General features: G+C 48.1%; 5 protein-coding genes and 1 non-coding gene across 16 annotated transcripts in view; 5 read left to right on the plus strand and 1 right to left on the minus strand.

Moving 5' to 3' along the window:
* Positions 1-21,541: 21,541 nt before the first annotated feature.
* Positions 21,542-62,684, plus strand: Mfe2 (peroxisomal Multifunctional enzyme type 2). The gene is made up of 30 exons (XM_077700446.1): positions 21,542-21,721; positions 27,320-27,373; positions 28,588-28,695; positions 28,793-28,852; positions 31,193-31,261; positions 31,329-31,413; positions 32,952-33,016; positions 37,219-37,341; positions 37,873-37,989; positions 38,745-38,807; positions 39,070-39,132; positions 39,295-39,429; positions 41,764-41,927; positions 42,437-42,560; positions 43,571-43,813; positions 45,315-45,421; positions 45,503-45,589; positions 45,951-46,061; positions 47,511-47,649; positions 48,805-48,935; positions 49,816-49,932; positions 51,149-51,293; positions 52,096-52,226; positions 52,814-52,984; positions 54,033-54,171; positions 54,661-54,791; positions 56,356-56,493; positions 60,319-60,460; positions 61,676-61,803; positions 62,411-62,684. The coding sequence occupies exons 1-30, from the start codon at positions 21,670-21,672 to the stop codon at positions 62,495-62,497; spliced, it is 3,429 nt and encodes a 1,142-aa protein (XP_077556572.1). The 5' UTR covers positions 21,542-21,669; the 3' UTR covers positions 62,498-62,684.
* Positions 62,685-72,127: 9,443 nt separating this feature from the next.
* Su(var)2-10 (E3 SUMO-protein ligase Su(var)2-10) lies at positions 72,128-153,472 on the plus strand. 5 transcript variants are annotated; one of them, XM_077700454.1, is made up of 16 exons: positions 72,130-72,381; positions 82,984-83,141; positions 88,096-88,179; positions 99,447-99,826; positions 101,778-101,862; positions 102,834-102,960; positions 110,441-110,590; positions 113,101-113,206; positions 113,817-113,890; positions 113,985-114,145; positions 119,085-119,251; positions 119,328-119,564; positions 122,682-123,024; positions 145,716-145,882; positions 150,833-150,876; positions 152,052-153,472. In XM_077700454.1, exons 1-16 carry the CDS (start codon positions 72,358-72,360, stop codon positions 152,085-152,087), a joined length of 2,343 nt encoding a protein of 780 aa, XP_077556580.1. In that variant the 5' UTR covers positions 72,130-72,357; the 3' UTR covers positions 152,088-153,472. The 5 variants fall into 5 exon arrangements, with proteins under 5 accessions (XP_077556583.1, XP_077556580.1, XP_077556581.1 ...); XM_077700455.1 differs by lacking the exon at positions 88,096-88,179 and adding an exon at positions 85,398-85,424 and having other exon boundaries at positions 72,132-72,381; positions 152,033-153,472; XM_077700453.1 differs by having other exon boundaries at positions 72,132-72,381; positions 152,033-153,472.
* Positions 131,240-131,312, plus strand: Trnak-cuu (transfer RNA lysine (anticodon CUU)). Its single transcript has one exon. It is a non-coding gene; the product is annotated as a tRNA-Lys (tRNA).
* Positions 153,473-161,360: 7,888 nt separating the features above from the next.
* Positions 161,361-236,346, plus strand: Polybromo (protein polybromo). 5 transcript variants are annotated; one of them, XM_077700447.1, is made up of 41 exons: positions 161,361-161,587; positions 161,969-162,042; positions 165,889-165,986; positions 166,976-167,120; positions 171,311-171,430; positions 176,508-176,639; positions 181,042-181,209; positions 188,680-188,771; positions 189,993-190,271; positions 191,700-191,769; positions 192,623-192,721; positions 195,591-195,656; positions 196,344-196,511; positions 198,259-198,390; positions 199,654-199,835; positions 201,605-201,716; positions 201,821-201,991; positions 202,098-202,241; positions 204,929-205,029; positions 205,113-205,155; positions 205,634-205,747; positions 205,856-206,044; positions 206,169-206,263; positions 206,776-206,914; positions 211,417-211,518; positions 211,629-211,703; positions 213,083-213,259; positions 214,243-214,327; positions 214,683-214,758; positions 214,965-215,137; positions 216,435-216,532; positions 216,735-216,806; positions 217,944-217,991; positions 218,485-218,604; positions 218,707-218,826; positions 219,812-220,196; positions 221,920-221,977; positions 222,443-222,582; positions 228,570-228,782; positions 233,142-233,250; positions 235,110-236,346. In XM_077700447.1, the coding sequence occupies exons 2-41, from the start codon at positions 161,974-161,976 to the stop codon at positions 235,327-235,329; spliced, it is 5,199 nt and encodes a 1,732-aa protein (XP_077556573.1). In that variant the 5' UTR covers positions 161,361-161,587; positions 161,969-161,973; the 3' UTR covers positions 235,330-236,346. The 5 variants fall into 5 exon arrangements, with proteins under 5 accessions (XP_077556573.1, XP_077556574.1, XP_077556577.1 ...); XM_077700448.1 differs by having other exon boundaries at positions 219,812-220,187; XM_077700451.1 differs by lacking the exon at positions 228,570-228,782.
* Positions 236,347-242,070: 5,724 nt separating this feature from the next.
* LOC144170575 (fructose-1,6-bisphosphatase 1-like) lies at positions 242,071-265,486 on the plus strand. Its single transcript, XM_077700458.1, has 9 exons — positions 242,071-242,237; positions 253,175-253,489; positions 253,757-253,893; positions 256,762-256,954; positions 261,487-261,742; positions 261,818-261,958; positions 263,044-263,181; positions 264,246-264,362; positions 265,167-265,486. Exons 1-9 carry the CDS (start codon positions 242,110-242,112, stop codon positions 265,356-265,358), a joined length of 1,617 nt encoding a protein of 538 aa, XP_077556584.1. The 5' UTR covers positions 242,071-242,109; the 3' UTR covers positions 265,359-265,486.
* Positions 265,487-279,184: 13,698 nt separating this feature from the next.
* The window catches only part of LOC144170576 (chitinase-3-like protein 1), a 15,317-nt gene continuing 7,355 nt past the window's right edge, over positions 279,185-287,146 (minus strand). For 2 of the 3 annotated variants that reach the window (XM_077700460.1, XM_077700459.1), the window contains exons 4-10: positions 285,955-286,211; positions 284,778-284,881; positions 284,085-284,208; positions 282,967-283,152; positions 282,200-282,322; positions 280,823-281,063; positions 279,185-280,619 (exon numbers count right to left, since the gene is read on the minus strand). In XM_077700460.1, coding sequence (XP_077556586.1) covers positions 280,168-280,619; positions 280,823-281,063; positions 282,200-282,322; positions 282,967-283,152; positions 284,085-284,208; positions 284,778-284,881; positions 285,955-286,211 — 1,487 coding nt within the window. In that variant the 3' untranslated portion in view covers positions 279,185-280,167. The remainder of the gene's footprint in view (positions 280,620-280,822; positions 281,064-282,199; positions 282,323-282,966; positions 283,153-284,084; positions 284,209-284,777; positions 284,882-285,954; positions 286,212-287,146) is intronic. The other variant, XM_077700461.1, reaches the window with a different exon arrangement.

A 287,146-nucleotide genomic window follows, 5' to 3' on the forward strand; every position in this document is an offset into this window, starting at 1 on the left:
GCATCAACAGACTGACAACAAACTACACATTATAAAGCCACTATTGGGAGCATACACCACTGATACTCACAACAGACACAACGAAGTTACCCTGGCTCGATTACGGATAGGCCACACGCATGCAACACACTCCCACCTGCTCACGGGATCTCCAAGACCCCTGTGTAGCAGGTGCGGGGAGGGCCTATCCGTGGTCCACATACTAAGAACATGCAAGGCACTTCACACAACACGACACAAACACTTCAGAGAACTCTACAGACAACATATCCCACTACATCCATTGCTGTTTCTAGGTGACGATGCCAGTGTTTCTATGAAACGTGTGTTTCATTATTTGTCAGATGTTCAGTTTTTAAGCCTTATCTCATATCACGCATAATCAAATCTGGCCCTATACACCAGCCATCACCATTACCTTTAATTGATTTTACCATGTTCGATTTACATGTTTTTATACCTACCTTTTTGTGGTAATCACTTCGCTTCAATATATAACTTCTTTTTTGGCGCTCTTTGCCCTCGTTGGCCTTGCGCCATGAAACACCAACCATCATCATCATCCGTCCGACATGCGAACGATCAGTGATGACGCACTGGCAGGAGAGACCACATGCCCGGCGGACCAGGCTGGACCAGGCCGAAGTTCCTGGCGAAGACCGAAGCCCCAGACTCTGGCAAAGGCCTAGTACAGCAACCTCGGTCAGCCGCCAGCTTCTGCTTGAGCTGCTTCAGGCATAGAGTTAATAGCTGTGGACCGGAGGTCTGGGTGCAACATGTCCAACGGTGTCTTCACCGTCCGGCCCAACAGGAGCTCGAAGGGGGCACAGGGGTGTGGTCCGGTACTGGAAGAGGACCCGGGCACCCGCCGCGGTGACTCAGTGGCTAAGGCGTTGCGCTGCTGAGCACGAGATCGCGGGTTCGATTCCCGGCTGCGGCGGCCACTTTTCTGATGGAGGCGAAAAGCAAAAACGCCCGTGTGTACGAGATTTCGGCGCACGTTAAAGATCCCCAGGTGGTCAAAATTAATCCGGAGCCCTCTACTACGGCGCGCCTCATCGTCTGTGTTGCGTCGGCGCGTTAAACCCTACAATCAATCAAGAGGACCCGGGCGACCTGTGACCGGAAATCCCCAGCTTTGCTCTTCTTGAACTTGTCCTTCACGGTCTGCACCACCCGCTCAGAAGCACCATTCGACGCAGGGTGGTACAGCGGAACCATTATCTGGCGGATTCCGTTCTTCGTCAGCCAGGCCAGGTACTCCTCGCTTGCGAAAGCGGGTCCATTGTCGGACACGATGACGTCCGGCGACCCCTGGGCTGCGAAGACTTTCCGCAACGCCGCAGTGGTTGCTCCTGCCGAGGGAGTGGTGACCGGCAGTACATCCACCCACTTGGAGAAGGCGTCTACCACCACCAGGAAGTAGTGGCCCTTGAAGGGGCCCCCGAAATCCACGTTTATGCGGGACCAGGGTCTCTCTGGGAGCGGCCAGAGGGTGATCTCCCCATCGCGCGAGGTTCGCTGTTTCTCCTGGTAGACTTAGCAGCTCTGCATCATGCTAGCAATGTCCTGGTCCAGGCCAGGCTACCAAACGTGGGACTGGGCCACCATCTTGGTCTTCTCCACGCCTGGATGACCCGCATGCAGCAACTGCAGGACCCTAGACCGCAGGTGAAACCCCACAGCAGGCGGCCCTGCTGCAGGCTCAGCTCGGCGGCCTTGTGGCTCTACGTCCGCTCAGCCAACTCCTCCCCCCACCCTCGGGACACCGCCTTGACCACCTGTGACAGGACTGGGTCCCGGCTGGTCGCCTGCGACACCGCCGATCTGGACAGCACCTCCGGGTAAGCGTGCTCCAGCATGAATAATTCGGCAGGCTCAGGAACAGCAGCAGGCACCTCCGGCAGGGGCAGTCGGCTCAGGGCATCAGCAGGTGCCAGGTTCTTTCCGGGACGGCAGACCAGCTGATTTGTTGTAGGCCGTGAGCCTCAAGGCTCAGCGCACCACTCGAGGTGATGCCTGCACTGGAACCGCCTTGTCAGGCCCCAGCAGTCCCAGAAGTGGCTTGTGGTCGTGACCGCCTCGAACCTCTGTCCCTACAGGTACTGGAGGAAGCGCTCGACCCCGAACATGAGTGCCAGGCCTTCCTTGTCTAGCTGGCTGTACCGCTGTTCTGCAGCATGAAGCCGACGGGACGCAAATGATACAGGGCGTTCCTGGCCATTCTTTTCCCGGTGTACCAGGAGAGCTCCCGCACCGTACGGCGACGCATCTACAGTTAGGACGACAGGCTTGGCCGGATCGAGGTGCACCAGCACCGGAGCCTTGGTGATGAGCTCCTTGCTTCGCTGGAAAGCCGAGTCCTGTTCCCTTTTCCAGGCCCCTGCAGTCTATCTCCAACCAGAAGATGGAGCGGCTGTAGATACGAAGACACGTTCGGCACGAAGCTCCTGTAGAAGTTGATGAGGCCGAGGTAGCTCTGCAGCTCCCTCTTGCTCTGGGGCTTGGGCGCCTTGAGCACAGCCTCAACTTTGCGGGGTGCCGGTGCCAGGCCAGCCTGGGAAATGACGTGGCCCAGGTACTCAACGCTGGGTGCCAAGAAATTGCCCTTTTCCAGCTTGAGCTTCAGCCCGGCATCCTGCAATCATGGGACCACGCTGTGCAGGCTCTGCAGGTGGTCCTCGTCGTCTGTACCGGTCACCAGGATGTCGTCCAAGTACACCGCCGCGTGCCTTATGCCCCTGAACAGGTTGTCCATCTTCCTCTGGAAAATGGAAGGTGCTGAGGCCACGCCAAACGGTAGGCGCGTGTACTGGAAGAGCCCAATGTTGTCGATATGATGACATACTTCCTGGACGACTCCTGGAGCACCAGCTGCTCGTAAGCATATCTGAGGTTGAGTTTTGTGAACCTCTGTCCCCCGGACAACGCCGACCAGAGATCTTCAATACGGGGCGGCGGGTACTTCTCGACCGTAGCGACGGGGTTGATGGTGACCTTGAAGTCCCTGCATATCCTAGCACTGCCGTCTTGCTTGAGGACTGGCACGATTGGAGCGGCCCACTCCGAAGACTTGACGGGCACCAGGATGTCGTCTCGCTGCAACCGTTGCAGCTCCTGGGTGACCCCATCCTTCAAGGCGAACGGCAGCGGGCGCGGCTTGAAAAACCGGGGCCGGGCTCCCTCTGGTACATCAATGCTCACCGCCTTCTTGTGAATGTGCCACCCTGGGCTGGAACAGGGCCTTGAACTTGGTTAGGAGGCTCGGGACATCTTCCACCACCTGCACTGCTTCCTGGTACTCCGGCAGCCGCACGCCCAAAGCCTGGATCCAGCTCTGGCCTAGCAGCGTCAGTGACGACCCCTTGGTCAAATACAGGGGAAGGGTGGCCTCCCTGTCGCCAAGGCGAACAACGCTGACTTTTGCTTGACCCTCGACCTGGACGAGCTGTCCAGAGTAGGTGCGCAGTGCGACGCCCGAAGCCTCGACGGATATACCAGGGAAGGTGCGCCTGAAGACTTTCCCGGCCATGAATGACGCTGGCCCGTGTCCAGCTCCATGGAAATGGCACGCCCGCAGACTTCAACAGTGAGCATATACGGTGGCAGAGACGACTGAAGTATGTCCGCGTGCCACATGTCGAAAATCTTCGGGTCTTCGGCCATGACGTGAATCCTAGCCGTTGCACCCGAAGCTGCTGCCGCCCCCGGCTGCTGCTTCTGTCCGTTCGATGTCCCCCCTCGGCACGCCCGAGCAATGTGCCCAGTTCTCCCACACGCAGAGCACTCCGCTTAGCCGAACTGGCACAGTGAGGGGGGGGGGGGTCACCACCGCACCGACTGCCCTTGCCATGCCGTGTCGCCATCTTGTTCACCGCCGCTTCCGTCGACGGTGAGGCGGCCGCACGTGCTATCCGCCCGCGTCCTTGGCTGCAGCATCCATCGCCAGCGCTGCCCTCACGGCGTCGTCCAGGAAGGAGTCAGGAAGCTCCAGGAGTCGCGTCTGCATGGCGGGGTCGTTGATGCCGCAGACGAAACGGTCGCTGCGACGAACTGCCCGAGAGGCTTTCCTCGGCGGCTCCGGTTGTTGAAGCGGAAGCGCTCCATTAACGTGGACGGGGCCGGGATGAAGTGCGAGCGTCGCGTCGCGAGCTCACCCAGCAACTTGTCATGCGACGTGGCCGGCTTGAGGAGGTCGAGCAGGAGACTGACGACGCGGGTCCCGCAGCCGGCCAGAAAAATGTCGCGCTGTTTTGCCTCGGGTGTGTCGTTCGCCCGGAAAACACGCCGACTTGTTCCTCTTAGACCGGCCTGGCGGACCCTTCACCCTCGAACGGCTCGGGCCTCCCGTACAGCGGCATGGCGTAATGGTGGGCGGCGTTGGGGGGGGCGGTATCGGCGGCTTCGGTCGGTCCGCGGGCTTCTTCCCTCGTCGCCAGTGTCACGATTTAGCCCCGCATTCGTGAACGTGGGTGGGTCGGGGTACCCTCCCGCCGAGCGACGACCCGCAGCGTGCTGGTGGTGACGGTGACTGACCGCGAGCTGCTGTGCTCGGCGGTGTTAATTCGCCAGCCACACACAATGTTGCCCCCCGAACCTGGTGGGGCCACTGAAATTAGCGGCCAACGAAGATTAGGGTCGAGGGGGCGCCACACACTTGTCACAGCCAGTATACTCAGAGAGGAAGGAGTCTCAATCTAACCCCCCCCAACGGAGGAGACCTGTGGGAAGGACAGGGAGATCCATCACTTGCCCCAAGAAGACGTAGAGGTGAACCTAACAGGAGTGACGAGAACGAACGGCAGAGTGAGTCACTCACCCCAAGTAAACGACGGGAAGGCACAGCCGGCAGTAGTGACGGAGGCTGCTGTGAAAGATAACATCAGGGAGGGCTTTAGGGAGAGCGGTAAAAAAAGAAGAAAAAGAAGCTGACCTCGGCCGCACTCAGAACTAAGACGAACCATGCGGTGGTGGAGGCTACAGCCACAACCCAGGTAGAACTAGCTCAAGAGATGCGGCAACCACCGTTGACCAGCAGCCATGGTAAACAGGCAAATGAAGCATCAATGGCGGCAGGCAACCAATGGGCGCGGGACAACGAGGCACCAACTGGCTCTCCCTTGCCCCCCCCGAAAGGCAGAGGAGCCGGCATGGAGCTCAAAGACCAGTCAAGGGCAAATCAAGGGGCGTGAAAGCACAAGGCCAGGCAAGGGTCGACGAGCTTATGTATATGGGGACTCCAATGCCGACCGGGTCAAGCCAAATGCTCTACGAGTAACTAGGTGGCGCAGATCTGTGACTTTCCGCACAAAACAAGTGGCTACACTGTGGGAGCTGCGCAGGAACCTGGATTCTTGACAGGGCAAAACCCCGCTGCACCACTTCGTGGTATCAAGACTACCGGAGCTATCGACTGCCCTGCACCGCTCTACAACCGCTGCAAGGCTTGGAACCAAGCTTTGAGGGCTGCCTGCCAGGAAGGCGAACCTAAAATAGAGCTTTAGAGCACCAACTGGGCGCCGGTCGAAGAAGTGTCCGACTTAGGGTACCACAAAGCAATAGCCAACGAGATCGGACAGCGCTTTGGGCGTAGGGTTTGCGCTTTTTTAGGGCTTTGTGCTGCCGGACAATACCACCGATGGCATAGTGGAACAGCGAGCTCAAGAGCAATGGTCATGGAGGTGCTCGAGCAGGCAGTCAGGTGGCTGGCAACAGAACCAAACCTGAAGGGAGTCCCAAGCGATGAGCCTCGACCGACAACCAGTGAATGTCCCCCTCAATGAAAGGCAGGAAGGGGACAGGTGGGCTACCCTTTGGGTGGCCGACAGAGGAGAGACAATGGAAGGCCGGGCGGAAAACAAGAGCCACCGAACGCGTTGGTCACGCAGAGGAACCAAAATCAAGAGGAAACGAAGGCAGCCAGAAAGGGGAGAGTTACGCTGGGAATTTTCTACCGAAACATGCACGGTGGACGCAGAGAGCCTAAGTGGGAGGATTTATACAGTATTATGGATTCTGAAGACATAGATGTAGTCTGCCTAGCCGAGACACACCTGCGCGACTCTGAGACACCCCCCAAACAGGGCAGGTATATATGGGAAGGCCTCAATTGGCAGAGCAGGGAGTGACAGGGAGGTGGTTTGGGCTGTTTCGGACAAAGTAGTGCGCAGTGGGAGAGAGTCCAAGAAACCTGCACCGAGCACATGTGGCTAACTGGCAGTTCTGGTTCCGTTAAAGTGGCACTGGAAGTGGTTTACCTGTGGACTGGTAGCGCAGCGTACGTCAAAAACCTGGAAATACTGGCCTGTCTGGAAAAGGACGTGGAGCACTTCAACCTACCTGTCCCCATTGTAGGAGATTTTAACGCATACATGGAAGAATTTTACAGGATCACGGACAGGGTGGGCAAAGTTCTGCTGGACTTGGTTGCGAGGACGGATCTACTGATGGTGAACGGTAGGGACAAATGCACCGGTACAGCTACACGGGCATCACGGGACAAAACATCCTGCATAGACAACTGCTTTGTCACACCGGTGCTTCTTTCCCGACTCACTGAAATGACATTTGGCACCGACGGATTGTGCAGTGTGGGTAGCGACAAAAAGAGCATCCTACTAACGTTTGGGGGGCCCCCGCGCACCCTCGCAGCTTAGCTAGGCTGCCCACAAAAGGGACCCAGGTGCTGCCAGACCAGGCCATTAAAGAGACAGTGGATCGTTTGGAGGAAGGCGCGAAACGGGTGTTCATGCAGACATATGAGGACTTTGAGGAATGGCTCCAAGTGTCGCTGCAAGCAGTACACAAAGAGGGAAATGGTAAGATGAGAAATACCAAGAGGACACCCAAGGCATGGTGGGACATGGAGGTAGCAAGTGCACTGGCAACACGCAAACAGGCATGCCGTGCCCACCGATGCGCCTTCGGCAGTACCAAGGATGAGGCCGAGACCCTGGCGCTATGGGGACGCTACCAAGAAACAAAACAAGCCACGACAACGATGGTACAACGAAATATGAAGGCTGTCAGCTCAAGAACACTGGGCGAAATTAAGGAAGCGGGGAGGGATGCCGGCAGGAAATTCTGGTGGCACATCAAGGCCCAGCAGCCAATGGCACCTTCTTGCCCCATGCTCCTACACGACTTGGCCACTGGAGCAGAGTACAAGGACGAGGAGTGTTTCAGGTACCTGGAGGATTTTATGGCCACCAAACTCCGGTCTGTGGATACCCCTAGCGCTGACCCCTTGACCCAACCACCTATGGACGTCGCGGATGCTGGAGCTGGAATAGACACCAGCGACAGCATTACCTAGGGTGAAATGGAACGTGCCCTGAGGGAACTATCGGGCAGTTCGGCAGCTGGGCTTGATGGTGTACCACGAGGCTTCAGACATGAATAGTCATACTGGCAGCTTTGCACTCGGTGCTTTTGACGGGAAGGATGCCACGGAGCTGGGGGCGCTCTAGAATGAGGCTCATCTGGAAGGAAGAGACTGACAAGAGCCCTTTCGAGAGCTAGCGGCCCATCCTCGTCACGCCCGCTATGCACAGGCTGTTCTGCCACATCCTGTGGGTGCGGATCCAGGTATGGGTGGAGGGAGTCCTCCGGGAGCTGCAGAATGCATGTTCAAGCCAAGGCGCTGCCTGGAGAACAACCTGTTCATTGTCACCCAGGCAGTGGAGATAGCCGCAAAGGAGGAAAGGACACTGCTGCTGGCCTTTCCGGACGTAGCACAGGCCTACGACGCGGTGGAGACACGGAGGCTGTGGTCAATTTTGAAAGCTCTGGGCCTACAGGAAAACCTGCTCCGGCTCCTCGAGGCCCTTTACGAGAGTACGCAAGTTGTCATCCACTGGGGATGTAACACTAACGCCATTGAGGTCTCCAGGAGACTGCGACGGGGCTTTGTTCCCCCTTCTCTTAATGTTGTATGTGTCAAGCTTGGAGAGGAGGCTAGCTGAGAGCGACCGCGGTTTCGACGTCACCTACATTAAGTAGAGGGACAGCAAGACGCAAAAACTGCCTGCCCTATTCTATGCTGACGATATAGTGCTTTTGGCAGAAAACAGCGCAGACATGTAGCCCCTTCTGGACATATGTTTGGATAAGGGTACAGCTCTCGGGTTGACCTTCAGTGCTCAGTCTGCTACCATGAGGTATGCTCCTGGGGGGCCGGCACGGACGACACAAAGTTTTCCCTTCAGGGTAACGGGATTGAGAGGGTCGCCGCTTACAAATACCTCGGAGTGACCCTAACACCAGCTCCTTATTGTTACACCATGGGTTTTGAGGAGGAGCTCCGGACAAAGGCAGTCGCTCGCAGGGCCTTCCTGAGCTCGCGGGCACTCTGGGCTTTCGACCGTTTTGATTTCTCCAGGGAGCTCTGGAACTCGGTCGCGGTTCTGGCTCTGACTTTCGGCAACGCTGTTATATGTACAGCAGCGCCGACACAGCGGGCGGTGGAAGCGCGACAGGGCTGGACGTGCGGCCCCGGGCGTACACAAAAGAGTTCCAAACGAAGCCATCCAGGGCGACCTGGGATGGTCCACTTTCGAGGCGCGAGAGGCGGTGTCCAAGCTGGCATATGAACGACGCCTTAGGCAGCACAGGACTGGTCGGCCTAACTCAAGCCGATGTACTCTGGCGAGTGATTTTCTATGCGGTCTTTTTTCCGGCAGATGTGCTCGGCCCGTGTCCAAATGTGGGCCTTTTGGCCGTATACGGCCGTACTCCCATGGCTATCCAACGGCCAGTCTCCGTCGGCCAGTCAGACTTCAGCCGCAGGGTTCTGGCCATTCCACGGCACCCGTATGCGGCCGAAGCACGGCCACCGTAGGTCCGCCGAGATGGGGTCGTCGTACTCCAGCCGGACCACAGCTGCCGGAAGTTCGGCCATGCTACGGGCATTGGAGTTCCGTTAACTGCACTGAGGCCGATGGGCGACCACTGCATGCAGCGCAGCGAGAGGACTCAGTCGCACTGTACAGCAGCACAAACCCACCATTTTGGGTCGACTGCACCCACATCAAAGCGAGCCCGCACGACACCACCAGCCGTCCAGCCTTCAGCGCAGGCTTTCTTATTGATCAGACTCAGTTGACAGCAAATTTTTTTTATTAGACACTGCTCAGATCCTGTAGTTCCAATAATTACTGTGCCTCTTTTACTGTCGGATGCAGAAAATATTCATTTCTTTGTTAGAGATGGAATTGTTGTATTGTCCAGGTCCTGATATCTTCTGTGCGGCGGCCCAGCTGTAATAAATAGAAAAGGGGGGGGGGGCGCACTTACTTTAGTGGGTTGATATTCACAAAGATGAAAGTGTCGTGTTTTAACCAATTTCTTTTAGGACAATGTTTCTGAGCACGTCCATACTCTGTATAAGTCAACTATTTTTACAACAGTTGCTTGACCAGTTTAGTTGTACATAAAACCGACACGCATGTCTTTACGAAGCGTTATAGCACTCCACAAAACCCTCAGAAACATTCCATATGATTTCTTTCACACAAAAAGTATGTCCAGTTTCTTACCATTTTTCTTAGAAAGAAATTTTATACTCGATCAATTTTCTGGTGAGCTTTCACACGGCTGATTCTAGGAGAGGTCGAACAAGTACCTTAATTTTCAATCTATTTTTGATGCTGTTCTCGTGAGTTACGTGCACACCACTTTAGAGTCCAAAAGAAGTTAATTTTTCTCAAATGTCGTACTTCGTTAAAAAAATTGTAGACGTATTGCGAATGGCGCCGTTCTTCTGGTGGCTGCCGTTCAATCCAACTTTGTGTTCACGCAAGGAAAGGCGCAAGACTACAGTTTTATCATTTGTCTCAAACCAATAACATAGCAATGGTATAGCATGCATACAGCAAACCTTGCATACTGCAACGAATATAACATAATAATTGTTTGGTCGAGTTTGAATGCGTAAGGCACTCAACCCCTCGGAGGCGAACTTGCGGCTCGGCCCTATGTATACACACCTTCCTCCATGTTTAGTGTAACATGGCCTTTCTCGCACGCCCCTCGAAAACAGCACCAGCAGTGCTTTATACTCTAACCGTTCCAGTAGCCACATTTTTGCACCTTCAGCAGCATCAATGGCTGCGTGTTAGTCAATTTTGGTTACAGCAATTGACACTCAGGGAAAATAATGTTTGTACCCTGCTATTCCAATTTTCTAAAGGATTCCCACAAAGAGGCACTTTTCACCGGTTCTTTATTTATTTATTTATTTATTTATTTATTTATTTATTTATTTATTTATTTATTTATTTATTTGATACATGTTTCGCCTTTATAATGCATTATAGCAGGGGGATACATAAAAGTAAGCATCGCATTTGAGACAAAATAACAAAATAATTCTACAAAGCGCGGTGAAAATCGTCATTTGTAACAATGGATACAATCACAGGTGGAAGATAATTTCACTCTCGTATTGATCTAAGAAAAAGATGAATTAATGCGCAAACCGCCACCTTTAAAGGAAAGTTAATAATTCACTTTAAAGGGACACTGAAGTGATATGTAAACATTGCGGGATTACTAGCGCAAATTGTAGTCCGGAGTCCCCAGGCCATGTTTCGACCACTCTAGGCGCGTTTACGCGATTTTATTTAGTAGAAAAACTAATTCGAAAACGCTGTCCTCCTCTCTTTACGCTCGCCCATTTTCTGTGGCGTTTTCGTGTGACGTCAGGAGGGGATGAGCTGGCAATTGGCTGCGCCACGGCTGCGCTACTGCACGGCTCCCCGGCCGACAGAGTCAGTCGGCCCAGCGTTTCGTCCGCCGGTCGCCGGCGGGTCGTCGCAATCAAGGACGTTAAAAAAAATTGCTTGGTCGCAATTCGTTCGCTTAGTTGAAACGAAGCCAGGACACGTTTGTGAATGGAAGAATGTGCCTTTCTTTACTTGGTTTGTTTGTACACTGTATCTAGCTCCAAGTCAAGGTCGCTTCACACAAGCGCTGCACATATATGCGACGCTTCGCTGACTGGTACGCCAGTAGGAAAATATAAGGCCTCTTGAAGGCGGGAGAAGAGTCAGCGAAGTCAATATAGGTACTAAGCAAATAAAATCAACTGATATTTTTACCGTACAGCGTAAAACTAGGGCGCGGGAAGCACTTTTTTGCGCTGGGCGAACAAGCACAGCGGTCAGCAGCACGACTACGCATCTGCGAACGCTTTTCCGTCTACGAAATGCAATTGCTAGACGTGAGCTACTGTGGAAACTCGGGCGACGCTTACTGCACGATCGCAGTACAACAAATAGTCACCTAAGCGGCTTGAAATGCCAAAACTAAATAAAAGTGTAAACCGGTTGTACAATATATACCATATATTAGCAAAGCATTCGCGTTCCGCTCCGTGGCCTAGCAGTCTGGGGCGCTAGGAATTCACCCCGAATGTTTTGCGAGTCACGAGTTCGAATCCCCGCGGTTACGTGCTTTTTTTTTTTTGTAAGTTACCTTTTTTGTTTTCCGCCGATGTTTTCTATATTGAGTTCACCTTTTTTGGGGCCGCAACGTTCATGGCTACACGAACTAGTTGACAAAACGCGCGCAGGCTGGCACTGGCGCGCTAGCGAGTTCTCGTTGGCGTGCTGTTGCCATAAGCACCGACTGCTTGCAGGCAGTGGGCACAGGCCAGAATGAACAGACCCTTGGCCTGGTGCGAACACGCTTTTTACGATACAGGCATGAGGGAAGCAAGCTCCAAATATGGGGGAAAAGCGCATGACATTTGGGCGTCTGCGGGTACGCGGAGGGCGTTCATGCACTGCGTAGGTCTCAGCTAGTGAATGCTACGACTACAAGCCGTCCTGGGAGGCTTATCTTGTGCATTTTACAGCCGACAACATGGCAGAAGCGCGGTACGATGATTACTGAGATATTGAGAATGCCCATCCAACAAAGCCATTGGTTATGTTTTACAGAACCGAAACCGAAACCGAAACTTGTGTGATTGCTAACCTTGGGCATCGTCCAATCACGGCGCCCCTACTCTCAACGTCACAGCCTTAGTTGGTGCGGCCGCCGCAAACCGCGCATGGTAGTTTTTCTTCTTTCGCGCTTTGTAAAATAATTACCGATTTGTCAACCGAATAAACGATGAAAAGTGTGCTAATTTGAGCCAGTCTACGCATTGCAAGCAAAAACGGGAGCTTGACAAATTCACTTCAGTGTCCCTTTAAGATTGTGGTCCCACTTTTGGATACGTAGAATGGCGTTTGGATATACTTCTGCTCATCGATTCCAGTCTTCGAAAGATATTATGAAAAATTTCGACCTGAGGTTTAACCTGACCTTTCACCTGACCTTGCACGTCTTGCCATTTAAGTTTACTCTTGCTTTCCCTCACACTAAGTTGATGATACCAATTACCTAAAACGAATCGCACTGCCCTATTCTGTACGTTTCCGAGCGCATCGACCAGCTCTTTGGTGTACGGATCCCAGCAAACACATGCGTACTCCAACATTGAGCGCACGTGAGTGAATACGGTTGCTCTTTTAAGTTAGCTGGAGGTTCGCTGAATTTTTGTCTTAGAAAACCCAGACATGTGCAGCCTTAACGTTTATGTTCTAAACGTGCCCACTTCACCTCAAACCACTCGTTAAATAAACTCCTAGTTATTTATATTCTCTGGCCGTTCTTAAAGCAGCGTCATTTACGCTATAAGTATTCAGCTGGCATGAACGTTTCCTTGTAAAATAGACGTGAATACACTTTTTAACATTCAACGACATTTTTGAATCGTCACACCAGGATTCTATTACATTCAAATCATGCTGCAGGTATTCGCAATCGCATTCATTTTCTGTAGTCCTGTAAACTACACAGCCATTTTCGTACAGATGTTTTGAGCCCAATAGTACTATCATTTATATGTAACAGAAACAAAAGTGGGCCCACAACTGAGCCCTGAGGAATTCCTGAGGTCACGGGGACATATCCCGAAAAACAACCGTTGAGAATGACTGACTGCTGTCTTAGAGAGAGATACTAGGCTATCCATGAAATAACCGATTCATTCAGTTTATAGCCCCGCCATTTACTAACAAGAAGGCCACATGGAACAATGTCGAATGCTTTTTTGATGTCAAAGAAAATGCAGTCAACTACTTTACGCTTATCTAAATTGCTAGAGCCAAATCATGCGGGAACTCAACAAGCTCTGTTGATGAAATAAAAAAAAACATTGGCGAAATGCGTGTTGACTAGCTAGGATGCTGGAGATTATGTTTAACCAAATGTGTGATATTTTAAGTGTAGCTGAGCTTACCTTCAAACATCGCAACTAAATTAAAATCCAGGCTGCGTCATTGACAAGGATATATGTTGTTATCGCAAATTTAAAATAACACTTGCTTTTAAACAAGCCGTCATAAAATTCGATAAAGTAACACAGTGGAGGACACGAAGTTGAGCCTACAAATGCGCGAGCTTAGCCGCTTGAACGCTTACTGACGAATAAAATTATGCAACATTGTTTTGCGCAGTATTATTGTCAGAAGAATTGGCGGAAACTTACGCTTTTGCATGCCCTTGCCTTTCTTTGGTGAAGAGTCCATGACATGGCGCCGGTTGAGCTGCTGCGAGGTGGCCGCTTGCTCGACGCCCTCTTAGTCCAGTTATTTTCTGTGGACCACGGCCATCTCGGGTCGGGCATCTATGCCGGGTCGATGTCTCCAATGCTCTCCATTTCTCGAGGGGGCGAATAGCCTCGAGCGGGTGCGTCGACGAGGCCGGCGGGCGAGGCGTGGTAGCGCTACGACTGGCGAGGCTAAGCTCACCCGTCGGGGTGGCACAGTCTTGTGGCAATAAAGGGTATTCCTATGGCCCAAAAGGTTAACTGGTAATGTCCAGCGAGTCTTCGCACCTTGCCGGTTCACTCCACTCATTACTGCTTGACAAACGAAGTTCGTTCATTTAAAGCGTAGAAACACCAAGCGGATGAAAAACGCGTCTGCATCGCTAGTCTCCCAAACGGCTTTTTTCTCACCGAAACAAAAACCGGACCTACACCGGCCAGCCCTTTTCCAAACAGCAGTTGCCAGAACTGCATGGATTCTCTCCGCCCAGACGCGTGCCGTTGTTCGGCTGTACAGCGCTTACCGGATAACCTGAGACCTTACGTCGGCTGCTTCGCCTAAACACTGGTTGCCAAATATTCTGCGGCCGTTCGCGTGCCGTAATTTGGACGAAGACCGCTGACCAGATGAAAAACTTACATTCTGGGGCCGTTCATCGGCCGGTCTTATTTATAACACCGGTTGGCCAAACAAAAGTATTCTGCCTCCGGACGGGCGGCTCACCGTAGAAAGAGCGAATGCACGGCAGCCGCCCTCCAGCCGGTCTCCTTCCGAACACCAACTGCCACAATAATACAAATATTATGTGGCCGGTCGCTTGCCGTGCTTCGGCTGAACACCGCTTCCCAAAGGAAAAACGGATGCCCTATGGCCGTACGTCGGCTGTTCTTTTTCTGTACATCGGCCACCGAAAGTAAACGAAATATCTGGCAGCTGGGTACCTGCCGTTGTGTGTCTGAACACGGGAAGCCGGAGAAATACCGAAGTGCTGGTGGCCGAATGTTGGCTGTTCAACGTATGATCAGTGGCTGCCAGAACCTGGATGCTGGCCGGACATGCTAGAAAGCGGCCATAGACGGGCCGGTTTTGGGACACACTTTCTGTGCTACCTGGGATATATGCGCTTGAAATTTACGCCAGCAAATAAAATATATACCTTGAAAGCAATATTTTGATCCGAAAATACAAAAAGAGCTCGAGCCTGATTCAACATCTCATGGCAGCATTTCAAATCCAACAGTACTGAAATTTTCCAATAGATAACGCAGGGGCGGGGGAATGCAGGAAAATTGAATTGGCTTAAGCAAACCCCCAACTGGTTGGAGCCAAGCGGGAGGAGATGAGCTCCAGAGATGGTGGAGGAGAGGCGGCATTTACGTGGGAGGGCGGCAGAGGCGAGGTGTGCAGCCTGGGGCTCCGGACATGGACTCGACGAGAAATTGTCGAGTCGACTGGCGGGTTCAGCTACCTCGACTTCTTCCGCGTTTATGTAAACTCCGTCCAAAGAATCGAGGTGAGGGGAGCGACAGGGTTCCCGGAAAAAGAGCTACCGTATTTTCACGATTCTAACGCGCACCCTCTTTTGCTAAAAGGCAGTCTTAATATTTGTGGGCGCGTTACAATCGGGCTCAAAAACCGAAATAGGCTTTAAAGCGGCCAGCAGCATTGCCATGCGGAACGGACACGGAGTCCCCGCAAAATCCAACTCAATCCAATAAAATCAATCCGTCAACAGTGAATGAATTTCGCCGACTAATTCCTCAATGGCATGTCACATACCTTGATCAGCTGTTGCACATTTTTTTGTGCTGCTGCAATTAGCCCGTAATGCCTAGAATTATGAAGATCAAGGCACTTGATATCGCAAACAGCTTCAGTGTTTCCCGCTATGACTTTATTTCCAGCAGGAGCTGGATAAGCAATCTTATGAAGCACAATCATTTTTGGCTTCCACAGCTGCATACGCCAAATAAAATCTGTTTCTCCCAGGTACGTGGTGTCATGTCTTTTCCATCTGCGCAGTACTGTCAGTGCCAAATTATTTTTTTCTTTCGAATTTTCCTGCGCGAACGTACCCGTGCGCTACGATTGGGGGCGCGTTAGAACCATGCAAATACGGTATTCTGCTCCCCGCGGCCCGCCGATTCAGCCCGACAAAAGAGCCAACCCACCCCCTGCCTGCGAGTCCGCTTGGGGCCAACACATCCATCGTGCCATTACATCCAACGAGCAGAAACATCCAATTTCGTGCCGTTACATCCAACGTGCCAGCACATCCATCGTGCCATTACATCCAAAGAGCAGAAACATCCAATTTTGGCCACTGCATCCAACGTGCCATTACATCCAGCGCGCCATTACATCCAGCGTCCCATTACATCCAACGTGCCATTACTTCCATCGAGCAACTTCGTCCAAAGCTGTGTCATTACATCCAATTTCGGCCAGTACATCCAATGCGACACCACATCCAACGTTTCATTACTTCCAGTGCGTAATGCCCTGTTGCCTAACATAACTACATCTCTAGGCTTAATTCAACGCAGTCTGACTGAACTCCGTGAATTGAGTATTTTAGCGTCGCGGGCTGCGTGCGCTACGATACGCCTTCTCTTTCACGTGTAAGTGTTGTTTGGTACGCGGAATAATTAAATCAGTCCTAATTTGAGTGCCGCCATCAAAACGGCAGGTGGTTCAGATGGATTTTTGAGAGACTCTGGGTTTTGTGATAAACAAAACATTTAGTTTTGTAACTCTTTAATGCTACTGTTCCTACTGATAATTTTTTTTCTAACTGCAGTGTTAAACCATCTCATTCTCATTTATAACTAAGGTGTTTACTTTGTTTAACAGCCCGGAAGGCGCTTAGTGCATAAGAAATATTTTCCGCAGCAATCATGCACATCAAAGCAGCGGGCCCGAGTATGAGCGACGTTGGATCGCGGCTCATTGGTGTCTCTGAAGCTCACATTCGGTACTTTTGTGAAATAGAACTTCGCTACTCAGAAAAAAATTAAAAGAATGTATTTAAGGAATTCAGTAATCAATTCAAATAACATTTACGAGAAAAGCAAGCAAATGAAAGATGATCGAGGAACTATCCTCAACAAATATTTTCAGAAGAAATCGCTTGTAAAGTATGCTGATTCATATTTAGGCGTTAAATAATCCCAAGAGCTCAGATGGTGTCTTTTAAAAAATAGATCCTAGAGATCCTGTCCAAAAACAAATCAAAATAAAAAGACAAATTTATATGTTCATGCACCGAAAGCTCCTGAAAACCCGTAATTTTTTTGTTCTGGACCGAGATTTTGGACCGAAGGGGCTGCGGAAATGCGATGGACGTTCGCTGTGGGAGTCAGCCGCCTGTCTTCCTCGAATTCCTCTCGACGCACGGGAAGTGGGGAACGAGCGGCATGGCACCTGCTTGCGCGGGAGCTCGCCTAAAAAGCTCTCGCCCTGTATCGAGCCACCGATGCCCTTTGTGTGGCTAATTACGCGCTGCAGGTTCGGCTAGCCAAGGCAAGGGAGTGCCAAGGCACTGTATTTTTTTTTTTTTTTTTTCGCAGAACGCGCGGAAGCGAAAAAGTTCAATGGATGGGAAACGCCAGGGAGTGAAAAAAATCCCCAGAATGATCCTCAGAAATACTCAGGCGCCCAGAAACCACCACGGGAGCCAGCTCTGGACGAACTGGTAGAAAGGATGCGCGAGCGATCGTAAGCGAAGCCGTCTCTCCACCGCAGCGCACGTACAACCCCTCCGCTCCCCCCTGTCCGTCCCCGAAGGTCAGGAGGAGGATAGGAGAGCCTTCCCCGACGTTGTGTAAAAAGCTGCCAGCGAGGCCCATACAAAGGATTGCGACTCCCTGGCGTCGGCGGAGGCCACACCTTGCTCCCGCCGACGGAGGTGACACAACAAAGCCACGAGAAGGGAAGGGGGTCCTCGTCCCGACAGGGTCTATCGACGCTGCCGTCATTACACCTCCCGTATTCAGAAGGGTGAGCAACTACATCCAACGTGCCCTACATCCAACGCGCCACCACATCCAGCGTGCAACTACATCCAACGAGCAGCTACATCCAAAAGCATGTCAATACATCCATCGTGCCAGTACATCCAATGAGCCAACACATCCAAGGTTGGATGTAATGGCACGTTGGATGTACTGGCTCGTTGGATGTGTTGACTTGTAATCCTCCGAGTCGACTGGACTCGCCGTGACGAACCTGTTTATTTCGACTCAACGCGCCCTCGTCGGGTCAATGTAAACGGGGCATGGGTCGCGTAGAGACATCGGATACGGATTGACAGCGCAGGACGAAACAGCATGGGGATTTCGCAGCATGCTGCGGCTTTCCACATGCATGCGGGCAGCTGCGAAAGAGCATTGCGACGCGCACAAAAAAAAAAAGAAGACAGCTAGATATATTTCAATCACTGCCATATGAAGTTTTTACTCGATGTCGTTGAAACTCAGACGGCATCCACGTGCACCAAATTAGTATCTCGAGCAGGGCATTACTTTTCGTTTTAGCTACAGCACAAACACTTTCTTTGACAGTCTGATTAAAAGCATACAGGCTGAGTGCATAGTATAAGGTATAGGTTTCAGAGTATCGGTACTTTTTTCTCCTATTGTTCCATGCCACCGCCGTGATCATTGGTCAGTTCGCATCACGTGAAATTTATTTACAATAGGACGGTTCAGGGGCGCCGCCATTTTGTTGTTTACGCGTTTTAATCTGCCAACTGCAGATGATCTCAGCTTGCCTTCCCTGCTCTGCGGTTGCGCGCAACGGGCGTAGTTCCGAACGCGAATCAAAGATACCGCGCTTCGCAGCATTTCAGCTGCAGAAGCGTGCTCAAAAGTGCCGTTTTGTTGCGTCTTCGGGAGTGTTGTTTACAAATCACCTCGTCAAAGTTAGCGGTGAGGCAGTAGTAATAGTAGTAATAGTAGTAAACTTTATTCGCAACGAAGGGGGAGGGGGAGGTGGTAGAGTTGAGGGTGGAATCCTATTTCCAGGTTTCCAGTGGCGAAAGCCCCTTGGCTCCTTCTGGCAGAAGCGGAAATCTGGAAACACTGGTAAACATCAAAATGGCCTCCGTTGCTCACTTGAGTGCATGGAGGAAGAAAAAAATTCACAGCATATCCACGGGGTGAATGATGATGAGTGGGCGAAGCTCCTGAGGGGAAATCATCGGTAAAACCGTGACTCTTCAGTGAAAGTTCGCCCACTACATCTGTGTCCGAACGTAACGTCTAGAAAGTCTCGCTTAAACCGCGCGTCGGCACCTTGGGGCTGAGCTCGCCTGATGCGTTTTGCAGACGCTTCACGAGCTCTCACTGCATCGGGGTCTGCCTGCCGATACGCGCGCTTTCTCGCCCCTTCCCCTTCTCTGACGTTTTGGAGATCCTCTTCGCGCCGCAGCCGTGCCGCTTCGCGTACGGCAGGGTCCTCGCGCCGTTGCCGTGACGCTTGGGCCTCTCGTTCTCGAACGCTGGGATCTTGGCGGCGGCGTCGCGCAGCCAGACGACACGCTTCGGCCTCCCGCTCTCGTACGGCAGGATCTTGGCGGCGGCGTCGCGCAGCTTCACGGAGCGCTTCTGCCTCGCGGGCTCGCACATCTGCAGCCTTATCCATCGGGCGACTCCGAGCGCGCGCCAACAGCGAACGGATTTTATTACAACGCTCCCCGCCATCTAGTAAACAATCCAAGAACTAAACTAGAGGTAGCCACGCCATCTAGTAAACAATCCAAGCGCATCTTTTCATCATATACAAGTACCGCCATCTAGTAAACAATCCAAGAACTAAACTAGAGGTAGCCACGCCATCTAGTAAACAATCCAAGAACTAAACTAGAGGTGGCTACATACATACGTCGAGGATGGACAGACCCACGCCTTAAGAAGCTTCGCCCCTAAAAGTTAGGAGGCGGCATGACGTCACGCAGCTAGCCTTCGCAAGCCCAGCTCCGTTGAAGCCGCTCTCTCCGCCGTTTCTCTTTCTCAAGCCGCCGAAGTCGGCCCAGCACGTGACCTCCATGGTCGGGTGGGCCGGCGGCGGCAGCAGTCTCCGACTCCGGCGCATCTCTCGTGTTTGGTTGGCGGTAGCTTTTCCCCGTGCTTCCTGCATTTGTTTGCTCGGTGATCTCATGCCCGCGTGCGAGCAGGAGTGCCGCGTATGTGCGAAAGACAAAAGCCGCGGTAAAAAAAACAACATATAGCAGGCTTCGCGACAACGGGCAGCAGAGTAGTTTCGAGCAGACGAAATTGAAGAGCTCGCGGCGGCAGCGCGGTGGGGTCACGTGGTGCAGTGACGCTTGGGCCGACTTCGATTTTACTTTTTATGTATAGGCTTCACGTTTCTCCGGTAGCGCCGTCTCCTAACTTTTTCTTCCTCCATGCTTGAGTGCCTCCGTGACGTACTCTGTATCATAGAGATCTCTGTATCTTACTATACTCGGTTACAACTCAAGAACGGCACAACTCAAGAACATTTCATTCGTGATTATTTGGTCATTCTGTTTAGGTCCGTTGCGTTACAAGCCTTCGTTAGACCCCCGGAAAGTCTTCGTAATTACGTTTATTCCCGGCAACCAATTTCATCAGACATACTATTTTTATTCCGAAATCTATTAACCCGCAGTTACTTTACCCTTCTCAACATCACATTGATATAATATGTCCTTTAGTCAATGACAGGTTGCGTGTAAGGAAATATGCAATGAAAGTAAACACATTTTTGTAATGAAAATAAATGCCGATAAATGCACCGTCATGTTGGCGTAAGGTGATGTCCTCGAAGTTGGTGAGTTTTCTGAGGCTGATGGAACATTGAGGTTTGGGTTTATGTTGTATTTCTTCCGCATGCATTTGCAAAAATAACGTTTCGTTCTCATGAACATTAAGTTTAGCTTCTTAAATGTACAGAACGATCTGTATCTTGCTTTGTTAGATCCTCGCTACCCCCGGTACCTGCCCTGCCCTCCGTATTGCTTTGAGGCGTGCAGTGCTATGATATTAACTTGGCTTCAGTTATTGGACACACCCCATCGCGACGATTTCTTGGTGCGCGTGTGTCCTGTGGAATCGACAACGACCTTCACGGCAGTATTTCAATAAAGCTAATTGCAACCCTAGTAACTAACGGCCCATCAAATGCTTCGCCGCATGACCACGTGGCCAGGGGCCAGTGCTTTTTAGGTTTTACGCGTGCCACGCCTTTATACAGGAGGGAAAAAAAAGGATCACTTGATGCAAGACAATTAAACTTTTATCCTTTCGTGTGTCAGCCTAATTGGGGCAGCCGCCGCACGTCTGTCATTCTGCGGCCAAATTTTATTGCAATAAAAAATGCAGTAATCAGGATTTCTGCGTGTCTGTTTGACACTACGATTTCTCCGTATTCATCCTTAATTCTATTAGGTAGCTTTCGGAGTGCAATTCCTTCATTGCAGTTGTTCCCCTGATTCATTGAACAAGATAATGTCATCCGCAAATCTCAAGTGATTTAAGTGGTAAACAGACGCAATGTTAAACAGGCACACTAAAACACGATGTGACATGCGCTATCACATTTCGCATATCGTGTTCTCTTGGCCGTCAGCCGTCGCCGTACCTGAGTTACCACCACGGATTGATTTCATCCAGATTATTTTCCCCCACGACAAGATGACTCATACCGTACTTAAACCTACTATTTATCGTTGGAATTCAAAATTAATCATCTCTTGTTCTTGAAAATAGTAACAACATGGTGTTGAAACAAATACAGCTGCTCAGGATTGTCTCACAAAACTGTACGAACTGGTATGCGTGTAACTTAGTTTTTGAATATTGCGCCAAAGTATGGGCCCATTTCTGGCGCCATCTCTCTCAAGTATGTGACATTGGAGGAGGGCAGGGGAGAGGAGAATGAGGAGAACTGGGGAGGGCGTTTTTCTGTTTGTGCTGGCGGCAGCAGCCGAGGCCAACCAAGTTGCTCGAGTACTCAGGCGTACGGGACAGGTTCTGTCGGCAGCGCGGACCTGTCAACTTCCTCGTGCACTTTACTGCCCGTCGTCATGGCGTTGAGGTTTGACGGTAAAGTTGTGGTCGTCACAGGTGCCGGCGGAGGTAAGGCGCTACAAATGATACGCTTTGCTAATGCCGCAACAGCTGATCGTCATTTGATCTTAATCAAAACAACTCTTCTATGACGGGTAACATGGCCTTCGTATTTAGCTTCCTTGTTCTCAAGTTTCGGGTCTCAGCATCGTGCATGGCTGTCGGGTACTTTTTTAAGCGTGCAGTAGGAGCTGATTTAAGGCGGGTCACCCGTAAATAGTGCTATTTAGAAAATTAAATAAGTAAATTTTGCATCGGTTCTCGATGCAGTGAGCCCAAGTGACGATAACTATTTCCGGGTAGTTCCTGAGGTCCTTTGCGTTATTTTTCACCTGGTACGTTTGCTATGGCTGCTTGAATAGGACGAGACTGAGGGTTGCGTACTAGTGGAAAAGGAAGCTTACTGGTCAGAATGGACACTTACCAGCGCACCAGTTGTACTGCTAGTGTCCGAAGTTCATGGGAGCATGCCAAGGGGGCATTGTCCCTTTTATTGGTGACCCAGAGTACGCTCCAGTGGGCGGCGACCTTGTAATCGTGTCGTTTCATCGCGGCCTTCTGGTGGACTCCGAAATTCGCGCGTATCGCAACGCGTTTCAAATTCAAGGACACCTGTTGCGCAGTTGACTTGTCAGTTACTGTAGCATGGCTACTGCATATATCAACTCGTGTTCAAGCGAAGTGACTTTGACGCGTATTTTATTTGTTCGCCAAATCAGCTTTTGTGTGCAGTGCAACAACTTTTTGTTACGATAACCCCTTTTGAGCATATCTTGAAAAGCAGTTGTCTTTCTTTTTCACTCATTTTCTCTCCTCTGAGGTGGCGAATACTTTTTCCTTGTCTTTATAGCCGCGTACAAGCACAAGGTCAGGCTTTCGAAAGCTTTCCTTAAGTTTCGCTGACGTTTTCTTTTCGTACCAAACATGGCCATTGGTTTACCTTTGTTGGATTTGCTCTCTACTCTTGCTCTTAGCGACGGCATTCATCTAGTGAAAAGGAGGGGGGGGAGAAAAAACGAAGAAAAAGCACCTTGGGTTCTTCCCAGAGACCCTGCAGTGGTGCTAGTCCATCCCTTATAAACCTTTTCTAAGCTCCTCTTTCCTGCTTGCTGTTGCGTAACTGAAGAGTTAAATAAGCCAATCTATACTATGAGCACCAACCTTATGATTGCCTGTAATATGCTAATTGCTGCATTATAGTTTTAACGTAGTTTCAGGGTTCTCCGTCATGAAAACAGACTTACACTGATGCAGAAGGTTTCCTGGGGAGCTAGAACAGTTTAGTGGGATTGCATCTTCCTGTCATTCTTGCATACTTTGTGTGTGCACAGGAACGTGTGTTTCAGAGCAGTCCGTGGGAATCTTGCCTTATTATCTGTCATGAACTTTCGATGAGAAGTCATTTACTTTTACTTTGTGTTTTGACGTTACACCTACCTAGTCCAGCTATTATGCAGCAAAAGCACAAAAAGGGAATTCAGCCGTTTAGAGAAGTGCCCAGAGGCAAATGTTGCATTTTCAGGCGGTCTTGTCTGTTTATTTTCTTTACTGTCAACATAGAAAAACTGTGAATGCACGAGCTGATGTCCCCTCATATTACAAAATGTCTTTCACACACGGGCACACACACTAGAGCTGTGCACGGGTTGAAAATTTGGGCCCGAGCCCAGCCCGGGCCCGGTGCTTATCGCAGTAGGCCCGGCCCGACCCTACGAAGAAGGCCGACAGGCCGGCCCGGCCTGAGACCTTAACCTTATGGCCCGGCTCGGCTGCGTGTTTCCAACCCAAATACCGTAGGGGCCCACGCCTGATTGGAGCACGTTTGGAAGCGAAAACTACCTAAAGGCAGTGAAATGCATCGTAAGGGAAACGATAACAGGCAAAACCAACATTAAACGGGCAAAACAACCCCAATTAAACATAACAATCATGCACATATCCCTACCGCAGCTGTCCTTCGCTCAAATGCATACGAAAGAATTGAAACCGACATAAAGGTGACCAAACCGCCCAACATAAAAAAAAGATGAACCAAAAACCCCCCAACCACGGACAAATTGATGATAATATTGAAAAATATTCAAGAAAAGTAGCGGAAACCGAAATGGCCCAAACCACTGTAAAGTAAAAAAAAAAAAAGAGCTGGAGCTCACCGAATAGGAACAAATCCACCCGGCCTTTTGTGTAGAATTTCATAATGTGCCATGAATGAATTAAATCAAGCAATTAAAAATAGAATGGCACCTTGGGCATTTGAACCTGATTCTTGCAATTGCTATCCAGAAATGGAACCTGTATGCCAGGGGACCAGCCGGTTCGTGTTTGTTTAAACAGGGTGTGTACTTGCTTTGTTGATTCGTTCGTATACGTTTCCTTTCCTCAAGAGTATATAGGGCTGTCAGACTCGGTCCCTTCTTTTTATCGAGACGCAAAGTACACGCGTGCATTTATGCACATTTTATTGTTGCCGCTTCACTACGTTCTACCGATTCATATCGCTTATCTATAAAGTTTCAAATATTAAGTGTCACTGTTTAGTTGGCTGTTGGAGCATTTAAGCCACCCTACTCCCCTTTTGCGCTTTTCCTTTCGTCTTCGTCTTCCGTCCACGACGCCCGAGGGCACAGGCCACCTCCTACCACCAGCTACGCTCGGCACGATGTTTTCTCGCCGAAACAAAAAGCAAAACTAAAGTTGAATGGTCACCTCAGTCTTTGACAGCTTCACTTTTGTTGGCTCAGAGAAGGAAACGCAACTCTGAATAGGGCACTGCTACAGAAAACAGATGGAGACGCAGGTTTCTCTAGCAGTGTTTGCAGTTCAAAGTGTTCCATCTTCGCCCGAACTTAGAGGTGGAAACTAGTCACGCTGAATTGCCATTCCTTGTACTTCCCTAGGCGGTGTGTCGCTGAGCCGCATGTGTTGCCCAGTTCATCCCAAGACATGCAGTTGCAGATCTCTCACACTTACCGGCTTGCCGTGTGCCCACATGTGCCCCAGGCCCTAACGATAAGTCCCGTGGAATGTAAAAAGAAACCTAACCCGTGCTTTTACCGCGTCAGCAACATGTAGTTTCTGTGATATCATAGAAAACTTAAGTATTGCTTCACTGTGCCGAGCCAGCCCGGGCCGGCCCGTTTGATGCATTTACATTTCGGCCTGAGTCCGGCCCCGGGCCCAGGTGAAAAGTAAGTCGGGTGGCCCGAGCCCGGGCTTTTGGGTAAGCCCGAGCCCGTGCACACCTCTAGCACACACTCCCAGCCACGTACGTAGTGAGTATGCAGTGCTTGTACTCAAAATCTGCAGTGGATTTTTGTGACAGCACTGAGTCTGTGTCTAAAGAGAATCTGGAAGTTATTTCATAGTGCGTTGCACCATCGCCATCATTTCAATGTTTCTCTAGACTTGTTCGTGCATTCATTTCTGTTACTTATTTTTAAATTGCAACATACACATCAGTAGGCGAACAGACACACAAACATTTTACCCATCGGCTTTGCTGGGCTTGTGGCTTCATTGTCTTGTGCAAATAAATCATGAAATCACAATATTAATTGTGTAATTTCCACAGTTAAAAATGTTAAGTGGTATCTTACTAGTACAATGCGTCTTACAACAAAGCTATTTCAGAACATTTCAGCGCTTTTCTTCATAGGCTCATAAAACCAACACAATCAGCACATCCACAAAAACCAGGCCTTGCAGTCGCCATAGAATGACCTGGACAAAACAATCGTGCACCACGTGGCAGTGTGCGGCGAAAGTCTTTCTAGAGCTGGGATCATTTCCAGATCCCGCTGAGTTTCTGTGGAGGGAATGAAAGCTGGGGAGTTTGCAGGGCTGTAGGGCACACATGAATTGTAGAGGCCCTTGGCGGCAGTGCAGTTACCAATGGCAGATTTGAGACTCCAGGTTCTCGAATATGTGGGTCCAGTCCCAAGCACCCAGGTCACTGGGCAGCCAGTAGTTATCTACAATTCGGATGCAGCTTCTGTCTCAGTAAACTGTGGGTGTGCGTGTGGCGTTCTTCCTGTAGGGATGATTCTCAAGACCACATATGTCCCCAACCATTCTGTGGAAGGACATTGCACAATTCATGTACTTTGGCTTCCCCTGGAGGAAGTTCAAGCTTTCATTCATTTTTGGAGGTATTCAAATATTTGTTTCCAAGAGAAACAATTGGTTTCTATCATTCGTTTTTCCAATACTTTGAATTACAACAGACCCCAATGTAATAAGTGCAATAAGCAATGTGTTCAGACTCCACCCTTACGTCCAAAGCGAGAACAACTATCTCGCCCCATTCTTTTGTGATCAAAAAGTCGTTTTCAATATTTTTTGGTAAAAACATTGTAAAATAAACTCAATTGTATTCTATTGACTTGGACCCATCTCACGGCCTTGCTGGTCAATCACTGTTCACAAAGTGAAAATAGCTCTTGCATTCTTGTTGAACTTTTATTTTTAGTAGATCTAATGGTCGCTGCAATATTCAGACATTAGCATAACTGCAGAGTTCAAAAGGGGATGTCCAACTGCATTCAGAAGGGTTGTCTAACTACATTAGTATGATGACATTAGAACGTTGTACTTGTTTTACCGTCAACTTTCCAGTGGCTAATGACCACTGAAAAGTTGAGTGACCATCAACTCAATGAATTTGAGTTGCTCATGTGACAGCATCACATGGAAGCTGTCGAATGGGATTCCCTCTACCATTGGGTAGAAAGCAAATACCCTGCAAGTGCTTGTCATTTAAAATTTTGGCTGGGCTCCTGTTGGCTGCTCTTCACAGAAAGAGCATACTTGCAAATTGGAGACATAAAATCACTTGAATGGAGAAATAACATCGCTGTAGGAAGGGTTCAAGCTTTGCACCGCACACTGCATATAAGCTGTTGTGTCTTGCAGTTAGTGTAGACGATTGTACCTCCACAAGATAACCTTTGCGCAAAAGATGTATGCACCATATAAAACACTCTTCACTGTCCCAGAAGAGGTTTGTTAAGTCGGAGACCTGCCACAGTGGCTCAGTGGCTATGACGTTGTACTCCTAAGCCCAAAGATGCGGGTTTGATTCCCAGCTGCTGTGGCCGCTTTTATGATTGAGGCAAAAATGCCAGTGTTTCGAGATTTTGGCGCATATCAAAGATTCCCAGGTGATCAAAATTAATCCAGAGCCCTCCACTACGGTGGGCCTCATATCCCAGGTGTAGCTTCGGCTCGTTAAATCCCACAGTTAATCGAAGTCAGCTTTGTAAATTTTTTGGTATTTCTGAAGGGCTTTCAATAAAATCTTCTCTTATCAAAAAAGATAGTTCTTTTTGCACAATTCTTGTTTGTGTTATTGCCTTGTCCTGGCACCAGAAACAGCCTTTCTTTCGTGAATAAGGTTCCCACATATTTCTGGTGTGTCGAACGCCGCGATTTCAAGGTTATTGTCTAGGCCTGATCGTCCTGCTCATATGGGACAAAGATACATTCATGTTGCACACCTGGCTAAACAATGGGGCGAATTTCTGGACAAGCTTTGCAGCACGTGCTGATATGTGGGCCATTTTTTTGCCATAATTGAAGGCTTATGTGTGACTGTGTTTCTACTTGCAGGTCTTGGCCGGGAGTATGCACTGCTGTTTGCCAATAGGGGAGCAGCTGTTGTTGGTAATTCCTGCTTTCTTTTCTTTTTTTTTTTCTTTTTTAACTTCCTTGAAGACTCGCATGAGTGACCTTGGTGGCTTCGTAGGTGCAGTGACTTTTTCCTTGGTCTTTTGTTTCCCAAAGGGAACTCCTATGGCAGCTGTTGCAAGTGTAGGAGGAACTGCTCGAAACAAAAGAATTACCCGTTTTTTTTCTTTATCTGCTTATTGTCCCAAAAAGGAAGCGAATCCGCTCCATCTTTTGCTGTTGTCTGTTTCTCTGAATGGGAAGAATTGAACGTGCTGCTCTGTTAGTGAAGTTTACCCGACTGAAACATGATTGTCTAAAACGTACTTGCTCAATATTGTTTATGTAGTTTGCCAGACTGAAATATGATTGTCTAAAACATATTTGCGTAGTATTGTTAGTGTAGTTTACCCGACTGAAATATGATTGTCTAAAACGTACTTTCGTAGCATTGTTAGTGTTGTTTGCCAGACTGAAATACATATGATTGTCTAAAACATACCCGCGTAGTATTGTTAGTGTGGTTGGCCAGACTGAAATATGATTGTCTAAAACGTACTTGCATAGTATTGTTAGTGTGGTTTGCCAGACTGAAATATGATTGTCTAAAACGTACTTGCGTAGCATCGTTAGTGTAGTTTCACAGACTGAAATATGATTGTCTAAAACATACGTACATACTTGCATTGTATTGTTTGCGTAGTTTGCCAGACTAAAGTATGATTGTCTAAAACGTACTCGCGTAGCATTGTTAGTGTAGTTTGCCAGACTGAAATATGATTGTCGGAAACGCACTTGCGTAGCATTGTTAGTGTAGTTTGCCAGACTGAAACATGATTGGCTAAAACGTACTTGCGTAGCATTGTGAATACACTCCTTTGCAGGTGCCTGTGCTTTGAAATGGTTTTAGAGGGAAACGAATGGATTCTAGTGAAGTCGGCTGGGCACCATCTAGTTGAACAACCTGCCACAGCACCTCTGGAATGTATTTGCAGAAACTGTACAAGTGTTCTTTTTTTACTGAGGCAAAAGGAACTACAAAAAAAAGGACTGCTTGTTGGGATTTTATACTCAGTAGCAATTTGTGCAGGGTGGGAATAAAGTTTCATTCCATATTTTTTCCTCATTCAGTGTCTCTACTGTGTGCATACCTTTGCAATAAATTGGCCTTAACGGTTTGACAAGCTGTATCGTGCCCTGTGGTTTTACAGTCAATGATTTGGGAGGGTCTCGAAGCGGCGAGGGCAAGTCCAGCTCGGCTGCTGACAAGGTTGTCGACGAGATTAAAGCGCAAGGAGGACGAGCTGTGGCGGACTACAGTAAGCGCTTATTTTCATCTACATATAAAGTTGACCCCACACAGAATCGTGTGCGTGTATGAACTGCGCTCATTGTTTACTTTTTTGTTGCCTTCAGATTCCGTTGAAGAAGGTGACAAGATCATCAAGACTGCGATTGACAACTTCGGCCGCGTCGGTCAGTTGCACTGGTTTCTTCCATTCCTAACTTTTACAGCTGCCAGTGCACAATGTTTATGCTGTCAGTCATCTTAGCTGAGGCTTGGTTTTAAGAGAGCCCTGCAGTGGAAATGCTCATTTGTTGCGTAGGATTGGACGTGATGAAAGTCTTAATGCATTTAAAAGGACCAATGTGTTTAAAAGGACCAATGAAGACAGCAGAGTTTTGAGTCTGGAACATTATTTATGTTTTGTGGGCTTACACAGATTGCAAGTACAGAGTACGGCATTCTATAAACAGATTATTAGGGAGAGAGTGACCAAAAATGGTGGGGTCTTGCTAGTTTATTTTAGTGCTTGATGCACGGAGCAAGAATTATTGAGAAAGCGCAACAGGGCTTGCTCCAGCGGTGCGACGCGCCCTTTGTTGTGAGACGCCAAAGGGAAAACACGCGCGGCGTGCTTTCCGAAAGGGCTCGCCCGTTCAAAGTCAGTGAGTGCATAGGTGGCTGCCGTCATGGGCAGACGACACCGGCGAATCCCTCACACGACTGGACTTTCATTAGAGTAGGTTTGCGGAAGGAGAAATCTTCGTGTTTTAAACGTCGTTGTCGTTAGACGAAGGAGCTTTGGTTTTTTTTTTTTTTACGCGAAACCTACGATAAAAAAAAGTGTTTGAGAAGCTAGGTATGATTAGTTTCAGTGAATGATGGTTCTTATCCTCGAGGCCATTAGTTCATTTTTAGACTGTCCTAACTTCCCCGCCTTGCCTGTGCAATATGAAAAGCGTGCACAAATCTGAGAAGCCCGTGAGAGGGGGGAGCGGCGACAGTGAACAACTCGTGTCGAGAAGGCGGCATCGGCAGACGTCTTCTACTTCGCTCCGGGATTCCTTCTAGTGCTTCGTTTCAAGCGCGGTGCGGCTTGTAACTAGGGCAGTATTTATTAATAACTGCTGCTAAAATGTCCAGCACTGCTATTTATTTACTTTACTGAAAGGAATCTGGCAATTTTTGCAATACTATATCCGATGATATTATGATTTTTGTGCATCGCATCCGTAGAAGAACATGTACATTATGGCAACACGCTTGACGCATCATCACTTGTGCTGCTCTGTAAGCTGCATTTCCTCCTTGCCAGAGAGTGACATTAATGCGCCGCTCGCCCGCGCTGTCATAGCCCAGCGGATTCCCCTCCTCAAATACTTCTTTCTCGGTTGCTTGATGCCAATACCCACATAAGCATGTATGGCATGGGGGGTGCTGCCGCTCTTCTTTTCCTCATTTTAAAGCCACAACTCCGGGGTGCTGGTACAATATTTTATTGTTGTATTTCTTTTGTTTTCATCTGTATCTTGTACTTGGTACATGACATTGGGAACCTAAGTTAAGAAAAGCTGTTGTAATCAGCAGCTTGGCAGAGGCACAACACTAGCAAGCAGAAACTAACACTGGTTAGAGACCAACACTGGTCTTCAACACTGGCGAGCAGAAACACCAAAAAAGAAATGGTATCTTGAGAAGAAGAAAAATAAAAAAAAAATTGCATCCCAGTGTAGTCAGCCCATGCAGACCTCTAACTTGACTGCCCACGTTATGCATGATGATGATGGTGTTACTGATCTCTGCTAATTGCATCATGGATAATCCTGCTTTGAATCCATGTTTTTGATTATATAAAAGGTTATTATTTTCTGAATAGACCAAGATTGCTTTAAAAATGGCATGTTCAAGAGCTTTGAAATGGATGTTCATTTGAGAAATGAGCCTACCACTAGTTCGGATTTTGAGCCTGATTTGTGAATATGAATTGTTCTTGCCCAGTGACAGTTGTTGGAGGTCTCCACAGGCTGTAGAGATGGTGTAAAGATGTCTTACAAACATTGTAAAACACAAACAAAAAAATCAGTTCTGAAAAACACTACAAGGAGCATACTTAAAAGGTTTGGAATATAGACTTCACTAATGATCAGCCCTGGCTTAGGATGAATGGTACTGTATGTAATTATAGAACTTCAGAGCTTATACATAAAAGTACTGTTCTTTACGTATGGCCTTAGGTTTATTTATGTAATGTTTCTCGACAACTTGATTTGCAAGATTATTGGTTGTTGTTTTTATAAGTATGCCAAAACTTATTTAGCTCAAGATGCATAAAGGAGTGTAGCAGAAAAACATTGGGACCATGCAACATTGGTCTAATATTGCAAAGTAGTGATTAGTTCTCAAAGCCCAGTGGTGATGTGGTGTTGATGCAACGGTGCCTTTTAGATTTTTTGAACTACGCCTTTTTAGTGCTGTTATCTCTCATGTCACGTTCTTTGTGCCTCCAGATACTGTTTTTTTTTTTCTTCCAGACATCGTGATCAACAATGCAGGGATTTTGCGAGACAAAGCATTTGTCAACATGACACCTGAAGAATTTGGTGAGCTTCGAAAGGGGCCCGTTTCCTTATTCTTTTTGATGCCCACAACTCCCCATTCTCTCCTCAGACCTGATTCACCGGGTGCATTTGAGGGGCTCCTTCCTGGTCACCAAGGCAGCGTGGCCCTACTTCAGGAAGCAAGGCTATGGAAAGTAATGGCACATTCACTTTGCACGCACCTTTCATTTGCATTCAGATCCTGATCGCGGGTTTGCAAGCCTCTCCTCGCCTAATAATGTGTAGAGATGAATTTTTTTGTACACCTGCTGCTGCTTTGCCTCCTTTGAATAGTGGAGCCTCTGAAGCTTTTTTTCTGTCCGTGCCAATCGTTAACAGGAAATTTTGCTTGGTGAAATGGTGAGGGGAGAAAAATGTGAGGGAAAGTGGCGCGGAAGCAAAGAGCCCACGAGCAAGTGTTGAGTGCATGTCTCAAGAAAAAGTTGTTAGGGAGGCCCCTGGAATTGAACCCGGAACCTTTACGTGAAATCGGCAACCTAACCACTAGGCCACCCCAAAGGCGCAAGGGAACAGGTTAGTAGCGGTGGGGAACAGTAACACGTGCAGCCAATTAGAAAGAAAAAAAATGGCAGCATCTCCGTTCCGTGGATGATGGCGTGGGTGCGTAGTACAGGGACTCGAAATGGCATCCAAGTTGTGCCCCGAGTGACATCCAATTTGCACCCCGATCGTCATTCGATTTGAGCCGTGAGTTGCACCTTGATTACTCCCTAAATGAAACCAACTCACGGCTCAAATCGAATTTTGCTTGATGCTGGTGTGCGCATCGATGGATGCGGAGGGACATTGGGATGTCCTAAGGTACTCCACACAGCTACAGGTGAGCGAGTAAGCCGTTTCACTCTCGGGTACTAACTCACGGTCGTAGCCCAATGGGTAAGACGACTGACACTAACTGTGTCTGGTCTACCGGACGCAGGCTCGAATCCTGCCGGTGCCTGTGTGATTTTTTGCGATTGTATAAATGCCATGTGCACGGACGTGGACGAACATTGTGCAGTCCTAAGGTGCTCCGCACATAAAAAAAAACAAAACAAAACTTCCTGTGGTTGGATTCAAACCTGCGTCCCTCGCATTATGAAGCCAGTGTCTATCCGATTGCGCTATCATCATATCCATGGCGCACAGCATTTCATTCGTGTTCGTAGTGTGGGCATTGGTTTTGGACTTGGGCTGAGTTGAAGGAGACTTTGGCTTCAGGGCTTTGGCAGTTTGGATTTTGGACTTCAAGAGGGCGGATTGTGGACTTTGATTTAACTCAGTTTGCATGGACAAAGCTTCTTTTTAACCATTTTTCTCCTAAGAAAGGGGCCGAAATAAAAAAAAGCCAAGTTAAAGCTAGTGAAGACCACCAGCTCCATTGCTAAGGTGTCTGAATTTTTTTGTTTTGCATTTCTTAAAAATTTTGATTGTCCCACCTGATGCATCTGTCATGCCTACCCAGTACAAGACTGAATCGAACCATCCTTGCTGGATGGTAGTCATTAATTTCATTGAGAAGCACTGTTTAGGCGAGTGTGAAGCAGGGGACAAAGGGTGTCTGGAATGCGCTTGACTGCAGCTGCCTTGCTGCTCTCTCGTGTGCAATGCCATGCAGTCTGAAAAAGGCTGCATGAAATGTACATTCATTGTTGCTTGAGGATTAAATTTGTCGTTTGTGACGCCTTTCTAGGGTCATCATGACGGCTTCAGGAGCTGGCATATATGGAAACTTTGGCCAGGCAAACTATGCATCAGGTAAGCTTGAACACCTGTAACTTGAATGCGTCTAAGGCCTTGATTGTTACGAGGCTTCTCGGATGTGCAGTCACATTTCCTGAACAGTGGCTTTTTTGCCATGCACATGATTTGTCAATCAGTGTCCATGCTGTGGAATCATTATACAAAAACATTCTTTTTTGTGTCTGCTTTGCTCAAGCATGAGAATTCTTACTGCAATTCAAAGCAACCAGGCTCTGCAAACGAGGACACAGGGTACGCTTGTCCTAATTGTTGGGCTCCACACGATGAAGTTCAGTAACACATGTTGTTGGGCTAGTTGGTTCATCGTGCTGAGATATAAAACTGTGCACTCGGACAGGTCAGCGAAAAAGGAGAGACAGGACGACCACAGACTTGCAACTAGTTTTTGAAAAATCGTACATGTCTTTATACCCTCGCGAGCACCTGCGCACAAACATTACCATCTTTATCACATGAAAGACAACCTCCAGGAAGGTTTCATCACTCGGGTTGCCAGGTTGCTTGCGGCTGGGTTTCCCTTAGTGGTTTTGACAGCGGTGGCTGAGTCTTTGTTACTGGAGGTTGAGTTCAGCACAGCCCATAGGACAGACGGCCTTAGGCGTAAAAAAACAGTCCTTGTCCCCTATGTCCATCGAGTGGCACGCAAGCTGGAAAATGTGGCTAACAGGCACAAAGTGCCAGTTGCTTTTTCTGCCCTGCACAAATTAGATAGCCTGCACCCTAAGATCCTGAAAGGAATACCAAAACACCAGTTTGCTTGAAAAGGCATACAACACCGTACATGAGGGTTGTGTACATGGTTCCGCTCACATCTGGGAGGGTTTGCATCAGCCAAACAGGCCACTGTTTAAACAACCACCTAAGGGAACACCAGATGTCTATGAGGAACAAAACAGGCTCCCACCTAGTACTGCACCACTGCATAGCATGTGAAAGCAAGCCATGCGAGCCATTCTTTAATAAAACTAAGGTACTGAGCAAGAGCTTAGAACAGGGGGCAAAGGAACTAATTGAGGCCTTGTACTCTTAAAAGAATGGCGAACAATGTATCGGTGAACCATCCATATCTTTGTGTGAAAATTAATACGAATTTTTTAACTGGTCTTTCATGTGATAAAGATGGTCACACTTGTACGCATGTGCTAGTGAAGTTACACTATAAGCATGAATGATTTTTCAATAAAGTAGTAAGCGTGCGCTCGTCCTGTCTCTTCTTTTTAGCTATCCCATCCATGTCCATGAAGTCTTATCACCAGTTAGCCCAACAGCGAGTTCTGCGTTTTAAAATTGGGTGAAATCAACGAAAAATTTTTCCTATATACTAGGAAATGGTATTTGGGCTGCATTGAAAGCTGCAGTTTGGTTTAGTTTGCAGCAAGGCTTGCAATAATGCTAACATGAAATTGTAATAATGTGATAGAAATACTTTATATGTACTACCTTCTTTGTTATAATTGTGAAGTTAGAAATGTGATCTTAGTTTGTAACTTGGTTAAGCGCATGGGGTAGAAAAAAATTTTTAATTAGCTGATTTCTGGTTTTTATACTTTTTTGGAGTGCACAGGTTTTACTTAATATATGCAGTCCCCCAAGTGTTTTTCCACATGTTGGTTGAGCGAAAAGACGTTTTTGAAACCAAGTGACGAGCGGTCACGCCTTTAACCCTTTGAGGGTCGAATTTTTTTGAAAAAAACTTTCCCTGGTGGTCAAATTAGTTTATTGCGGATTTGGAATGTACAAAATGTCTAAAGTCTAGATTAAATGGTAAAAAATTATCAGGAACAGTATTTTGGGGTCAGCATCACTTAGAACTGAAAAATGTTCAATAGTATTTCAGAGTGTGGTATTCCTTGAAACACGGGTCTACACACAGTGCCTTAACGCAGTCTGCACGCATAAAGCGCGTGTCTGAAAATGAGCTGTCTTCTTCCGAAGAAAGACTGTCTTCCGATTTAGACTCGGTGAAAGGAGCAAACTCAGAGTCAGAAGAGTCATCGCGGTCGGTGTCATCAGAACGGGCAGTTCGTTGGGCCATATCGCCGCTTTGCCGTGCATCTGAAGAACTCGAAGGCAACTCAGTAAACGAGGAGAGTGAGAATAACTCCTGCACGCTGGTGATAAACAAGCTAATAGCAGCGCCAATATAGATAGAAATCAACTTCCGCAACGGAGTCTCCGAGTAGGTTACTTCAGTTCCAAGCAAGGAGGGCAAGAATACCTAGTGAGTGTGGGTAATAAACAAGATAAGAGCAGCGCCAATATAGATCAAAATCAACTTCCGCCGCCCCTGATAGCGAGCGCGGATCAAGTTTCGCACGCCTCCGATGCGATCACGTGGCGAAACTGAAACCACGAAACGCGTTGACACGTACAGACGCCGTAACGCGCCGAAGCCAGAGAGTTCTGTTTTTCACCGCAAGAAGGTAGCACAATCAAATTTCAAACACTTCTTGTAAGTCCCAGGAGGTGGCAGCACCTCCCAGGGAGCATGCATCGTTAATATGGCGCGAAATTTCAAACGGATGCTCGAAATCGTACCCGTTTGGCAAAGACCTTGCGTGACGGAAAACCACCACAGTACACGTACGGCAAAAACCCTCAAAGGGTTAAGACCTCTTACAACAGCGGCAATAGCTCACACTTTTTTCACACATAAGTTTTTCTTAAAAACTGATACAGACAATTTCTTTGGGCTTAGTAGGTTTTTAAAAATCAGTCTGTCAGCAAAAGGCATTTGGTGGGGTTTAGTGGACACAGGTGGCTTTTAGAGAGTGCACGTGTGCGAGACGTGCCTAGAGATGCCACTTTGGTTCTGCACGGTTCTTCTGATTTTTTATTTTTGTACTATTGCTTACGATGCTGCAGTGGCAAAACATGTTTTTGTAATGGCCAAACCAGAGAACCGTTTAGAAGGCACTGTCTTCATAAAAATCGACACAATGTGGCAATCACTGGCGAGAACGAAACTGAGAACACCCCTGCAGCGAGTGGTCTTTCTCCTTGTTCGAGTTCATGGCGAAGACAAAGACAAAGGCGCAACCACGACTGTCAATGGTTGCTCTGTGGTTTATGTGAACCGCTTGCGAAGTACCAATACAAGCAGCTGCACGCACAGCGATGGTAGAGGAGGCAGCGAACTTGTAGTAGGGAACATCGTGATGGTGTAGCATGGAGAAAAAAAAGTGGTGCTCCTTGGAATGGACATGCTCAAACCTGCTGCTTTGATGCTTTGCTTACATTCTACAAAGGGTGGGTTTCCCGTGTTAATGGCTGAACGCAGTTGGCATGTCACAAGGTCCTAACACAGTGATGTGTTTGGGTGAGGTGGACTGTTGTCAACTATAATTTGCCAAGAAAGTAGCAGAAGGCGACCCAAAAAAATCACGAAGACAAGAAGACAAGCAAAGAAATGAAAAGCTGACTCTGGCCGGGACTATTCGGCTGGTGGCTGTCAGATTAATGGCTCAGTGCAACTTGTATTGAAAATAATATCAAGTACCATGCCTTTTATAGTCTTTGATTGTTAATATCCTGAAATGAATTTTTATGGTATGCTTGCCCCATTATTATAAAAACTTGTTAAGACAAGAGGTTGATTTTAAGCCATCATAAAATAGACAGCAGTGCACAGTATTAAACTAGGATCGTACACATATACCCAATAGCTAATTTTTATTGAACTGCTGTTCTGAAAAAGCAACAAAAACTTGTGTTCATAAAAAAATTGTTAAAAAGTTATTTGTGAGAAAATATTCTCGGTTCTAGTTCGACTGCAAGAACACGTAATGGTGAATAAAATAAAACAAGCTGGAATGCGCATGTGCAGTAGTTGCTGAGAAAATGGGTTTTCAATAAGGCTCAAAATGCATGGCAGGCCTAGGGCCTACCCTGTATAGGTATAGGGCCTACACGAACAGCAAGTTTTAACTGACATAATGCAAGTGCAGTTGTACAAGTAAAGTTGTGCATAATGCAAGTAGAAGGCCCTACAAAAGATCTCATAGCTTTGGTTGTTCATGTTAGCAAAGGGAGACTGTGCATATTTTTATTGCAGCTTAGAATTCTCACCTGAGTGGGACTTGCAAATGTACTATCCAATTCTAGCAGGGCAAGGGTTCTTTGGCATGTTCATTGCTCATCAAAAATGTTGCCTCAATTTTCCCATCGCTTTCCCATTCCCCTGCTCTCTAATCCAGCCAAGCTGGCGCTCCTTGGCTTGAGCAACACCCTGGCCATCGAAGGGAAGAAGTACAACATTGCTTGCAACACCATTGTGCCACTCGCCGCATCTCGCCTCACTGAGGACATCTTCCCTCCAGGTTGGCGTTTGTGTGACACCCACCAGCTGTAGGCACTTTTTGTCCACTCGGGAATGTTAGAGCTGTTGTATTGCTGGCTCTTCTTAACCCCCCTTGCCTTCAGTATGCTGCAACATCTCAACAGAAATTGTCTTCCAAATGTATTTTTGGAACCTAGGAAGAACTCTAGTGTCTTACCACTGAAAATAAGTGAAATGTTTCACTGATTAGCAAATTAAGTGGATTTTCTTGCATGCACTTGTGTTAAATTTGCCAAATTTAATTGTACTTGCTCACATATATTTCCTTTTGTTCGAAGGCTATCCAATAATTTGCATTTTAGGTGATAACAATGTAGTTGTGCACAGTGGTCCTTGAGGTAAAATTTTCTTCCCAAAGCTGTGGAAAATCCAGTCTGTTCCCTGTGGTAAGAAAGAGTTCAACGAGGGAGTGAGGGCTAGAGAAGTCTGTCTACGTGAAGCGCTGCTGTTGCTTGAGGGGCATGGTGCCAAGCATGCATGACGCATCCTCTGCGTGTCCCTCCTCCTGCAGAGGTGTTTGACAAGCTGAGGCCGAGCTTTGTGAGCCCTGTTGTGGTGTGGCTGTGCCACGAGGACTGCCCTGACACCGGTGGCGTCTTCGAGGCAGCGGGGGGCTACGTTGGCAAGTGTGAGTTCACTTTTCTTTTTTTTTTATTCGTTCGGCTCTTTTCTGGGATTTTTGCCTTTTTTTGTTGGTGCATATGTACTTCTCGATGAGTGTTTGGGCCCGTAGCTTTGGTAGCAGTACTTGATGTTAGGCTTCCTGGCTAGGCAGATACCTTTCGTTAGCATTATGGATGCCAGGCACAAGAAGTTTGAAGAGCGGGAAAAGTGAGAGACAGCCAGTGTGTGACGTCGCTCGTGTTCTCACCAAATGCTGGGAGGGCAACAGAAAGGAAGTGAGGATACAGGCAGCGGGGAAAATACTTGGGTGTGGTGTCCTCTGGCCTTGGCTTGCCATCTATTGCTTGTTTAAGTGACCTGCCACAGAGTGCAAGTCATTTTTATGTTATTGAAATCACCGTGCAAGGCAATGCAGCATAATAGACAATATCTTGGTTCAAGTCCAGAAATGTTAGTGCATTTCAGCTTTGATATAGACGTTCCAGAGAAATGACCAAGTTGATCTGTTTGTATTCTAGCGCAATATCATCAGGGATTCAGGCTTGTTTGCTGTGACCAAAGTAATGGTAGGAAGGTTGAAATAGTGCTGCCGTGATTTCTCTGGCGAATCGAGATTTTGTGCCAGGCCGTGAGTTGTCAACAGCGGCATACATGCTGACCTTCTTTCAAAGAAACAAAAGCATTGTGGCATGCAGTATTCAGCAGGAAAAACAATTTCAGTGAGGGGCTGGAAATGCTAACAATATCTTCTCATTACAGACCAGTGGCATAGGTCAGTTGGAAAAGCCTTCCTTGGAGACAATGCCTTCACGCCTGAAAAAGGTAAGTCCACACACAATTATGCAGTTTGATGGAATCGATACTCTGCGCACAAAAAGTGTTAAAATGCTTGCATGTGGGGCATACTTATTAACAAATGGCGTTTTGAGGTGCCTTCCAAGCCAGCTTTCAACACCTAAAGCAAGCCTTTTTGTGTGAACTTTGAGTGCTTACGAGTACTTTTTAAGAGTACTTAGAAGTGCTTGTGTGGGCTTAATGACTGCTTATGTGTGCCTTATGAGTGCTTACATTCTCTTCCCTTTAGTTCGTGACAGCTGGTCCCAGATCACCGATATGACTGGCTCACAGCCGATGGCTTCCATTCATGGTGAGCGAATTGGCAGTAGTTCTGTGTGCACAGTTCAGTAGTGTAAATACAATTAAAATTAGAACTTCACTTTATCACAAAGGTATTGTGTGCTATACCTTTATGTGTGCGTGTGGGGCCTGTTCATGACAACTTTTTTTTCCCCACTTCTTTGCACTCTAGACCAGACCAAGTCCCTGATAGAAATCTTGTCTGGTCAGGCCCCGGCCCACCCTGTGGTGTCCACAGCAGGACCTGTCGATGACCCATCAGTGTTTGTCTACAACGCTGACACAGTCATCTTGTATGCACTGGCAGGCAAGCAACTTCTGCTTCTAAGAGCTTGCAGAATTTATGCACAATGCTGTCTGTCGTCTAACCTTCTGGAAATTTATGATAATCTTTTGCATGAGAGGTAGAAAGGCAACAAGGGCTAATGATCAAATCTTTTGTGTCTGAATTTGATTATGTCAGTGCCGTCTTAATTCCCTATTGGTATTTTTTTGTTTCATTTTGTTAAAGTTGATGCGATAGAGAGGTGCACATAGCTACACAATTCTCAATGCCCTCCGACTTGTTGTCACTTGTATTGAGAGTTAGTGTGGCACAAATGCTTTTATCTAAGTCCCTCTTCTAGCATATGACAGGATTCAATGACAGATTCAAGGGCTTTTCTTTTTTCTTTTTTTTTCTTTGTAAGGAAATTCAAGTTTTCTGAAAAAAAATTTTACAGAGAAAGGTTTTTTTTTCTGAAGCATCGAGGGTGCTTGCACAGTAAAAGTTTGCACAGTAAAAGCTGTCTTACACACTGTAGGATATCTGGTTAAGCAGCAGAGCAGTTGGCAGGCCTTAGAAGGTAATTCCACCATATATTGCTTGTTGTGTAGCTTTCTTGCTTCCATACTAGGTGTTGAGCTTCTGCTGTGTGTTGAAGAATCCTCAGAATGCATCCCTGTGGTGCTGTAACTGCATTAAAAACCAGTGAAGGTCTGTACTTAGTGTCCCGTATTTTCCATGTATATTTTGTACCCTTATGAAGGAAAGCTTTTGATCAGGCTGGACCCTCTCTGCCTGGAGGGCTCCAGAATCTGTCAATGCACCTTCTTTAGGGGGGAGGAGCTTTATGCAGTGCACATTCTAACATTTCCTCTTTTTAGATAGGTCTGCAAAGCTCACAACTGGTAATAAACTATCCGTCACAACTACTTTTCTGGATGCTCAGCTTATCCAAGCACACATCCTTCGTGCCTGCTTCCAAGAAAAGCGCTAGGTTTTGCAAACTTTGGGTTTTTCTAATCAAAGGCAGTTAAAATTTTGGCTTCTTTGTTTTTTCCTGATCCCGAAAAAGTTCCCAAGGTTAACCACAACTCATTACTAGGCACCAGATATGTTCCGGAAAGGAAACAGGCCTATGTCAGAGCAGCCTTACAAGCCACCCATTTCTAAACTGTTTCTTTGCTGGAGAGTTTTACGTGCCAAAGTGCTCCTGTTTTACTGTGGTGCAGTGCAGCAAAAAACCGGGGAACAGGAAAAAGTTATTTCTATAAACAAATACACAAACCACTGCTCAGTCCATGTGTCTAATGCTTGAATTTTTTTTTCGTCCCCAGTTTTCTGTTGCGCTGCACCATGTTGGATTGCAATGAACTCGTCCAATCTTTCTTCTTAGTGCTCATGTTTGCTAAGATTTGAAGGACTGCGCAATTGTTTGTGCAACTGGTGCAAAGGAAGTTTGTGCACCTGGTGGACTGTTTGGCTCAAGGTACCTAAGGATGTCGTGTGACTGAAGTCTGCAGCTCCTTCTTGCTTGGAACCCCAAAGCATAGCCTACTCGCCTTTCTTGAACATTCTTCAGTGTTGTGCATTCTTTTATGGCCTGCATCCAGCCATTTATATGCAAGGGCATAGGAATGGTCTATTTCAGTATGGCAATAAGATTGAAATACACTTATTGTACTTTCTCTGTTTCCCGCTTTATAGCAAGGAGTAACAACTTACTCAGGCTTTGTTTGTGAAGGCAGATCACCACCTCATCATGTGATGTGCTGTAATGTCCGGATTCAAAGTTGGAGTGGAATCAGCAGGGGTGCGCGACAGTCAGATTATTATATCCAGAAGAATAATCGCTGCAGTCACTCCCCCCATAGGCACACACATGCAGCATACACTCATGGGAAATAAAAAAAAAAGTAATTGATCGGTTCTGTCAGATTGAAAGCTTCACAGGTTTTCAAGGATGTCACTAATCGCTGACGATTTGTGCAGTGTGGCTAGTTTCATAACTGTAAAAGCAAAAAGCAAGGAAATGCCAACAAAGATTCTCAAAATAGGTTATTTTTAAAAGAAATAGGACAGTGCAAAAATAATGGAACACTAGGAAGACAGAACAGACAGAAACACAGCACTGCATCTGTCTGTTCTCTTTTCCTAGTGTTTTGTCATTTTTGTGCTGTTCTTTTTATTTTAAAAACGTACCAAGTTGCCCAGTCTTTCATTTTAGAGAGTTTAGTTCATAAAAACTCAGAGGAGGGGACCTATTCCCCTCATCACTCAAAAATGCTACATTTTTTGGTACAGCACAGACTTTAAGTCTGTGGTTGGTAGTAACTGTGAAAGGGTTGTAACAAGCTTTTCCACCATGTCGTCCTGCAGTGGGGCTGTCCACCCAGGATAAGGACCACCTCAAGTTCCTTTACGAGGGGGCTGAAGACTTCTGTGTGCTGCCATCCTTCGGGGTCATTCCGGCCATGCCGGCTGTCTTTGGCTGCGTGGCACAGCATGAGGAAACAAGGCGTCTCAACATCGACCCCGCAAAGGTGAGTGCGTTTCATTTGTTGTTGCTGTTCTGGTCACTAGTATCTGAACCCTGAGAGCACCTGCTTGTCTGTTGTCGCTGCTGTCCCTGAGCTCTGTCCCTGATCGTCCTGGAAAAGGTTCAGTGCAAGCATATTACCACCATATAGAGTAGAAATAGTTCTACTTTCTTCGAGGTTCCTCTCAGATGCACCGGGCCAATTTTTGAGCTGTTTGCCCTTTGGCATGCATGAAACATCATCGAATACATCTTGATTTGAGAGCATGGGTACTTGAGAGCTTGCATAAATCTTGTTCGTTATCCCTGTTACGCGGGCATTTGCAGTAACATCCCAAATCAAATGACGTTTGGAATTCCAGATGCTTTCAAAATTATTTTTGAGCATTTCAAACGTGTCGCTGTTTTGCGTCTGCCTTTACCTGTGTGCATGCTACTCTAGAGGGTGAGTGGTGCATTTTTTGGTAACCGCTGTGTGAAATGGCTGCATTGCTCCCTGGTGCCGTTGCCCAGATGCTCCATGGGGAACAGTACCTGGAGCTGCTTCGGCCCATCCCTGCTGCGGGGAGGTTGAGGACCGATGTCCAGGTCGTCGATGTACTCGACAAAGGGTCGGGTGCCGTGGTCATTGCAGATGGTGAGCACAGTTTGGCCTTTGCAGTGGGCATTGGTGAATACTCGGGCATGTGAACCTATTCTGCTCCATATCCCCCCCCCCCCCCCCCCCCCGTTATTCCAACCTTGTGTCTTGCCCTTCCTTGCGCTCAGACCCACTTTTATGTCTCTATCAGCAAACTTTGCAAGCGCTGCAACCAGTGTCAAGCTAGGAGTGTTGTTGCATGATAGTAAACATGTTAGACCCCGAGAGCATAGCACACTGGGATATTTTGTGTGCACTCTATTCAGCATCAGGATTGGAGTTGTCTTTCTTGTTATATTTAACGTTTTTTTTTTTTTTTTTGCCAAGCTGTGTAGTGTTCACGTTCACCATTGTGAGGTAAGGCAGTGTCACACTGAAGTGGAAGCTCAGAAGGCGATCAGGTAGCATCCCCTGGGAGAAGCAGTCGGAGTTTTTAATGTGCATCATCTGCTGTCCCCAACAAACCGCATGAGAAACATTCCACGAAATGCAACTTTTGGCTGCATTTTTTGTAATTATGCAAAGGTCTGAAAACATTAATTTTTAATGAGCAGCATTTGAAGCACAATTATCGAGCCACTGCATTCGGCTTCTCGTGTTACGCATTCAGTGTGCAGGTAAATGCAGTCGTTTCTCTCACTCAGCCCCCGTCATGGCGGCTGTTTTTCTGAAGGATTCGAGATTTTGACTCATGTCAAAGGTCCCTGCATTGTCAAAAAATTAGCCCATAGCCCAGTGCACATGCCCAGATGTAGTTTTGGTGCATCGGACCACAATTTTAACTTGGAACTGTCACAAATATTTGCTGGCTGCACATATTGAGCTAGTCTCTTCTTTGAAGAGCTTATCCTCGTACTGCCTTGTTGTTGCTGAGTGTATTGTGCCCTTCTGAATTGTTGAAATCGGGGAGCATTAGCATGGCAGAGGTGCCCCCCCCCCCGGAACGTGGTAAGAAACGGGAGCAACGACATGGCCTCGCTAACGTTCCCAATGCTGGCCCCACGCAGCGGACACCTTTGACGAACACGGGGAGCGCATCATCCACACCCAGTGGTCGACGTTCTTCGTGGGGAGCGGGAACTTTGGTGGCAAGCGGACCTCGGACAAGGCTCGGCCCCTGGCCAGCATTCCCGGCCGGCGGCCGGATGCAGTTGTGGAAGAGCGGACGTCCGTCAACCAGGCGGCGCTGTACCGCCTGTGCGGGGACAAGAACCCGCTCCACATCGACCCCATGTTCTCTGCCGCCGGGGGTGAGCAGCAGCGGCACCTGTCCGCGTTAGAGTGCTAGCCTACTACTCATCTCACCCGAGCCATATTCCGTTCCAAGATTCCCAGTGCAGTGGAAAACATTAAGCATGTTGATATGCTGCTCCCCACCTCCAACCTGACCTAAAGGATACCAAACCATGTTTATTTACTAGAAGAGTGCACTCTAAGAGAACCTTCTACAATAAAAAAATCACAGGTCTTGAAAAAAACATATTGGCAGTACTGAGGCTCGTACCTGGGGCGTTCATTCCGAAACCAGCAGTTGTAGCCCTAGGCTACAGAGGCAGAGCAGCAGAGGTCTTTTAACAGTTGCATAAAAGATTTGTAAAAGTGTTTCAAACGAAGCAGTAGGTGGCACAGGGTGTGTGCAGGAAATGCCAAGCTTGTACCGGACAAGGGAACTGAACCTTGCCTCACCAAATCTCTCAGGCATTGCTCACGAGGATTGCTTGTAAGTGGTTGGATTTTTTTCTTCCTGGTGTTCGTCGTTGGCTGCTGGCAGTCTAAAAACGCCTGATTTTTTTCTTCCGTTGAACATGATGTAAGAAAAATTTTGGGTTTGAGCTTTCTTAGATTGGTCAAGCATTCTTAGCTGCTTTATTTTTTATCCTTCCAGCTGTGATTGTTTGCATGTAAGGGTAGCAACAGGGGAAGCCACTTTCTTTTTTCTTTTTTGGGGGGATGTGCACAACTGGAGTCTTGTTGATTTTGCAATTTTTATGGGTCACGAGTAGAGTGAGATGCTGGCATGAGGACTTGTTGCATGCTTTGAAGTGCAAGACTGTGGGGCAGAAATATAAATCGGGAGAAATTATCACATTTATTAGTAAAAATTATACATATATTTAAATTGTCTATACATATGCCAAAATAATGTAAAAATTGTTCCCATTACAGTCATTCCACTGTGCCTCTATTGCCTCTGTTTCGATTGCTAGGCAGTTTCTGAATCTAAAAGCACCCTATAGTGTATCGCATGTGCTTAGACAAACAATGTCTCCACTTTAATGTGTGCAGTGGGGCGTGAACAAACATTACGAAGGAGCGAAGGCGTAGGTGTCATGCTCTGATCTATGCAAGTTCTCTTTTTGTACAGCAACACCTCTTGGAGCGTCGTCAGGGAATCTTGTCGTGTCAACAGAAAGCTTGCACACGATCTGTGATGTAATCACAGCTTCTGAGGTTACCTACTGTTGCTGAGCTCATTTTGAATAGCTGCTGTTATCTCGTGCTCGCCATCAACTTTGTACCATGTGCGTCAGTCAATATGATGGCATGATGTGCAACAGATGGTGGTCGTGTTTTACTGCAGTGTGCAACTAGCAGTAAATAGTTTCACAAGTTGAATGTGAATTGTTTCCTAAACAATTCGTGATATACGTACCTTGATGAGCAGTTTATATTGGTCCGCCAGGCTAAACGAAAACGAGACGTCTGTACTTATTGATTGTTTCCGATCCATTCTTGTTTACTTGTTCTCAGGTTTTCCCCAACCGATCATGCATGGGCTGTGCTCCTTTGGCTACGCAACACGTCATGTTCTGAAGCAGTACGCCAACAATGATGTGAGGAGGTTCAAGTCCATCAAGGTAACTAAGCGGCATGTCTGGCACTTGCCTAGCCCCTGGAACACCTACATCGTGTTCTTAAAAATGCGCCCCTCTCGACAGGCAAGGTTCACAGGACCAGTTGTGCCTGGCCAGTCCATCCGAACCGAGATGTGGAAGGAGGGCAGCCGCATTGTTTTCCAGTGCTCTGTGAGTGTGTCTCTCTCTTTGTGTGTGGGTGAATGCAATGTCAAAAGAATTGGTTGCACTTCAAAGGTGTGCACATTTTATTGGCAGCAGTGGTATTTCTAAAGAATTCGTTCCCATGGCCTTGTGTCTCTCTGGCTTCCCATCCATAACCTGACACCATGTAGAGAAGAGAATTTAGGAGGCTGAGAATAGTCATTTTTCTTCGTTTTTGTCTCCCCTCATCCCTTTTCTAGGAGGCTGAGAATAGTCATTTTTCTTCTTTTTGTCTCCTCTCATCCCTTTTCTGCGTGTTTTGTATGTGCATGCATAGCCAAGTTTTGCAGAGGAGGCTGCGTATAGCTTTTGTGCTGCTTCTTCTCAGGTGCCCGAGTCCAACAAGCAGATCATCTCTGGGGGCTGTGTTGAGCTTCACGAGGCTGTGTCACCGCCAATAGTCAACACTCCTCAGCCACCCCTTAGCAGCTCACTTGAGGTAAGCCGCAAAGTGCGCCCTTTGATTCTGGGCCATTTTTTTTTCTTTGAGGCGCGAAACGCTTTTAGCAGTACCCAGTCTATCTCCCGATTGTCGCCCATGCATGCACAACCACCTTAACACCTTCCTGCTCATGCCTGTTCAAATCGATAGTGTACTATCGACGCTGTCAAGTTCAAATTTTGACGTTTTCTTGTCCAAGTTTGGCGCTTTCCGTGTGCGCTCTGAGAGCTGGCGCCATCTACTAAGTAGTAAAGACACTTATGTCCTCCTGTTTTTTTTTTTTTTTCCCAGCGCGTCGCAATTTCGTACAGCCCCGCTGGTGTGATGTGACAGGCACTTGGACGATATGGAGACAGTGTTGACATCGCGCGCTACAGTGCCGCGGAAATGTCGCATTTTTAGTGATTTGGATGATTCTGCACGACATTAGCAGCACTGACTCGGAGGACTTTTTCTTGTAGTCGATTTCAGCACTGGAAGCGGCAGTGTGCCAAACCAGCCCAGAACCTGATACCCCTGTTCAATGCAAGCCCCAGAAAATGCAAAAGTATCGAAACTATGAATTGTGCTATGAACAAAAAGAGTGGAGCAGAAAACCAATGTTTTCTGCGATGCATGTGTGGCCAACTGATGTTTGAAGGAACTGCTTTGCACAGTGGCATGAAACCCACTAGTGCTAACATTTTTCTTTTAAGTCAAGAAATTTTACAGTTAGGTGTTCGATATGTCCAGGAGTTTTGCGCAGGTTGTATATGTATGAAATGTATATCTTATATTTTTTGTCTGTGGAGCAGCACCGACGTTTTTGCTTATTTTGTTCTGTTTGTCCCCCAAATTATCTGAACAGCTATTTTTCTTTTTTTTTTTCCAATGAAAATTGAAAATTTTTGTTTGAATCAGTCACCACTGCAAACGAAATTTACTCTTCTACAACTCAATACCATACACTTATATGTTGCGTATTTCTTGCGACTGGGAAAAATTGTTTGCTAGACTGCCCAAAATCACTGCTTTTCCTGTGGGCAGGAAAGTGTTGAGCACTGAGGCCCAATAGATCTCGCAGCTCGGCCACACAGCTGCCATTATAGGAATGCACCTGTTGCATGCAGGAACCTCGCTTCTGACAATGTTATTTGTTTTCAGTCATCGTTACATGAACAGTACTTTAAGCATCTGCTTCTAGTTTTAATTTGTAGTTTGTGCCGCTTTTGTTAGTGCATCGTGTTGCAGACCTATTTTGTCCCTTCAGTCATAAGCCATAATTCTTTAAACTGCCATACTATTTTTACGAAACATTTTACAAGGGATTTACTAACAACAGGTCAACACTTCAGGCAAACTTGAATTTCTTACATTTATGGGTGCTTTTATACAATCTGGCATTCCTTTCGTCTGGACTGTGCGGTGCTTCAGCCTTACCGTGACATTTCTCGCTTCTTGTTGCAGCTCGATGCAGAGCTCAAGACAGACCTCGTGTTTGCCGGAATGCAGTCCCGCGTGGAGGACATGCCTGAGCTGGCCTCGAAGGTCAAGGCCATCTACGAGTACAACATTCTCCTCAAGGGCAAGCCGGCAGCTGTCTGGAGTACGTGGATGTCCTCTGTCCTTCATTCAATGTGGAGCGTGCACTGTCAAATGCGGACAGCCTCTTTACTAGAGCAGACTGAGTGGAGTGATGTTTTTCTGCCAACTAACTATAGTTCCGAGTTTGGGCATTCTGATTCTCATAACTCGTTTGGCTGACCTGAGCTTTCTTTCAAGGTGCCCAATCCCAATCCTATGCTATTCTGTTCAATGCTTGTGAGTTCCACCAGTAGCACAGTGAAGCTACCTTTGCTCGGCAGGCTGATAGTGTTAAGGTGCTTCTGCATTCAAGTTCCAGAACCGCGGAGCAAACTCTGGAGGACACCTTAGTCAAAATAATAAGAAAGAAGGGGAGGTAACATGGAGAACTAGCAATTCGGGAACAGCCAAATTAATGGAGTGGCCATTGAGCGATGGCTTGAGAACTAGGAGAGAACTGCAGACTTCATAGGGTGATGAGATAGGGAAGTCTGGCGACAAAAAATTGATTTGGACAACGCAGGATAAAGACAGTGTGGAGTCATTGCGAGAGGTTATCATCCTGCAGTAAGCATAAATAGGCTGGTGTTGAACTGGGGGAATTTGTTTGGAATCATCAGAAGGCCAGCCATACTGACCCACAAGGCTGTGGCATAGTAATTTCAGAAAGCAGAGCTTCAGTTGAGAAAACAGTCTCTTAGCGGTGTTTCATGAGCATTTGTTGTTTGTGTACGCTTAGCTGCTAATGATCTTTCATCCTCCAGCCCTGTTCAAGGAGAAAGCTTATCATGCCAATCCAGGATAGATGGAATTAGCTAAGATTTCTGGCAGCATAACTGCGTTTCAGATGTCGTATGTTGATGCTAAACATAAGCATGCTTATTGGGCGTAGAACTTTCGTAGAAGCAGGGTGCTTTACCTAACCGGTCTCTTGGATGTGGTACTCATATTCATGAAGTAATAAAGGTGTGATAGGCTTGTAATTCATAGTTCTATTAAAAACTGATATAATTTGGGCTTTTGTTGCTTCACTGCTATCGTATATTTCTTGCTGCATGAATTCTTTGCCTTGGCTCCTGGCTAGTCTTCTCATCTAACAGTGGATTGAGCTTTAAGTGTCATATGATCACGAGGTGCTCATGCTCCTGCATCTGATTCTTTGGTTTTCTTTTTACAGCATTGGATCTGAAGAACGGGAAAGGCGCAGTGTACAAGGGCCAACCAAAGGAGGGCAAAGCAAACTGTGTCATCACAATAGAAGATGACGACATGTTCAACATGGCTGTAGGGCAGCTGGACCCCCAGAGGGTGTGTTCTACTTATCACTACAAAAAAGAAAAAAAAAATCTCGGTCATAGGAATTACAAATATCATCGAGAAGCAGAAGAAATGCACATAGGCGCAGCTTACTTGCACGTCTTCTTTCCATCTATAAACACTGCTGCACCACTTTTTCCCCCAGCTGCAAGCTTACGGCTATGTATACAGAATGAACTAATGGCCAAGCAAGGTTCCATTGCCCCATGACTAGTCTCTCTGGTGTGTTTTTAGAAAGGCAGAACGCAAGCAAAGCTGTAGCTGGGAGTGTGAAAACTCTGAGGCACTCCAGCTACTGGTACTTGGGCTTGGAATGGGGTAGTAGTGCGCACTGGTCACTGTTGAAAAAACTAAATGGCAGTCGGGTTCCTTTTGTATGGTGTAGTTAACTTCACTTAGTGCTCCTTAGGGTTTCACAACCACTCTCTGATAATGCTGATTAGAGTGAGAGAGAACCTTTAATGAGAGTTGAAACAAGCATATTCATGCTTTGGGTCTTAGTCCTACGGGCCGGCTAGCCTAGTCCACAGTACACGAGTGTTGCAGCGCTGTCACTATCATTGCAATGTGCAGTGCTTGCCATCGTCATGGAGCCTTAATGTGCTGCACCTAGCAATCATAAATTTTGCGCGACCAGAGCACACCAGTTTGAGGCACATGCACCGATAAATCTCGTGCCCACTACAAGCCAATGTGTGGTAGTATCATCTCACAGCTATCTATAAAAAAAATAATGTTTAACCTCGCAATATTTTCAAAGGCACACACCATAGTGGCATAATTACCTGACGTTTAAGCATGATGCTCCTTTCGTGTGGTTTTTATATTTGTGTGTGCAATTCTTTTGTCTCCCCCTGCCTGGAATGTGCAGGCCTTCATGACTGGCAAGCTGAAGGTGAAGGGCAACCTGCTGCTGATGCAGAGGCTGAGGGAGCTGCTCAAGCCCCCCAAGGAGTCTGCGCCCGCAAAGCCTGCTGCGCCGCCTGCGGTAAGAGGGCGCTCTTGGCCACCTTGGTGTTGTCTTGATCCATGCCGGCTGCTAATCCAGGGCACTTCTCTGCTCGGGTATGGATTCGGCAAAAGAAGCCGTGCTCACTGAAGCTCAACCTTGTACTGAGGCTGAATTTAAAGGGACCCTGCAACACTTGCCATCGACTATTTTGGGATAAAGTCTATTGTCCCAGAAATCTCCTCCCGCAAGAATTATGAAAATCCGTTCACAATTAACGAAACTACGCGCGATGAGCCGCCCTCCTCTCCCGGAGAGGAGGGCGGCTCGCGGCGTTCTTTTCGGCGGCCTTCGATATATCACATGCCGGGTAGTTTTCTCCTTTTCTCCGCAACGCGGAGGGGCCTGTTTCCGGTCTGGTGCCACAAAAAAGCAGGCATGAGTGCCTGCTCGCAAGTGCGCGCTCGGGCTGGTAGGGTGTTTTTGAAGCAATAAACGTTTGTAGTCGAGTGGTCCCGTTGAAAGGGAAGTATTGAGCTCATCAAACAAACTCCACGCGCACTCAAAACACAAAAGAAACCGCAAAACTGTGCCTACAGGTTCAGGCATAGAAGAGGTTCGTACACAGCGATGACGACGACGGAAATGCGAGAATCTAGCCGCGAAGTTGACCAGTGACAGCCTATCGGGTAGCCATGGCCTATGTGACGTCCCTTAGGCCATGCCAGGGGTTGCATAATGAGGACAACTGAAGAGAGAGCGGTTGATTTTTCCGCGTCTTTCAAATCGATTTGCGCGCTCCCCGCTTCATGTGCACGTGTAATATTTGGCTCAGGTATTCCTGGCAGTGTAATCTAAACGTCGCGCAGGTTTACTTGCACTGCTCAAAGAGTGTTGCAGGGTCCCTTTAAGTGTCGGTCTTGAATGGTCGCATTGCTGGCAACAACACTGCTCTCATGGCCCATTTTGTCCTGTTTGGCCATGTGTCAGCATTTGGCACCCCCTGGTATTGAGTATCCGAATTCCGCTCTTCCCATTGTACTTAGGCAACTATTAGTATTTTAATTCAATTGTGGTATATGCCATCCTTTGCCTAAAGTCCAAGGGAATATTATTTCCCAACTCTTGTAATGTTGTGGGTAAGAGTGTGAAAGGTGTAGTTGATGCTGTTGTTTTAGTAATGTGCAATTGTTGTTGCATTAAGCACAGGTATACCAGTTTTCAATATTCAAACATGAATACCCTCTGCTTTCAGAATCTGTCGTCGGTTGTCCTCAAGAGTGATGCCATTTTCGAGTCACTAGAGAAGAAAATTGCGAACAACCCTGACCTGCCAGAAACAGTGAAGACTGTGTTCCAGTGGGACATCAAGTTAGATGGGCAACTGGTCAGGCAGTTCAGTGAGTTGAAATGCTGATCTCATTTTGGTCTTGCTCTGAGAAAAAGAGCCATCTAATGATGAGGAGAAGCACGTGGAAATTTTCTGTGTGCTAAAGCAAAGTCATAAAATGGTAGAGTTTAGCTACATTGGGGGGGTTATTTTGGAAAGAAGGGTTTTTTTAACAGCGGGCTGTTTGAGCTTGAGCTTAAACAGTGGCATTAGCAAAAAAATACCAAGGGAAAAAAAAAAAACCCTCCAACCTTAGCAGACCTATGTAAGTGGAGCCAAGCCTGGCCTAGCTGCGACGTCTGTGCGCTGTGTTGGTGACACACAGCACTTCGCAACTCTGGGCTGAGCACACCTGTTACACTCCTGCAAAACGTGGGTAGGCCAAAGAAGTATTGAACTCTTGAGGAAGAAGCAGCGCAGTTTGAAAGCCGTCTTGTCACTACTCAAGAACATATGAGATGGCTACGATCCAACCTCGAGTATCGTGCCAGAGCCACCGTGGCAGCGAAAAGCGGAAGTTCCCGAGTACTGCGCTCGTGATGTGGAGTACAAGCAGAATCGCTGGCAAAAGGCCCCAAACTTTGAGTATTGCGCCTCAAAACGGAAGAAGCTAGGCTAGGTCGACCCGCGGCTCCGCTGTTTCTCCAGCCTTGCACCACTAGTGCGAGCTGCACCTTTTTTTTGTCAGCGTGTGATTTGGTAGACATTGGAACCAAATTCAAAATGGGTCGGGGGGACCGTGATTGTAAAGTTTGTCTTTTGAAAATTGCAACGTTAAAGATGTTTCCTCCTCCTCGCCTCCTTGTTTGCAGCTCTGGACTTGAAGAATGGAAAGGGGGCCGTGTACCAGGGAACCCCGAAAATAGGCAGACCCGACTGCACATTTATCATGGAGGACGATGTTCTGCACTCCATCTTCACTGGAAAACTGGATGCTCAGAGGGTGAGACTGAATGGCTCTGCAGGTTTAACTGTGTCGTTTTTTCTACCCAGTGGTAACACAGTGCTGAATATTTATTGGTAGCATTTGAAAAATGTTCATTACTTGCCCAATTCACTCAGAGGTGGTGAATTTCAGTGTTTTCTGCCCACTGCGTGCAAACAGTAAATCTCCGAAGCAGGGTTCAATGATACCTCTGTGATCTCACTATTGCAGCAACACTTTAAACTTGTGTAATATTTGATGCTTGAAGCATGGTGCACGTGATCATGTGTCGATACGGCAGCCTTTCTCTATGGCGTGCCTTGAAGTTTACGTTTTTCAAAGCATGGGAGCAGACAGTGCATCAACAACTGTACGTATATGAACTCTTGTCACAGTCATTGCTGTGGTACAAGCTGTAGAAACTCGATTCTCGAATTGAAACTTTTAAACCAATGTAGACCCAATTTAATTGCGAGTTTTTAAAAAACAAGCATGATGCCATAGCCAGCAAGAGCGACAATAGGACGGCCACTCGGGTGCATGCGAAGAAGCTTCCTGCATCGTGGAGAATCAGCAACGGGCCCCGGCCACTCGGGTGCGTGCAGGCGTTCATGACGGGCAAGATGAAAATAACGGGGAACGTGCTGGCGAGCCAGAAGCTGCAGGACCTCTGGGAGCAGGACAAGGAGGAGAGCCCGGAGGACGAGCTGGCCGCCATCGTCCAGTCGGCCAAGGAGAGCGAGGCAGCCGCCGACCGCCCACCGCTCCCCTCCGAGGTCAGCCTTCTTTCTTCCCCGCTTTGTTCGCGGCCAACCAAATCAGAGGAGGGAGAGGGAAGATTTGATTGATTGTAGGGTTTAACGCGCCGACTCAACGCAGGCGATGAGGCGCGCCGTAGTGGAGGGCTCCGGATTAATTTTGACCACCTGGGGATCTTTAACGTGCGCCGAAATCTCGTATACACGGGCGTTTTTGCTTTTCGCCTCCATCAGAAAAGCGGCTGCCGCGGCCGGGAATCGAACCCGCGACCTCGTGCTCAGCAGCGCAACGCCTTAGCCACTGAGCCACCGCGGCGGGTGGGAGAGGGAAGCCTCTCTGTGTTCGGGTACGTCGGGTTCCTCGTTAACCTGGCCATCCGAGGCAACTTTTCTTTTTCTTTCCCTTCTCGCTGGAGTTTTGTAGTTGACATGTCTTCCGACAAGATAATTCTCTGTAGAACTATTTACTATGCAAATTCAAGCTCAACTTCTGTCCTGTTGTTAAGCAGTCTCGTTCCTGGCATCAAAATTTGGTCCACGGCTTACATTTTAGGGCATTGCATCTATATATCTAACATATATGGGAAAATTGGTAGTTTGAGGAATTTGACCTCTAAGGGATATATTGTTCTATATGTGATCATTAATTATATTGCATTGTGTAACTATGATACTGTAAAGGGAGAAATGTGAATTGAGCTTCACTCTCCCTACACTGCTCTGCCATGAATGTCTGAGTCTAATATTGCCCACCTGTGCAGTACAACATAAACTTGAAAATTCACATGGAAGAGCACTGGCCACTTATTTGAAACCATTTCACCATATGATGTTTGTATACACTGGTCTAACTAGGGCCAGTGCTTTTATTTATGCTTCATAAATGCCATTTTGATCATTTTATTTTTGTTGTCGTTCTATATGGGTGAACAGATTGCGTCTGGGCATATTATTCCTAATATGGAAGATTTTGTGCCCTGCCAACAGGCAGCTATTGGGAGTGGTTCATTTAATTAACAAGTTCCCGCTTCTTTTTGCACCCCCCACCCCCCGCCGCTTAACCCAGCCACCGAACACGATCAAGTCAGACTTCATCTTTGGCATCTTCATTGAGTACCAGAAGCAGGAGCCCCAGATTGCGAGCCTTGTGAAGACCATCTTCCACTGGATCATCCTCAAGGACGGCAAGAAGGCCACCGAGTGGAGTGAGTGCACCGGGCATCATGGCAGGCCCCCATGGTGGGCGACACCCTGTCTGCGCTCGTGCCAAGCTGTGGCTGAGCCGTAGAGCCTTTCAGATAAGCATACTGTTCTCTGCTGCTCATAAAAAGAGGAAAAGGCAGGTTATTCCTGAGTAGTGTTGCGGGAAGCACACTCAGCCTTGTTTTCTCGGCACACCCTACCCTGTCTGTGGCTCTTCGGATTCTCTATTTGAACTGCATGGCACTGTAAGCTTGAGAGCGGAGAAAAATGTGTGAAAGCTACGAAACACTCTGAACAAATCAACAAGGGCACACAGCTGCTTAAAGTTATTATGGCATGTGGGATTTGTTGAACCCTGTGTTCTTTGAAAATGGCAAAGAGGGAGACAAATGAAGTTGTTGTGGAGTCCTTTTGCCCCCAATTTTCAAATATGCATCGAAGGATGCGTTGTGATGCTTCCTAATGCCCCCTTGTGGCACCTGTGCTTGCAGCTGTTGACCTGAAAAATGGCAACGGAGACCTGTACAAGGGCCCACCCAAAGGCATCAAAGCTGACGTCACCATCACCATAGATGACGAGGACGTCATACAGCTGATGCTCGGCAAGCTGAACCCGCAGAAGGTGAGGGCAACCCCAGAGCTGTCTTCTGGAATGGGGCACCCAAAGACCAAACAAGCAGTTTTAAAGTGCTACCGTACTTACCCGATTCTAACGCGCACCTTTTTCCCGCAAAAATAGGCCGAAAAATCGCATGCGCGTTAGAATCGGATACGAAACCGAAACTGCCGAAACAGCTGAAATTTCGTTCCACCCATCGCCATCGCCATCTCAAAATGGCGCCAAAGCTTTTAGCAACAATTTTTTCGGGTCTAGGCGCCTAGGCTTTTCTTTCGGGGTTCACACAAATCGTCAAATTATTCCACTTGCGTGCTTGATAACAGCAATGGCAGCAGCGGCAACGAAGGTGCGCCGCTTCCGCGGCTTACGAGCGGCTCCCACGCGTTCACAACGAGCGGTTGGCTGAAGCGTACGCCTCTGGAGAAGCTCGCGGGATGGACATGCGAGGCGTGGGCCACGATCCCATCGAACATGGTTGAACGTTCGTTCGGAAGTGTGGCATTGCGAACGCGCTTGACGGCACCAATGACGAGATGTTGCGGTCAGCGGAAGGCGACAAGGAGCTCTCGGAGAGCGACGAGGAGTGAGATGAGTGAGATTACTTCGGGGAATAAATCACCCGTTTCTGTCGCATTCGTTTTTCTTGCTCAAAAGTTCCTTGCGCGTTACAAACGGAGGTGCATGTTTTTTCGGTTTTTTGTCTGGAAAATCGGGTTGGCGTTAGAATCGGGGGCGCGTTAGAATCGGGTAATTACGGTAGTTGGAATTACTGCTGGCAGTGTGACCCTGTTTCTTGCTTTGTTGTACAAGTGGTTGCAGTGCTATGGGAGCAGATGTTCCTGGAGCGGGGCTCACTGCGGAATGCCTAAGTTTTGCTAGTGTTGCAATGCGTTGCTTTCTGCATTGAACTGGTGCTAGAAAAATCGGGATTATTGCTGCTAAGGAGATGTAAGGGGGGACTTAAAAATGACGGGATGTCATTCACACCATTGGGTTAGGTAGACAGTGTCAGCTGCTGCTTGTAAAATGATCACTTACCAACTTTTTGCTTTAATGTAATGAAAAGCCATTGTCTACCACATGTGGAAATTTGGGCTCAAACCATGCGGCACCTCAAGATGCAGTTTTGGCATTGTTGTCAGACTTTATTGCCCTCATTGGTTCTTATGTACAACAATTGTTCCGCAATGTGGTCTAGATTTTGGCATTGCAGGTGATCGGCATCACAAATGAGCTGTTTCTGCTGTGCTCGCCACTGATCATATTCGTGCTGATCAGGTGCTCATCGAGAAAGAGTTGGCAAGTCTGCGGACATGCGTCCCTCTTGGGACTGCAGCACCACACACTCGTCACGGGACCCATCTGCATGTGCTCTCATGTTGCTGCCACCTGGCATGTTTGTTCGTATGTGAGAGACAAGTGGTCATAGAGGATGTGGTGGCCAATTTCTGGGAAAGGGAAACACCTAGCAGCTCGAGCATTAGGCTTTATGACCAGGGCCTTCAAAGCTGCCAGGGCTGCCCCTTTCACATCGCAGGATGGCATTGACGTTGCTTCTCTGGTGCAGGCATTCATGACTGGCCGCCTTAAGATCCGCGGCAACATCATGCTGACTCAGCGCTTCAACCAACTGTGGCAAGAGATCCTCAAGAGCGGACGAGTCCTGGAGCTGAAGCTGATGAGCCCCTTGCTGTCTGATGGGAAGGTGGGCAACCCTGCTGTTTGGGGCACCTGTGCAGTGAATAGTGTGCACCTAACTCAGTTGCTGTCATCCTAGGTATTACACAGTCCTATTTTGTTTAATTGCCATATGGCATACAGTCATCTTAATAAGAACAGAAAGTGGACTTGTTAGCCCCTCGGCGTGTTGGGCAGCATTTCGGAAATTGAAAATTGAAGCAACACAATTTTTGGCGTGACTGTCATCATTATGACTGTTTGACTGTTTGCGCATAATTTTTTTTGCACAAGTCGGGTCTTGGTCTTCAAAACAGAACATCTGATGTAGGCGAAAAGCGAAAACACCCATGTGTTTGAGATTTCAGTGCACGTTGCAGTTAACCAGGTGGTCAAAATTATTCCGGAGCCCTCCACTACAGCGCATCTCATTGCCTGTGTAGAGCCATCGCGTTGAACCCCATAATCAATCAGTTAAAACAGAACTTCCCCGTAAGGCTTAATGTGAATACTGTTGAGGGCACTTATAATCATACCGTGTGTAACAATATATCGGATATAACGATGAACAAGTATTGCACCGTCCACTTTCGCATGCGTTGTATGGTAAAATAAACCGCTTATTACAGTGCCCCACTGCCGCGATATCGGATATAATTTAATCCGGTTACAGCGCGCACTGAAAATTTGAGCTGACGCTGGCTCTCCACGCAGATGGCATGCGCCACGAGTCGTGATGCGCCTCGCATCCCTTCCCCCCCCCCAGAAAACGAGTCAACTGTGCCGCTTATGAGGAAGCGAGGCGAGGGGGAGTGCAGTTTTCCTTTCGAACCCCCCTCTTGGCACCGCCGCTTTGGCATTATCCCCGCACCCACTCGTGAACTCGTGCGCGCCATAGAGCTTCATACAATAATAACTAGAGGAGAAACTGGCGCTAGTGTCAACGCGAACATGGCAGCGGCGCTTACGCTTCAATGGTAATGATGGGTAGTTCTGGAACCGGATTGCGTAGGATCGAAATGGGCCTATGGCTGCAAGAATTGTGTTTTTTGACAAAAAAACTTTTATTGCCCGGTTCTCCGTTTACAAATTACATGGCCAACAAAAAAGTTAGTGGCCAAAAGCTGGTTTTGTACGAAATAAAAATGGCGCGTTTAAATAAAAAGCACACGCAGAGTCGAGGAGGTTTATGGAGCAGGTTTGCCATTTGCCTCCAACTACAGCAGGGCGCAGACTTCTTTAAACTATTTGTAAGTTTCGGCGCTTGTAATTTGTAATACAGTCGAATCCCGCTACAACGAAATTGACGGGACGTGCGAAAAATTTCGTTGAAGCGAAAATTCGTTGAGGCGAAATCTGCCGCAACACACCACGGAAAGGCCAGAAAAATAGCCCCGTATGCTTCCGCATCATTGGCAGCATAATACAATGTTTAGAAAAAGGAGTGACGCGCAATAACGTCATGTTTATTCGGATAACAAAGATACCAATGGTTATCTGTTCTTTCACTGCACGCGAAGAACGCGTTGCGGAGTGGGGTGAAGAAATGCAGGCGCAAAACGTATTGCTGTACAACAAGGCGTGTCCACCGAGCTGATTACTTGTAGATAGCTGCTAGGCCGTTGGAAGCCCCCCTCTCACTTGTAGCAGGAGCAGTGCCGTTATCTTATCATCTGACACGGTGCGGCAGCTACTGACCTTGGCAGGTTTGACGCGCGCGCTTGCATTTAACACAACTGCGCGCTCATGACTAAGATAGGATGACTTGGCTTCAAGACCAAACACGCAAACATGATTTTTGCTCTTGGCTATGAAGAATGGTAGACGGAAAACGGCAAGGACAGCTGCTCACAACGCATACATGACGGCGCCGCGCCAGCAGCGGAGCACATTTGTGCGATTTCAACTGGATACGGATTGGCTGTAGCTCCGGCTTGGTGAACCGGGCCTGCGCCTCATGTAAAGACGGCCAGCCACATCGTTATCACCATCAAACAATGGCGTCCGCCTATGAGTTTTTTTTTTTTTTTTTTGTGGCGGTGTGGCCGCACCGCGCATGTGTTCGGTGAAACTAAGCGTCCTGAATGTATAAAAAGTTACATAAAGCTGGCGCTATGCTTATTTTATTGTAAAATAATTGTTCAAACCCAACCCAAATCATTGAAAATTTCGTTGAAGCGAAAGCAAGCCTGACAAATGGTTCGTTGTGGCGAGGACTGTGTTGCATGGACTTCTATGGCTGGTTGACGGGGAATTGGAAATATTTCGTTGAAGCGGAAATTTCGTTGAAGCGGCGTTCGTTGTAGCGGGGTTCGACTGTAGTAAGAAAAGTATTGTGCTCAAAAAAAAAAAAAAAAAAAAGATTACCTTTGGAGAAGTTATTCTTGCCCGAATTAGTGACATTCATCAAGCTGCTTCCCTATCAGCCGCCGGTACTGCTGGTCTACGCTGTAGAAGCCGGCGTTCGCACGAAAGGTGCGGCTGTTCCAAGCGATTCGCAACCTTCGTCAGCCTAGACAATACATTGCTCTACCGAATGAGCAGCGCCGCAACTCCTAATTCGCAGACAACTTCGCCACATAGAGCACCGTCATTTGTGTTTTCGTGCTCGCCGTGCGGCAATGAATTGATAACCCATCCGATTCGCAACTCTGGGTTATAAAACATTTCTACTCAGGGCGGCGTCAGTTCGCGTGAGGCATTCAGTCCAAGGAGAAACGTATTTTCGAACCCTTCTTTCAACACAGTGTGTAGGCAAATGCGTTCATAAAAGTCAAAAACGAAAACGAAACTGTCTGCACAATTAAATCCATAGTAACTTCCGCAAGCCATCGAGCGCCATTCCGAATCCAGAACTACCAATCGCGCCCATCGCGGCGGACAATTGCAGCGCCAGATTCCTCTCTAGTTATTATTGTATGACACTCTATAGCGGCCACCACTGGTGCCAGCGCCGCTCACTGTTGCGTTCGTCTACATTCGCCTGTTGTGTCACGTGCGCACAACTTTGAATTTGACTGGGTGCCTCTTAAACTGCCTAAATTTTTCCGCGGGAGGAATGTGAGGGCTGATGCTTTGGAAACGTCCGAGTGCCTCACTGAAGAGGCGATCGATGCCGGATATGTTCTGCAGACAGCGCTGACAGTGTTACTCGGACAACGTTTTGCGGAGCTACTCAGGTAGGGTCTTTGCAGGAGGCCAAATGTGTGATACAGCCCCTCAAGGGCTTCGCCAAGGACCTTTCACTCAGCTAGGTGAAGCACCTATCGATGCTTTTGAAAAAGATGTGCTCCAGTGCCGCGTGAAGCAAACAAAGCCCATGGACTATGGTATCCTTTCTGCAAATAAGTAGTAGTACGACCTTGCTTGCATGCGAATAAAGTGTTTTGATCTCTGTTTTGTCTTTTGATTTGTGCGACCCGCTTATAACAATTATCGGTTGCAATGATGGGTTTTCCTTGCCACTTGGATATGTTTTTGTTATACTGCATAGACAATTTTTGAGCACAGTTTTATACATATTTCATTGAAGTGCATGGTTTCACAACCTGGTGATACAACTCTGAAGTGTCTGTCGGTCTGTTGTGTTGCAGCTGCATTATGCAGTTCTTTTCACAGATCTATTTCTTTCCTCGTGCAATCAAGCACTACACCCAGACACCTTGTAATCAATTTTCAATGCTGTAATCCGCATCTGGAGCAGAGCCTTGAAAGCTTTTTGTGGGTGTTGTGAAAAGGGAAGTCCGTTTGATTTGCTCAAGCCTCGTCACGCACTGGGAAGGGGCCCCTGATGCGAGGCACGTGCTGGGGGAGAGGCTGACTGTGTCCCCTGCCCCCCTCTCCTCCTGGACAGCCCCTGAGCCCGGAGCTGTGGAGCGACTGTGCCTTCTTTGTGCTCACCAAGAAGCTGGCCCACCAGCCAGACCTGGCCCCCAAGGTGCAGGCCGTGTACGAGTGGCGCATCCGCAAGGACGGCAAGGAGGCCAGCAAGTGGAGTGAGTGCTGCGGGGACGGCCCTTCAGTGGTGCACAGCTCCCCCTAGTGTCGTCACAGGGTTTTTTTTTTAATGCTGCATCATTACTGTGATGCACTTGTCAAACAATAATGCTAGCTTGTGCGCGATGTCTCATACCCCTCCTAGCTGGAGGAGACTCCACTGCATTGGACCAGACGCAAACTCGCAATCCCGTCACTCATCCTCGCATTTGTGAAAAGATGGAAGATAGTCTTTCTGACACCAGCAAAATATTTTTACATTCCCTAAATGTTTTCCTTCACCAAGTTGACTTCCACAGTTGCAAAACTTTCTCCACGAAGCATTTTTCTTGGGAAATTTTCTTGTTGCAGGTTTCAGTTTTATGCAGTGTAGATTCTCCGTGATTTTATTAAAGTAGCCCATGCTAGCATACATCGGCCAGACTGGTGCCTCAATGAACCGCTCCTGGAACAGAAGTACGCATGCTCATTGATAAGTGCGTCGAGCAACTTGGCACAGCATTGTGCAAGGTCTGAATGCACGCCGGAGTACCATAAAACGTCAGCGCTCCTGAGGTCAAGGATCAAGATGCAGCACAAGATATGGGAAACCTACTGCATGATGTCTGGAAAAGGAGAATACGTCAGCGCACCATCTATCACCTTATCGAAAAGGAAAATAGACTTCTTGTCGCGCTAAGAACTGAGCATGCACTCCATGTAACACCATGTGCAGTTGTAATCACATACGTTCAGACTTTTTTGTACCTTTTTTTATACAAGCACGTGTATATATATGTTCAATCTACGTTAATCAATCAGTTGTTAGTTGCGCTTCGTCCTGTTTTGTAGTCTTTCTCGTCCTTGTTTACTAGTCAAAGTTTAAGCACTCTCCACTCAAGGCTAGCAAAGAAGGCTGAGCAGGCGAGCACATACCTACCATACAATATTTTATGGTCAATTGCATTTATAAACTGGGCAGGAAATGCATCTGCTGAACCAGAATTTAAAAGCATTGTTGCTTTGGGAAGGGCAGCAGCTCATCACTCATCAATATTCTTGTGTGACCTATTAACACTGGATGGGTCATTGCATGAGCTAATTTCAGTATTGCATGCAGCATCCACTGCATTTACGGTACTTCACCTGTATAAGCATAACAGAACCTGCGTACCTAATTTGAAACCAAACATTCACTCTTGCCACGTGTTTTCACCCCTTGCACCCTGCTTCAGCCCTGGATTTGAAGAACGGCGTTGGTGCCGTGTACCGAGGCAGCCCCAAGGAGCCAGCCAGCTGTGTTGTCATCATGGATGATGACATTTTTGCCCACCTTGTGGCAGGAAGGGTCACCCCTGAGGTGGTGAGTGCACAACCCCCCTCCCTCTTGACGGGCACTGCTCTTACTCCTGGCGGGGCAATCCCTGCTTCGGAATTTAACTCGTACATTAAGTTCCCCTGGTGCTCCCAGCTATCAGATGCTGTGCCCAGGATTTGTGTCTGTGTCTGTTGAGTTGCAACATTCCCCTCCTTCTAGCCGCTTCTTGTTGGCACTACCCTGGCAAGGTCATAGCCCACAGTGGCAATGGGTGTTTCTCCGTGCCTGTAGTTGTAGACTCAGGGTTACCTTGTTTGCCTTGCAACTGACATAAATGGACACCACTTTTCTTGCTGCTGCAACCTTTGGGAGCAGTATGCGACAATGCATGACCAAACAGTCAGTCCATTTCTCTCGACTCTCGTCAGTCCATTTCTCTCGAGCATAAACCTGCCTTTCCTGGCATGATGCATCTATTACGGGGCCAAGCAGTCCGATTTTAAAATGCGCCTGTAAGACGAAATCGATGTGTACAAGGAACTTTTGTGTGGGTGCAAGGTGGCTATATATATATATATATATATATATATAATATATGTTTACTATTTTTTTTAATTATAAATGGTCATTGTTGTTCCCTTATTCTTTTCAGGCATTTTCAAAGTTTGTGACAGTGGAAGGAAAGAAGGACCTTGCCAATGCACTCTACCCTCTTTTCCGGCCTGCATCGAAACTCTGAAGAAACTCCATTAATTACATTACCTGAATTACCAGTCTTTCCTATGGGCTCAAGGGCTTTATGCAATGGTAGGGCACCAGTATTGTTATTTTATTAACACTTCTATGAAGACGAATATGGTGTCTGGCTCAGCAGTGTCGCTGCTATGACACAGTCCTGCACATGTATGAATAAAGGCATGTTTCCTAATAAATCAAATTGCATCTTTTTTTACACGTAAAGCTGTACATGGGAAGCTGTCTGTTGCACATGGGGCAATGGAAGCTTTTGGGGTCGACGTGCTTGGTGTACACTGGATTTGTATTGTGGCAAAGCCAATTTTACAGCAAAAGTTAACTCTAAAGCAAAGCTAGGCATGTCTGCTGGTGCAAATGATGGGGCAACCTACATGTTTGTATTCGCGCACTTGTAACCGCCATGAACCTGGCAGTTGCATGACCCTATTGCACAGAGCAAGAATATATACAGGAGGGGAAATGGCCCATTGCGGCAAGCGCGGGCGAGCGGCGAAATAATGTCGCATTGAAAAACAATGCAGACTACAAAGCTTCATAACTGTGGCAGTGAAGGAGAGGATAGCGGCACCTGGTGGATGAAATGATGGTGACCCCAATTTGTTCTGGGGCTGCGCAGGGAAATGCCAGGCGTGGAGGCCGTGCAGTTTCCTCTCTTGCGACAGGGGCCGCTAGCTTAACCTTGGCCAAGCGCTTGTGACGTTATCTGGCGGCCTTGGGAAGTGACGTTCCCCCTCCCATCTTTTTCTTGCTCCATGCCCTGTTGAATTGCACAAGAGGCCGTATCCAGGGTACCGCAAGCATGCTGTGGCTCAAGGCCACTGGCTCAAGAACCAAGGGGTTTTAAAGATACAAACCTTCAAAAGGTGGTCAATTAATCACATAATGAAAAACCTAAATTTTTCTTGTACAATGTAATTAGTGGTATCATTGGTGATGAATCATAAGCAAGGCCACCACTACAATCACGTGATTGTTTTTGTTTTTATTGATGGAAGCTTTTGTCAGTGGCCGTGATTGCACTAAGTTGTCTGCGATGCCTTGGAGGCAGCGTGAGAAAATGACTGGTGATGTGCCACTCTAATCTTTTTTCCTTATATTCTAAATTACATGAAGTTTGTGGGTAGCATGATTTTTGTTTCGGCAGGGCAAGCTTTTGAATGAACAAAACTTGTTTTTTATTTATTTATTTATTATTTATTGAATGCTGCCAGCCTGAGAGCCAGGCCTTGGGCAGGGTGGGATTACATGTTTACATTCACAAGGATGCAATAGTTAACTCGGTACATATTAATGCAACACAGAAAAAAATAACACGACACTCATTGACAACATTTGTTAAAAAATAAAAGACGTTGCCTTTAGTGGCCTTTAGTGGCACAGGTGAAACCGTAACCAGAAATGACACCACCCTTAATAATTTAACTATCAGTGATGTGATGTGAAGTAATCATCTTATGTCGAGGGAGGAACATCAGCAAAGGCAAATGCAGTGCGTTCTAATGGAGCTGAAAAGCGAAAACGCCCGTGTATTCGAGATTTCGGTGCATGTTCAAGATCCCCAGGTGGTCAGAATTAATCCGGAGCCCTCCACTACGGCAGCGCCTAATCGCCTGCGTTAACATGTTAAACCTCGTAATCCATCCAAATGCAGCGCAGTGTAAAAGCGGTTGGTGTAGACCAGGTCGTGGCTGAGAGGTGGCAGTAAGTACATTAATGCTGCAGGGTTAAATGCAGAGGTGATGGGGCATTGTGGCATGTGCAAGAAAATAGAGTACCGTATTTTCTGGTATATAAGTCGCACTCTTGTATAAGTCACACCTTTCTCAAAATGGCAGTTTTTTGGAAAAAAAAACGTATAAAGTTACACTGGTGTATAAGAAGCACCGGTGTACAAAACAAAACGCACTTGTTAATCAGGTAAACTGATACAGGATCAGTTCCTTAGAAAGTGTGGCGCAAGTACATGGTTCCAGCAGCCGCCGCTTCTGAACGCATCCCCCAGTAAGCAGTGCTAGACACGTGCATCTACCTCCCAAAGACTAGACAGAACTACCTTCTCAAAAATGGTTTACTGATACACGCATGGCATGTACAGAGGGCAACACCCTTGTCTATAACAGAGGTTTCATACTTATAGCCTTATCTTACCTCGGGCGAAAAACATTTGAAGAAAACTATTGTGTCATTCTGAAGTCTTAACCATATATTTTGACCTCAACGTTTTTTGTGACAAGTTTGAGTCCACAATTTTGAGATTTAACCAGTCAAAGTTGAACTCAGTGTTATAGACAAGGGTGTTGCGCACTGTACTTACAGACGGCGCTAAGGCAAAACCGTTGAAGCCTTCTTCCTCCAACTCGCTAACAAATAATTCATTTAGACCATAGAGCTGTGTCTCATAATGTGCTGACATCACGCAGCACACAGGCAACTTTTCATGCGCGGACCAAGCGCGGTCACCACGTACCAAATTTATTCCATACACAAGTCGCACCGGTGGATAAGACACACCAACAAAAATTTCAGAAAAAACCGCGACTTACACACCGGAAAATACGGTAATTTTTGAAGGCTGCATTCATTGTGCAACTAACAACACGGGCACAGTGCATTCACATTGAATAAAAGTTTTATAAAAGTGTGTTAGTTGACAGCTTCCTCCAGACTTGTGATAGGAGGTTGAATTTGTGTTGAATAAAAGACACCATGTTTTTTTGACATACAATGCCATTTGTTCCAGCGTTTTCTTAGAGAGAAATGAACATAACATTTTATACTGAAAGTGGTTTAGATTTTGGTTATTGCTCTGAATGTGCTGCACTGAAACGTAACCGCTCTTGCTGACTGCGCCGGCAGCATTTTGTTGTGTTATTCCTCCCTTTGGTCCCCTGTCTCAGGAATCCCACTCGTCCGCGTATTTTCTCTGCTGGCGTGTCTTTGCGTAGCTTGTTGACACATATGTATCATCGTAGTTGCTGAATTGACGCTTACAAAACGTCAAAAAAGAAATAACGGCGGCACGGTGGCCAAAAAGCCGGTCAGTGCCAACTGGTTTTAGGCATTTTAGGTACAGACTGACAACTGGCCCGCTGTGTAAAAAACTCGTCGGTTTGGTTCAAAACCGATGGAAACCCATTTGTAGTCTCAAAGTTTTGCTACACGAATGATTGAAAAGGGGCACTCTATAATAGCACTGCTGTTCACGCGCAGAAGTAGTCCTTGCCTACTATGCAAACTGGGATTTAAATCAAAGCTCTTGCAAATCTTTTCCAGCAGTTCAGTAAAAACAACTATTCAATAATGTTTGAGAGTTTATTAACCTCTCAAAAAGGCACGAACTTAACCATTAAGTTCGTGCCTTTTTTAAATGCATGTGCTCGGGAAGTGTTCCCCCATACCATGCTCTTACATTTCATTTACCTGGCTGGCCAGCAGATGCACAGGCTAGCTTACACATGGGCCTGAGCCTTTATGTCTAGTCCTGCCAATATTGTTCTTGCTAAGATTATTTGTAATTTGATAATTTGAAAGGACTAGACTTCGTACCTTGATAAGCTCCATTCTAGCCATGAAATACGTTTTTAACCAAAAAAAACGCCAGAAGTATTGAACAGCTTTCAAATTTCCCGCTACAGTGATGTGTTATGACAGGAGTGATATGTCATATAGGCTGGCACTAAAACATTTTTATCAGTGTGTTAACTTTGCGTAAGTGCATTCAAATGATGCGACCAAACAGAACTAGTGGCCTCACTACAATATCCCAGTCATGTGTTTTACCGGTGGTTTTTGTCCCCGGCCGCCAATGGCACAAATGCGATTCTTTGACGTCATCGAAAAGTTGCCGGAAAACAGCTGGGCAGGCGCCACTGGCTCCTGTGTTTTCCTTTAAAGGAGTACAGACACGAAATTTTTGTGTTACTTATTTTTCGGGGCTATAGGTGCCTACGATCCCATTAATCATAAAATAGCACATTAAATTGTCGAAAGCAGCATAAATAATTATGTACAACTCCGTTTATTCATGTCAGTTTCTGTTTCGGTGGAGTGAACACCAAGGCAATAAAGCGCATTTGTCGTCACTGTTCTCGTCGCACCCCAACAAATGCCGGTGTGGACGCGGGTGCGCACCAGACTGGCTTGATTGGTTAGTCACACTTGACGTCACTCCCAAAAACTGTGACGTGATAACAGCACCGTGGCCGCCTCGATACGTCACAAGAGCCCTGATGTCGGCCGTTTGGGTTGAGGCGCAGATGACGTCATGAGCTTGCTTGATGGTGCAGATGAGCTTTCTCGTGAGCACAAGAATTAAAATTGATTTAAATTATGTTCTACTGAACGGTTACTGTTTAAACTTCCAAGGGGGTATCTCCATATACAAAGGAAGCTTTTTACATAGTCATCTGAGCTTTGAAGTTTCGTGTCAGTACTCCTTTAATATCTCCATTATTTGTTCAAAGTTTGCAATAAAATTGTCATCATTGTTTTGGGGAGAAAGCAGTGCGTCTTTCTAATGGACAAAACTTGTACTTTGTCCTCATGGCACCTTCGAGTTGTAACGTCACAAGTTTTCACGCTTTCGGCATTTTCTTCAATAATATGCAACTGGTGTTGCCGTGAGCGAATATTTGCATTCACAGCACGATAGGGATCAACTTGTTTCTACTGTCCCTAATGCCATTTTAATTATTTAATTCTATAATCCCTTTAACACTCTAGTATCCCTTTAATCATTGGTCAGTTTACTGAGAGCTGACTGTGATTTGGAGCCACTGTGCTGCTGGACTGCAACACCGCAAACCTGCTACATGGTGTAAAAGAAAGGTAAGAAGAACGGCACATATGTTGTTGCAAAAAACTGCGTGCACAAAACAGCCACAGAAAAATGGCGGCGACATGAGTGCAGTAAGCTACCTAAACAACGTTGGACTCTTGTGGAACGCAAAGCAAAGAAGATGCATTGATTTTTATGGCGATGAATGGCAGCTCTTGGTGGCCAAATCAATTCTTTTGAAGGGAAGTCGTGCTGTGTATGTTCACAAAGACGGACACAGAAAAAAACGTACATTTTCACCAGGCGAAACCAGGCAAAACGAAGCAACAAATCCCGGAGAGAAAAGGAAGGGAAGTCGCAAGGGTAAAATGTGAAGATTGCGGACTTTGGCGCCTGACATCTTCACATTTTCAGGATTTTGTTTTGAGGGGACAAACCTGTTGCACCACCATAGGAGTGAGGGGGGGAAGGCAGGGTTAAGTCCAATTCCGCAGCATCCAAAGGGCATAACGAAGATAGCTCGTTTGTGTTACTAGGTTTTTAAAAATGAGGAATTCTAAGTGTTAAGTTTCCAGATGTTATTAACACTCCTACATCACAACAAGGAATGACTGCAGCATACGTTACATAAAGGCAACATTTTTGATCGAAGGCACATGTTCTTGAAACAATTGTTTTGCACCAATCAGATGATATTGTAATATAAACGATTTGTTGAGCAATTAAGGCATTGAAAAGTTGGCATTTCCCTTGTGCAATCTTTTTTCTTACATTCCCTCATACATAAAAATAAGTGCCATGCATGCATGCGCATACAAGCACGCACATCACAAAGTGGTTATCTCTGTGAAAGTTCTTTGCCTCTCCTTTTCAATTTTTTTCATGATGCAACTGAAGCATGTTGAGTCCAGCCAGGCGGTTGTCGGACACCGTTGAACAAAGCCATGCTTTCACATGCCAAATAACGTTAAACGAATTCTCAATCAGGAAATGTTGCGGGGAGTATGATGGCCGTTTGAAAAGCGTGACTGTCATGGGGATGTAATTTATTAGTTGTGGGGTGTAACGCTCCGGAGCTACGCATGGGCTATGAGGCGCACCTTTCTCTCCTCACCTCCATCAGTAAAGAAGCCACCGCGGACACGATCGAACCTGCGTCCTTACCCACGCCTTAGCCACTGAGCCACCACAGCGAGTTGATATCGGGATGTGTCTCCTCGGCGAATGCCAAGAAATCCATGGGGTATTCATTGAAGTTCATATTCTTTCACAATCTTCACCAAAGTTTAGCTTCACAGTCAAAGTTGTCAAATTGTAGTATTTCTCATAACTGACTCGCATTGCTTCGTTTTTCAATCTTGCTCATACCAACGGCACCTTTAGGTGATGCAATAAAAGTAAAACAAGTGCGGGGGTGTCTCCAAATTTTTCATCTTGCGCAGAGTCGAAGTAAGGGATGAAGATGGTATACGAGTATCCCGCATTTCTGGGTTTGGCCGGCCTTTAGTATGCGTGAAATGATTTGCAGCACACTAAATTCTGTGCCAAGCTGTCCTGCTGTCTCCTGGTTCTCAAAACGTAGGTGCGTAAAGCCTTCCTCCGGTTTTTTTTTCTCTGCCCGCTTGTTGTTTCAATCAGAAAACAGCATGTGCTGCTGCACCTCTAAACTGAACAATAAACTAGGAAGGTGTATACTATTTTAGTCTACCCATGCATTCTTAATATGTAGAACACCTAGCTCTAGCTCCCCCAATATCGCCAGACTTTTTTTTATTGCGACAGTATGCCATCGGCATAAATACTGTCACAAGTATAGATTAACTCCCGTTTCGTGAAGAAATGCAAGGAGGGAGCGGTGATGGGGTCTACCGATGAAGGTCAGGTGGTCTGCCAGAGTGGAGGCCTTTGCCTTGAAGGTACGAGGTGCCATGTTCTGGACGCTTCCAATGAAGAGACTTGTTCGCTAGTTCTCTCCATCTCTTGGTGTGAACCCAATGGGTGCCCAGGATTAAAGCTAAAAATGTGCAGCTTTCGATGAAGCTATTCTAAATATGCTTTACCGAGTATAGGCTTAGAAAAAACTTAATTTAATAATTCATTCAATAAGCAAGACATCACACGTAACAGGCCAATTTCATGGGCTGTGTTAGAGGCAGGGTTACGCGGAACAAGGAGATTTGCATCAAGTAATAATAATAATTAAAAAAAATCTGTGAATAATTGGTGATTAATCAAAAAATCGGTGATTGCCCAAAAAGTGGGTGTACCCAAGGTTTTGAATGCAAAAGACTAGGGTGAGGCTTATGGGTCTGATGGAGCTTTCCTGCGAGGTATGATTTGAGGTCGAAGTGATGTGTTAACAGTCCTGCGATGGTGAAGGCTGCTCAGGTGCTGCAATGGTGGTAGAAATATCTTCGGGTTCGGGATCGTCAACAAGCTCGAAATGTTCTCTCTTCGCGCTACTTTTAGATTTCCAAAAAGCTAAAATCTACGAGCTTCATACTTGTCTACAACAGCTCCCACAAGCTTCACGCTTGTCTAAAACGTGACTAAACGCTTGTCTAAAAGCTTGTCTTCACGCTTGTCCAGGATGCTCACACATTTTGGCACGCGGAGGCCGTGAGGTGCTATAGCCGGACTTTTATCTTCCTGCTCTGTGAACACTGAGTGCCAATGGCATTCTCTTTACCTGCTGCGGTGGCTCAGTGGTTGAGGCATTGTGCTGCTGAGCCCAAAGATGTGGGTTCGATTCCCGGCTGTGGTGGCCGCTTTCCTGATGGAGGCAAAGGGAAAACGCCCGTGTGTTCGAAATTTCAGCTCACATTAAAGGTCCCCAGGTGGTCTAAATTAATCTGAAGCCCTCTATTATGGCATGCCTCATTGCCTGTGTAGTGTTGGTGCGTTAAACATTATAATCAGTCAGCTGTTCTGTCTACCCTACGATGTGCACGTTATGGCCATGACTGGCTTATATTAGAAAGATTGAGTTTTTGACACCACTACAGCTGAACGGCTGAATGCTGGCGGTGCCGATCCCGGGGTGCCTGGATGTGTGTCTGCCTCAGCAGCAAAGGCGCATCCAGAGACCCCAGCCGATTTCACCTGTCGCTGGCACCTAGCAGCAGAGCAAAAAGATGGGAGGCATGAATTCTTCGCTTTTCGAACAGGAGTCGCAAATACGACTTCAGATGACGCAACGAACTCACCAGCCTACTTACGGAGGACCTACAATATGCAACACGTACTGTTGTACTTTTGAAATAAATTCAGAAGCTTTGAACTTTGAGATGTGGTAGGTAGGGCCGAAAGAGTTTCAACCGTGACATTCAGCAAATGCTTTTGAGCGCACACCCAAAAGCTGAAGCTCGAGTTTAAAAACAAAGAGCGTGTATCTCAGCACCCTGAAATGAATGGATGCATTTATTGTGCTTATGCTGAAAGATCCATCTAGCCTTTCATGCTAAACACGGTGAGGGCTCGCGGAGTCGGAATGGGTTATCATATTCACTGGAACCTCGTTCCTTGCAGTCATGGCCTTGCAGTTCTAGGAAAGCTGGGCAGAAAAAGTAAGTGTACGTTCCGATTCCAAGCAGCAGCTTCTGACCAGAAACGCACAGAAGAAGCCAGCCTTTTGAATACATTTGACACGACCCTTGAGAGGCTCAGCACCTGCTAGGGAGGGGGGTTGTCCATAAATAAGCGAGGCATAGCTAATCCGGGGATGGACAAGGTAGGCCCAGAATTCGTCCTTAAAAAAGGCTGTTTTTTCAAGAAAAAAGCCAGGGGCAGAATTTGCGCAGTAAATGCATCCAGGGGTGCTTAGTTGCCTTCCCGCTGAAGAAATCCCACCCAAAGCACCCCCTCCTTCCTCCTCTTGTTTTGATGTTGGGTTTGCTATGAACATTCAGGAATTCAAGTTTCTGTTCACCAATTTGAGCGGAAAAGGAAGCAAGCACGAATGGAGCAGCGGGGTTGAGGAAGAGTTGGCGGGTGGGGGGGGGGGGGGGGGGTGCAAGTGCCTCTTTTGCACCCCCATGACGCCCATGGGTGTTAGTACGACGTCGCCACGTGAAAGTGGTCTTTTTCTGTGTCCGTCTTTGTGAGCATACCCAGCGCAACTTCCCTTCAAAAGAACGTTACACCAACTAGCCTGACAGTGAGCGGAACTGAAGGCCAAACCAAATATTTCAGCCCAACAGCCGCCTTCCGACGAAAATTTTACTCTTTTTTTCGCTCGACAGGCACAGAATTTTTCTTTCCTTTATGTTTCCAAGCAGAAACAAAGTCACCGCAAGCAGTTCTCCCCGCTTTCTATTTTCCATGTCTCCGCTCAGCAAACCGCGAGGACCATTGCAGCCACATATAAAAGAAACCAAAGAAGCAGTTTCTTTTGGCTATGGTTGCGGATAAACCCACAGAATAGCTAAACTGACTAAACCGACTAAACCATCTACGCGTACGGCAGTTGCAGCGGTTGCAATTTGAATTGGCGGTTTATTCAGTTTAAAAATGTTTCGAATTCAGAAGAGAGGTGGTGCACCAGTCGGTCGTTTGTGTTTTGGTTTGGGTTTGTGGCATGTTTGTGGAAAACCTGAAAAACCGTGGGCGGTGTTTTCTGCAGCTTTTCTGGACCCCTGTTTGACTAAGAACTTGCTCATAAGATTTGTAGGTAAAATATTGTAAATAAGCCTTGTTAGCCTGGAATTGTGTTGATGGCTTAAATTCGTGCCGCCTGTGCAGCAGTATTTCTTTATTTCTAAATTCTACGTCAGTCAGTTTAGCTGCCTCTCTTTGCCATCCATATATTTATCCTTGCGCACCAATGACAGCGAGCCAGGACAGCGGTGGACAATTGTTGACAGCTTCTATGTGACAGCGTACGGCTAGAACAGCTAGAATGCATTGTACTGGCTAGAATGTACTAGAATATTCTAGTACTCTATAATTACTCTATCTCTCCACGGCATAGGTGGCGCTTGGGTCGGCAAACGGGCTTTGGTATTGGTGCTTTGGTTTTTGTTTGTTTTGTATTGCTGGTTTTTGGTGTATAATGGTCTAAATTCGCGATGTCGGACATGGAAGAATATCGGGTAAGTTACCCCTTTCCTATTATTCGGTATTGCAAGGCTTGCTGCAGTGATTCATATCAATCTTCAATATCTTGCTACATGTGCCGTCGGCGTTGGAAATTACGAGCACACCTCAGTGTTCTATAACGGACCCAGAGCTTGATAGGCTTAGCTGTACAGACGACTGAAACTTCAGAAATAATTTTTGGCAGCTTATAGGTTGTCATTTATTTGTGACCTCTATGTTGTACCATGAAATTCCGACGATATCAGTAGCTAGTGACAGTTGTGTACGCGTTCGTTGCATTTCTTTCGGCCAAGCACTTGACGCCATTTCACCCGACGAGATGAAAAACGAACATGTTTGTTTCGCGGGTGCGACAAAAATACCATAATGAAACTGTTGAAGAGCGTTATTAGTGCGTAAACATGGATGAGTTTTGCATTAGAGCTTGCTGTCTTATAGGATATGTACCAAAGGTGAGCGTCGCTGAGCTGGTCGTTGCCGCCGTAGTGAAGGATCGGACAGTGTTGACCTTTTGAAGGCGTGCGCGTCTTCCGCGTTCGCAGTACTCACGAAACACGACGTATGAGCCAGATGCATGGCACATTACTGTCCGTTTCGTCGACTTTTAGTACGTTCACAGACGTTTCAACCGATGCAGGAATCGCGAGGAACGTCTCGAGTGACAGCGTTTCGTTCCTTTTCCACCGCATCGAAGCTAAGCTGTAAGAACCTATTTCATTGGCAGGCTGGACTTGCAGTGAACAGTGCTTTTGGGTTAACATTTATTTGCTCTTGCATCGCATAGTTTTCAAAGCACTGTGTTGAGCGGGCCCTTCCTTCCTTGTCGTCCATTATGAGGCGCCCGCGGTGTTGGCGCAGCAGTCACGGCGGAAAATTTCCGGCAGCGTTGAACCCCTTGCTCGTGCATCTGTCATTCTTGGTAGTATGGCAGAAAACTGTAAACCTATAATTGGGGATTACTATCGAAATAAAAACTGCTTGCTTTGGTCCTTATCTAGTTTATTCCGCGGTCAAACGTATTTCGAGCAGCGCCTTGTGCTATTTGGAATTGCCCGGCATCCTTGAAGCGCGTCCCTCTCCGTGTGATTGCGTCTAGCTGTCGCCTGGCGTTTTGCCGCGGTAAACTTTGCGAGATACTACACATTTCTTAATTTCTGAAACACACCAATGTGTTTCGGAGTCGTTGTATAGCGTTTCTAAAACATTTTTATTTACTGTAAACCTATAATTGGGGATTACTATCGAAATAAAAACTGCTTGCTTTGGTCCTTATCTAGTTTATTCCGCGGTCAAACGTATTTCGAGCAGCGTCTTGTGCTAGTTGGAATTGCCCGGCATCCTCGAAGCGCGTCCCTCTCCGTGTGATTGCGTCTAGCTGTCGCCTGGCGTTTTGCCGCGTCAAACTTTGCGAGATACTACACATTTCTTAATTTCTGAAACACACCAATGTGTTTCGGAGTCGTTGTATAGTGTTTCTAAAACATTTTATTTCGGGCACCATCATAGCATAAAGGGCATTCATGAGGAGAATGGTACTTCAGGCCTGAAGTTTCATTGGTTACAGACAGGGATATATGAAAAAAATATCTACAAATGCTGAAATAATAAAAATAAGGCAGTACGCAAGTTTGTACTACAGCAATATGCAAATTTATACAGGTGTTGCCTCAACACGGACTCCAATGGGTGCGGGGTATGTTGTTCACGGTGGCGAATGTCACCATGGAAGCGCAGGCGCTAGCCTCCTTTGCTCTTCACCTGAAAGTGTTCCTCTGCTATCCCGACGGTTGTTTTTGCATCGTTCAAAAAGATGCGAACAGCTTGCTGGCCCCTCTGAACAGTCCGGAACGTGCCGTTCAGTTCACCTTAGAAGAGGAGGTGGATGGCAAACTTCCTTTCCTGGACTTCCTCATGTCTTGGCAGGGCTGGAGGCTTCTTCAGTGTGTACCGTAACGATAGACACACAGGCCGCTCGCTATGTGAACTTCAGCTCTGTGCACCCCGCCTCCCACAAGAGGGCTGTTATTAACACGCTGCTGCAGTGTGCTACAAGATTGTGCTCAAAGCCCAAGGATGCAGCGGTGGACACGGCAAAGGTACAGGATGACCTCAGTAACTGCGGATACCCCAGGCACTTCATAAGCGCAATGGAACGCCAACTGGCAAGACGGGGACAAGTGGATGTGCCTCCTCACCTCGATGAAGCGGGCTCCGGAGCAAGCGAATGTTTGGCATGTGTTCTACAGGAGTATGACATGGAGGTGGCACAGGTTCCAGCCAAAAAGATGCGCAATCAGCTCATGAGTCGAGGACCGAAGAAGTGTTTCCCCGGTGTTGTATAGATGCTATTCACCGAAAGGTTGAGCTGCCAATTTCTTCGTTTGGCAACACTGGAAACGGCCGCGGACATGGTGCGGTTTGTGCCACTGCCCTCATTCTGCAGAAAAAATACACACACACACACACCGGCACGCTTCATCTGCTCCGTTTTAATTTGATTCTCATTGGTGGTGTCAACAGAGATGTAATGAATCGCACTTATATTGGAGTCGACGCATCACTTCGCGTTTGGCAGGGTAGAGTTTGGAACGTCTAACATACAGTGTGCTTAGCATGGACAAGTACCCGCCGCGGTGGCTCAGTGGCTAAGGCGTTGCGCTGCTGAGCACGAGGTCGCGGGTTCGATTCCCAGCCGCGGCGGCCGCTTTTCTGATGGAGGCGAAAAGCAAAAACGCCCGTGTGTTCGAGATTTCGGCGCACGATAAAGTTCCCCAGGTGGTCAAAATTAATCCGGAGCCCTCCACTACGGCGCGCCTCATCGCCTGCGTTGCGTCGGCGCGTTAAACCCTACAATCAATCAAGCATGGACAAGTACCGCCATCCCGTGCAGCCTGAGGTAACCAGTGACGGTGCATCACGGCCGGACTGGAGCAGCGGCGAGCGCGCACTTTCATACGGCCTGCGCACCCAAGAAGGAACCAATACAGCAGATTCTTTACAGTGGGGGCGCTTCGAACCAACCCTCTGCCCTTCCAACCCGCCTTTCTGTTAGTCGACGCATCGCCTCTGGCCGAGCAGCTGTGTGTTTTTGACAGTGCGCTTCGCTGCCGGCGGTCCGCTCAGCCCGACCGGAGCGTGAATAGCAGAATCACGTTTAGCTAAGCGATAACCCTATCTCCCTCGACGGGAAATCATTCGCGTCACTGGTCGTGCCCTGTGCGTGTGCAAACCAAGACATCATCCGAAAGGAAAAATAAAAAATAAGAAATGATATTTCAGTCACGGAAAGTGCCGTGTTTATTTGCCTGTCTCACCATTTTCATATAATACAGTCGCTGATAAGATATGAAGGCCTCGCATATTTTTCTTCATGTGCCCCGTGTTAAAATGTTTCTTTCAATTTTTTGATTAGGCGCTTCCGAGTGATAATGTTAGGCTGTTTGACCCAATTAGACCGAAAATTCAGAAGGGGGGAGGAGTCGCCTATTTTAATGACGCACATGTAAATTTACACGGACAGGTATCGCGTGTAGCCACGGCAGGGCTAGAGCTGCGGCAAGTGCGCGCGCGCCGCGCGTGCTGTAGGTCAACCGGCGAGGGTTGGTCCGCAGCGACACGAACTAGCGGCGGTCAAAGGTGGGAACTATACCCGAAGCGCAGGCCGTATGAAAGTGCGCGCCCGCCGCTCCTCCAGCCCGGCCGTGGGTGCATTAACATGGTTGCCTGCATGCGTGCCTCGCCAGTCAATACAACCTATGTGAGGTACCTTGCGCAGACTGCAGCGGTGTTTATATCAAAGAATCAGCCAATTACAAAAATCATATGCAGCAGCACCCCCCGCAATGTAATGGGTAAGAGTATCCACAACAGTGCTTTAGCTGAACACACCGTCATGAATGACCACTAGATTTATTTGGGACAACGCAAGAATCTTTGCTACAGAAAAAATGACAGCATCACGGTTACATCTGGAATCACTAATCATTCAGGCCGCATCTAACACAGTCAACCGTAACAACTTAAATCTAAACCCGATCTATGCATGCTTTTTGCAGCGATTGCTGGAGCCCATTTAAATGACCCACTTCTGGTGATGCATTCATTGTGAACAAGGGTTCCTTGCTGGAAACTGAAATGTCAGTACATTTTTGTTTGCACTGGGTGGTGTCCTTTTTTTTTTGAAGGGGTGTATGGAAAACCAAACAAATGTTCCCACATTGTTCGGCATAAGCAATAATTTGATATAACTGAGTTCGTTTAAGACGAACTCAGTTAAGTCAGGAGTTCACTGACTCAGTCAGGAGTTCACTGTATACGCAAAAAAAGATTTGACTGCTGTGCTTTTTCTAAAAATACCTAGCTAAAATTTACTTTAAAATTGGGGAAAAGAGACTCCTCAAGATGGTCAAAAATGCCGCTGAAAAACATGTTGCATCATTTTGGTAGTATCGAAGTTATGTGCGGCTGAAATCGCGTGTTCGAGACGAGTCTCCGTGCCGTAAGGTCCGCTACTGCCATTGCTTTTCTGGCTTCACATTTTGATCAAAAAAGTGTGTTCGCATTCTAAGGCGACACCAGGGACTTTTCAACTTTTTTTTACGTCCTTCTAAAAGAGAAATCCGCATTTTTAATCTTTCCTATTAGCAATGTTTCACTGAAAAAGCACCAGCATAGCTACTCCTGTGGAAAAGATGTGTCAAAACGTGCGCATTTGTGGACGTAATATTTCTTTTAGCAAAATCAAAAAGCAGGGTAATAAAAGAGTTCTTGGTGTGTCAGCTGCCGTAACTGACCTTGCGCCGGCCACGTGTTAAAAAGGAACTTGTTTAAAAAGGGAGCACTTGTTGAAATAATACAAATTAAAAAAAACTGTCTGATTTTGATGGCGGAAAAACGCGGACATTTACCAGGACACGCCTACAGTGTGTGAAACCCCAGTGTGCAATTTAGTTATAACCGAGTTCTGGTCGCAGCTGGAGTAAACTGACAGAATAGGTCGTAGGCGTGAGCGTTTTGGCATGAATAAAGGGACATAACACAGGCGCCTGGTAATTTGCTGGGTGACGGGGCTGGTAATCAAAACCATTTTTCTTTTCTTTTCAAGCATCTAAGAAGACATGACCATAACCATAAAATTGAAGTAAAATGCTTATAACTGATGCGTTACAACTTAGACGTTCGCGCATTCAAACACAGCTCACCAAATTTCTTGTTAGGGGCATATGAAAGGCCCCTCATGCTGTTGTGTTATGCAACCGGAAAATACACAGGGCTGCATCATCAAGACTACAAAACTAATTCTAGACAGTTGAACATGTTAGGTGCTTTATTACAATCGACCCTTTACCCAGCCTCACGATTAGTTCACGCATTAGTGGCACCTCCCAGCCGCTGCTGGCATCATGGTTGTCCATGTGCAGAAGCTCGCTATCATATTGGATTTTTCAGTCTGCATTTCGGTACCCTCGGTTATTGCCTTGTTGATGCGCCCAACTTTCGTCGCCTGCAGAAATGTGCTTGTTGAGGAGAGGCAAGGAGTTTTTCACTGTAGGTAGTTATCATTGCACCCCCTTTGATGCACCCACCCGGCACTGGGTCAGTTGCAGCAGTCATCACATTGAGAAACCTCTTTGTTTTGTTAACCTGCCTTTTGTTTTTTGCTAAAAGAAAACTTACGGCCGCAAAGGCGCTCTTTTTTGGCGGGTCTTCGCCATGCGTACCTGTGGTAGTGCCTATTCAGTGAAACACTGCAAATACAAGAGTAAAAACGTGGATTTCTTTTTTTTTTAAAGGATGTAAACGGTTGAAAAGTCCCTGGTGTGGCCTTAGAGTGCAAACGGACACCTCTCTATCAAAGTGCGAAGCCAGAAAAGCAGTGGCAGTAGCGGATCTTACGGCACGAAGACATGTCTCGAATGCGTGCTTTTAGCCGCATATAACTTCGGTGTAAACAAAATGATGCAGCATGTTCTTCAGCAGTATCGTTGACCCTTTTTCCCCCAATTTTGAAGGAAATCGAGGCAGTTTTTTTTTATTTTCGAAGTTACACATTTTTAGGAAAAGCACTGCAGTCAATATTTTTTTATGCATATTTATATTTTTGTAGACAAGATATATTTTAGAGATATGTTTATAAATATCTGGTTGACATTACCTGTCACAAGTTGTTCACAATCGGGGTGTCAAACCGAAATTTTTTTGGGTTCAGTTGGGTTTAGGTTCAAGCCTTTCCGTTTCGGTTCCAGGTTCAGTTTTGGAGCACCATTTTGTTCCAATTCTAACTGGTTAGAACTGATTCAAACGGATTCGGATAAAAAAAAAAATTCTTCGTTTCTCTTGTCAGGTCGGTAGAAAAACAAATTCATGATGTATGCTTTTTTTTTTTTTTTTTGTAAATATTGACTTGGCCAAGTTCACTGTACAACATACTGCAAAATATTTTCCATGGGAGGCCAATGATTGCGACACTAACTCATGCGAAACAACAGGTTTGCAGGGACAGTTAAGGCTGCTTATGTGCGTGTGTGAAAGCATTACTCTTTATGGTCTCTAGTTTATAATTTATTTTAGTTCATTAATACAATTAAGTTTAATTTCATTGTTTGCTCATAAACTTGCATTTTCATAGACCGCAGTTGGTTTGTTTAGGAAAACAACAACAATGGCTTTGTGTAGTCGTCGCTGTGCCGCTTTGTGCTCCATCCACTTTGATTGCTGACTAGTGACAGGCCTCACCTTGTCTCCAAATAATGCATCCTTGGGCAGCCTCTTCTGTGGGTAGGCAGATGCGATCCACAGCATCAGAGGTTAGAATTTACATAGCAAAGGGAGGGTGGCCGTGCTTGCTACTCTGGGTTTTGATGATTGCGAGGCTGCGGAGTGCGACAGTAGTCCCGCGGAGCAGTCAGTCACTTTGGCACACCTTGGGTGACGGAAAAAGTTTACCTGTCTAGAGCTTCTTTTTTGGCGGATTCACTGGGAGCCACCACTTCCATCCACGAGTTCACAGCAGCCGCCGAAAAACTACAGACAGTGAATGTCCGCTTGGGTTGCTGTGATGCTGGTTCCACAACCAGCTTGGTTGTCCGTTGCAGCTCAAGGTCGACACAGCTAGTTCAAGGACTGAGCCCATCCCATTCCCATTCTATTCCAGGGTAAAGGCGCCTAATTCCATTCCAGTTTCATTCCTCGAAGCCTTGTTGGCGCTACATTTTTATTCCATTCCGGAGTCTCGAAAAAGTCTGATGAATCCAGAGCGATTCCAAAACCAGAGTGATAGCTCTACAAGACTGACACACGCGCACGCACACGCGTGCATATTTTCTCTTGATGAGGCAAATGCTCTCGCATTGAAAATTGATTGGTCTGCTATGTTTATGTACCTGCAGTTCCAACTGTGTTATATCTTTAGCTTGGGAGCATTAGCAGTGCTAGATGTCGAAAACTAATGATTATGGTGTCTAACGGGCCAAAACTACACAGGTTATGAGGCGCGACGTAGTGGAGGGCTCCGAAAAAATTTTGACTACCTGGGGATTATTAACGTGCGCCGAAACCTTGAACACACTGGCGTTCTTGCTTTTCGCAAGTCTCCGTCTTCGGTGTCAGCCTCTCCCTGTCAAACGTGGCAGGTGGCGTTTAGAGAAATTTTATTCCTCCCTCCTTCCACCTGCTAGCAGTATGGCAAAACACCGGCGATAGCAACTTTGTAATGATGCTTCAGTGGCAGGTGGCAGCGATTAGGTTCTAGTGAAGATAGTAGCTTAGTGAGTTCACAAGCAGCGGTAGTGGTCGCCAGTACTTCAAGGCTGCAAAACGGTAGTACAAAGGGAGAAAAGGTATTAAAGAACGCTGTCGGATTTCCTTTGCATCAAACCAGTTGATTACTCTTTTTTTTTCTTTCAGTTTGGTTGCTTCCTTGTCATACTTCATAAAAAAGTTTTTGTAAACTCTTGGATGAATACAAAATATGTGTTAGGCAATTGTTTACTATCTTCAGGGAGAGATGTACTCTAGAAACAACATAACAGTGCAATACGTGCATAAAGGACATTTTGTAGCATTTAGGTTGTCATCCTCAGAAACTTCCGGGCTTTTTTGGTGAGACTAAATTTTCTGTTTGGTTGAAAAGGAGAGTGCCACAAAATTTTCAAATGCCAAGGACCTCAAAAATATCGAGGTTGGTCCGACCGACTCTGTATTTTTCCGTTCACTCAAACCGTTTGTTCTTTTGGTTTGTTCCGGTTCGGGTTTAGTTCTAAAATGGCGGAAAAAGTAAGGGTTCAGTTCGGTTCCGGTTCGGGGCAAATATTCGTGTTCGGTTTCGGTTTTTGGTTCGGTTCCGGTTCGGCACCCTGGTCGCAATTACAGATATGGAGATCTGGCATCTGTTGCAACTTCACATTGTTTTTAAATTTTTTTGTTCATGGCAAAACACAATTTGTTTTGACCTGTTTGTCATTTTGGTGTAGTTTTTGTTTTAAAACAAATTTTAGTCGAAACGATCAAACCTTGCCGTGCACAAAGCCCTAAATTTGGAAAAAATTGCAGCCACCGGAAATTGCGCATCACCTGTGATATCTTTGCAAATTTTTTTCTCGCGAGGTACACATGCTGAACTGTGCAAGAAAAGCTCACAGGATATTTGTTTTTAGATGCGGAGCATCTCATGCTTGGGGCTGTGTCCTTCCCCCCCTCGTTGTCGTTGTCTGCCGTCTGCACTCTACTCATGTGCGTCTCTTCAGCCCCGTCAGCGTTTGGGCTGACATCAGCGCAGTCCACTATAAAAAGAAATAGTTTGGCGGCGCCCGGTTTCGATCCCACGACTCTCTGGCCGCAACGGGAGGTACGTGGCGCTCTTCCCACTGCGCTACAAACCGAGACGGGAGCATGTGCTACGAACGCGCCTTATGTCCTTCGCTCATTCAAACTACGTCAAGAAGCTACTGATAGAACGAAGGCACGGGAGGCTGAACGTCAACGGAAACGATGAACTGAAAACTAATGGGAACTTCAGTCGACCCCATGGCTGCTTCGCATACTACTCAGGGTTCCCCTATGGGAAGATGGTGTAATTTTTCTTTTGCATTCTGCTTGCAACTCCTTTACCAAAATTTGAGCAGCATGTGATACCGCTGGCAGCATCTCCTGGGTGCAGGCCAAGGTTTTTACTGCAGGTTTTGCAGAACAACATAGTTTCCCCTCCTGGCTCCTGTTGTTTTTCTGCAGCTACAAATGTTCTTGCTGCTTCGACCTGGGAACTTGTAGATAAAATGGATCGTCCCATCTAGTCATTACTCGTACCCCATACGTGACGACGGGCCTCGATTTTGGGCTCGAGCCCTCAGATCACCCACCGGATGTTAGATGAGGTTGCGGCGGTACTGCAGGTTTCCCTGCTCTTTTTCACCATGATTCTGGAGCTGTGCACCTCTAAACAAAACTATGGGCAATGAAAACGTCTAGATGCCAGAAAAATAACTTTCACCACCATTTCATTGTCTTTCGACAAAATGCGTAGCTCACAGAGTAATGATCCACCTGTTGCTGCCTCTACCGTCGTCGTGGTCTTTGTCACTTGCTTCTTTCGAATCACCGTCGTCACTAACTGATGGAAGCATGCAGTCCTCCTCCTCACTGAAGTCATTATCACTTTTGCCAAGTGCACCCCCGTAGAATGCACGCGATGAGGAAGCGACATGCTTGCCAGCTAACAGTGCGCATGTGGGATTCAGAAAGACTGTACTGATTTTGCTGCACCCTAGTGCAAAGGAAGAAAACTTAATAAAACAAAGTTTACTTGTATCTCAAAAGATGTTGCATCATGTATACAAAGAATGTGGCCACATCACAGTGAAAAAAGGCCACGAAATTTAACCTTGGGACTCCCACGTCAGGCAGTGCCCAACAACGGACCGCAAACGGTTAAGGCAGCTAGCAATATTAAGCCTAAACATAGGCCTAGCAAGGACCAGTGGCCAAGGCTCTTATTTATATGAGTGATGAGGAGGAAAAAACACAATGGGAAACGAATCAGGACCATTTCAATTCCTATAAACTATAGTTTCGCAACCCATGAGCAAATGTTCTTGCACCGTGAATATTTTAGCTTGTGTTAGTGTGAATGTATGTGATAAGCCAGGTGGCAAACTATTCTAGAAAAAAAATTGTGAAATGTTCATCTCAAGAGTATTGTGGTCCTGTAGAACTACCTAATTATGCCATGAGAATCTACTAGAGATTAGCAGTAATTTGATTGCCTTCAAGTGGAATCGGCCATAACTAGGTCGCCCTTGTAAGGATGAGGCCATTTTACTGTGGCGCGTGAAAAATTGCCGAACACTGTTCGTACTGTAGTTTAGGGTTAGGGGAACAGTAGTGCAACTGTGCGCTCGTTACGCGTATGGGTAATTTGCTTTCTCGTTCCGTATCTGCTTAGTTGGTTAGGAGAATGTGGAGATCTTCGGATATAGAGAGCTGGACGCGACACTGTGTGTGGGCTCAGCTAACACAAATCTTGCACAGGGCTTGCTCGAGTGGGTGCTTGCAAGACTTGTGCGTTAACTGCTGCATGGTCTTCCCCTTCCTGCTTTCAGCAAATGATACTGAATTTCCGAGTGTCAGAGCTTCAAGTGTTACTGGGATACGCCGGCCGGAACAAGTCAGGCAAGAAGTGTGAGCTTCAGCTGCGGGCCCTCGAGCTTCTGCGTGTCCACTCCACACCCATCTTTATGAAGATCCGGGAACTGCACAAGTGAGTGCCTCTGCTCTGCTTGACGTGCTGGCACACGCTGTGTCAGAACACTCGCAGAGAGCGAGCGACTGTATTGGTGACAAGCTTGTGCGCATATCACAGAGAGCCGCTGGCGTTGCAGCCACTGGGAAGGGCGCAACCAGGATAACCTCTTTTTTTCCAGAGCGAAAAAACTCATTTGAATGGGGGTGTGATTGCTAACGTGGCGACTGTCATCGCAACAGAGCCGCTGATTCGTGATTGTGCTTGTTTGCTGCCGCTGGAGAAGTGTCTTCTTCGTGTTGTTTGTCCCTCATCTTGTGGTGCACTTTAAGACTTCGCCATGTGCCAACTCGCCCAAACCAGTCCGCGGCATCTTAGCCTTCAACCCAGCGTCCCGGGTAATTGTGGTCGTAGCGCCAAATCCTCCCCTGGCGAGCCTGGGTGGGCAAAAGTGAGTTGTAATTGCCATAGCAACGTCGCCGCCATCTTGAGCTTGGAGGCGTACTATTTGTCATGACAACACTGCGAGGAGGCGCAAAATGGGGGAGAGGTGCTGATGCTTTCCTCCCCTCGCTTCCCTCCCCCCGCTAGCCCCGCGCCCTTCGCGCCGCCCGCTAGGCCTCGCTGAGACCGGCGCGCCTCCACGCAGGCGTACGTAGGCAGCTGGGACAGTAAGACGGCAGCCGAAATCGCACTTCAACACTTTATTCATGTTATGAAAATACGACCGAGCACAAACGCAACGTGCCGTGATAAGCACTGATGTTCGACACGGCATAGCATAAGTTGACATCGAACACGGTACACATAGTTGTACAGCTAACGACACCAGCGCTATCGTTCAGATTAAATTCACGCTTCGCGAACGAGTGTCTCACCTTTTGCTAACACGAAGCAAAATCACTTCTTGCTGCGCTTCCTTCCTGTGCATGGGGCATATAACCGCTCTTCTGTGGTCTTCAGAACCCTGACACAATATTTCTACTATGTTACGACTCGCACGCGAGCCCCGCAACTTCCCTCGCGCACCGCCGCCGCTGTCACCACTGTCACCGCTGTTGCTCCGGAGCTGCGGCAACCGTTATCCCACTGTCGCGCATGCGCGCCTGAAGTCGCGCCGGGAAGAGGCGCAGTGGGAAAAACAGTGAGAGGGGGAGGAGTGTTTTGCTCGCCCAGCACCGCTGCTGCTTGGAGCGCGTAAATCAAAGAGGAACTAGCAAAGAGTCACCTCGGACTCCCCAAACCACTACTCCGGAAGAGTGGACGGTTGGAATAGCATGGATGCGACCACGTCCATCCTCTAGGATGTGGGCCACATGTGGGAAAGCACCGTAGCCCACGTGACCCTGGATCCAATGGAGGCTAGTTCTACCCCTTCCGTCGGCACTCCTGCTGGACAATGGGCAAGCACCAGCCGTGTCTGGGTGCTCCTGTTGAGAAGAGGAGTGCACTTTCCACCAAATGAGATGGCGGTACCTTGCTGGCACTTTTGCCGGACAATAGGCAGGCTCAATAGGGCTTCAATAGGGCTCGTTAGCACATGTCAAGAAGCAGCAGCTTCTCCGGAGTGCCCACCTCTGAGAGTGAGGGAGTGTTAGCGTGGATCTTAACGGGAGCTGTGTCCCAGTAGTCACTCGTACATGAATCGACATACCCCAGTGGGCAAACGAACTGGGGGCTTGGTCAGCCTTGACGGCTCCATGACCGCTGCCTTTCCATGTCAACTCCACAAGTGCCGGAATATGGTTCCTATGACTGATGCAAGTAAAGCCCACGGTAGCGAGGAGTACTTGCGTTGACTTGGTCTTCACTGCTGACGCTGGTGGTCATAGCACTGTCTTCGTGCTCGCATAAAGCTTCCTGTACAAAAATGGTCCGCTGTTTCATCAATCCTGGAAAGTACGTGACTAGGTGCACCGTAGTGAAGTGCTGATGCCGTACAAGTCCGGTGTAAGAGTGAGCACAGGCAGAGCTCTGCGGTGCGGGGAAGCAGCAAAGCTGAAGTGCTTGCACATTCACAATACGCGTGGATGGCTGCTTATTGAGGCCCTTTCAAATGGAACCACCTCCTGCAGTTATGCACTCCATTTCGGGGCAGGTTGTGGATAACTGGTTTGTTGGCCTTGGGCGACCTCATTTTGATGTAGAAAATGAAGCCTGGCAGGTGGGCTGTGCGATTGGAACGGCTGCTTTATTTTTTTTCCTGTCATATGTCTAGCCATTGGCAGGAATAAAAACCTAGAACTTCTCAAAAATGCAATTTTAATCTTTCAGGCTTCTTAATGATAAAAGCAAGTCTCGGTAAGTATATTGTTCTCCGGCTGCTGAAGCAAACCTTCGTAAGCATTTGCATTTTTTTAAAACTCTTTGTTGTGTACCTGGGTCTAGGAAACGTGTGTGTAGAGCGTTAAAAAAAAAGCATATGTGGAACTTGACTGTAGGAACTGAAGCTTTGTGCTGGTTCCTACTTGAGATTTTGCGCTTGTGTCAAGCAGCAACTTAATCAGAGGGTAGGGTGTGTGTCATGATGTTGACCTCGGCATTACGTGTCGTTGCAACGAAATTTGCTGACTCTTATACCCTGATCAAACTAGCATATTTCGTACCCATTCTTGCACAAGGCTGTGTGGTGCCGGTAAGGCAGGGCTTAATTCTTACTCTTTTCTTCCCCCGGTTCTGGGCTTACAGGCAAGCCCACATCCTAGCAGATCTTTCGAGGCAAGCATTGCAAAATGCCTTAAAGGAAACATTGTGGGGAAGATCCAGCACATTGTGTGCGAGACTGATTTCTTTTTTAAATGCACATTTTTTTGTCTGTGTTTGGATTATAAGAGCGTAAAGTTTAATCAAACTGGGATGTTGCAAGTTTTCTAAGACAAACATGCTGACACTTCGAAAACACATTAAAAAATGCATTGAAGACCATTAAAGCTTACAGCCTTATTGAAGCAAAGTCATTGAAGCATCGCAAGCCAAAATACAGATTGCGCATGTCCTAAGTGGGGGGTTATTTTGACTTCAACTAACAAAACTAACAAACAAAATAGAGGCACATTCTTTATGCACAAATCTTGTTGGGGCCTATTTTTCACTTCACAGTCAATTTCCGGTACCCTTCGGCTGTCTGTCAGGCTGTCCGTTTTTTTAACAGTTATGATCGATGAGCCGTGCAGTCAGCGCAGTCAAGCCGATTCGGAAAAACTGCGTGTCACAGGAAACATCACTAAATTGGCAAGGAAGATGAAGAAAGGGAATCGGCATTTTTATATTGATTTTTCTACCAAATAAATACATGTAAATGCACCTAGAGTAGTTGAACCGTGGCCTAGGGACTCCAGACTTTAATCTGCACAAGAAATCTTATAATGTTTACAAATCATTTAAGTGTAACGAAGATATGCATTAGGCACGTTGTACAAAAATGACTGCATAATACCTCTCCAAGGGTTGTTCATGTGAGGTCTCAGCTCCTGCATTGCCTTTGATTATAAATGCTACACTAGAGGTTGCTGGGCTGCAGACCTCTAGAAATTAAGCATCACAATAGTGCTGCCATTCCGGAAAATGTTGCGGCAATGCTGTTTAGTGTGTGCAATGGTGGAAAAGTTACACCACTTGCTCCTAACCACACCAGTTCGATGAGGCTTCTACATGCTGTGAAAAATGGCCAGTTTCAGCCGAAAATGCACCTGTGCTGTGCCGAGAAGCTGAAAGTGTGGATCAACTTAAAGAAAAAGCTTTCTAGCGCCATGTCCATGAAGGCAGAACTTAGCCAATACATCTTGGGTTTCATGGCCACTGGCATGAGTACCCACTTCAGTAGGAGAAGAAGCGTCAAAGTGCCCCAAAATAGGTCGTCGGGGGCTCTCGCTTGGTCAGGGCCCCATGAAAAGACAACATATCCTTTTCTTTTCAGTGGGTCAGTCAGTGGACACGCGATGTTTGCAAAATTTTTGATAAAGCAATAAGTATAGGAGCATAGGCCTGGGAAGCTGTGTACATAGCGAGTTTTAACATGCCACAAGAAAGCAACGTGGCCAGCATGAACTTTTTTTTGGTCGGGTCGAGTCGTGGAGGTGTCTCCGATGTGTCCAAGAATGGTAATCTCACAGTAGACAAAACGATTTTTCTTGGAGTTAAGCTGTTGGCCTGCTTGTTGGAAAACTCCAAGTACATCCACTGGGCATGTAAGGTGTGTAAGCTGTTGGCCTTCTTGTTGGAAAACTCCAAGTACATCCACTAGGCATGTAAGGTGTGTAAGCTGTTGGCCTGCTTGTTGGAAAACTCCAAGTACATCCACTAGGCATGTAAGGTGTGTGTCAAACGTCAATGTGAAGACAATGGCATCGTCCAAGTAGCACATGCACGTTGACCATGTAAACCCATGCAGAAGGGAGTGCATCATTCACACAAATGTAGCCAATGTGTTGCAAAGGCAAAATGGCATCGCTCTGAGTTGGTGAAGGCCTTCAGGGATGATTGTAGCTTATTCATTGATGGTAGTCTGCCAGTAGCCAGAGCGGAAGTCTATGGACGAAAAATATCTGGCACCATGGTTGCAGTCAGGTGCATCATCAATGTGCAATAGCGATTAAACATCTTTCTGTGTGCTTTGTTTAGGTGTCGATAATCTTCGCAGAAGCGTCACGTGCCATCTTCCTTCTTAACCAACATGACAAGCGGCGTCCACGTGCTGGAAGACGGTTCAACTAATATCCTTTCTGAGCATTTGTTCGACCTCCTGCTGGATATCGAGGCGTTCAGCGTGGGATACACGGTGGGCTGTCTGTGCACTGGTGCGGCATCGCTGGTGTTTATGCGATGGGTCACAGTAGATGTTCAGCTTATGACCTTTTAGGATTCTGAAAGGCAAAGGAGAGTATGGTATGGTCCTGTGGAAGATCTGACGCTATCATGGCCCTGATTGATTCTACTTGTTGAAATGGGTTCGCTTTGGGATTCGAATCTGCAGGTGTGTGAGCGCCCAAGGCAAAGACGTCGAGAGTGTCCAAAGGGTGCAGCGTGGCAAGCAAAATTCCCCCGGGAAGGACGTGAGGTGAGGAACTCAAGTTGAGGAACAGAAGGCTGAAACGGCAACAACGGTGCGCTGAGACGACATAACTGCCGTCAGCAACAGAAAAGGTGGGCTTGATGACAAGGACGCAAAGGTAACTGGTATTGGCGGCCGATAGAGCGAAAACGATGCTGGGGAACGTCATCGGAAGGAGGAGAAGGAAACCGAAGACTGAAAAGCCCCTAGAGCAGTCAATCAGAGCGGCATGATCGGAGGAAAAAAAATCAAGCCTGAGGATAGGGGCACCAGTGCATTTTTGAAGGATGCTGAACAAAATGGGGGCTTCATGGCCAGCGATTTGTACTCGAGCAATGCTCATTCCAACGAACTAAAGGCGTGCCTACGTTGGCTACTCGCGTGGCACGTTGCATAACCGGTGTGAGGAGCTTGCAGAGATGATGGAGGGTTGAGCTTACTACAAAATAGTGGGCTCTTTTGTCAATGAGTGTGGATAGCAGCACCGTCAACAATAACATTTAGTAGGTCGGGCTTAGTATTCAAAGTCAGTGGGGAATTTGTGTGAAGCAGAGTGGCGGACCAGGGGTAAACAGGATTGACATCATTGTATGGATGGGGAGAGACGGCTGAATTAAGGAAAGAAGCATTTTCATTGAGGTATGCCTGATGCTGGGGTGGAAAGGGTTCGGCTCGGTTTACAGGGGAAAAAAAAAACATGGAGAAAAGAGTAAGGTGATGCAGACACTGCTGAAACAATAGCGAGTCACGTGTCCAGCATGGCAGCAGTGAAAACAGACAGGCTTGTTGACAGGAGTTAGCCATTCTTCAGGATTTAGGTCTTGAAACTGGTGTGGGAGGTACCCGTGTGTACTGGCGATACTAGAAAAAACTTGGAAGGTGTTAGGATGACGACTTGGATAAGGGTGATGAAGGAGAGGTACATTAGGGTAATGTGTCCGGTTTAACAGCTAAAAAGCACAGCCTTAAGCTCATGGTGGACTAATTTTTTAGTTACGTTGTCGAACTAGGAAGGGGGATGTGCCAGTGGAGTATGTGGGCTAACGTACGGGATAGCAGAGGACCCCGGCTAGCTTTGCTAGAGAACGCTACGCGCCGTACACTAGCCCCGCGGAATCCGAGGACTCACGCACGGGTTCGAGTACTCACATGCGGTAGACAGGCTCCGGCAATCCAAAGTGAGGCTTTATTGCCTGGCAGATACAGTGCATACACCAGACAACACGACTATCGCTCGCGGGGAGACAGTGGCTCCTGTCGCTCGCTCAAGCCGCTGGGCTCAGACCTCGATATCCGTCATCACGGCCGCGGGAGCAGGGGAGGCATCCCGAGGCGACCGATCAGGGCAGAATCTCTCGGCAGAGTCCGTGGAGCCAACTGGGTTCACCGTCATCGCGGCATATCGTGTAGGCACAGCCGAGCCAACCGACTCCGACCAAATCGCCCAGTCGACTCCCCGCCGGAGCGCTCGTTCGTCCCGCAGGTCAGCTCGGAGGGGAGAGGAGATCTTCCCCAGGTCGGGGAGAGGGTGGCGCTAAGGAAGGTGACAAACTGGTCCTCCTTCCCTCGCGCCCTCGCGCACACACGTTCGCGGCAAGCCGGTTCGGCGCGTCGCGCGGGGTCATGAAGAGGACACGACCTACGTGACGCGCCGGCTACCCAAGATGGCGGCTCCCAGCTCGCGGAAACATGTGCAGGCGAGGCGTAGGGGAACACGGGCCCCCACAATCCCCCCCTCCTCAAGACCGAGCCTGCACCGCTTGGACAACCGCTGCCGAGCCAAAGTACAACACACCCCGAAATTAACAGCACTCGCCCCCGGTCAACAAAGGTCCGCAAAGTTCCTAACAGTTCTCCCATCTCGAAGCAGCACCACACCACACGCACAGTCCACGACACACCTTCAGTCCAGCGCGTCTTGTAGTCACCGGAGGTGGGGCAGCCCAGGAATAGCAGGCCAAGGCAGCAGATGTAAACAGCAGGCGAGAGCGGCAGGTGTAAACCGCAGGCCGAGGCAGCAGGTGGGCCGACGTCTCCTCAGCCAGATGGGGCCTCTTAAGCCAGTCGTTCGTCCGGCAAGGCCACCAGCGTCCGCCGCAGAGACGGCCGCCATGGTCGTGAGGGCACAAGAAGAGCCAGTCGACACGGGGTCGTGGCCCCGACAGTGTGCAGGCCGGGCCTGCCAGGGACCAGCCCAGAAGAGCAGCTTTTGTAGTGCTCGTGTGCTGCCAGTGAAGCGCCCGTGGCAGGTGCCTCGGAGAGGCGCCAGGTGTGCCTGCTCAGGAGGCCGCATCTCGATCGTCGCTGAACCCCGTCGAGCAGGCTGCGGCCTGAGGACGGGGCCTGGGCTGCCAGCGATGGTAGGCACCAGCGGCTGCTGGAACCGGTCGCGTGTGGTGTGGCTGCGGGCGACATGACCAGACCGGGGACAAACGCCAGGGGGGGACGTGCTGCAGAAACAAGTCGGGAGTAACAGCAAAACAACGGCCAACTTCCCTGCTGCTGCTTTCCGAGTGGGAAAGCGAAACAGTGTGCTCGGGCCAGGCTAGGGCCAAAAAGGGAACCCTAAGACTGGTGCAGCGGTTGGATAACCCGGAATTTCGTGTGCTCAGGGCAGAAGGCCGCCCCGGTATCACACACTACATTCGAGGTTATCAAGCCAAATCACGGAGTGGCAGAACTTAAAATGTAAGCCTTAGGTCCCACGCGTGATCGGCCGCCCGCGAGTCGCATAAAGAGCTCAAAAATCGCTCTTCGCAGACTGCGCGGGATAACCACCTTGAAGGGGTCAGAGGCCTCCTTCGATGGGATGTATATCAGCAGAAGTTCCCCTTAGGTTGAGCAGAAACATATCCTACAAAAAGAAAACAGCAAAAAACGAACAAAGCAAAACTATCAAATAAACAAATAAACGCGCCTGCAGCAATTCAAACTGCTTTGCGCTCGGCGCCGACAGCAATACCAGCTGTTAGCGACGCCTCGGCGGCCGCGCCGCCCCCCTCCTCAGACTTTCGGCTCTTCCTGGCCTGTCAATGATTCGGGTTCACAAATATTTACAACTTGCTGCCGACAGCAATACCAGCTGTTACCGGACACCCGGTGGCCGCGCCACCTCGCTCCATCTCAGAGCACGGCTCTTCCCTGAGCCCAACAAAAACAACAACAAAAAACAATATATCCCTATAATATACAGGCTATTTACAAAACAGATAGTTCTGCTCACCCTTAAGGAACTCTTCGCTGCTGAACGCCGTACCGGAATTGTAGGCAGGGGCTACTGCCGGCATGGGCGGTAAGGGGGGGTTGCCCGGGATTCGGCGCGGGGTGGCAGCCGTCCCTTCGGGACTCCCTTTGTTACGCTGCGCGATGGGAGGGTGCGTGGGGCGCCGCGAGATGCGGTGAGCGCCCGCGCGAGCTCTCGGAAGCGCAAGGCGCGCTCGTCGAGCTACCGTCGCGGCGGCGGCTGCGCGGGTGGGAGGCCTGGCTTCCCTGCCTGCTCGCGCGGCCTCTGGAGTGCAAATCGTCTCCGGCAGCGTTGCGTTTTTGCCGCGCGCGCGCGAGATATTCGGAGCGGAGTGCGCTTCCGATACCTCGGCCAGCTTTGCAAACGGTAGTAGGGCTGCATGAACGCCTTGCCTACACCCTCCGTTCGCAATGTCAATCACAATGCCTGCACGAGCCAGAAAATCACGGCCGAGAATTACAGGCACTGTCAGGCCCGGAGATGTACGAATCTGTGGCGTCGCACTCGTTTCTCCCATCGGACCACCAACCTCCCGAGCCGCCTGAGTTGGCTTTCCCGCTCGCTAGGTGGAAAGTGATGCCGCAAGCTCGCAATCGAATAGCTCTCCGATGCAAATGAGCGAGGACATCATTGCCGAACAGCGTAGCAGACGCTCCGCTGTCCAGCAACGCCGCAAACTTTCGACCAGCGATCGTAAGGGCGATGAAAGGCACTAGTGCGTTGGGGCGTTTCACCCTGCACGCCATCGGGATTAGGGGCTCAGGCTCACCACCTAATGTAGCCATAGCCGTCGGCGACGAAATGCTCACCGACGGCGGCTGGCGTTTCCCGAATTGCGCTGCCTTTCCGGCGCCGGGCAGGGAGCGGTGCACGCGCGGGCATAGTGGCCCGTTGCGCGGCACTTGTAGCAGACGATGCCGCGATGCGACTGCGCAGCCGGAGGCCGCTGTCCGCGCAACGCTGGCGGGTTCCCTTGGCTTGCCACTTGGGCGTAGCGGTTGGGTTCCGAGTGCGCTACTGCTCCCTGACTGTCGCGCTGCGCGTTCGGTCCCCTCGAGCTTTCCACACGGGCGTAGCTGTTGGGTTCCTCATGCGCGTTTTGTCCCCGGCCGTAGCCGTGCTGCGGCATGCCTTGCTGGGCGTCAGAACGCGCCCGCATGGCGTACGAGTACGGGTCGAGCGCGCGCTCCGACACATCGCGCGGCTCTATTTCCGTGCTCTCCGCGTACGCTGCTGTTGCCGCGGCGCGCGGCATGGGCGGTGGGGACGCACCCTGCCATGCGCACCTTGGCTCCAGCGTGGCGTGGGCTGGGGGAGGCGGCCGATAGCTGCGAGCAGCTAGAATATCGGCTTGGATGCGTTTTGCTTCGCTGGCCAGTTCATTGAGGTTGGCAAACTGACTGCCTCGAAGGTACGCTGCAAAAGTTGGGTGGGCTTGTCTCGTCACCCTCTCAACCTTTTCCGCCTCAGACGCCATGGGCTTTGCAAGCAAAAACAGCTCCTGCATTGCCCTGACGTATTCGAGCAGAGACTCATCTCGGTGTTGAGTTCGCATCTCTAGCTCGTTTAACATGCGGCGCTCGTAATCTGGGGGCAGGAATTCGCTACGAAAGAGCGCTTCAAATTCTCCCATCGTACGAGCGTCGCGCCCCACCAGCCGGTACCACCGTGCAGCCTGGGCGGTCAGCGATATAGGCAGAACACGTCCTATAATCACGCTGTCGTCCATACCCGACGCCTCCTGATAGCGGTGCAGCGCCTCGAGGTACTCCGTAGCACTCATGCGGTCAGAGTAACCGCCGTACTCGGGTATTCTGAGGCTACCGAGCGAGCTGTTAGGCCTGACGCTCGGTTGTGCGCGCACCGCGTTGATCAGGGCTTGTGCGAGATCGACTGCTGCCGAAGGCAGGGGTGGTTCCTCGCGAGACAACGCTGGCGTAAGGCAGGCGACGTGCGCCCTAGCCGTAACCGCTTGCGAGGTCTGCGTGGTGGGGTACGTTCGTGGCGCAAACGCGCCGGAGAACGAGGCGACCGCCGCACCGCTAGAGCCGTCAGGCTCGTACACAGCGGGGTCGGGTGCGCTAGAGCTGCGGCGCAGCTCCTCCTTTGCAAACATATCCGCTGGGCTGCTACGACCAAGGCCCGGAGGGCATGATCTCGTTGCAGCCCGTGGTGACGGCAGGTGGTCGCAAGAAGCGTTCCGCCCGCCGACACCGTGCGGCACGCCGGCAGGAGTGGGATGATAGCTCCCGTGACTCTCCCGCGCGGCGCTTTGGTTGCCTGCTAGGATAGCGCTGCCTGGGCCCCAGAGGGGCCTGGGCGTAGTGGTGGCGGCCGACAGGCGCGGGACTGGGTAATCATCCCTCGCGCTGTCGGAGTGCCTCACGCCGGCAGAAGTGGGATGGCTCCCGTAACTCTCCTGCGCGGCGCGTCGGTTATCGGGGAGATCGGCGCCGCCTCGAAAAGCTCTGGCCTAAGCACGGTGGCGGACAGCAGCGGGTCGACAGTGGCGTCCCGCAAGCCGTTACCACAAGCAATCTCGTCCGACAACCAGCCCTCAACTTCGGAATCAAGCAACGAGAAGCGGGGGTGCCGCCCTGTCATCGCAAAAAACCTTGGTTGGGCGCCAATGTGGGCTAACGTACGGGATAGCAGAGGACCCCGGCTAGCTTTGCTAGAGAACGCTACGCGCCGTACACTAGCCCCGCGGAATCCGAGGACTCACGCACGGGTTCGAGTACTCACATGCGGTAGACAGGCTCCGGCAATCCAAAGTGAGGCTTTATTGCCTGGCAGATACAGTGCATACACCAGACAACACGACTATCGCTCGCGGGGAGACAGTGGCTCCTGTCGCTCGCTCAAGCCGCTGGGCTCAGACCTCGATATCCGTCATCACGGCCGCGGGAGCAGGGGAGGCATCCCGAGGCGACCGATCAGGGCAGAATCTCTCGGCAGAGTCCGTGGAGCCAACTGGGTTCACCGTCATCGCGGCATATCGCGTAGGCACAGCCGAGCCAACCGACTCCGACCAAATCGCCCAGTCGACTCCCCGCCGGAGCGCTCGTTCGTCCCGCAGGTCAGCTCGGAGGGGAGAGGAGATCTTCCCCAGGTCGGGGAGAGGGTGGCGCTAAGGAAGGTGACAAACTGGTCCTCCTTCCCTCGCGCCCTCGCGCACACGTTCGCGGCAAGCCGGTTCGGCGCGTCGCGCGGGGTCATGAAGAGGACACGACCTACGTGACGCGCCGGCTACCCAAGATGGCGGCTCCCAGCTCGCGGAAACATGTGCAGGCGAGGCGTAGGGGAACACGGGCCCCCACAAGTAGTACCCTGGCAAGAGGAGTTGGCAGCCGTGTTAGGCAGGTGAGGGAGCTGAGGGACAATATGGTGACGGTATTTAATGATGGAGTCTAGGGGGGCGCAGTTGTACACAAGCAAATTGAAAGTGTCAGCTGCGGTCCCTTTGAGCTCGCGTCCTACCCTTGTGGGTTCTGCCATTTGGGCGTTGGTCATGGGGCACAGGGCAAGCACGTCTCCTAAATATTAGGGATGCATGATTTTGTCTTTGTTTCGTCATGTGAGCCGAGTTCGTTCTTCATGGCTAGTTGGCAACCCACACGCTTTCCGAATTTCTCGCGCAGCTTTTAAAGCAAAACTTGATTTGCCTCTCTCCTGGCCTTTCTCGTCTCTCTCGTGCCCGCTGCTCTGCTGGCGAGAAGGGTTCTCCACAAAGACACCAGATGATGCGCTGGTCTGTGCAAATGCTGCCGCCACCGACGTGTCCGAAGAAGATGTGAACATGCACCTGCAAAAATGCTCAAGAACGTTCCCGCAGCGCCCATGACGTCCAGTCCCGAAGGATGAGTCGTGCAGAACAGAAATGTACTCGCTAACAGTGAAACATGGCGCAGACCACGAATGTATGCTGGGTGTGCTGGCTTGAATATATGAGTCAACGCGAGTCAACATGAGTCAACAGTATTTGGCAGCAATGAAAGACAACCAGCATTGTGAGGACTTCGCCCAGAAGCGACGAGCTAACAAAAATGCCACATGCACTTTTGTGCTACCCCAGTTTTGCCATGACGCCCATTCAGTCATTTCAAGCTGTGCAACTTAAACTCCATTGTGCGATTCGGAACACTGACATTGCGAATGGTGTCAACATCTTTGAAAGCTTCGCTTAACGTCGATTCCCACTTATGCTTGGAATCTGCCAATTTTTTCTTTGCAAGTGCCCCGGCCTGTCAGGCCGGCTTTGTGCACTTTATTGCATGCTGGCTGGGCCCTTGTGGTAGAAAATTGTGCTGGCCAGCATCAAGGTGGTGTTCCACCTGTTATGAGTGCCTGCTCACTTGGTCAAGTCGTCAACATCGATGCCATCAATGCTGCAGAAGGTGCTGGAGGCATGAGATGGTCACGAGTGGTGTAGCCATTCTTGGATCTACACTCCGCAGCTCCGTGGTGGGAACAAATGCTGCGAAGGTCAAAGACCACATCTTTAGCAATGATGTTATGTGGTGCAGAGTGGTATCTTTACGACATGTTTACAAGGTTAAGTTCACTGTGGAGGCTTGATGGTGAACCACTGCCTTGGGCCTAGAAGAGATAGTAGTATTTCTTTTTCATTACCTTCAGGCAATCATCTCCAACCACCTTAGTTGTCGTCTACTGGTTAGTGTCGCAGCTTGGAGGAGGATCATGGGACCCTCCTTGGTGGTAGTGCCATGTGCTTTTTCCCCTTGCCTTCGCCCGTGCTCATCCTCGAAGGCACACTGTAGTAGTGCCAATCGTTCACTCATGTGCCCTTCTTTTTGAACTGCACGGCACTTCCTACTTGTCCTAACAAAAGGGGGTGACCAAAAGATGATGCCTGAGCAGTCAAAGCAACGACATGTTTGCAGTCATGAGTGGCGTCATCAAATCTTTGAGAGCGGATCAATAACAGCCTGTTCCACGAAGAAACTGCTTCAGTGTTTGGGCTCAGTAGTGTGTGCTTGTGAAAATGCCACAGATGGTCGCTGTATTGGACATGCGCAGGAAAATGCTGCCATGAAGGAGTTTACGCGTTGTGTGTTTGAGGACGCATTTCAACCTTGATTCTGTCTGTGCTGCGTGAACGTTTGGGGTTCTGAAATGACTTTTCATCTCCCTCGAAGCTTAAATTATCTAATTGTGCCTCTTATTATTGCTTTCACGTGATCAGTTGGCAAATTTTTGGTTGTCCCATTCCTGCACTAGCTCTAAAAATGTGCCGAATTCTGTGTGTTATGATGTCAGCAGCTAATGTCTAAACATGGACACTCCCTTCTTAGCACCTGCCCACTGAACACCTTGAATGTGAACCCCTTTGAGGCTGTTGGTGTTTGACGGTGTACTCACAAAGGGTAGGGTAGATAACTGAGCACATATAAACTTGAGAATAAGTTAATCGAGTCCAGTGGGCTGTAGAACCCCTTGTGCAGTACATTTCCTGTTTATTTGCTAACTGAAGTTGGGTTACCAGTGCAATTATGCCATATAAAGGGGGAGGAAAAGGATTTACAGCCAGTACTAAGTAAGATTTTGCTTATTTCACTGTGTGCCAGTAAAAACAGGGTACTTTATTTTCATTCGTCGAGGCTACATTTCTGAGAAGAGGCACCCTCGAGAAATGTGGCCCGCAATGATTGGAAACCATTACAGTGGAACTGTGTGGGCTGCAGCCCATGTTCTCTTTGTGTACATGCTAAGGCAGGTTGCCAGATTTGGTTTAATTGCAAAAACACGTCACTACAATCCTCACTCACGGGGCTGCACGTCGGAGGGCTGGTCCTTTGGCTGAACGGAACGATACACTTCGTCGAATCATATCTAGCGCTGTTCCGTTTGGTAGAAATACTGGCCCTCTTGGACGTACACCGTTGTGAGGCTTTTTCAGGCCCAACTGATTGTTGACACGTAAAAATTTGCCTTTTGTCATGTTACAGCACGTTAAGACAACTGTAAGTTTTCTTTTTTGTAGTACATTTGGTGGGGGGCAAGTCTTGTGAGGTCTGTAGGGCCGCTCTTTAAAATCTGTAAAGGCCTGTAAAGGCTTTTTTTTTTACATCAAGGTTATTTTAAATTTCTTTATGCGAATTGGGTCAATCAAAAGTTTTTTTATTGTAATTGTGCCCTAAAGAAAAAGAAAGTTATAGTAGTGGCTTTGATTTGTTTGGGGGGGTCTGGAAGGTGGATTACACCATTTCATTTGTTTGTTTCATACCTGATGAATAACTCTAAAAATTTGCTTTTTGGCTTGTGACAGAGCAGGCTGTGCAAGCACAGCAGTCAGCTTTGTGAAGGGTTTTGTCCCTGCTTCCGAAAACGCAGTTCAGTGCACCTATGGGTTGTTTTCCCATGCTAAAGCTTCATTGCTCAAAAGCACAACTCTTGGTGCTTGAGTGGGGCAGAATTCAAAATGATGGAGCCCCCCCACCCCCTCTTTTTTTTTTTTTTTTTAATTTTAGAAGTTTTGCACTCGGAAGGTATACATGGGCTATGGGATATGTCGTAATGTATGGCCACAGGTTAATGCTGACTATAGAGGATAAGAGCGGCTGCAAAGGATGCACAAGCGACCTTGTGCGGTTTGCTTGTGCTGCACGTTGTTTTGATTCTGCGAGGAGCACGCTGCATTATGCAGCCCTGGTCGTTGCTTGTGGGAGCAACATTTCAAATTCATCATCTCCGAGGGCTAAAGGAGTTGTTTCCCTTTATTTGCGCTGCCCTCCCCCCTCTCTCTCAGGGCTTTGCAGAGAGGGTGAGGGCTTCATGAGACACTTCGCGTGCACCTGTGCTGCTCTTCTACTGCACCCTTGTTCTTTGCCGTACATTTTTTCAAAAAGCAACTAACCTGTTAATTTTGATTGAAAACAGTTGCCCATGGAAGAATGGGAAATAAGAGGAACTATGTCTGTGAGAATATCCCCTCCTTGACCAGCCCCTTTGGATTATATTTAAAAGGAGCTTGTCTTCTGTTGCATAAGGGGTTGTGTGGCCATTATGAGGGGTGGCTTGCTTTCAAACAATGTGGATACCTTATGTCCTTGTTTTATTTGACCCGCTGTGGTGGCTAAGTTGCTAAAGCGTTGCGCTTCAGAAGTGGATTCGATTCCCAGCCGCCGTGGCCGCTTTTCTGATGGAGGCGAAAAGTGAACACGCCCGTGTGTTGAAATTACGGCATACGTTAAAAATCCCCAGGTGCCCAAAGTTAATCCGGAACCCTCCTCAATGGTGTGCATCATCGCCTGTGTAGCGTCTGCACGTTAAATCCCACAACCAATCAAGTGTTTTATTTGAAAAAAACTAAACTTTTGGGACTTGCTCAGCTTCGGTTCTGCCCTGCAGGATGTTGTTTTCACCCATAAATAAAGCAGCAAATTTTCACAAACTTTTGAACTTCCTGCTGTACAATGTCAGCAGCAGTGACATTGGCGTGGTACCAAAGATGAGCAGTCATTTTGTTAACAGCATGCTACCATTCAAGTGGTGTGTCTAGAGACCAGAGGCCACGTTACAATTGTAGAATCATGCTTATTGATGGTTTGTTTGTTAGTGGCGGTTGTTTGCACAAATTAATACTTGTGACTACACTACATGGGCAGTATGAGAAAATGGCTAGCGAGTTTTCTCTCATTCATCTGTTTCCTTCATTATTTTCTACCTTGCGGATGAGTTGGCATGGTAGTTATTCAGATACTGCGCAGGTAAAATTTTGACTAAATTGATATGATTTGTGCTTGATGAACAGAGATTATTTATGTGCAGTTGGACTACTGGTTGTTGTGCAAATATCGTTTGGGACAAAAACCGAGCGAAAGCTGGGGGTTTAAATTTTACCGTCGAGTAGGTCCGTCAAAATTACGGTACAACAACAAGTTGCCAAGACAGTGGGCTTGCTTGAATTGCAGAGTTTCTTTCTGTCATTTTTATGACGGGAACTGGTTGTGCATTTAGAAGAAGCTTGCCTCCTAAGTGGAGCGTGCATGCCCGTGCGTGTGTGCAGGCGCCGGTTCCCGTCCACAGCCGGGGCGGCCAGCCTGCAGTCCTCGGTGGAGGGGGCCGACCCGCGGCTATGCGGGCCCAGTGGCAGCCTCAAGGGCCCCGGCACCTACCTGCCGACGGGCGGGGCCAGTGGGCGTGCAGGCAGCCTGATGGGCGGCCACCACGGCGGGGGCGGTGCGGGGCCCCCGCCCCCCCTGCACGGTGGAGAGTACTCGTCCAAGCTGCACCACGTGGCCGCCCAGCCCCCGCCGCCCCCGCCCCTGATGGGACCCACGAGCGGGAACCCCAACACGCAGTCGTACCCCGTGCACCCGGACGTGCGCTTCAAGCGGCTGCCCTTCTACGACATCCTGGCCGAACTGCACCGGCCGGCCAGCCTCAGTGAGTGCCAGTCTGGGGTGGAGAGGGGGAGGAAAGGAGACATCGGCAGTTATATTTGCAGGCTGTATTTTTAAAATTTTTTGTGTGTGTATGTGTGAATACTGTGGCACATGCCAGAGATTTTGCAGGGGCTTTGAATTGACCTGCAGACTTCCATTTCTGTGCACCTTGTCGCGGAGGCGTAATTTAGGCATATGAAACCCTAGTTTGATTGGAAGCACACCTGTATCGGAAGCACGGGGAGGTATACCTGACGGTGGTGGCTTCACCAATAATTCCTGTTAGTCAAATTGTGGCATAAAGGGATGTGCCGATGGTATCTCGGTTGACACTTGACACCAAAAGTGCACCTCTGCCACATTAGATCAGTGGCTTAGGCGTTTTACTGCTGGGCGCAGGGGCCCAGGTTCAGTCCCGGCTCTGCGTGCAGTTTTTCTGATGTAGCTGAAAGGTGAAAGTGCTCGTGTGTTGAGGTTTTGGCGCACATTACACATCCCCAAGATGTGCAACTCCAGTCTGTATACCTGCGTACAGCATGAAACCGAAAAAATTCTTTGTTGCTAAAGGTTCAGTGGTTATTTTTGTTGCATAGCTTTGACAACTGCACAGTTGCTTGCTGTTAACAGCTGTTGCATCATAACAACACTACATTCTCTTAACTCTTTCGTGACCATGAAAAAATGGCCAATTTTGAGTGCTCCCAGAAAACTTCATTTTCCTCTTGAGCTACTGGACACATTTAGCATTCCTATGCATGAAATTGTAGCGTATTGATTTCTCTTTCAAACACATAATGGCAGTTTCGTAAAAGATGTAAATATTGACAGTTTATTGGGCAACAAAACAAAAAAAATGCAGAGAAAAGGTATACACAAAACACAAATAGGCGATTTTACTGAGCCTGAAATTATTTTATGAATTCTAAGATATACAAAATTGTTTATACGTTCCTAAGCTATGATTCAATATATACATGAATGCTGTACACCAAATTCTGGATTTTTGTGGGCCCACCAACCAGCGTCCTTGACAGGTGAACCACTCCGCGAAGCCACTGAAGAGTCAGTCTGTCTCTCTAAAATATGCATCCAAGCATACCTGTTTGCGTTCTGACACAAAATCATTCTAACTTCAGTGCTAAAAGGCAAGAAAAAAAGAAATAGCGCTCTTGAGAAGCAGTGCGCGTCACTCCGCAGCGCTAATTTTACACCAGCGCCAGGCTGTCTTGAAGGTTATGATAACGCAATCCGGCGTGGTGCATTTGGCAAAATATCTCCACTGCACATTGTCCAGACCCTGCACATGAAAGTAATGCCGCAGTCGTCAAATTTATAAATACAGCTCAAAGTCAAAAACGAACATTTCCTGGCAGCATCTGTCGGAGTCTGAGGCTGTTGAATGGGGAGTCTTCATCAGAACTAAAATCAAAAGGATCCAGATAATTGCTGGAGTCATCGCTGCTGCTGGGGTAAAAAAAATCAGCAGCAGCGGCGGCCGGAGTCTGTCAAACCGCTGTCCGCCTTTGCCGAGTGCGCAGTAAAACACTACGCCATTTTCGCCCAACCTTGGGTTCCAATTTCACTTGTGACGTCGTCTACCCACGTGAAATGTAAACAAACGGCAATGAAACTGAAAAAGGGGTTTGCAATGAACACGCTAGATGGCGTCGTTGTCCGAATAGCGCCGTTTTTACTTTTTGCGGGAGGTTTGAAAATCATTGCTCACCCACGAATGATGGCCTATGGCGTGGTCATGAAATAGGTAAAGAGGCGTAATGACTAGAACTTAACCCCTGAACAAAACTAAAAACCAATGGAAATAAACCATGTGGGCCTACTGCATTATCAAGTAACTGAATATGGCGCACTTTTGCATTGCAATTGCTTGAGGTTCACCATAGAGTCTGGGAGTCTTGACTCGGCCAAAACTGGCTTTATTTTTCTTTTTTCAGTGCCCAACCCGAACGGAAGGTTCCAGGAAAACAGCTTTGTGTTTCACTTCACTCCTCAACAAGTGCATGACATTGTCTCCTCAAGGTGAGCTCTTGCATTTTGCTTGGGGGGGGGGGGGGTGATGGATATGGGTACTGTGTGTAAATGCAGAGTTGGTGCTTCCTTTTACTTGAGAACTTCTTGTGTTGGTTGATTTGCTTTTATTGAGATGCTGGAAAGCTTGTGCAGAAAGTAAAATTACAAGAGGCGCAATAGTATGGCCACCCTATTTTGTTATGGATTGGGTACGCACAATTGAATTCGTGAGGGGCTGGTAGCACAATGGGCCCTTGAAAGTCCTGAAAAGGGAAATAATGCATTGTGGTGCATTGTATTGGCAATCATGCTTTTAGAAGCTTAGGATTTACAGCTTGGCCCAGTATTTGCTGTGATCTTTGCATTTGAGCAGCAAACCACAACAGATAGGAGCCAATCGTATAATTTGAGGATGTCAATACAGCCCGGGGCCAAAGGTGTGGTGCGGAATAGGCTTATTTGGAATTTGAGGGCGGCTTAGAGGGAGAGCAATTACCCCAGCACCTTAACTGCACCCCGGAACGGCCCTGAAGAAATTCTTCAGAAGTGCAGAATAGCAATGAAGAAACTCTTTAATTAAAAAGTGCAGAAAGGGTACGCGACCTTGAAAACTAATTAAGTGTTTGTATTGCATGCAGCATAAACTGCACACCACAGGTTTGGAATAAGTGCGCATTTGAAATGTGCATAGCTAAGTACAAAAAAAAAAATTAGTGCCACAAGGTTGGAATATGTACATATTTAAAATATGCAAATCTAAGTACAAAAAGTAAAACGAGTGATAGCAACGTGACCTTGTTGGGGGCCACCTTCAGTTTTGTATATTCTACCCATTGAATCTTTAAAATGCTTCAACCTGGGAAATTTAGGTAATTCAGGTTGCAGGGAAAATTGAGGTTTTTTAGCATGCACTGTGACTCTCTTTTGTGCATTCTGGAAGCATTACTTGGCACATATCAGCAATGACCCCCATCCCTCAGGGACTTCTCCATGGGGTCAAAGCCGGAGTTTGCTGTGCAAGTCCAGCTTCGGTTTTGCCTACTGGAAACGAGCTGCGAGCAGGATGACAACTACCCGCCCAGCATATGTGTCAAGATCAACTCCAAGGTGAGCCCTGCCTGCGACCCGGAAGGGCTCCCAAGGGAAGGACGGCTGGTGGCGGCTGTGGGACAAAGTCTCCTCGTGTGGCCAATAGGTTGATTTGTAATGGAGGTACAACGAAATCTTTGGCCCCTTAAATGCCCAATTTTCCGGCAGCATTACTTTAAAAGGTGCTACATGCAAAATTTTCAGGCCCAAGTACCGTATTTATTCGAATATAAGGCGGTCACGATTATAAGGCGAGGGGGGAGTTGAAGGACCCAAGCAAAAGAAAAAAAATTTGCACACTAATATAAGGCGAAATAAGGAAAGAAAAAAGGTAACTAAATTCCTTGGCTTTCAGCAAACCACACACCAAGTATTCATGAACCATCTACACACAACAATATTTATTTGGAGCGAGACGGAAGTCCAACTTAGAAACTGTCTTCAGAGGTGGTGGTATCTGAAATGCAGCACTTGCGGAACAATGCCGCAACCATGGCTTCGGGGATCGCTGCCCAAGCATCGACCACCCACTGGGCGAGCATAGACAGGGACGCCAATGACGCACGTTGTTTTCGGGAACGTCGAACTTTGACTTCCGCCTCCGCCAGAGTGACTTCCGCCTCTGTTATGACTTTCCTCTTGAAAGATGCATCGTAGTGGCAACGCCGAATCGCTATTGCACTGGTCGCGTGAAACAAGCGCTGAGAAAGAAAATCTTGCAGCAGGGGCTCCGAGCACTGCAACAAAATATGCAAAATGGCGTCCCGACTTGCTCACAAGCCTTGTGGCTACTACTGGCTTGGAGCGGCTACTGCTGGCTCAGCTCGTTGACATGGTCAAAGGCATCTGCTGCCATGTCCTCTGCTGTATCGCGAGCTATTCAATACCCTTGCAGCTGCTGAAACTCGTTAATTGCTATCTGCAACCTGCGTTTGTGTAAAATTTTATGCAATTTATCCTGAAATCTCTTTGTTACATTTCCAACAGTGTTGTCGGGCTCTTTTGGAAGCTTGGAAATGGTTGGAAGGTGGAAACCAAAACTGTCACACCAGAATCGGCATATTGGGATACTGAGCTTCGAATATAAGGCGGGGTATGACTTTGAGATTGCACATTTTGAAAAACAACCTCGCCTTATATTTGAATAAATACGGTATGTGCGTTGCATCATAAACGAAGATCAAAAGTGCTCTTTTCGAAATGAAACTGGAAAAAAAGGGTGGCTTTTACTCCTTGCCGGAAGTGACCTATCAGTCAGGAATCGAATGAGCGCAGCTGGCGGATTCTCCTGTGGCTGCCCGCAAAGAGATGGTGCGCATTCGATGTTTCGGGTCGTCGGTTTCTTAAAAAAACTGAAAACGTGTGAAAAGGGGTTGGGGAGTTCGTGCAACCATTATTGCTTCGCTGTGAGTGCCTGAGACACGCATATAGTCATCCGGTAAAAGGTAAATACAGGCATTGCTAAACTTCGTGGCAAAGCTGGGAGCGGGGCAATACGTACATAAAAGGCAATGTTGAGCGCTAGATGGGCGCCGGCACAGCCAATATGCCCTGTGCTAATTGAACCATCCTGTGTTTGTGGGAGGAGAAAACAAAATAAAAGAAAGCTACGGGGGGAGGGAAGCACCGAAACATGCCGGCTAGCGTGTAAGAATTTTGTTTCAGTGCACGTTATCACAGTTCAAATCCAGAAATTATTTTTGTTCACACGGGCAGTTTTGTTCCTGTTAGCAGGGTGCCCGTGCCAAATCTTAAAGGGACACTGAAGTGAATTTGTCAAGCTCCCGTTTTTGCTTGCACTGCGTAGACTGGCTCAAATTAGCACACTTTTCATCGTTTATCCGGTTGACGAATCGGTAATTATTTTACAAAGCGCGAAAGAAGAAAAACTACCATGCGCGGTTTGCGGCGGCCGCACCAACTAAAGCTGTGACGTTGGGAGGAGCGGGCACCGTGATTGGACGATGCCCAGGGTTACCAATCACACAAGTTTCGGTTTCGGTTTCGGTTCTGTAAAACATAACTAATGGCGCTGTTGGATGGGCATTCTCAATATCTCAGTAATCATCGTACCGCGCTTCTGCAATGTTGTCGGCTGTAAAATGCACAAGATATGCCTCCCAGGATGGCTTGTAGTCGTAGCATTCACTAGCCGAGACCTACGCAGTGTATGAACGCCCTCCGCGTACCCGCAGATGCCCAAATGTCATGCGCTTTTCCCCCATATTTGGAGCTTGCCTCCCTCATGCCTGTATCGTAAAAAGCGTGTTCGCACCAGGCCAAGGGTCTGTTCATTCTGGCCTGTGCCCACTGCCTGCAAGCAGTCGGTGCTTATGGCAACAGCACGCCAACGAGAACTCGCTAGCGCGCCAGTGCCAGCCTGCGTGCGTTTTGTGAACTAGTTCGTGTAGCCATGAACGTTGCGGCCCAAAAAAAGGTAAACTCAATATAGAAAACATCGGCGGAAAACAAAAAAGTTAACTTACAAAAAAAAAAAAAAAAAGCACGTACCCGCGGGGATTCGAACTCGTGACTTGCAAAACATTTGCGGTGACATACCTGGCGCCCCAGACCACTGAGCCACGAAGCGGGACGCGAAAGCCTTGCTAATATAGGGTATATATTGTACAACCGGTTTACACTTTTATTTAGTTTTGGCATTTCAAGCAGCTTAGGAGACTATTTGTTGTACTGCGATCGTGCAGTAAGCGTCGCCCGAGTTTCCACAGTAGCTCACGTCTAGCAATTGCATTTCGTAGACGGAAAAGCATTCGCAGATGCGTAGTCGTGCTGCTGACCGCTGTGCTTGTTCGCCCAGCGCAAAAAAGTGCTTCCCGCGCCCTAGTTTTACGCTGTACGGTAAAAATATCAGTTGATTTTATTTCCTTAGTACCTATATTGACTTCGCTGACTCTTCTCCCGCCTTCAAGAGGCCTTATATTTTCCTACTGGCGTACCAGTCAGCGAAGCGTCGCATGTGCGCTTGTGCAGCGCTTGTGTGAAGCGACCTTGATTTGGAGCTAGATACAGTGTACAAACAAACCAAGTAAAGAAAGGCACATTCTTCCATTCACAAATCTGTCCTGGCTTCGTTTCAACTAAGCGAACGAATTGCGACCAAGCAATTTTTTTTTAACCTCCTTGATTGCGACGACCCGCCGGCGGCCGGCGGACGAAACGCTGGGCCCACTGACTCTGTCGGCCGGGGAGCCGTGCAGTAGCGCAGCCGTGGCGCAGCCAATTGCCAGCTCATCCCCTCCTGACGTCACACGAAAACGCCACAGAAAATGGGCGAGCGTAAAGAGAGGAGGACAGCATTTTCGAATTAGTTTTCTACTAAATAAAATCGCGTAAACGCGCCTAGAGTGGTCGAAACTTGGCCTGGGGACTCCGGACTACAATTTGCGCTAGTAATCCCGCAATGTTTACATATCACTTCAGTGTCCCTTTAAGATAATGGTGCCATGCAGCGATGAAAACACTAGCGTCTTCACTTGCATTGTGAAACAGTAACCTTTTCTGAGATTCAATGCTGCCAAATGTGCCCCTTTTTTCTATCTTTTTTTTTAAGGGGGGACGAGGGTCTTAAAACTAACTTTTTTATTTATGGGTAGAAACTTATGAAAATTTGCACACGGATGTGTTTTTCTCTGTAGATTTCAAATATGCAATTATATTTGAGCTGGTGCTGTTAGTTCAAAAGTTATCATACAAAGTCTAAACCGCAATTAGGTAATTTCTTACGCAGCTTTAATGAACTTTCGCATTGCATTTTGTCGCTTTTAATTACATGGATGGATAGCCAGAGAGTTCCCATACCCGATGACATTCTTCGTTTTTCTCTAAAGTCACGGCATCCTAAAAAAATATGTCAAGTACAAAAAATGGCAATATTGGATATTTTGGCTCATCAAAATAACTGCAAGTCATTATTTATGCGTAGCCTAAACAGAAAAACTAAGAATGTCATCGGCTGCCTCAGGCTGTACTGAAAAAAATGGTACCAAGATTGACCTTATGAAGCAAGAAGAAGTTTCCAAAAAGCTGCGTAAGGCTGAGGGAAGTGACCAAAAATATGAAACTGAGAAAACTGCATTTGAAGTTTGGCCATGTGTTATGAGATGAACCGTCAGTAGTGTAGCTTCAAAATTTCCCAGTAACAAAGACATGTTCTTCCCATTTTCAAATCTGTCTTTGGATTCCAAAAATGTCAACTAGAACTGGAGATACAAAAGGCGAAGTAACAGACCCCATCAGGAATTTAGCAATATTTATCGACTTCGAATCGGTTGGCATTTTGTTAGCGTTGTTAAATCTGGTGATGTCTTGCTGGCGTCGTGAAAACTGCAACAGTCCTTCGTGAAGTGCCATCATCTATTACAGTGCACTGTGGTACCCAGAATATTGTGTACGGCAAAAGTGTGAGGGTGAAACTTGCTTTAGGGGCCCCCCTTTTTTTGTTCTTTGGTGAGGCTATTTCATTCGCGGTTTTTATGCTGGAAGTTTGAGAGGATACAGGGGTGGGACACTGCGCAGTGCGTTTTCCGCAAATGCATCATGTTGTTGGCCCTCAAAAGAGTCTTTGGGGAAAATAAATGTAGCCGAAAGGCAAACTTTCTTGGCCTATGGGGATAAACCCATAGACGCCTTTTTCCTTCAAGCCGTACATGGTGCGGCTATCTCCATCGGACATCACGGTTGTGTACCACAGCCCATTCTTGGAGAGCGAGCGCTTGAACATTATCAGGGCTGCCTCTACCTCCATGCGTCCTGCACCACAGTCAATGTTTCGCTGGCACTCATGGTCTGCCAGCCAGTCTTCATAGCCCTCATCTGAAGCTTTGGGTCTGATGGCGCAACCTAAGCAAAAGTTAGAGAGGACTACATGATCAATCACCAAGCCGGTGTACACTTCAATGATGCAGCCCACTCCAATGTGTGACAACCGTCCCCTTGTCATCCATGTGCCATCAAACATCACATCTATGTTGTTTGGCGGCTGACCAAGGTCCGAGTACAAGCCCTTGATGGCATGCACACTATCAGCTTCAGAGGCTGCTGCAGTGTCCTCGCAAACCTGAACCACTTTCCTCAAGTGCGCTTGGAATGTCTTGTGGTGCAGGCCTCTGTGGGACAAGTTCATACCAGCACAAAAATCTGACAGAGCAGTCACCCCCTTCCCGATGCTTTGAATACTTTTCTAAGCCCTCATATTCACTTCAAAAAGAGTGATATTGCCAGATCCTTCGGTCCTTGGCGAGGAAAAACGTTCCACACGGTGTTCACAAACCGAGCACGTCACCTCGAGCTTCACGGCGTTGCCGTACTGCCGGTCAGGCTTCCTCAAATCCGGCGCCGCCAGCCCGCACTTGCCGCACCTGATGTGCGCAAAAAGGTCCTTCAGCATTGCAAAATCCACTAAGACAAAATCTGTGCCGGATTCTTCCTCTCAGTGCGCCAAATCCACTTCAAGGAGGTCGAATTTTCGCTGCGTTGCTGACTTGGTCTCCATTCCGCGCTTGACCTCGTCCGCGTGTTCCGTACGCGCGGCGATCTCCTCCGCCGTGTAATACCTCGTGTCAAGCCGGCAGGACGTGCTTGGACCAGGTATGGATTCCGGAGGTGGTTGGTCAGGCGATGGGGCAGGCGAGGCAATACGAGGCGGCGAACGATTCTCCTCCGGCGGAGTCGAGCGGCCCGAAGTCGCACCACGCGACCTTGGGATAGGCGGACGACGCTTTCGCTTCCCGTGCGCATGACGGGTCGTCGTCTTCAAACGTACGTCTCCTGGCATCATTCACGAAAGTACGCGATGGAAGAATTAGAAGAAACTGTAAAAAAAAAACTACTCTAAGCGAGCGCTGCGCCAGAAGAGCGGACTCCGTCAGACGCGCGTAGCAGACGCCATGATGGCGACCGCCATGACAGCAGTCGCGCCGACCAATGGGAGGGGTCGTATGGCGAACTCAAACCGCGCGCGCCCGCTCTAGCCAATCGGCGGCCGAGAAGGCGCCTTCGGAAAACTGGCAAGGGCGGTCGTTCTACTCAAGCGACGCCATTTTGAGATATCGCAAAATGCGCACAAAGAAACAAGCTTCAAAACAAGACCAAGATGGCGGCGATCGGTCGGCTGCTTCGCCTGCGGGGCGCGCGGGAATTTGAAGCAACTTTTGCCCGATTCGGGGCATTTCGTGGCCCTTGAGGCGTTTCAAAACATGATTTTAGAGTATTTCCCGATGGAATTTCGCGTTGATATTTTGAAGGCAGGTGCTTGAAGGTACAATAATTCCAAAAATTGGATTTTCTCAAAATCGATATTTTGGCCATTTTTGACCATTCTAAGACCCGCGTCCCCCCTTAAATTGGTGAGCGAAATGTTGCCAACAGCGGCTATCTTTTATTTATTTTTTGACGAAGTTGGTTGGAAAGAATTGATTCTGGGCAGTACGCCGCAAGCTGTACTTGTTTGCGCCCCGACCGACCACGATAACAGTGACAGCAGCATATCGCCTCGTGTCAGCCATACTCGCGCCACTCACACCCTTGAAGAGTTGACCAGCCACGATCGTGCAGTGCGCCACACTACAGCTAGCTGCTGTACTCGTTTGCGCACTGACTGACTGCGACAACAGCGTATCTTCTCGCGTCGGCCATTCTCGCATACTGCACACTCGTAGAGAGGCCCAGTCGTGAGCTTGCAGTGCACGCACAGCTGCCAGACTCGTTTGTGCACCAATGCACCGACCAGCCGCGCCTACAGTGTAGCGTCTCGCTTAGGCCATACACTCATCTCATGTGCTTTCAGAGTTGACCGAGATCCTCCTGCCACCGTTGTGCAACTGCCGTCCTCTCTCCGACAGTGTATTGCCTTGCGTCAGCTGGCCTCGGCAGTCTCCGAATTTGCTCTTTTTGTCTTGGCATCATGCACGAGGCATGAATTAAGGGGGGACACGGCTTTCAACTTATCCCTCTACCCTCCTACCCTGTGGGAGTCTTATCTCGGAACCTTGGCAAAGGCAGAAAAATGCTTTGACCCTTATCACATGCATGTTATTGGTACAGAGTGCCATTCATCTTTGAAACTTTTTGGAAGAATGTAGAAATGCCAGCCATAGGTTAGGTAGGAATAAGTGCAAATAAAAAGGTTTTGGAAGAATTTTAGAAATCAAATGCCCCAATAAGCACCTATTGGTGTTCTCGGTCAGTGAGGGGAACCATCAGAATTGGAACTAAAGTCTGGGAGTACTTCAGATGCACTGCCGCTGTCAATAATAAGGGTTCGTTTGCATGTGTCTGTGTTTAAGCAGCGCTTTTCCAATCATGAACGTACACCAACAAGCCCAACTGGCAGTTCTTCTAAACATACGGGTTGTAAGAAGGGAACGATTTGTCATCCCGAGTGCGTGCATGAGACTGCACTTGGATGTACACATTCAGTGTTGGAGAGACATTGCGCGCAAGTGTGAAGGGCTGGTGGGAACTGCGAACGGCCTTCCAGGTGTGCCCACTGCCCAACCCCATCCCCACCAACAAGCCTGGCGTCGAGCCCAAGCGTCCGAGCCGGCCGATCAACATCGTCTCCATGTGCCGGCTCTCTCCGACCGTCTCCAACCACATCTCGGTCACCTGGGTGTGCGAGTATGGCCGGGTAAGCATTCCTGCGGGGTGGAAGAGTGGGACATGGTGCTTGGTGTGAATGGTGTGTCTGCAGCAGTGAAGAGTGTTGTGCAGTGAGATGTGGGTGTCTTCCTTGGGGTGCTCAGAAAGGCACCCAATTGGAGCAAAGCACTCCGAAATATTCTGCGGAAATTCAGAGAATTATCTACTAATGAGTGGCATTCTTATGCCGCTTGTCTTGAGTGTGAGTTTTTTCTGCCAAATTTTTTAGTTTAGATCCTCTCCAATCAATTATCTCCATTTTCGCCATTTTAACGATTATAAGGAGAACTTTCGTGTAATCTGCATTATTGTGGAAATGCAGGCAATACACGGTTCGCCATTTGCCATAATTTCTTTTCTTATTTTTTTTAGTGTTTCAAAATTTTTTACTACCAATTATCTCCATTTACGCTATTATAACAATTACAGGTGGAACTTTCGCGAAATCTGCATTATTCCGTATTTTTTTTCTTATTTTTTCGTTTTTGAAAATTTCGTGTGACCAGTTATCTCTATTTACGCCTTTATAGTAGGGGTGTGCGAATATCAATTTTTGAATTTCGAAGCGAATTCGAATAATAAATAAAAACAAGGTTCGAATCGAATCGAATATTTTTCGAATACGAATACTTATTGTTTTTTGTAAAATTAATGTTTTCACCATCTAGAGACACAAAAACTGCAACTTTATTGCAGAACAAATCACACAAAGTAAAATTTGGAATTACATTGCACTCAACAGGTTAAGGTCTGCACTTACTTAAATGTTAACATGGAGAAAGGTTAACTGCTCGACATGCTCGGGGAGCAGTGACAACCTCCTGCTCGTCACCACTTCAGATACCGAAAACAGCCGCTCACTTGAGACACTAGTAGCTGGCATGCCCGAGCCCGTGCACATTGCCGCGCGCTGATACAGTAAAATCTTGATGATACTATATTCGCGGGACTGCGAAAAATATTCGTATCATCCGAAATTCGTATGAACCAACACAGACCAAAAAATTTAGCGCTGAAAAAAGTTTTCGTTTATTTCTTTTCCTACTTTCGCGTGAAGAAATTCGTGATTTTTTCTGCTTTTTTTAACCCCCGTGTCGCAAAGCAGTCCTTTCTGGAGCACGTAAAGCTTCGCGCTCGTCTCCTCACTCGCTGTGCCCAAGCTCGCTACACGCCGAAACAGCCAAGCGTGAACCGCATGGTGCGTTTTTGCACGCGATTCGCTCGCCTCGGCTCTGCGATTTCGCGCCCGCGCTTGACGATTTCGCGCCCGCAGAAGCACCTACCTCGGTCAGAAAATGACGCACGACGCGCGCGGCAGGATGGAGGAGCCTGACTACTTGCGATGAGATCGAGACAGCCGGCTTGGCTCCGCCGGAGATGGTTAGGCTTAGCACCCCGGCAAATATTTTATGGGCGCATTCACTAGCGGCGCGGATGATGTTTTATAGTACCGTTTTCGCATGCATTATCAGTTCCTTTACCGCACAAGCAACTTCGTGTCTCCCTTGAGCCGCATTTTAAAGAGCGGTTAGAAGCGGTCGCTCGAGCCCCCGCGCCACTTCGCGGCTGGAGCCGACGCCATGTTGACGCCGCCGGCCGCGCCGCGCGCAGCGTGGGCGGCGTGGGTGTGGTTTCGCGGCGGTGTCAGCGCGTTGGGCGTACGCAGAACGTTTTCGCAAGCAGAAAACAACAGCCCGGCCGTTTCTGGAGAAAGAGTGACAAACAGGGGAGCGAGAGCCGTCACTTGCTCGTTCGGCAGTCGGGTGCCTCGCCGGCTCGTTCGTATCTTCCGCCGGGCCGCGCAGGTCCGTTCGTAACAGCCGAAATTTTTCCCATTGCAAACAATGCAATTTCACCGGGACTTTTCGGAAATTCGTATCATCCCGTAATTCGCACCCCCAGAATCGTATCATCGAGAGTCCACTGTAAATAAACACCGATACAGAAGACACGCTCTGAATTTTTTTTTTTTTTTTAGTTTTGGGTGGTTCGAATATTTCGAACAATAAAAGTGTCGTTCGAATCGAATCGAATACCAAAAAATTCGAATCGAATATTCGAAGTTTTGAATATTCGCACATCCCTACTTCATAGCGATTACAGGTGGAACTTCTGCGATATTGCCTCATCGTCGATTCGATCCGAAGACGATGATCATTGTTTCTTCCGCCTTTGTCGATCACCGTTGCGTGTGTCCTTTCTTATAAAACACGTGACAATATCTGCATTTTTGTCCAAAAGCGGGGCATTACACGGTCCTGGCTGTGGGGGTACTCGGCAAAGAATGCTACTCATTAATATTGTCGTAATTCTCTAGCTCCTCTTGCGGTGACAAGTCTCGTTTGCGTGCGCCTCTTTGCAGGACACTACTTCGGTTGAACCAAAGGTGGGGAAGGCTTTTGCGTGCTTGCAGCATTTCAGGGTGTCCTCGTAGAGAGCACATTGGGTGTGTGCAACGTGGGGGTCCCCGTGTGAGGCTGGTGTGTGTGTCTGCTGCAGGCATACACAATGGGCGTGTACCTGGTGCGGAAGCTGTCGGCGTCGACCCTGCTCCAGCGGCTGAAGGCGACTGGGATGCGCAATCCAGATCACACGACAGCCATGAGTGAGTCCTTTCTCCCCACAGGGAGCTTTTTCAGGAAGGCTGTGGCTCTGGCTAGGCTTTGTAGCAACGGCTGATCATGAAGGGAATTCTCCTTCTGCAAGCGGCAGTTGCCAGGGGAAAAAAGAAAAGCAAAAACATCTTTGGAGGCTTCAGTGTCTGCCCAATTTGTTACCTCTGTTCAGTGAAAATCAGTTTCTTTGCCCTGGTAGCTAAGTATATTCGTCTGAGCAAGGCCGAAGAGTTGGCAAAGTTTTATGGCAGCCTGTCGGCTATGCCTGCTTAGAGATTATGTGGCTATAAGGTTTGCTTGGAATGAACGAGAGCTTTGAGTGGGGACACACAAGTTGAGGCAATGCTTGGACGTCAGCACAGCCATCCTTGCGTTCTACCATTTATTCCTTTTGTAAATGTTACGAACATTTGAATTGTTTGAATTGTGAAACAAAATGCAATTATCAGCAGCAGTCTAATTTGGAGTTAATTTGCAGACTTTTTTGTGCTTGCAGTTGCATATCAGGGCAACTCTTGATGGCCAGAGGGCTAAAATGTCACTTCTTTTTTTGTCGATGCATGAATCTTTAGTTCAAAAATCTTCATGTTACCATTGCAGTCAAAGAAAAACTGCAGCAGGACCCAGACTCCGAGATTGCCACGACGAGCCTGCGTGGGTCTCTCATATGTCCGGTGAGTGTGCGGCGATCCTTGCCAGCACAGAGCCGTTGGGCTGCTGTCTCCCCCAGAGAGTAATGGTGGCCCGTCCTTGTTTCTGACGCTGCAGCTGGGCAAAATGCGTATGGGCATCCCGTGCCGTGCGCTGACGTGCTCGCACCTGCAGTGCTTTGACGCCTCACTCTACCTGCAAATGAACGAGAAGAAGCCCACCTGGATCTGCCCCGTGTGCGATCGGCCCGCCACCTTTTCCTCCCTCGTCATTGATGGGTGCGCCGCTTCCCCTTTCTTCTCCTCGGCTATGCGCTTGGGAAGAGGGGGAGGAGAAAACTTTAATTCCAGCAAGTGGTCAGAGAAGCGCGGTGGCCACCGGCCTAAGGCTGGGGGTGACTTCGGTGGGTCTTTTGACCAGGGCTTCTTGTGCTGCCTGGTCGGAGCTACCCAACGCCTCCCTCCACTGCTCGCTGCTGGTGGTTAGAGGGAAGGGGTCTTGGGGCACTCCCATATGGAATGACTGAGGGAGGCGTGCTCCCCACACAGGGGGCATGCTGACGAAGGGAATTCTGTTGGATGGATGTGGTGGAGGCGAGCTCTGTTTGGGAAGGCGTCCGTTTGCAAGAGCCGCCAAATACGCGCCTGGCTTATGGTGAGGGATAGATGAGGCGGGGGAAGAGGTGCTAGTGCTCCGTTATGTCATTAAATGTGATTAGTCGGCCCCCGTTTCTCCCGGCTCGGTGTGTCAATTCGCAAGCCATATTGTGTGCGGTTTAATTTCCATTCATGCCTGTGTGGGCTGGGGTCCATATTATCTCCACTGAGTCATCTGGTGGATTTTGCTTGAGAATTTTGAGCGCCGTGGGTGAGATATGTCCCCCAGCAAAATTTTTGGCGGCCGTTTTTGAATCTGTGATTATAATTACGGGAGTGGCCTATGTGGGAGGGCTAAGGCAACTGCCGCCTCTTTTGCCACAGTAGGGGAGGTGGTTATGACTGTAGGGTGTTGAGTGGAGCAGTGCTTTTTTGACCCATTATCGCTATAGCGTATGCCCCGTGATGCCTGTACTCCGATGCGTCAGAGTATACTACTACCGAAATATTTCTGAGCTGCATGGCGAGAGACCGGGCTCCTGCTTTGCGTCGGGCCGAATTATGAATAGGATGCATGTGCCTTGGCAGAGGTTTTAGGATTATTTGCTTGAGTATATCCCCAGGGATAGGTAATGACTCCTGAGTCTGCTGCAAGACCGCGATGTTTTGCCGCGAGGGAATCTCCTGTGCCATCCAAGTGAGCTCTAAGCGTCTTCTCTGTGAGCACGGGTGAGCTTCAATGAGGTCTTCAGCAGTATTATATTCTCCGAGTTTGTTAAGCTTGTCGGTGGACGCGTTTGGGGGAAGTTGAAAGGCAGTCCTAAACGCTTTCCTAATGAGGCCATTAATTTTATCCTGTTCACATTTACTGTCTCGAGTGTAAGTTAAAGTGTGGAGAAGTCTGCTAATAAAGAATGCGTGGATAAGGCGAAGTCGGTCACTTTTGTTTATCCCGTGATTTCGATTTGTGGTTCTTTTGAGGAGTGCAATGAGCTGGTCCACACAGAGAGCTCAGCTGTTTATTGAGTTCCGAGTTAGACCTGTTCTGCTGCATGGTAAGGCCCAAGGCTTTAATTTTGGGCACCCGCGGGACCATGTGCCCCTGCACCTGGATGGTGACTTGGGGTGTCATAGCCGTTTTTTTCTTTGGTGGAAGCACCAGTAACTCAGATTTGGTAGGTGAGCACAAGGCCACACAGGGCTGCCTGTTGTGATACGACATCTGCTCCTGCTTGGAGGGTGCTCTCAATGTGTCCATCGCTTCCCCCGCCACCCATAGGATGATATTCATCTGTGCATGTACCAAAACGGAGATGTGGGATCCGCCTTAGTGCATGGGCGACGGCAGAAGGTCCAAGTTAAAGAGAAGGGGGGAAATGACCACCCCTTGAGGAGTGCCCCTACTAGCCAGGTCGTACGGTCCACCCTCATTTTGGCCCATCCGGGTAGTAGTGGTGTGGTCGGTTGTAGACCCTGCGACCGAGGTTGATAGAGGTTAGACCGATCATAATGGCCATGTGGTCTACCGTATCAAAGGCCTTTTGTAAGTCTAGTGCAAGCGGTGCTGTGTTATCAACTTGACTGGTCGCCTGTATGACTTCATTCGAGAATTGCAGCAATAGGTCTTGCGTCGACAACTTAGTGTGCAAGCGTACCATTTCACATGGTAGTGCATCCATCTGGTTGATGTGCCGGGTAAGCCGAGCTAGGATAATATGCTCGAGGACTTTGTGCCAACGCAGGACGTAGGGGATATTGGTCTGAGATGTTCTGGAGCCATGGGCTTACCCGGCTTGGGAATGAAGGATATTTTGACTGTGCGCCACTGCTTAGGTAGGATGCCCATTCGCCAATAGTGATTGTAATACTCAGTTAATTTGGCGACGGATTCTAGGTTCGCGGCATTTTATTAGTGACCCAATCTGGACTGGGAGCTGAGCCTGTTCTTACATTTTGCAGGGCACCTTAGACATCCGCTTCAGTTATGTCTGCATCTAGGGCTTCGTTTTGATCTGCCATGTAGTCCAGGAGAACCACTTGCTCATCATCTGGGATGTATACTGACCTAAGGCGGTCCGTCAGTTGGGAGATTGTGCTAGGGGTTTGACGGACGAGTTTTTTGGATGTTATGGGTCTGATCTGTTTTATTATTTTGGGGGTTGAGGAGGTGTTGCAGGAAAGTCCATGTTTTCCTCATACTTAACGTGCCTTTGAGCTGGTCACACATGTGGTGCCATTGGACTCTGGCCAACTGTTTGGTGTGATTTTGTATTGTAATTTCCAATTCAGTGATCTTTCGGCCGAGTTTGTTGCGCCACCATCTCTTTTGCACGCTGCAGTAAGCCATCCATAGATGCTTCAGGCAAGAGTTCACTCTTCCTGATGGTACTTCGGCATCTATTTTACTACTTGCTGCTTTAGCAACCTTAATTAACTGTTGCGTCCAGCTCTCTAAATCCATCTGCTCTGAGAGGTCTTCAGATGTTTGCTGATCTCTGATTTTGTGAAATTTGTCCCACTCGGTGATGTGGGTGTGCCTGATTGGTGCCGTGTATTGTTTCACAGAAAGGATGTCAGACTGGATAATGTAGTGGTCACTACCCGTCGTGTGCTCCGTGCATGTCCACTGCATTTGGGAGATTCTGGCAGATAGCGTGAGGTCTGGGGAGGTGTTTCGTTGCACGCTAGTGCCGATTAGGTGGCCGTGAACGGGTCAAACTCAGGAGTGAGGTGACACTTCTGAATCTGCTCCCATAGTAGCCTTCCCTTTCTGGTTCTATATGAGTAGCCCCAAGATGTGTGGGGAGCATTGAAGTCCCCTACTATTAAGAGAGGATTGCACGCTACTTTCTGTTTTGCCTTCTCGAGCAGGGAGCTGAACCTGTGATGCTGAGCTCAAGGGCTACTATATACATTCAGGATAAAAATATTGCAATCCGCTTTGCTGCGGGGTATGGCTTCTATGAAGTTGTCTGTAATTTCAGTTACCACTAGCTGCACAAGATCAGGATAGAAATTACGTTGGACCAAAACCGCAGTTAGGTCTGAATTGGAGCTTTGGAAGCTTTTGTGCCTGCCTCTTGCATGGCTATGATATCCAGAAGTTTAAATTGGGATTGTACATGAAGCGGAAAGGCGTCCCTTTTCCTTCTGTACCCCCGGCAATTCCGCTGCCAAACTGGTAGAGTGCTAGAAATCTTGTGTTGCGTCATCAGGGAGATCAGGAAGAGGTTGCGAGATTGCTCGAGGGGCCATTATTACACCCATGCTAACCGTTAACTTAGCGACCTCTGCTTTCAAGGTCTCTGTCATTGCTTGCATAGCGGCTTGGTTAATCAGGAGTGTTTGATGGAAATGGGTGGATTCAGCTTTTTGCTCTTCGAAGGCGTGCTGGCAAGTGCGCTCGACAGTTAAGAGTCTGTCTTCGGAGAACGGCATACCCCCGCCAGACGTCTCTGACGCCTGTGTTGCATTCCTCTTAGGGGGCGAGGTAAGGGAGGCATGATTGACCTGCTCGGCTGGCAATTTTGCAGCACGCTTAAGAGCCTGGTTTTCTTCCCTGAGCTTTTTATTCTCCTTGCGGAGCTGAGTCAGTTCTCTGCGAATTGCTCTCAGCTCGTTTAAGAATGTTTCTGGAATCGGCGGGGGAGTGAAGGAAGATTGCAGCGAGCCAGCAAGAGGGAGTCGTTGGGCGCTCACTTTTGCTGTTGAGTTGGAGGAGCAAGAGCAAGATGCCTGATCAGGCTTGCTCTTCTGGGCTTGCTTGGTTGAACTTCCTGGGGAAGAGGTCTTTGGGACCTGTTTTGGTCCCTGTTGGGTCCCCAATGTGGAAGTCAGAGTGTTGGCGGCCACTTGTGGGTTTGTGGGTGATTGCCTCCGCAATTGAAAACGGCGAGGGCTGTTCGCGGAGCCCGTGTGATGGGCTCCTTAATGCACTATACACTTCGGAACACACGGGTGGTTGTCCATAGAATTGGTTAGCCCACAACAGTGAGCAGCGTGGCTGTGGCTGGTTTTCAGGGCAGACGTCTTGGCGGTGGCCAGTTCACCAGCATGTTGTACAGGGTTCTGTCTTTCGTTTAAAGGGCTTGCATCAGTACGTAGCTTAGAAACTTGTGCACTAATTAAATTTTTGCAGAAACCGTTGCGTTCGGTGTTTCTTTTAATACTCGACAGCTTTCCATTTGTCAGCCAAATTAACGCGCTAAAATGCTGTAAACTATATCTGAACCGGATTTTTTTGGTTAACTAGATTGCCCTGCCACTGTTTCAATTTTTTGGCCCAAGTTAAGTAAAGACCCTTTGGACAACCCAACAAAGGTTCAAGGGAAGCATTTGAAATAGTTGGATGTGCTCATCTTGACGCAGTTGCTTAACATGCCGTCAAACGGAGGATTGTTCACTGAGCCGTCATTAGCCGATGTGCTAATGACCGCTTGGCGCATGTGGTCATTGCTTTGCAGAACCATTGTCGAGTGAGCACATGAGAGCGTGTTCCACTCTTGGTATGTATGATATCTATGGAAAATACGTAACTAAACACGAGCGAAGAAAATTTTGTCCGGGTGTGTATCGGCAAGGCCTGCCACTGTGGCTGAAAGAGGCCTCCCTGTGCGTGCAGCCTGTTCATGGAGATTACGACGAAGGCACCGAGTGACTGTTGCGAGGTGCAGTTCCACGAAGATGGCTCGTGGTCCCCGCTTGTGGCCAAGAAGGAGACCCACCTCATCAACAGCCCCAGCTCGTCAGGGGCGTCCACCTCCAGAAGTGCCGCCCCCGTGGCATCCTGTAAGCATCTCGTAAACTGTCTGGGCAGCAGCCGAGCGCGTGAGCCCGGTAGTGAGTGCCCGCTCTTTTTTCCCAGCGTCGAGGGAGCAGTCGGGGCGGCCCAGCAAGCGTCCGCGCGTGGTGGTCATTGACCTGACGGGCTGCAGCAGTGACGAGGAGGAGGACACAGGGCGCACCTCGGTCACTCCTGTGCCCCAGATGGGCCTGACGAGCGACGACGAGGACAACGGGGGCCGCAGCTCGGTGCCCACTCCTGGCTCCCACCTGGGTGTCCCACCGCCGCTGGTGTCCGCACCTCCAGCGCACTCACAAGGTCAGTGCCGGTTGATTGTGTGTACAGCTGGAGAGAGGACGACAGCTTAGGCCCAATTGCTGTTGTTATTGCTTTACTGTGGGCTGTACAGGGCACTCCAAATACTTTTCAGGACAGGATGTGGCTTCTCGAAGACTAAAAATTGGCATAATTTTTGGAATTCTTCTGTCTGTGCCTGCAGCACATTTCGAAAGCAGGAAGCATTTACTCTGCTAATGGATGCAGTGTTTGCTGCAGCTGTAACAGACGGCTGTAAGAGACGGTAAAATCTGAGCCAAGTGCACAGTATAACCTACATTAGGTGCTGCTCAGGTTGAGTTCTGCTCAAATCGCAAAAGACAGCTCACGGCCAAACTTGCAAACACCTACACCCTGTAAATTTAAGAAAACAGTGTTTCATGCACAGCAGGTGTCGCCCATACCGTTGTGAAGCAGAAAGCACGTGCTGAGCCTCTGCAAAATGGGCGCAGCATCTGTCCGGCCATTATGTTAAAATTTCATGCAATTGAGAATTCACGCCTGGAATGCGCAAACAGTACTGTGTACTCGCCATTCATAAGCATGCATTCAGATCAGCTTTCAAAGTAATCTATGGTAATTTTCTTATTCTTGCATCTGATTCCTAGCTGAAGTCCTTGTAGCACTGCATTTGAAAGAATGGGGCTTGCATGGCATTTTATTGCCCATCAAACTGGTGTACCACAGCACACACGCAAACCACATACATGCGCCAGAGGTAATTTGTTTGCAAGAGCGGTGGGAGCAGCAAGAATAGATTGGACACCTGGCTCAAAGACCGGGAAAAGAAAAGAAAGCTAAGGGAAGGCATGCATTTGTTGTGATTAAAAAGGCAGTGTTTGCACGGTGTGCACTGGACTGCTCACAGATTCTTTTTTTCTGCTGTTATCTGCAAGAGCTAATTGGTGCAGAAGTTGCAGGTCCTGCATGCAATGTTTTTTTTTTTTTCTTTTTGTCCACTTTGTAAACATGGTTTTAAATAAGGGGATGTTGCCATAGCTTTGGTCTAGTGGAGGTGCAAAATGCACATGAGCAGAGCCAGAAATTGTGAGCTCCCCCGCATCCCCCTCCTCTGACAGATAGGGTGATAAAAGGTGGCAAACACAGATAAGTGGCTTGCAGGCAGAAAGGGATAGGAAGCAACAAATACAGCTAGCCTCATGCCCAAGCCACCCTTCTGGTATCTTCAGGGACTGTTTACCCTGACCGTGGCAGTGGTTGACGTGCTGCGCTGTTGGTACCAAAGGCTGTTTGCCAGGGTAGCAAGGCTGCTACATGGTTCACCAAATGGACGTTTTGGGAAGGACTGCACCAGAATCGCAGTTGAGAGCAGCACCACAGAAAGAAAAGAACACTTGTGCTAAAATGCGCGCATCTCATGAGCCTCAAAAAAAAAAAAAAAAAACTTTCAAAAAGGATTTTGCACACGTATTGCGATATTCGATGTGTGTCGCCTGGATGATTCCAAGCTTGTGTTTTCCCAACGTGTTGCCGGCAAAGTTTATTCACGTTATTTGCCTGGCGCATGGATGCCGTACCAATCAGATCACACCACCATTTGGCAGTGGGCAAGCAGACTGATGCGAAAATCCATGCACATTATTAGATTCCACCATGTGAAATTTGCAGCTCGTTTATTATTAATTTCCTGTCGAGATTTGGCACACGACTGCTTGCATGTGCCCGAGGTGAGCGTGACAGTCGACCAAATTCAGAAAACTGTTGTTTGTTTCCAGGCAGAGTGCTAGCATCTATCTCCCCTCCCTTTTCAAGCAATTATCTGCATGCAAGCGCAAAGGTCGTATATAAGAAGACCTGCATGGTTGGTGCCTTCTGATCTTTTTGCTAATAAAAGGATTCCACATTGTTTCAGAAATGGTGGTTTTTATGGCGTCTGAGCCCAGCTCTGTGGCAGAGGTCACCACACTAGCTTCCAGGGCATTGACCATGTGGCCGCCGTACCTGTGGCAGCTCAATGATGTTTCGAAAACACACTAAGCAGTACTGCTGAAGCACAGCCCCTAATTCGGAAACACCGAAAAAGCATGCGCAAAGGTCGTATATAAGAAGACCTGCATGGTTGGTGCCTTCTGATCTTTTTGCTAATAAAAGGGTTCCACATTGTTTCAGAAATGGTAGTTTTTATGGCGTCTGAGCCCAGCTCTGTGGCATAGGTCACCACACTAGCTTCCAGGGCATTGACCATGTGGCCGCCGTACCTGTGGCAGCTCAATGATGTTTCGAAAACACACTAAGCAGTACTGCTGAAGCACAGCCCCTAATTCGGAAACACCGGAAAAGCATGTGCAAAGGTCGTATATAAGAAGACCTGCATGGTTGGTGCCTTCTGATCTTTTTGCTAATAAAAGGGTTCCACATTGTTTCAGAAATAGGGGTTTTTATGGCGTCTGAGCCCAGCTCTGTGGCATAGGTCGCCACACTAGCTTCCAGGGCATTGACCATGTGGCCGCCGTACCTGTGGCAGCTCAATGATGTTTCGAAAACACACTAAGCAGTACTGCTGAAGCACAGCCCCTAATTCGGAAACACCGGAAAAGCATGCGAGCACAAGGCTCAAGGGCGTACACAATCCATCCCATCTCGTTGTGATCTGAACGAGAGGCTAAAATGGCTCATGACAAAGATGGGCTTGCCTGAGATGTGTGCTCCGTCTCGGTTGCTGCATTGAGTTGCTCTCTCTGACACCCGCAAACTCGGTTCTGCACTTGCGCACACACATGGAGCCGTGGTGCCATCTCACGGGGCCCAGATGATCCTCTTTTTGTAAAGAGCGGCACCACCTAACGTCGCATGCTAGATGCATTGGCTGCTAGCTCATGTCTCCTCTTGGTAGAGCCCACCGAATCGACATTGCAAATCTCCACAACTCTCAAAACATGCAGCTTTCAACTGCACCCCTTTCTTTTGGCCTTGTTTGTGGGAGTTGCAGCCTTTAGTTGGGTCGGGCACTTAGTAGTTCAAAAAGGCTAATTGAGTGTTGTTTGCAGCTTTCATTTGTGATTATTTTGAAATAATCACATCATGTTTTGGAAGAGTAGAGCTCTGACCCTTCCCGTCTTCATGTCTGCGTGCTCCTAGGTGGTCCCCCGACGACCCCGCTTGGTGGCAGCGGCCTGTTCTCCCCGCCGGGCTCCTCGCCACCGTCGTCTTCGTCAGGAGGCACGGCGCCGCTCATCTCCCTGCCGTCGCCGTCCTCCTCTTCGTCCTCCTCCTCGTCCTCGTCGTCGTCATCCTTCTCGAGCATCCTGGGCCCCACGTCGGGCCCGCCCCTGGGGCCCTCCCCGCCCTCGTCGGCCCCGCCCACCTCTGGAGCAGGCGGCAGCAGCCTGCACTACTCCAGTGCGCCCCTGGGACCCCTGGGGTCGGCCAGCAGTTCCAGCAGCCGCCTCATGCCCTCCGGGGGACTGGTGCACGGCACCTCGTGAGTACACGCCACCTGCCCGCTCTCTTTTCACCCTCCCCCACCAGGCAGTGCACCGGCGGCACAGAAGGAGAGCAAGGCCTTGTCATGGGGGAGGCAAGTTTGTAACAAAGTTGAGGTTGTGGTTGAATTTGCTTATTTACAGCTACACTTTGTTGTAGATGTTGCCCACGTCTGTCGCAACAGGGTGTCAAGATTCAATTGATTGCAGTGATTACTTCATTATAGTTACGTCTGATGCGGTAACTAATCTGTCATTGGAAGTACGCTGTAATTACCGTCTTTACTCGATTCTAACATGCATTAGATTTTGATGGTTGGAGCAGAGTACAGCGCACAGACATTTTCACCGCATTGGATTGGATTGGGAAAACTTTATTGGGGCCTTCGAATAAAGTTCTATTACTAGGTCTTCATGACTTGGCCGGAGTCGTCACCGGAGATGTAGCTAGTCTGGCTAGGGGGCTTCCGCTGCCATTCACCGGGTCGCCGGCGTCCCCGTCTGGCCAGCACCACGATGACTCGCTGGACAGCCTGGAGTTGGAGATCTTGATCCTCAGTACACACCGCCTCTTCGAAGGCAGGCGGCAACCTTTTTGTTTTTGATTTGTCGAGGTATGAAAGGCAATCCCAGACGAGGTGTGCTTGAGTTTTGCTGGGGCTTTCCGGCTCACCCAACAGGTGGCGTCAGGGTGTGTCTCCAGGTGCATCTTGCACTTTAGGTAGGGCTCCAGACCGTCTTCGTTTGGAGTTGCCTATAGACGACCTCTTTGATCAATCCTTTGCAGGGCGGCGGGAGCATGCATCTGGAAAGTCTATAGGCCGGAGTAATGTCTTTGGAGGTAGTCATCCGGTCTTGTGTGCTGTGTCACAAATGCTCTCCGACACCTTGCTCGGCGCGGTTAGTGAGTTCATGTGCACGAGCGTGTGTGGCTTCATTGTGGTCCTCAGTATGTTCCAACACTGTCTGTCCCTGCATGTGCCGGAAACCACTTGATTATTGTTTTTCCCATGAGGCTTGGTTATCTTCGCAGTAGTTCTTTTGTTGCGGGGGAAACCCTGCCTCTTGAGAAGATTTTGGCAGGTTGCCCGGAATCACTCGGGTCCGTTGTGCAGCCGGGACCTTTGATGGCCAGCGTAATCGCCACCTCGTCTGCTTCCTCAGGTCTGCCTCTCACATTGGTGGCCGCCATTCTGAGGTTGCCCTCAGCGTCGACCACCGTCACCACGAAGCCCTGTTCGTTCTGGTATTCAGTGGCATCGACGTAACGGGCTCCAGCGTACCCCACCTGCAGCTCCGCCAGCGCCTTGGCCCGTGCTCGCCGCCTGCCCTTGTTGTACTCTAGGTGCATGTTGTGCGGGACTGCATCCACCTGGATTTTGTCCCTGGTGATGTCTCGTAGCTGTGTCTTGGCTCCCTGCTGTTCGTGGTAGCTGTAGCCCAGCTTGTGCAGGATTCTTCTGCTGGTTTCGGTTATTTATTTATTTATTTATTTATGATACCCTCAGGGCCAAAGGCATTACAGAGGGGAGTGGGGGTAATGTACAAGTAAACAAACAAGGAAAATATAAATTACAATATTAACTAATTATACATTATTAGCTAAATCACCGAGAAAAAAAACTCACGAACATAACAAGAAAACAGACGTGAAGAGCTCCTATTAATACAATTCTAGTTAGAAAATTTCGGAACTGTTCGTTTTCAGTAATAGACACAGCACCAGAAGGAAGGTGATTCTATTCTCTACTTGTCTTAGGCAAAAAAGAGTGAAACAAATGCTGGGTGTTGCAAATGCCAATTCCAACTTTGTGGTTGTGGTTGATACGATGAGATTGATAATGGGGCGTAGCGATAAACTGGTTACGCAGAACATGGTGGTGATACAGTTTGTAAAAAAGAGTTTAGTTGGCACATTTGGCGGCGTGCCGACAGAGATGGGAGGGCAAGGTTAAATTTCATGGCAGTACAGTTAAACCTCGATATAACGAAGTCGTAAAAATCAGCACTTTACTTCCTTATAATGAAATTTCGTTGCATCGAAATCCGGTACCTACCAAAGCAATCGCTCCTTTATTTCCTCTAAAAGCAGTCTGTGACCATCTTTTGCGTCTGTTTTGACATCACATGTGGCCTCACAGTGCGCTCATAGATAGGCCCACAGGGACTGCATTGCATCATGCTGCCCAGTCGAACGCGTGAACCTCTGAAGCACGTCAATTGCATCAAGCACCTCGCGGTTGCTTGGGGCTTCAATGTCCTCGGTATCAGTGTCAGTGTCTGGGTCCTCCTGCGTGTTTCCCAGCACGTCCTGCACAATGGAGTCGTCTGTCACTTCCTCGGTAGCGACGACGCAAGAGTTTGCGTAGAGGAAGTTGTCCAGAGCGACACTATCAGGAATGGCCTTATCACTTTCCAGGTGCCTCCATGCTTCTTCAGGGCCCGCCTGATCGTTTTCCTCGCTCAGTGCATGAGCAGCGATCATAGCTTCTTTCACTGTCCTCAGCGCTCTCGCATTCTTCGGGGGTACTTGCTGTTCGAGCCAAACCATGCTCAAATCTGGCTTTCCGGAAGCAGTTGTGGATTGCTTCCTTAGATGTCGCCTTCCAGGATGCAGAGAACATCTCCAGAGCTTGAAAAATGTCCACCTTGGTGGGCCGTTTTAAAGGAGATTGAGCAGCAGCTTGTCGATCAGCCTCCGACGATACACGCACTTCACGCTGTTGATAATTCCCTGGTCAAGCGGTTGAACCAACGAAGTGTAGTTCGGTGGGAAAAATTGTAGCTTGACGTTTGTCAGCTCCACGTCGTCGACGTGATGGGCAGAACAATTGTCCACCAAGAGGCACACGCTGCGGCCGCCACTCTCATCTCTTTGTCGAACTCGCGGAGCCAGTCACGGAAGATGTCGCGGGACATCCACGCTTTCTTGTTTGACGTATACAATTAAACACAGATATATCGAACACGGATTCGCTGCTTCTCCCTTGCTTGCCGCGCGCCTCGAAGCCCGGCCGCGTGGGTTAGTTACCCGAGTCGCTCGCGCTGTCAGCACTTCCCCTCAGATGTTGTCATGGGGGAAATTGTCCTTTTGGGTAAATCTTCTTCAAGTCCAGAGACTTCGTTGTAATGAAATTACAGCAACATTTGCTTCGTTATATCAAGATAAAATATACATGGTTTCCAATGGGAATTAAGTTATGTATGCCTTGTAACTCCGTTATATTGAGAGTTTCGTTATAATGAAGTTCGTTATATCGAGGTTTAACTGTAATACTGGCTGTTCGATTGTAGTTGGACAGAATAAACCTAACTGAGTTAGTTTGAACAAGTTCTAGGGCATTTATAAGTTTATCCTGACTTGGGTCCCATACTGAGCATGCGTATTCCAGTTTGGAACGTATTTGTGTTTTGTAGAGCATTAGTTTAAGTTTTGATGGTGCCTTTAAAAAATTGAGACGTAAGTAACCAGTTTGCGTTGCTAATTACATATTCGGTGTGAAGGTTCCAGGTTAAGTTAGTGGTAATGTGGATGCCAAGGTATTTATAAGATGTAACTGATTCTAATTGGACACTGTTAAGATAAAAGGGTGGTGGCACAGCCTTGGTGCGGGAAATATGCATCACTTTACATTTCTTAATGTTAACCAGCCTTTGGACCAGTTAGCAACAGCATTAAGGTCCGGCTGTAATTTGGTAGTGTCATTATCACTAATTGTTTCACGAAAAACAACACAGTTGTCTGCAAATAAAAGAACATTAAAGTTCAAAAGAGTATGTGATGTAAATAAGAAACAATAGCGGCCCAAGAACCGATCCCTGTAGAACACCTGAGGCAACGTGACTAAAACCAGAACTAATGGTCAGCCTCTCTAGCTGTGCCACTTGTTGGGCCTCAATGACTTCGTCCGAAATGCTGGCTTAGCAGTTGCTCAGTACTCATGGACTCAAGTAGTCCGATGGCCATTTTATACGCCCTTCGGATGACCGATTCCAGCTTTTCTTTCTCATTGGTTTTGCACCTGTGAAACGCCGCCATGTATGTTATGTGGCACATGACGAATGACTGCACGAGTCGTTTGAGGTTCTCCTCGCGCAGCCCCCTCTTTTTATTGGATACTCGTTCCATGAGCCAAGGGCACTGGCTGCCTTGCCGGCAATCTTCGCCATTGTGCCCCCATTGTTGCCCTTCTCGTTGAGAAGCATGCCCAATACTTGGATGCCCTGAGGATCGCAGACCCGTCCTGGGTGTAGATCTTGATCTCGTCTCGTACTCTTCTCTCATAATGGGAAACAGCGCAAAAACAAAACTTGGACAAGAAAGTGTCACGATTTAGTCCTGCGTTCGTGAACCTGTGAGGGTAGGGGTACCCTCCAGCCGAGAGACGACATGCAGCGTGCTGGTGGTGACGGTGACTGACCCCCGAGCAGCCGTGCTCGGCGGTGTTTATTGCCCGGCCACACACAAGGTTGCCCACCGAGCCTGGTGGGGCCACTGAACTTAGCGGCCAACGAATATCAGGGATGGGGGGCACCACACACTTGTCACAGAAAGACAACGGGACGAAGTGCTACTAGCAACTGAAACATTTAATCGTCAAAACACACAAATATATACACACAATCTAAAACTATGTGGGCTTGTTGAACCTATACCAACAAGCCCAACTCGCAGTTCGTCTAAATACTCTTCTGTGTTGTCCATGATGTCTGTCCTTGGGCATGTACAGTAGCAGCTCATACTTACTCGGTGAGCATCTCAGGCCAGTGCCCTTGAGACTGCCCTCGACTGTCGTCACTGCTTTCTGCAGGACGTTTTCCACTTGGGCGTTGCTACCGTTCTTGACCCACAGGGTGATCACGTCGGCGTATATCGTATGCTCGACGTTCTCCACCTCTGCGCGCTTGATCGTCACCAAGTTGAATGGGAGCGGCGAGATCACTGACCCTTGCGGCATGCCTCGTTTCCCAGTTTCCTTCGCTTTCATCTCGTCATCTCTGGCGATGAGCACCGCTGTTCGCCTCTTGAGGAAGCTCTTGATATACTCGTGAGATCTTTTGCCCATGTCCAACCATAACAGCCCAAGTGTTTATGAATGCCGGAACTTCAGTAATAGTCAGGCAGGACAGCTCATTGTAACTCTCGAAAGACAACGGGTTGGGCCCCTCGCGCATTAGTCCTGGGACTCATTGAGGATAGTCCATGGGTAGCACGAGGACTCTCCTTGTCATCCAAGTACGTAGAGTACCGGATTCCATCTCGGGCAGCCTGTGGTGAGCCTACAGCCGGTAATTCAAGGTCCACAAAGTGTGCACGCGTACACAAGCCATCCCCGCAACTCGGGTTCCGAAACTACTTAAGGGAATCAACAAGGGTGCACACTGCACATTACTGCATCAACAACTCCTCCCCCTCCTTACCACCACCGTCATCGTCATTAGCTTGTCCATGTCCACTGTGGGATGAAGGCCTGCCTCACTCTGAGCAGAGGTATAATACAGGAGCGCTGTGTGGCCGCCATTTATAGTGAACAGTGTGGGCTAACGTACGGGATAGCAGAGGACCCCGGCTAGCTTTGCTAGAGAACGCTACGCGCCGTACACTAGCCCTGCGGAATCCGAAGACTCACGCACGGGTTCGGGTACTCACATGCGGTAGACAGGCTCCGGCAATCCAAAGTGAGGCTTTATTGCCTGGCAGATACAGTGCATACACCAGACAACACGACTATCGCTCGCGGGGAGACAGTGGCTCCTGTCGCTCGCTCAAGCCGCTGGGCTCAGACCTCGATATCCGTCATCACGGTCGCGGGAGCAGGGGAGGCATCCCGAGGCGACCGATCAGGGCAGAATCTCTCGGCAGAGTCCGTGGAGCCAACTGGGTTCACCGTCATCGGGGCATTCGGCGTAGGCACAGCCGAGCCAACCGACTCCGACCAAATCGCCCAGTCGACTCCCCGCCGGAGCGCTCGTTCGTCCCGCAGGTCAGCTCGGAGGGGAGAGGAGATCTTCCCCAGGTCGGGGAGAGGGTGGCGCTAAGGAAGGTGACAAACTGGTCCTCCTTCCCTCGCGCCCTCGCGCACACGTTCGCGGCAAGCCGGTTCGGCGCGTCGCGCGGGGTCATGAAGAGGACACGACCTACGTGACGCGCCGGCTACCCAAAATGGCGGCTCCCAGCTCGCGGAAACATGTGCAGGCGAGGCGTAGGGGAACACGGGCCCCCACAATCCCCCCCTCCTCAAGACCGAGCCAACACCGCTAGGGCAACCGCTGCCGAGCAAAAGTACAACACACCCCGAAATTAACAGCACTCGCCCCCGGTCAACAAAGGTCCGCAAAGTTCCTAACAGTTCTCCCATCTCGAAGCAGCACCACACCACACGCACAGTCCACGACACACCTTCAGTCCAGCGCGTATTGTAGTCACCGGAGGTGGGGCAGCCCAGGAACAGTAGGCCGAGGCAGCAGATGTAAACAGCAGACGAGGGCGGCAGGTGTAAACCGCAGGCCGAGGAAGCAGGCGGGCCGACGTCTCCTCAGACAGGAGGGGCCTCTTAAGCCAGTCGTCCGTCCGGCAAGGCCACCAGCGTCCGCCGCAGAGACGGCCGCCATGGTTGTAAGGGCACAAGAAGAGCCAGTCGACACGGGGTCGTGGCCTCGACAGTGTGCAGGCCGGGCCCGCCAGGGACCAGCCCAGAAGAGCAGCTTTTGGAGTGCTCGTGAGCTGCCAGTGAAGCGCCCGTGGCAGGTGCCTTGGAGAGGCGCCAGGTGTGCCTGCTCAGGAGGCCGCATCTCGATCGTCGCTGGACCGCGTCAAGCGGGCTGCGGCCTGGGGACGGGGCCTGGGCTGCCGGAGATGGTAGGCACCAGCAGCTTCCGGAACCGGCGGCGTGTGGTGTGGCTGCGGGCGACATGACCAGACCGGGGGCAAACGCCAGGGGGGACGTGCTGCAGAAACAAGTCGGGAGTAACAGCAAAACAACGCCCAACTTCCCTGCTGCTGCTTTCCGAGTGGGAAAGCGAAACAGTGTACTCGGGCCAGGCTAGGGCCAAAAAAAAAGGAACCCTAACACTGGTGCAGCGGTTGGATAACCCGGAATTTCGTGTGCTAAGGGGCAGAAGCCCGCCCCGGTATCACACACTACATTCGAGGTTATCAAGCCAAATCACGGAGTGGCAGAACTTAAAATGTAAGCCTTAGGCCCCACGCGTGATCGGCCGCCCGCGAGCTGCATAAAGAGCTCAAAAATCGCTCTTCGCAGACTGCGCGGGATAACCACCTTGAAGGGGTCAGAGGCCTCCTTCGATGGGATGTATATCAGCAGAAGTTCCCCTTAGGTTGAGCAGAAACGTAACCTACCAGAAAAAGAACAACCAGAAACAAACAAAGCAAAACAATCAAACAAATAAACGCGCCTGCAGCAATACGAACTGCTTTGCGCTCGGCGCCGACAGCAATACCAGCTGTTAGCGGACGCCACGGCGGCCGCGCCGCCCCCCTCCTCAGACTTTCGGCTCTTCCTGGCCTGTCAATGATTCGGGTTCACAAATATTTACAACTTGGTGCCGACAGCAATACCAGCTGTTACCGGACACCCGGTGGCCGCGCCACCTCGCTCCATCTCAGAGCACGGCTCTTCCCTGAGCCCAACAAAGACAACAACAACAACAAAAAAAACAATATATCCATATTATGTACAGGCTATTTACAAAAGGGATAGTTCTGCTCACCCTTAAGGAACTCTTCGCTGCTGAACACCGTACGGGTGGTAAGGGGGGGGGGGGGGGGGGGGGGGGGGGGTTGCCCGGGATTCGGCGCGGGGTGGCAGCCGTCCCTTCGGGGCTCCCTTTGTTACGCTGCGCGATGGGAGGGTGCGTGGGGCGCCGCGAGATGCGGTGAGCGCCCGCGCGAGCTCTCGGAAGCGCAAGGCGCGCTCGTCGAGCTACCGTCGCGGCGGCGGCTGCGCGGGTGGGAGACATGGCTTCCCTGCCCGCTCGCGCGGCCTCCGGAGTGCAAAGCGTCTCCGGCAGTGTTGCGTTTTTGCCGCGCGCGCGCGAGATATTCGGAGCGGAGCGCGCTTCCGATACCTCGGCCAGCTTTGCAAACGGTAGTAGGGCTGCATGAACGCCTTGCCTACACCCTCCGTTAGCAATGTCAATCACAATGCCTGTACGAGCCAGAAAATCACGGCCGAGAATTACAGGCACTGTGAGGCCCGGCTAGCTCAGTCGGTAGAGCATGAGACTCTTAATCTCAGGGTCGTGGGTTCGGGCCCCACGTTGGGCGCCAATGTGGGCTAACGTACGGGATAGCAGAGGACCCCGGCTAGCTTTGCTAGAGAACGCTACGCGCCGTACACTAGCCCTGCGGAATCCGAAGACTCACGCACGGGTTCGGGTACTCACATGCGGTAGACAGGCTCCGGCAATCCAAAGTGAGGCTTTATTGCCTGGCAGATACAGTGCATACACCAGACAACACGACTATCGCTCGCGGGGAGACAGTGGCTCCTGTCGCTCGCTCAAGCCGCTGGGCTCAGACCTCGATATCCGTCATCACGGTCGCGGGAGCAGGGGAGGCATCCCGAGGCGACCGATCAGGGCAGAATCTCTCGGCAGAGTCCGTGGAGCCAACTGGGTTCACCGTCATCGGGGCATTCGGCGTAGGCACAGCCGAGCCAACCGACTCCGACCAAATCGCCCAGTCGACTCCCCGCCGGAGCGCTCGTTCGTCCCGCAGGTCAGCTCGGAGGGGAGAGGAGATCTTCCCCAGGTCGGGGAGAGGGTGGCGCTAAGGAAGGTGACAAACTGGTCCTCCTTCCCTCGCGCCCTCGCGCACACGTTCGCGGCAAGCCGGTTCGGCGCGTCGCGCGGGGTCATGAAGAGGACACGACCTACGTGACGCGCCGGCTACGCGTAGGGGAACACGGGCCCCCACAACAGTTACCTGGCTGATATACCATGAGACCAAGATGGACGCCATTGAGCATGTTGAACCAGACGGTGAGTCGTCTAAAAAATACGCCATTTTCGCGTCGTCGAATCATTTTATTAGTCACTTTTCTGGATATTAAGACCTGTGTCCCTTCTTAGGGGCCATGCAGACAAAACACAAGTCTGGTTCATTCGAAAAATTGCTTCATTGGAATCATACTGGCACCAACGGGTGGCCAACTGGTCTGATGAAATCACATGACCATATGTGAAGAGGAACGATGTGTTATGCGTATTTTGCATTTGTCATTTTGGCTTCTACACTGTCAGAATGGGGGGAAAAAAAGGACACCGAAGGATTCCTCATGTCCTAGTGCATGCGAATGCATTAGTGTGTAATTGCTGAGGGGGTATTATGGGTGCCGCCATTGTGTTCTGGATCTCAAATGTCTGCTGCACTACTTGATAAGGCAGCAGCACAAGTGCGAAGCTCAGCACGGCACTTCCTAAAACAATTGTCACCTTGCTTTCGTAGTTGCGTATTTTTTTCCCCTTTGAATCTTTTTATACTTGTCTCCATTACTACGACTTCAAACCACGACCAACTACACTTCGGACCTCCCCAGTGCACGCTGTCCCAGCACCACTATTGCAGGGATAATTTTTGCTGCTGCAACCGGCGTTGCGCTAATAATGCCCAGTTGTTGCAGCCACTGCCTCGTACAGAACAGGGAGTGTTTGTGGTACGATCAACAAATGCAGCTGGGCCGAGTACTGAGTAGCAGCTGTGCTATGATAAGCACGGGTTGGTAATGCCGTGTACGAAGTACAGTCAAATCCCACTACAAAATCCCGAAAATAATGGGATGTGTAAAAAATCTCGTTGAAGTGGAAATTTGTTGTCGTAAAATCTGCCCAACACACCACAAAAGGGCAAGAAAAATACCCCCCCGATATTATCCGCATCATTGACTGCATAAAGCAACTTTCAGAAAAAGGAGTGATGCCAGTTACGTCGTGTTTATTTGGATAACAAACGGATCAGTGTTATCAAACTTTTTTACCCGCACGTAGAGCCGGTACATTCTACGTCGTGCGTTCAAAAATTTGTGCCATAGCGCAGAGCTGGCACACCTGGACTGTTTGTGCCAGCTGTCCAATCTTTCTAGTAGCTCGTATTTTCACTCCCAAGCTCTCTCAACGGTATATTGAAGACTACAGAGCGGCCATGCCCACTCTTCATTGCTGGGGGGCATGGTCACTTCCGCGCTGTTCTCGTTCGGGATGACTGACCATGCGGCACGCGTGCGATCCCGTACGGGTGCAAGAGTTGTTGTGCTATCCGCAAGGGGTTTGTAGGGTTTTTTTTTTATTATCATTGTTCTGTTCCCGTGTCTGCTATGGCGCGCAAGATTAGCACGGCGCGCCAGATTAGCCCAGCGCGCCGTTGCCTCTCCAATAGACCAAACATGACTATATTGCGGCTTTCACTCCCTCGCCGCACCCTCACTTGCCGCTGTCTTCAGCAAATGAGGTCGTTGTATCAATATTGTATCCCCTTTTTATCTGCCATCATGATTTCGCAACGCGAAATTTGTGTGTGTTGTGTGGGCTGCTGAAAGTGCTCCCTCCATGTATGCGGTTGTTTTCGGATAGCTGACCGCGCGGCGCCTTCCACTGTGGACAAGAGCCATGGTTCTTTGATTACGATTTGAATTCGAGCCCAGCTGATTCACATCCTGAGAGTCCCAACCGAGGAAGGGGTATGAGTTCCACAACGTCAGAATCTGATGTTGAAACGGTGGGGTCATCGTCCCGGAAGCATGCACGTCAAACTGAAACTATCTGCAAGGAAGGCGATTTCGCACCCACACTCTTTTCTTTCAACGCGTTAAGTTCCAGTTGCTATCATAATCAAAGTAGTATTTTTTTTTTTTTCTCGAAATGAGCCAGACCCAGAAACCGAGACTAAATCAAATAAAACTGCAGTGACAAGAAAAACAAAGTATAAACTAAAAAATTTAATTCTGCTTGCTTGGCCACTGCCTTTTGACTGCATGCACACCTGCACTTGGTTCCAAAAACAAACGGCTGCCGCTCGTTCTGTATTCCACTTTGTGCATGCTCCTTGGATTTCTGTGTCACGATGATCTCGCTTCGAAATTCCTTTAGCCATATGTCGTAACTCACCATCGTACCTGTTCCTTCCTAGCTGACCTGCTTCTGGCTAATGTGGGAGTGTGGCCGTTTGTCCCGCTTCTCATGGATGTGCCATTTTCTCTCCTCTTGGAAGGTTGATTGAGGCAGCTGTTGTCACTTTCTGTGCCCTTCTTGCCTTTGAGAAAAATGAGTGAACCTTGTATCCTTCTCATTCCTTGAGCCTGGCTTTTCTGTTGAAGCAGGCAGTGCTCTAGACTGCGAGCTGAAGGGGCCGTTTTCACTTCAAAAGTGGGGCTGAACATTGCCCAAGATGTTGGTCTTCCACGGTGTAAGGTGAACACTGTAGGTTAGGATGCAGTGTGGCACTGCCTGAAACCAGGTCCATGATTACAGCAGAATCCCATCACTCAGTTGTTGGGATTCTGGCACTGGAAACGGGAATCACTATATCGGGTGTGTTGTTTCGTTGCCGTAAAAGCCACGTGTTGCACCTGCTCTTCGGCTCTAAACGCGGAGCAACCAACCAGGTAACGTTAGGCACAGTGGAAACTGCTTCCCACTTGTACTGGTCAAGACGTGAACAGTGCCCAACAGTCTAAGCACCATGTGTGCAGCAAGCGCAGGAGGAACGACTGAGACCAAGTTGTGAATGGAATCCGTTGTTTTAACCCCCAGCCATTTTAGGCATTTAGCAGGGTCTCCCTCAGATGGGTTCTCAGTACTGATGTCTTCAGTGGATCGAACGAGGGGCCAAAGGACGGCGCCTGGGGGCACTGTCGGAATGGGTGGCTAACAGCAGCAACTCCTAATATAGACGCAGCTAGTAACGAGCAGAGGGGGGGGGGGGGGGGGGGGGGGGGGGATGACCAAGCAGCCCTGGAAAGGTGGCATCTTGGTCCCCGTTATGGCAGAGACTTTATTTCTCCACCATAGCGGGATTTTTTTTTAGAGCCAGGATTCATGCCGGTGTATTGCAGCTGGCAACACAGTAAACATCAAGGAGGGGGCCTGGGCTGAATGGACCAACAACAATCATAGTTGCATCCATGCTGACCGTTGTGTTGTGACCTAAAACAGCCCCACCACCCCGGGAGGGGCTGAGTGTTGGAGACTTTCTTGCACACCTAGAGGGCCTAGGTGCCCACTCTGACCCAAAAGGCAGGTTATTACGGGGAATTGGCCTAGTGGCAACAACTAGAGATTGTAGGCGTCGGAGGGAAGTTGCAAGGAGATCAGTTATGGACAGACACAGTGCAAGCAAGAGGGCCCCAGTGAGGACCCTCCCCCCAGACCCAATAAAGAGGAGCTCCAAGCCATGGCCACTGAGCTAGAACAGAAATTGTACACCATTTGTAAGAGTGCTTGAGAAAAAAGGAGGAGCACGGACAGGGCCACTGATGTGCCAAGGCATGGTGGGCCACTAATAAGGGCTCTGTGGAGATGGGTGCTGTAATGTGTATTTCATATGGATGGCGCTGTGAGTCATGAAGGACAAACTACAGCAGTTGATGGCAAGGAGCAGCGGATGGGTTTCTGGGCTGTGCAACGCATTCAAGATGACCTGATCAGGATCACCCAGCAGTCCAGGGACCCATTATTTGTGGCTTTCATGAGCATCTCAGAAACGCACGATCGGGTGAACCGGCAGATCCTGCGAGAGATTTTGCACAAAAGCTTGGCCTCAAGGACACACATTTCGTGCATGCTGCAGGCCCTCTACGGTGACATTGCAGCAGTTTAGTAGGGGGACGGCCTCTTCGTCAGGGCTGCCCGCTGTTATGACTCAGCGATGCACACTCAGCGATGATACTGTGGTGATCCATTGAGCATTGGTTCAAACGAGCCACCGCCGTCGTTCGGACAGCAGACAAAAGCCCTTCCGCGGATTGGCATGGGGGAGTACTGCTACGAACTGCAATTAAGGAGCCACCGACCCCAGCCACTCAATGACCGGTGACACTCCCGTGCACTCCCCATGGCAGACCGACGACCAGGGGAGGGTAGAACCCCGGAGGTGGCGGCGGCGGCAGGACGACTTCTTGGATAAAGACAAGTGATTAGCTCCCCGTAGAGTACAAGGAACTGGGGGTCTTGCGCTTTAGCGACTTGCATTGTTGGCACGGATGAACCCCCCCCCTCAACTCTGGTCTCCGGCAAGCGGCAAGGGTGTGTGCATGTGTGTGCGCGCACTAATTGGAAGGGTGTGTCTCATCCTGAGAGCAGTGCTGCCGCACGAGAAACTGCACATCACCATTGGATAGTACTGCTTTGGATAGTGATCCCCAACCTAGGGATGTAGGGAGCGAGTATCTATAAAAACGGCGCTCTGCGGCTCGCCCGATCAATCCGTGTCCTCATCACTGTAAAAATGTAAATAAATCCATTGAAGTTTCGCCCTAAGAACTTACCTAGTCCTGGCTCGGATGGATCAACGGCGACCAGCTCCGCTACTGCGGACTGTGGTTGCTACCAAATGCAACACCGATCTTCGCACTCCTAATCACTCATTGGGTGTAGTGGGAGTGACACAGGGACTGGAGATTTCCAGGCTCGTTTTTTGCCATTTGTGCCACAAGGGCCACAACTGCTGCTTGTACCAGCAGTTGTAGGGAACCAGCATCATCTCCTCAGCTATCCACTGCAGTGTATGTGCAGGGTGACACGGTCTTGCTGGCTGGCTGTGCCATATACCTCGCTGTAACCTTGAGGGGATGGGAGCCAACTCCCTTGCGGCACATGAGCAAGTGGGCATGCTTGGTCGACAGTCAGTGTGAGTCTTCAACCTTCATTGAGGCACTAGTGAGAGGCGGGATGGCTGGATTTGAGAGTGCATGAGCTCATTCCTGTTGAAGATCTGCAAAAAAACTGGGACTGGTCCAGTTTTGCTGCCAGCGAGGTCGTTGCCAGGCTTGCATTGCATAGAGGGATCTGTTGGCAAATGACTTGCCACGAATCGTTTTATTGATGTGTAGTGAATAGTTTGCATTGTTCAACCATTTATAAGGGTGTGTAAATTTCAAATCTTGAGTAGTACTTACATAATAGATCTTGCTATTCAATTTGTAAAAAAAAATTCACGTTTGGCATCTAGAAATTTTTGTTCCTTTGCAGAAGAAATTGGTTCTTAGTGGGCTAGTGGGCCCAAACTCTGCAGAGTAAAGGGGTTTGGCAGCATGCGCACTATGTAATTTTGGAAGGAGCCACTTCAGTTTTGGCATTCGTTGTATGGGGTTTGTCCAGCATAGTTAGCTGGTTTTAGTGTTTTTTTTAGGGAAGAATTTGTTGTAAGGGATCTGTTATATTTCAGTTTTGCTGTATAAATGTTTTTTTTTTTTTTTTTATAGAGAGGAGGAATAGCTCTCATTTACGTGCAGCGTGCGTGCATTTTGCTACAAAGCTGTATATATAGCTACATTTCGGCAGTGGTCGTTGTCTGTCCATCTACGCGTTGCGTCGACACAGATTTTCGTCTTCAATTTCGTCACAAATGCCCTGTAGCTCTCTATCTAATGTAGGTATTTCAAAAGAAAAATTATACGAAAATTGGCTGCTAAGATGACTCCAGCATTGTGCCAAGTTGTCATAATTTACTTGCCATAGTTACTAGTTCACAGTTAAGTTGCTGTCAAACATGGCTGTCTACAAAGGGAGTGACAAAAAACGACTAGCTTTTGTTTTATGGAAACTATCCCGAAACAAATTATGTGACAGGTGGTCACAACAGTCTAGAGAAATAGTATGGTTACAGAAAACGGCTGTAACTCTTGTTTTGTCAAAACTATCCCCAAAAAAGAAATTATATGACAATTATCCACTAAGATGACCCTAACACTATGCCAGTTTCATCTACTTTTAATAATTATGTAGTTCACAGTGAAGTTGTCAATATTGTGGAATTCCGGTCTTTCGCTCTATCACTCATTACAAACGTGTTTTGTTTCATGCATAGATGTGTCATTTGAGGTGAAACGTGTCACTGCGTTTACTGCAACACCTTCGTCACAGAGTGGAAGGGCTAATTAATTTTTTTAAGGCAGTGCAGGGGGAGTCGCATGTTTGTTTAATACTTGTAATTGCATGTTTGCTGCTGTTCAAACTCACTGCTGTTCAAACTTGAAACAGCAGTGAAGTGTTCTTTTATTATTCTCTTGCTATTTGCTAGGGAATGTAAGCTACCTGTAGGTCTTCCGCTGAACGGTGTCTAAAAATTATTTTCCAGCTATCCAAACGTGCCTTAATGTGAACCCAGTGATCTCCGGAAGATGCTGTCATCGTCCAAGGCATGAGAGAACCACTTAGTGACTGCTTTTGCATTGCTGTTGGACCCTAGCTTCACACTTTGTATGCACTTCTTGGACTCCTTGCCTGCAGGCGCACATTATTGGGCACTGGCTTTTGTGGTTTAATGTCGTCCAGGGGGCACTTGCATTTTAGCAGCCTCTAATGAATGGGATCGATGTTTCTACACTGTGTGCTGGTACTGAGCAACCATCCCTGCCTACTGTAGCATGAAAATTGCCACCAAGCATGGAATCCGAATGGGGGGTGTGGTACTTTGTCACCTTATGAAAATGTTCTTGTGCGGGCCCCATTCTCAGGACAAGCGATGTCTATGGTTTACGGGGAGTCTAGGAAGAGGGTGCTCCAAACAAAACTGTATATGCTAAATATAAATTAAGTGTGAAATTTAAACAAAATTTAACTGTGAAATGATAGTTGTGTGCGCTGCAGCTTCATTCATGTTGGATCGGCTCTTGTCTAGAGCCATAGCTCACACCGTGAAAGCTTGGTGTATTCACATTGTTATAGAGGGGCTGGAAGTGTGCGAGGGGGGGATGCGAGAAAGAAGAGCCTTAGTGTTTTCTTTCTTTCTGTAGCTTTCCCTTCCTCCTCTCTTCCATCAGAAAAAGCTTCGCCACAAAACGGTCAACAAATCATGTGAGCACCACTTGAGCTTGGGCTTTCTGCCTGTCAGCAAACCCGGTTTTATTCCCTATTGCTTCAGGAAAGGCATATGCAGGGTGCTTCATAGCCTAACACCCTTGTGTGAGTGGCAGAACTTCTTATTATGTGTGGTCAAGGTGCTGTGCAAAGTTCTTAATTTATTGTCGACATTTCAGTCTGTTTGCAGCATCTGTGTGTGCTTCTCTCTGTCTCTCACTCTGGTGTCTATATGGTTGAGCATCACTCAATTATGGTGGGAAACACACGTTAAGACCGGTTGGCCTCGTTGTGGGACTCGCAATTCCACCGTCATAAGAAGCCGTTGATACTCTTGTCATTTTTAAATACACGACTGCCCATTGTTTTGTTACGTATTTGCAGACCGGGAGCTGTGCTCCTCCGTTGCCCTTTTGTATTTGCACATTGACCTGTAGAGAGGAGTGTGTTTTGTTGTCTCTAGGTTGTGCCATCAGCTGTGATATTTCGTTTGTTATTGCTTTCTTGTGCTTGCCTTCCAAGCTGAGCCACTCCTTTAGAATGTGATGTTTTGCGGTTTACCTTTACAGGCTGAAGTGGAGTGAGTTGCTTTGCTTGTTCCATGATGTGTTGTTTGAAGTGTTGCACAATAAATGGCTGCCTGCCCCTCCTCCCCCTCAGGTGCCTCGGGTTTCCCTTGCTTGGCATGGCATGCGGCGGTGGTGGTAGTGGTGTGCATGTGCACGTGGCTGCTGCCTGTGGTGTTTGTCATGGTGCTTGCTCTCCTGGGTGCTGTTGATATTGAGGCACTGGAAAGTGTTGCCACAAGGGGAAATGTTTGGGGGGGTGGCGGTATTCCTTTTTTCCACCAAAAGAGAAAGAAGAGTGAATACCTAAGGAGGAATGAGTGGATTCAGTACTCCTTATTGTCGTTTCCAGCGAGTAATCGTTGGTTTGTGCATAGCAGTCCATAGCTGCCAGCTTTGGGTTGGTTTTGGCTCCATTATCTTCGTGCAGCAGGGCGTCATTCATCTTCTTTTGGATTTACATATCAAGGTCACCATTTGGAACACTGTCCAAGTATTGCATGACTAAGATCTTGTGTTCCTTTCGAACGTTTGCGGGTGGCAGGCGCTGTCATGTTCTTGGTGTCAACAGATCCCTTGGAAGTTCCTAGTACACTGTACACTGCTACTGGCTGAACTTGGCAGGAAGGCGGCAACAAAGGGTCAAAGACAAACTCGGAGCTGTAGTATTGTGAAATGTTGCACAAGTTGCCCAAAATGGGAAATAGGCTATCCCGAGAGTCACTGTCGTCGGGGTTGTCATTTTTTTCTGCCTAGAGGCTCACACAGTCATGTTTCGTACTGAGGAGAAATATTCCCATTTGTAGGTTCAGAAATTCCTTATTTTTGGCACTTTTTCAAGAATTTCCTGCAAAGTTCCCTGCGTATTCTTTGGGCAGCCGATTCCTGTTCGGTTTTGGGCATTTGCCAGCGCCACCTGTGTCTGCTTCACGTAGCCTTCTGGGCGCAGACGTCGTTCAGCGGATGAAATTCTACTGCATCATCCGCGCAGCAGCATTTGACTATGCATTTTATGTTTTGTACAGCATGCTCACATTGCATGCTAAACTTCCACGTTAAAACTTGCCATACGAAAAAGAACAAGACCTGTTGGTAAATCGAGGTAATTTTAGCTCTGCGCCGGGACTGCTGGCGTCATCTGTCAGTGACAGCACGTGTACTAAAGGCACACCTGAAATACTTTCCTGTATACTTCACAGGAATATAGCTGCTGCTGCTTCACACATTACCAGCTTGTTGTCATGGGGTATTCTTCCCTCTATGCTCCCTCCTGTTTTATGAACTGGATTAGAAGCAGTCTTGGAACATCACTGAGCTCATATGTTATTTATACTTCAGTTGCACTTGCTGTTGCAGCTAGCATTCTGAACATGCAAATGCTGCAGCAACAGCTTGTTTGGCCCAGCCTTGTCAAAAACAGGCATGTGGAACCAGCCATTTTTCCTGGCTGGTTCCACACGCAAATAGTAATTTTTTTCAGAATAAACGGGAATTGAAGCAAATATTTAAAATTGCCAATACAAAGGCCGAAATACAAAAAAAAAGCTTATTTTTGAAAAAATGTTTCATAGCATAAAATGGGCCTAAGAAGGCTAACTTCTTGCTTCTAACTTTATTGTGCCCAAGCTTCTTAAAAGCTGCTCAGTGAGAAGTTTCTTACTTGTCTTATCCACGGTTAAGTTTTTGAACAGGAATGTGAATGTTTTCTTGTTGCGGTTCAGACGATATATTTCCTGTGGAGGCAACTTTTGGCAACTTTCATTGGGTGACCTCGGCTACAACTCTATACTGACAAACTAATTATCGTGATTCCCAGAGTTCCCCGTATCTGTACCAACAGTGCATGAATTTTATTTTTTAACACCTGTGCCGTGATATCCCTGCTTGTGCAAGAATTTCAAATTTGGGTAACCTCTGAGGGTATTTCATGCGGAATATCAATGTATGAAAAGCATTTACACTGCAATTTTCACAAATGAGTAATATATATATTGTGTGTGTGTGTACACACACAACACACATATACAACACTAACACAAGGCCACAAAACAAGCTGCCCCTGCACAGTAGTTTCACTGCTTTTTTTTTTTTAATAAAACTTCATCGGGGTGTCATAAGAGTATGAAGGTATAAAAGTTTGCCTTCATCTCCTTAGTTTTGGATGTAAAAAAACATCCTACGGTTACCAGAAACAATTAAGGGAGTACCTGGAGTATTTACATGTGTTATAGGTGAAAGCCTTTGTTGACGCTTGAGATGTTTGGTTTCCACCATGCGTTGTTTCAGTTCTCCATCCTGTTCACACTTGTGGCATCCGGCTTCATCCACGCATCCACCTTTTGTCATGCGTATCTTAACTTGCATGGTGTCCTTTGGCATCGTGCTGGTGGGGCTGGTTATGGATTTAGGTGTGGCAAGCACGTGCCTCTTTCATACCTGCCAGGTTTCCCGAATTTTCCGGGAGACTCCCACATTTTCATGGTTTTGTGCGATTGTACGACCGAAACAAAAATCTCCCGAAAACGCATCTGTCTTTGGCCAAATCTTTTTCCCAGTCTGGCCACAATGCTCCGGAGGTATACTTGACAATCCAACCCGACACCAATTGGCATCGTTATCAGTGAAGTGTTTCAAAAGGGTAGTCGGCCATGCGGAGACGGTGAACCTGGTCGTCCCATTTTAGTTAGCTTTTTATAGAAACACAACGCCACAACCGCTTTCATTTACGCACGAGCATGGCCGTTCTGGACGGCCGTTCTGAAGATTTAGAGTGTCTCCAGTTGTGTAGCATGTCGTAAGTTAAGACGAAGCAACTAAACAGTTCAGTTCCTGCTGTTTTTTATTGCGGTTGTAGTACTATTTCAGGCCTTTCTGAAAAGAGCGGTGTCAGCCATATCGGACATTTAAGTGGTGTGGCTTGTTGGTAGTTTGGACGAAGAAACAGTTCATTTCCTACTATGTTGTAAGCAAATAAAAAATGTGCGTAAAGTTACCCATTCTGTTGCTACTACCCCTCCCCCCTGGTCAGATCTCCCCATGAATCTCCCTAATGCCATCTTGGCAAACCTGGCAGGTATGCTCTTTGCTCATTGTGCAGCAGTCATCTGTTCCCTTGCCTCTTTCAAGCCATGCCTTCATGGGTGTCCACATTTTCCGGGTGCCATTGAGGTATACGCTACAAGGTCCATCACACAAATTTAAAGTGAGGTGCGGGTGACAACACACTCCTTTGATGGTGACCGGTATGCTGACATCATATCTAAAATGTAATTGGTGAATTCCATTTTGGATATGTCAATTGGTAAGCGTTTGGCGGAAGCTCTTGTCACTGGCCAATTTCCTTAAAGGTTCATGGCACTTGTGGCATCCGGCTTTGTTCATTCAGGTTGAAAGAACTAGTCTTTTGTAACTCACTCTGCTTCACTCCAGCCACAGATGTTATTGGAAAAAAAAAATGCTGGAACTATTGAAAAATTCCAGATTTGAGAGTGTAGTGACATTATTTGAGCATTAGTGGCGTGATTCCAGGCCCCACTACCATCTTCCAACCATGTTTCTTGTGCTTGGCTTAGTCCAGCGGCAGCCAGTCGCACAACGAGGTTATGTATATCGTAGAGAAATTGCTGCAAAGTGGCTAGGGAGTTGCCACGGCTTCAGGGTTTTTTTATTTCGGTTATTTGTTTGAAGTTTGCAATAAAATTAGTATCACTGTTATCAAGACCTCACCGGCTCCTTTAAAACGGGTGTGTGAGAATTATGAGTCAGCAAGGAGGATTTTTGATACTGTTGCAGGCACACTGGACACTAAAACTTTTAGAACAGGCCATATTTTTTCCTCGTAACTGATGCTGCCCATGAGTTGAAGAGAAAAGAGCTTGGAAGCAGTTTACAGCTTGGCTTTTATGTTGTTTGCCGGGCTGCTTGTGCTCAACAAGGTCATCAGAGCCAAAAGAGAAGAGCACAAGGGTGGTGTCAGAGCAAAGCCACGGAGGTACAGAGCTGCTTGCCGACGGTGCATTATGGGTAAACCTCGTTCTGCTTTGAAAGGAAGTTGATTCATTTGGTAGTGGTTATAAGCTCTCAAGGTACGATATATCCAACTCTTAACTTGTTGCAAAAGGTATACATTTTTGATATATTCTTACTTTGTCATCCATTCTTTGTCGTCTCTGGCTTGGAGTCACATTCACAAATGCTTACTCCTATTTGATTGGAATGGCAGCCAGTGAGCCGTGCGTAGTCTGTGACACACCAGAGACCATACGACACGTCTGATGCGAGTGGCCACATTTTTCAACGGAAGGAAGCCAACTCCCTTCAACTCTACGGAAGGTAGACTCTCGGCGCCTGTTCTCTGAGGAGAAAATCCTGGGCCACTGGCCTTCTCCGTCATCTATGGAGAAGGCGACAAAAGCACTCCTGTTTTCTAAAAATGACGGAATTGCACAGAAGACTGTAGCACAAAAGACTACCTTCTATGAACTCACTGAACTTTTTTGTCTATAGTGTCCTTCCGCTGGGCACACCACTCTACGCTGTGTCTGTACCTTTCCCCTTCTTTTTCTGTTTTCCTCTTCTTCCTCATTGTTCCCCTTTCCCCCGTGCAGGATAGCATACTAGGCCGTAGCCTGGTTAACATTCCTGCCTCTCCTTTACCTCTTCTCTCTCTCTCTCTTGCTGGTTCTTTTTTCTTTTTTTAACAAGGCATAATTTTGTGTCTAGGTTCATTGAACAAGCATCTATTTGGTTTTTCAAGCTTCTGAATGCTTCAAGAATATTAACGTTTTCGAATAGTGCTATATGGTTCAAAGCAGAATTAACTCTTATTCACTTCAGTATGGAAGTTTCAAGTGGTTGCATGACCTTATCAAATAGGCATAGAGAAAATAAGGAAATTTACTTTTATTTCGCAGTGAACACATTTTATCTCCAATGTAATTTGGTTTAGCAAGCGAAAGGCTATAAAAGAATAATGGACTGGAGAAGAGGACATTGAGAACTATGAATAAGGATGCATAGGCCTTTACATCCATTGCAGTTTTTTTTTTTTTTTTTTTGTAAAGAAGAAAAGTTTTTTTTTTTTTTTTTCTGGCTAGAAGAGCAATTCTCGAAATTGCTAGTAGACACTCACTTTGAGCCTGGTAGCTGCTGGGAGACTACTTCTTCAGGGACCACTGAAACACACCACATTGATGTGAAAGGCTACACTTCCTGTAGGCCCGCCCGTGTTAATAATGAAGGAACCTTTGTTTTGCTCCTAGCAAGAAGATCATTGCATGAATAATAGTTGGCTATTTCTTGGCCAACGCACAGATGGGTGCCACAAATGTAGAAGAATTTATGGGAGATAAGCTTGTCATCAAATGAGCACAAATGCAAGCATTTATGGGCAGCTTCTTGCCACACAAGTACCTTTACAAGGCTTATTCTTTCATATTTTAAAAACACTTCATTTTGGTGAACCCGGTTCGATAATGCCCTTAACTGTTCTGAATGGCGAGGTGCAGTTGTTCAAAGCTGTCCCTTATGTGGAGTTTGGCCTGCATATTACAGTGGACGTGGAAAGCTTTGTGGCAGCTGCAATTAATTGTTTGAATAAATCTGTACTCAAACGAGCAAGGAGCTCTTACCACGGGCCATGCCGTGTGGAAGGTGACCTTATTCTGGGACACCTTGTTTTCTTCTGGCTGTCTTTGCACTCATTACCAAGGTGGCTTGGATATCGGTATACGGATAGTTTATTAAGAGCTATAGATTATTCTCTTGTAGGGTGCCATTGTGGGTGTGGGTACTTGCAGCGTCCGTACTGGTAACTACGAGATTTCTGTGTAATTTACCGGTTTGAACGCTGAATGAACTGGTATGAACCAGTATGAATTATCGGTAACTTTACGACGAATCCTCGAGGTCTTCTGCTGATCCTCCCGAGCACCTCGTTTCGGTGCTGCCTAGAAATGTCGGCAAGTGTGCGCGTGTCACATTTTGTGGGGGCATTTTTTACGCTTGCACCAGGAAGGGCGGAGGAGAGTGTAGTCTGCTCGAAGGGAAAGGACCCGCTTGGTGTGACACCTGTTCTTCCCCTAATCCAGGCCCCACGAGTCGTCGGGCTCTGGCCTGGCCCCTTCGAGCATGGCGGGCAGTTCGCTGTACCCGGGCATGCCGGTCATGGACACGGGCACTCCCCCCTACTACCCGCCGGTGTCGAGCCCCTACAACGAGTACTTTGCGTCTCCGCATTCCATGTACCACTACAGCAGTAAGTTCGCCAGCGGGGAGTGGGGGGGGTTGCCATCCACATTCCCTTTTCCCCCATCTCTGTATTTTGCCAAGCATAATGTTAGCACATTGAGCATACCTTAAGCACTTGGAAAGTACTTGAAGCCAACAGGGAGACCACGATCTCTAAAGAGTAGAAAAAACACCAGAAACTCAGTCTTGGTGGTGTGCAAATTTTTATTTGTGGTCTACAAATTCAGATTTTAGATGCCAAACATTAGTCGTGTCTTGAATGATTGTGGAGCTGTCGCACTGAAAAGTTCTCCAAATGACTGTCTTCACCTTTTATTTCTTTGTTGCTTCTAATTTTCTTTTTTTGCCCTGGGATCAGCTGTTGCCCAAATGTACAAAGGTCAGTTGTGGATAAGTTTTACTGTCATTGGTTTATCACTTAGCTTATGGAATAAAGCCAGGAAAAGGTGACATTCATGTGTACAAATGTTAAATATGGCTAAGGCAGCGGACTGAGCGAGTTGGTGTACATCTAAAGTGATAAACTGCATAAATGAAACATAGAACACAAAAAGAAGGAATTGAACATTGCACTTGTGCCAACAATTTAATCAATTTCTTAATTCCCTGTCCTACAGACCTGCTCTGCTACTCTTAGTATTTTCAAGCATGTGATACTGGTGCACCAAAAGTTAAATTCCAGTTCGGCGTGATGTTTGCAGTGGTAAAGTTTGAACTACAGTAGAATCTTGCTGATACGTTAGTTTGAACTACAGTAGAATCTTGCTGATACGTTTCAGAGGGGACTGTAAAAAAAAAGTGTGATCCCAGGATCCAGGGAATCGTGACAACTGATTACTATTAGTGCAGCGACACAGATGTAAGAGATAAGAATGAAAAAAAAAAAAAGTCTACTCATCACACAAAAATTTATTTAAGTCTGAATTCTAGGGCATTCGAGAATTCAGAATTTGTGAAAGATGGCTTGTAGATGCTGCCTGGTGCTTAGATGCACATCAAAAATGCTTTTATTGGTAGTAGCTGTGAGGCAGCTTAACGGAGCTTGCAATTTCCACGTTCCACCTGGCATATAAGATTCAACAGCCTCTTTTCAAGCTAGCGCAGCCCCATTTCTGTTAGAATTTACGTATAATACAAAGAAACGCAAATACGAAAGAAAATTTGGGGTGGTAAAAAAACAATGAATACTCGTGGTACTGCACACACTCATCGAAGGCTGCAACTTTTGCACTAAGGACCGGTAATCCAGGAAGAGTGCGTCTAAGAGTTGTGTCAAACATGGTTTGAAAGGCAGATGTGTTTCGATGCAAAACAACTGCAGCTTTTCAGGCGTGTTCATTAAAACATTTGTTGCTGTTGCAAATGCAAAATTTGGTATTAAGCAGACTGGCAAGTGGCGATAGTTTTTCTACGTAAAACAGCACCTTTAAATTACACATATCAGAGCTTAACTAAACCACGCAGTCATTGCATTGCTGTGCATTAATGGTAGCATCTGCTCAGTGAGCTACGGTGTCTGTGTAGACAGGTATGAAGGTGAACTACAGAGCTGCAGAGATGGATTTGTCATTTTGTTATGGCAGGAGTGCTGAGCCCAGTGACGTGGGTTCGATCCCCAGCTGCGGCGGCCGTATTATGATGGAAAAAAAGGGAAAACACCCGTGTGTTCGAGATTTCGGCGCACGTTAAAGATCCCCAGGTGGTCAAAATTAATCCAGAGCCCTCCACTACAACGCGCCTCATTGCCTGCGTTGCATCAGCGCGTTAAGCCCCACAATCAATCAATCAATATTATGGCAGGAGTAAACGTATTCGGCATATCATCTACTCTTCATTGAGTGAGTGTTCTCATCTCAGCCAGGGAGTTAGTGACATGAAGATATTTGTTATTATTATGGTATGCCTATATGATGCTTCTGTGGGGGCTTAACAAGACAGTCAGTTTGGGGCACAAAGAATGGGAAAACGTATCGAAGAGGGACGTATCAACAAGGTTCTTCTGTAGAACCTTGTCATAGCTGCGCTAATTAGGGCACACAGGGTACAGACACATTTCAGCCGCTGTGGTGGCTCAGTGGCTAAGGCGTTGTGCTGCTGAGCACGAGGACGCGGGTTCGATTCCCTGCTGCAGCGGCCGCTTTTCTGATGGAGGCGAAAAGCAAAAACGCCCGTGTGAACGAGATTTTGGCGCACGTTAAAGATCCCCAGGTGGTCAAAATTAAATCGGAGCCCTCCACTACGGCGCGTCTCATTGCTTGCGTTGCGTCAGCGCGTTAATCCCCAAATCAAATCAAACACATTTCACTATAGGTAGTGTTTACTGTATAAGCTATCCAGAATGTGGGTGCAGTGGTGTGAAATAAGGTAGCAAATTGTGCCAGTTGGATAGCATTCATGGTGGTCAGCGCGAACGGAAACAACACACAAAGAAGAGAACACAGCACCTGTGTCGTCTATTCTCCTCTTTGTGTGTTGTTTCCGTTCGCGCTGATCACCATGGGTGTGAAATAACTTTGGGCTTGTGCAGCATAGGTGAAAGCTGACTGCATGTTTCCTCTCAGCGTGCCAAAGCACGCTTGATGAGTAATTTAGTGAGTAATGAAAATGACCTGAAGGCCAGGGTGGTCTCCCCTTTTAACATATTGCAGGCTCTATTTTAAGTCGGGGCCGGTCTGTTCTTTAGGACTGTTTATGAATTTTAACCAAGGAGGGTTGCATGTTGTCTGTTAAAGTGTGGTCACTTGCTTGCCCTGTAACTTGCAATGGAGTTTTTGACACAGCAGCTTCTTTGGTTTGCTGTTCTGAGATTTTAAGGCGCAGCACACGGCAAGCCCAGGCATCGTTTCAACGCACTTGGTAATTTGTGCCTGGCATTTCTTTTACCTTGTTTTCTTGTTTGTTTTGGCAAGTGCAAGTCGAGGTGATGGTACGTCTGCTCCTCGTTGTGTGCAGGAATGCAGATTGATTGTGTGTCTTGCCATCACAGCTGTCTCTCTGAATATTGATTCTGGTTCACGAGACCAGAAAATAAATCTTACATGAGCAGCCTTTCAGCGCAACATTGAGCCACCACAAAATGGGGCCATTTGTACTTGCCCGTATTGCATCAGAAAGGATGGCACAGATGCGAAGGGGGCAAATAAAGCATGCCTCTTGTCCTGTATTTAGTTTGTGTGCTTGCTGTGTGTGTGTTGTGTTTGGTTAACAGTTCTTCGAGTGTGTCTTCGTTTTCATGTGCCTAGTTCCTAACCCATTGTCTGTGGATTGGCACACAATTTAAAGGCAAAGTTATGTTTGGGCACACTTTGTGCGGTTCATGAATGCAGTATAACCGCAATTATGCAACTTTCCGGGTACCTTGCAACAAGTTAATGTAACACCTGCATTTTTCTGCCTCCAGTACTCAGCCTTGTGTTAGGAATGTTGGTGTGCCATTTGGTGAAAGAAAACAAAACAGTTGAATAGATAGTAGGGCAAGTTAACTAGAAGTGAATCGTACGTAAAGGTTGAAATATCTTTATTCCACCTTTGGGCTGAGAAAAAATTGGTAATTTCCTGCTAGATGTTTTTACAGCATGATTGCACCAATTTTTCTTTGGAAGGAGATTACCACAGAAGCAAGGTCTCGAAGGAGGGTTTGGTTCTAGTGAGCACCTAAGCATAAAGTGTAAGTGATGGGAGGGGGGCAAGAGGGAGCACACGCATGGCCATATAGCGTAGAATAAAGGAGTGTTGTGAATAGGCATGAAGAAGCAACAGCACTTGTGACAGACAGTGCGTTCAAAAAGAATGAAGATATGACAAGGGAAAGGCTGCGCAACATGCAAAGGCCAAGATGGATCGCCCTTCAGTTTCCAATATCTTTCAGCATACCGTTGCATCTAGCAGGACACAGTCTAGTGTGTGTCGTCGTACATTTTTAATGCACTGTTTCTACGGGGCGTTTTCTCTGACCGCACTAATCCATAGTAAAATTTGGGACTTCTTTTATTTGGGGCTTCACTGCGACAGTGTGTAAGAAACAGTCTGCTATTTCATTCGGTGCATTCTTTTCTCCTTGTATAGCATCCTGCGACTGTTTTTCCATTACAGGGGGTAGCAGGGCCGTCTTAATTAACTGTGTGCAGATATTAGCAATATGAGTGTTGCTCCACAGATTTCTGGCAAAAGGGGCCTAGTGATAGGTTATGAAGATGGAGAGTGGTCCAGAAAAACCCAGACTTATACAACAGCCCACTTACTGGACAACCGTCACCAGAAAGGCTGCGTTGCTGCCTCCTTTGCCACTTTGGCCGTAGGCTCGCTTTGGAACATGCTGTTTAATTAATGAAAGAATTGGAGGGAAATGAGAAAGAAAGGCCATCATTAATTTTTTCCTTCTAAGCACACCAAGCACTTTTTGCTGCTGACCAAAACCTGAAAGGCCCAGAGGTATTCAGCCCTTGGTGTCGCTTTAAAAGTGCTCTAGAAGTAGCAGATAGGAGCAACAGTGAAGTGCTAGAGGAAGATGAGCCAGTGAATGCAATTTAAGTTGGGCAGGTTTGTGTCCCCATCAGGTGTAAATTTATGGTGCAGCGTCGTGTAGTCTGAAATGTGGACACGCTAGGCCATCGGGTCATGGCTCAGTTTGCATCACTGTGGGAGTGCTCATTGAATGGAGCCTGGAAACCTGGAAAGGGATTTGTGGTCGCTTGGTTGTTACTCGCGAAAGTCTGCTGCTATGGTTTGTGACATGCTGCCGAAGGTGAGGCAGTACTGGAAGCTTCCTCAATCAGCTTTGCCATAAAGCGCAGCCTTTTTGTAAGACCAGTCACCCATTTTTGCAGTTTTGTGACTCGGATCACCATCTCTCCAGAAGAGTGTTCTGGTCAGAGTGTCGAAGAGGTTTGGTTGGGCTGTCCATAGAATTGCTGGAACAGTGTCTCAAGAGTGCTCTGTATGTGTGCTTTTCTTTCAGACTTTGACCTATATTCTCTGCTCACCAATGATTCAGAACGCTCTGTGAGTAGTCCACTTTTCATTGTGTGATTGATTGTGGAAACACCTTATGTGGTGGAATGAGCCTCTCTCACTGCCCATTAGTGTTTGCTTCTGCAATGATAAAGCCAACTGCCAGATTTACAAAAAAGTGTATGTTATTAACTTCCGAAAGCACCCCAAACTTGTCATGGCAATACCTCATGATACAGTTATAATTTTTATAATAGTGTCACTTTGTTGACACACTTAGGCAGGCTAGCTGCCTTTTGAAATGACTTTCAATTGCTTTTTTTTTTTCTTTGCTTTTTTTGCTTTAAAGAAGTCGCTGTATTCTGTCTGGTTGCCGCGCTCTTGTGGTTGACATCATGCACAGTAGTGCTGTATATCGGCAAGATTTAGGAGAAATCCTCGAGGTGGAGTAACTTTCTGCAGAGGAAAATTAGACATCCACTTCAAATGCAGTTGTACAACTGCAATAGAGGTGGATGTGAAATTTTTCTTTCTAGTACTGCGTGTATTGCACTGCTTTTGGCATTCCTTTTTCGGCTGTCTCTTACAGAGACGTGCTTGTGAGCGAAAGATCCTCGGGCAGCTCAAAAGATTGAAAAATGCTGTGCCTGATGCCCACCACAGAGACATGACAAAGCTTGTACAGGCCCAACAAAATAAAGCTGCGGGGGCTGAACACGTGCATGTCACCATGCAGTGATCCGCTGTTTTTTGGTTTGCAAAGCAGGTGCTTTAGAAAGCAGCAGCATGCAGTTAGTGCTGGCACAGCATGCCACGGAAAAAGCAATCTTTCTCTTTACTACCAAAAACTCCAAGACGGTGAGCCTACTGGGGGTGCACGCACTGTGTACCACAAGCTTGTTACAAAGACTACACCTTCTTGTTTCATATGTGATGCTTTATATTTTAGAGAACAAGCTGTGCCAATTCGCTTTAACCAGTCGTAATGTAAGAAATCACAGTACAGCCGTCGGGTGGCAGTGCGGACAGTTCTGTCATTGTTTGGTTTGGTGAGAGACCATTTCCACCGAGTTCGGCATATTTGTCTCTTAATTAAGCGTGTCAGGCTGTCGTTGTAGACTGCACCTGGTGCAGGCAGCCGCTGCGCAGTGCTTGAGGGCGCGCCCATTAATTGCAACAAACCCGTGCGTGGTTTGTCTGCCTTCAGATTCCCTCATATTCCACAGGACTTACTCACAAGGCCCGCTCCACTCCAGACATAATCTCGCTCGACTGACCCAACTGCTGGCGGGCTGGGAAGAGCCAGGAGTGGTGGACTACAAGTTCCTAGCGGCCGAGACTCGCAGCACCCTTCCAGCACCCGCCAGGGAGAGGGGGCCGAGGGGAGCCTCCTTCCCCGTGCGTGTGCACAGTGTACATAGTGTATTCTTCTCGCTGGCAAGGGGCACACCCCGTGAACGAACACTGCCTCGTGTGTAACAAAGTGGACAGGGCTGCCAAGGACCAGCATTCGTGCCCACGCACCATGTGCAGCCGACGATGCAAGTGCTTGACCAGCCTCTTCCTCCCAGTGGGTCTGTGGTGGTGTAATTTATTGACTGCCCTTGCGCTGATCGTCTCGCACGGGCAGCTCTGTGCTTCACCTTTTTTTTTTTTTTTTTTGGTCCGCAGAAGGGGTGGCGTGCTTTACGTTTTTTTCTCCCGCGTGTATGTGATGAGAATGAGCACTGTATTGTAGTTTCCACTCTTATGCCTGCCTGAGCTGTGTCCAGCTGCACCCCACTGCAAGTCAGTGGGGCCAGCAAAGAGAAAGGGTCTACGCAAAGACTGTTGTAAAAGAAAACAGTGTGGCAAAAGAGGGAACTAAACGAAGGTGTTTGTGCGGCCACTTGTAGCTGTAGCAGCTGCAGAGCTCGTTTTGCAAGATCCAGGTAAATAAGTGTGAATTAAATGATCTTCTGCTGCTGGCTTCCACTCTGAGACGGCTACAAAACGGACAAAAGTTCTGTCTTTTTTTTTTTTTTCATTCCCTCTCTGTCTGTTTGTATCGAAGAAAAAAGAAACGTAGGGTCACATGAAGTTGGACTCAGTTTTTCTCCCCTTGTTAATTTGACCAAAGGCCTACGGTCTGAGTTTTGTTGGGTTATATAACTCCATCCACAAGCTGCATGGAGAGCATTTCAAGAGTTTGTCCACTTCTTGCAGCTGTGTATGTTGACGCAGCAAAAAATTTTGATGTTTGCCGAGGAGTTCTCGTCATATTCTAGTGCCTGTGCAATGCATATTCCTTTCTCTCTTCCCCCCTCTGTCTCATGATTCTGTTCTAGAGGGGAAGTGAAAGCTGTGCCGTTCTCTGTTGCAATGGCATCGAAGGGGCAGTCGAAGCGAGCCACTTGTGTGACACTGTTTATTTTCCTTCACCGTTTGGCGACGTCATCCAAAGCTTGGCATCTGTACAAAGTCATACTGAAATGTAGATAGCCCTCCTCCCACCTCCCGTTCATGCCATCCACGTACACTATTATGCACTTTTGTTGCACACCTACAAAGTTTGCGGGGATTTTTTTGCTGTAAAGGTGCATCATGTTTGTGTATTAACAGATGTGTATCTATTTCTTGCCCAAAATAAAGGATCTTTGTTATACTATATGACAGCCGCGTGTTGTGCCATGCATATCGCCCTTCATTGTCATCATAAGCAGCCTATGGTTGTCTTTTAAAGGACGAAGAACTCTCATTAATAGGGTGACCACACGTCCCGTTTTGGCCGGGACCATCCTGTTTTTGAGGTTCGCTTCTGCCGTTCAGTCTTTTTGTCCTAATGAACAATTACGTCCTGTTTTCGCAGGAGGGCATAGTTTCAAAACTGGTGCAAACCAAGTTAATCAAACCAAAACTGTGCCAACTTGCTACTAGTGTATCTTACAAATTTGCCCCTAAATGTGTACATCTTCAACAGAACTCTGTCTGGTAAGGTTAAGCTTGAGGAAGAGGCAAATACACCAACCAAGGGTGTGTATGGGAAGTGGTTTAAACGTTTTGGAACCTACTCGGCTCCTCCATCAGGGGCGAATGTGTAAGAACAGAAGCAGCAGTTTATAAGGTGTCTTCTTTTTCTCTCTTTTACTTGCGTCTTGCCCTTGCACAACGGAGGCCATGGTTGGTGCATTTACCTCTTCCTCAAATATGACCTTAAGTACTTTAGAATATTTGCCAAGAGAGTAAAATGTAGATTATTCTTACCGATGAACGGTTTCAAGTTTATTACTGAAGACGACTTTGAACAGGCATAATTTCACCAGTGGACCATTGTCAACCAAAGCATCGAGAAGAAACTAGAAGATTGGAACTCTTCAGGTATTTCAGTTTTTAAAAAGGTGACAGCAGGGGATGTATGCCGCACTGAGATTTCTCGCGTCGCAGAACTGGCTCTTTTCCTGGAAGTACACCTATATAGTGGAGTGTTTTTTTCTATTGTGAACTCTAGCGTTACATTTGGCTTAGTGCCAAATGTAACGCTTTAAATAGGAGCAGTTCTCGAACTAAAATGGTTTCTTCCGATCCGGTCTTTTGTACCCCTCTGCCTACCAGTGTTTCATTTTCTACCTCCAGGTTAATGGTCCCCCCACCAATAGACTTCTTTTAAACGTTTTTTTTGGTTGATTGGCAGAATGAGTGGCATTAGGTGACAAATCGAATCTGCTGTCCCTAAACAGAATCAGTTCAAGCATCCCACTGAAGCGAAGTAGGTGTCATAATATGTATAACCAGGCTTTGCATGTGAATATTTTCATGTACATGAACTTTTTAATGACATAGATGTGTTTTGCACAAACAAAAATGAGTGGTAATCAGAGCTGAATCAACCTTCTGTTTCCCGAGTGCATGCCAAGCTTGTGAGCCAGTGGTCAGAGAGCACACGAGGTGTTTGCACCTGTTGCGCATTGTTGCTTTCTGTGTTTGTGTGCTTGGAGTGAGGTATTTCTTTGTAAGCACAGCATAGACATTCAATTTGTCACCAAATGCTATTCGTGTTGTGCAGAGGACACATGCACCCTCTCATCAAAGAGCAGGTTGATGTCGCATCGAACGAGCTTGACAAATGCCGATTTGCCAAAACAGTGTTTTATTAGCACGCAAGTGCGACTAATTTATAGCAGTGTGCTTTTTTTGATTCGCTGGCTGAAGTGGTGTGTGAGTAGCTAGTCGCAAAGACACTTTGGCAGCATGGGAATGCAGCACTGCGTCCAGACTTGTAGGCAAAGTGCAAGGGCATTCCAGCTGGCAGGTTTGCATATGACTGGTACGCGTGGAGATGCGTGTTCACCGGAGTGGCTGTAATGACGAGTCCTGGGGCCTCAACCAGCTGACCAAGGTGTTCGGCAGTGCAGGCTGAGTGCATCCAGGATTGCAGGGCACCTGGTGCCAGGGTCAAGGAGATAAAGCAATTACTTGGAGCTGAAATAGGATAGGAACACAGACACCTTTTTTTATCGCTGCAAAATTGACAAGTCAACTTTGACCATGTCTGACGGTGAGGCTCAATGAAGGCAGGCCACTGAACCAGCAGAGCTCTGCACTGTCACCCCCAGCAGTACTATAAGCTGACATATGGCTAGTGACGTCAACTGTTGAGCAGTGTCCGTAACCCAATGCTCATATGTCCTACTGGCTGTGCACTGAACGGGGGCAATATAAGGTGTAACCGCAAGTACTTGAAGGAGCCATGAAGACTAAACACACAAGTTTGGTTCATTCAAAAGACAGCCTCGTTAGAATCATACTGACGCCACTTTTAATGTAAACTTCGCTCAAATGAGCTGTCTAATTATGAAAAAAGGGAATAGCCATGCGACCCACTCGCATATTTCCCGCAACAGAACCTATGATGTCATACCAGCCTGCTCTGCGATTGGCAGAGGCCCGCAAAAGCAAATTAGGCTGAGCTTATAAGCTTGCAGAACGAGTTATTTCTGCTTAAATTTAGGGCACATTCTTTTTAAAGCCGCAAGAATGGTGGGACAAACAGTAGAAGTTAAGAAAGCACATGTAAACACAAGTACCGACGCGTACTGTTGCCTACTACGCGCACTATGCTTGATTCAGCTTAACAGGACTGCGGGGCTTTGGGATTGTCTCAGACGACATTGGCTGATTGACGCAAGCAGCAGTGTCTTACGTGACCACATTTGTCGAACGAGCACTATGTTTCACAAAACGATTATTTTGTCCCAGAACAAAAACAAGCCAGGTGTAATACGGTCAAAAACAAACCCAAGGCAGAAAACGGCTTGGCACGGTATGGTGTCGCCATCTAGGTTCCGTAATGTAAACAGATGTGCGAACGCCACCGCTCTAGCCCGGCCATGTACAATCGGCTGCAGAGCGGTCGGTTCCTGTGACTCATTGCACACCACGAAAACACACAATTTAGCGGGATAATCAAAATTTTAACATAAATTGATTAATTTCTTAGTGAATAAAGCGTCGTTTGCACCAAGACAAGCACTGGGGGCACTATAAAACACAAAATCTTTCGTAAAAAAAAAAAAACAAACTCCCAAGCATTTCCCCGAGGGTGAACATGGTTAAGTGCGAATGCACGGGGTGATGCTATGAGGGGGAGTAAAGTTAAAATCCGTTGGCATTCGCCCGTGAGCGCGCGCGAGCCGACCCACGGAGGTCTGGCAGTTTATCGCTGCATATATAGGGGGGTACGCCGCGCCGAGCGCGCCGAGCCAGGTGGCTGAGAGAGGAGGCGAGCGCAAGGGGAGAGGGACAGCGGCGCACGGCAGCTGCAGCCGAGCGAGGGGAGAGGAGAGAGTGTGACGTCACGGTGGAGAGAGAGGCGCGCGGCAGCTGCTGGGGAGAGGAGGCGCGCTGTGACGTCATACCATGACGTCACGGCGCGAGGAGCGGTGCGGGGAGCGGCGCGCACCCGCGCAGCCACGGCGAGGAGGCGGAGCGAGCGCGGTCACGTGGTGAAGTGACGTCACCGCACCGTTGCTACCGACGCTCCTCTCCGCTCCACGCCGTTGCTAGGGAGAGGAGGACTGCGGACGCCGCCGCCGGCGGTGGAAGGTTTGGGGTCGCTTATAAAGTGCATTCGCACTTAAAACTTGCGCATTTTGTCTTCATGGCCCCTTTAATCAGCACCCATCAAACGCCGAGCGATGCTTTTGGGAGAAGAAAAAAAATGCTGTGAGCTGTTGTTGAATGTCTCTACGTAGCACTCAGTGATTTACTGTACATTAAAGCGGCAGTGCAATGCCCAATATTTGATGCACAAGCACAGCTTTAACCAATCTGTGTGCTATTGTGCGATGTTCTAGTTGGCTGTTGTGCTTTCGACATAAGCATTGTGTGCACCACATGGACGGAACAAAAGCATTAGCAAAAATAAAAAGATTTCAGGCACATTCACACTTGTCATGCAACTACCTAATGAAACTGTTGGTGATGTAATCATCACTGAAATAACATGAAAGTTGATGGGTTTGAAGCTTTTTGGAAAGACAAAGCTCGTGGTCTTCAAAAATTTGAAGTTTTCCACAATCATCTCTAGGTAAAGTAGCTTTAGTCTCGTGGCTATGTTGCCTCTGTTGGAAAGGTTTGCAGGTGCACCTCACTTTGGACACTTCTTTTGCATATCTGGTTCGCTGCACTGCACAGATGTCGCAAAGGATGATTTCACTTTAGGTAACATTGCTTTCGGTTCTAAGGCCACTGGTGACAGTACTTCCCGTAGTGGTGTCACTTAAGTTCCATCGCACAATCGTGTGGTGTCCTTGTGGTAATGAGCTTCTTAGCTGCGTGAATGGCGACACCCATGCATATGGGGTCGCATGATGGGCATAGCCATTTCGGGTCTGGCCTGGGGCATGTTGTTTAATTCATCATTCACATCAGCAGACGTTTTAACTTCGTCTAACAGCTAGCTTCACCTCGGTGTGCAATATGGAGCCACAGAGAAAGCAGGACACTTAAACTGTTTGATTGCGGGCATCACTCACCGAATAGGCGTGGATCTGGCAGGAATCTGAGCATTCCGTGGTACAACTACATCTGGCTGCCAATGCATTTCTGTAACTTGTGGCTCCACCCAAGTGATAAGCATGCTATCATCAGTAAAGGGGCAACAGACTGTAATAGCATCATCTCTGCCAGCCAGTAGCGCATCACCTGTGCACAGCACACACAAGTACGCCGAGGCATTGGATGCCACCTGCAGTGCCCATTGCTGCGCATGTAGCACCTGCGCCCTCAGGGTACAGTCAGTAGTTGCTGCCGTGAAACTCTTCCCGGGTTGGCTTTTGTCCGAAGCAAGGACCTGACCCCGACATGGTTCACTGCTTCCATTCTGCACGTAATGATGGGCAATATCCGTGGTAATGTTGGCTAAGCATAACGGAGGCCTTTCCCAGTGGCCCAGCTCCTTCCTAAATGTGCTTGCCACCAGCGGGAAGATTTTCGTGTCGGCACCTTGCAACAGGCGACAGTGCCCTGGCTCGCCCCACAGGCAGTGGGGCAGACACAATATGGTGTCTATGGGGTTCCTGCAGTTTAGGCCGTGGCAATGACCTTAGGCATAACACATAGCTAATCATTTTTTTATTCCCACCAACACAATATTTTTTTGTTTGTCCATGTGTGTGTGTGAGGGGGGGAGGGCGGGGGGGGCAGGGTGTCGCCAAATTTCTGCCAATGTTCCTTCCCTTGGACACTGTCCCTCCTCCAAGTAAGAGTATCATGAGCTTTACAGTAAAAGTCTAGTTGATTCCCTGAATGGCAACGGGTCTTTAACCATTCTCCAGTTCACTTGGAATCTGGTAAATCTGTGGTTAACTGTGCATGCCGTTGACCAACTTAGCAAGTTGGTGGTTTAAATAGCTGCACAGGTAACAGTGTCAGGGGCTGTGTCCATGGGAACAGCCCAGGAGGTAGCAATTTTGCCCAGTTTGGCAGTTGCTCATTTCGACCAATTGCACAGTGACAAAATGTGTACCTAATCATCAGCCAATGCACGCACACCAGCCTTAATTCGAGAGGCTGTACAGGGGTATGAGACGTGGAGGAGGATGCACAGGACATGGTGATTTGGAATGAGCCTCTTCCATGCATCAACTTTTTCTTGCTGAAGGCATATTTTTAGAAAGTCTGCAGGATACACTACAACTAAAACACGCAGCTAGAAATGAAATCACTTTAAACAGCAGGCAGCCAAATACTGCAAAATGTTCAACTGCCTAATGGGCAAATTGGTTCACGACTGTCTGCGTTGTATACATTCTGGTATTTCACTTCTTGCGGTGGTTTCGTAGTTAATCCAGGTATAGTTATGCACCACACAAAAGGAATATTTAAAAGTTATGGTGTTTGAATACTATTTATAGATACCTAAAATATGATAAAACTGCACCCTCTTCATGTGCTGCAGTTGGAGTTGATCCAATTGACATTACGAGGAACAAGAGGTGAATATTCAAAAGTTACGGCATTTTGAGATGCCTGAAATGCAATTGGTGCCCTTTTACTGTGTAAGCCACTTCGTCAAAAATGCACTGATAGGGAATTTTAGTTGAAACTTTATTAACAAAAGACCACTTTAGTGGCCCTGCTTCCGTCTTACTGTGAAAGGAATAATAACAATAAAAATAACCCTCTCACAGCTACTAGACTTTAGTTACGGGAGACGCCGACACGGGGTAGAAAGTACATTCGAGGGTCCACTCTTCATCCTGCACAGTCTTATCTCCGGACGGTTGCACGTGATCCTTCTTGGATGCTTGTATACAAGTCTGCACCAGAAACTTGTTAGCTGACGATATTTGGCCACTGGATTGCAGAGACTCCGCAGGGTTCACCAGGGTGGCTGGCTCCCCTCCTGTTCGCGACTCTGGTGCAGGCTTTGATGCGGCCTTCCTTTTGAGGTAGGCAGCCTTGCTCTGCAGCAGCCTGCGCAGGTGCTTGCAGTGCTCGCACATTCTGCTCGATGCGGGACTGACAAGGTCGCACTTCACGCCGTGCACTCGGTCGCCGTGTATTGTGCAATGGTCCAGGCTCACAATGCTGAACTCTTCAGCAGATGCGGCCCCCTGACACACCGCAAGAGCATCCACAGTGGCCACGAACTCGGCCACGCCCTTGGCATTATCGACGCACACCGTTTTCACGGCCAGGCCGTCAATGGTCGCCTGGCAGGTAATGCTGCCGTCGCTGGTCTGTTCACACGTTACCAGTTTGGTCAGCGTGGGCTTCCCACCAAACATGGAGAAGAAGGAAAATACCACGTGCCTGCTAGTGTGCTGGACATACTGGAGCGCCCAGTACCTGTTGGGAAGCATCGAACAGTCGATGTCGGCCAGGAAAGCCGGTGCTTCGACGCCAGGCATCGGCGGATTGCCCAGAACGTTTTTCTGGGACGCCACAGCGGAAAGGTCGTTTGTGGTTGCGGCGTCTGGCGTCGCAGAAGGGTCGGGCGTGGACGTCGCTGAAGTCGGCACGCGAGGAGCCACCGAAGGCGCGGCTACAGCAGCAGCTGGGCCTGTGCTCTCGCTGGGCGGTGGTGACGCCTTGCGCGCGGTCACGATGTGGGGCGTTACAGTGCGCTTGGTATCTGTGTTCGCCGCGGCCGTTGTCGACGGAGGCGCCAGCACGATAACTTCTTCGATACAGTCTACATCGTCGTTGCTGGAGTCTGACGAGACGTCGTATTCGAGGGAATCGCACGTATCCCCGCTTTCCGGGCCCTCCTGGGCAGCGCCCGGCGTCACATCGACCTCCGCGCCCTGAGGCTGGTCTTTGGCAGCGGCGTCATTCCTTGGTCTTCCTCGGCGCAATGGTTGATCTGTTCCGGATGCTCGCCGGCGGGCTCGCGATGGGCAAACGAGGAAACGCGTGGGGACAGCTTCCGGCAACAACGAGGGCCTGTTGCGCGGTATCTCCACGAGCTGGCCGTTAATCGTGTGCTTATAGGTCCGGCAAATGAAATGGCTTTCGAAGTGCTTCTCGCATACAACACACTTCTTTTCTAATGTCTTTCCAAAGCCGGACAGGGCCCGCTTCCAAACTTCAAACCTTTCATCGTCAGCTGGAACGGCGAAGAGTGACAACCTTTGCCTGTTGCCATTCTTACACCCTGGCACAAAACAGTGCCTTTGTCGAATAGTTTTCGACATCCGTTATCAACGGCGGGATGCGGCACAAACAGCAATACAAACACACAGGTGCACTGCGGGCAGGTCTACCACGACGAGGACAACTTTTTGGCCACTTTTCAATGCGCCATTTTCGTTGCGGATTGGATTGTTTTGGATTGCATTACGCTTAGAAGCTTTTCTTTCCTCCATGCTTAGAAGTAAGTGAAGTGCTTATTTCTACACTTTCTGTTTATTTCTAAAAAAAATTCGCTCTAGTTTAGTGGGAGACTTTAAAATTCATAGTTTTAAATAATTTTAATGCAATCTTAATTTTTTTATTGTATACTTTTGTTTTGTTTTTTTACTCCCTCGTAGATTCTCGCGGCAAACGAGCGCCAGCGAGAGCTCTGCGGGGGCAACGCGACGCTTGCGACGAGTCAAGCTGGCTTGGTCCCAAGCGTGTTTACTCTGTAAATGTGAAACATTACATATATATATATATATATATCTTTGCTGACTTCGAAAACTATAAAGTATCTGTGATTTAGGTTTTTCCGGAAACCAGTCCGTCTTCTGGTCTTTGCTTGGGTGTACTGGAGATACATCTTTGCGAGTTCTTGCAGGTAACAATTAAGATATGTAATTCGCGTCGACAGCAAGTTCTTAAGCTGTTCTTGCCTGGATCTAAGCCCTAAACAGTTACCGAAACTTGAAAAGATTATTCCATGTAATTATGCATTACCAGTAGTGCTGCTTAACCAAACTAAACCGACCCAGCTCGGCGATTGAGGTTGTCTCTGCGCGTTGTAACCACTAGCGAATGGTTAACGATAGTTCATGAGTTTGCATGCCGTGTATATGATGATGATGAATGGCGTTTGTTTATAGAAGGAATGTTTGTGTAATGTGCTTTACCTCGTTCTGAAAGTGACAAGTAATAAATGTCTTAATTGACGCATAATTACGCAAGTTGCTTGTTTTTGAGCGGTGCTTGTCTCGTCCAGGGATCATGCCAAAACGAAAGAAGACGGACGACGATCGCGCTGAGGACAGGAAGCGCAGTAGAGTCCTGGATTTGGTGAGTGCAAAATTTGGTGCGCGTGGTCGGTACTGCCCTGTTTGCAGCTTGCTTTTATAGCGAGCTGTTAGTCACTTTCGCGGAGATTGTTCGTGACCCCGGCGTTCGGCGTCCAGACAAAAAAAGCTTTACACAGATAGCGCATACACACCCGGGGGAGAGGGGGATTGGCTAAAGAGAGCTGGCACCAGAAGTTGAAGGTAACAGCTCCTAAGAAGCGGTTCACGACGATTAACCCGCTTCGCAACTCGTATGAGGCCTGGGGCTTACAAAATATTCTCGCTTCAAGCGGGGCAATGTCGATTCATTCATGGGTCATTTTGCACTAGCCCACTCCAGGTGATTGGCCAATGACAATGAAATGATGGTCAGCTAGCTCATCTAAACAATGAGCTCGTCTCTCTCGAGCCAGACTTGCACTCCATTGACAACCTGGAAACTCTTTTGATTGCTGAAGACATGAATGGGGTGGCTTCCCACATAGTCATCGTCACAGACTCGCAAGCCGCCTTTAGATAACCAGCACACAGCCCGTTTCATCCAAGGTGCGCCCGACAACGGCAGGCATGCGTACCACTTTTATTTGGTTTCCAGGGCATAAGAACTTGGCAGGAAATGCGCGGGAACATACGCTTGCCCTAGCGACTGCTTACTGGACACCTGATCAGCGTTCCCCAACCATAGAGGATGCACAGCCATTTTTCCATTGGCACGCATACTTCAAGCCTTTCCGTGTGAAGCACCAGGTACACCCGTTACTGCACTCACAAGGGAGCAGCCCGTCCTCCTCCAATAGGTGCAGACTAACACATTACCCATCAAACATCACGCACACTGGTTCCAAAATTTACCCAGCATCTGCAATTTCTTATTTTGCGGTAGGTACCCCAACATCTCCCACATATTGGGCCTCCTCGATTATCAGTCCCGGATCGTCCGTGGACTGCCTGGCGTGATCCGGCACTCGATTTTTCTATGTATTCCTATGTAACTTCCGGTCCGAATGCAGTCCTCGAACTGCCTGCGGACTGTCCTTGGACTGGTAAATCGAAGATGCCCACTATAAGCTTGCCCTCGGCACCAACCTTACTCATCATCCTGGGACTAAAAGTACTTGAAAACAATAAGTATCATTTCCTTCCTTCACTGGACCAACATTTATTTAGTGTACACAACTTTCTGTTGTGATGCTTAGGAGTGCATTGCTTGTCCTCATCGAAGTCATTTTTCGATCATCAATACCTTCTGGGAGCTTGTACTCCTGCACTTTGCAGAAATGTACTTGTAGTCAGTTTTGAGTCACTCCCTGCGTTCAAAAAATGTAATTTAATAGAAAGTTAATGATACCTAAGTGGACTGTGAAAGCCAGACTGAATTCAAGCACCTCAACATGTGTACCAGAAAAGTCCTAGCTCACTAAGCAAACAATTTTTTGTTTGTAGCATATGTAGCACATTGACCCCTTGACACAGTCAGTGAACATGGGCACAGCCAACACAACCTGCACGCACAACTGGTGCAAAAAAAAGAGCAGTCAACAAGAATTACAAGCTAGGCAAAAAAGCATAGGTGCTCAGGGAATTCATCCATATTGTTTAATAATGAATGCATAGTACATGCTTAAATAAATTTGAACAGCTACTCAAACTTATTCAAGCCATTTGGACTGGTATTGGCTGTACTGCCATAAATCCAGAGATAATCGTAGCCATTGCTATAGCTATATCCAGGCAGAATTATGGCTTCTACTGTAAAGTTCCGAAAGAACGCCCACACAAAGTAAAGTGGTATCAAGTGAAAAGTATGGGATGGGCGAACTTTCAGGTTAGGTGCAAAAAACTACAAAAAAGTGCCATACGAGATGGGCGAACTTGCAGGTCAAGTGCGGAAAGGAGAAATATCAGCACATGAATAGGTGATTCGTGTTTATTTTGTTCACTCATCGGCGCTAAAGCCATCGATTCCAGTGGGTGGGCTATCTTTGGGGTCTTTTAGTAAATCGAATATTTCACCCTTAAAGGGGGATGGACGGCATTTCGGGGGAGGGCGTTCACTCGGAACTTCACGGTATATACGCTAAGAAAGTTAAGGAAACTTCATCAGCCTCCAAGTTTTCATCTAAAACTCTGTTGCACATCAGCAGAGACAAGGCAGCAGTAACACAACCCTACAAAAACAATCCCATTTTTTAATTGCTTTCACCCTAACCCAGCCAAACCAAATGCGAGGCTAATGTAACTCTACTGTTATATGCTATCTAAAGTACAGACAGAAGCGCAAGGAATAAAAACTATTGTTACACATCTCATCGCATCGGTCGTGTATGTGGAGTTTCAGGACATTGCAGCAGGACTGCTACCTTTGCCACCTCCTTTCCCTGCACGATTATGGGGGCACACTGATCGTAAACCAAAAAAGTTTATTTTTACAGTGATGATGATGAAAATTGAGGGGGATATATAATTTTTCATTCTAATTGTAGATATAAAATTTGCTTTTGTGTAAAATGGTTACATTTAAATTTATTCTGATTTTTCTATTTGATCTTTTGACAGCTTTTGTAAGAAAACTGCTGGAGTGAAGCAGCTGAACGACGTACCAGTGAACTGTGCACAAATCAAGGAGTGCAATAAGACCAACATAGCGTCATCATTTTATCTGGTCTGTAGCAGAAGTGATGACCGTTTGAAGTTTGGGCTTGAAAAATGGGAACCAGAAAAACTGGTTTTGCCTTCCAAGCCCAAGCTTCAAATGGCCATAACTTCTGCTGCAGACCAGATAGAATGATGATGCTATGTTGGTCTTATTGCACTCCTTGATTTGTGCACAGTTCACTGGTACGTCGTTCAGCTGCTTCACTCCAGCAGTTTTCTTACAAAAGCCGTCAAAAGATCAAATATAATATTCAAAATAAGTTTGAATGTAATCATTTTATGCAAAAACAAATTTTATATCTATAATCAGAATGAAACACTACATGTGTCTCAATTTTCATCATCATAACTGCAAAAATAAACTTTCTGATCAAAGACCCGTATGCCTCCTTAAAACCAAACCCCCTGCACCATCTCACCAGCCCTCATTAACAGCCGTTGTAACTACTGCTCATCTATCATGTTAATTGCATGCTGCTAGCACCACCTCTCACATAATGCCCCCAGGGAAGGATATTTAAAAATCATAAAGGGAAATATCACTTAACCTAACCGAATCCATTCAAGATTACCCAACTCAACCTGGCCAATACAAAGGCAGCGAAACGTGTTATTGAATGTTACTATGAAGTGGGGACCAATTATGAGACAGTCAAACCACAAATAGTAATGTTCTCGTCACAAATATATATAAAAAAATGAGCTGAGACTCTCTGCTCCTGCCGTGGCGCACACAAGATGGGAGGTTGCACGAAACTCTTGTCGGGTTGAGGGGGAAGGGCGACACTACTCACTCTTCATATCATTAGATAAGGGCTGACGATAACTGTTTATATCACAAATGCTTTATCAGGTGAGCTTATGTGGCTTTCGCATCTCCTCTCACCAAGACCATCAATCAGTTGCAATGCCACTGAAGAAGGAAAAAAAAAAGGGAGTTTATGTAACCTGAAGGATGTGCTGCAACCTGAAAGATGTGTTTTTTAAAATTTAGAACTGATTTCTTTTTTTCTTCTTTCTCGTGTTTTCTGTTTTTAACTTTTTCGTATTTATTATGTTCTCCCTCTCCTTCTTTTTTCCCCCTCTCTCCTTTATGGATATTACTGATGGAGCTTGCCCCTCCTTTGAGGTACGCTGTTTAGCTCTCTGGGCTGAGAACTCCGTTTTGTTCTGTTTTTTCTTCCCATTACAGCCCGACATGCTGCAGTCCTTGTACAGCGCCCTGCAAAACTGTAAGGCAGAAGATGGCCACCTGCTTTGTGAAAACTTCATTCGCACACCAAAAAAAAGGTGATCAGCCACTCGTGTCGTTGCTTGCAACCTTGCACTGGAAACTTCCACTGGTCCAGTTTACATTGGAGCGAGCTGTAAGAACGTAGCGAGCATTGAACATGAAGCAAGCGCATCAAAAACAAAAGTGTGCTGTGTTTGTTTTTGATACTGTCTCCTTGTCTGCATGATTCTGAGCTGGACAACATTAGAAGGAAGCAGTTCCGGTACACTGTTAGCAATGCAGCTCTGGCAATGGCATGCTTTGCAATGCCTTTCAAAACTATACTCGGGGCTTGGCCCCAAGGAGTGTACCTAGCAAAGCTGTTGGTGCTTTTGCATGAAGGTTCTTGGCATTAAAAGGAACAAGAGGTTAGATTTCACCGTGTCAAGCTCCGATTAAATTTTTTCCTGCATGATGCACGAGCTATTTCCCAGTAGCATATACTGGATCTGCTTCATTAAGGTTTCAATGTCATCCCGTAGATTTGTTGTCCACTTATGCCATAGAGAACAGTCCACCGCGGATGCTGCTGTCTCCTGGTGACAATGTCTAAGCTTTGGAGCAAGTCATGAACTCAATTTTCTAGCGTTCTTCAGTGGTAGCTGCATGGGTGGTTCTAAGCAGAAGCTCGTACCCAAAGCTGGGACCATAGCGGGGGGTGTGAAGGTTAAGGCAGCCGCTAAACCCATGGCTAGCTGTTGGCTGAAAGAGGGGCACAGAGTGATAGGGTCAACTATGTTCCCTAGTTGTGTGTGGTTGCAAGAGGGGTCTCGATTTGCTGCTCCAGAATATGTAGAGCACCACAGACGTGAGATGGCGTATAAGCCTTGTGCAAAATGCCTGGTGGCACACATAAGGCACCCGTAGGTGTATGCTGTCCATGTTCACTCTTCCATTTAGAGTATTGTATTCTTAAGCGTATGTGAAATTTGAGCAGTTGTGTGAGGCATTTCCTCCTCCTCTTTTTCCATGGCTGCCATTGTTGGGGTCCTGCTTGTGTGAGCAGCCAGGCGGACTACTACGAGCTGATCACCAACCCAATGGACATGCTGCGCATCCACCAGAAGATCAAGTCGGAGGAGTACACCGATTTGGAGCAGATGACCAGCGATGTGGCCCTCCTTGTGTCTAATGCCAAGGCCTACTACGAGGCATGTCTCCCACTCCTCGTGTTTACCCCTTTGAGGGTCGAATTTTTTTGTCAAATGCGACTCCCCAGGGTTGATTTTTTTCATTGCTGATTTAAATTCTTCGGATGAATCTATTTCAAGAAAAAATTATCGTAATTTTTTTAGGGTGACCATAAGTGACAAAAAAATCGTTTGTGTTGTTACATACATGTGGTTTATTTATGAGTAACACAAGAAAAATTCTAAATAAAAAGGAGAGAGTAACAAGCCGGCACCTTTTGAGTGAATCGAAATCAGATAGACATCAGTTTCGCGGGTGCAAAAAGTGGGAAGCGCCCGGAGTGCGATACCAAAACCAGCCGCTGCGCACGCGCGAACGATCGACAGCGCATCACTCCTAAAAATACAAAAAAAGGAGAAAAGTGCCTCATCAGTTTTGCATGCGCCCTTGGTCTGAGGCAGGCGCAAGAAGCGAGAGGCGCCCGGTGGGCGTAAGGGGCCTTAGGTGGGCGATACCCAGCGCGCCCCCTCGTTACCCGATGTGCAAGCGATAGCCGGCACACCGCTGAAGTAAATCATAAAAAAATAAAAAGAAAAGCCCTCGGCGCAAGAAAATAATTTGGCGTATTTCCGCAATGTGGCAGCACATGCCAAGCAAGAGAAGTTGGTGAAAAAGGCGCGCTTTTTTAACATACAAGCGATGACGTACATGTACGTTATTGACCATTTTGAAGGTGTTTGCAGAGGACGTGCAATTGGCAAAGCATGCAATTGGTTGTTAACTAATAATGAGCACACAAACAGAATACAGACTGAAGTGAGAAATAATATATTTTATGAAGGTGTGATGAGACTTCACCTTGCACACGTTCTGAAACAGTTAAAGAAGGGGAAACGGGAGAAGAGTTCGGCGTGGTCGTGGGTTTGACAAAAAATTAACAAAAAATGCAGTGCCCTTCCACTCTGTGAAGAAGAATGACCATCAAAGCTGCGGTGCCGAGCCTCAATGTGAGCTTTGACTGGGTTCAAGGGGTGCAGAAATCAAAACACGTTTGTTTGCAATTTGCGATTCAGCATAGTTCCTGGTTAATTCACTGAATGAACTTTTGATTAACTAGAGCTTTCTTCCGGTGGACAAACATGGGGCTGTCCGTTTACCTCCCGTAGAATCCCATATGTACTGACAGTGGACGAGAATTACACAATATTTACAATTTCACTGTGAACCATGCAATTTTGAAAAATATAAAACCCGGCTTTGTGTTAGATTCGTCTTAGCGGCTAATTGTCATAGAAATTTGTTTCGGTATAGTTTCAATGAAACAAGCGTTGGAGCCACTTTCTGTGATGGTATTCCCTCCGAAGATTGACTTGATTCACTGTTCAACAGTCGATGTGGGAAAGCCATCTTCAAAGATCAAGCTTACAACGATCCCCTTATTGTCTGCTTCACCTCCTAACACAGATGAATTGCTCGGAAGACATTTTAGGGAACAGCCCTTTGGCGCCCTTCTCTGGGCTCAGCCGCGACGGCGGCGTCGTGACCGAGCGAACAATGGGAAGACCGAAGAGTGAAGGAAAGCAAAGGGAGAGACTGTCGCGAAATTGGGAGGGGAGTAGGTTCGCCGTGGTGGTGCGAGACAGCGCTCTCCGAAAGTTTGCAGTGGGGGAAGGGAAGGAGCAGTATGCTGTGCCCGCACGAGGCGCTCGACGCTTGGAGAAAACGTGAGGGGGGCGTTCACGCGACAATGATGTGTGTTTGCTTAATACGTAACAGCCGTATCGTGCGCCATGGACGTAAAAAAACAGCGTTTTACACAGCTTGGTTGGCTGAGACGTCAAATGACGTCATTACTTACAGATATTACAACAATTGCGACACCACACTGAACCCGGCCTAAGACGCAGTTCTTGCCTACATCTTGTCTACATTCTTGTCTACATTGCTCTATTACCGGAGACGATCTGCTGGATCCTAGCCATAGACATCTTTCCTGTTAAAAAGAATGCAGTATTTAAAACTAAGATAGCAATCCCGTTTTCATGTATCCTTTGTCAGAGCAGCGCAGAGCGAGCAACGCATCTTCACCCTCGCCCTCGGCCGCTGAAGCGTGTGCGAGCAAGAGGGGTTGCCCAAAGAAAGTGGCCCCTGGCGCCAAGCGCTGATAGTGACAAGCGTTGCCGTTTGAAGCGAATGAAAAGACAGGCTAGCGAGCGCGGTTGGACGCGCACGCGCACATCGTTGTCTCGACACCAGATGTGCAACGTCAGATGTCGCGGCGATGCATTTTGCCATGCGCTTGCATGCCCCGGCTTATTCTGACGCCGGGTGTACATGTACGTCCGTGACCCTGAAAGGGTTAATGAAACACGGAGGTTGTACAGGCTTGTGAAAGCGACGTCTGCATCTTTTGTTTTTTTCTCCCCCTCAATGTTGGGGAGTACGCGGACATTGATACTAAAGAGGGGAAATAATTGGGCCAGTATCAGTAGATTACTGTGCCGAGAATCTAAATACACCATTCTCACAACTAGCAACTGTTTAGTTAGGGAGAAAATGCCAGGAATGTGAAGACAGGTGTCGATGCCCCATGCGCTTTTGGCTATTGCAGTTTGTGATATCATGAAAGTTGTAAACCATGGGAGCTCATTGGAAAAGCATGTATGTTTTAAGCATCTAAGTGGTTAAGCATCCACCTGAGTTTCATATCTTCCACTCTGCGCATACGGATGTCGCTATCGGTAAAGCGTGCCCGCACTCAGTTCGAACCTTGACCGCCTGTGAAGGGTACAGGGTACATACTGCAGTTGGTTTAGCCTACCGGTCCGACCTTGCGCTATTCCATTTGCCGCGAGCCGCTGTTGATAAACAATCCGTAAAGCATGCGTTGCTTAGCTCTACCCTTGTCATGTTTGGGACAGGGGGAGAACGTGGGCAACAGGAACTACTTGGCATGGGTGCAGGGAAGCGAGCGTTTATTTCACGCTAGGTTCTCACGAGAGAAGAGTGTATGAGATGGCAGTGATCACCATGCGAGGTGAGGGGGATGGGGCCCATCTGAACGGTGCCTAGCTGGGCAAGCGCACTTGCAGGATATTCGGAACGCCACTTGTCGCTTTGGAAGTTGCTTCGCTCAGAGCCGGCTCAGTGTGATGTGGGTGGCCATTGCAGGAGGGCACACCAGCTGCTTGAGCATTTAAAAGCATTTGTCATTTCGTTGGTGACAGATAATAAAAGTACAAGCCAGCCTCCTTGGCCAGGGAAACGGTGTCGGAGTCGGCCACGGCTTGTCGGTGTAAAAGCTACTGTTGCCGGCGCCAACCGGTTATGCTCTAGACAGCACCGGTTCCTCGCTCCCACTTTGTGACACGATGGCTGTTATGAAAAAATGAAAGAGAAACGGGAGAGGGAAATGGCAGCTTTATTTACTTATTTCTCACGAAATAAAGCATCATTGCTCGACGAACAAAAGCCGAGAGGGCCATGAAATGTATGGTCTTTCAGTTAAAACAAAATTTCATTCAGCCTTTAGTGTCCCTTAAATCAAAGCAATGTTAATGGAAACAAGTGAAGAACTTAATTTTTCTTTGTGCAGTGGCCGAATTTGTGGTTCTCACCTTGGACTGGCAAGAAAATCCTACATCTGTTACATTAATCTGTGTAGGTAATATTATGCCCCATTAAAGGGATAATAAAGCGTAAAAGCTAAAAGTGAGTTGGTCTGTTGCCAAACGGGTTACCACTGTGAGTATGGGACAAGCTAGCCATCAGCTTTCTTGCTGGCCAGTTGAAGGCAGGTAGCAGCAGCTCTCTGGCCCAGTTGGCTTGTCAGTGCTGGCTTGGCCCTTGGGTGCTGGTGCAGTGTCCGCTGTTGACACCGTGGAAGAAAACCGATACACTTTGCATCGCCAAAATGTCGGAGCGAAATGTGAGGGCAGCATTAATTGTTTCTAGACAGACAAAGCGCAGTTTTTTGTAGAATAAAAGCCACAAGAGTTCTGAATGGTTGTGATCTTTCAGTTAAAACAAAAAGTTATTTGGCCTATAGTGTCCTCTTGAACTTTTAGTTGAGTGCCGCTAGGTAACTTTTATGTGTGCTTGTAAGCATATTTCTTCATGCCTGCTTTTTAGCATCGTTCCAGCACACGTTGTGAGTACTGGATTGGCAATCAGTCTGTGAGTGCGTGACTGGCTGTGCCTGCCCCTGCAGGAGGACTCGCAGGAGTACCAGGATGCGTGCAACCTGTGGGAGGGCTTCGATTCCGCAAAGGCGGCCTTGCTGGCTGCCAATGCCAGGGCAGAGGAGCAGGACGACGAGGACATGGAAAAGGTGCATAGCATGCAGGCGTCGAGCCCAAGGAGTTGCACACTTCTTTCTAATTTCAGTTAAACTAACAGACATTATAGCGGCCACCAGACGTGGCTTGTCACCTTACAATTTCTTGAGCACCCGCTAGTATGTGGTGGTATGAAGCCTGGTCATCGCTGAGAACATAGGCTCTATTGAAGGTGGTTACCTAACTGCACAGCAGCTGTGAAGACAAATGTCATGTTTGTAAACAAAGACAGTGGAGGGGTAGTATAGGGGAAAAGACAGCATACGTAGGCACTGAGCTCTATTTTTGTTAACATTGTTTGCACTTTGCTTCTGTGTGTTAGAAAACACAGTCCACTCCATTAGTTACCATGACTTTTTGCTTAGTTCGGCTCTTTTTTAAAGGGTTTTTGCCAGCACCCATGCATTGCTGTAGAAGAAAAACCTCTTATTTTGAACCTGGAAGTGCACCGATTTGGTTAATTTGACCAGAAACTGGCTTGTCAGCACCCATTCTGTCGTATGCGCATCAAAAGGCATACGAAACACTTAGAAACACACATTTTCAGGTGCATATACAGGGTGTCTAGCGACCGGGAAAACCGGGAAAAGTCAGGGAATTTTGAGCCACCGGGAAAAGTCAGGGAGTTGTCAGGGAATTTTTCAATCAAGTACTACCAGTCAGGGAAAACCACTTCGGGTCCTGCCCACACTGTTTTACAATAGGGGAAACCAGTGTTCGAGGCCCCCAAGAAGTTACCGAACGCCACAAGTTCGTGCGCGACGAAAGCGTGAACCGCATGAAACGTTTTCTGGTTCTGCAAGCGAAAACGCGCCGCGCACGCCTGAGGTGCGCTGACGCCGCCGCGGAAACCACCCGCACGGTGCGTGCCGAGCGGCAGGCGACGGCAACATGGCGGCAGCACCGGCCGCGGAGTAGTGCGGTAGCTTATTTAGTGACGCTAGGTAGCATCAACGGCCGCGTTTGCCGCTCTTTAAAATGCTACTCAAGGCACAAACGCACTTGCTTCTGCAGGAAAGGAGCCACCGCAGGCACGAAATCGTCGACGCGGCCGTGAAAATACCGCGCACGAATCGCGTGCAGAAACTCGCCGTGCGGTTCACGCAGCTCGCAGCTGGCTTAAGTTGCTGGGTGCACGTGCGGAGAGGGACGATGTGGATGGTGCCCAAATCGCACGCACAACGCGCTTTTTTTTTCCAGCGAATTTTCAAAGGCAGCGCTTTTTGGGAGCTAATCTTGAAAGAACTTCTTTCTTATGGCAACAGGAGCCAGAATTACATAATCAGAAAGGATGACATGGCTGAGCATGAACCGCATGCGGCATTTTCTGCCCGCGAAAACGCGCCGCGCACGTCACAGGCGCGCTCACGCTGCAGCAGAACCACCCGCACGCTGCGCGCGGTGCTGCCGGCGGCGGCAACATGGCGGTGACTTCGACCGTGAAATTGGAGCGACCGCTTGTAAGCGCTCTCTAAAATGCCGAACAAGTCATGCACGAAGTTGCTTGTGCGGTAAAGGAGGTTATAATGTGGGCGGAAACGGTACTATAAAATATCATCCGTGCCGCTAATGAAAGCGCCCATGCAATACCTGCCGGGGTGGTAAGCCTAAACATCACTGGCGGAGCCAGCCGACTGTCTCGAGCGCTTCGAAACTGCCGCCATGAGGCACGCGGCTCCCCATTGGCGCATGCGCGCGACGCGCGTCATTTTCTGAGCGAGGCAGAAGCTGCCGCGCGTGCGAATCGTCGACGCGGGCGTCAAAAAAATCGCACGCGCAACGCCGACGTGCCCGAATCGCGTGCAAAAACGCACGATGCGGTTCACGTTGCATGTCGAGCCATGACAATCTAGAAAAAAAGCAAAAGGTGCTGGCTAAAGCGCAACTTGAAGCTTCTATCCTGCAAGATGAAATAAACTCTCTGAAGCCGTAACTGAAGGCAAGCAAACCTCAAGGTGAACGAGCAAACTGAAGTTATTCAAAGTGCATTCTGAGAAGTAGGGCACTTGCAACAAATGTGTTTTTCTCTACGATAGAATGTCTTTTCTCTGCGCTTTTTATGTGCTTCACTGACCATTTCCACTGAATGGCGCCTGCTGTATAGGTCAGGGAATTTCGACTAAAATGGTCATGGAAAACATGGAAAAGTCAGGGAAATTGAATTAGGCATTTTGCTAGACACCCTGATATACCGTATTTGCTCATGCAATGAACCCACTTTTTTTTTTCAGAAAATTCGACATGAATTTAAGGGAAGGGTTCATTATGCCAGAAAAAGTTGCCATACATTCTAAAAGTTTAAGTTTCAGACAATAAAGATGCTAAGAGAAGTGCTGTCAAAACTTTACCTTTCCAGTAAAACACATAGGTAATTATGCAACCCAATTTCTTTTGTATTCACAACGTGCTAGTGGCCCTCTACTTGCCATCGTACCTTTACTTGCCATTGGAGTTGTCGTCCTCACTGAAGTCATTTGCGGCTTCACATTCGTTGTCAGCCCACAGCACATTGCCTTCCGTGCCGTCAAGGCACTCCAAAACTTCTTTTTCCACACCAGAAACTTCTCTTCTTTGGGCCACGAAGCACACGGTGGTCCCTATTTATTGCCCAAACCTCTTGTTTTCTCCAGTAGCGTATGCGCACTGGGTCAACACGGAAGTGCCCCCCAGCCGCATAGTTTCCATATGCTTCAATGCATGCTCCACCACCTTCAGTGGAAATCCAGCTGTGTAGCTCATGTACTGGCGCATCGTACGCCATGCACCAGGAGCACAAGGAAGGTCGCACCACAGCTGAAAAAACAAAACCATGGAGTGTAAAGGCGAAGTCGCGGAACAGCACAGAGCAGGGGAGGAGTGCGGAGTGCGTTTGGTGCTTTGTTCACAGCACTTTCATGCCGCTATGTGCTAGATGGTTAGTTAGTGTGCAGGTGACATTCCGCAGGCGCGCCATTTTTAAATTGTGAGCCACAGCATTTGCGCTTGCGTCTCCAGCTACTGTTGAGATTATTTTTGTTAGAATGCTTTTTTAGCATTTCTGCCGGTACCGTGGCATGATATCAAGTTACTGCTATCGTCTGTGGCATAAGCAATCATGCCGAGATAAAAACATAAGGAGCAGTACCTTTTCTATTCCTGCTGCCTTTTTATACAAAGTAACAAGAAAGTACATTCTTAAGAAATGAGGGGGGAAGGGGGGGGGCATCATTATGCGAGTTAATACAGTAGTAGCCTCATTGGACTCAAGAACAGCAGGGAATTCTGTCACAGCTGGTATCTTTAAGCAGCATTATAACCAGCACCATTGTATGGCCTAGTGTTCCCTGTAATGCTGTGCTTCGTTTACTTATGAGGCTGTGATACTTGCATGTGAGATCATCATTTACCGGTTAACCCTCTCACATTGGAACTCCGTCCGCTCATGCTTATAGCAGCAGAAGTCATTTAGTTGGGTCTAAATCATTGACTTCAAGCCCAAGCTCCTCATTGAGAGCTGCGTTTTCCAGAGCAGGGGAACCTCTTCCGATGGGTGCACTACAAGCGTTTTTACATGGCGGTGGCTATGGCTCAGCTCCAGCTCCTGTTCGATTGCACCATTTGGATGGTACATAGAGTCGATATGCTAGCACAGTCAAACCCGGTTATAATGAACAGCGTGATTCAGTGGGATTTGTTCGCTATACAAAGTAGTTTGATATAACCGAACCCGCTTGTAACGAACTTCAGTACTAAATTCATTATAAACAATGTGAACAGTAGACAAAAAATGTGATAACGAAATCAAGACCATGCCACTTGACATGAATAGTAATCTACTCGAAAAGAAATTTATTGCAGAGAAATGTACGCCTATTTGCAGTAGGCAGTGATTTTTATCTGAACACTGCGTTTAGCACTATCATTGAGAATAGCATTCTCGAAACGTGACGTTATATCGACAAACTCCAGTACACTTCCCTGTATTTCAGCAGGGCTTATCACTGCTTCGTTGTCATCTCATCTTGCTAGGAAGGGCTACAATGCAAGTGCAGAGAACCGTGGGCAATGTAGGTATGGTGAGAGTGGTGAAGTCCTAATTCTGGTAGTTTTTTGTGCGATAGGTCAGGAGCAGCTCACACATACTTGATCACAAGGCAGGCAGCTGTGGAATAGGAGTGATGCAAAGCGAGGGTGGCAAAATCTCACTGCTGTGTTTTATGGAAGCGCTGGTGGGCAGCGTGGTGGCTCAGAGGTTAGGCGCAGATGTGCGTTGGCGGGCGTTTGGGGACCGAGTTCGTTATTAAAAATACATTTTACATGCAAATGAAGCATGTTCCAATGAGAGAATTGACATTATGTCATTAATTAATAAATCTATCAGAATTTATTGTTTGCTGCTGGACAGGTGCTGAGGCTATTATAAAACACCAAATATTTTGAATAAAACCAAGTTGTATGTTGTCCCCAAATAATTCCTCACTCATCTTACCATGCATCCTTGCAGGATCCTTGTAGACATTAAACTCCTAGTGCTAGACTGGCACAAGTGGCCACTTTCTTTGCTGGAGCTATGCTCTAAAAGATCACATCTTTTCTTTTGTGTGAAATTTAGTGTTTTGTAGCGCTGCCACTTGGCAGCTGGGCAGCCTATGTAATGCTTGAGGGAGAAAAAATTGAATTTAAAATTTTTTTGCTGGAGCCTTGGCTCATACTGCTTTGACGCAAGGCATTTCAACTTTACCTGTTCGATTTGCACTCGCGAATATACTCCAACACATTTCACTTGTCCCTCCCTTTCAGCTTAGTTCACCTCCTTGCAGCTGGGACAACATGGATGCAGTGAGAAACACATTTCGTAGAATGAGGCCCTTCCTTTCATGCTTGCCCACTGCCAGCACGCTTTTGCTGTCTTTTAAAAGAAAGCAGGCTAGAGTAAAGTAGTGACCCGTAAACGAGTAGCGGTTGGTGTCATGGGGTTGAGCTCACAGGGCACTGGGCACACACAGCAGCTCTAAGTTGCGCTGGACTCGTCTGCGTGGTGGGCGGCCTCACCGAGACGGGGTGTGCTTCCTCCTCCCTCCTTGGGCGTAGGGACCCCAGACGCCCCAGGCGGAGTCTTCGGAGGAGGAGCACTACGAGGAGCTGTTCACATCCGTCATGACGGCCACGGATGCCGAGGGACGCTGCCTCAGCTCCATGTTCCAGCTTCTGCCTTCCAGAGCGGTACTGGGCTCCTCCTCCTCCCCCTACACAGCAGCAGCTCCCCGAGACAAGCCGGCTGCAGGCTGATGGGGCTACCTTTCCCATTTGCTTTGTGCTTGGCGCAGGGCTTTTTTCAGCCCGTCTTCGGGCTCATTAGTGCTTTGCTTGGTGGGGAAAATCAGCGGCATTCAACAGGAATTTCAAACAAGCAGGACGTCATGTATTGCAAAGACGGATTCCATTTTTACTTGGCACTGCTCATGAACAAGCTCAGAAGTTGTCTCTGGCTGCAAAAAAATCACAACATTGTTTTTAAAAGGCTTTTTTTAAAAAAGCTGTATTTTTTCTTTTTCAATTCCATGACAACTTTTCAGAAATTTATTAGGTGATTTTTTAAAGCTTCATGCAAGACAAACAAGAAAGAAAATGTTACTTTTGTTAATTTTGGGGACAGGGGCCTGAGAAAGAATGGAAAATAGGGCAGCCTCTCGCAGCACCACGGCACTTGAGTGGCCACTTTCTTTTTAGTGTATACTATCGTATGAAACTGCATGGCTTTGTCGAATTTGTGGGCAATTCTTTTTTGAGTTTTGTGTAGTGCTTTTATGCATTGCAAAAATGACGAACAGAAGCGAGACATCGACCAAGTTTTGGGGGAAATCCCTAAGGTGGAGTAAGTTTCTGCGAAGGAAAATTGGACATCTACCTCGATGCAGCCACACGACTAGAAAGGAAAAGTGTACAGCTTTTTCAGAAACTTTGCAGTTGAAGAAAAATTTGTCCTGGTCCAGGAATCTAGCCCGGGACCACTGCCTATCTAGGGCAGTCGCTCTACCAAATGAACTAACCGTTTGTGGCGCGAGAGCAAATTGATCAACAACTCGAAGTGAAGGACAGGTGTTAGTCGACCAGATTTTAGGGGAAATCCCCAAGGTGGAGTAAGTTTCTGCGAAGGGAAATGTAGCCGTACAGCTGCATTGAGGTGCCTCCAAAGACAGAAAGGCCGCTTTAGTGACTTATTAAAACCCTTTGAGGGTCAAATATTTTTGCCAAATGCGACCCCCAGGGTCGATTTTTATTTCTGATATAAATGCTTCGGATAATTCTATTTCGAGAAAAAATTGTAATTTTTTTAGGGTGACCACAAAGTGACGAAAAAATCGTTTGTGTTGTTACATACCCGTGGTTTATTTATGGGTAACATAAGAAAAATTCTAAGGAAGTTTCACGAGCACAAGAAGCAGGAAGCACCAGGAGGGCTAAACTGAAACCAGCGGCTCCGCGCCCATGCATGGCCCAATGTGCAAGCGATAGCCAGTGCACCGCTGTAGTAAAGTGCAAAAAAATAAAAGAAGAGCCATCGGCGCAAGAAAAAAATTTCACGCATTTCCGCGGTGTGGCAGCACATGCCAAGCGACAGAAATGATCGAAAAAGGCGCGTTTTTAGACATACCAGCAATGACGTACATGTACGTCATTAACCATTTTGAAGGGGTTTGCCGGGAATGTACATGTACGTCAGTGTCCCTGAAAGGGTTAATAAACATGCAAGGCATCAAAAGGTGAAACAGCTTTGAAAGATTCAACATTTCAATTGGGTCTAAGAAATCATTCAGGCTTTAGTGTCCCTTTAGTGCTACTAAATTTGTGGTGATGGGGAAGCCTGACTTTTTTTTTTGAAGAGCTAGGTATTCTTACTGATGATAATTTGGAAAAACGCAATGTTAAAGAATTTTTCAAACCAAGTGCAGAAATTTTAAATGGGGCACTTGTCATCAACCTAGTGAAACCTTGATTTATATTGCAATATTCTGCGTAAAGTAAAACGGTCGGTAATAGTGGTTCACGAGAGCCTCGTGCAGCATTTAGTGACTTTTTTTATAGTCAGCACCAGAGGTGGAAATCCTTACTGTACACCCTTTAAATTAAGGGTGTCATCGAAAAGGTTACAGAAAGCTAGTGTTTTGTATGCTTGATAAACGTAAACAGCTCAGTTCTGCCTCAGTGCATCACTGCTGAGCCGCAGGGTTTGCACTACACAGCTATTCGCAGCCAGCTGGGTAGGAGACTGTTATAGTGCAAGAAGGAATAAATAATGGGTAAAACAGAATAATACCATGACACATTTGTAGTTTACGAGAACAGCTCTTTGCTTCAGGTAAGCACACTGTCCTCTCCTGTCAGCAGGATCGAAAAGGATGGTTATTACTACTGATACTAATACAAAAAAAAAACCTCCATAGGGGGCCAAAACTGCATGTATAGAGAAAGGGGTTCCAAAGATATTGGGCACTGTGGTTGGGGATGTCAGCCTTCACCTGGGAGAAAATTCCCATAGACATCCTCAAAGGAAGTCAGTATCAAGCTTTCCTGTAGAAATGCAGTGCTTGTTTCTGGTAAAATTAATTGCTGAAGGTAACCCGAATGGAGGGAACCCAAATCTAAACAACAGTTGCTACAAAGCACAAACAAAAGTCTTCTAACGAACATAGCCCTTGCAGTGCTCTGTTAGTGTTGTGGAGACAATGCATTGCTGTGAGTGGCCTGGCGTGTGGGCGACTTATCTGCCCTTAGCAAGTTGAGAATCTGCTTTGGCTGCAAGGTTTCTCACCCACTAATACGTGCATTTGCTGTGCTGCATTAAAATCGCATTCAGGCCAAGCAATTACATTGACTAAAAAAAGAAAGAAAGAATGCGCATTTTGTCACTTAATTCTGTAATGGAATTGCACTACATACATGCCAAAGCAAAAAAGTAGGCTGACTTGTAGAATGCTTATCTTATGGTTGTGAAGCCTATCTTGCAATTGCAATCACACGTGAAAATAAGTACTGGAGTGAGTGCAATTCATCATTGGCGAGAGGATTTAACTGGGGCGGGGGAGTTTATATAAGGATCCGCAGAAAGTTGGGGTGAAATGGTTCAATGATTTTTGAAAAGCATAAGGAGTTTTTTGTTGAGCACATTTGTATAATTTTGCGCCCATGGTATGTTTTGTACTGCTGACTGATGTACGCCCTCACTTCTCTCCTTCGCATGTTTTTCATTCTTTATATTACTGATGGTATTTTCATTTCATACCGGTCTTCATTTCTAACAAAGCATTTGCCCTTTTCTTCATGTTCTTCCTTCCCTTTTTTTCCTACTTTGTGTTAATGCATATATTATATGGCACAAGAAACAGTAATAATTGGAAATGTATTTCTGTTTTCTAGTTTGGCTAGCATTATTTAGACAATCAGTCTTTTTAGTTGTTACCGGAGCACCCTGTACAGCTCGAAGTGAGGTAACACAGGAACGTCAGCCTACTGCAGCTGCTTTATTTATTGCGGTCAAACAATCAGATCCGATTTTCGCCAGGAAAGGGAAAGAATTACTTATACCATTATAATGTTGCAAAATGTCCATGATCAGCTGCCAAACTCGCAAATCGAGCATAAGCTGCCCACGCAGAATCACATAGAAGCATCTGCCTGTCAAAACCCAGGAGTGTTAGAACACCTTTTTGGTGGGTTGCTTTGCGAAAATGCTCTGGGCTGTGACAGGCATGTCTTCATCAGCAAGCTATTTTGCACACAAAAGGATATATTGTAGCAGTCAGTGCCACTTGGCCTGGGAGTGCAGGGTCTGCGCTAAATTTGTTGAAGGGGGTTGCAGGCGAGGGCACAGAATGAAGCGCAGAGAGAGAAAGATGGGGGCAGCAGGGCTCCTCCCTATGTGGGGCCTTTTGCAATTTGAGAGGGCAGAAGCTCGTTTTTGAATTATGCCTTGCACAGCGTGGGCTTGCATTGTGTTAATTCTTTTCTACTGACGCCTCGCTTTATGTTTGTTGTTGCATTATTTGCGTGTAAATTCAGTTGTGTCTAACGCTAAACCCTAAAGCCCCTGCTTGGCATATCCACTACACCAGCACCGCATCACCAGGTTTAAAGAATGGCTCATCCGCATTGCGTGGTTTCTCGTCCCATCTAGTGGTGAGTATCACCCAAGGCAGTATCACTGGGCCCTCACTGCGTGAAAGCAATTCTCAGAGATGCTGGGCTGCCGTTGCATGGAGAAGATGGAAATGTTGTATCAGGTAGCAGTTACGCATGCTATCTTCACTGAAGGGACAGTGATTTCTTTTGAAAGCCCAGTAAGGAATTTATGCCACAAGGGCTGCGATTCAGGCCAGACAAGAGGCAAAGGTCAGTGCATAGTCGTGCCGTTCATGTTTTTACTGCAGCAGGCTTGACCAGTGACAATCCTCGTCTTGTGCGGGTTCCGTGCTTAGGCTGAGTCGCATTATGGTCGTATGTGTGTGCTGTGTGTAGCGAAATGGAGGACCTCTCTGTCGAAGAGTCAGTCTTGAGCAGCGCTGTCGAGTCGAGAAGCTGGCGTGTCTGAAGCCAGCCGCCCATCTATCTGCCTGCCTGTTTGCAGTTGTACCCGGAGTATTACAAGATAATCACCGAGCCGGTGGATTTGAAGATAATAGCCACACGCATCCAGGAGGGCACTTACACGTCACTGGCTGAGCTGGAACACGACCTGATGCTTCTCGTCAAGAATGCTAAAACTTTCAACGAGCCTGGCTCGCTAATCTACAAGGTGCGCGGGCCTCTCTTGCTTGCTCTTTGGGCGGTCTGCCAACGAAGACACCAAGCCCCGCATGCCGCCTCCCCATCCCTGTTTTGTGCTCCAATGTAACATTTGCTGCGCACTTTCCTGCCTACTCTTGTGGCCCGGAGTGGTTTCAGTTGCAGCACGTCCTGTGTTCTGGCATGATGGGTGAAAAGAATGCCGGCTGCAGAGTTTTTTTTTCTCCGTCTCGAGCCCGTTGTGTCCTGGTAGAGCACAAATGGTTGCATGTCACATCATCAAGTAACAACACATAATGCAGTGTGCGGTCTGTGCCTGTTGGGAGCACTGGGTGAATGCTACATCCGACGCATGCACTCGAGGCCTCGTTTTTAGGATTCCCATGCATGGGTGTCGACCTTGGTGAGGGAATGGCGACCTACCAGTGCTTGTCCATCCACCCATCACACTTGAAGCCAGGGTGGCCACTTTTCTGCCGACAAAAACACCTGCCAGGGAAGATGCGGCACCATGAATTGCCGCAAGCTGTTCGCATTATTGTTGCTGCCGCAGTCCGTTTATGCGCACCGGCGAGTTGTCCAACGGCATGAAATTTAACTATTGAAATACTCCATTGCAACATCCTAGCAGTGTGCTTCTACGCAGGCATCTGCAGGAGGGGGTTTACGAGGCAGTGCTCATCCCTGGGGTCTGAGAAAAAAGGCTGGGCTGGGAGTTTACGGTATCACGGGTGGTGTAGATGTTGTTCTACATACATTTAAACTTATCAAAATTCTGTAGCTTCCACGTTCCGGACTTATTTGGAGAATTTTGAAACAAAAAGCATCCCGTAGCCACCCCTGACAGCTTCAGCATCCCCCTTCGGCAAAAAGCCTATGGGCGTACGTCAGTGTGCTGCTGCCTTTTACTGCTTATTTTGAAATGCTATGCTGCTGAAACGAGAAAACGGAAGAGTGCACCAGGGGCAGTGATGGATGCACATAATGAACAAATAAGGACAGTTGGTTGCAGTGATACCACGTCTGGGTTTCAGTATGCAGCCCAGAAGATGAGTTTTCAAGAATCAAAAGCTTGAAGGGTGTGGTGGAATTGAGTAAAGGTGAAGAGTGTTTATTATGCTAGCTGTATTGGTTTTGTCGATGTTGCCAAAATGCTTAAGTAGCGTGTCAATCAACCAGACAAGAAAGACTAAAAAATAAAGAGAAAGCATTCAAGCAGAATAATGGGGAAGTTAGCAGTGGCAGTGCATTAATTTCTTTTTGCTGGAAACCAACCGAAATATTACTTTTCTTTTTCAGTTCCTGAATCAAAATAACGTGATCACGTTGGGGTATATTATCCAAATAGTTTTTATTTTCAGTTATGCATTCTTGTGCGCAAATGTGCGCAATTTGCTTTGATTTTTAGATTGTTTTTAACATAATCGCCACACAAAAGGGAAAAATTGGTTTTTCATTAGTGTCGTGCATCAAACTGTTTCATGCAACATAAGAAGAGAGGCATCCTGAGCTGTACCCCAAAACATAAAAATGTTTACTCCCCTGCTCTTGCCTGAAGCGATTCAAATTGAGACATGCAGTTACCGTATTTTCCGGTGTATAAGTCGCAGTTTTTTTCTGAAATTTTCGTTGGTGTGTCTTATCTACCGGTGCGACTTATGTATGGAGTTAATTTGGTACACGGCGGCTGCACGTGGTCCGCGCTCGAAAAGGTGCCTGTGCATTGCGTGATGTCAGCGCACGTTAAGAGACTCGGCTCTATGGTCTAAATGAATGAATTATCTGTTAGCAAGTCAGAGGAAGAAGGCTTCGATGGTTTTGCCTAAACCTGTGTGTATCAATGAACCATTTTTGTGAAGTTATGTCTACACTTTGGACGGTATATGCACATGTCTAGCACTGCTTATCGGGGAATACGTTCAGAGGCGGCGGCCGCCGCAACCATGTATTTTCGCTGAACTTTTTAACGAACTGATCCTTTACGGGTTTACCTGATTAACAAGTGCGTTTTGTACACACATATATACCGGTGCGACTTATATATGTTTTGGGAAAAACTGCCGTTTCGAGGGGGGTGCGACTTATACAAAGGTGCGACTTATAGACCGGAAAATACGGTACATGGAAAAAGTTCTTCATGTGTGCGGGAAGAAATGTCTATTGCACAACTTTTTTTGCCACCTTTGCTGCGAGCACCATCACTCTGCATCACCATTTAATTTAAATAGCTAATAAAAGCCATGCTCTTTCCTCTTGTGCCAGTGTTAGCAGTGTGTATTTTTTACTTGGTGTCATGGCATGGTCATGGTGTCATGACCCACATGAGGGTAATTTGTCTAGGGGTTCAGCAGAGTACACGCTATCTTTAGAATAAAGTTGGTTCACCATTTGCAAATTTTGCATGAAATGCCCCTTCGAGTGAAGCACATTGGTAGGGTGGAAGAAGTTGTGGGGCATTGTGTTTTTGTAATGAAGACTTGATGTGCAATAATCCAGCTTTGCCATTGCTAGCCGAGGGGGCGCTTAGATTCATAAGTGCCAGGGCATGGCTTCCAGAATTAACCGGGTAGCAGACGCCACTGTAGCGATTCAGTTGTGACCAAAGTCTTGTTACTGTAATTTTCACCTGTGCCAAGCTGCATTCCAAGGAGCCAAGCAGGAGTTGTGGGAAGGAGGTGGCAGCCTTCAAAATTGCTTCTATGGTGAAGGCACCTCCTCATACGCAGCCATCAGTGCTCGCAATGCTGGCATTGGCATACGAATTACACCTGCACATTTTTGGCTCACCACTGTGGTTATATTGTAGCTGTGGAAGCACTCCATTCACTTGTGTAATGGTTGTTCTATTTTTCCTGAAATTGGGCACTCGGTAAGCGGGTTTATTAGGCGAAATAAGCCATTCTCCACATTGTTCTCTCAGTTTTGACTGTGCGCCTATCCGCGTGCTCAATAAAACTTTTTTTTAGTACTGTTCCTGAAAACCGTGTACTGGTGCGATGAAATAATGTTGCACCGTGACCAGTGACTGGCCATATAAATGTAGTTGTGAAGAAAAGTTGCCCTAAACTTGGCTATCAGTATTCTTGTCAGAGCCATATATTGCTATATTTTATAGCGCCTACCAGAAATGACACAAAACCAGCACCAGAGGTCCTGTATTATACTGCAAGCTTTCTTATTTGGATGCTGCATCAACGCGTGCTAGATAGCAGGCATAGTGCTTGACAAAAGCTACCAGAGTGGAGTGTGCGAAATAGTAGCTGTCGTTAAACAATCAAAGCAACTAGTGGTGTTCCATAAGGTGGCTAAATTTTTCTGGCCGAAGATAAAAGGTGAATTCATTATGCAGGGGTATAACACATTCACTGTTTTTACCGCAATTGCAAGGGGTGCATTGTCTATGCACATTCATTATGTGATTAATTCCGGTACACCTGTAGACATACCATAGCCACTGGTGCAACTTGAGGAGCATAAGAACTGATCATAAAGGGTACGGGTACAGCTGTTTTGTTTGCTTAGCATGCGTACACATTGAACAGTGCTGTGTGTTCAGAAACACTGTAAAGGTGGCCGTATTTTTAGCTGCTCTTTAGCTGTTCGGCTAAGGTCAGGGAGAATAGTGTAATACCATTGGGTTAGTTTAACAGGTGATTGTATGGGTTTAGCATTCCCGGTACATAAAAGTCTGAAAAGGTGGGCGTCTATGGTGACTGCTTTAGCAAAGACAGTATCTGTTTTGGATACACTGAACTATTGAATAGTTCATTTTCTCTTGCGGGTCCTGGTTTAACTGCATTGCAAATGATTTATTTGTTTTTGGTGGCAAGAGCTATCAAAGCTTCTTTGTGTACTGTTTACTGTGTACAATGTAGGGTTTCTGTCTGGCATATTACTACTTTCTGTGTTTGCACTGCAACCGTAGGAAGACCAGATTTGCTGCGGGGATGTCCACTAACCCCACAAAAAGCTGTCGGGTGACTGTAAATCTTTGCAATTAGATGCACTTGTTTAACGTGTGGAGTAATAGTTTGTTAAACAGAACCCTTAGATTTGTGGAACAAATCAAGAACAGATTTTCATACATTGGTTTTCCTGTAGTATTGTAATAAAAGGCCACGCAAATTTACAGCGGCTGAGCAGATTTTTGAAGTTTTTTTATACTTGTTTTTTATACTTTTTTTATACTTTTAAGTTTTTTATACTTTTATAACAGCTAGACTCGTATGTCACCCTACTAATTTTGGTGAAATTATCAGTACTGTGGTTTCGCTATTTAGTGCAGTGCAGTTTCTTTATTATGATACCACATTTAACTATAGATTTTGTCCTTAGTAGAATTTCAATAATATGATCATGGGTCATACGAATCTCAGGAAGAAACACAAATCCAAAAAATTCTTTGGAATAAGTGCATGACACGAATCAGCAAGAGCTCCCACAACAATAACATGGGCTCTGAAAGTGACTTAAATTAATATTCCAGTATACATATTCGAAACGAATTATACCATAATGACCACTAAGACAACTCTGTGACCATACGGAGATTTTTAATTCACTATCATGGATAATTAGCAATTGCAGTTTTAAAAATAATGTGACGCCATCACTTCTGCAGCCATTCAACGAGCGGAAGAGGTTGCGATATCTGTGCCTGTTTATGTAAAAGGACTGGTACCCTAACAAGTTTCTTGCACTAATGAACTCAGAAGTATGCCCGAAAACAATTATAATATTGTAGCTAATACGAATATGACTCTAATATGAAAGCATCTCGGTTGTTGCACCTAAGTTTCGCCAAAATGCCGTAGCCCTTGTTGCCACTTTTTCCCACATTGAGTGCAAATGGTATCTGAATTTCATTAGCCCCTTATTAACAACAAAAACAGTTCCTATTTTCAGTCAGAAATTTAGAATAGATTTGCTTTTTGGACGTTCCCATTCCGTTCGCTTGCTGACATGTTTCTCTTACTTTGTCCCGCATGAAGTAGTTATCTGATTGATTGCCTTCGACGCAGCAAAGCAACTGAGAGAGTAGGCTTGCAGTGAAGGTGACGTAACTCTGCATTATTAGGAACCCCCGAAAAGCCAAGTGCAGTCGTTATTGCAGATGAAAATACTGTGTAAAAAAAGTTGTCTTACCTTGCTTTGCCAAGTCTCTGTATCATGTGACTGACATGATAAGTGAAGATATTGGTGGGAATTTTCTAAGATTTCTGGAATGCATGCTCAGCAATCTTAAGGCGTAGAAGAATTCTCAGGAAGTGCAACAGATTTGTGCGGGTGCAAGTAGAGAAAATAGACATGCATTTTTTTTTATATTGGCACTCATTTAGTTCTTTAATCATGTGGATTTCAGATGTCCTAATATTTTTTGCTGCTGCAGTTTGTATCATTAAGATTCTGCTCTATAATAATAATTTCTTTGCGGCAGTCATTCATCTCATATTTATGATACTCCAGGTACAGTCAGGGGTGATCCAGCTGCGCCATTTGCGCCATTTTGCTACAATTGTACTCTCCTGCGCCCTGCTGCGCCCAGTGGTGTTTTACTTGCGCCAAATGCTCCGAACCGTTTGAACCCGGTCTTTCGGCCGAGAGTTGTCCCCTCAAACCAGCTGAAGCGAGAGACGATCACTCTGCCGCTAACCAGCACAATGGTTCCTAGGTTGGCAACTTGGAGGAAGTGGTGCACTCGATTATTCGGTTGGCCCAGCCGAGCTCTGCTCATGGTGCAGCCACAGTGCAGCAATAGTGCAGCCATGGCAAGTCGGCATGCATACACTCTGGAGGCGTGGACCGTAACGGAGTGGTTTCCCGCACTGCTGCAAACAAGCATAATGGAATTACTTCATGTGTATCGCTTGTAGAAAACTAGCGATTGACATTTGGCCACTCGTTACAAGATGGACAAACGAGAGTCTATTCTTTTCTGCGCTCGCGGTGAATTGTTTTATGACTGTGCGGCCTTGTATTTAGGCCTACTGCAGTGGAGTAGCGCTAGCCAAAACTACATCAGCGTAAGTTTAAACAACTTGCCAGTTGGGATTTTCGCAGCGAGTTTATCTTTGTTTTTGTTTTTTGTTCTTTTTTTTTTCACTCCGCGTGACGGTATTGAAAATAAAGCCCCTTCATATTGCTCTTAGCCACCGCCTGAATGGCCGGGAATGTGGTGCTGATGTCGGCAATGAAAAGCGGCTCAGGTGGAATTTGGAAGAAAAGGGGACCTCATGCCGTGCGTTGCTGAAAAGGGCTGAAAACATTATTTCATCAGGGCAGGCTTTATTAGCAGAAGGCAACTCTGCCTTTAGCCACACCCTCTCCGAGCTGAATGAACCTTATAAGAAGGCAAGCAAGAAGCAATAGTATGATGTGATGTGTGTGAAGTGCAATATTTTCTGTCTAAATATTGTCGAGCCGGACCCTCCGAGCTGTATGAACTGAACGAAACGGCAAGAAGCAACAAATCAGTCAATATGTTTGAGATAGTGAAATAATTCTATTGTAAATAAAATGGGCCCCCTTTTGGTATCAGTAAGTTTTTGTAATGATTACCTGGTGTTTTTTTTAAGTTAAAGAAACGCTTATCATCTGCTTCACTTGCAGCGATGTCTAAAGGCTGTGGGGGCACACATTTTTGGTGCTTTAGTTACCAGCTTCAGAGTCTACAACTGTGGGGAGGTAATCAGCGTTGCCTGAATGGTTGCCAGCCTTCTTTATCTCCAGATAAATGAAGCTGCAACATAAGTTTTGTGCTGCTCCCAAGCTGCTCCAAAATCAAGCTCTGATACAATAGTGCTCCAAAATAACATTTTTTCAGCTCCAAAAATTGCTCCAATAGTTCGAATGGCTGGATCACCCCTGTACAGTGATAATTGGGTACAAAATGTGATCTTTAGGTTTTGTGAATATTATATTTGTCCGCTCTATCTTAATGCTGAAACTATAAAAATGTACTTACAGTTAAAAGTTCTATTTTGTAAACATGTATTGATTTGGCATATTTGTTACTGCTGTTTGCTCGGTTTTCTGCTGTCTAGATACTGTCTTATATAGGAACTGAACCAACTATGCAGGGATTGAAGTGTGTGCATGTTCATCAGGTTATTCTAAGGAGGACTTATGGACACTAAACTGTGTTCTGTGTTCAAGAAGTTGACTAGCCCTGACTGGCATCTAAAGGTATTCTGAAGGGTGCCCTGTGGAGGCTACATTTAAAACTACTTCCTTAATTTCTGCAGTGGCTCTTCTGTAGTGGCCAAGTTCTTCCCAGAAGTACATGTATGCATTGTGCCTGTGTAACTGTTACTTGCCACAACAGTAGCCTGCCCTCGGTAGTGCTTCTGCTTTGGTTTTTTTGTGGTGTGCCATTGAGCTGTGAAGGAACCGTGCAAGGGCAGGCCACTGAGGTTCTGGCAGCTTGCCACCGTGGGCCAGTTACTGACTCTCTCCCTTGGCGTGTTCATTTCACTGCCAGGATGCAACTGCCCTGAAGAAGGTGGTGCGAATAAAGAAGGCCGAGATTGATCAAAGGAAAAATGCACCGGGGAAGTGCAGCGAGAGAATACGGTATGTGGCAAACCTTCCACATATGGTCTCTCTTCTCATAGTAGCAGTTTTCTTGTTTTTTTGTAAACACTCTACTTTATCCTTTCACTGCCCCCCTACTTCCTTTCCCCTGCACTGGGTTTTATGCAGGTGAGCTCCCTGCCGAGCTCAAAAATATCTTCAGTGCACTTCCTTTCCTTTTCTTTTTTCGCAAACCACAAACAACGGGCAGTTTTGCCTTTGAAGTTTGCTGTCCATCGGCATTTATGCCAGGGCAGAAGAGAATGGGAGGAGGCAGTACAATTGATTTTTTATCGAGGCCTAAAAAATAGTGTGATGCAGGTTGTTATTCAAAGACATATTTACAGCAGTTGCACACTGACAACAGCAGCTGACGATTACTGACAGCTGCATGAAGACAGCAGGCAGCTCATATTCATTTGAAAGATTTGGGCTTGTTATGTCTCAACACATTCTTGCTTGTCTAAAGAAATGGTGCTGTCATTGTTAATAAGAAATTATTAACCGCTTCCTGTTCTGATATCTCGTGGGCCAATCAAAGGAGCAGCCAGAAACACAGAGTCTGTGGTGCACTGGTTACCAGCCAGAAGGCAGATGGCACAGTTGAGCAAGAATGGACACTTTCTACCGCCTAAAAGGCAGCAAGTGTTGTATCCTATACTTTGTGCACCATCATAACTATGCACACGGAAGTGCAGCACAGACTATAGGCAGCAGTCAGCAGTGGCGCACAGAACAGCGAGTGCCCAATGCTTCATTGTAGTGGGTGTGCTCCACTTGTCACCAGGTGCAGTGTGACTGGCAGGCCATCTATCATTGAAACTGAAATGGCCAAAGCACTGAGAGCTCCAAGGCACACGTCCAGCTGCCTGTCTAACGACCATGCGTCACTCACAGGGCTGTGCAGCGTAAAGAAGGGAGCACATGCAGTGATCTGCTTCGTGAAAGTGCGCATTGCAATTCCTCCTGAAATTGAGCGTGATGCGCTTTACTGCATTAACAGTCTCCTTGGGTAACTTTAGGTAGGGCAACTAGAAAGTGTATTGAACGACTGGGGGCCTCTGAGCTGTGTTCGATGCTCAGGCACTAATGACTAGAAAGCAGGACTGCGCACACACACCAGGAGCTTAGTTTGACACGCATGTGTTGGCAGGTGCAAGGTTCCCGCCATGTGAGGGCAGGAGGCCAGTGCTGAGAGAGAGTGCCACGTTTGGGGCGCAGGTCCCGTCGTCTGATGACCCACCAGAAGCTGTCTGCCATCACGGCCGCCCTCAAGTACGAGGACGTCGAGCTGCCACCCGCGGTGCAAGCGGAGGGTGGCAGCCCCGCAGTGGTGGAAGCCGAGGCTGGCGGCTCTGCGGCGGAGGAGAGCGACAACAATGACTCGAGCACCGAGGACCCCGTCAACAGCCCCATGTGGCAGCTGCTCGAAGCGGTGCGCGGATACCAGAGCCAGGGCATCTCCCTCGCCGAGCCCTTCATCAAGCTGCCCTCCAAGAAGTGAGCGGGGCGTCTCCTGGCTTGATACCTGGGGCAGACGACGAGTGCTGGTGGGCTGGGTGCTACACCCCCAACACAGCGTGTGTTTTTCGAGTGAAACCATGCTCAAGTTCATCTGAGAAAGGTGTCAGGGCAATTACAGTCAAACCTCGATATATCGAACACGGGTATATCGAATTATTGCCTATATCGAACACTTTCTGTATCACGCGGAAAATGACATGCATTTTTAATTTTTTATTTCGAACTGGGACGGACATGAAATGGGTATATCGAACTCCGCCACCCCAGACTGCCCAGACCGCTCGCGCTCTGTTGACAGGCGGCGTGCTATCCTGCAGTACCCTCGAGGATAGCGGTGGCGCGATGGGCGTTCCCGACTGCTGCGCATCGGTTGCACCGAAGCAGAATTGGACGGTGCAAAAGAAGAATGCGAGCTTGAAGAAACCTGGGGCCATCTGGAGCGCTTTGTTGGTGCTGAGCCACGAAGCATGTGCATTGATGACTTTGTTGGCGGTGACGAAAGCACCGGAACGACGGCGGAGTTGACGGATGTGGAGATCCTAGCGGAAGTTACTACTGAGCGCACAAACGAAGACGCTGCCGAGGTTGTACCCGTAAGCGCTGATAGTGCACCGCTCCCGCCTTCTATAGCACTGCAGTACCGCACCGCTACTGCAGCGCTATAGAAGGCACCGGCCTGTCGCTTGTGGAACGTTTGGACTACGTTGAGGAAGTCGTGTATAGCACGCCAGGTTACCCTGCTGCAGTACTTTAAGCCAAAAGAATAAATACTTTGAAGCACCAAGTGAGTATTTAGTGCACAATTCGTTCATTTATTGATTTGTACCAGTTTATGACGCGTTTTTTACGTGATTTTATATATCGAATTCTGGTTATATCGAACTATTTCGCGGGCACCGCGCTGTTCGATATATCGAGGTTTCACTGTATAGCAAAATTTATGTCGGGTATTCATGTCACGTTTTGTAAGGTAGATGAAAAATTTCGGGGGTGTGCTTGTCCAGCCATTGTACAGAAACATTGGCCATGCAGCTGTAGTTGAGCCTAGCAATGTTCAGGTAATCAGCAGGTATTGCATTGCCCTTGCTTCGTCAAGGGCCTGCTAAGGGCCTTATGCAGGCATAAAACTGCCTTGTAAAGCTGCCTTGTGCACGCAAAGAACGCAGTGACCTAACATTAACAACATACCAAAAAGTGAAGAAGTACCTTTTTAAAATTGTGAGCACAAAAAAGAACTAATTTCAGCATGTTCAGTACAATGCTTTGTGGACGTGGAGAATGATGGTTGTAGCAACAAGCACTTCTCGAGTGCTTGCTGGCCTGGCCACATCTAATTAGACGGATTCTGCGAGACTGGAGACTTTCTTTCGTTAAGCTGATTTATCTGTATTTTGCCTCTTTCAGATTGTACCCAGACTACTTTCGAGAAATCAAGCAGCCAATTTCTCTTAACAAGATCGCAGCAAAGATAAAGGTATGACAAATGTCTGTCTTGTGTAACTGTAAGAAAAGTAAGGCTTTAGAGGCTAACCAAGGTGTGAAGTGTTGTGCATCAGAGCACCCACTCTCCCCACTTAACTACGGCTGGCTGGCCGAATCAAGCGACAAACAGGAACAATTGTCTTTACAGAACAATTGTCTTTACAGAAACAGAAACAATTGTCTTTAAAAAAAAGTCCTGCATCCCCGTATAAGGGGATCACATAACATGTGCAACACTGGGAGAATCTGGAGAGAAACTGCTGACAGCGTGGTGGGTGTCCTGAGAAACGGAGCATTTGGCTGCATTCACCCGATTGAAAAAGAGACTTGGAGGGAAGGGGTTAAACATTCTGATTGTTGGGTCCATCCCCCCACTATGTGGTCAGCACCTGAAGTCTGTGGAAATAAAGTTATGCACGCACACTCACTTTGGGGTCTACACCATCTTTCCTCTGAATTTTGGGCTCCTCCCTCAGCAAAAGTGCTTCTCACTTGCTGGAACTCTCCAGTTAAGCCTCAGCAAGCATGACTAAGTTCCAGTCAGGTGCAGCTACGCTTCCTGAGTTTCCCATGCACAAGCAGCACCGATTTCTTTTTTTTTTTTTTTTTTTTTCATAACATTAATCCTAATGTCTGGAAATTGCGAGACAGAGCTGGCCAATACACTTCTGCTGGTATAGGCCGATCAGAGGTTTAGGAGCTGTTGTGCCGCTACAGATGCCACACCAGTTTTTTCGCTGAATGGTCTGTTTAACACTTTTGTGTTAGTCATCCCTGTAGAAATGAAGTTAGAGCCTGTAGTGAATCTGTCTTACGGTTCGGATGGGAAACTTGGTTGTTTTCAGGGCGAGGGCTACAGCAGCATGGTGGAAGTTGTGGATGACTTCAATCTCCTCTTTGAGAATGCCAAGCGATATAACCGTCCCGACTCCAAGATATTCAAGGTGGGTTGCCACTCCACTCTCCTGTGTGTCACTGGAAACAAAATTCTGCGTTTGGATTGTATGTGCCATTAAGGTTATTGCATTTTTTAGGTTTTCGCTCATGCTGTAAGTTTACCTGGTCTTTCTCTCGTTTTGCTGAGGCTGGTATGACCCGGGACATTTTTGCAGCCCTCATTGCTTTCGCTCACTTCTGCCAACTCAGGGTTTGAAGATTAAAGAAAGCAAGCAGTTGTGCACACAGTAGGCACTTGTTACTTTGGAGAGCAGAAAGATCTTGCGTTACCTGCTGCTCCACTTCACCTGCTTGGTCAGCGAGGGCTCAGGTCACAAGCCTGCTGTGTGGCACTGGTGACCGTCGCACTAATCCCGCACCTGACTCGGGAGGAAGCCAAGAGAGCAGCTAAGGTTATGCTGTGTTTGAAGCCACGTATCCAGCCCAGGCTCGTCCCTGGCGGAAAGTTGTGGCTATCGTATTGAATCCAATTTTCTTGGAAACCAGGAATGATAACCACATGGCCATGAGTCCTCGCTGATAGGAGGGTATAACTGCGGCCTGTGAAGGTTCAGGCGATGGAACCAAAATCAACCATTATCTGTAGATTTCGCCGCAATGGCAGGTATCAATGCTGAACAAACTTGCTGTTGCTGCTCCAGAGTCGCACCCACGTACACGACCTATGCACATGGGGATTTACCAAAAATTGATTTATGTAAGGGGGGACATGGCCCTCAAAACAACTTCGTTTAATTTTCAAGTAAACCGTGGAAAACTTGTCAGTCTTGCTGCTTTTTCCCCTATGATTTCTTAAACCAGTAAATTAGTTCTCAAGATAATTATAGATTTTTTGGAGGAACAATAGACAAAAACAGTGTTAGTCGTAAAACTGTAATCTTTATATTTTCCAACACCACGAACCCTTATGAATGCAACAAACAAATCTGTTTTTTTAATGCATCACTTGCAGTTAATTTTACAGCTCATGAAACTTTGGTGTTTGAAATGGGTGTTCGAAATGGTTCCTTGCCACTGGTAGAGTGAACTAGAACACAGTGGTTCAAACGCCTATACTTTCAATACATCACAAGTGAAGCAAAAAACGGGTAAAATCCGTTAGGGGCACTGCGATCGCAAGACTTCCAAATGTGGTGCAGTGGTAGAATACTCGCTTCACACACAAAAGGCCAGGGTTCGATTCCCACCAGCACCACGGTGTTATACCTTTCTTTTTTAGTTTTTTTTTTTTTATTATTATTATTATTATTGTCGGTGAAACCTTGGGTAAATACGCTTAAGGGTCACTATATAGGCCTTTAGTACTTACTTTCTGTTCGGCACGACATGCAATAGTCATACTTTTACAGCGAAATAAATGTTCATGCTTCCTTGGAACAGACAATCACGGGCAAATTTGTAGTTTGCGATTAAAGAAAAGGCAGCACCGCAATTTCCTTAGCACCGAATACGTCATATACATATTTACGCCTACCTATACACATAGAGTTTCATACAAATATTATTGTATGAAACTCTATGCACATGCTTTTGTTCTATGCAACGTCACATTTGCTGAATCTCCACCTTATAAGTGCGTGTTCATGCAGCAAGTTGCTTGTCAGAGCCAGGCAGCGCTTTTCACCAAACGGTAAAAACCGAGGGTAGATTAGGCGAAAAACATATATTTGGCGAACTGATGCGCTACCGATTCATATTTTAGACGAGAGGACTACTCGCTTCACGCCAGTTTTTAACATGTATGTGCTGTCTTCAAGCCACGGGGTGCAGTATCATCCATGCGATGGCTCCGCGACGCAGAAGTTCATGTAGCAGACGACACGAGAGTTGTGGGTGGCCACCGCATGACGGCGCCGGCATCGCAAGAATACAGTAATTTTCTCTTCACTTTCTCAGTATAAATAATAACAATTATTTATGTAAATAATTATGCCTGTTTATATTTCTATATAATTTTATAAATATTGATTTGTTTGTTAGTTTGTTTTTCAATTATTCACGCAGAAGCTCAAGTTGCCACTGACCACCGTGTGGCGGCGAGACGGTCGCAAGACTTCAGGGGATTGGCCTTCCGATGCCCTGTTTTTGCTTCATTTTTGGCAGCTCGTTTGAACCACTCTGTGTTCTAGTTCACTCTACCACTGGTGCCACCAAACTGCATTTGGGGTGCTTAAAGTAATTAAAACAAACTGCACGTTGGTACTCAGGCTTCCAATTTATTTAATGAATGTGTTCACTGCCTACTTGGGCATGCAGTGGGGAAGTATGTCTTAACATCAAGTGGGACATCATCAAGCAGGGGCATTGCTGACTAGAGCAAGAGCTCAGGTTTCCAAGTAGATGTCTCTAGCTGGTTCGTATACATGGATTGTAACCGGGTGAGTTCCCTACATCCTGAGAACTTAAAAGGAAATTAGAAAAGGATGTGAAAATTTTTCAGTTGGTACACAGAGGCTCGCAGTTTACCGTTAAAATACCAGAAGAAGGCTGCATTCAGTACGGAGGTTCATAATACTAGTGAGTTCTTGTGGTATCAGTTTTGCACAGAGTCGGGGGAGGGGGAGGGGTTGGCAGGACTCTGCTTGCACTCATTTAATGTTGCTCCCTTTCGTTATTAAGTGCGAAAATGACTACTCACTTTCGGGCTTTATTTTTAATTTTTGGTTTGTCTGAACTGTTCACATCGTTGCGAACATGAGTATCGCTGCTGGCAGCCAATGTGGGAAATGTGTGTTGATGCTTTTGGGGGTGTTTATTGTGTCTGTAGCGTGTTTTTGTGCTTTTCTTGTCCCGTTAGAATCGGTTGCTGTTAATTCCTTGATTACAACATTCTAACCATTTGCTGAACATGTCCAGGATGCCACAAGGTTGCAGAAGTTCATGCAGTCCAAAGCAAGGGAGCTAATCAACATCCATTTGAAGGTAAGGAATAAGAGTGCAGGATGTCCAAAGCAGAACTCGCTTTCCCCTTGCCTCCAGGCTTAGGTTACGTGAAATGGGGTGTTTGTGTACCGTCTCTACAAAGCTAGCTGTCCCATCCTGTAATGCACAACACAGAGCCTGCCACAGCCCCTAATGGTATGCCCCTGATTGATTGTGACTGTTATGGCTCTGTCGTGGACCAGTTCTATCAATAAGGTAATGAGGAGTGGGTGGGCTGTTAGTCCCAGGCGGATGGTGGCATTGCTGTGGCAATGCGAAGTGACTCAGCTGGGAAACTGCCACAAGTGCGCACTAGTGTGTGGGCGTCATAGAAACAGTTGGGACGGCGCCTTACAGGACACTCGCCAACGGAGAAATGTGCAAGTGAATACATGCTTGCGGTGTGCATAAGAATAGCATATCATTGCTATAAAATGCAACATTACTGCTTTGTAGCTTACCATTATAAAAATATTGCCATACTATTGTTGGGGCATTGCCATGCAGTGCTACTACCAATGCACACCATTAACTCTTCTCAATTGACCACTGCTTTGAAGTCGTTCTTGTAGACCGAGTTACAAAACCAAGTTTGCCGGCTTGCGTCGATGTCTGTTGTTAGGCTGATTTATTTGTGTGGTAAGATCCTGTCGGGATTTTCTGAAGGTGCGTTTCTCTGGTCCCCAGGATTCAGACAGTGATGGTGGTGATGCAGACAGCGATAAGAGCAGGCGTAAATCGAAGAAGGTCGCGACACCACCAGGCCCCACCAGAGGTCGGCCCAGCTCGGCTCTTTCTGACACTGCTCTCAAAAAGCGGCTCAAGATCCTTGTGCGAACTCTGCTCAACTACACGGTAGGTTTGCCTCTCGAGCGACTCGATGGCCCTATGGTTGCGGTGGTTGCCTTTTGAAATGTCTTGCCTATAGGGCCCTTCTTTGCCAGTAGCCACGCCAATCGACCATCAGTCTTCAAGTGGGCAGATTTCTGTGTGCTGCATTCTACGCTGCTCACCTGTGTCTACAGTACATTTTTGGTGTCTATCAGGGGTGTCAGCAGATCAAGTTTCTGAAGCTCTTAAAAAAGGTACAATAGTAGAATCAATTGATTTGGGTTTTTCCGAGTAGAAACTTTATGAAAGAGTGCTTCCTACATCAGAAAAAGAAAGAAGCGTGCCATTTAATTTGCTGGGAAAGCTGAAAGTTGTAGTTTCATGTGTTTAACATTGTAGTACATTGCTTTATGTGAAATTTAAGACCCTTGTAACCTGTGTGCTTGAACAAAGAAATGCCTTTTTAGGGGAGAGAAATAAAAATAAGAAGACAACACTCGGCTTAAAGGGGTCCTGAAATACCTTCTGCCGGTGCATGGATGTACATGTAACCAAATAAAGCAATGTATTAGCAATCTCCTCCTGCAAGAATTTTGTTAAAGCGATGAGTATTAGTTGAGAAATCGTAAATAAAAAACCGCGCATTATAGTCGCTCCGCGTTTCCTCCTCCTTTCAACTTACTCTCCACTGTTGACGGAGCGCGAGCCTTCCCTCCCATGATGCTGCGCTCCTCAGCGGTGACGTACTTCCGCTATTGCGCTGCTCAGACTGCCGTCTGCTACGGGCAAGCTTTGTTGGCACCATGAATCCCGCACTCCGCTCAAGGCTGGAAAAGCGAACGAAAAATCTGGCCGCATGTGTGCGGCGGCCTGGCCTTGCCCTTTCGCGGTGTATGTTGCTGCAATTGCTATCGGCGGCACGTGACTTTTTATCGGCGGCGAACTCGCAGCCACACGGGGAGGATCGTGCGCTAGAAACACCTTTGATGCACCGCGCACTGTTTATCCAAAAAGTGCCGTATCAGATGTGGCCCCGCTGGTGCCGGGCCTTATTTTGCGGCGGTGGTAATTCCTGCCGGCGGCATGTGAAAAAGACATTTTAAACCGATACAGAACCCGTGCACAAAACACTTCAATCATGTGACCAGTTCAGCTTGGGGCGACACGTGGTGGAGAGCGGCAACATTGGCAAAACATGCTCCGCCGCAGCTCTGAGCTTTCTAGCGCTGGAGCGAGCGCCATTTCTTTGACAATCTCAAACATCGGTTGCCTTGGCAACAAAACACAAACCACTCTAGAAGTCAGTTACGGTTCCGTGATCCCGGTTCAGCTCGGGGCCCCACCTCGCGACATGTGGGTGCTGCAGGCGTACCACTCACTCCCATTGGGAAGTGCGAGATGCGTTTGGCATTACAGGAGGCGATGGTGTGTGTGCAGTGAGGTAGGACAGTGCACCGGTTCGCTGGCATATGACATAAGTGCAATATGGCTTGTAGCTATTCGGCAGCAAAGTTGCGAGCATGCATCGGCTTGCAGAGGCGATGCATGCAGCATGCATGCATCGTGTTTGAACGCAGAGGTACTATTCATGTTGCATGAGGGTATTAATAGCCGGAAGAATATTTTTCTGCGGTTAAATGCCGTGACCCATTGGTGACCCATGCTTGAGAATGCTCTGTGGCATTTGTTGGAACAGGGCTTGTGGGGCATAGGGGAGGTCAGGGCTGTGCCCTTGGGAGCTGCTTGTTTGAGTCGTGGTGTGTGGCCGCAGGACGAAATGGGCCGCCCACTGATATCCATCTTCATGGAGAAGCCCTTGCGCAAGGACTACCCCGACTACTACGAGGTCATTGCCAACCCCATCGACATGAAGACCATCGATGAGAACGTCAAGGCCAACCGGGTATGCGCTGCTGCTGATTTTTTTACTTGAAGTCCCGGAATAGCACGTGGGCCTCGCCCTGAGCAGAATTTTGGCCCTGCATACGTATGTCGCATTGTATCGTGATCGCCACCATTGGGGTGTAACATGACAAGATGAATGTGATCGCAGTCCTACTTGCAAGGAGCAGGCCATGCCATACCTCATTTTAGTGAAGCTTCTGCTCCCATAAGGAATACCAGCAAGCTACAGTGATTATTATTTGTTTCCTGCAATATTTTGTGGACCATCTGAGCATCTCAGTGTACCCGGTAGCTGAAAACATAACTATCTCATAACTTGTTTTGGCGTTACAATTTTGAATCTTCGCCAGGCAAAAACAGACAGGAGTTTTGTGGAAGATTAGTGGATGAGGCGTGATTCATATGGCCATTTGCCTCTTTTTTTTTTCAGGTAGTGTGCTACGGTGTTGAGTGATTGATTGATTATGAGGTTTATCGCGCTGACCCTACACAGGCAATTAGGAACGCCGTAGTGGAGGGCTCCGGATTAATTTTGACCACCTGAAGATCTTTAGCATGCAGCAAAATCTCAACCACACATCATCAGAAAAGCGGCCACCACGCACAATGTTGAATGACTCCAGCCAGCTGCAGTTTAAAAAATTAAACAGATGATAACATTGCTGGTAATAGGGAGAAGTGCCTTGCTAGTTGGTTTTAGAGGAGCGTTGCTGAGAACAGTGCAGAGAAGCAGAGAATGAAAAAAGGACACCGACAAATCACTGCTGTCATTAGGAAGAGACTGTGGTCCTTGAAATTAAAAAGAACCGCAAAAAAACTGAATTTCATGTGCTGTTCATATGGAAAATCTACAAGTTCTAAGACAAACTCCAGCAAAATGTTTTAGTTCTACCATGATAGTTTACTGAGCTGCCGCACGCAAAGTCCCCTAAATGACCACTTTTGCATGCTGACTTTCCCATGCTGGAAGGCAGGTGGCACTGTGCAGCATGAGTTGATGGCAGGGCCATCTCTTCGAAAACTAAATAAAACCCAGCAGTGTGCATGGCCAGGCAGTGAGAGGCGCAAGTTTCATTCTTGCTTCAGACTGCAGAACTCCCACTTGGAAATAGCGGGTTAGGAATGCACCACTTCCGCCCGGTTGGACGCTACTGCCCACATTGCATTCTTTGGTCGAGTGCAGTTTGTGTTGAAGTTGGTAGTGAGTAAGCATAGGAGTGGTTTGGCATCTTTCCTTCCCTCCGTGGTGGTGGTCGTGCAGTACAACTCTGAGGAGGCGATGGTGAGCGACGTGAAGCTGATGTTCAGCAACTGCCGGCTGTACAACGAGGAAGGGTCCCAGATCTACCGCGACGCAGACACCCTGGAGCGGGCTCTGCATGAGAAGATCCGGGAACTGGGGCCCCTGAACGACGCCCGGTCGCCCCGCACCATGCCGAGGCGGTGAGCACCCCTCCCTTGCTCGAACCCCGGGCGGCTTTTGCAACACTGCAATAGGCAAATGCACGTCATTTACCTGGTGTCTGATTTCTCTAATACAAGTACAGTCAAAACTCGATGTAATCAAGTGGTAAAATTCGTAATTTACTTTGTTACGTTGAAATGTCGGTACATTGAAGTTCGCAGTTAAGATGGAGTGTTAACCCGTGAAGCGGTTCCTGCAAGCAAAAACGTGGTGTGCATGCAAGGCTGGCGCACTGTTTGTGTTTCTGTGTGAGCTTAATCATCTACGCCGGCATAAGTGTGAACCGCATGGAGCATTTCCTGCACACAAAAACGTACCTCGCGAGCCACAGGTGTGCTGACGCAGCCGCAGAGGAAACCACCCGCGCATTTTGGGCAGCTCCAGCGACCTCTAACCACTCGGTGAAATGCAATGTGAGGGGCAAATGAAGTTGTTCATGTGGGCAAGAATCTGATAATGTAGGCAAAATTTGCAGTGTAGAACGGCATCCGCGCTACTTAGGAAAGTGCCCATCAGCCTAATCGTCTCTCGTGAGGCCAGCCGGCATCCCCGAGTGCTTCGAAGCACCTGCCATAGGATGCGCGCACAAGGCTCATAAAGACCCACAAATGGTTTGCCACGCACTTACTGGAAAAATGGAACCCAACAATCAAAAGCGAACTCGAACGAAAGACAAAGCGGCGGCATCACCATATGCAGTTTGTAGGAAGGAGCTTGTAGGCAAGGAGCTCGCTCACAGACTCTATGTCTCGCTGCATCCGCAGCGTTGGGTGGCAGACCCCATTTCGGTGCTTGCGTCTCGCAAAATCTACTTCTACAACCAAAATTTTGTGCCTGGTTTTCTATGAAACTTTGTTACATTGAAATTTCGTCAAACACAGGACTTTGTTACATAGGGGGTGAAAATATATGGTATGCGTACATTTGAAGTTAAAAAAATTATGTGGTTCGTTACGTCAGGGGTTTCGTTACATTGAAGCTCATTACATCGAGGTTTGGCTTTATATATTCTAGGAACATGTGTTTCAATGCACTTAAACATACCTTGTTTCTATCATTGTGCATTAACATTTAACATTAAAGTTATAGAAATGCACCTTATAAAAATTTTTCTTTTATATCTGGCAAATTGTTCTGCACAACTAGATTTTTTTTTTATAGGACGGGTTTCTGAAATTTTTACCTACAAAATGTATATTCTAAATTTTTTTTTACTTGTGGTGGTTTGTTATGTGCAACTTCCTTTTTTTTTCATTTTCTTCTATGCCTGGACAAAAATTTTGAATTTGATCATTTTTTTCGCAATCATTATTTATGAAAACTGTTAAAACTGGTGTTGTTGGAAAGGGCATTCAATCGTCTTTTTTATGTCACTGCAATATGTGCCTAGCCAATATGTTTAGCACAAAAACAAATGTTTTCTTAGACCCCAGAAAATCGGTCAATTTCCCACAGTAACAAAAGGGTTCAGGGTTTCTTGCCTTCTTTAGAGTACATTTTAAACCATGTTGAGTAAAAATTTCATAGGCTGCACATCAAGGTGCAGACAGTTTTGCACCAACACTAGGTATTTTTGGAACCAAAAAGGGCGGGTACAGTTTTTCTTGTAGCATTGCAATGTTCCGTTTCAAAACATGTCCCGAACGTTGTGCCCTGTGTGTGGACACTGCTCACAGAGGTGTGGCGGCCAGTGGGATGTTCATGGTCTGTGTGTGCCTCTTCCTCTCTTCCCCTGCTGCTTCCCCAGGAACAAGAGCCGCAACCACAAGCTGCGCGTCCTGTACGACACCATCAAGGACTACACGGACGCCAAGGGCCGCAAGCTGTCCAACATCTTCATGAAGCTGCCGTCCCGGTCGGTGCGTGCCAGCCCCCCCTCGTTGGTGCCTCTTTGCCTGCTGCTCTGGTGCGTCCATCGATGCCCACGTGCCGCCCTCTCTCTCCCCCTCTGCCCCCTTGCCAGGAGTACCCGGACTACTACGAGGTGATCAAGAAGCCCATCGACATGGAGCGCATAGCCACTCGGCTACTCAAGAACAACCAGTACGACTCCATGGACGACCTGTTGGCCGACTTTGTGCTGCTCTTTGACAATGCGTGCAAGTACAACGAACCAGACTCGCAGATCTACAAGGTGACCGCCCTTGGTTTAGCGGGTGTGAAGTGGTGTACCGCCCTTCACGTGGGGGGAACAAGGTGTCATCGTCCCTCCTCCTCTCCCTCCCCCTCCTCTCTGCCAGGACGCGCTGATCTTGCAGAGGATAGCCCTGCAGACCAAGATGGAGCTGAGCAGCGAGGAACTGGAAGACGGAGGGGTGCCCGATGTTCGAGGCCTCGTCCAAGAGCTCATGACCAACTTGTTTATCTCCGTCTACAACCACCAGGTGGGCTGGCAAGGGGGCAGGCAAGGGGGCAGGTGCTTCCTCCTCCTCTTCACTCTCCCCCGAAGCGTTCAGAGGGTGCCACTTGCAGCGCACTTGGCTAACATGTCGGATTACTTTTTTCTGGTGTTCTTGTATTTCTTCCGTGCACTTGTTTGACAATTTCTTATTCCTAACTGTGACAAGGAATTGTAACTGTTGCTTTAAAAGGGAATGGGGCTCCTTTGCGTTCCCTAATCCAAATCAGAGGGTACCCTAAACAGATGGTTCCTTCCCCCACCCCCCATCCCCCCATTCCATACATTTCAGAGACACACAACGTCATGTAGGTTGTAGTTCACATCAGACCACATAAAATGTTTTATGCCATTCATCCTTAACAAGCACATGTTTTGATTAAAATGGGAGAGATGGGATTTCAGTCAGGGTTCGCACAGGTCCTTGAAAACCTTGAAAACCCTTGAATTTAGAAGTTTCAATTTCAAGGCCTGGAAAGTCCTGGAATTTTTACATGGTCCTTGAAAACCCTTGATTTTTCCGGACAGAATCAATGGCCCTGTCTTTTCACAAGAATTTAAAGTGTTATCGTGGATTTTGGGTAAAGAAACATTGTAATAATCAAGTTTCAGTGTATTTTGTAAAATTACAAGTTTGGTGGATTTTCATTATTACAAGGCAACATTCGGAGCAGGCACTTGTCAATCCAATCCATGTCACAATACAATCAAGTGAAAGCCAGCTTTTGTTCTTTAGCTTGCATCTTCCATCTAGTCTGTGGACGCTCGCTCATTGCATGTTTGCTGTGCCTCATATGCTCCATCAGCGTTCGCTTTTACGTGCAAATGGTGGATGTGTACATTGTTCATCCTGCCTTGCAGCAAAGCAACACTTGCGGATTTAATTTCAGCTGATACTCTTGCTGACAAAGCAGGATATACAGGCAACATTAACTAAGTTTTGAAATCAAACAGCCTCAGCAAACACAAAGGAAAAAGAAAAACCTCTAAATACCAGCCATAAGATAAAGAATAAAGCTGGGGGAGCATTTACGAACCCGTTAGCACCTATCTAAATGTGCACTAATGTGCTTAGGCATCGTGCAATAAAATCTTTTGCATTGTGTTGGAAAAGTTATAAATAATCCCAGATAAAACATTAGATGGGGACCTTGAAAATGTGTTTTCTGGTCCTTGAAAATCCTTGAAAACCCTTGAATTTTCACTTTTGAAGCCTGTAAGAACCCTGTCAGTAGTACGTTGGACATGACAATTTCTGTTTTGCGAGTAGACAAACACGATCTGCTATAGGAGGTATTCATTGGCGTGGAATGTATGCCGGCAGCCATGTGTGTGCGCCGCCATATCCGTGGCCAAGCGTCTTTTGCTAAGGTGACATTGTGCACATGGCCCGCACTGCCCCCAGATCAGGCACCCCTCTTCTCCTCCATGCCTTCATGGCAGCCGGGACGTGACCTTGTGTTTTCATGTAAGGCGTGTGCGAGTGATTCGATAGTTAGCTGTATCGCGATAGCGTTGGTTAGGCGAAAAGTCATGGTTCCACTTATGAGTGTGACAGCCTTATCTGCAATTCAACCACAGCCTCTGCGCCCACCCACGAGCGAGTGCGAGTCGGTCGTGGCACAAAGGTTGCAACTTGAGTGCAGTGGTCTGTTTGACAGCAGGAACTGCATCATTTCCAAACTGTTTCCCACTGAATGCAAAGTAATACCTTGACGCCAAGTACTGTTGAGTGCAGCACAGTACGATCTACCTATCGTTAGACGTGTATGAAGTCGCCGCTGTAGATCAGCTGATTGCCAGCCACCGCACTGTAATGTGAGATAGGAGTTGTTTTGCTGAGTGTAAAACATTTAGCGCACGAGAAAGGCAGTGCTAAATCGGCGTACACGGGAAACATTTCTCCAAAGAAATTATTCGGTTTTTGTACTCAACCACGTATTAGAGGGCACTTACGAGGCAAGTCGTGGACACAGTGCGGCCGGGTGCACTTGCGCTGGCATCCACGGGGGCGGCCAACTGCAGCGTCGGACTTATGCGTGCCATTCGCAGCCGCAGTTTCATCGTCCGGTGATGCGACGTGCTCGAGAGCAGGTAGAGCGCCACCACATAATTTTAGTGCGATTAATAATATATCTGTTGATGCCACTACCGATAACCGGGTTGAAACATAGCAGACAATGGACGCTGATGTGTTGTTTTTTTCTGCGAGATGCAGGCGCAGAGTGCATGCGCTGCCACAATGGCCACGGGCATGGCGGTTTTCAGTGTTGCCAAGCAAAGAAATCGCCCGCTAAACTTTTCAATGAATACCACCTATAGGCTTGGCAAATGTAAGGGACAGATGTACAAACCAGACCAACTTCTACATCTCTACGTACGCTCCTCTAAGTGTACCAATGCATACAAAAACTTAGAAGACAACATTCAAGTTTTGTACCAGCTGTTTGGCAAAACACTGTCATTGTCTTGCACTGGCAATGCTCGTGGCAGTAGGCTAAGCTCTAGTCTGTTGTGGTTCTGGTGCTCATGTTGTTTGACTATTGCATTAAAAACACGGCGGTGAACAACAATCTTGTAGAGAGCGGTATACTCTGAGCCTCAGTTGTTGCAGTCGCGTTTGTCCAGCCCGTGCGCGCAACATGCGTGCCTTTCTTGCCCCTTCAATGGCAGGATGAAGAAGGGCGCTGCTACAGCGATTCCTTGGTCGAACTGTCAGAGTCTGCTGCTGAATCGGGGCTGCAGACATTTGGAGCAGATGGCGCAGACAACAGGTACACTGGCGTGCTCACCATGTCAGCCCATTTCTCCTTGCCGGTGTTCTAAGATGCTCACAAAGCGCATGTTTTCTGCGCAGGAGATTCCTGACGCTGGACATAATCAAGCGAAAGTTGGACAGGGTAAGAACTGTTTTGTACTGTGTTTTCCGGGCCTGTACAAAGCTGAAGAACGGTTTAGAATTGAAGCAGATGCTGTGCGCTTTTCAGTATGAAAACCAATTTCTTGTTTATGCTGCAGGAACTAGCTCCTCGGAAAAGGGAGGGGTTTAAACACTGTTGTGCATTTCTTCCGTTGCATGAAACAAACAAAGCACTATCCTCCTGTTTTCAACTTTATTAGTGATGCTTTATTTTGAGTGGAGGCAACTTGCATCTGACCTCACCACACATATTTCAGTGCTAGTTGTAATCAGGGTGTAACTATTCTGGAAAAGAGCTGCTCATTAGCATCTTTCTAGCCCGTGTGGCGACCAATTTGCAAGTGGTAGTAGGCACGTGGACATTACTGCCTGTCGGTTGTTTGGAGTCTTATTTATCTGTTGTAGTGGCAATTATATTTTGCCTGCCCCAGACTTGACCTTGTGCTCTGCCCTTGCAGGGCTGCTACCTGCGCTTGGATCGTTTTCAAGAGGAAGTCTTCGAAGTATTTGACCGAGCTCGGCGCATCAGCCGTACGGATTCCCAAGCATTTGAGGATTCCGTAGAGCTGCAGGTATGCCAAGTTGCCTCTTTGAGTGCCATTTTGTTTCCTCATGCTGGGGCCCTGGTTGCTGCCCCACATGGCGGACGCCTGTTGAGAGTGGGGGGTGGTTTGGCGCAGTCGTACTTCATCCGGCTGCGGGATGAGCTGTGCGGCCAGGGCGACGTCCTGCAGAGCCCAGCGCTCAACTACGGCCAGCAGGAGCTGACGGAGAGTGTGGACCTGCTGCGGGCCCAGAAGCTGCCCCAGGAGCAGCAGGAGGCCGCTGCCGAGGCTGATGCCGAGCGCAGCACCCAGGAGGGCCGCAAGGTGGGCCCTAGTCTGACTTGCACAGCTGCCACCTTGGATGGCTGAACTCTCTGTGCGGTCACTTTGTCTTCGTCGTTTGACATATAGAAAGACACCCTGGGGTGTGGCATTTGCTCTGGTGCAGGAGGAAGAGAAGAGGAACGAGATGTCATCCTCGGACAGCACTGAGCACAAGGGGATAGTCATCCACGTGGGAGACTTTGTCTACGTGGAGCCCCGGTACGTTGGCTCCACTCTCTTACTGGCACTAGCCCCATCAAATTCAATGAACAGGCTGAACTCTCTAAACAGTGCCTGCTGAAGAATGCCATAAAATGGAGCTTGGCCGGCCTCAGAATGCTGCACTTATCAGTACATTTCGCAAAGTTGGCTTCTGTGCCTCAGTAGGGGCACTAATCGAGCCGTTTATTTATGATCTTCGTGCTCTTACAGTGAACTCATGCTTGTATAAAGGTCACGTGCACAAGCTTCATTTACCCACAACTTTCTAACAAGGCACCATACATGTGCACCTTTTTTTTTTTTTTACATGTTCTGCCACTCTGTAAAATCTAGTAAAAAAAAAATGGCACCCTAAAAACCCTTCAAGCCCTCGTGAACTGTCATCACTGACAAGGATTAAGCATATGTAGGATGGTGGTGCTGCACTTTTGGGCCCAGCTGGTCCCCTCTGGACCCCTCAGATTAGCTGTGTTGGACTTTCCTGATTGTGTGCTCCTCGCCCCGTGCAGGGAAAAGGGAATGCAGCCTCACATCATCAATGTGGACCGTCTGTGGCGGGATAAGAGCGGAGAACAGTGGCTCTATGGCTGCTGGTTTTATCGACCAAACGAGACCTTCCATTTGGCATCACGGAAATTCCTCCAAAAGGTCAGTGCGTGCAGGCTGTCGAACCAGAATTTTTTCGGGTTAAGTCCCGGGTTCGGTTGCCGAGCACCATTCTGTTCCGGTTCGAACCGGTTTAGACGGGTTTGAAGGAAAAAAGAAGGATTTGTTTTTTTAACTTTTTTACCGCGGTGCTTTTGTTTCTTCATTTCTCTGGATCGGTATAAAAACAAATCCATAATGTAGGTTTCTTTTATTGTAAATTTTCACTTGGCAAACTTGACTGTACAATCCACTGCAAAATGTTTGCCATGTGAGGCTAACGATTACAACACTAACTGATGCAAAATAACCTAAGCCTGCATGCGTGTGTGAGTGTGAAAGCATGACTCTTCATATCCACAAGTTTATATATTTTTAATTTATTTTAGTTCATAAATAGAATTAATTTTAATTTTATTTTTGGCCCATAAACCCACAGTTTCATAGACCGCAGTTGCTTGCTTGTGAAGAGCAACAACAATGGCTCTTTGTAGTGGCCGCAGTGCTGCCTTGTGCTGCCTTGTGCTGCCGCGATTGCCGACCAGCGAGGGGCCGCACCTAGTCACCAAATAATGCATCCTTGGGCAGCCTCTTTTGCGGGCAGGCAACTTTTCTGGTGGGCAGGCCCGTCCGCCATCTTTTTTTGTACTATCAAATGTTGCCATACACACATACACAGACACATGCGCACACGCACGCACATATTTTCGCACAGTGAGGCAAGTAATGTTTTTGCATTGAAAAGAAAACTGGTCGATCTGCTACGCTTTTCATGTGCCTATAGTTTCAACGATGTTTTATCTTTAACGCGGGAGCATTAGCAGTGCTAGAAGTTGAAACCTGTCCTGTGTCGGTGTCAACCTCCTCCTGTCAAGAGTGGCAGGTGGTGTTTAAAGGGATTTCATTCTCCCCACCTTCCACCTGCTAACAGACGGGCCTGGAAGGAAGAAACGGCTATAATGACTCGCTGTCTATAGGGAAACACCGGCGAAAGCACCGTGCTAATGACACTTCATTGACAGGTGGCAGTGATTGGGTTCTAGTAGAGATTACTTGGTGAATTCATAAGCAGCGGTAGTGGTTGCTGTTACTCCAAGGCTACAGAACGGTAGCACAAACGGAGACAAGGTATTGAAGAATGCTATCAAATTTCCTTCGCATCAAACCAGTTGATCGCTCTTGTTTTTTTTTTTTTCTTTCTTTCTTTCATGCTTCCTACAGTCTTCCCTCAAATAAATACAGTGGAACCCGACTGATACGTTCCCCAGTCTTATGACGACCCACTTACGACGGATCACTGCAGTCCCGGCCAACTCCCCATAGAAACAATGCATTAAAAACCCCAATTGTACGAGGCTCAGGTGCACGACGGACCCTGGCGGGGATAAACTGGCGGTTTTCCCATCTTTTACACCGCTTTGTTGTCTCATCTTGGCTGGACAGCACGGGGTCACGTAGCGTGCGGCGCGTGGCTGCTGGTGGCTGGTGGGCTAGATCAGACGCCATGTGGATGGGGGGGGGGGGGGCACAAAATAGCATTTTATTTTCAGAAACTTTAGATTTCAGTTAAAGGTTTGCAAATTACACCAGAACGCGCTAAATATAGTAGTTTAAGTAAGTTCCTAGCCCAACTGTCACATGAGACCGTCTGCTAAGCCGGCATTTACCCATGCCCTGATAATACGATGCTTTTGCAGGGTCCCTTGAAAGTCATTATTGGGGCCCCACTGTACTTGTTTCGAAAATGCTTGGATCAATACAAAGCATGCAGTATGCAGCCATGTACTAACTTCAGTGTGAGATGTCAGTAGTCGTACACTAGAAGCAACATAACAGCACAATACATGCATAAAAAAGGACATTTTGTAGCAATTAGGTTGTCATCACCAAAAAAATTTCTGGATTTTTTGCGTGTAACTAAATTTTCTGATTTGTTGAGAGGGACAGTGCCACAAAATTTGCAAATGACAAGGACCCAAAAAATATTGAGGTTGCTCCGACCGATTCGATATTTCTCCACTTACTCTCGCCGTTCTTGGAACCATTTCACTTACCGCTCCCGGAACCGGTTCAGAACTGTTCTAAAACCATTCCTTTGATTCATTCCTGCTCGAGTTCAGTTCCAAAAATGGTGGAAGAGATATTGGTTCAGTTTGATTCCGGTTCCGGGCAAAAATTCGAGTTCGGTTCCGGTTTTAAAAAAGTTTGGTTCCGGTTCGACACCCTGAGTGCGTGTTTAATTGAAGTCTCGAAGTTTTTGAGACGCTGCACTATATGCAGTGAAAAAGGATGCAGGTGCACGTATTTTTAAATGCCGATTTTTGTGATGGTGGGCAAATTATTTGTAATGGTGGGCAAATATTCTAAACCTTTAAATATTGAAGTGAATAATACAGTACAGTTGAACCCCTTTATAAGAGACACGTACTGGGGAGCAGTTTCTGTCTCTTATACGAGATGTCTCTTATAAGCAGGGAACCATGTTTTCACTTACTAATCAGACCCTAGTTCAATGTGGGCACTGTATGACTAATATAAGCTCAAAATGCTACAGCATGTTTCAAAAGATTCATTCTAATTAATGTTTGGCCCCAGAATTTATGAAACTTTGTTTGCTTCATGACTGTATTTACACTGTTTTTTACAACCAATTCTACAAGCTTTTTTTCCTTCCACTGTTTGTGGAAGAGGAATCGTAGATGTTGAGTTCACAAGCCTGATGAATAGTCAGAGAGCACAGCTTCTTCCGCTGTGTGCTCAGGCTATTCATTACGCTTGCAGGACCCAACATCTGCGATGCTTCTTGATTGGGAGCTACGCGAGTGGGAGAGCCCGCACGTGCGATCGTGCTCCATCCAATGGATGGCAGTAAGTTTCAACCACTTCTGTCAGTTGCATTTCCTTTGGCAGGGCTTCTCATCGTCATTTCATAGCTGACTGAACCACTTTGTGTTTGCTGAAGTTATAATAAATAGCGACTGCAGGGGTCTGTCGTCCACCTGTGTTTCCACAATGGAAGCAACTGCAATTAGTGACTGGTGGCACTGCATCTGAAGTTAAAATGTCTGTTACAAGTGAGATTATTGACTAAACTTCAAGGATTACTTGTCCCTTATAACCAATCTTCTATATCCAATGTCTGTTATAAAAGAGGTTGATTTAATGAGAAAGATAGGGCAGCCAACCATGTGGGTGAATAGTGTCTCTTATACCCATTTGTCTCTTACATCAGTGTCTCTTATAACGAGGTTCAACTGTATTCGATTCTGATAAAAATCAAAGCTTTCCTTAAATACTTTCAAAGTACTTTTTGGACACATTTATAGTTGATTGTTTAAATTAACTCGGATACATAAAATTTGCCTTGTTGAAAAGAACAAATGCGCTGCTAAAAACACATGCACAGCATAACCATTACCACCAGTTAGAACAAGTTAGACACCTAATGTATCACGTTTTTGGAGTACTACATCACACAGAAAAAGTGCCGGCTTCTTCTGGTAGTGGCATCAGGGCAAGGGGGACCCTTTGGGGGCGCTGCTTAGCAATTCGTTGTTTCTCGTGTTTCGCAAAACTGAGAAATCACCGGCACCGGCAGGATTCCAACCTGTGTCTGGTAGATCAATGAAGTTAGTTTCAGTCGTCTTACCCACTCGACTTTGGCCATGAGTCAGTACTGGAAAGTCAAACAGCTTACTCACTCGGCTGTGACTGCAGGAAGTGGAGTCACGCCACCTGCTCGACACAGAACACGTATACAGGGTACACGGCGCACCTGCGGGCGCCTAGTTTAAGTGCGCACATTCCGTTCGTTTGTTCTGCTTCTTCGATTTGCTTCTTCACCGTTATAGCAACAAAGATGGAGTAAAGGTCGTTGCTGCAGCGAAGAAGAAGCAAATCAGCTGCAGTCGTGCACTTGAACCGTCATGATGGTTGTGAAGGTTGCATACAGCTTCGCTACCTTCAAGTTTTGCGCGTTAGTGTGAGCTTCCTTTATGTTTTATCTTGTTGGCATAGGGCTAACTCAGCCCCATTGCTGCACTTTTCGCATACTGATTAAACAAACTGAGAAAAGGGTCATGTTCGAGCAGGTGCATTTCTCAGGTTGCAGGAAAAAAATCCCGGGCCATCTCCACTAACGTGAAGCCTGGGGCGGGGCAAAGCATGCAGTGTATAAGTGTATTCTTGGCGTCTTTTTGTGTATTCCCAGCATGTTCTTCTAATAATGTTAGTACGTACCATGTCTACATGAAATGACGATGACAGCAGGAGACACCGACAGCCCGGACCGTGAAGGAAATGTATCAGCAAGGAGGACGTGTTAGACCTGTTTGTAACTAAAGAAGTTATGGTGGCATCAAGCCACAAAAGTGCAAGCTGAAAAAACACATTGGGCGCCCTTTAATTTACACTTATCTTGCAGTTACGTTTATGCTGAAAATGGCAACTTTTACAGCCCCAAAGTAAGGAAATCTGCACTTTGACCCGATTTTGCTTTCTTACAGGAGTTGTTCAAAAGTGACAACTACAACTCCACTCCAGTGAACCAAGTTCTGGGGAAGTGCTACGTTATGCCCGTGAGGGACTACTTCAAGAGCAAACCAGATGTGCGTACTGCTTGCCACAACTGGCTCATTATTATTCGTTACTATCGTTGTTAGTATATAACGGAATTATTCTTGCCAAGTGCTTGCTTATGTGGGCTGTGTACTTCCAGGGCTTTGATGACAGAGACATCTATGTGTGTGAATCACGGTATTCTGCAAAGGCCAAGGCATTCAAGAAAATCAAGGTTTGTCCATTTTCTCCCTTCTCTGGGCACAGCTGTCGCTGAGAGCTGGCCAGTTTCCTTTTCTTGGAGGGGACCCCGGGCCTCTTATTGGAAGTAATTGTTCTTAACAGACACACGAACTGGTCACCTCTGAAGCTGTCGCTTGGAAGTCAAGTTGACTGAAAATTCATCTGGAAGTTGCTCGGAAACAGCAAGCCTTGCTTAGCCTGGAGGGCACAGTTTACCGAGGCTTATCATGATGATCGTGTACATAATGATCATATCATGATGTAATTTATTCCAATGAACACCTGATTTTGATGGCTGGAAGAAATGTTCAAAAATGTTCAGCTCTGGATGAGCTGTCGATTATTGCCAGAACTTGATGGTGAAACAGCTCTTTGTCACTGTCAAATCGCTGAGTAGTACTGTATAGTAGTACCCTCGATTCAGGTCCGGAAAATTCATCTGCATCACTTATTTTGTGACAGGCTGTTCACCCGTCTTCAGAACAGCGGTGTGTTCACTGCACAGTTTCACCTTCACTGCGCTTTGTCCTGTGTCGGAGCAAAGCATGGGCACTTGCTACCCGCCAGTGTTTTGCGATCTCTTATCAGATGCGATTGCATGCTTGGGACAGTAGAGTGGGTCTTTGCATCCTGGCAGTTACCTAGATAACAGGCATGCTTACTTTGCTGACTAAGAAAAAGGAAGTAGTACATGAGTCAGCTAACATGATATGTACTCTGCACAGTAGCTGCTTTTTTTGTTTGATGCTGAAAGATTGCACTGCCTTGATGACGTGCCTTTCAGTGCTAGGCACAGCCCGCTCTCCTCAGGTGCTTGTGTCAGTTTTCAGAAGTACCAGCAGGGGCATTTTTTTATTTATTCACTGCCAGAATCTTTCTCAGTTTGGGGGCTCTTCTCTGTATTTTAACCTCAGTTTCTTTCTCATTTTCTTGTTTTGTTTTGTGTGTGTTTGTGTGCTTGAAAATGCAGTGATGTCCAGCTAGCCCATGGTTATCAGGAAGGAAAAGGGTGTACACTAGCTTTTGCAGTTGTACTGTTTCACACCTCAAGTTGGGGCTTGCAGTTCACAGCAGCAGCCTAATTCAATGAGACATGTTTCCTGGCTGGCCACACGTGGGCATTGACGTGCCACCCACCATCGATGCTGCCTTGTTTAGGTATCATTCCTTTTAACTTTGGAAACATGCTGTCAAGAGCAACAGTACCCAGTTGCAGCTGATGATAAAATAGCAGCAGTGGCAGGGGGAACGCATTCAGTGTGCTTGAGTTACTGTCCGCGTCATGTTGCTGTTAGATGTTCGGCTATACAAGTTTTCCAGTCTTTGTATGTTAGGGCAGATTGAACTGATAATGCCTTGATCTTCCCACAGATTTGGAACTTTGTCCCCAACGAGCACACCCAGCTGGTGCCGAGGGAGGAAGTGCTGTCGGCCGTGCGGGTTCCCTCCGTGTTCAAGGATGGGGTGGAGCGCTGCACAGACACCAGCAGCAGCTCCATGTTCCTGGGCATGGAGGAGGACTTCAAGGTGGTCGATCGACCGCGGCCGGTGAGCTGGGGAGCCGCGGGGAAGGAACGGGACACACGAGAACAGATCACCCCCCGTTTTGTCTGCCTGCGTGTTGAAAAATGGCACACATTGAAAATCGCAATTTCTTTAGCCAGGGGCAAGGCCAGGTCTGTTTTGAACTATTCACGAGTCTATCCTCGTGCTTTTGCTTGCTTGTTATACAATGAGTTTACTTAAAGTCATAGTATGGAGCCCATGTTTATGCAGCTTGCAACTGATTCCACAGATTGAAACAGAAGAGGAGGCTATTAAGAGGAGTGGGACACACAGCATGAACATTGAGTGGCTTGTACAAGCTGCAGTACTTGCAAAACAGATTTCAAGAACTGTATTCGGGAAATTTAGTTGCAGGGTTAAAAAGTCAACATGTGAAAATAAAAAGTCATCTTAAAATGAACATGCAGAGAAACACACCTTCAAGGTAGGTAGGGAAATACTTCAAGTGAGTGAGTTTAATTATCATGGGCAAGTTATTAGTGCTGATCCAAATTATAGGAAGGAAATTGAATGCAGAATAAGTATGGGCTCGGCTAAGTTCGGGAAGTGTTCTGAAATTATGAGCAGTAAAATACTTCCGTCACAAAGAAGACCGGTATCCAACCGGTGTGTACTTACAGTGATGGCAAATAGGACGGGAACTTGAGTTTTTACTAAGTACCTTCATCTTGGTTTGTAAATATTTTCCTCACTTATAAAAATTTTTCTTTTAGTGAGTGTGTGATGCATTATATGCATGCTGGTATGGGCCCGAATATTGGTTTATCATCTAACACTCGTAACATTTTCAAGTTTTTGTTTTTGTGGCTTCATGTTGTGGCCCTGGATCTGGGAAAAATCTGGGGAAAATATAGGGCTTGCTCTGGGAAAAATACTATAGGGCTTGCTCCTGCTGTGCTTCTTTCTAGCTTTGTATGATAGCAATGGTTGGTTGGTGGCACGCATTCCCTTTGTTGTTCTTTCAGAATGTCACCATGAACTTCCCCAACGAAGACGACAGTGTGACGTACTATGAGCAGCTCAATCTTCCATCTGGAGTGTTTAAATTGGGTATGTGGAATTTGATATGAATTACCATGAACAAATAAGTCTGATCAAAATGAAACAGTACAAACACACCATCCCACAAATTGAGATAGTACTGCTCTAGTGATACATTTTGAAAGGGAACTAAAGTAAAAATGGAATTTTTTTTAGCAAATCTGTAACTTACATCTTAGCAGCCAGAACACACATGGCCATCTTGCATGCATGGGCTGTAATGTAGCTTAGTTTTTGGGCACATTGCTGAGAAACTGGTGGCTGATGGCAGTTGGAAAAAAAAAAAAGGAATTTTTTTCTTCTCAGTTCACCTCCTGTTGTTATGGCATACAATGCATGCTGGGCTTTTTCCTCCTGCTTTCAGGCGACTGCTGCTATGTTCGTACGGAGCACTCCAAGACGCTGATTGGCCGCATTGACAAGATGTGGATGGACAAGGAGTGAGTAGTGGTTCCCATAAGCTTTAGGCAACAAATCATCAGAGCCCTTTTGATGGGGGGGGGGCATTACACATGCATTGGGCCACTACGGCATTGTGGGGAGGCGCTTTTGCAATGCTTAGCTTGTGCAGAGTGGTAGCAGTGTTCAGTGGGCTCAGGCTGCAATCGCTGGGGGCCCCCCTCGCATGGTCCTCCTCGTGCTGCAGGGGCAACGGCTTCTACCACGGGCCGTGGTTTGTCCTGCCGAGCGAGATGCCGCACCAGCCCTCGCGCGTGTTCTACCGCCAGGAGGTGTTCCTCAGCTCCATCGAGGACACCAACCCTCTGCTGAGCATCATCGGGCGCTGCAGCGTGCTCGACTTCAAGGAGTACACCGCCTGTGAGGCCTCCTTTCGGACCCCTTTTTCTTACTTGGTTGGGAGTACACTTGGCAAGGGCAGGAAAGAGACGCCAAGAACAAGGCTTTACGCGTGCCTGGTTGCTAGCTGAAGCTTATTTGACATGAGGTGAAAAGTGTACAATGACAGAAATCCCAACAGTCCAACAAGAGAAACATTGATGGCAGTGCATTAAATGCATGCCAAGGATAGAAACCACCCAAACAAGATAACTTTCAAACCACCGGACTGCTTTATTGGAAGGTGCAGAAGCCCTTTGTATTGCTGTTTTAATCACCTCTTCCTGGTTTCGTTGAATTGGAATAAGCAAAAAAGACAAACATGTTGAAAAGTTTTGATGAGTTTCAGAGTAAATGTTACGAAAACAGTTCTTGAAGAGGTAGGATAAAGTTTTCACTATCACTATACCGTAGAAATTTTATTATTACAGCAGGAAATATGTTAAAAAAAGAAAGAGAAGCCCGTCGTGTTTTTAACTCCTACTTTAAGCGCCTATTTCAAACTTTGGTGTTTGAAATAGGCGCTCAAAATGGTTCCTTGCGAATGGTGCGGCCAAAGCATATTGCGCTGTAAAATTAGTTCCAAGCAGAGCATTAAAAAACGATTCTCTTATTGCATTCACCAGTGTTCATAGTGTTGGAAAATGTAGAGATCACAGCTTTATGACCAACACTGTTTTTTCTATTGTTCCTCCAAAAGTGACTAATTATCTTTAATTATCTCAGGAACTAATTAACCAATTGAAAAAATTATGCCATATTTAAAATCAGCAGGAAAAAAGCAGCACGACTGACAAGTTTAACACAGTTTACTTAAAAATTAAAAAAGTCTTTTTAAGAGCAGTGTCCCCCCTTGAAAGAGTAATGTTGCAGGAATTGTGATCAGCCAATAGATTTTCCCAGCACTGGCAAAAAAAATAAAAATTGAGGAAAAACGTATTTCGTGTAGCTTGCATGCTGCATCTAATTTTACATAACTTTTTTTGGGGCCTTTTAGTCCAGAACAGCCACATCTGCATAAATACTGATTGCTGTATTCAATGTTCAGACTATGATAGGCTTCAGGAATTGTGCATCGATTACTCGAGGTTTACTCAGATGTGGTGCACTCAAGGTCCAAGTAAACTCAGGTGGTCGGTGCTGTCCAGCATGATGTGGCAAGGCCCACCGTATCATCATCTTGGTTATACATCGTGTTTGTGAAGTAGGACATTTGGGTGCACCTCTAGCTTCATTCTGTGCAGCTGCTTTTTGTTTCACGTGCCTCAACCCCCCGCAGGTCGGCTGACTGAAATCAACGAATCTGATGTGTACATCTGTGAGTCCCGCTACCTCGAGGCAGAGCGGAAAATTCGAAAGCTGCCTAATGGGCTGAAGGTACGTTTGGCCTATTGCTTGTGCGTACTTCTGTGGCCGGTGGCAGAGGCTGTTGGCCTTGCTTTTTCGTTTCTCCATTTGTCTGCTGGCATGAAAGAGACCACCCCAAGTGTGTGCGGTGATTGATGGGCGTTCTGCTACTGATGTGTTCCCGTCACAAGAGCAAGCTTGCTGAGTGGCCTCGGTTGATGTCTTGTTCCAGAGATTCACCCACTCGGAGGCTGTCACACCGGACGAGGTCTACTACTTCAAAAACCCCATCACCCCCCAGAAGGTGAGGCAGCACTGTCACAGTGCATGGGATGGCTGGCCTCTGCACATTGAGACAGGCAGGGGGATGAGCTGGAGATCTTGGTTTGCATGGGGCTTGGTCTCATAGGGCTAGGTTGTACCAGCATAAGTAACGAGGGAAAGCTCTACTCGTCCAAGATGGTGTCTCCTGTCCTGCCCTCATTTTAAACATCAGAGAGCAAGAGGTGTACAGTATAAAAAAAATTGTTTGGCTCGCGCTTATGCTTACTGTGCCCCGATGGGGCGGCGCAGCACAGTTGTTTTTGTGTTGGAATTGGGGGCTAACGGTTTGTCCCTGAGGGCGTATTTTGTGTGAGCCTTGTTTCGAAAAATGCACTCGACACCAGGATCAAAGAGGGCTGTTGGCAATGCCTTGCCTTCAAACCTTCGAAACAGTGGTCTGCAGTTTTGCGATGCTGTTGGCATTTTATTGTTTATGCTTTATCTATTACTTATTGGACTAGCACACAGGGATAAGTGCTTTTTGACACGAAGTTGCCGTTTTTACACTGAGAACGTGATTTTGAGATGTGCAGTTTTACTTGCTTTGTGCTAAATATTTATGTGTGCATATAGCAGTTAGGTATACCTAGGTGATTTTTGGCTAGCCGTTCGTAGTTTGGTGTGCCGAGAAATGAGCACTATCACCGACCAGGAAACAAAGGTATCCATAAGCATTTGGGCATAGCCAGCTTCTTGGTCTTACGGCACCTTCTTTCTTTAGACAACTTAACAAGTTGGCGATGCTTTGTTTCGTGTGTTTCAAGCCATCCTCACAGCCATTTCTTCTTCTTCCTCTACTTCTTCCTTCTTCATCTTTCTTAATTCTTCTTCCACATCCTCCTTCTCCTCCCTGCTCTTTTCCTCTTATTTCTTCTTTTGTCTTCCTTTGTTTTCTTCTTCCTCCTCATTCCTCCTCTTCCTCTCCTCCCTCCCGCTCTTCCTCCTCCTCTTATTTTACACTTCTGTGTTTTTTTTTTAATGAAAGATTACTTATTTAAATTTACACTTCTTTGTTTTTTTCCTGATGGAAAGATTGCTTACTTAAATTGTTGGGACAGCTCAGAGTGCTGTTCATCTTTTCCGCTTCTTTTCTTGAGAGGTATTCTTCTGTTTTCAGTGTGAACCTGGCCTATCTGACGGTGCTGACATGCAGCCAACGGCGGATGTAAGTGATAGAACTCTTGCCATTGGTCAGTAGAGCTAACTCGTGCATGAAGTTGCAGAGCTGTGGCTGCTCAACCTAGGCCAACCGTCACCAGGCTAGCAAGATTAACCCGTGTGGTGTGTATTGGGCTGATAAAGCCTTGCATCACTTGAGGTAATGTGTGTGCTGTGGGCCTGTGCGAGTTTATTTCACCTCACAACTGGGTCTGCAAGTCTAATTGTTCGTATCCCGATATTTTGCGCGTAAAAACCTGTGGCCTTACTGGACCAGCTTTGTCGTTGTGCACTGGTTAGTGCAGGTCTCGGCTGCGCTTTCTGTAATTTGCGGAGAGTGCGCATAAAAGAGGGTATTGCTTCTGGTAAGTGCATAGACGACACCGCAGCCCCGGGGGACCTGTCATCCAAGCCTGTAGCGCTGACGTCCCAGCCGTATGTTGGATCCTGCTTGTTGTGCTGGCTGCTCTTCTCCATGAAGGACCCACCCCTGCCCACAGGAGATGTCCCCCATGCCGTCCCGGGTTTTGTCTGAAACAGACAATGAGGAGTCCAACGATGTTCCCGGCTCCGCTTTGGCCAGAGATGACAGCAACCTGTCATCTGCATCGGGCAAAAAGGTCCGTCCCAGCCCCTGCGTTCAAAGCCCTGCTGGGCCCGTGCAGGTGTCCTCAGGCTCTTTTCTTCCTCCACCACCCCCCACCCCCATCCCTGGCACGCAGAAGAGTTCCAAGCGTGTCGTCACGGGTTACTTGCTGTTTTCGAGCGAAATCCGCAAGTCAATAGTGCAATCCAACCCTGACCGCTCTTTCGGAGACATCAGTCGCCTTGTGGGAAATGAGGTGAGAACTGCCTGCCTTGCATCGGGGCACCACACAGCGTTCGTGCATCATCGCCCCATCGTCATCATCCATAACCCCCGCTCGTCTGCTCAGTCGGCCCCTCTGCTTGTTGACATTGCTGCATTTGGGGCCTGCTGCTCGGAGGTTTCTGCTGGCCGCTGCCCCCTGGCTAGGCGCATGCACTGGGAGCAGCACTGCGAGCTTGCCCCTGTTCGGCATTCGTACCCTGTTTCCTAGGCCAAGTGCCTGCAATGCCACTAACATACCAGTCTGGTGCAACTTGGTCCGGTTCCACTGCTGGCACCACACACACACGAGATGGTGCTTTGACGCCTCCTCCACTAGTCTCTGATGGCACTTCTTGGACATTCTGCCTTGTTGCCATGTGTGCATGTTGTCTGGAAGCTGTTCACCTGATGCGAGATTGCCCCATTTCTCGTAGTGGCAGCATTTACATCTTACTTTTTGGAACACTAACAAGACAGCAGGCACCTGCCTTGCTACTGATGCTTCCTGCTCGAATGGCGTTTTTTTGCTGCCACCGCTAACCACCAGATGAAGGGAAGTTTACTAACAGCACTGCTTGATTGCTCCTGTAGTTGAACAGGAGCAGTGGCGTGGTCGAGGTTGAACGGGTACAGTGATTGCGATGCATCACCTCTGCAGAGCCTCACTGCTATCAGAAAAAGTGAATGCCCAAAATGCCGAGTGCCTGAAATGCTTTTTCTTCATTTGAACAAAGCATCTGTGTCTGCTCGTTCATTTTTGTTTGTACTGTTGTGCAATGCTCTGATTAACTGGAAGCAGCTTTATGTGCTTGCTGCAGGTGCTAGTGCTTGTGCACCGTGCTTTATCGAGGTACCACGCCTTGAAGTGCTTTGACTGTAGTGCTTGCTAGGCTGTTGTGCTCGTCGTCGGTGCAGGCTTGAGATGCCCTGGGTGGTGCCCCAGCTGTCGCTGTCTCGCCTCTCTTCCCCTGCCCCAGTGGCGCAACCTGCAGGGCCCGCAGAAGGCCGACTACGAGGAGCGAGCCTCGCGCCTCAACCTGAGCCAGGAGGAGAACACCAACGACAGCCTCCCGCAGAGCCCGGCCTCCTCGTCGGCCCACGGGGGAGCATCGGGCGGGGCTGGGGGAGGAGTAGGAGGAGGAGGAGGGGAGAGCAGCCGCGATGCCACGCGTTCCTCCCTGTCCGCGGGAAGCATGACGCCTGTGCCCGGCGATTTTGCCACCCTCTCAAGCACGGTGTACGAGTGCATGTGGGACGGCTGCGACGCCAGCTATGACAACCAGCAGGACCTGGTGGAGCACTTGGCCCAGGACCCCAATGGACAGGTGTACCAGTCCTATTTGGGGTTCAAGGGTAAGCGTTGTGAGTGATCCCTTTTTGTCCACCCCCCCACACAGGGCGCGTTTTTTGCTTTCCCTCTCTCTTCCTCCCTCCCGCTGTCCCCTGTTGCATGGCAGCATTGGCGGTGTTGGCACAGGGGAGGGCACCCCTTCCTCCCCACGTCACCTCAATTAGGCTGCGAGCGTCACGATGTCACATTGAGCCACCTACTCTGAGCTGCAGTAGCTGACCTCTCTCTAGCATCGCATAAGGGGCTGTCCAACCAGCTGCTTGTTTTACATCCATGGACAGCTGCAGACCCTCAATGGATATGTTACCTCTGGAGCAGGAGCCACTCTAATAAGCAGAGTATGGGGAGCTTAATTAACGGGGAGGTGTTTTTGGCCAGTGTGCTGCCTCATGCTTGCAAGGTGCCACTGCACAAGTGGTAAATAGGAACAGCAGTACAACTCGTTAATGAAATATGTCATGTAGCTCGGATCATTTGCAGCTAGATCCAACCAGTCCTCCTTGAGGACGGGGTTTCTGGGTGGGCTTACTTCTATATCAGAAATAACTAAGATGCACTTGAACTAGACTCAAGCTAGAGAGGCAGTGGTGCATAATAAAAGTTCTGTTTGCCTGAATGATATGCACCTTACAAATTAACACCGGCCTCATTGTAGTAGCACATTCTTGAGTGGCTTCAGGCTTCACTGATTGGGCCACACATCCAGCACACCTTCGGGGAAATGGCAGTATTTCTTAAGGTTTGCCCACTGCGCACACCCTCTCTGTGGCATTTTTGAAGAATTTGAGAGAGGAGTCCCATAGCCAACGTTACCACCCCATTATTCGCTCTGGGATGCTGCACTGATTGACGACTGCCCAGGCTTGATTATGCACTGTGGGTACATTGGCATGCTTTCGACACGCTTGGACGAGGCAACAGGGGGCAATGCTATGTATTACACCGTATGAAAACTGGGCATTGAAATTTCGGAATATAAATGTGCACAACAGTCAACCTTTCATCTTGGCGAGCACCATGCTCAGTTGTAGGCGGTAGTGTTTTTGTGCTTTATCAGAAACTGCAGCTTTTCAAAAGTTCAATTTCCTTGCAGCCAGTGTGATTGCACCGGTGCATGGAAGTGCAGTCCTGAGAAGAATGAGAGACAAAGGTCACATAGCATCGCATGCTATGGCCTTTTCTGCAAGGTATCTCACTCATCAGTAGTGAATAGCTGTGACATAGGAGGCCACCCTAGCTTGAACTCGCCAAATTGTAGGCTGTGTAAGTCGTGGCAGATGTGCAGCCTGAACGTGCCAGAGAAGCTTAACGTCTGGTGAGACATTATGCTGGGGCAAGCTGAGAGCAATGTTGCCAAGTTTTTTTTTTTTTTTGTAAATTCATAGCAAGGGTCTTTACCTGAATAATGGTGTTGTTCAGCAATGACGAAGCGGATATAAGTGCACAGGAATGCTCAGCGGGCTTGGTATCACCAGTTAAGATTTATTTCTAACACTGCATCATCAGTTACCTTGCAGCGCATGCTTGTGGCTGCATTGCCTGATGGCTTCTTGGTATGACACAGTAGCTTTGTGCGAGGCAGTTGTAAACACTGTGCAGGTCTCTTGTACCAGTGTCGATGCACATTGAGGCCACACCTTCTCCTTATGGCTTCCCCTGTCCTTTCCGTTTCTGAGCATGTCACCGGCTGCATTGGCCATCCCAAGGTGACAGCCTCGTGTTGTTGTGTTTCAGACAACAATGAGTTCCAGTGCCTGTGGGCCAACTGTCCACGCGTCAAGAAAGGAGTCCCGTGAGTATCCTAGCTGCAATCTCTAGCCCTTCCTCCTCCTCCTCTCCTTGTGCTCACCTTCTGCGTCCTCACATGAGCTATTAGCTGCCACCCTGCGGTTGGGTATGTGCAGAAACAGCAGCAGCTGTCTGATGCGTGCCCAGGGGCATGGTGGTAATGTCTCAGCAGATAATGAGTCGTGGCATTGCTCCTCCTTCTGTATACGTAATTAGGCATGTATTCGGAGGCACGGATACAGTTTATCAGCTGTGCCTCCTGCACATCTGGAGCCACTGCGTCTGGAATGTGTTCTGGAGGTTAACCTGTAATTTTTCTCCCCCCAAGAGAAAAATTTGGGACTACGGCCCTGAGCCCACCCTTCCGTTTTTTGCATTTGCCGTTGAGCTTCTCGTGGCAGTGCTGAGTGTTGCCCGTGGGTGTCCCTTCCCCCCCTCCTTACACCGTGCCCATGTTTGGTGCTTGCAGGCCGTTCCCAAGCATTCAAAAGCTGTTGCGACACGTGAGGGAGGTTCACGTCAAGGTCGCCGGGCGCATGGTCATGCCTGAAGTGAAAAACAGGAATCTGACGCTCTCCAGGAAAAGCCTCGGCTCGCCAGCTGCGCCAGGTGGGGGTGCCTTGGTTTTCTGTCCAGTTGGGCTGCCTCCGACACGTGCTCTGTCGTAGCTTGGGTGACTTGAGGAAAAGCTTGAGCACTTTTCATATCAACGTGGTGCAGTGTGTGCACAACCAGATTAACTTGTGTTGAGCTCTGAACTGAGGAAGAGCTTCATTTGCGCATAAGGGGGGTAGAGACGCATGATCACGGCCCAGTGGGGGATGGGAGTATGGACAGCTTGGCGCTGGTTGGATGAGAAGAGACTGGGACTGGTGGTTCCTTCAAGTGGCACGGTTTGTCTGGCACCTGTTCTTGCTGCCAACATCACAGCCCCCCCCCCCATTTAAGTCTGCGGCATGGCCTTTTTTTCACCCGTACCCTTATAAGCTACTCACCACCACTTGGAATCCCCATATCAGTCTCAATGGGTCCACTTCTGTCTGCTTGACCGCATAGAGTTTCATGCTAATATATACTAGAGAGAAATCTGGTGCCACTGACTAGGGGAGCCGCGCTTCAGCGAGCGTTCTGTCATGTACCAGCCAGGTACGTTCCACTTGTCCTTGGCATGGCTCATGAACAGGCTGGAAAGTTGTCTCTGGCTGCCAACAAGCAATAATAATACTGTAGAAGAGTAATCAAATTTGTTTTGTTATTAAAAATTGCAGCTTCAAAAAGATTTACTCGTCAGGGATTATTTAGAAGCTTCATGCAAGATGAACAAGAGAAAGCTGTTGCTCTTTTATTGTTAATTTTGGCTTCGAGACAAAAAAGAAGCTTTGTGGCTAGCCAAGCCAAGTAGGTGAGGAATGTCGCTAACTGCAATGGCAGCGCCCACAACGGCCCGCTCTTGCAGCGCCAGACTTCCCTCTAGTATAGGGACCGAGCGGCTGTTGTATGGCACCACCATCGCTTCAGCGAACAGCGTTGCCCATGGCAAACGGCTCGTCAGTGGTATGCCAGTGGCAGTCAGCACGGCATACTTGTGAGTGGCTTTCTGTCGTCCTGCTGAGGTGCGGCCAGCAAAGCGTAGATAACCTCAAGAACTTTTTCAGATCGGTAAATCTTGAAAGTGGAGGCGACCTTTACGAGGCATGCCGGGTGTATGATATACGCTTGTACTCAGTAATTGCAAATCGCAGACGGCGCTCAAAGTGCCAAGCTGTAAGTGGAGCTGGAAGTGCAAGTTCATTCCTTTGCGCAAATTTTTCTAGCAGTATTGTTGCCTGCATGCAGTTTGGCACATTGAAGGATACATTGCAGCTGAAGGCCCCTGCAAAACTGGCGTGGGCAGACAATCAAGTAGGCTGCGGGGCTTGCCTTTGGAAGTTGATGAAGAAACGGCATCGTGCACGAGTGAGAGACAGAATTGGGGGGTACCTTCTAAACAGAAAGGCTGCAGGACAACGCTACGTACCACTTCATTACTTACGATAAAAACATGGTTAATTTCACAGAAATATGCTTACAGCGGTCACCGGGATTTGTTTCTAGAATAAATACCGCATAATAGTAGAAAGTTAATGCTTGACGGGGAAAAGCATTCCTTTATGCCTATAGGTAAGACCTCGTTGCTGGCTTGTCAGTTAATGGTTTTTCAAAAAACAATTACTGCGTGGCTGAACGACGAGAGACAGGAGGGTGTGAAAAACGTGCCCTCAGTTTCACAACCAGAGGCTGGAGTTGCGTTTCACCACAAGCTGCCACCTACACTTGAATAAACAGAAACTGCGTCGCTTGTGCTGCTCTGTAACTGCTGTCACAAGCTGTGCAACCAAGCAAAGCCCATGGCATAAAAAAAATTCCAGAAATTTTGAGAATTTTTTATGAATGCATAAAAACTCTTAATTAAGGGGTTTTTCTGTTTCACCAACCTTGCATTTTTGCGGTGGCTAAATCCAAACAGCTGATCACAAGGGAGCGCGTGATCGGAATACATGTTGATTTCGCAAGTTCGTCCTTAGCTCTTGTTTTGTTATTAATAAAAGTTAAATTACTATAAAAGTTTTTATCTTTATTTCTGTGCGTCTCCTGCAACAGACGATAGTTACCAGATTTGGATGTCGCTAACTGAATTGGGTGACATTCATAGTAGTAGTAATAAACTTTATTCAGGACAAAGGGGGTGGGGGGGTGGAGTTAAGGGTGGAATCCTATTTTCAGGACTCCAGTGGCGAAAGCCCCAAACTTTCCAGCAGTTTTCACTGACTGGAGAGGTCCGAGCTGGACAGTGCCGCTTCCGAAGACTTTGGTGATGTGTTGTAGTTATTCTGTTTCCTTATGGTCGGGCCGATTCATACAGCGTAAAAAAGGTCTGCCTTCTGATGACATTTATGGCATTCTTTGTTGTACTTATCTGGAAACATAAGTGCTAATCAGAACTTATGTGGGTTGATATTGGTTTAGATTTCCTAAGATTTCTGGCCTTTTCTGCATCTAGTAGAAGATGAGGTGTCGGCATTGTTCTTCTGGTTAATTGGTATAACTGGAGTCAGTCAGTGGCCGTACTGCAGGGAGAAAGGACGTATGAATGCTCAGACTCTCCGCTGTCCACGATTTGCTTCACAAGGGAGTCTGTTTTTTCGTTTCCTTCCAGTCCCTGATGGGCGGGGGTCCATATTATTTTGTGTTTGCCTCTTGGTGTCAGGGGCATTATATTCTTTTGTGTTTTAGGAATAATTTCGCAAATCAGGTTTCTAATTGCTCTTGTGGAGTTGGTAATTATGGTGAGATATTGATTTTTGTGCTCGCCCCACCTTATGGCCAAGAGGATGGCGGTGGTTTCGGCTTCTTGTATGTTCTGTTTGTTGCTCATTAGGAAGTCGAGGGTTTTCCTGTCGCAGACTACCACCGCTGAGGCGGTGCCACGGCTGTTAGTTGCCGCGTCGGTGTAGACTGCGTCCGGGTCTTCTCATTTCATTTCATTTCATTTATTGCATACTGCAGGCCTTCGCAGGCCCAATCAGGTGGGCACAATACAAGTAAAAAGTACATATTCAGGCACTCAACAGGCAGAAATAAAAAAGGAAAGAATTCGACACACAAGATTAGGTTTACAGACCCAAACAATACACAGTTAGCAGAACAACCAAGGTGAATCCTTATACAGAGCCTTTTAGAAAGTTCCAATCTTCCACTGGTCGTGGAAAAAAAGAAAATTTAAATGTATCTGTGCGTGCAAAATAAGGTGTCAGGGTTCCGGGGTGATGGTGTCTGTAGGTCTTCCTAATGTGTCTTGTTCTTGCTAATCTTCTTCCCTTGTTGTATGTAGGATACATTTTTGGGGGAATAGGTAGAATTTTGAGACGGGCTCGTTGTTGAGGAGAAAGTTCTGTCATCCCTTGTATGTACTCCGAGTGGACTCAGTGCCCGGCTCTTTTGAGTATTTCTCTTTCAGTCTTGGTTTTCAGTAGTCGTTCTTTCCGGGCTTCCAGGAGGGTCTCTTTGACCTCCTGAATGGTGTTGCACACTCCCAACCTGTAGAATTTTTCATTGGAGGTGTATATCGAAAGGCCGAAGGCTGTCGTGTGGGCAGTTCTGGTAAGTGTGTCGACTCTTCCATGTTGATTTGCGTCGAGGTGGTGGTATGGTAAGCTGTAGGTAGTTCTACTCACAAATAAAGAAAAGGCCTAAAATGCGTCCCGGAAAAAACAGAACTCAATAGAATAAGACCCTCCAAAGGAGAAATATTCCCTGGAAGCAAAGTAATTGACAACCAAAACATTCTCTTCAAGCCGACGATAAGAATATTAGGCATGCACATACAAAACAACAGCAAGGTTACCACCACCTTGTACAAGCTGAAGAAAACAACACAGCAATTGGCTAGAGTCACCCGAAGAATCACAAGAACAAGGAACGGCATGAGAGAAGACACTCAAGCTGGTGACTTGTTCTGTTGGTCATATTTTTGTTTTTGTTTTTGTTTGCAACAATTTACACTTACTCTTATAACGATTAATGTATTGACAACGCATTACAGGTTTTCGTTGAGATACTTTGCAAAGAATGCTTACGCATTAAGAAACACAGGCACCTCTGCCACTTTTTTTAACCCCTTGGGCGTCTATTGGTGCCAGCCTTTATTTCATACGGGGGTAAAATGGGGAAGGGAGTGGGGGAGGGTTTTTAGCTTGGCCTGTTGGGGGGCCGAATTACTTAGGCTTTCGATAAAATGACCACTACAAATGCGGGAGTTCCGCTTCAGCTCTCCCATGCTGTCACTCATGGAAACGAAGGCACGAAGTTTACGGCTGCATGAAGAAATTGTAAACTGCCACAACGTTTCCACGGCCACATGGTAATTGAACTCGTTGGTATGTGCCTTTGTCTTTGAAGCACATGTATCGAGGTATCCCACTGTTAAGGCTGGTGTGGAAACCATAGTCATTGGAACCAGTGAAAATAACTGAAATCGGTAGAAATTAAAACTAATACTAGTAATTTTATTCATACTCAGATCGTGTGGAGCCAGGCATACAGCGCCGCAAAAAGTGCCCGTATCAATGAGGCCCATACCCAACCTCAGAAGCCTCCGACAAGTTTACGTAGTCGTTAGCGCATTTAAGAACTTAACACATCTGTCTAGACTTTGTTTCACCGCACATATGCGCTCACCGCACCGCCTAAACACTAAAAGCACCGAATCAAACACGACAAAAACAACGGAAGGCTGCGTAGTCCAATGTGCCGGCCCATCCCAGTAATGAGAGGAGCACTGAGTGGTGGCGCCACCCATCCAGCTGCCCGGTCCATATATATATTAGTATGAAACTCTATGCTTGACTGTGAGCTGCTGTACGTACCCCCGGCATCAAGACAAAAGCAGTTAAGAACACTAAGCTCTTCCAAGCTGGCCTCTGTCCTGTGAGCTTGCCAAAAATTAAACTTCGTTCTGAAAAGCGCATGTTGAAGGGACTATAGCTGTTGCTCGGAGATTGGTAAGGGCGCACTGTGACAAAGAAGCACGGGTAAAAAGCAGTGGTGTTTGCTTACAAAGTGCTTGCATTTTTGCGTGAGCTTCAAGTGCGAGGGCTCGTTTTTGCACTGCTACCCCGTTCCGAGGTGTGTGCGGCACTAGTCCTGAAGCAAATTGTTATAACCATTTTTGGGTAAGCTCTGTAGCACACTGTTCTGCCTAGTTTCTACTTATCCACGTCTTGGTCAGCATCGCTGTGTAGACAGCTTTGCCCTGCAGCTGCCCACGTAAGTAGCAACATGAGAAACAAAAAGTCACGCTGCCCTTATTGCATTTTGGAGTGGTTGCACAACAGTGCTGCGTATACATTGTTGCATGGGCATGTAGTGTACATTTTACCCTTATTTTTTTTTTCATCTCGACCAAATATGATATATTGCACATTGGTGTTTGCATTGTATATATGCACAGCACATGCATGGTGTTTGAAGCTACAGAGGAACACCGTGACAAAACGGGGTTTGCATGGCTGTCAGGTTGTTTTGGGTTTTTCGTTTGTTTGTTTGTTTGTTTGTTTGAAGTGTTTTAGTCATCTTTTAACGTGTGCAATGCCTAGCGTAACATAGTTGCTCATTAAACTTGTATTAAGTGGCCTTACAGCCGTCGTAGGCAGTCTCGGTGACCTGGAAAGCACTGCATTAGGTTAGCTATTTATGCTGGGCAGAGATCAGTAGCAGTGCAAATCATTTTCTGCAACATGAAGGGCCACCGTACCTTGGAGCCCACACTGTTCTAGCAAATGAGGCTTTGTTGCCCACTGCCTCGCATAAACTGCAGAAACTAGACAGCCTCTGCAAGGAATCGAAAACACGGGCAGTGCAGGTTTTTGCTTTGTTTGGTCGTGCAGCCAGTTCACCTTTGCCTGCTTTGCTTATCTGCTGTTAGCCACACAGTGTAGGCGCCTTCTGTTGGCCAAGTGACCGTGTGCCAGCGTTGTGTTCTTGCTTGTTTTGCCTTGTGTTCTCCCCCCTTCGGGCGTCCCGTGCTTGTTGCTTGCTGTGGGGCCTGGCGTGTGCAGCGGGCATGCCGTATTCCTCCACGCCTCCGGTAGCTCCGGCCACCCCCGTGGCGGTGGCCCACCATGCCATGTCCCCCCACCACCACCACTATGGCTCTTCCCCCATGCACCCGATGATGGCGCCCCAGCCGCCGCCGCCGCCACCGCAGCAGGGCTACCAGCCGGGGGTCCCCCCTCCCCACCACTTCTTCTTGCCGCCACACCCCGCGCACGGTAGGCCACTGGAAGGGCACCCATGGTCTTCACATATGCGGGGGGCACTTGTGGCTGGCTGGAAACGCAAGAGACCCCCAAGCGCAGCAGCAGCAGCAGCCTCTTCAAAACTGGCCAGGGCGTGCCTCGTTTTCTTTCGTCCTGGCCAACTTTCTCGTGGCAGTGGTGAAAGCCATTAGGGTCAGGGCAATGGTAGGAGAGGGCATGCAGAGTCTGCAAGATTTTTTGCCTGTTCATTCTGCTGCTGCGCTTAAAAAAGGTGGTGGCCCTAATGGCCTGCTGCACCTTCGTAGATTTCTGCTCCCACAGAAGAATACAGGGACATGTGCCTGAGCCCTTTCGTTTATCCGTCTTGCCTTCATAGTTCCATGCGATTTGGCCGAACCTCACTGAAGGGTTGCGCACGTATTCAGTTCTTCAAGACCATCTCCGCAGGGCTGCTGAATTTTGCAGGCAACTCCTTTGGAAGCTGTTAAAAAAAGCTTTGCCTGGATGGGGGGGTCAATGTCCAGCCGGTGCCTTGTGAAGCCTGGGCCATTTCAGTATAGAGATGCGGGAGCATCATCATGGCCCTTCATTCTATGAAATTGAGTAGCCAAACAAAACTCTGAAATAGGTATATATTGCTGCGGCAACCTGCAGTTAGCAGACAAAACCGACTCTTGCATAAGTGTCTCAATTGGACATTGCCTTTTTTCACTGTAATTGAAGTCTGTAAATAAGGCTGAAAGACAGGCAAGCACATGCATTCGTTTATTTTCGCACGCCAAAGCAGGTAAATGTTTTCCTGGTATCGCTGGTGGCTGAACGCCGTTGGGAACTTTTAAGAGCCATAAATGTTTATTATGTGCGTGTGTGTATGTGGTTATGCTTTGCATGCAGTTGGCATCCTAGCACATTATGTATTTGCACGTTTGAGGCACTGTGTTGACTGCAGTCCGTTGTTTGCTGTTGTCAGAAATTTGAGCATGCTATTTTTGCAACAGTTTTATACCAAACTCACGATTGGCAGCTTTTAAAGGGACACTGAAGTGAATTTGTAGTAATCCTGTTTACGCCTGCATTGCATAGACTGTCTCAAATAAACACACTTTTCGTTGTTTATCCGGTCGATAAGTCAGTAATTATTTTATAAATCCTGAAAGAAGATAAACTGCCATCCTTGGTCTGCGGCGCAGTGATGTCGCAGTGACAGCGCAGTGACGTCCATACAAGGCGCTACATGATTGTGTTATGTCCAAGATTAGAATTCAAACCAATTTTGGTTTCGGTTCTGTGAAACAACATGCTTGGCATCCGACGTTATCGTTGGCTGGTCATTCTCGAAATCTCATTAATCGGCATACTGCGCTTGTGCCATGTTGTTGGCCGTAAAGTGCATCACATAAGCCTACCGGCGAGGCTTGGAATCGTAACAATCACTATTTGAGGTGTACGCTGTGGATGAACGCCCTCCGTGTCACCGGAGACGGTTAATTGCGATGCACTTTTCCCCAACCTTTTGACCTTGCCTGGCTCGTGCCTGTATCACAAGAGGCGTGTTGGCACCAGGCCAAGGGTCGGCTGATTTGGGACTGTGCCCGCAAGCAGTCAGTGCTTATGGCAGCACCATGCCAACGAGAACTTGCCAGTGTGTCAGTGTCAGTCTGCAGGCATTCTGTATACTCGCTCGTGTAGCAATGAACATTACAACGCAAAACTAGTGAATTCAGTTCAGAAAACATTACCCTAAAACAAATATATCAACTAAAAAAACACGCTATCGGGGATTCGAACTTGTGAATTGCAAAACAATATAACTAGTGCTTTAGAGCACTCGGCCATAGGCCAGCGCTGTAAGGGGTGAAAATAAAAACTATATAATTTATAGCCTGTTTACATTTTTATTTAGTTTTAGCATTCTAAGCAGCTTAGATGACTGTTTGTTGAGTAGCGCTCGTGCGATAAGTGTGCCCCAACTTTCCACAAATACCTCATCTCTAGCAACTGCATTCCTTATACAGAAAAGCACTCGCAGATGTGTGGTCGTGCTACTGACCACTGTGCTAGTTCACCCAGCACAAGAAGTGCTTTCCGCACCTTGGTTTTACACGCTGTAAAATAAAAGTTTCAGTTGATTTTAATTCCTTAGTACCTACCATAAAATCCCGAGAGATAGCCCACCTAAGAACGAGAGCAAATCGAGTGAAAATATGACGTGGGCTAACTTTCGGTGTGCAGTAAAACAGTAAAAAAAAGATGAGAAATGTATCGCAGCCGAAGAGCGAACATGCGGTTATTAGCACTGTATTCATTCGTCGTCAAAACCGCCGAACGAACAGTCACTCTCACTGTCAAACAAAAGGTCGACCACCTCCTCACGCACGGAGTTGGACGCGGTTGACAGGCAGCAGAAGGAGGGATCGCCGAAACGAGCCGCTCATGAAGCTCTGAGTCTTCTTATCCATCGAGGGCAGTTGATATACCGCACCTTTTCAGGTTCCTGTGACCTGTTACCTGTTATCTCACCCTACCCACACTAGCTAACCTCGTTTTCCCGGGCGTCATCCCCGGCTGGGATGATGCTATTGTCAGGGGTGGGTTATCTTTTGGTGTTTTTGAAAAAATTAGAAAATTGTGCCAAAAACAGGGGTGGGTTATCTTTCAGGGGTGGGGCATCTCTCAGAATTTTACGGTATATTAACTTTGCCGACTGTTCTTCCGCCTTCAATTGGTCTTAGATTTTTCTACTAGCATACCAGTCAGCGAAGCGTCGCATGTGCACTTGTGTGGAGCGTCTTCAACATAATGCTTGATGCAGTCTACCCGCCGCCTGCCGGCCGACTAAACCCTGGGCCAACTGATTCTGTCGGAGGGTCGGCGAGCTGTGCTGTAGCGCAGTCAAGCCAAGTTACCTTGTTTTGAAGCCATACGAAACGTCGTAGGAAGTCAGCAAGGAGGATGCAGAGAGGAGGACAGCGTTTTCAAATTGATTGTTCTACTGAATAAAGTCGCGTAAACGCAGCAAGAGTGATCAAAACATGGCCTAGAGACTCCTGACTACAGTTTTCTCTAGTAATCCCACAATGTTTACAAATCACTTCAGTGTCCCTTTAATGGTCAATTACAGAGGACCTTTTTTATTGGCTCAACATGTAAGTACATTTGGCAGTCATGCATTGCAGCAGTGCCGTCCGTGGTTTGTTTGTTTTTGCCGTGCAACTTCTGTGAAGATGGAAACAAGCGTATTGCTGTTCTGCTGCAACAGTGACTTAGTGGATTGAGCAATGTAGGTACAGTTAGTGTTTCGTGATTTGATGAACGGGGCAAGAAGACAGGGCGCTTGGAGAGGAAACAGAACGTGCACAACACCGACTTACAAGTTGTTGAAGTCATCCGGCCAACATACGCCATACGCAGGAAATTAAAATGAGGGAGTGGTTATTACAAAAAAGTTTAAAGCCCACACACTTGGCACCTGCAATACCCATCTCCCTTGTTTCACTGCCCCTCCCATGCTGTTGCTAGTGGCAGTGGGCATAGGGATGGCAAAAAAGAAAGAAAAAGCTAAGTGTCACACACACACACATACAACAAGGTGATGTCTGGATCCGTAACACACAAGTTGGCCTACATGTCTTGTAGTGATGAAGCAGCGCTCATAATTGTGCTTGCCTTTGCAGCAGGGAGGAATGCTTAGATAGCCTTCTTCACAACGTGGCACATTGCCGTCCAGCATTCGTAAGCATGTCTTGGAGATGTGCAAAAGCATATAACACGGCATTGGGAATGGGCTGTGCATCCGTTGAATTAAACAAGCATAGGCTGAAGTCGTACAGTTAAGAACTCTGTGGACCCCTAAGCACTTCTTATGAGTTGCGAATGCCGAAGCATTAACTCTGCAAATTAACTCCACTGAGTATCCACCTGAACATTGCGAGTTATCCTGCACAGAACTGGTCGCCCTGGCTCACTGGTGACTACTGCGCCACTCTGTGGGCAAAAAAACACTAACTTGTGATTACTTTTACCTTGTAAAATAGGCTGACCTAAAACAGCAGCTAAATGTGCCCCTAAATGTGCTGTGGGCACTTTCTTCAAAGATGTTTTCATAGACTCAGTGGAGTGGCACGAAAAGACTGTTAACTGTTCCTGGGTACAGACAAGCCGGGCAGTGAAGTCTCAAACTGCTGATCTCTGGCATCACGAGCGCAGCACTTTCCTGTGCTTGCAGTACATGATTGGCTGTTTCTGAACCAGGTGCCATCATGTCAGGATGGCCATGCAGCTCTGGCGTGTAGCCTAGTGCCTAGTACCCTTCCCGTGAAGGGCTTTGTGCCCTGTGACGCGACCGTCTCTTGTGGTGCGTGCTTGTTGCAGCCCCTGGAGCGCCACTGCCACTGCCACCTCCGGAGCGGACCCTGGAGCCCATCTTCGTGGCTCCTCCCCCTCACCCACACAAGCTCCTCCACACTTACGCCTACATCAGGTATGCCCCTCCTTCTCCTCCTCTCACTGTACGCATGGGGTGACGGCAGGCAGATCTTCTAATGCAGGAACTCTGAGAGAGGGTCAAACGTGCCCTTGTCACAGAAATGGGCCCCTCCGCTTGCTAGATTCCAGGCGTGTAATGTTTTTCAGCGATTGTCAAAACTGACCACGTGCCTGTTGCAGAGATTGGGGCTTGGAGTGGAAGAGTGACGCATATCAGGGCATTCTTATTTGCTTTGCTGTGCTTAAGATTGTGCACATTGCAGATGTTCAGCTTCAAATACGTCTTGAATTGCTAAGTGTAGCTTGATGAGCAAAAACTGCATGGAATCAGCCTTGTTGAGGAAAAAGTTCTTTTGTGTACATTGGGGGAGGTTATGTGGACATTCTAGTGGACATTATATCGGCAAATGTGGTGATTTTAGAGGCCAGGAATATTCAGAGTGCAGCGTATGTCTTCCACCTTTGGCTTATTTTGTACTTTTGCAACTGTGGACTCTCAGTGGCCATTTTAGGTTAGAACTGGGGCTGCATGAATAGTTCAATTTGGAGTCCGAGTTGAGTACAAGCACTAAAAGTAAAAACAAAAGCTTGCTTGGGACATGAAATGGAGAATCAAATATTTTGTTTGCAATCTTACTGTATTGAAATTTTAGGAGATGTAATGTCATTTACAACTGTTGTTCTAGGAATGCAATCAATTCGATTGAGGAAAAACAAAGCAAATCCCATATTTGCATTTCCACATTTGTCAGCGTGCGCCACTTAGGTATTCTCAGATATTGAGTTTCTAGGGTATAGGGGGGCAGCTGTTAAGCTAGCCCACTAAATGCCTTATAAACCCATGCAAGGGCTGCACTTTTGTTGGAATTCAGGGGCAAAATTTTTAGGTGCTTGCTTGCACATTTTTTTAATTATTCGCTACAAAAAATATACTGCAAGAGTCCGATAAAATACGACGATTTCTTTCAGAAGTTATGAACATTCTGCTTATTTTGTGGTGGCTGTATATAGTTAGTCATGGCACTTTTTGTGGCCTTCCATAGGCTCTGCTTGCTGCTCCTGTTTAAAGACCGACCTTACATCCACCGACTTGATTAGGAAGTGAAAATTACAAAAATATAGACAATAATGCGGAAGACAGTCATTCGGGTCCAAACCAAGTCTATTGGCATGCAGCATTACTACCTTGCCTCCTGTAGCTTGTCTGTAGAAGCTAGGGTCACCTACTGTATCCTGTGTGCCTAGCGGCCTCTCATTTGCAGTGATCAAAGGCCAGAAAAGCTTGCGGAAAAGTGCAGTAAAAGCACTTGGTCTGCCAGTGAAAAACGAGCAGGTGGGGATAAAGGGCATCAGTTGCCATTATTTTATGCCGGAGCGGAGCGTCTGCCTAACGACATGCAGCTGGACTTGTGTTTATTAGCCTCTGCTCGTGTTGTCTGGTCTTTTTGTGGTAATTGGTTGCGGCCTTATCCAATGTCTTTGAAATCCTTTACTGTGGTTAGTGTTGAGGTCTCCCTCGGTCTCCATCATCGCGGGCCGTGTCTTTTCCAAGCTGGCTCCGTGGCCGTTTCTGTTCTCATAAATGAATTTTTTTAGATGTCTAGTGATTGGATGATATTCGTAATCTGCATGATTAGTATGCAGCCAAATCCAAATATCTGAACGTATTCAATGGTTTATCCTCAATGCCAGTACAAATCATATAACCAAAGCTGTGCAATTTGTGTGCGGCTAGTTTAGCCCAAAACGTAGCTTAGTCATAGCACAGCCCATGCATGGTTGCTTCTGCACACGGAAGGCCCGTAAAGGACTCGTGGGATAGAATCCCCAAGTGAGCGGGTACCGGTGCTGCAGGTACATCGAGAGCCTGCACCAGCCGGAGAGCAAGCACGTGACCAACTGGGACGCCCAGCTGAAGGCGACCAAGGACAACACGCCCGTGTACGACCCCAGCCGCCTGCCCACCCACTGGCTGGGCAATGGCGTGGGCAGCCACGGAAACGCCGTCAACGCCCTGTGGGCCCTGCGTGACTTCATGCTGCGCGACGCCCTGGGCATCGCACGCATCTCCTAAGCCCGAAGGCTGCCCCTGCCCCTCTCCCGAGTGGCATGCCAGTGTGCGTGTGTGTGTGTGTCATTTGCAGCGTGCTCGTGTTGCTGACAGGTCGCAAGAAGTGTTCTATGTAAGGGCTCTTCTCTCTCGGCCTGCGGCATTCTGCTCCTCTGGCTGTCGCTGCAAGCTCGCAGCATTGCCCCCTCATGCAGTATCTGCTTTTTAAGTATTGGCATGCACGTGTTCACATTTCTTGCTGTTTTATGGATTGTTTACTCGCAAAGGAGAGCTCAGTTACTGCTGGAATGTGAGCCTGTCATGTCATCTTCGATTTTTGGAATAGGGAACATATTGGGTGCGAACTTCATCATGCACCTTGTGATGGGAAAACATTCTGCGGTAGCCCTCCTCCTCCTGTAAAGACATTGCGTTTACATTGTGCTTTTATTTCTGGAGTGCAATAAGTCTCTTGTCATGCTTGTAAAAATTTGTGTTTTCACTCAGTGTCCGAAATGTAAGGACATATCAAGAAGCTGAGTTTCAGAGGTGATCGCAACTGATAACTGCAGTAGTGTGCACTTGTGTTTCTTTTCCCACATTTCATGGTGCTTCACACTGCAGTGCTGCTTTTATTTATCTTTTGATGTGGTTTGTTCGAAGTGATTCATGAATTTTAGTGCAAGTAATGGAGACAAGCACCCTGGTTGAACATGACAAAAAAATGCCCAAGGCGGCTTTTTCTTTGTATGTGTGCATTTAATCAAGCGTGCAGGCAGGCAGCTTGTACGCATGCATTGTTTTAGCGAATGGGCTCATGTGAAGCTGCTCAACACCTTTCTGAAAACAGCTACTGTGGCACTGTGTTTGTGGGTGTTGATGCGATACTGTGTGTTTCATAATTCATCATCACATGTTTGAGCAGGTTAAACTGCGCTTGTGAGTAGTGCGAATCAAATGTCAAAACAGATGTGCATATTGGTGTACAAGAATATTTTGTCTTGCGATGGAATCGGTTTTTAATAAATGTCATCGTATGAACATGATCTGTTGCTAGGTGCACTGCAGCAGTACGTTGTTGCTGCTTATTGCTTCCTCTCACTTTACTCCTCTACATCTAAGTTCACGAGATCGGAGCATCAGCCTGGTTCCTGGCTGGATTGTATTCGGCACACTTGGCCAAGGCTTGTTTTGGCATGAAATTTTCAACGCAGGTACTGAAGGTAATACTGGCTTGATGTGTGCTCCCTGGGCAGTTTGCTTGAATGCCAGCCGTTGTGCTTGTCAAAGAGATATTCTGCCGGCGCACATTGTCTGGAAAGGGCCTGAAAGTTGCCTTCTCTCCAAATGGCGAATGCCCTGCTAGCAAGCACTTCTTGCTGGTCGCTATGTTAACTCACTCGCAGCAATACAAGCTGCCGTAGAGCCAGCGCCATCCGCAATACCAGCGGCTTACGGGCGCACATCCGTCTCTTAGGTCCATTCTTAGCTCCATTCGATTCAGACGCGATTCCCTGCAACGCCTGCACCGTTGCACTGTGCGCTGCACCAAAGCGCTCGATTCGCCGCTGCAGGAATGGTGCCGTGCACCGCGTCGCTCGATTGCTTATGGTGCTGCAGCAGTACCGCCGCGGTGCAGAGAACCGCTGCACCTGCTACGGAGGAAGTGCAGCGATTCGGTGTTGTGAGCGTTGGGGCGTTGCGGGTTGGCAGGCGGCTACCGGCAGTTGCGGCGACCGCGTGAAAAGGTCCGTCGAGCTCGAAGATGTGTGAGACAAACTTTGCGTCGCCGCTGATGCGTACGATAGTACGACACAACCCAGATGGCCGTAAACATCCAGTTGTAGAGGACGACAGGCGAGGATGATTAGCAGACGACTATGCCTGCACCTTGCTCGATTGTAAACACGCAGGGGCGCTACGGCACCGCGGAACCACGCTGCTGCACTACACCGGCACCACAGAACTTCCTCTGCAACGTTGCCGTGCACCCCTTCTGAATGGAGACAATGGTCCCATTTCTCCCGCTTCCCCCCGCAGCGAGAGGAGACTGATTCTTCAGCGATCCCCCTCGCTTTTGTCAGGCGTCAAATCGGCTAACACTCCGCCTCGGATTCGAAACGAAGTAGCGGCGGGCTTACCGTGCGGCTTGCGAACTCCCAAACGCCGCACCCTCGCTCGGTAGTGTCCGCCGCGCCTGCGGAAAGCTTCAACCGGCGCGACTGCGCGGGGACGGCACTACGAGGAAGGGGACCCGCCGCCATATTGGAATAAGGCCGACGTACCTCCCGTCTCGCAAGCGGGCCGCGACTGCGGTGCTCGGAGGTATCCTCCTGACGTACCGCCTGGTGCGTGTATGAAGGTTTACACATTTGCCGTCACAGCTGTATCGGGCATCAAAACTGTCTGCCTGCAACCGACTGGCGCGAGGCGTTTCGTCCGAAGTCTTCCGGACAAAGGGTAGCGGGCTACGACTGCAGCAACGCATTTCTCGGGGAGCTAGCAACCTCGAATTCGTCTGAAGACGAGCCCCACGTTGGGCGCCATGTGGGATATGTGAGGGGTTCCTCGGGGACCTTGCCAGCCCTCGGGTAGGCCCCCACGCGAGCTCCCGGCGTGTCACCCACACGGGCTCCCATGCCTACGGCAGCCCAGCGAGGTTCGCCGATACGAGAACACAGTAGACAGTAGTGCCGAAGCACAGCCGTTTATTTGGGGAATCCCAAAGCATGCGAGCACAGGGCTCGACGGCGTTCACGAATCACGCCGTCCGGGACGTGACCGCGAACGGGAGGCAGGCACTCACGGCGCGCGACAAAGCTCCCACCTGAGATACATGTATCCGCCGACATCGCCGCGATGTTCCGCCGAACCAGCCCCGACCGGGTCTACCAACGAGACTCTCCCCCTCCCGCGCGCACACGTTCGCGCCACCCGCGCCCGCCTAGGCCGCCTAGGCTGCCCGCACTAGAGTTCCTCTATATAGCTCCCGCAGGGAGCTATATACAGGAACTCTAGGTGGTGCCATCTCTCGGGGGACGCCGACGAATCAGCGCAGCGCCGGACCGGTTTCAGCGCAAAAGTCTCTCCCCGAAGCGCGCGCCGGCTCGGGATCGCGGGTCGCGGTTCTCCACGATTCCCACATGTTTGTCACTGTGTGTCTTTTTTATTGAGCCGGTGTTGTGCCTGCACGCCTGCCCTTTCTTGGATTCCGCAGCTTTGCGCTCTCTGCAAAGTCCAATCACCATGGCACATTTTTAAAGGCGCCAGTCTTTCTTGAGCTGGGCAGAGGCAAAAATTTTAATGCCTGTCTGTCTCGCAGGAATCAGCCAGAAAAGTATTTGGCCGGTCTTTTCGCTAGTGGGTCATTGACTTACTGGCAATCGCCGGGTCACTGATTACTGAAGCCGAAGAGTGGGTCACAGACCAAGTACCCATGACACACAAATTACTGGTGGTTGTTGCGGATCTGGTAGCGTGACCGCTGATGGCGTTCGTTGATCCGGAGTTGGGGCAAACATTGGGGCCGTGTAGGGCGAAGAAAGAAACTTTATGTACAGATATTTACATGGCATTTGACTGAGTGAACAGTGTTCTGCGCTCCTGCGCGCACTAGATTAAATAACCAGGTTGGGTCCGCCCCCTTTTCCCCTTTTTCTCGGCTGACGTCAGGATGCACCAGACCGGGGCACTGAAGCGGATGTCCACACACTCACAAAGAGAAGGCACTTTCCTTCTCACAGGTCAGTCGGTTGGCTTCGATGGTGCAACATTCCTTGAACAGCGCCGTTTCGGATCCACAACAAAGCGGCCCAGACGACGGGAGGCTTGGGTGATTGAACCCGATAAAATTGCAGACGGTCCTGGCAACTGCCAATACGCCGATCGTAACATGGTCAACTGGTGACCTACCCATGGATGACTGGTGGGCCACGTTTCCAACAGAAAGGGAGCTGGAAAGGAGGAGCGGTAGGGGAAAGAGGGAGCGGGAGGGCTTTGCCTGGCAGGGCCAGCAAAGACGCTGTTGTCTTTCAACTTAATTTGGAGCGAAGCAAGCACACGTGCAGGTAACTTCTTGGCACGCAAAATGGCGAGCGCGCACAGCAAATGTTTTTGCTAACATCGATAGTGCACACCCGTGTGCAGCTATAAACATGGTAGGACCCGCTAACAGAGTTGCTCAATGTGCACCAGTCGCGAAACTCCCCATAGGCCTCGTGTAGGGGCACTAAATAGTGGCTAAATAGCTCCATGTATCAAAAAGCCGTCCGCGGTTGGCCCCGTGCTCTGGGGGGCCAACGGGCAGGCATAGGGAAACTGGATTATCCTGTGATCTGTCAACAGAAAGTTGAAGTAGTACTCAAGCACTTGCGGCTGCTGCCGTAAGTCGCAAAAAAAGAAAAAAACCATGACACATTATTTCACGTCACATAATTTACTTCAAAGTATCCTAATTTAAAAAGCAAGCCTTATTTACGGGTTGAATCATGCAACATGAAATACTTTGCTCAGTCTTTCATTCCCAAAACATCCCAAGAATAAAACTGTCATCTCGCCGATATTGTTTCTATCTGCGATTATCATTTGTTTCATCAAGCATTAGTTAACACTATATAACCAGTACAATCTATTTTTTTTGTGTGTGCTTGATCACATGCATCATATAGGTATTATGTTTGTATATTCTGTAATACCCACTCCCCTATTTAATGCCCATAGCCCCTAGAGCAAAATAAATAAGCATAGATTTAGCAAGTTTTGTTATTAAATGTAAATAATTAGCAAAGTTCAGTTTTTGTTCTGTGGGTTCCGCGCCAATAATACAGTCACACTACGAAGCAAATGGTTCTCGCACTGCCCGGATTCTGATGAGTTTTGCAACTGATCTATATTGAACAACTCGGCTCACTAAGGTTTTTTTTTTTTTTCCCCTTCACATTGGCATTCTTAAACCGGAGGTGCAGTGAGCTAGAAATTGTGTGGTTGTTGCTCATTAGAAAGAACATCTCGCTACTTCTGCCTGGGTTGCAGCACAATTAAGCTTGGCAGAGTTAAAAGCTCTTGCATCTGGCCATGTCCAAGTCGCAGACGATGGAAATGCATTCAAGCACATCACAGGCGATGGCTTCTCTACCATCAAAATGCATCAAAAGGCGCGAACACTTCGCACTGGCCATCTAGTGAACAGCTGAGTGTGTGCCGTCTTGCCGTGAAAGAACCTCGCAAATTACTGCCTGGGGTATTCTCGCCAACTGCCGTGATGTGATTGTTTGCTTTAAACTTTCATCATTTATGTGTGCAAAGGAAAGAAAGCATTTTGGAAAAGCTAGTTGAGAAAAAAAAATGAATCGCCATAAAATATTTTGCAGAAACCCTCAAGTGGATTGTCAGACGAATGCCTAAGCTGCTCTGCTATGCATGGAGCCTCTTCAAAGTCAGTTTTCTTAGTGGTACATCTCCCTCTTTTCGGCCTTTTTTTCACCCATGCTTCTTACACACTTCATCTATAAATTTAAATGTAAAAAGGTGAAATAAGATAAACCGAAAATGAGATATTGTGTGGGCGCACGTTTTTTTTTTTAATTTTTTTACTCACAGTGTATACGACCCCCTGAAAAATATTTCTTGCCACGCCACTGCTACCATCCATAAATGTGTTGCTGGGAAGACATTTTTGTGGGTGTCGTATAAGCCGTGCTATAACGAAGAAGGCCTTTCATTAAATACCTTTCTCTAAGACTCCCTGTGTCCTAACAAAGGGCTATGCAAAGTCGCCCTCACTGCTATACACAGATGCTTTGCTGAGGAGGCATTTTTACAGGAGCAATATTTGATGTCTGATACCGGAGTTGGATGATCCTAGGCCAAGGCGTTGTTTTCTTTTGTTTTTTGTATTTTTTTTTTTTGGGGGGGGGGGGGGGAATACGTTAATACGCCATGTATCCCTTTAAAGCCGGCTTTTCTACTTAGCGTAGATGCATTGCTGGGAAGGCATCTTTTCGCAGCAGTATATTTTGCCAATAGCATTTCCGTATGTGGCAGTGGAGACGTCACACGTGGCACATCCGGCGTTGCAGACAGGCAGCCTAGCTGGTTGCCTCGTTCAGTTCACATACAGAAATGGCGAGGCAAACGCGCATTCGCATCATCTGCCTCCTTTTTCTTTTGGGTTGTCGCGTTGTGAGCGCAGCACGAGAAAATGCAGCCAAAAGCCACGTGTGATGACAACTGTCTCCTAGAGACCCGTCATGCCGCCTTCTAAATCCTTTGAGTCCTTCCTAGTCTCTAGCATTTCCAAGTTTCGTTCCGCTAACTAGCGAGGAAGTATGCTCAATCGCAAATGGCAAGTGTGTTATAAATTTCTTGCATTCCTCGGACTGCTCCCAGCTTCGCTGATCATCCTTCTTTACAGAATGGAAGGACACTGTTTTTTCACTGTTTTTTTTTTTTTTTCTGTGGTTATCCCGCAATTTCACAGCAAGGCGAAATTGGTCGAGTAGCTGCAGTACCTACGTTTACACGGACCCCAACGCACACGCGCGCGTGGAGCAGTAAACGTTCAGATTCGATCCCTTTCGGCGCACCACATTTTTCCGCACGCACCACTGCCCGGCCAGATCGCTCAGACGAGGGCTCTTATCGACCGGCTACTGCCGCTGCTGCTTTTATCGACGAGAGCTGTCGATAAAGCGAACGGTCGGGTCCACCGCTGCACGCGGAGGGGCGGCCGGCGGTCGGGGCGCGACACATCGACGTTTCCGCGACCGAAGTTCCGACGCGCGGTGCGAACGCGGCTGCGCCACCATGGACGCGCCGGCGGGCCAGCCTTCGTTCTCGGAAACGAGCAAAGGCATGATCGTGATGCTCCTCGACGGATACCGCTACCTGCAGAATAAGCGCCGGGGTGAACGGGTCTACTGGGTCTGCGACAGGTGAGCGCCCGTTTCGATTCACTGGTCGACAGCGCCCGTGGTTGCCCTGCTGCTGGCCGACGTCTGTCGGCGCGGATCAATACAGGCAGGCCCTTGTTCGAGGAACTGCGTCGCCTTGCCACGGCCCTTGTTAGATTGGGCGGAGCAGAATACGCTCGTATTTAAATCCTCAAATTGTCTACGCTGGCAGCTTTGCCAGTCACGGCTGTTATAAGGATCTGCCTACGGGGTAATGTTAATGTTGACCAACCACATATAGTACCGCCGCAATTATGTGTTAGGCCGGAGCTCGAAAACCGGCATGATTGTTTTCAAAACAAAGGGCACGAACACGTGCTGTGTGGGGGCACTCGACAAAGGCACCGACCGGTTTGTAAGCGGGATTGCAGTTTATTGAACAGTGTACCACGTTAATCCGCTCAAATGAACTGTAGCCCTGGGGTAGCAAACAGCTGATAGAACTGCAGACGTCACAGTTTGTTCGGGTATATGGAAGAGCTAGGTTACGGCAGTTACGGCGCACGTTGAAACGCTTGGCACTGATGCTTTCTTGCGCTTTCACGTGGATGTGCTCTTGTCCGAGGCACAATGTAGCATTAGTTTTCACGCGTATTTTTGTGGCACCAATCCTTCACCCGAGAGATATCTCCCCGCCCCCTTTTAGTCAATCGACCACTGTCAAGGCGGGCGTTGTCTAGGACAGGGGAACTCCTAGCAGAGTGACGGCACGGCCGGTATGGTCATGATCGCCAAGAGAGGGACACTGGTTAGTATTGTGAACGCTAGGAGGAAATTTTTGAAGTCAGTGACGTTGAGGACACCAGTCCAGGCGGTAAGCACCACGACCAGCATTATCGCGCTGCTGCTGGTTCTTCGTAGCGCCTGCTATCAGACAATTGACACAGAGACAGCAACTGCCGACAGCGCATTGCTTGCAGCCACGCCAGCCACTCATCTCCGCCACATACGGCCGTGCGCTCTCAGGCTGACTGTGGAGCTATCCTCGCTCGAGCGTTGTACTTACGTCACTGTTAGCCTGTGCGACCACACGCTTGGTGAGGTGTCAGTGTGTCACAGGAATCGGACGAAACTATAAAACTATACTGCAACCAGTAGGAGACGGGGCGCAGAAAATAAAGCTTCAGTACAAGTACGCGGCCCTTTTTGAATAGGAAGTGGCGAGAACACGTACACAAAGCAGGTTAATTGTGTCAGAAAACGAGGGAGCGGATGGAAAACGCGAGAATAGGAGAAAATCGGGAGCAAAAAAGCGAATCGAACTGGCGGGCTTGTCATGATGAATAGAGGCAGCGACATTGGCGCCTACAACGTGGCAGGGGTTGAAGGAATGCCATTAACCAAAGGCGAGGGCGTATTAACGGAAGCAGAAGAAGCTGGCTGTTGGCACCGATGCGATGTGCATGCACTAAGAGGCGAGAGTGGCAACGCAACGAGCAACATGAACGAGATAATACAATAACGGAAATGTTCTATGCCGGGTGACGCCGGAATAACTGCTGATAGGAAAGCTAGCATAATTATTCTCAGAACGGCTCTAGAAATTGGAGGGACCATGGAATGGCCTGAAAGAATGCCAAGCTCTGTATACCCTTGTGTTGTATACAGCTAGCTGTTCACAAAGACGTGAAACCTGCATAAGTGACACCTTTGATAGCGAGCAACGAACCGGCACTGTTAGGAGAGGCTACTTAACAACGGATGACATTCGTGCCATCTACCTGTTAATGCAGACATATGCGGAGTTTATTTTCTGGAATTTATAGGTTACGAAAAAAAAAAAAACATTTGGTGCGGTTGCATCCCCTGCAGTAACGGAAGCATTGAGCGAACATGGAGTGGAGAAGACGAACCCATGGCTTCAAAGTGATGTACGGGCACCATATCTTTTCATAAGAACAGTGGGAAGAAGACGGGGACAAGAGGAAACGGATCGGATGACATTGTCTTGCTAATTGATGCGGGAGAGAGAGAAAACTTTATTCTGTTATGTCCCTGTGGACTTTCGCTTGTACCGCCGGGATACACAAGAGAATAGACACGCTCTCACCTTCTTTACCGCCTTTCCCATCCCTGACTAGACCTTGAGTCTCCCATTCCGAATAAAGAATAATAATAATAATTCTTTAAACAGCCCTAGTCCGGGCCGTCGTGCCACAGTCTCTTCATTAGGAGACGGCTGGTCCGTAGAACTCCCAGAGGTCCGCACTAACACGAAGACAGTGGGCCGCCAAAAGTTCTTGCGTCGATTTGACATCTATATACGCCAGGACCTGGGTTCAACCAGTCCTCCCAGGAAGCGATGCGGGAACGCAGGTGTGGTGGTAGGTCTGGCGGATGGCACTCCCAGTAAAGGTGCCGTACTGATGGGTAGGAAGGGCAGTTGGGTGTAGGGCAAGTGGGACGCAAGAAGTTGCCATGCATGTTGTGGATACGGGATGGAGGGATAAGAGAGGGGGTTTGTGCTTTCCGGACCACACACGCGGCTTCACGGGAGAGGGCGAGGTGGGGGACCGGGAAACACTGCCTGCTTGCGCGTAGCGCGCAGGGATGCTGTCGGCGTGCCTGATGTTGTGAAATCTTTTGAGTGCCAGGGTGGTACACATGGGGCACAGCATGGACGGACCCGGGGAGAGTACTCGGGTAAGCTCATGTGCTCGAGCATTGCCGTCCAAGTTGGCGTGGCCGGGGACCCATACCAGCGTTATCTTGTGGGGGAATATCTGCAAAGAATGCTTCAGGAACTGCAAGCAGAAAGCCTTGTCGTAGGATTAAAGTTAGATATGAGTAAGCCGAAAGTAATGTTGAATAGACGCGCGGAAAGCATTGCCCTTGGAATACTTGGAAGAGGTTGGTGAATACAACTGTCTCGGGGAAGTTATAAAGGCCGATCAAAACCACGAGATGGAAATCGAGCGTAGAATTAACACGTTGATGTGGTGAACAGTAGTCTACTTCTGTCACTGGCGCAGAAAGAAAGAAAGAGGTTGGAGGGGTGATATAGGGAAAGTTAGGGGCGAATGGACTCGGACAGCGCAGGATAGGAGCAAAGACATCTTCATTCTGCAGTGCACAAAAACATGCTGATGAGGATGTTTTTCCGGAGCCTCCCGTGTGTTCGCTTTTCAAGAGAAAGCTTGAATTGGCTGACTTGTGCCGTAGCCGTTCGCCAAAACCCCTCCGCGTACCCACACCCACTTTCTCTTTCTCGTCACCCGCAGCTGGCGCGCCGGCGCATCACGCCACGTCGCAGACACGCTCGCTGCGCGCGCGCCAGCCATTTCACGGCTTCCGGCGGCGTCGGTAGGCCGCGCTTGGTTCGCTTCGTTGAAGACCGGGCTGCAGCCACGCAAGAACGCCAACGTGAGCGGGCCCGAGAACTTGCGCGTGCTCGTCGAGCTGATTCCGGATTTCGGCATTTGCGTTTGGGTCAAGCTCGGGGGAAGGAAAGGCTTGCGTTGTGGTTGGTCAATGGTTTTGCGTTTTAATTTTTCAGAAGGAATTGGTTTTCGTTTTCACTGAGGTCAGCCTTCGCGTGCACCCCTGTTCCCGGTAGGGAAGGGGTTCGTTTATTTTTCTTCAAGCTGGCCCCATGATGGGGCGGATGCTGCTGTACATGTAAAGGCGCGGCCACTGTTAGACGCAACACGGCAGCCCGTGGCTGTTCTCCGCGAAGCGCCACCAGCGGCGCTGCGGGAGTCTTGCGGCACACGGCGCGCCGCGGGCGCTCACGCAGCATGTTTCCCGAATTCTTCCAAATGGTTCAGCGAAGCGGTCATCGCACCGGCTATTCGCCGCGCGGTAAACCGGATTTTTCCCGCACTTGTGTTTCGCATAATGGGTGTGCCAACACCGCATGACCAGCTTTTGCGCCGTAAACCTCCAGAAGAGAAGGTTTGACGATTTCCTTTTTCTGCTGCTTGCTGGTGCCACAATCGAGATTAGAGCACTGCACGGGCCCGGGCCGGCCCAAAAGCCCGGGCCGGGCTCGGGCTTGAATTCATAGGCCCGACCGTTAATAGTTCCGACGTGAGGTGTAAAAAGAGCACAAAGATGAATATTCTGAGGTTACTTTTACGCGCTTCTTAATGTTAGTTGTACACATTGTTTCAAAAACGTGTTTTGCTAGGTCTGATAGTCACTATACTTTAATGGCATGTACTGCATCAAGATTTTATCTTTTGGTGTATAACATATCAAAGATACGCTTACAAGGAATGCCCTAGCTGGGAAGGAAATAATTAAGACACCCCGTAGCTGTGCACCTATGTCTATGTACGTGTGTTTTAGATGTCGAACCAATTTAAATGCGGCTGCCATGCTGGGAATCAAACTCGTGTGCTAGAGAAGCGCACCGCTTAACAACCACTGCAGGAACAATATTTCAACGCACGCACATACTCTTGGATTCAAATGGAAAGCAAGAAATTTCAGCAATACCAACTTGTGACCGAGACAACGTGAAGTTTTCAAGAGTCTGGTAATCTAAGGTGGTGGTGTCTCGTGTAAGAATACGAGCTATCATTACGCGGATATGGAGTGAACTGCAGACGGTGTAAGCTAAACTAGGTGCATTTTTAAACCCTTATTTTTTGCGTTTCAATTCAGGACGTGCCTGTACAGACAAGATGCTCCGTCTGATTTCCTGCTACGAAGACACTGGACCAAATATAAGAAACAAATTTTCTTCATCGTCTAAGACCGAGCCTGGACACGCACACGCGGGCCCTGCCTAGGCTCAAAAATAAATCACCGGGCCCGGGCCGGGCCTGGGCTTGAGACGATGGGCCCGGGCCGGGCCCGGGCTAGGCTCACTTATGAATGCCCGGGCCCGGGTCGGGCCCGGGCTCGGTGTTACGGGCCCGGGTCGGGCTCGGGCTTCACAAAGCGGGCCCGGGCCGGACTCGGGCCTTAAAATCAGGCCCGTGCAGTGCTCTAATCGAGATACCCTTGACGTCTCCGCCCTTTTACGTCTTTTTCGCTGTGATGGTGCCTGCCAGCCCACTAGCCATATAATGCCACATCAGGCGGTCTATCGCAGCGTAAATGATTGTTTGCCGCCTCGTTTATTTTTGTCAGTTTCGGTTTTGAGGAAACGAACACCGAGGTGGCCACCATGACAGGACGGTGCTCGTGACGTCACTGTTCTTGTCGCACCACTGCTCGCGCGCGAGCGCCCCCAGACCGGTCGTGGTTTCTCCACGCGCCCGGGCGTCATGACGTCAGTCCCAAAACCATGACGTGTAAGCAGCGCGCGCCAACCGCAGCCAGCGCGTTGGCCACGTCACGGAAGCCCTGATGTCGCCAGCTTGGGGGCAGGAAGCATGGCAGGAAGCGCAGATGGCGCCATGCTGAGGCAAATTGCGAAAGGGCACCGTCCTGAGCTTTCCCGTGCGCACAAAGATTAAAATGGATTTAAAATATGTTATTCTGAACGGCTACTCTTGAAACTTGCAGGGAGATATCTCCACATACCAAGGAAGCCTTTTACATAGTTATCTCAGCCTTGAAATTTCGTGTCAGTACTCCTTTAGGGTCCAGGTGTCTTCCTCATCGTCCTGAGCTGAACTTGTCGCGATTCGAGAGACACTCTTTTCTGAATCCTTCATCGCTTTGTCGCCCGTAGAACGCATCGTTATTTCTATCGATACCTTTCAAGCAGTTCGCCTACATCGCTGGATAACTGGCTGCACTATATCAGGAGCTACGGAAGGGAAGGGAGGGGGGGGGGGGTATCAAGGGGTGTTCAAGCCTCCCCCCTCCCTCGGTTGTCACTAAGAAAGGGCTCAGCCCTCCCTGGTCTTGGAACGATTAGGCAAGTCATTGCTCCAAAACAAAGATATCTGGCTGGAGAGGACCATTTGATCGGCACCTTCTGGACTTTATAGGGGAAGCAAACTTGTTCGTGTATCTGTGAGTCGTACACTGTTATGCCGCAGGGCAAACTTTCGAATTAAAAAAAAAAAGGTCCGAAGCGCGAGGCTCCATAAACTGAGCCATTTTGCCAGAACGCACGTCCCGTCTGCCAAGGCTAATCGTTAATTCCCAATGCGCACTGTTGCTTTTTTTACAACTTGTTATTGACAAATTACTATCATAAGAGTTTTGATGTACCTATTTGGGGGAGCAAATGATTTTATTGCCATAATTTGATTCGCGATGCTGATTGTATTACTCATGAAGGCGGTTGCAATTGCATTTCGTGTGCCACGTGGTTATGATCGGTATTCCGTAAACAAACAAGTCAGCCTGAATTATGTAAAAATAGTGTATTCATCATCTTCGGTGGTGATCTGGAGCCCCCCCTCCCCCTTCACCTTAGAAACATTTCCGAAGCCCCTCGACTATATGTGCCGCGCCAGTTCATTCACCGTCTTGAGGCCCACAAGGTTGTCATTCAATGTTGAGTGTGTTGAGTAAGCTCCTGTTGAGTAAGCTCCTGTTGAGTAAGCTCCTTTTACGAATATCATAAATACCACCAGGAGTCCAACAGCGACGAGCGTAACTATTTGGCCTGCCGGGCGAACCCTTCAAAGCAAGCCTTCTTTAACCCGATCGACGTCTCTACTTCATCGCGTCCGGTCTGGAACACTACTTACTCCGGTCCTGCTCAAGAAGATGTACCCTCAGATTACCTCCACTTCCGCATGCCAGTAACTTTGCATCATCTTCGCTGTGACTGCCCTCTTTACAGCACTGCCCGCGCTCACGTCTGTCACAATTACGTCAGTCCGGGCTACAGACGCTGCGTGAGGTCGGTCGTTTCCAGGTAATGGAGCAGATGGACGAAGACTTCCCGTTGGGTGGCGGGACCGTCAAGGCCTTCCCTGCGCCGGTATAGAAAACCTTCTATTCTTCGGCAATAGAAGGTCCTTTATGCCGGCTGTTGCGGATCTGGTAGCGTGACCGGTGATGGCGTCCGTTGGTCCGGAGTTGGGGCTTTATGTACAGAACTTTATGTGCAGAAATTTACATGGCGTTTGACTGAAAGAACAGGGTTCTGCGCTCCTGCGCGCGCGAGATTAAATGACCAGGTTGGGCCCGCCCCCTTTCACCCTTTCTCCAGCTGCTCTGAGTAACGCACCAATCACGAAAATCCGTGGCTCTGAAATTGACGCCCACACACTCACAGAGAAAAGGCACTTTTCCCCTCGCACAGATCAGCGTCAGGTTGACTTCCGTGGTGCAATCTTCCTATGGTCAAAGCCCTTGGGCGCACGTTGAATAACGGCGTCTCGGACCCGCCACAAAGGGGCCCCACGATGCGCGGCTCGCAGTCGAAGAAGACAGGACCACTTCGGTAACCGCCGAAAGAGAAATTCCGCGCGACGTCTTAAATTTGTCAATCCCTCTGTGCAACAGTCTCGGTCATTGTAACTTGCCTCGCCGGCGGGTGCCGAAAGCGGCTTGTGTCCAGCAGCAGCGTCTTTCGCCGCCGCGTCATTGCATACAAAGCCAGGTCGCTCCCCGTAGATGAGGGGGGGGGGGGGGGGGATTGGCGAAAACTGCATGACGGAATGATTCGGTGATTGAACCCAATAATATTGCAGACGGTCTTCGCAACACCGTACGCCGATCGTAACACGGTGCAGGGAAGACCTTGACGCTGGAGCGCTCGGTCTGTGTAGCTCAACCCGGGAATCCCGGAAGATCGAGAACCTTCGTCCCATTTCGCTAGCCTCATTCTTAGGGAAGTTGTTCGAGCATATGGTTCTCCACTGTCTTGCTGCATATGTGTAAACACACCAATTACTCCTCGAAACCATGTACGGCTCCCGCTAGGGATGCCCCAAGCAGGACATATTGATACAGCTACACCATGACATCATACTGGGCACCAGAGTTTCTTCACGGGACACCCGGGCCGTCCTTGGTTTTCAAGAGCGTCTTCGATAACGTAGCCCACGATGCCGTCCTGTGCAGTCTCACGGACATGAACGCCGGACCTGGAGCATATCACAACATGCAGAATTTTCTATCCCATCGCACGGCACGCCATGCAAGCGGGGACCTAAATTCCGATCGCATCCTGCTGGGCGATGTGGGGACTCCCCAGGGCTCAGTGCTCTCTCCCTTCCAATTTAAGGTGGCGATGCGGGACCTCCCGCCAGCCCTAGCCCAGATGCCTTATCTCCGCCATAGTTTATACGCGGACGATGTCACTCCATGGATATTCGGGGGTAGCGACGGCGACATCCAGGACGACCTACAAGCTGGCATACCAACGGTGGAACGCTACGCAAACACCGAGGAGCTACGGTGCCCCCCCGCAGAAACCTGATCAGTTATCTATCCAGGCCGTCACATCCCTCCACCCCATCAGAGCATTCAGTTATACTTATACTCCAGCACGGGAACACCCATCCCTCAGGTTCCCGTTATTCGGATATTGGGATGCACATTGTATATTCGGATATTATGGATGCATATTAAAGCAAACGGTATTAACTCCAAAACCATCCGCCTCTTGGATGTTCATGCCACCCAGGTCGGTCGCGTGCTCACTCGGGTAGCTAATCGGCGACAGGGAATATCCGAACACACTCTATACGGCGCCGGCCGTATCAAGCATTCCTCTCCAAGATAACGTATGCCACCTCTATATGCAGCTGACTCGCCTTGAAATGGAAAAATTCATTATAATTCTGCGCCGTACCTACAAGCAGGTGCTAGACATTCTCGGGACGGCTCCTACCCACCGCCTCCTGGAGACAGACGTACATAATACGGCTGATGAACTAAAGGTTCAGCGCACATCTCACATTCACCGCCTCGCGCGCACGCCAACAGGCAGAAATATCCCGCAACGGCTAGGCCGTACTGTCCCACTCAAACAGCCGCCCCTCCCTTTTTACAAACCGTGATACAGTCACCCCCTCTGCCCAAGAACGGTAGGCGGGCTTTTAAGACGGTCGGCGCTGGGCACTGACGAGGTACCTCACCCGCCAACGCAAGACCCATCCGCATGTTTGGTGCACGGACGCCTCCCCATACAAAGGACACCCCACCCTCCGCGCTGCCATATCTAAAGTTCCCAATGACCAGGAAATCGCATGCACCTTGGCCCATCACGGAAGCAGAAGAGGAAGCCATTGCCCTTAATTTCAGTTGTGCGGATCGCTCGCGTTGCCTCACCTGGAATAGTCGTCGCTGCCTTTTTGACTGATTGTAGGGTTTAACGCGCCGACGAAACGCAGGCGATGAGGTGAGGCGCGCTGTAGTGGAGGGCTCCGGATTAATTTTGACCACCTGGGGATCTTTAACGTGCGCCGAAATCTCGTATACACACGGGCGTTTTTTCTTTTCGCCTCCATCAGAAAAGCGGCCGCCGCGGCCGGGAATCGAACCCGCGACCTCGTGCTCAGCAGCGCAACGCCTTAGCCACTGAGCCACCGCGATGGGTCGTCACTGCCTTTTTGACCGCCCTACTAAACATTACCAACAGCAAGTGCAGCCCGCAGCTGCTCGCTTACTATACGCCCCATCCCCGAGACTCCGCACTTCGACATGGTAAAAAGCGCACTAGACGGGGACACAAGAAAAAGACAGTGACACGGGACGAGCGCTCGTCCCGTATCACTGTCTTTTTCTTGTGTCCCCGTCTAGTGCACTTTTTACCATGTCGAAGTCGTAGCACCAACTAGCCCAAATTTCTGCGTTGAATAGACTCCGCACTTACCTCCTGAGGCGTCTCTTGGACCCCCCGCCCACGCGGGCATGGAGGGGAACGAGGGGCTCATGAGCTTGACTGCAAGCTCACCAACCAGGCGCCAGATCATCCTGTCATCCCCTCCTCTCTCAGCGCCCCTCCTTAGTCTTCAAGATATTCTAGCTCACTACAAGGACACTATAGACATTTACGCACATCCGCACGCCTCGCTCGCTCGATACCAGGTGACCTTATTACGGCAAATCAAGACAAATACCCTACTTTTCCAAGCACTGAACAGCAGAAAACACCCTACCTTATACAGCCCGCTCTGTCCATCCTGCGGAGTCTGGGCCAACATGACCCGCTGTGGCAGTGACGCACCCACCATGCAGACCGGCAATTTTATTCACGACGAGTCAGACTGGAAGGCCGCACTGCTCAGCCCCAGCGAGGACATCCAGACGGCCCTCGTTGCGTCCTCCGGTGCCCCAGTGGCACCCGCCATGGCAGTCACGTGAGCGGCCCGGCGACGAGCGGCGCCCATTACAGTTCTCTCTCTCTCTCTCTCTCTCTCTCTCTCTCTCTCTCTCTCTCTCTCTCTCTATATATATATATATATATATATATATATATATATATATATATATATATATATATATATCTCTCTCTCTCTCTCTCTCTCTCTCTCGACGCTGCGTGGGGGAGGGCAAGAGCAGAGTAGGACTCGTCTCTGGTTGCGTACAGTCCGCACATGTGGGGTAGTCCTTGCCCCCGTGCCGGTGCAGACGCTTCGCCACATTGCAGCAGTCGAGCCGCGTGCGGAGCAACAGGCAGCGGCCGCGGCGCCAGGCAACTCACAACGGGGGGGTCGCAGTGCATCGTCTTTATTTGGTCACGCTAGTCTGCACCATCCGGGCCACGACTGTGCATGCCCCGTCGAAGGAAATTATACGCTTAGCCGCTGCTTCGCCATCATCTCTCCTAGTACTGGATGACGCCTAATTACAAGAAAGGAACGGCTCCGGTTTTGAGCATGCGCACTTATCACCCTCCCCCTAGTTGTCTTACCCACGAAGTAGGAATAAAGACAGGCGGGGAAGCTTCGCTTCCTCGTGCATAGCGATCCGGGGCAGGTAACGGGGGGGAAACTGTGCGGACGCCGTGTCAGCCGAAACGTGTGTGCGGCGCCACGGAACGGATGTGTATGCCTTTTCAGGGCACCTCAGGCTCGGCGCGAAAGGTCGTCGATGTCTTCCCCTGCGCGCAGGTACAAGTCGGCCTCGTTCGAGCGCTGCCCCGGTCGTGTGGTGACGCTGAGCGGCCGGCTCGTGGCTGGCAACAGGGCCGCGGTACACAACCACCCGGCGGACGTGCAGCGCAACGCGCTTGAGATCGTCAAGTCCAAGCTGCGCAAGAAGGCGCGCCTGGACGTCTCCAAGAGCCTGGCGCAGATCTACCGCGAGGAAGTGGCCGCCGTGCAGGCTGCCTCCGTGCCCAGCTACGACAGGCTCAGGAACACGCTCTACAGGGCCCGCCGAAGGGCCGCCACCTGCGGCGCCGCCGTGCAGCATGCCGAAGCCTCGTACGTATGTAGTATGCTCGAGCGCGTAACCCAGCGAGGGTATTGTTGGTAGACCCCATTGAAAAGTCGTTGAAGAAAACGGGATTGGTGCCATCATTGGTGCAATAGTTGGTCGACGAACGGAGTATAAACAATTTCATTGTCGTCGCAGCTCCATTTTAAACTCACCGCGGAAAGTATTTTGCGGGTACTATTCTGTTCGAAGGCGCTTGGGTTGTTTGAGAGCGTTCAATTTATATGCAGATCGATCATCTTTTCTTTTCCCAGGTACGACGATGAATGCCGCGCAGCAGACGTCATGCTGCCACTCGAGGTTGTAGTGAAGCAAGAGCCTTGCGAATACATCTTGCCCGGAACGATTGAGGAACCGAATTTCTACAACAGCCACGATGTTTCTTGTCCAGGTGATTATTGCTTACTGCCCTGTCGTTCTAGATTAGGGACTATTGGCGTGAAAGGCGCGCGGTAGCTTGTTCATGGGTGGAGGTTATAAAAAGGAATGCTTGCAGCGCCCGTGCAGTTTGTACCAATTAGTTCAGAGCCCTATCTAAATTATTGTCACGCCCTTAGGTGTCCGGTGTCCGTCAACTGAAAGTGTTCGTTCGGGACCAAAAAAACTTGCTCATATTTTCACAGTCAGTTACTTGCACTGACCATATGGCATTTGTGTTATGTGAAGCTACGTCGTACACACACTGGTGGCATTTTCGCTTAAAGTCTCGGTCTATTTGCGGTTTGCCAAGCGCTTTTCTTAGTGCGTATCGCCCGGAGGATAGACCTGGACAAATGTGTGCGCCAGGAGTTTATCCAAGTATTCGATTTTGGGGGGGTTGTCGAAATCCTCCCGGGGAGGGGGGCCTTTTGGAGGGGGGGGGGGGGGCTGTCGACATGGGCGTCCGGAAGGGGGGGGGCAAGGGGGGGCAACTGCCCCTCTCTAGAGATTCGGATATTTTTATGCACTACAAAAAAGTTGCACAGCTTGGTTGGCCTATAATTAAAATAACTTTACCCTGAAGGCGGAAGAGAGGGGAGAACGACACCGACATTCCCTCCTTTGTCCCGTCCTTTAGCGCAAACTTTTTTAAATTATGTACGCGAACCAACTAGCCCAACAATCCACGCTACTCAAATAATTAGCACACTCAGGTCCTGCGTATCCGTATGGAACGCCCTTCAGGACTGCGGTCAACATGGCACCGTTAGACACTGACTAACATTGCCGGTCATGCGGCAGTGAAACAGACTGCCTGGGCTGGCTATTGAAGATAGCGAACAATTCTGAAAGGTCTGACTTTTTTTTTTCTGAACTCAAGAGTTATGCAGTCTTACCTCAACAATTTCAGTTTTCGGACAAAGTTGCAGCTATATCTGGCAAAAATTTTCACCACTACACTTAGTAGGGAGAGTGTAACACCCTCCCGTGCCGTCCCATCACCTTGTACACCCTTTCCTCCGAAATGTCGGCACCACCCAAGCCCCGAAACAAAACCTATAAATCAGCCCCTCAAAACGCTTGTGTGCCTGTACTGCATTGAAAGTCAGGGAAGCCAGTAGTATCTTTATTGTATGAGCCATTTCAAAACTTCATCACACATGTCACCTCGCAATTTGCCGAGAAAAACCCGAGGCGTCTGCAGCTGCTATTCAAGGAAGATTGACGGAGTGCAGTTGTGTGTATGTGAACATATTGTGCTGTGTGCTGGTGATCAGTTGGCGTGAGTCGACAACCCTCACGCAGCGAGACTTACAAGTGACAAAGTAGTAACTTTTCGCATTTTCTTTATTAGCTTCATTTCTTTGTTCGCTAATAAAATCCAATGTATATTCTCCAAGTCTGGTTCAATTCGCTGTTTGTAATTTTCGTAACCACAATTCTTTTTGGTGCTATCCAACCGTACCCCCCCCCCCGCTGATGGATGCCCCTCCCCCTTGCAAAAAGTTCTGCGGACACCCTTGGCTGTCGAAGTCCTTCTGGGGGGGAGTGTTAGGGGGGTGTTGGGGGAGTGTGTATAAATCCCTGCTCTGCGTTCATCAGAAGCCTCAAGATACTCTTAAAGCATGTTGCTGGGCTAGTTGGTTCTTCATGCTTAGACGTAAAACTGAACAAAACTGGACATCATAGGTTCTATTGCGGGAAATGAGCTAGTGGGTCGCATGGAAATTTCCTTTTTTCCTAATTATATGGCTTATTTGAGCGAAGTGTGCGTTAAAAGTGGTGTCAGTATGATTCTAACGAGGCAATCTATCGAATGAACCAAACTTGTGTTTTGTCTGCATGGCCTTAATTACCCACAAAACGAACGAAGGCGGGAGAACGAACAGTAGTACAGCGGGAGTGGCAAGCGGGGGAGAGCAAATAGTACCGCAGTGGAGGAGGAGGAGGACGCGTGATGTCAGCGCGGCCCAGGTCTTGCGCATGGCTGGGTGCGAGGCTGTTTGTGTGCGCGTATGTGCATTGCCTCCGTGATCAGCAACGGCGCGAGCGAAGGAAGACGCGGCGCACTGATGGAGGACAGGGTGGTGGGAGCAGAAAGTTAGTGACAAAAATAAACCGAGCCGAAAAAGTCTCTGCATCAGATTGTCGCATAACACATTTATTGACAGAATGTGTCGATATAGCGCTGGCCACGGAGCAAGTTTCAGGCCTCCCTATCATACTCCACCCCCTACCTACTTCGGGCAGGCAGTTAACTTTCTTTTTTTTTTTGTTCATTGTGACGTGCGGCAACTTGAGTGAAAAATAAGTAATAAAACCTTACTATCTCTTAACACATGGTAAACAAAATGAACTTGAAACTGCACTCAAATACATAATCAAAACTAGTAGTTTCGATTTGTTTGTCTAGTTTCGGTTTCGTTTCATGGCTCAGCAAGGCGTACCGATTCAATCCAATCCAACAGCTTGTTTAGATTAGTAGGCGTGGCGCGTGTTCATGGCAGTCCACGCCGTCCACGCGTCGTAGTTACAGCCCGTTGAGGCCGGTTGGGCCTTGGGCATCGCATGAGTCGCAGCGTCGGGCGTCCCGCGGCGGCCGGGTGGCGCTCGGAGGAGGAAGCGAGCAGCAAATGAGCGCGGCATAGCCACACGGGCAGCGCTCTCGCAGCAGCGGCGGCGACGGCCGGTCGACCTTCGGCTTTCCTGTGGTTGCCCGGAGACGCGATATCCGCCAGGAGATAGCGAGGGGTCTTGGCGCGGGAATCACGGTGACGAGTCCGCTCATTGCTCCTCAGGCCACTCTACCGCCTGCCTCTTCGGACGTTGCTCGCAGCAGCCGAGGAGAGTGCTCGCAACATGGCTTCGCACCATGCGGTCGACACCAACGTGATGACGCTGACCCGGTTCGTGCTGGCCGAGCAGCGAAAGGTGCCCGGAGCTACGGGAGACCTGACGCAGCTTCTGACCAGCATCCAGTGCGCCATCAAAGCCGTCGCGGCGGCGGTGCGGCGCGCCGGCATCGCCAACCTGTGAGTGGCGCATTTGCTCCAGTCGAAACGAACTGAACACACGCAGCGTTAAACCCCCTTTTGCAGCCTAGCCCTCTTTCGGGCGGTCTTTGCGCCAGAAGAATAACTTGTTTACACTGTTCGGAGCTCGGGGGTGTCAAGGAGGGGCGTGCATGTTTTTGTGCGAAATAAAGGCGCATCTCAGTGCGCATTAACCACACTTCCACAGTTCTTTCATGCATTTGGTTCTTCTTCCTTAGAAGCTTCGTAAACCCGCCGCGGACTCGAAGATTCGGATGTGTTAGCGCAAATTATTTTGGTATTGCGACATGTCGCACTTCAAAGCGTTTGGTTGGCTTTTGTGTGCTCGCTGGTTGTTTCCCTGCGCTTAGGAGTTACCTCAAGGACTAAAAAAAAAAAAAAAAAAAAAAAAACAAGTGCTGCCGAGTGCACTATCTGCGACCAGCTGTCCTCCGCACGTAACGATTGCGCTGCCTGATAAAGCTTGGGTCAGAAGGACGTTCAAGGATAGTTCTTTCTCTGCGTGCGCGGAAAAACGAGCCTCGCGATTGAAATCTATGTCCTATGCAGTGTAAATTCCATTTATTCTGTGACGTGACAGTTGCGTGGGTGCACGCGAAAACGAACTAGAATTGTAGGCGAAGAGTCGTTTCGAGAGAGTTGCAGCTTTTATTTGCCTATCCTTTAGACGACCTTCGAGCAGCACCATCCATGGAGTGTCTGGACTCCCGAGTAAACGAGTTTTTTTTTTTTTTTTCTTGCGCACGCCCGAGGTCACAGTGGGCGTGTTTTACTTTTACTTTATTTGTGTGTCAAGAGTGCCGGTTCGCATTATCAACCGACGCGACAGCAACCAGCGGCGCAAATTTTCCCGTTCGCTTTGCAGGCTGCGCCGGTGCGTGTTTCCTGCACGGCGCACCGCTGCAAGGAACTCCGCGCACACAGTTATCTCAGCAAGCCGCGAAGTTCAGAATTCTGCGATTCCACCTACTGCTGTCCCAAAAACCTGTACTGGGGCAAGACCGCCGTCAAAGTAGACGGGAACCGGCAACTAAAAGAGAGGTTCTCCTGCGTGGCCTTAAGATGCAGCTAGTTATCCGGCGCCTAAAATAGGAGGCGGACACAATCCCGAACTGACCTGCCTCTTTTGCGGTCCGGCCACTCTTAGTTGATTGACCTCTTTGGTCCCTTTCTGAGGGATGCAGGGCGAACGAAACCACAGGCCAGGATGGAATGCGAAGAGGACATGTTCAAGGCGCCAGCTCTGTGGCACGGGTTTGAACCGTTGATCGTCCAGAGCGGAATAGCGCTTTTCGGCAATTACGTTTCATACAGGCTTCGAGGCACCCGTGCACGAGAATTACGTCTGGTTTCACGGTCATGGAAGTAGCGAGTCTCAGAAAAAAATCATAACGAATATTGTTAGCTAAAATAAACGAATATCAAAAGTTTTGATAAAATTGGAATTCTGGCATGAGGACGTGCCATTACATGGAATGTCTCAAACCGAATGTTCCCGTTTAAATGTTTTAACACGTATTTTTGTTCGTGTATTTTCTTGATATATCTCAGTGTTGAGGGTGAAATCACTGCGTGACAGTGATGAATAAGGAATGTGCCAGTGTGCATCCTGGACATAAATTGTGCAGTCACGCTAAAAACGTGGAGCGAAGGCGTAGTGCTGATTCGCGACACAGTTACACAAGCAATTTGCCTGAGCCACCAACTACCATCCCGTTCACTGTATGGATGTTTCACAAACTTCGTGCAGCGCTGCAATGCTTGGCGGGAAGAGGCTCAGCCAACAATGCGCATTAGATTTAAAAGGCGCGCCGTTTGCTCTCTCCAGGGGTGAAATTCTGGGTTGTGTTCGTTTCAAAATGTCCGTTCGGCGTCCGTTTGAGTCGTGACGTAGTTTCGTTGAGGCTACTGCTGCTCTCATAGGCTGGGGCCGTCGCATATGCTCTCCTTATTGGCTGATTCCCGTCGCCGCCTTCGCACCAGTGCCAAAAGTACGTGCAATGGAGTGTGGTAAAGCATGTCATTTTGCGGTCCGAATTATTTGCAACTCGAGGACTTTAATCCCCAAGACATCGCACCGAAATCCCCAAGAACGGGACGCCGTTCTGGGGCACGTCGGGGTTTCGGTGAGCGAGCTCCCCGAGCGGCCGCCTACCCCTACGCGGCAGCGGACCTCGACTTCGACGATCCGTTCGGGGCCTCGTGCAGAGTCCGCGACAAGCTCTAGTTCTTTTCGCCCGTCTACCCTTCGCATTAAGTTGTACTCCGCCCGAGTTGTGGCAGCCCTAATGTTTACTTGATACGATTTAAAGATACTGGGAAGAAGTGCTGTGATGGCTAGCTTGCTCAGTAAAGGCGAAGCATATGTCTGCGCATGAAGGCTATTTGCCCTATCCTTTCAAGCAAAGCAAGTTGCATCGATACCGCAACAGCGCCACCGCGCAGTTGTCCCACTCGCGACGGAAGTCATCGTAAAACTGGGATCAGGGGCATCTCGGACGTGCCCAGCGTAGCGGCATTTCGGTTTCTTACAACTCTTATTGGCGGTCTAACGTCAGCCTAATTTGTTCGAGAGTGAGGAGCATTAGAACGAGAGTTGCTGCTCTTTCCGGCCCTTGCTGGGGAAATCGGTGTGAAACGATCATCGTTTCTGAACTGCGAGTGAAGACACATGTATCGTAACTTGCCGAGTGGACCTTTCCGTAGGTTCGTCGTATACCGGTGTGATACAAATTCCAATGGCTAAAGGGTCACTACGAATCCGCCTCTGCAAAGGCTTTGAGGTGTTCACATAAAAAAATGATTTCGTATATCATTAGCTAATACGCCCCAAGCGTTCTGTACAGGCCTTTTATGTTTGCTGAAAGATGTCAGCTATGTGGGTACACATTCACTGTGTGCTGGTTTGGCTCGTTGTAGGGGCGAAGCAACTTCGTGACTCGGGCTGTCGTCGTCTCCTGTCGTTGTCGTCTCCTGTCTTCACGGTAAATCAAGTTGTCGAATGGTCAAAAAACACGTGTATAATGGATAAAACCGGTTCAAAATAGACTAACATGATACAAACTAATTTAAAATACAGGAATAATCAGGAATAAATTGCATTGACGGAAATTTGTTAAATTCCGTCTCGAAATTGGTTTCAAACGCCAGGTTTTCTCCTGCAAAGCCTACATCTTAGCATGCTGCGGCGTGACATGAAGACAACTTACGGCCAGTCTGTTTCATTTAATTGCTTAAATCCGGTTCAACGCAAGAAAGGGCGCCGCCGCCTCAGCTAGCAAGCGCGATCGCTCCTCCCACCGGCGCTTCGTCGGCGCCCAATCAGCGCGCGCCGTGTGGCAAGAGAGGCTTACAATCTTTGAATACACCTGTACACTCATGCTTCGCCCCTCCCCAGGTATCACGTTAGTGGAGATGGTCTGAGATTTTTCTATTATACGAATTCAAGATTTTTATCATGGAGATTTCCTTCGGTGTTTCTTTTACCTTGCCGCACAGGTCGTACAGTTTTCCTTTTTTGCCAGCAGTGAGACGGTGTCCTGCTGGGCTTCCTTTAGCTTCATTGGGTCAACGGGTTTGAAGTTCTTGCCGACAGCCTCATCGGGGCTCTCGCTGTAGGACTTGTCATCAAGCACTACAGATCTTGTTTACAGATCTGTTTGTTGGAAGCACATCCTGTTTACAGATCTTATTCTTATTGGAGACACATTAACGTTTTTTTTTTTTTTTCGCGTTTGGCTTCCGTATGGTAGTCCCGAAGCCCTGCTTCCGTAGAGCCTCGTCTTTTATATCGGGACAGGTATACAGTCTACGCCTGTGGTAATGTGAGCCTTGCGGTCTTCCGGGATCTTATTTGAGACGGGAACATGCCGACAGTGCACGATAACACGCCGGGCCATTCGAGACAACGCCATCCTGCCATCTTCCGTTTCATTGACGTGATTTGAGCATGTACCTCGTCCATCGACGACATCGGCATTCTTCTGCAGAAGCGCAGTCGCCTTGCACGCGATGTTGTCGAAGCGTTAATTATCGGCAAGGGTTACACGTGCGCTGGAACGGCTTCCGTCGCATTTACACACAAAAAGAACCTGTTCCGTGCTTATCCCGTGAACTGATTTCGTAGGAACGTGTACGTGTCTATAGGCTTCGCAAGGTTTCATCGTATATATACGCGCTTTATCGTCACTTAATTCGGCTGATAGTCAGTATTATGTCCGTGTTTTCTTCTCGACCGTCGTTCGTAATTTAATTAGGCTGAATTGTCCAGTGCTCATATGGCGTGACCGTCTAGTCCAGCTCTCCGCCTTAAACTAGCCAAGTAACGTTTTCGCGTCGAAGTCTGCCTCCCCGAAACGTAGTGAGGATGAGTCACGTAGCTGCATCAATGCAAGATGATTATTAAGGTTCTCGCTGCAGATTCAGTTCAACTGTATCAGTGCAAACGAGACTTGCAGGGTGGTTGCGCGTAGAACCGGCTCCTGATCGGCGCCGCGCACCGACGCGTGCAGGTACGGCATGGTGGGCAACACGAACGTCCAGGGCGAGGAGCAGAAGACTCTGGACGTGCTCGCCAACGACCTGTTCATCAACCTGCTCAAGGACTCGTTCACCACCTGCCTCCTGGTCTCCGAGGAGAACGAGACCGTCGTCGAGGTCGAGACTGAGAAGCAGGGCAAGTACGTCGTCTGCTTCGACCCGCTGGACGGCTCCTCCAACATCGACTGCCTCGGATCCATCGGCTCCATCTTTGCCATCTTTCGTCGGGTATGCACCTGCGTGCGTGCGTGCTTGCTTGCGCCATGTGCCTCACGAGAGCGCGCTCTCTTTCTGCTCTTGCAGACAAGCACAGGTCAACCCAACGCGAAAGATGCATTGCAGACGGGGCGGAACGCGGTGTGCGCGGGGTATGCATTGTACGGGAGCGCGACAATGGTTGTCCTGAGCTTGGGCCAGGGAGTCAATGGATTCATGCTGGACCCCGTGAGTATACGGCGCTCCCTATACGGCCATCTCTATTTCTCTAACGGCTTTCAACTTAATTCCGAGTCCCTCCCCCGCTCATTTGCTCCATTCACTCGGCTGAGAGGAGGATTCCGCAATGCTTATGCATGGGGAAATCCATTTCAAGGACCTCCTCCACTGGAGGCTCCAGTGGAGGGAGGATTCAGAATACTGCAGGGTTAATCGCGTTCGAATCTTGTCCGCTTGAACACGCTATAGAAGTGTGCTTCAACTTGTCTGGAATGTAGTCAGATACGCAAATGATGATTTATCCAAATTACCAGTAAATGTAATATACAGCGAAGCAGAGGCTGATATTTTGTATTCTGAGCACATGGTCACAGATTAGGTTCAAGGCCGTGGCGCCGGTTTTTGTGAATGGCGTAGCCACGTCGTTTGTACTGGCTGCTGTATATCGGCTCGCGTCGGATATCCCCTTATGGTCCATAAATTGATCCGCAAAAACCCCTAAATGCGGCGCGTGAAGGCTGGATTCATATTCTTTACCTTGGCAACTGATATGCTTATCATCCATTTCGGCTAAACGCCTCCGTTTAACCTAAATTGCATTCTTATACATTCTTACAACCACATAGTTCCTGTAAAGGCCGCGTTTGCAAGATTCGAATGTGAATCTTGTGAACGCGGCCATTTTTGGTTTGGTAGAAATCAAGGAGGTATAACCTCCTTGGTAGAAATATACACAACTCTCCAGAGCCTCGCGCCTCGCCTTGTTTCCTAAAATGACCGAAAGGGCTTCCACTCCTGTGCACCGCACTAAATGCGATTGTTCTGCGGCGCCACAACTTTATTAGCCAGGTCCATGGAGTTGTTGGCGAAAGCTAGATGTGCGCGGAAACTGAAGGTCGGTAACATTTGCCAGGGGTGTGAATAGTACTTGACGCCACGGCCGGACTCGACTCTCCTCCTTCCGCGCGGGAGGAGGAAAGTCGGGTCGGGAGGAGGAGAGTCGAGTCCAGCCGTCTTTGCTGCGCCGCTCCGTTTCCGCGCCCGGCGCCCGGTGTGTGACGGTCGCGTTTCGTGCGCGCCCTTCCCCCCTGCAGGCGCTCGGCGAATTCATCCTGACGGACCCCGACATGAAGGTCAAGCCTCGCGGCAAGATCTACAGCATCAACGAGGGCTACGCCGGTTTGTGGGACCCCGCAGTCACGGAGTACGTCCAGTCGAAGAAGTTCCCCAAGGTGAGCGCGCTGTTCTATATGTTCATGTGCTGTGCAGGTTATTCGCTGCTGGCCTGCTCGTCAGCTTGAACGACGTGCTTTACTTTCTTCGCCTCTTGTGGGACAATCATTTATTTATTTTTTGTTTGCTTGCTTATTTATTTATTTATTTATTTATTTATTTATTTATTTATTTATTTATTTATTTATTTATTTATTTATTTATTTATTTATTTATTTAAATACTCTCAAAGCCCTCAGGCAGTTTATGGAGGAGTGGGTGATGATTTATACAAAAATAGTAATGGCCGTTTTAAGCCAGGCTGGATCGAACTTGGGTCGAAATGGAGCAAATTTTGCCGCTTGTAGCGGCAAATTAAGAGAGCAGCGGCATTTAGATATGAGAGTAGACCTGCTAATCTGTCGTGCGTCTCTGAAAAATCGCGAGCAACGTATACATTATTCCACTAGTAATTCACCCGGGAGCGGGTTGGAAGTCAGGGCTCTTTTCTCAGTGTCAACGAAAAGCGCCGGCACACATGGTCTTATAGTATCAAACCGAAGCTTTTGCGTGCCAATTCTAAACACTGAGCGTAAAAAATGCCGTTGCTTACGGTAGGCTCAAGGATTTGTGTAGTCGGCAAATAGATCCTTTTTTTCATGCGCTGCCTTCAACGGCGTCATCCGGAATTTTCGGTTTTGGCCTGCTTCAGCGCACAAAAACGGGACGTTGTCAACCGCATACAAATCCGACGTTGCGTTCGTCATGCGTGCTTGAATGCACAAACGGTCTCCACGCAACCACTGGTGACGCGACAGGATTCTGCAGCTCTAAGCTTCGAGTATTCTGCATGTGCGCATCTGGCCATTGCACTCCTTTTCTAGTTGAACGCGAGTGCAGTTGCAGTTGCACCAAATGTTGGGCGATGAAGAGGCGCCTGGTGTACGTCCGTTTTATTTATTTTCCCGCGTCTCAATTTTTTCTTCGCGCATGCGCTGTGTGGCATTGGTGCGCGGTATTTTCCCAGCTGCCGTGGAGAGCCTGTCGTGGCGTAGAAACATCGCGCGTTCTCAATTTCCCGCAGACTGGGAAGCCGTACGGTGCCCGCTACATCGGTTCCATGGTTGCCGACGTCCACCGGACGCTCAAGTACGGCGGCATATTCATGTACCCTGCCACCAAGGATTCCCCCAACGGAAAGGTAGGACATGTGGTCTACGGGAATGCCCTCTGCATCGTGCACTTTGACGTTCGATATATCTGTCACCGCCTCGGTTGTTCGTGCAGTGCCTTTCAGGTGCATAGTAGGCAGGGAATATGTCGAACCTTTCTTTTCACCCAGGATTATGATTAACAGAATTGAGTTCGCATACCTGTTCGGAGCGGTTGGGATGCCAGATAAAAATGTGCATCCCCGTTCGCTCGTCTCAAATACCAAGTGCCTATCGAATGACAGGCGTCTTTTTTTCTAGGTGGTGCATTCAGCTGAATGAGAGCTTGAGTTATAGAGCACAATTTAGATGTCCCCGCTTGTAGTTCGTGCCGAAGTTGCTCTAGGAGTGACACTCCTTCCGTTGGGGCCTGTCCTTCATCGTTCACGCTACATAGACTCGCTAGCATGAAAGATGTTGCTTCTCAGCGCTGATGCAGTGGCGGCGATGGTTAGTAGCGGTCGAGCATGTAACCATATGCGTTATGGGGTGAGCTGGCTTGATAACGGTGGGAATTGTGGCAGAAGGTAACGGCGCCCTTTCTCAAGAGCGAACGGGGATGCGTTGCGTGGGGGTGTAGTTTTGCGCGACTATTACGGATAGTATGTGCTTTTGTTGAAATCCGGAAGCCTTTTTACATCCGAGGTACCGAGCAGCTGCGCCTAGCTATGTGGCGCCTTTTGTGTTTGGCTGCACAAACGCTCATGTGTTGCCCTTTCAGGCTCGATTGCGCACGTGGTGTGCGATTGAGCCGTCTGTGCCGTGGCGTCAATAATATGCGCGCGCGTGTGCAGCTTCGCCTGCTGTACGAGTGCATCCCGATGGCGTATCTGATCGAGCGTGCCGGCGGCATGGCGCACTCCGGCAAGAAGCCCGTTCTGGACGTGCAGCCCGAGACGCTGCACGGGCGCTGCCCCATCTTCCTCGGCTCCCGGGAGGACGTGGCCGAAGTGGTCGAGCTCTACAAGAAGCACCACCTCGCCTAGCTCGCTTTATAACATAACTCCCCAAAGAAGACCGCCGCGCCAAATTGCGGCCCGCATTTAAGTTGGCCGCTTGTTTTTTTTCTGTTTTGTTTTGTTCATTAAATAAATTTACTGCACGGGTTTGCCAATTGTCGCTCGCCTTGGGCGTTGTTCTTGTATGTTGAGGGACGTGCTCTCTTGGAACAAGCTGCCTGGCAAGTGCAGTAAAAAATATGGATGGGGATAGGGCTAAGAAGTGCGTTTTGGAATGACCACTTTGTCCTTGTGTGGCACTTTAATAAGCGAGGGGCAATTACTTACGGGGATGTGCCGCATAGTATGCATTTCTGGCATTACCTTCTTTGATCCGTACTTACAGTTAAACCCGTAAAAAACTGGTTGATTCCTCTGTCATAGGAATCGGTGAAACACGAAAGTGAAATGTGCAGCGAATTCTGCGGCTGAGCATGATTTGCGGGTCCGCGGCTGCATTGTGGGTGGGCTAGGTGAACGACGTCCTTCTGGCGGGTCGCTTCGGCAAACGTGTACTGGCGCCATTTCCGTGACGGATATGACGTCAGTGAAATCTTGGTGTATCCCGGCATAAAACACCGTGTTAAAATATAAAACCCGAATACGAACAACCCTAAGTATAACGTACTCGTTAGTACTAAAGGTTGCTTTCCCGCAAGAAGACCCTGTGTGCAGGGGTGCACCCTTTACAGGCCGCTTGCTTCGTTGAACTGGCGTCAGTTCCATGACGGATATGACGTCATTGAAATCTTTGTGTATCCGGAAACAAAACTTTCGTGTTAAAAACTCGAGGGGGGGGGGGGGGGGGGGGGCTTTCGGCGAAGGCTTGAATTCTTTTTTTCGCTGTTGCATTTGGCCGCCGAGCTATTATTCTGCTTCGGAAAAAAGTTTCGTTGTAGCAAAAATAAAGGTTCTGGCGGGAAGTAAAACTTCGTAGTAGAGACTGCACCAAGAGTGCGTCAGCGAGTAGGCACGGAACAGTACTCGCGCCGAATTGCCTGCGCGCCCATCACTTGCATCGGCCCCACGTGCGTCAGCGGACATTTACGATAGAATGCACTCGTAACGTACTACACTTCGGTGCTGAAAAAGAACCAGAACCTCTGCTCCCCGGAACGCAGACGATAATCGTAATGAGCGTATATCACTGGGTCGTAACCCCCATGCTACGAATTGGAAATTTCAAAAACGCCTTTCGCCCCAAAGTGATTCTCCTGGGCGATATGCAACGTGATGCAGTAAGTGTTCTCACGGGGTAGCTTACTCTATTGGGGTGGCGTTTGGTAACTATCGTTTCTTTAAGGTGCACTGGCGTGCTAGCGCGACTTCACACTTTGAACCCCCATCGATGGACTTTTCCTGGGACTGCCGTTTGAATGTACGTTTATGCATGCCCACAACTCCAGAAATCGGATACAAGCAGGCGCTGTACTACGAAGTGGTTATCAATAGGTCTCTTTTATTTGTCATTTTTGACTGCTCAGATCTACTTCAAAGCAGCTCCGCATTTTATTTGCCCACATAATTTCTATGGTGAGAGCAGATTCGGACTGCCCAGGAACAAGGAACTGTTCTGGGCAGGCAAATACAAGACACCAATTATGCACATGATCAGCCCAAATAAACCGGGAGCGCTAACAGTGCCCTTTAGTGGGCCAATGCGGGGTTCAAAAGACAGTGCGTAATTCGAAATATGCACTCTTAATGGTAAATGTCTTTCACGTCATTCCACTCCGACGGGAATTTTTTGCAAAGTATGAAAGGCCCAGTTTTTTCACGTCATTCCACTCCGACGGGAATTTTTTGCAAAGTATGAAAGGCCCAGTTTTTCCAATAAACATTGCGTGTTTACTGCATGCTTCCTTTTAACTGTGATCTTCACTATCTCTTTAGAACTACTTTATCCTGCCGAAAAAGATAATAGCATGTTCTACAATTTCTATGAATACTCTGAAGTTCAGGTGAGCGAACTTTGAACCCAGTGCGGATCTAGGTTCCCCGTCCTCTCCCTTCTTACCTTGAATCCTCCTCCACTGGCCATTGGCAGTGTTCCGACGAACCGTTTGCAATTTCTGTGTTCTCGTGGTCCCTTTCGCAAATTTCGCGAGTACTACGCCGGAAACTGATAACCAATCTTCCACTGGACCAATGTGATTACTTTGTCTTGTGATGAATAAGTTGATACATTTGGCCTACCTCGGCGCTGATTTCCGCGTTTGTCGTGTTTCGATTTCCCTCTGGAAGTCTCCGGTAAATTACCGAGACAGTAGGTGAAAATTTCGAATAATTTTGACTAGAATTTCATAGTCACATAATTCAATTAAAATGATGCACGACCATGGTCACACAAGGGCTGAGTAATGCGTGAATAACGCCTTAGCGGATAAGTTACTGAAATAAAATCGTCCCTTTTCATCCCGCAACAATAAATTGATTTTACGTGCTTGCATTAAGTAGACACCCCAATCACTTCCTATCCGTGATAAAATATTTTCAGCAGGAGAAATAAATTTCCGTACAGCGGAGTATAGATTACACAATATTCCCTACAGTATGCTTGCATTAACACCCCCCCCTCTCCAAAAAAAATAAATCTTTGCACGCCGATCGCATTCATTTTGTTGAGATGGGGGGACTTAAGAAGTGAACGATTTTTTAAGAGGAGGAGGGCGATAATTTAGTGTTCTCTTCGGGGTAAGATGAAAGTTAAGAACAGATGAGGAAATACTGCTTGAGAGGAGAATATTTTAAAGGCTGAGAGAAGAAGCGAAAAATTAGCTCATTCATCCATCTATATGGAAGTTTGATTTCACAGTATTCTCCGCATCATAGTGATTGCCGAGGCCGTCAGCACAGCTATCAAGAAAAACTTCGTCACATCGCTCTCATGTAAACGTCCTGCATGCCTCGTTGGATTGTTGTTTAGTCAGTGTTGTTCATTCAGTGGTAATAATGATGATGATACATTATTAATTGTACCAAAACAAAAGTCAGTTCTGCCAAAGAAAATACACAACTTCTGACGCGTCAAGTTTTGGTAGCGTATGGCAATATACGCAACCAAGAATACCGGTATGAGCAAGGATTCGTGTCATTGCGATTTGTTAATATATCTTCAGGTATACATTCGGCATACATAATATAGTTGATGCAGTCCGAAGTTTTTTACAGGTGCAAGCAAATGCGTTTCAAGTTTAGACAACAAGGAAAGTGCCGTACGCGTGCATGCAGAAAGAAGGCAGGGCGAAGATGTGTGGAGAGGAAGCGGAACAGAGGGGGAACGACATTTCCTCGACATCCTTTGAGGGCCTGACAGAAATGAGGCAAGCTGGAATCTGACGCATCATCTCATCACAGCAGCTTGTAATGAGGAGTAGTATATATATATATATATATATATATATATATATATATATATATATATATATATATATATATATATATATATATATATATATATATATATATATATATATATATATATTTATATATATATATATATACATCTATATATATATATAATATGACACAGTGGTGCGACGACTAGAGGCTGGAAGTATTTGTGGCTACGCTAACAAAAGGTGGGCCTAGCGCACTCGTTTTTTAACAGCGGAGCTGTTGTATGCAATGTGTGGCGCGTAACGCGTTAAAAGTATACCAAGGAAATGCCGAGCGCTCGTGAGCGCGTGCATGCCTCGCGGCGACCGCCGGGCGTCCCCGGCTCGCGCAGTGGCTTTATCACAGGAAAAAAAAATGGCGAAAACCGCGAGAAGCACCTCGCGTTGCCTAGCAACCAAAAACGCCACAGCTGGCGCAAAACCTGCTACACGGAACCTCGACGCGACTCCATGGGCGCCGCTCATGCGTCGTGCACGTATAGCACCGCCGCTACACGCCAGCTGTCGTCAAGCGCTACCGCGAATGTAATGCTTGGCACGAAGAACATGACGATATCGATGCTAATGACGGTGGCTACTACTAGCACAGTGCAAAGCGACGACGGAACATGTACATAAGCGGTTTCAAACTTCTGCAAATGCGTGGCGATGTGTCCTTCAGTGCTCACGTATAAAGAAATCCTGCAGCTTCGCTATAGTTCAAGTCTTGCGCTACTTAGTGCAAGCTTCGCCGGCTTTTTTTTTTTTTTTTTCATTTGGGCTCCGATAAATGTCTTTCAGGACCGCTTAGACAGCTCGAGCGCTCATTTCGCAAGTATGCATGAGCACCAAAACGAGCATCGGTAAACTTATGCGCGAACACTACATAAAGCTTTGCTTCACACAGATTCCTTCACGTTGAGACAGCGAGCTTTTCTTTCGTGCAGCAGAACTGTATTAGGATAAGTTTGTATAAATTTTTGATGTCCTTGCATGAAAGCTCCCGAGGCTGCACGTGAGCGCGAGACGTCCCACAGCACGCCCTTTAACTCGGCAGCATTGAAAGGAATATGGAGCGGCCATTCGAAAGCGTAAAATGGAACGGGGTTGCTAAAATAATCGTTTTAAGTGACAAGTGGACGGCGCCCTTCAAAAGCTCAGGGTGGAGGCAAAGCCTCTCAGGTGTTCAAGAGGACATTACCGCCTTCGCATTAGGAATCCTTGAGAAGTGCTCAGATATCCTAGGATTGTCCGTACACCGAGGGTTATTGGCGGTGAAGCTGTTCCTGTGGCTGCAGTCCGTGTTTTCAATGTGGATGTGCTGGAGACACCTGACTCGTGCACCGATCCAGCCCAACCATGTGGAGTGCGTGCATCGAGTTGACATCATCCAAGAATGCGTCTGCAACGGCGAAAATACCGATCACTGTAGTACATCATTGCGACTTCAGTCACTGCTACCGTCAATGACTCCGGAGTTCTGCTGGTCAAGCTCATTTGCTGGTCAAGCGGGAGGGCCTTGGATTTTTTCATTAATTTTATGGAAGTCCACTCGCAGCGCGCATTGGGCCCTCATTCCCGATCACGTGGCTTTTTGCCACCCAATAGAAAAGGGCGGATTTGCCGAGTCGTTGCTGCGCTCGTAGAAATAGAATTCGCGCCCTCGCAACTGACGAATCAGGAAGTAGAGGGGGCCGCACCAAGCGGCAAGCGGTCATCTGTCGGCGCCGTATACAGTCGCCGGCGTGAAGTGGTTCTTGGACGCGTTGGAATGGGCTCGCCCCTCGGAAACTCTCCGGCAAGCGGGTGTTCCGGCCGACATCGCCAGCGGTCGTGCGGAGGTGTGAGAAAAGGCGCACGTGGCAGGTCTCCGGTGGTTCGCCCTCGAAGCGGCCACCGACATCGATCCCACGACTCACGCTTCTCGGATGCCTGTGAGTGTGCACGCCAGCGGCAGCTGCGCGTGCGTCAGGGATGTTCCGAATTTGAGTGCGCCAAGAAAACGATTCCGCGTCGTGCCTCTAACGGAGCGAAAGCAGAATGGAGGCGTGTCCCTGGTGGAATGAACTGTGTTGCGTATACACGCCACGTTTAGGACCCTATGTAGGGCGCCACGTTTTCTGGGAATGCAAGTTTAGAAGGCTCTGATGTCTTCCGATTCTTTGCACACCAAGCGTGGTATGGCTGAAGCAGTTCTCCCCAGAAGCGTCGTTTAACAGCCGCCGCTTTCCCAAAACCTCTTGTTGGCTTCAGTCCATGACGTATACAGGCAGTCAAAGGTAGGTCCAGAAGAAAATTACACGAAGATTTGTCGCCCGGTATAGGTGAATAAGAGCGGATCCACTTTTGGATTTCTGTGAATGCACCTTGATTCGCTCAAGTGTCACTTCGATTTGTATTACAGTTGAACACGGATATATCGAACACGGATATATCGAATTATTGTCTATATCGAACAGTGCAAACATCCCCTTGAAAATCCCATGGAAAAGTATAGGGGTGTTGTGCGTGTGTATCGAACTCCTGATCACGGGCAAATTCGATATATCGAATTCCGCGCCGAAGGTACCCCTGAAAGTTTGCTTCCTCTGATGGGTGGAGCTGATGATAATGTTGACTCATCGCAGGAGCTTCCTAGCTTAGTGAGACAGAGACGGCGTCCGCGGCATTATGTCGCTTCGATGGCCTTCACCAGCTGTTTTCACGCTAGCACGAGGGGCAGCTCCATGATAGCTAGAACCCGGATAGCGGTTGGGGCGAAAGGACATAAAGGAGGAAAAGAAATTTTCCGGAGGCACTCTTTTTCAGTGATTGAGCTGTTTGGTGGCTCGTGACGGGGGACCGATGCGGCGTTGTATGTTTGTTTTGTCCAAGGAATTCTTTTCGGAGCAACGAAGGCGGGAATTCGTCGGGTGCAGGCTGTGAAAAGATGTTGGTTGAAAAGGCGTTCGGAATTCCTCGCAGTAGTTTTGAGGGCGAAGAACGCATCAACGTTGACGTAAAGGCGAATGCAGCACAAGCCGCCCCGGCTCTACCGGAGCGTGTCGGTCGCAAAGCGACTTCGTTGCACGCCTCCAGATGAGGGAGGTGTTCGGTTCGCATACTGAAGATAACGACACTCAGTGCCTGACAACGTTCCCAACCGCCTACTGCAGCCGAGGTTACGTCAGCGTTATTCGCCTCTGTTGGGGCACAGTGTACAGCGTTGATTTCCTCATTTGTGCGTGTTTGTAATCTTGAAGACAATTTGGCGAACTTTACGACGCAGGAGAAAAAAAAAAAACAAGCGAAGCTACAAGACATTTCAATGATAAATTAAGTGCGGTGGTCATCATGCTGCGGTTCGGATTTTCCGTGCTTTGAGAGTCGAAACGGTAAACTACCGTTTTCCACGACTTCAGACAACTCTCAGTGATATGCGGAGTTGTCAGATCATCTTCAGATAGGCGTATTTTATATATCCAATTATCGATATATCGAATTCTTTCACGATCCCCTAGGAGTTCGATATATCCGTGTTCGACTGTATATGATTCTTTGGAGGTAACTTCGCTTACCTTATTTGCTCGTCGCCCAACGCGCCAACATCTTCGGCACACGGCACGTAGGCCCACGCGCCGGCGCTCTGGCGTAAGCAATCAGCAACCCCACTGCGCAGGCAGTCAGCAAGCAATCAGCGGCGACAGTTAAGGTTTTATTTTTTGGGGGGGCGTCACTGTCCTCGTAAAGATTGAACCCCTAGCAACGTGAACGGGCCGACGATGACGCAGCATGGAAGGAGCTTCTTTCCCAACCCAGCGCTCATTCAAATCCAGCCGAGCGGCGGACACATAATGGGTCACCGTTGATGTCGTTAGGGACACCAATTTGTCGCCCTATTTCACTTGACAAGTCGCGTAAGCCTTTGTAATTTTAAGTGCGAATGCACTTTATAAGCGACCCCAAACCTTCCACCGCCGGCGGCGGCGGCGTCCGCAGTCCTCCTCTCCCTAGCAACGGCGTGGAGCGGAGAGGAGCGTCGGTAGCAACGGCGCGATGACGTCACTTCACCACGTGACCGCGCTCGCTCCGCCTCCTCGCCGTGGCTGCGCGGGTGCGCGCCGCTCCCCGCACCGCTCCTCGCGCCGTGACGTCATGGTATGACGTCACAGCGCGCCTCCTCTCCCCAGCAGCTGCCGCGCGCCTCTCTCTCCACCGTGACGTCACACTCTCTCCTCTCCCCCTCGCTCGGCTGCAGCTGCCGTGCGCCGCTGTCCCTCTCCCCTTGCGCTCGCCTCCTCTCTCAGCCACCTGGCTCGGCGCGCTCGGCGCGGCGTACCCCCCTATATATGCAGCGATAAACTGCCAGACCTCCGTGGGTCGGCTCGCGCGCGCTCACGGGCGAATGCCAACGGATTTTAACTTTACTCCCCCTCATAGCATCACCCCGTGCATTCGCACTTAACCATGTTCACCCTCGGGGAAATGCTTGGGAGTTTTTTTTTTAATTAAATAGAGACAAATAATTATTCATTGGTGTGTCTAGCTCCAACCTAAAGATGAGCTGGCTACACCAAACTTGTAGTAATTAAGGTGCAACGGTTGTCTTAAAGGGACACTGAAGTGATATGTAAACATTGCGGGATTACTAGCGCAAATTGTAGTCCGGAGTCCCCAGGCCATGTTTCGACCACTCTAGGCGCGTTTACGCGATTTTATTTAGTAGAAAAACTAATTCGAAAACGCTGTCCTCCTCTCTTTACGCTCGCCCATTTTCTGTGGCGTTTTCGTGTGACGTCAGGAGGGGATGAGCTGGCAATTGGCTGCGCCACGGCTGCGCTACTGCACGGCTCCCCGGCCGACAGAGTCAGTCGGCCCAGCGTTTCGTCCGCCGGCCGCCGGCGGGTCGTCGCATTCAAGGAGGTTAAAAAAAAATTGCTTGGTCGCAATTCGTTCGCTTAGTTGAAACGAAGCCAGGACACGTTTGTGAATGGAAGAATGTGCCTTTCTTTTCTTGGTTTGTTTGTACACTGTATCTAGCTCCAAGTCAAGGTCGCTTCAGACAAGCGCTGCACATGCGACGCTTCGCTGACTGGTACGCCAGTAGGAAAATATAAGGCCTCTTGAAGGCGGGAGAAGAGTCAGCGAAGTCAATATAGGTACTAAACAAATAAAATCAACTGATATTTTTACCGTACAGCGTAAAACTAGGGCGCGGGAAGCACTTTTTTGCGCTGGGCGGACAAGCACAGCGGTCAGCAGCACGACTACGCATCTGCGAACGCTTTTCCGTCTACGAAATGCAATTGCTAGACGTGAGCTACTGTGGAAACTCGGGCGACGCTTACTGCACGATCGCAGTACAACAAATAGTCACCTAAGCGGCTTGAAATGCCAAAACTAAATAAAAGTGTAAACCGGTTATATAATATATACTCTATATTAGCAAGGCATTTGCGTCCCGCTCCGTAGCCTAGCAGTCTGGGGCGCTAGGAATTCACCGCAAATATTTTGCGAGTCACGAGTTCGAATCCCCGCCGGTACGTGCTTTTTTTTTTGTAAGTTAACTTTTTTGTTTTCCGCCGATGTTTTCTATATTGAGTTCACCTTTTTTGGGGCCGCAACGTTCATGGCTACACGAACTAGTTCACAAAACGCGCGCAGGCTGGCACTGGCGCGCTAGCGAGTTCTCGTTGGCGTGCTGTTGCCATAAGCACCGACTGCTTGCAGGCAGTGGGCACAGGCCAGAATGAACAGACCCTTGGCCTGGTGCGAACACGCTTTTTACGATACAGGCATGAGGGAGGCAAGCTCCAATTATGGGGGAAAAGCGCATGACATTTGGGCGTCTGCGGGTACGCGGAGGGCGTTCACGCACTGCGTAGGTCTCGGCTAGTGAATGCTACGACTACAAGCCGTCCTGGGAGGCTTATCTTGTGCATTTTACAGCCGACAACATGGCAGAAGCGCGGTACGATGATTACTGAGATATTGAGAATGCCCATCCAACAAAGCCATTGGTTATGTTTTACAGAACCGAAACCGAAACTTGTGTGATTGCTAACCTTGGGCATCGTCCAATCACGGCGCCCCTCCTCTCAACGTCACAGCCTTAGTTGGTGCGGCCGCCGCAAACCGCGCATGGTAGTTTTTCTTCTTTCGCGCTTTGTAAAATAATTACCGATTTGTCAACCAGATAAACGATGAAAAGTGTGCTAATTTGAGCCAGTCTACGCAGTGCAAGCAAAAACGGGAGCTTGACAAATTCACTTCAGTGTCCCTTTAAGGAGTCCACGAGGTTAGAAGAATAACGCTGAAAGGGCAAGGACTGCAAAATCACAAGCGCGCTCAGTAAACTAATAGTTGTGTATAGTACATATGTTTTCATGCAGCAGTATTAGATGCCAATATATGTATAATCTACGGAGGTTTTATTCTAAGCTGAGAAGGCGAAGACGAAAACCCGGAGTAAGTTCCAAGGCGGAGTAAGTTTCTGCGAAAGGAAATCCTGGACCAGGACGAATTTTTCTTCAACTGCGAAGTTTCTGAGAAAGCTGTGCGGCTTTTCTTAGTATACCGTGCTGCTGCATTGATTGATTTGATTTGATTGGGGGGTTTAACGCGCCGACGCAACGCCGGTGATGAGGCGCGCCGTAGTGGAGGGCTCCGGATTAATTTTGACCACCTGGGGATCTTTAACGAGCGCCGAAATCTCGTACACACGGGCGTTTTGCTTTTCGCCTCCATCAGAAAAGCGGCCGGGAATCGAACCCGCGACCCCGTGCGCAGCAGCGCAACGCCTTAGCCATTGAGCCACCGCGGCGGGTTCCGAAGAACAGTTGATGCAGCCGGTGGTGGTGGCCCAAAAAGTGGCGCATACCAACTCAGGGGGATTGGCCAAGAAGATTTTTTTTCATTAAAAGAACCAGATAAGGCAAAATAGTACAGTCGAAGAAAGAATTTAGTACGTAGATTGAAGAGAGAAATAGAAAAAGAAAGAGGAACGAGAGAGCCTGATCGGAATAATTTTAGCAAGGCAGACGAGCCGTCTCTGATATGAAGGAATGGATGGCGTGACAAACATCCCCATGGCAGTGGCCTAGCTTCGTGCCCCCAAAAGACAAACGCACTGCCAAAGTTGGTGGCATTCCCAGACGCCGCAAGGGAGCCTCCAGCAGCCTTCTTCGATGATGAGAGAATCGGCGGCAAAAAAAGAAGAAATGGTAATAAGATTCGAATTCCTAGAAGAAGTGGCACAAGGGTGAGGTTGTTAGATCTGCCCGGTATAGGTACCTATTAAGTGGGGGAACACCACAACGAAACGAAGTCAGCGAAACTTTGCACAAGCGAGTTTGGCAGAGGCTTCTTTTCCAATGAAACCTGAGATGTTCGAGTTCCGGAGTGATCAGACGCGTCCTGGGCTAACAGGTATTGGCGGTAACGGGCTAGCAACATGCAAGAAAACGGGGGAAGCACCTCCACGATTGGTAAAGACAATGTCATTTTTGCTAACGTATCGGCGGCTTCATTAAGGCCTAATCCACAGTAACCAGGCAGCCAAACAAGCCTAATTGCACGCAAATAAGTGGGAACGCAGGAGTAAAAAGTTTCAAGCATGGGACTTACAGTTTCCAAGGAAAGGACCATGCACACCGAAAGGGAATCAGTGAGTATCATCACTGAGGATTGCGCCGAATCGAGTTTCACGACGGCAAGAAGAATAGCCAGAAATTCTGCATAAAATATGGGAATATAATCTGGTAGACGCAATGAAAAAGACCAATTCAATGCCGGAGAGAAGATACCCACCCCAACTTTCTCTTTTTTTTCCCCCGAGGCGTCGGTTGCAATAACCACGTGTGATGGGTATTCAGACTGGTGAGCCAGGAGAATGTTTTTAATTAAGTTGGTTAGAAGAAACTTAGCATGGTTTGGGAAAATATTATCAAAAGAAACCTCCACTACTGTGGGTTGAGACTACAAGACGGGAACTGAAAGGAGCGTGGAGTTTAGTGGATTAAGTAAAGAGTTGGCAAAAATGACCTGCGGGCGCCGGCTACGAGACAATTAAGAACCGAAAAACAAAATTGCGTGTTGGATAAAAACAGCCTGTGATCTGGCCAGCGATGACTCTAGTAACTTTGCAAATGCATAGATGGTTAGATATTTAAACCTGGAATTCAGCGTTGGTACTCCGGCCTCCAAGTACAATACCCGAATCGAAACGTAACCGGGCAGGCCTAAGCAACAACGCAATGCTTGTCGTTCCAGCTTCACCAAAGGCAGGAGCTTATAGGTCGCAGAGCCAGAGATTAAAACACACTCAAATTTTAAAATTGGTCGAACATACATGCTGTAAATAATCAAGAGCGTATCTGCCCTCAGACCTGTTCTTTTGTGGCTAAGACCCCTTAGCAGAGCTAGAGCACGGGAGCCTTTCGCAGCTATATGTTCAATGTGTAGGCGCCAGAGTCAATTTTCTGTCATATATCACTCCAAGATATTTTAGCGAATCAACCTGACGAATGGTTTGTTGGTGATACGATAACGAAATCAATATTTGGTCCGTAAGAGGGAACACTCGAGGATGGCACATTTATTAATGTTTAAAGAAAATTTCGAAGTATCCAGCCATGTTTCCAGGGCATTCAAATATGATTGAAGGGAATGAAATAAGGAATGAATGTCTTGCGATGAAGAGAAAAAGGCGATGTCATCTGCATAGACATATGTATGCACATCCAGGTGAATAGGTATGGAGCTCAAAAGCACATTGAATAGCACTGGAGAGATAACATACCCCTGGGGGACTCCCCGTGTTTGCTTATACCGAGAAGAGGCGTAACCATGTTGGTAACAGAAAAAACTATCTGTTTTCCACAAAAGCCGCTACCTATACGCAGTAATGTACCCCGGGAACAAATAACGAGCTAGGAGACCTGGAAGGATGCCATATTACACACTGTCGTAAGCTTTTTGGATGTCCAGAGTGACTAAAGCTGCGATCTGCTTATTTTGTCGGGCCCAGTGGATGCGACTTTCCAAGTCTATATGCGGCCACCAGATAGAGCATCCTTCCCTCAAACCAATTTGTCTGCAGTTTAGTATGTTCCTTGTACTCAAAAACTTGTTAATGCGGAGAAGCAAAACGCGCTCAATTACTTTCACAAGGGTGGATGTTAGTGCTATTGGCCTAATATTACCAAATGATATCCAAGCTCCGGTTTCTTTAAAAAAGGCAAAATCTTGGCCACGCGCCATTCAGGAAGTATCCACGCGTTTTTAAGAGAAACATTAACCACATTCAACAGGTCTGCCGGAGCTTCGTTGTACAACAGCTTAATCATCGCTGTGGTGATACCGTCTGGACCAGGCGCAGACGCTGGAAGACGGGAAACCACCCTATCTAGCTCGCCTATAGCGACCTCTTCAAAGTCAGCCATGCCGACGAAGGCCCGTCGACGGAATCTTTGTCGCAAACCGCAGCTGTAGATCACTCGCTATGGTCTCTAAGAATTCAACGGTTTCTTCTGGGGTACGAACCAGGGAGGGTGCGTTTGGAGAGACGGAACATAATTTCCTAGACCTGAGGAACTTGAATAAAGCTTGTCTACGATTCGGGTGTGATAGGGCAGAAAATCGGCCAATATTAAATGTTTCCTTCGCACGTGATACAGTTCGCTTAAAATTTGCACGGTGAAATTTATATATATATATATATATATATATAGAAATTAAGGGTTGGCAGTCAAGAAAACCTCGGAAAGCAAAGGGGAGGTTGTGGTGGGTCATAGAAACAGATGAAGAATTTTTTTAGTCGAAAAGAAAGTGGTGAAAAAATCGCACCAGACCGGTATTCTGGAGGTCGTGGGTTCGGATCCCACCCGGCGGGCATTTTTTCACCACTTTCTTTTCGACTCAAAAAATTCTTCATCTGTTTCTATGAACCACCACAACCTCCCCTTTGCTTTCCGAGGTTTTCTTGACTGCCAACCCTTAATTTCTGTCTTATTTCACGGAGCCCTCATTTCCCATTTTCTGATTCGCTATATATATATATATATATATATATATATATATATATATATATATATATATATATATATATATATATATATATATATATATATATATATATATATATAGTTACGTAAAGCAAAGGGCAGAATGTGGCAGGTCATGGTAGTGATAAATTTGACTGCAATTGAGCATAAAGCTCTGCAGCGGTCGACGATGTGGGATGCGAGAGATTGACCCGCTGATCAATTTGGAGGCTCGTTATTGTGAAAGCTGCCGACGACGAAGCGGTTGTCGATGATCTACGATAGATTCGCGGTCATATTATTTCACTGTTAAGCTAGAATTTTTGTCTGGGAAAACTGCATGCGCACAAGACAAGCAAGTAGCTTAAAATGACATGCTTACATTTGGTTTGTCATTTATCAAAGATCACACGTGTGAGACGATGCACTCGTGTTTATTCACAATGGTACAGATGGCATTTTATAAATTACTGGTGAGGACATGACAGCAAACTGTGGACACTAAGTTCCGTCGGGGATTTCGGCAACATAATTTAGTCGGCTAAATAACCGTAAGTGTAATGAATGAAAATTTTCCAGGTCAGTACGATATTGCACATGGTCTGGTAACATCAAAAACTGAATTCCCGTGTAGGCATTTTGCACGTTACTAATATCACAATTTATTCACGCCGATGTTTAAATCTAGAGCGAAAACTTATTTGTGGCCGAGACAAGTTTTGTTTTGGGCTTCCGCATGCTGTACATTAAAATTTGATTGAAATATTCGCACAGAGCTTGTGGGGACCACTAACAAACTTCCTGTAGGCGCAGCAAGAATTAACCGGACGCTCTACAATAAATAAGCATAAATAACTGCAGGTCTATACAGGAACGTCCTCAGGGACATAAACATAGCTTTCTGTAGGCAAAGCGCACGCGTCTTCAACGCTCTCTTACATACCGTAACATCTTGTGACGCATTGCATGTAAAATAATTGCATTCTTCTTTCTTTCGGTTCTTAGAATGGGAGCTAAAATATATTGCGAACGGCCTTAAAAACTAGTTCATCCCGTCGACCTTGCTCCTGAAGTTGAGACGCATCGTTCGGGGCGAGCCCCCCATTCCGCATTCGCGGTGAGCTCACCACCCGTGAGTTGGAACAGTAGTCATGATTGAGCTCGATTTTTCACTTCCATGGTGACAGGCCGGTCGCCAAAGCGCACCGGACACGGGTAGGCGAAGCACTGACTGGCCTTGTCGCCGAGTGTGTCACTTGTTATCTTGCGAGTCACGCCTACAGAAGACGCGCGCGTGCTTCCACGCTGACAGTGTGCTGCTTCTGCTCGCGCCACTACTCAGAGTGAATACGCGTGCAGCTACGTGGCCACTGCCGCGGTGCTCTCCGCGGCCAGCGCCTACAGGGAGGTCTGGGACTTGTCTGGCAGCGCCTCGTATGCCTCGTTTTCGTAGTAGTTCTCGCACTTGGGCACGGACTCGGGCCAGACGCAGAGCTTGTTCTCTGGGTTGAACACCGTGCGCGGGGGACAGGTCTTCTCGAAGGCCACCAGCTTTCCGCCCTGGGCGACGCAGTCGTAGAAGCGCTGGCAGTCGCTGGGGTGCGCGAAGCTGCCACTCGACTGGCACTCGAACCCTGAGCCGCCCGGTGTCATTGAGGATGACGAAGGGGCCTCGCTCGTTGTCGTGGTCGGAGTTGTGCTTGTGGTGGTGCTAGGCGTAGAGCTGGGAGTGCTAGAGCGGCTTGGCGGCCACCAGACTTTTGCAGTCGATGACGTCGGTGTGGTGCCGCTTGTATCGCTTTCTGGTGTAGACTCCTTGGGTGTCGACGGGGTCGTCGGTGTATCGGCACCTGCATAGCAACGCATGCAAGGCACATGGTATAAGTGCACAGAGAACATACAGGCGACTGCAACCACGTGCGACGCAATATGATAGGTTTAGCGGGAAGCAAAAAAAAAAAAGACATTTGCACGTTACTGCCTAATTATACAAACGACGGTCGTTCTGCTTCATGCGTAGTTTTTTGCCGCTACTGCATAGTTAGTGGCGTACACTTGCCAGGTGTGCTGGGCCGTGGCCACCACGTCTTCTCGGTGGAAGGCGTTGGCACGGTGGCCGGGGTGGCCTGAGTGGGTGGAGGGGTCGCTATGACGCCGGGCCCACCAATGGCGAACACTTGGTTGATGGTGCTCAGCATGGGGTACTTTAATCCGTGGCACTTGCCCTGAAAGTCGTCCGTCTCGATCGACCACACCATGCCGCCCGCAAGACCCATCGCTTTCGCGAACTCCACCTGCGTGCAGAACGAGGCAGGGTGATCTGTAACCTGCCTGCAGTCAGTGCTGATTCCCGCAATCACGATGGAGCGTGTTTCGCTCGCTGTGCGACGTAACAGGGATAGATTATTTCCGGATCACTCTCTGTAGTATATATGTCACACCACCCCCGTAAACTGCCTTCCTCCTGAAAAATTATGCGGAGTTAAGTGATACCATTGTATACGTAGCGCATATTCGAGAGGCGGTTGTCATGAAACTGTAGAGCTAATCCCGCGCTTGTACTCATTGTAATGGCAAACTGCGAATGACAGAAAGCCTTTTTTGTTATTTATTTTTGTATTCAATGTATTTGATTATTTTGTGAAGAAAATGTCCACTGCCATTTCTTTTCCTTTTTTCGTTCTATGCAGACTTTATTCCAGAGAAAATGTCACGAAATTTGTTTCAAAGCGATGGCTGAGAGGTAATTGTAAAAATGTCGCAGGAGAAACATACCCCCATCCTTTGAGTTTTAAGAGCTCCGCAGTCACTCCGCATGCGCTCCCACGCCTTGTTCGTTACCTCCATCGCAGACTCGGAGGTTCCCCGTTGCTTAAAAGCAGCGAACACATAGGCGTGCGCAGAGTTCTCAATTTGGGGGGGCAAAGTGTTACCGCTGCGCCCCCCCCCCCCCCCCCCCCCCCCCCCCCCCCAGAGCAACTCCCGACCTCTTCTCACTGAAGGCCTTGCGGTGCGAACGCAGTGCAAAGAGGGATGGTTATAAAATTTTTATTTCAATGTGATGGAATTGCAACACACACAAAATATTTCTGAGCAGAAATTTTACTTTCATGTGTTACATCGGCAAGGCATGGGGCAAATTTGGCGGCCCCTTCAGATGATTAGGGGGGGCGGCCGCCCCCCCTGCCCCCCCCTGTGCGCACGCCTATGAGCGAACACTTGCTGCGGTCGTAGTTACTAACCGCCGTTCCGCTTACCTCTCGTCACCCATATTTCAAGCAGCAATTACAAGAGGTTGCAACATTCAGGCACCAGCTGCGTAGTTGATGCGCCACATAGGACTCGTGGAACTAAAAGCGAATAGACAAACAGCCACTGCAGTGCCCGTAAGAGATGTATGTGCAAAATATAGTGCCTTCCTCTTTCGTACCTTCGCGGTGATGCTTTCCATGTCGTCGTAGCCGACCCACTGCCGATCCCGGAACGCGTACGGGGCCATGAAGTACGGGTCCTTCACCACCGTCCACTTTTCACGGGCGAACTTCTCGCAAATCTGCAGACAGACGCATGAAGAACCAACGAGTGGGGTCAGTGGTCACTGTGTTACCGACTGGATTTTTCTAAGTTCCGGGCAAGATAATTATAAATCGCCCTAATGTTACTCCTCAACGTACTCGAGAAGTGCTCTATTGAAATTTCTCCGCGTTCACACAAACATTAGTCGCGTTTAGCTCTGTCGTGGATTTTCCATATCCGCAAAACAGTGTTTTCAATGACATTTTTTCTGTGTCTATTTCAATGACACATGTCTGTTTTACAGAAATTAGTTTCCATAATATGTGTACAAAAGATGAAGTTTTGCAGAAGGCGCCCAAAGTCAAAAGACCGAAACCGCAGAGTAACCAAGAAATTAGTTTTTTTTTCTCAACTTTGTAATATTGTGCACTCATAGCATACCCATCAACGAAAATTTTAATGCAACATGCTCGAAACCTCTAACGAAAAAAAAAAATTCCGCTTCATTTAGCTGATACCGGTTTACACCACTTCAATTTGGACAGCAGTACTGAGTTAAATATGGTCTTTCATTTCGCCTTCCTTGCAGCATCACTGGTTATAGAAGTAAGCCCCTTCAATCCGTTACTTTTTAAAGGCGTAATACGGTCGGGTCCAACGAGAGCGCGGGAGGTCACGTACCTCGTTGTATCCCAGAGAGCCGGGCTCCCGGGTGTAGGGTCCCGCCTGGCCCTTCTGCGGCGCCTCGTCGCCCGGCATGTGGTCCTCGGCCCGGCGCAGCGTGAACGAGCGCCCGTACAGCCCCATGCCCAGCACCAGCTTGTTGCGCGGGGCGCCCTTCTCGATCCAGTAGTTCACCGAGAAGTTCTGCACAAATTATTCGACGGGCTCTCTGAGTTCCTGAAAAAGGGGCACATTTTCTTGGACATTCATGTGTTCAACGACGTCGGTAAATATCTAGACTTTTGAAATTTATCGGAACGCAGTTAGCTTAAATAGATATATGGGTGTGTCGGTTGAACATTCGTGTGTGTAAAGTTTTGCCTCTGTTCACTTCTCAGATGCACGTTTTCCCACACAGTTGCGTACTGCGCTGATATGGCGTGCATACGGAAGGGCAGCAGCATGCATATACACTGTTCGTAGAAATCACCCCACAGAGGCTACGTCTGACACATACTACGCCTCTGGCGTTTATTCGGACGTGTATTCGCCCGAATAAACGTCAAAGAAAACGACTGAGAAAACAGAGAAAACGACTGAGGAAAACCTGGCCATTTACGTTATGTCATGCATGTTTGAAACACCACATCATATCAGTAACTGCCGGAACAGTTACCAATGCCACCGAAGGAAATGTTGCCAAGGATGACTGAAGGAGGAGCCTCACGGTGCCCTTGTGGTCCAGGACATATACTGGCTGCACCGAGTTCGGCCAGTTGCAGACATTAAAACGACCATCTAAAAGAGAACTATACTGAGCCATTTTGAAACCACAAAGAAGGCTTACACTTAGCTTACCTTGCTCACATTTTAGCCAGAGCTCTCAAGATGCATTTGTTCAAGCTTCCGGCAGCAGCGCTTAGGGTACAAGAGAACACAGAAGTGTTCAAAATATTTACAGAATTTCGGCCTGTATTTTACACTTGTTAGGCATAGGAACCTGTCGAGTCTCTCACTGGCATGCTTTGAACTCCCCAGAAAAAAAAGGCATGTTTCTTCGTAGGCATCACTCCTCTCTTAGCCCTTCACTGATTGGCGGTTTCGGGTGGTGAAGGCGACTCGCTGCAGCAGCTTACCACGTTCAGAATTCGCTCGTCGGGCCGCTCTTCGGGCCTTGAGTACATGGGAGCGTGATGGCCTGCGCGGGTTTCCCAGCCGCCGTGGAAGTCATACGCCATCACGTTGATCAGGTCCAGGTACCTGTACCATTGAGAGGTGGCGCGGTCTTTGCTAAGAGCCACATCGCTTGAACTTGTCCAGCTCAAACCGCTCAAGACATGGTACACAAGGGCAATAAGACACTACACGCATGCTGGGGCTCTTTATTAAAACCAACTGGTCAGCAGGAAACAAACCAGGCATGCGCCGCAGAGAAAGATAAATTATTATTTTTTGCTAAATTCAGACCGTGCCTCGTGATATCCTGGCAACAGCGAGGCTATGGGACGCACCATACCTTCCCCTCTTTCATTAGTAATTAGCAGGACGTCTACCAGTGGAAAAGAAAAGAAAAGGTAACGTACTCCTTCAACATTACGACACTTCTTTTAACAATAATGCGCGCCATTTTGATTATTTTGGCAGTCTTAAGCGCGTCCGTATCGTGTTAATTATTGCGATGCCTCGTCGGCTAGTTCAAAATTTTATCTGATGGCGTGAACCTGCATCTTTATGCCGCTGTACTTCCGGCACGCCATAAATTTACTGTCTGGTCAGGTGTTTCGCCAGACGTGTTTGTTTTTATACGGCCAATACCGGACAGAACGTACTTGGAAACCTGAGGGACGTCGTAGGCGGGGTCCAGGAAATGCTTCCCGGCGGACACAGCGGCAGTCAGCAGCAGGCCGTACGGCTTGAACTCTTGGCTCAGCTCCTGCATACCGGCACGACCTTCTTTGCAGACCCACCCGCACAGAGAAACAGCTTTTTTAGAGGTAGAAGCGTTACTGTGCTTTATGGTGTCAGTATGGGCCTCTGACCGGTGCGTTCGGTGGTGCTATAGTACTCGTGTAACGTGCGAAATAATCTTACGCAACCTTACAAGCCATTATTGCCGGTTAATAAAGAGAAAGAGCACGGATGCAGATCTCGACTTGTTCCTACATTCGCCGTCTTGACAGGAATCTCTTCTGTTCTGCGGAATGTGATGCATGCGAGGCATCAACAAAGAATCTGCCGGCTCATACACATGTAAATACGTGCGTACATCCATACACAGAGTAGTTCCTCAACCACAACTATTTCTGGTTTCTTGTTCCCTACAGATGGCATGCAGCAGAACAACTCATTGAAGAGTTCAAACGTGCCCTGTCCCGATACACATGCTTTTATGAATCTCGCTTATAGAGCTAGTATTCAGGTTCTTGAAGAGGGCATTGTCTTATGCCTGGGTAAAAGGAAGACTTGTGCGCAAGTCACGACGCATCATCATCATTGTCGTCACCGACGTGAATCACGAGCTGACCCTCCTCTTACCAGCGTGTAGGCAAAGGATGACGAGCAAGATCTTGATATCATGCATCATTCTCTCAACACATTGTCTGCTTATACCGATTACGTAAAAAGCAAGGGTGAGCTTCATCTTTCCTGATGATCTGTGAGGTCACGAGTGTTTCCGGTTGCTAAAGTTCACAAGTTGAATGCCAGTAGCTGGTGGCAAAACTGAGAGGAAGTAAAATATGCACCCACTTAAGATTGCGGATTAAGGAAAAATTCCAAACAGTAGATAGTAAGCCCTTTCCCCCTCCCCTGAATCCGAAACCTTGTGTAATGCTTCCAGCATTGCATCTTCATACTCCTGAGTGCTTTTCAGCACTTTACAACTGAAACGATCGCCAAGTGCTCGCTCGCACGTGGTCGTCGTGAGCCATCGCGCGGCAAAAAGACACTGCAACACGTGCGGCCGTCCAAACTATAGGTTCATATGAATTGAGGGAGCTGACCCACCCTGAGGAGGGTGACGAAGTTGGCCTTGTCCTCTGGCTTGCCTCCCCTGGCCGCGGGGTACTCCCAGTCCAGGTCAAGGCCGTCGAAGTTGTACTTCTTGCAGAAGTCCACCACACTGTCGGCGAAGATCTTGCGCGCGGCCGGCTGCTGCGCCATGGCCGAGTACTTGACCGAGCCTTCGTTCCAGCCGCCGATGGCGATCAGCGCCTTCAGCTTCGGGTTCTGTTTCTTCAGCGCCGTGAACCGCTTGAATGCGCCTGCGAGCATACACACAAGGGTGGGCGGCCCGTTATTGGAAACAAAAACAGCTGCGCTCAGAAATACTGATGAGGATGATACATTTGTAACCCTACTGCACTCAGAAGTAAGATTTAAAAATTGTGGTTGATTCCTCGGTAAATCACGAAAGTGAAATGTGCAGCGAAATCTGCGGCTGAGCATGGTTTGCGGGTCGGCGGCTGTCTTGTGGGTGTGCTTGGCGAGCGACGTCCTGCTGGCGGGTCACTTCGACAAAGGTGTACTGGCGCCATTTCCGTGACGGATATGACGTCAGTTAAATCTTGGTGTATCCCGGCATAAAACACTTTCGTGTTAAAATATGAAACCCGAAAACGAACAACCCAAAGTATTACGTACTCTAATACTAAAGGTTGCTTCTCTGCAAGAAGACCCTGTGTGCAGGGGTGCTCCCTTTACAGGCCGCTTGCTTCGTTGTACTGGCGTCACTTCAGCGACGGATATGACGTCACTCAAATGTTTGTGTATCTCGCAATAAAACACTTTCGTGTTAAAAATATCAGTGCAATTACACTCTGCGAGGGTTGATGACTAGCAGAGCTGTTTGTGGGTTATTGGCTGACCACAAAGTCCCGATCACGGAGCAACTTGCTCCGTAGTCCCGATTAAACCGCGCCGTCGTGCCGGGGAAGCGTTCAGCGCGATTGTAGTCACGCCGACGTCTCGCGTTTTCCACTCGCGGTATTCCGAGTCCCGGCGGTCATCGCGCTTATGGGTGGCGGCCGCGACCCGATCGTCGTCGGTGGTCGTTTTCGTCCATTGCAGCCGATTTTTTTTTCTGGACAAGTAGGCTTCACTGTGCGACGGGTAATGTCGGAAAGCCAGCTTACAAAAACCAAGCTATCACCGATTTTAAAATCAGCTTCACCTCTAGACAAAAATGCTTTGCTGGAAA

The sequence above is a fragment of the Haemaphysalis longicornis genome, unplaced genomic scaffold (assembly GCF_048455015.1).
Source record: "Haemaphysalis longicornis isolate Haplotype H1 unplaced genomic scaffold, Haemaphysalis longicornis Haplotype H1 scaffold_2, whole genome shotgun sequence".
NCBI classification, from domain to species: domain Eukaryota; kingdom Metazoa; phylum Arthropoda; class Arachnida; order Ixodida; family Ixodidae; genus Haemaphysalis; species Haemaphysalis longicornis.

What these genes read in the sequence shown, in the direction of transcription:
- Polybromo (XM_077700447.1), top strand. Translation starts at nt 161,974, where the DNA reads ATGCCAAAACGAAAGAAGACGGACGACGATCGCGCTGAGGACAGGAAG. An exon ending in AAGTGCAGCGAGAGAATACG is followed by an intron (nt 188,772 to 189,992) that starts GTATGTGGCAAA and finishes TTTGGGGCGCAG; the next exon opens with GTCCCGTCGTCTGATGACCC. An exon ending in ACCCCATCACCCCCCAGAAG is followed by an intron (nt 216,807 to 217,943) that starts GTGAGGCAGCAC and finishes TTCTGTTTTCAG; the next exon opens with TGTGAACCTGGCCTATCTGA.
- Mfe2 (XM_077700446.1), top strand. Translation starts at nt 21,670, where the DNA reads ATGGCGTTGAGGTTTGACGGTAAAGTTGTGGTCGTCACAGGTGCCGGC. An exon ending in TGACAACTTCGGCCGCGTCG is followed by an intron (nt 28,853 to 31,192) that starts GTCAGTTGCACT and finishes TTTTTCTTCCAG; the next exon opens with ACATCGTGATCAACAATGCA. An exon ending in GCCCACCGCTCCCCTCCGAG is followed by an intron (nt 52,985 to 54,032) that starts GTCAGCCTTCTT and finishes CGCTTAACCCAG; the next exon opens with CCACCGAACACGATCAAGTC.
- LOC144170575 (XM_077700458.1), top strand. Translation starts at nt 242,110, where the DNA reads ATGGACGCGCCGGCGGGCCAGCCTTCGTTCTCGGAAACGAGCAAAGGC. An exon ending in CCACGATGTTTCTTGTCCAG is followed by an intron (nt 253,894 to 256,761) that starts GTGATTATTGCT and finishes TGCTCGCAGCAG; the next exon opens with CCGAGGAGAGTGCTCGCAAC. An exon ending in CGCGCCGGCATCGCCAACCT is followed by an intron (nt 256,955 to 261,486) that starts GTGAGTGGCGCA and finishes CGACGCGTGCAG; the next exon opens with GTACGGCATGGTGGGCAACA.